General features: G+C 38.4%; 1 protein-coding gene across 4 annotated transcripts; it reads right to left on the reverse strand.

Annotated features, from left to right (window-relative positions):
* Positions 1–16,438: 16,438 nt before the first annotated feature.
* Positions 16,439–231,911, reverse strand: CDH2 (cadherin 2). 4 transcript variants are annotated; one of them, XM_042910651.1, is made up of 16 exons: positions 231,787–231,911; positions 203,641–203,752; positions 79,564–79,790; positions 77,701–77,847; positions 75,816–75,971; positions 71,248–71,392; positions 68,463–68,635; positions 60,575–60,712; positions 59,714–59,899; positions 57,071–57,324; positions 55,607–55,749; positions 52,188–52,421; positions 51,662–51,895; positions 48,817–48,956; positions 28,429–28,593; positions 16,439–17,601 (listed from the first exon to the last, which is right to left on the reverse strand). In XM_042910651.1, exons 1-16 carry the CDS (start codon positions 231,844–231,846, stop codon positions 17,395–17,397), a joined length of 2,721 nt encoding a protein of 906 aa, XP_042766585.1. In that variant the 5' UTR covers positions 231,847–231,911; the 3' UTR covers positions 16,439–17,394. The 4 variants fall into 4 exon arrangements, with proteins under 4 accessions (XP_042766585.1, XP_042766589.1, XP_042766588.1 ...); XM_042910655.1 differs by lacking the exon at positions 231,787–231,911 and adding an exon at positions 216,445–216,501; XM_042910654.1 differs by lacking the exon at positions 231,787–231,911 and adding an exon at positions 215,922–216,252.
* Between the last annotated feature and the right edge of the window lie 56,447 nt (positions 231,912–288,358).

Consider the following 288,358-nt stretch of genomic DNA (forward strand, 5'->3'; position numbering starts at 1 on the left):
TAAGGTCTTCTTTGAGACTGTATGGCAGCCCAACTTTTGCCTAATCCAGCTTCTTTCCCTTCTCGTCCATAAACGTTGATTCCCAACCCCTCCCATCCCCCAACCCAGTATAAACTTTCTGCATGCCAATTAGCTCAGAATCTCCCTCCTTGGGAACTCATCCTGGGCCATGTTCTTAACTAGCATTTCTCCATGTGGTTACGAAGTATCTCCCTCACAATGCCCACAGTGCTTTTAAGCAAAGCAGGACAGGTTCTTTTCTTGGGCTATCCTGCTAATCTGCATGATAGGTTCATTTGCTCAGGCTGTGGCCTTGGGTTTATTAGGTTAGGAAACAGGTATCAGTATTTTTTAAAGATCTTCAGATATAGTAATGTGTAGGTACATTTAGGAACCCCACGACTCTTCATCAAATCTATCTCCTTGGCTGCATTTCTCTCTTTCTTTCTTCATTCTTCTTTCTTTCTTTTTTTAAAGTTTATTTATTTATTTTGAGAAAAAGAGAGAGAGCAGGATTAAATCAAACCTGCAGAATCGTTTGTTTTAATGCTCATCTGCAGAGCCATGTTTTTGGCATCCTGAGACTCCTGGGGGACTCCAGTCTTCTTAGCTGAAATTACAGGCTCCTCCATTCTTCAGGAATTCCAGTTTATTGACACATTCCATCTTTCCTAGAGGACTGGTGTAGTCATGCTAAGATTATGGTTTGACAATAGAAGAATCAACCTAACATACAAAAATAGCAAAAGAAAGTATCCATCAAAGGACCAGGAATCATTTTTTCATACCTTCTAATCATTTCATCTCACCATGAGCGGGGTCATGGGTGAAGGGGGCCAAAAGGTACAAACTTCCAGTTATAAATAAGTTCTGGGGATATAATGTGCGACATGGTGACTAGAGTTAACCGTACTGTGTTGTATATTTGAAAGTTGTAGGGGCGCCTGGGTGGCTCAGTTGTTTAAGTGTCCACCTCTTGATTTTGGCTCAGGTCATGATCTCATGGTTCGTGAGGCTGAGCTCCGAGTCTGGGTCTGTGCTGACATCACAAAGCCTGCTTGGGATCCTCTCCCTCTCTCTCTCTCTCTCTGCCCCTCCCCTGCTCAAGCTCATTCTCTCTTTGTCTCAAAATAAATAGATAAACTTAAAAAAAAAGAGACTTAGGGACGCCTGGGTGGCTCCGTCGGTTGAGCGTCTGACTTCAGCTCAGGTCATCAAGGCTTGTGTGTTCGAGCCCCACGTCAGGCTCTGTGCTGACAACTCAGAGCCTGGAGCCTGCTTCGGATTCTGTGTCTCCCTCTCTGTCTATCCCACCCCCTGCTTCCACTCTGTCTCTCTCTGTCTCTCAAAAATAAATAAACGTTAAAAAAAAAAAAAAAAGGAAAAGAAATTTGTAAAGAGTAGATCTTAAAAGTTCTCATCACAAGAAAAAAATGTAACTATGTGTAGTGATAGATACTAAGTAAACTTATTCTGGTAATCATTTCACAATATCTATCTATATCAAATCACTAGGTTGTATACCTAAAACTAATATAATTTTATATGTCAGATCTTGATTACAAAAGAAGTCGTAGTTACAATAAATTAGTTGGGAAAAATAGAATCAACAAACAAACAAATCCTGGACCAAATGGAGAAACTAATCACTCTCTATCTTTCCTGTCTGTCTGCACCGTGACATCAAGACATTCTGGGATAGCTAAGTACTAGCTGTCAGTCCATAAGAGAGATACGTATTTGAGGCTTCAATCTTAGTATCTTTTTGATGATACATGTGCCATCCGCTTCCCTAAGTTACTAATTTAATATTTAAAACCTAACATTTATACAGCCCCTTACAGTTTATAAAGTATCTTCACGTCAATTATCTCATTTGTCATTCTTTAGTTGTGCTGAGTGATTTAATAAACTGGGCGATACCAGCATTAAGTTCTTATAAGGAATATAATCATGATGAACAAAAAGCCATTTGATATATTTGCTCCTATGCCCTGTACATCCACTTATTAAAGTTTAGTGTTTCACAATGACCTAATTTTTTAAAAGATCCCTATATATGCAGTCAAAGGCTTTAAGAGGAATGGTACTATTAAGAAGGGAAATATTAGAATGTGGATTTAGAATTAGGTGAGCCCAGCTAAAAGGGATGATTCTGCTCACATAGCTGAGTTATTAAGTCTGCATTTTTCATGCCCAGGTCCACAAGGAAACTCTCCAAAGTAATAAAGTTTGATCTCTTTAGAATCTATCACTTCCAGGCAATTTAATCAATTTTTAGAATTCCTGTATTTCCAAGTTTCCTGGATATACTTGGATATTCTTCCAGAGCTGGTGATCAAGGAGGTGTTAAATCATTCTGGTCATTGAGACCTGGAATCATGCACTATTTTACTTCAATAAGCTTCCCTATTAGGGCCAAATACATTCTATGAGACACATTTAATACTGCTTTTAATGATGGGAGGAGTTTAAAACACAAAACACAAAACTAACACAGAGATTTTCTTCAACTTTAAGAAGTAAAATAAAGTCTCCTATCAAGGTAAGTGTATATACTGAAAGTGTGAAAAGAATACGTATTACAGAATTGTAAAGTTCTTATAAAAGTTGTGACTGAACCCTTGGTGATCATCTTGGAAAAAGTAAGAAATTACACTAAACTTAAAGTGAAAGAGGTTTCTGAGAGTGAAAGCATTTCCTTCTGTTGTAAATTATAAAAAGACTTAGGAGTTATGGAGATAAATATGACTGTGTTTTAATAACAGTAGATACAGATAGCTAACTTTTACAGAATTGTCCTGTGATGTACCCCTAATTTACAGTCGAGGAAACTGGGAGATCAAACAAATCATCAGAGGCTACGCAGCCAGTTAAGGGCAGAAGGGGAATATGCACCCAGAGGGAACCAATCTGTGCCTTCTGGTAAACTTTAGTTTTCCCTCCAGGCACTTGGGGTTGCTGCAGTATTATGGCAGGCCAGAAGTTAGTATATTGGAAAAACAAACCGGCTGTGTTGGATAAAGAAACAGAATAAAAGATTCATCTTTCTTAGTGGAGAAGAAAATGAGTTTCTGCTAGCGGACTAAATATTCCCCTAGAGCCCGGAAATGTTATTTTGATTTCCGAAACGGTTCAGCTTACAAGTAGAAAATGAAACGTTTGGGCCAGAGATGGCAGGCAGGTCCCGCTGTATGTATGAATGAGAGAGATTGTTGATAGTGGCAGGTAGTGGCTAGATGCTTTGAGTAGTTTTCTAGGCCCCCGGTCAATAGAGCACAGCGCTGTCTGCCTGTGACTGGGGAGAGACTGATGAGTAAGAATGCTAAGAATGTGCCAGTCTTGGCGTCAGCAGTGAGAGAAGAGGATTCAGGGAGCCTAAGAAATTATTGCATTAAAAAAAAGAATTTCCTCTCCTCGTAGGGTCTCTGATTCTCCTGCATCCCGCATGCATCCTCACTAAGGTGCTTTGTGTGTCATAGGATATGTATGTTTTCCTGTAACGTACACTGTTGGTTTTTAAAATTTAGATTGAACCAATTCAAAACTTTCACTTAGGTATGTGAATTAAAATATCTGACTGTGTTGACACCGAAAGATTGGCGATGATATATGGCTCAGCCTAACATCAAAATGATAGCGGGCAGACTTTCTCCTTTCCTCACTCAGCCCTGTGATTTTTCAGTCCATGCCTATTGTAGCCTGGGAGGGACGTAAGTGTGTGGTTTCGGGAGCCAGAGAGGTAGGCTTAAGTTGGGGCTCTGCCAATTACCAGCTGAGTGTCTGTGGACAAGCCACGTAGCTTTGGCTGTGGCCTCTCCATCTGAAGAAACTAGGGAAAATGGAAGTCATCTTACATGACCTTAATACATATTCCAGACTCAAAGGTGCTGAGGCTAAGCTTTATTGTGGTTCCTGAAAGGCACTGATGTGAAATTTTCACACAGCTTCATACAACAGCGCTGCGTTACCTGGCTGAGACTCAGTAAGTGTATGATGCTCCTTGATCTTAGAATCGTTCAACTGTGGGGGGAAATGATAAGCCCGTGAGAGCAGATGAAATAAGGTAATTACTGTAAGGATTAAATAAGCTAATAGGCTGAGTGAAGAGAATAGAATCTTTGCGCGTAAAAAGAACCCAGTATTACTGAAATCCATCCATGTTTCTGAATATGTATGCACATACAGGTTTACTTGATGCTGGGAGCAGTTTAGTTCGTATAGTCCATGAGGCCATGTTCTCTTTGAATACAAAAGAAGTCAACTTCAATTTATAATGTTCATAATGGGGCTTGGAAAGTAGGGCACTGATTCAGTGGAATTTACTCTGAAGGTCCCAGAGATCTTAGTGCAGTGATACGAGCTAAGTGTAGGAGGTGAAAACTCTGGGGCGATGGGAAAGTTTCTTTTAGTTTGTGGTTGTTGATGCCTCTATTGATACTTAATAATCAAGGTGGAGTCAAAACAGGATGATAAGAGGGGCGCCTGGTGGCTCAGTCGGTTAAGTGTCTGACTTTGATTTCAGCTCAGGTCATGACCTCATGGTTCCTGAGTTCAAGCACTGGGCTCTGTGCTGACAGTGCAGAGCCTGTTTAGGGTTTTCTCTCTCTCTCTCTCTCTCTCTCTCTCTCTCTCCCTCTCCCTCTCTCTCTGCCCCTCCCCTGCTCTCTCTCTCTCTGCAAAACAAACAAAAAATACAGGAAGAAAAGAAAAATATCTAATGAAACAAGAAAAATATTTTAAAATACAGTTTATAAAATAAACTAAATTAGGAAATATTCTTATCCATACACTCATATTTGTCCACTGACCCTGGATGCTACTACAGTAAATTTCTTTACCACAATCAAATACCCTATTAGAAAGAGGCAACAAACTCTAAAATTGTGTCATGCAAACTAGCTTTCCCACAAAGTAGAAACTGAAAAAAATAAACTATCACTGACAAATGTATATGTACTGGCATACAAGATAAAGGTCAACATTCTTAACCTTGAGATTTCTTACTCAAAGTATGTTAGTTGCAGCGAAAGATCAAGAATCAAATTACTGTAGAAATTGACAGCCATTTAGTAATTCAGTTCATCGTGCAATCCTAAACATGTACATACTTTTAAGATTCATTCTTGAGGGGCGTCTGGTTGGCTTAGTCAGTTGAGCGTCTGACTTTAGCTCATGTTGTGATCTCCCATTTCATGAGCTCGAGCCCGGTATTGGGCTTGCTGCTAACAGCCTGTCAGCACAGAGCTCCAATGTGTACGTGTAGCTTTTTAGAATGATGTATTTACTGTGCACATAACAGGGTAATCTTAATTGTCATTGGAATGTTTGATAAATAAACACAAGTAGTAAGAAAAAAAAAAAAAAAAAAAAAAAAAAAAATGGGGCGCCTGGGTGGCTCAGTCGGTTAAGCCTCCCGCTTCCGCTCAGGTCATGATCTCGCAGTCCGTGAGTTCGAGTCCCGCGTCGGGCTCTGTGCCGACCGCTCAGAGCCCGGAGCCTGTTTCAGATTCTGTGTCTCCCTCTCTCTCTGCCCCTCCCCCGCTCATGTTCTCTCACTCTCTCTCTCTCAAAAAGTAAATATAACATTAAAAAATTGTAAAGAAAAGAGTCGGTCTTAAGACCAACATGTTCAAACTTTAAAAACTGAATAAATAAATCCAATATATTAAATATCCATTGGCTTAAGGTAATAGAATACCTCAGAGATGTCCACCATCACATTTCTGATTCACAAAAATATTTTGAGTTGAGAGATCTGCTCCACCCCATCCCACCCCCATCTAAGAGTAGGCACTTAAAATAATCTTTTTTAAAGAAATGTTTTATTTATATTTTAGAGAGAAAGAGAGAGAGAGAGAGAGAGAGAGAGACAGTGCATGAAGGCGGCAGGGAGGGACAGAGAGAGGAGACAGAATCCGAAGCAGTCTCCAGGCTCTGAGCTGTCAGCACAGAGCCTGATGTGGGGCTTGAACTCATGAGCTGTGAGGTTATGACCTGAGCCAAAGACGGATGCTTAACCAACTGGGCCACTCAGGTGCCCCAGTATCACATTTCTTATGTGCATCTGTTTTGCTAAAACAATCTATAGAGTGAATATGTTCTCCAACTTTAAGCTGTACTTATAGTCAGCGCAATCATTTGTTGTAAGAGAAATTAAGGGACTATAAATTACTTTAAATCTACAAATAATCTCCCCCCAAACTCATTTTAGCTGCTGCAGCATCCATCAACTCTTCTTCCACCCACTGAACTCTTTGTTGTTGTTGTTGTTGTTGTTGTTGTTTTTAAGTAGGCCTCATGCCCAGCACAGAGGCCAGTGTGGGGCTTGAACTCACGACCCCGAGATCAAGACCTGAGCTGAGATCAAAAGTCAGACACTTAACTGACTGAGCCACCAGGGGCCCCACCACTGAACTCTTAATCAGACTGGCTAATAAATAGAAAAAAATGGTGATGTAGGAGCTTTTATGACCAATCTTACAGTAGCACTAATGATCAATTAAAAAGGAGCATCTATAGTAAGACTGAATTTGCTGTATCAAGAAAAAGAAAAATGGTCTTCCTGCCCTCCCTTCAAATGCCTTATTAACCAGGGTCAACCAAATGATACTTTTCTGAGGAGAAGGGTTTTTGTTTGTTTCTTATTGTTGAGTACATAGTAAAATACCATCAGCTATTTTATATTTGTTTTGTGTCCCTCTTATTCTGAAGTTCAGGATAGTATAAGTGAATCTCTTAGCTTAGGTCTTCCAGTTTTTCCTTACATATGAAAATGGCACTATTTTTCTCCTAATGAGGAAAAATAATACAGTGAATTTTAAATAACTGTAAAACTACGAGGTAAAATGAGGGCAGGAGGGAAGAAACCTGGCATTTTAGTGTCTTTTCTGTTTTTTTACATCATGGAGAGCAGTTCACATGCTGGTTGCTGGGAGATTCCCCGAAGACAGTGCGAACGATCAGTGAGTGACTCCTCACCTGCCCTCTTCACTGAGGTCACCTCTAAAAACACATGAATGGAGATTAGTGGGTGCAAAGACAGTGAACTGCAAAAACCAAATCATCATGAAGATTGATGTTTTGGTCAGTCCTCTGTTACAGTGCCTATTTGAAAAATGGCAGTGAAATAAAAAATTTTAATTTATATGTTGTTTCCAAAGCTATAAAAAGCAAAATTATTCAGAAGTCCTTAATAAAGTGACGGACAAAGCTTCCTCAGGCAAAAGCTAAAAAAAGAAAAAAAAAAAGCAGGCATGGTTATGCAAATATTAATATCAGACAAAATGGATTTTAGAGTCAAAAGCACTAGAAGTTGTCAAGCAAGATATTTCCCATTTGATAAAAACTACAATCAAAACTTCAGATTAGAAAAGTTTTAAGCACGTATCAATATGACCTGGAAATACACAAATCCAAAACGCTAGTGGCAAATGTTAGTAAACCTCTCTCAGGCACTCATACATCAAAAATAAGTAAAATACGAATTATTTGAAAAACTACAGTTATAGGGTGAGACAAATGTGTGCCCTATAAGCAAGTGAATAAATATTGTAAATCAATACATTAAAAGGATGGTTTCTTTATTATTTATGAATTTATTTATTTATTTAATGTTTATATATTTATTTTGGAAGAGAGAGAGCATGAGCAGAGGAGAGGGGCAGGAGAGAGAAGGAGAGAGAGAATCCCAAGTAGGCTCCACACTGAGCGTGGAGCCTGAAGCAGGGCTTGATACTGTGACCCTGGGATCATAACCTGAGCTGAAATCAAGAGTTGGATGCTCAACTGACTGAGCCACCTAGGCGGCCTAGTTCTCTCTCATTCTTTTTTTTATAACTTTATTTATTTATCGTGAGGGAGAGAGTGAGCAAGCATGGGAGGGGCAGAGAGAGAGGGAGAGAGAATCTCAAGCAGGCTCTGCGCTGTCAGCTCAGAGCCTGATGCAGGGCTCAAACCCATCAATCAGGAGATCATGACCTGAGCCAAAATCAAGAGTCAGATACTTGGTCAACTGAGCCACACTGGTGCCCCAAAAGCTAGTTCTCTTAACAGAATAGTTGCTTTTAACTGCTCTGCTGAAGAAAAAAAGGAAACAAAAAAGTAAGAGAAAAAAGGAAACAAATTACACAACGGATTTTTTAAATCGTGTACATAATGTTCTATCAACTTTTTTAGAAGCTAGATAAAACAAACAATTCTTCAGGAAGATGTAAATTGTGAAAATTGGTTAATAAGAAGCATAATGCCTGAATACACCAATTCCTACTGGGGAAAACCTAACCCCACAGTGGTAAAATTGTAGGAGAATTCTAATAAATTTTTACAAATACATAATCAGTTTATATAAATGATTTGAGCACAGGAAAAATGGCAGTCTTCCTAATTTTTTATTTGAGGCCAGCATAAATCTCAGACTAAAACTGAACAAATATATGAAAAAAATAGAAAAGTACAAGAAAATCATATATATATTAAAATTTCTAAGTAAAATATCAGCAAATCAAAATCATCAGCCCATTAAAAGAATAACATTATGATCAAGTGGGATTTATTCCTGAGATGCAAGTGTGGTTCAATATTTGTAAATCAATCAATGTGATACATCACATCAATAGGAAAAAAAATAAAAACCATATGAGTATATCAATAGATGCAGAAAACGCATTTGAAAAGTACAACCATTCTTGAAAAAAAGCCCTCAACAAAGTACGTTGAGAGGGAACATACCTCAACATAATAAAGGCCACTTATGAGAAACCCGCAGGTAAGATCAGACTCAATGGTGAAAACCTGAGAGCTTTCCCCTTAAGAACAGGATTAAGACATGGATGCCCACTCTCACCATTTTTATTCAGCATAGTACTGGAATACTTGTGGCTATAGCCACAGCAGTCAGACAAGAAAAAAAGGGGGGTGGGTGGGAAAGACATCCAACTTGGTAAGGAAGAAGTAAAACTCCCACTATTTGCAGATGACATAATACTATATATTGATAACCCTAAAGGGGCACCTGGGTGGCTCAGTCAAGCGTCCAACTTTGGCTCAAGTCATGATCTCCCAGTTCGTGCGTTCCAGCCCTGCGTTGGGATCTGTGCTGACAGATGGAGCCCGGGGCCTACTTCAGTTTCTGTGTCTCCCTTTCTCTCTGCCCCTCCCCTGCTAGCTCTCTCTCTCTCTCAAAAATAAATAAACATTAAAAAAATTAAAGAAACCCCCCAAAACTACACCCAAATACTACTAAAACTGATAAATGAATTCAGTAAGTTCACAGGATACAAAACCAATGTACAAAAATTTGTTGTATTTCTATAGAGTAATAATGAAGTAGCAGAAAGAAATTAAGAAAACAATTCCATTTACAATTACATAAAAAAATGAAAAGAGCTAGGAATAAGCTTAATGAAGGATATAAAAGACCTGTACTCTAAAAACTATTAAACGTCTATGAAAGAAATTGAAGATGACACAAACAAATGGGAAGATATTCCACGTTCATCGATTAGAAGAATTAATATTGTTAAAATGTCCATACTACCCAAAGCAATCTACAGATTTAATGCAATCCCTGTCATAACACTAATAGCATTTTTCACAGAACTAGAACAAAAAATTCTAAAATTTGTATGGAACCACAAAAGAACCTGAATAGCCAAATCAATCTTGAATAAGACAGAAACTGAAAGTATCACAGTAAGATATCTTGTAGGTATCAAGATATACTACAAAGCTATAGTAATCAAAACAGTATGATACTGGCACAAAAACAGACACATAGATCAAGGGAATAGAATAGAGAGCCCAGAAATAAACCCATGATTATATGGTTAATCTACAACAAAGAAGGCAAGAATATGCAATGGGAAAAAGACAGTCTCTTCAAAAAATGATGTTGCGGGGGCGGGGGGCGTCTGGGTGGTTCAGTTGGCTAAGCATCTGACTTCGGCTCAGGTAATGATCTTGTGGTTTGTGGGTTCGAGCCCTGCGTCAGGCTCTGTGCTGACAGCTCAGAGCTGTCACAAAATAAAACACACAAAAATAAACTCAAAATGGATTAAGGAATTAAATGTGAGAACTGAAACCATAAAAATCCTAGAAGAAAGCACGGGCAGTAATTTCTCTGACATTGGCCATAGCAACATTTTCTAGATATGTTTCTTGATGCAAAGGAAACAAAAGCAAAAATAAACTATTGGGACTACTTCTGCACAGCAAAGGAACCAACCAACAAAACTAAAAGACAACCTACTGAATGAGAGAAGATTTTGGCAAATGACATATCTGAAAAAAGAGTTGGTGTCCAAAATATATAAAGAACTTACACAACTCCACACACACAAAATAATCCAATTAAAATGGGCAGAAAGCATGAATAGACATTTAACAAAAGGATACATACAGATGGCCAACAGACACATGAAAGATGTTCAAAGTCACTCATCATCAGGGAAATGCAAATCAAAGTCACAATGAGATATCACCTCACACCCATCAGAATGGCTAAAGTCAAAAACACCAGAAACAACTAGTGTTAGTCAGGATGTGGAGCAAAAGGAATCCCTGTGCATTGTAAGTGGGAATGCAAACTGGCACAGCCACTGTAGAAGCGTTGTAGAGAACTGTATGGAGACTCCTCAAAATATTAAAAACTGGGGCACCTTTGTGGCCCAGTCAGTTGGGCATCCAACTTCGGCTCAGGACATGATCTCACTGCTCCCAGGTTCAGGCCCCATGTCAGGCTCTGTGCTGACAGCTCAGAGCCTGGAGCCAGCTTCAGATTCTGTGTCTTCCCCTCTCTCTGTCCTTCCCCCGCTTGTGCTGTTTCTCTCTCTCTTTCTCGAAAATAAACATTAAAAAAATTAAAAATAGAACTACCTTATGATCCAGTAATTCCACTACTGGGTATTTATCCAAAGAATATGCAAACATTAATTCAAGAAGATACATGCACCCCTATGTTTATAGAAACATTACTTATAATGGCCAAGTTATGGAAACAACTGAAGTGTCCATTGATAGATTAATGAATAAAGAAGATGTGATGTCACACACACACACACCCACACACACACTGGAATATTACTCAGCCACAAAAAAGAATGAAACCTTGCCATTTGCAACAACATAGGTGGATCTAAAGAGAATATTGCTGGGGCGCCTAGGTGGCTCAGTCATTTAGGTGTCCGACTTCAGCTCAGGTCATGATGTCACTCTCCATGAGTTCAAGCCCCGTGGCGTTGGGCTCTGTGCTGACAGCTCAGAGCCTAGAGCCTGCTTCAGATTCTGTGTCTCCCCCTCTCTCTGCTCCTCCCCTGCTCATGCTCTGTCTCTCTCTGTCTCAAAGATAAAAATAAAAACATTAAAAAAAATTAAAAAAAGAGTATATTGCTAAGTGAAATAAGTCAGAAAAAGACAAATACCATATGTTTCCACTTATATGTAGAATTTAAGAAACAAAACAAATAAACAAAGAAAAAAAAGGCAAACCAAAAACAGATTTTTAACTATAGAAAACAAAACTGATGGTTACCAGAGGAGAGGTTGGGGGGCGGAGGGGGGGGGATGGGTGAAATAGGTAATGGGGGTTAAGAGTACACTTATCATGATTAGCACTGAGTAATGAATAGAATTGTTGGATCACTATATTGTACACCTGAAGCTAATATAACACTGTACATTAACTATATTGTAATTTAAATTTTTAAAAAATTAAAAAAAGAATAACATTATGACGACCAAGTAGGGTTTATTATAAAAAGTTTTGTTGAATATTAGATAATCAATGGCATAATTCACTATTATTGATGTGTAAATATATTTTCACCTCTGTAGATGCAGAAAATTTTTATAAAGTTCAACATGTGTACTCATAAAATCTCAAAGTAATCCAGTTACACCTTGAAATATATTTATATCTACAGTAGGTCTTATATATAATGATGGAATATACAAACCATCCCACGATTGTCAGAAACAAGAACATGCTTATGATCATTACTGTTAATTATACAGAAAATGAGCTAAGTTTTCATATTAGAGAAAACAAACTGTCATGAATTGCAGCATGATTGTCTGTCAGGAAAATCCAAGAGAATCACCAAAAAGCAATTAGAACTAATATGGGAGTAAAATAAAACAAAAGTGAGATAAGTAAATAAAAGTGGATAAATTTCCAATACAGCAGTAAAAGAATTATTCAATAAAATGCTGTGAAATGTAGATCCCACTCATTATAGCAATTAAAATGATAAAACAGTGTAATAAAATGTTTAATGAAACTCTATGAAAGTGTATATGTGATCTGCAAATGGAGAGATTTACATAGTATTGCATGGGAGAATAGATGAAACTACTAACTTTTCACAACTTAATAAAAATTTCCAGCAAAATTTGTTATTGAATTTGATGGTTCTAAAATTTATGCACAAATGAAAATGTGGGAAAAGAATACAGAAAATTTTGAACAGAAGAGTGGTTTGTTGAGTCAACGGTCTGGAGTAACGATTTAGTATGTGCAGGAATTAGATAAAAGATCAATGGAACAGAATAAATCATCTAGAAAGAAACACATACCTAGATGGTAGTTGTATATATGATGAAAGTGTTATCTCACATAACTGAGTTAAGGTTGAACATGTTGACAAGTGGGTTTAGAAAATAGATCATGTATCTAGAAGTTTTTTAAGTTAGATTTCTTTCTTTTTTTAAAATTTTTAATGTTTATTTGGGGGGAGGGGGCAGAGATAAAGGGAGACACAGAATCTGAAGCAGGCTCCAGGCTCTGCACTGTCAGCACAGAGTCTGATGTGGGGCTTGAACTCACAAACTGTGAGATCATCACCTGAGCTGAAGTGGGACGCTTAACTGACTGAGCCACTCAGGCACCCCAAAAAGCTAGATTTCTACCTCACACAAAGTAATTTCCAGGTGACTTCAAGAGCTAAATAAATGCAAAACAACAAAAACCCCAGAAAATATAGAATAGTTAACTTTATAATTCAGAGATGGGAAGACCTCAAACATCTACAGTTGAAAATACTGAGAGAGTAAACCAGGTAAAACAAAAATTTCAGTAGGCAAAACACCATGGACAAATTGCCAAGGTTAGTGAAAGACCGGGAGAAAAATGCATATAAGGAGTTCTTAGTAATTAATTGGAAAAGCCAAGTAATTCAATAGAAACAGGCAATTCAAAGAAACACAAATGGCTAAAAAACATAAGAAAAAAGTCACCGTTATTCTGTTTCCTTAGTAATCAGGAAAGTCATAATTAGCACGAGGTATCTTTGCTGCTCATCAGTCATATTGGTAAACGTGTAATGTCCAGGGTGCTGAGGATGGAAATCTGCAGAGTTTTGTATAAGGTGTTGGCAGGTCTTCAGTTAGCTTACTCTTCATTAGGGCAACTTGACTGTGTCTCATTAAAATGTAAAATGCACATGTTGTATCATGGAAAACAACCCATTTCACAGAGATTTTAGCACTTTGCATGCATTTTTGGGGGAGGAGTAATGTTGCAGAAGAGATCCACGTCACTAGGAACAACCTAGTGAAACATGTTTCTGGCTGGGGCCCATAAACCACGTTCACAAATATAGTTTTCAAGGTTTTATTACATCACATGGTTACAGGCATTTCAAAGTACTTTAAACTAGTACTGTGGCCCGACTCAAAGACTACCTTGCAAAGAAAAAGAATAAGGCCTTGGCTAGATTGTCTTACATTTTGTGGTTACTATTTTGGGCTGTATGAAGTCCTTTTGCCAAAGAAAGAACTGGTTGGTTTTTAGAGAGCTTCATCTACTTTCGGCTAAGTGTCCATTTGAAATAACATTAAAATATTTATAATTTTGGCTATATTTAATTCATTTCTCTCCACATTTTCTAATCCAGCAATTCTATCTCCAAGTATGTCATTCAGAGAAATACCCCATGCGAAGAGACATGTGGAAGAATGTTAACTGTAGCACTGTTTTCAGTAGTGAAAAATTGGAAACGACAAATTACTTAGGAAATGGCTAAATTAACCATATGTGCATCTTAATGAATTCTATATAGCATTTAGAAAGACTGATATATTCGGTATACACCTACAGATGTATGTAGGTATACTAATAAGGAAACTTCTCCAAGGCACATGGCTTAAAGAAAAAGGCAAGTTAAACATGTAACATACAATCCCACTTTCATGAAAACCAAACAAAATAAAATCTTAATGGAAATGTGTGTGGAAAAATACTTATTGGAAAAGACCAGAAATTACACATCAAATAGCTAACAAAAGTTACTCCTGTAGCAAGGCAGGGCCGGGGCTTCCACTTACTGGTTTCCTTTTTGTTTGTTTTGAGAAGTGTTTTCACAAAGTAAAGAGTCATGTATTTTAGCAAAAAAGGTAAGTTTTGAAAAATGCTGTTTACATTTACTGATTGTGTAGGTACAGAATGCTTATTAGTAATGCTTGAAGTTTGTATATATTAGATGTGGTCTGTGACCATATGTCAACAATAAATAAATAATTGAGAGTGTTTGGGGCGCCTGGGTGGCGCAGTCGGTTAAGCGTCCGACTTCAGCCAGGTCACGATCTCGCGGTCCGTGAGTTTGAGCCCCGCGTCAGGCTCTGGGCTGATGGCTCAGAGCCTGGAGCCTGTTTCCGATTCTGTGTCTCCCTCTCTCTGCCCCTCCCCCGTTCATGCTCTGTCTCTCTCTATCCCAAAAAATAAATAAAAAACGTTGAATAATTGAGAGTGTTTGTTTACCTAAATAATGCAAATTTAAGTTCTGTGTTTGAGTTAAAAAAGAATAGTTGTTTTCATTTGGATATACAGCAGCACAGTGGCACAGTCTAAGAATCCATTTTTAAAAAGACTACTCCAATTAGAAAATTTAGTAAGTTTCATTACGGAAATTCCCAGAGGCAATCTCTGGCATTTAGTGATTAGAAAAGTAACAAGAAAGTATTACTTACAGAGTCAATCAATAGAAAAGTGAATTTCCGTAATATAAAATAATCCTCATGTGAAGCAAAAAGACATGGAGTTAATTAGAGGAGGTGTGTTGTATAAATGTTTTCTGAACTGGACAGTATAAGAACATATGGCGGGCGGGGAGCCTGGGTGGCTCAGTTGGCGGAGCTGTTGGACTTCAGCTCAGGTCACGATCTCGAGGTTTATGAGTTCGAGCCCCGCATCGGCCTTGTGGCTGTAAGTGGGAGCCCGTTTCTGATCTTCTGTCCCCCTCTCTCTCTGCCCCTCCTCTGCTTATGCTCTCTCTCTCAAAAATAAATAAAACATTAAAAAGAAAGAAAATATGGTGTGATAATCATCACGAAGAAAATAGAAAATACAGTGAGACTTTCTTCAGGTCTCTTAAAACTCACGAGTCATAGTAAGATACATCAATGATTTCGCAAAGTTTAGTAGGATCATTTCTCCTTTTTGTTCTCCGTGACCATCTATACAGCGCTAATACTGTTCTGTATACTTAAAATTTGCTGAGAGAGTAGATCTTCTGTGTTCTCGTACACATAAAAAGGTAACTATGTGAGGTGATAAATATGTTAATTAACTTGACGGTGGAAATCATTTTGTAATCTATACGGATGGCATATCATCGTGTTATGTATCTTAAATACATACAATTTTATTTATCAATCATATCTCAATGAAGCCAGAAAAAAATGGTCAAGTCATGGAACGGAAGTACCAGAGAGTATATATACTGCACGGGGTACAGAAAATGGCTTCAATGAATTGCCTGAGATGCCAGGTGTCCAGTGCAGTTTTCAGGGCCAGTCCTGTAACTTTTTACCAAGGTTTTCCTTATGCTGGTGCTCTAATGAAAAAGGCCCTTTAGAGTCAGTGTAACCATAAGCTGGAGCGGAAAGGAATTAAAGTACAAGTGATACTAAGAATTACACAAAGTTCACTGAAGTGATCTGTATACCATCATCGCACAGTCTCCTCCCGCGTCTCTTGATGTTTTTCTCCTGTGACGGGAACATCCGTGGCGATTCTCTCTGTTGCTCGCTGGACAAGGCCGCCAGGCTAAGGGGGGTTCAACGGTGAACAGCGCGAGAACAGATACATACTTTTGTAGTGCTGTTCTATCAACGAAACTCCGATACTTGGGGTTTTTGCAACATTTAAAGCAGCTCAGGTAGAAAAGAAAAAGTTCAAACCAGTCACCAGATCCAAAATTAGCATTTTATTCAGAACGCTGGGGTCAGAGGTGTGTCATTTATATTCTGGTACACAATACAGAGGCAAAGCTGCTGTCAGAAGTCTCTCCAGTTTAAAAGCTTGGTTTTTTTTGTTTTCATTTTTTTTTAAAAACACACACTTAGTAGTGCCTCCAGTGTCAGGCCACCCCTCTCTTTTCTTTTCTTTTCTTTCCTTTTTTTTTTTTTTTTTTTGGTACAAATTATGTAAAACATTTGTGCTAAGAACTTTTCTCCCTCCCCAAACAAAAAAGAAAATAAAAAATAAAAAAAAAAAATTAAAAAATTAAAAATTGAGTATTCTAACTACAGCTCAACAATTGAATCAAATGTCACTTTGTCTTGTAAATACTTTATCCATAACGAAAGATATAAACATGCAAAAAACCTGAATCCATAGTCCAAATAATACATACACATGTTCTGAAGTTTCTGTACTTCTCCATAGACTATGCCAATAAAACATTATGTACACATACCATTTTTACAGTGAAGTGGAAAAAATACAGTAAATAAAAAAAGTGTACATGGATTAAGACCAAAATGTATCTAACATTCTAGTTTATGAAAAAATTCAATTTTGCTACAAATTGGTGATATGAAAACTCCCTTTATTTGCAACCAGCTGCGTAAGTTTTAAGATTTTAGTGAAAAAAAAATCTAAAGTCTAAAACTAGAAGTAATGTACATTTTCCAATCTCATGGTCTCATCCCCCAAGATAATAAAATCGCTCCATGAGTTTTTGTTTTGTGTTTGTTTAATTCTGTGTTTTAATAAAAGCAAATGCAATGTAACAAAAGCGTATTGAAGCATATCATGGTTTAACTTACTGCTCCCACCACAAAATATTTTGTCTTTTACTTATCGTTTCAGAAATCAGTACCATTAAAGCCTTAAACATAAAACTAATTCCAATCTGAAAAAGGTACAAAAAGGCACATAAAATCCCAGTGCTTCTGTACTGTAAAATTCAAGTGTAACTGAGCTCAGTGTTTTTCCAAACAGTATTGGATCACTGATATTCCCTCTGAGCCCAAATTGGTTTGCAGCCTATGCCAAAGCCTCCAGCAAGCACTGTGCTAGTAGACTACAAAGTTAAAGCCTAGCTTCTGAATGCTTTTTGGGAATATCAGTTGAAATTGTTTGTACTTGTCCAAAAACCAAGTTCACCCTGAAGTTCAGTCATCACCTCCACCGTACATGTCAGCAAGTTTCTTGAAGCGTGGCCCCCAGTCGTTCAGGTAGTCATAGTCCTGCTCGCCACCACTACTTGAGGAATTAAGAGAGCTCAAGGACCCAGCGGTGGAGCCGCTGCCTTCATAGTCAAAGACTAAGAGGGAGTCGTATGGCGGAGCGGTGGGATCATTGTCAGCAGCTTTAAGGCCCTACAATTTGGAAAGACAAAGAAAGAACGCAGAGAGGGTTACGATGTGCAAACCACAAGCAGATCCTAGGGGTCCCATGGAATCAAACACTTGTTTGTAAGTTTCCACCTGCAGACCACAACATTTTCTACCTACAGAAATTGGGGTTATCACCACGTTTGGAAGTTAGACAAAAATACATCTTTCCTCTGCAGGAAAGACCCCTAGGACGTCTAGCTCAGTGAGGCCAAGATGTACAATGGAAGGGGAGTTAATTGGAGAATGTGTTTGGCAGGTGGCAGAAATGAATGGCCAACTGCTAGAGGTTGAGAAGGATCTCAGATGAAGTCTGGTAATGCAATTGGATAAATGTGCATTGAGTAATTACTCCTGGAATAAGTTATATGAAATAACACACAGGGCTATGAAATCATGTCATACGTGAACCCTAAGAGTCAGAGTCAAAGGATTCTGACAGTGAACACGTTGAACAGGTTGTAAATGCAACGCAAAAAGAGAGATATACAAATGAATGTCATATGGTCCCTGCCCTCTACAAGCTTGTAATCTAGCATAACGGGCATTACTATTGTGTGAAATAAATGATAAATAAGTAATAAAGCTACAGAGTCGAGGCAAAAAAATCATTAGAATGCCAAAAAAAAAAAAAAAAAGGAAAAAAAAATCAGGACTAGCACTGAGAGCTAGGATTTCAAAGAGGAAGTGGCATATTTGACCTAGGTCTGGAAGGAAAAATGAAGGGAAATCAAAGGAAAATGAAAAAAAAAAAAAAAAAAAAAAAAAAAAAAGGAAAACTGGCCAGACATGATTATAAGGAAAGATACTCATTAAATCATTTATGTTCATAATGAAGCACAAAATGTGACATTAATTGACATTAATCATTAAACTATGATCAGGTATTATTTTTTAAGAATAGAGTGACTTCTAGCTCCTATAAGCTTCAGAAAAGTCATGTTCCAGTGTCTATATACAGTGTTAATATTGGCAGGGGGAAATTTTGCAAATCTAAATTAAAGATTATTTAAAAACCATAAGAGCCAATGAAATTATTATCTAAAAACTTAACTTTTGCTTTTTAATCTAGAATTCATGTACCTGTAGCCAATTCATAATTATGCCCTACAAAACCTTTAGGTTTAATACTTAAAATGGCATTTTCTCTAAATTTTCCCCAGTTCCATTCTAGTACACTGAGATACACCAGCATCAGTTCCAAACAATCTTTCTCTTTTCCTACAACTCTGCTTTTTAAACGCTAGTGGGCTGTGGCCTCACTTACTGTCCTGTCGATCAGTCCTTCCGATCCACATGTATTTTATGAGTACGTACATGTGGGACCTTTTAATAGGTATGTGATCATCTGTTTATTCTTCCAAGTTTACAGGGGAGGAAGAGAACAAAAGAACATGAAAATTAAGGTCAGAATCAGTATGTAGAGTGGTTAGTGGTTAACACATCAGACCTCTTAACCGCTATCCCCTGGGTTGCCAGCTCAGCGCTACACCGTATTAGCTGAGGGATTTCGGCTAAGTTCTCCAGGCTTCATTTCCTCATCTGCAGGTGTAATAACAACAGTAAGATTATTATGGAGACTAAATGGAATAAAGGCACCCAAGGGCTCATCACAGTGTCTGGTGCCTGTTGGCACTCAATGAATATTAGCCTAAAAAAATCCACTTTTAGGTTCAGTGAAAAATTTCTTGCTTTGTGACTTGAAAGAAGAAAAAGAAATGTGAAGACATGGTATTTTGAGAAACAAATGGCAGCTGCCGGACTTCCATCGAAAGCAAGAGAGAAACTGGGGCGCCTGGGTGGCTCAGTCGGTTAGGCATCCTACTTCGGCTCAAGTCATGATCTCGCAGTTCAAGAGTTTGAGCCCTGTGTTGGGCTCTGTGCTGACAGCTTGGAGCCTGGAGCCTGCTTTGGATTCTGTGTCTCCCTCTCTCTCTGCCCCTCCTCCACTCACACTCTGTATCTCTCTCTCTCTCTCTCAAAAAAAAAATAAATAAAATAAATAAATAAATATTAAAAAAAAATTAAAAGAAAAAAAAGAGAAAAGTACACACTACCAGTTTTCCTATCCCAAGTCTCTCTTACCAACCATTGTAACCATTTTAATGAAACACCATTTTCCCTCATATCTGGTTATACTACATATAACCCAGAAAAGCCAGTGTAAAATAAAATAAAGCACATCTTCAGCAAACTACTTCAATGTATAAAACATAAGTAATTTTAGAAAGGATTTTATTTACCATATTTATAGAATAAACTACAAGGCAATTTTGCTAAGACTGAAAATCACAAACTACAATTTCTCAAAAGTCAGAATTCCTTTCTGTGGTAGACCGTATTACTGTCCTCAATGATTTACTATCCTGTCTTTGTAGGTGGATCACATGCCCACACTACCACAAGTGCCTCTCTGGAGCCAGAGTTCACTTCCCAAACCCATTGTCAGGCTTGGCTATGAGCTGGGTTTGGCCAGTACAACGTAAGCAGTGGTGTAGAGAAGACACCTCAGGTCTTTTCCGTCTAATGTGTTTCTATCAGTTCCTTCTTGCCCCCTCTCCCAGGAGAATGGTCTGCCCCAGCTCGGAGTTTTCCTTCTGCCTGGATCCTGAAACACAGAAGACATGAAGACATTGCCTACCCACAATTAACCCAGAATTTGGGCAAGAAGTAAACCTTTGTTATTGTAAGCAGATGATACTTTGGAGTTGTTAATTACTGCAGCCTTAGTTGATAAAAGCCAAACAATGCACCTTTGTTCATTTTGTTTATATTTATGTATTCAATTCAAGATGTATTTATTGAGTATGTATATTAAACGTATTCTGCTTAGTGGTGGGGACACAGCTATTAATAAGCTAGATCCAACGCCTGTCCTCAGGGAGTTTATATTCAAATATTAGCATGCACCCCTTTTCCTTTTCCCTACAAAATCCAGCAACTGCAAATTTAAGCAAGAGATGATTCTTTTAGTCCGGAGTGGTCTAAGTTGGGTCCACACAAGAACTGGACCCAACAAAGATCTGGGAGGAAATCAAGAAGACAAAGAACATCCTGATAAGGAGAATAAGTTTCTGAAGACAAATACAGGTATCCCCCGCTATCCAAAAGAACATTCTGATGAAACCTTCCGAAAGGAAGGAGGAATGGAGGAAAGCAAGGAGGCAATTACTATTCATTCCTATAGGAAATTTCTTGAGTATTCCCAGACTCCAAAAATAATGCCTCTTAGGCTTTTCTGATATCTCAGGACACATGTTGCTAACGGATGCACAAAATAAATGGAGATGAAGCAGAGATGTTCACAGACACAGTTCAAAGCTTTGCAGTTGGATGCTGAGATGCTGAGTGTAGTTCTGGGGAAGGAGCTTGGCAGGCTGCTCTCTCTGCTGGGGTGCACATGTCTCTATAACGGCTTCCCATACAACAGAAGCTACACACTGCTTGTTGCTTTTCACCTTTTTTCATAAAAGCAAACCCCTCTTTGGATTTCTTTCGGCTAGTGAAAACAAGTACTGATGTAGGTCTTCCATAGAAGTGAAGTGGTAGAAAGTGAACTTTTGAAAAGCAGGGCATATCTGTATTAAGTTTTCATTATGACCTTGAGTAAAACTGCTTTGTAAGACAGAGAACAGAGACAATGACCAAGGTCACCATGTTCAGGTCATCTGTTTTATCACAATTCAAAATTTAAATAGAAATACATGCAGAGCCCTGCCCAATCTTTATGGTGTCAGCTCCAAACTGGAAATATGAAAAGGTTAAGACTAAAATTAGTTCTAAAGAGTCAATGGCAGGGTGTCAAGTGTGACTGGATTCAGTGGAGAGGAAAGCAATGGCCTGTATTTACCACGACTTAGGGACAAACGTGGGAAGCTGTCTGGTATTCACTGGTGTGGAAAAGGACCTGAGACCCTTCACTGTATTCCTAAACCATCTAATTCAACTCCTTAAAATAAGTATAATACTGCTGATAATCTAGACCCCTACTCACTACTGAGATTCTAAAGTATATTCATTTCTTGTAAATTGTTTTTATCTCTTGCTTTGGTTTTTAGATCATCCTGGTCATTTCTGAATCTGTTTCCTTCCTCCCTCCCTCCTTCCCTCCCTCCCTCCTTTCCTTCCTTCCTTCCTTCCTTCCTTCCTTCCTTCCTTCCTTCCTTCCAAAGTTAAGGCCATGCAATCCATTAGAAATCACTGTGCTATGCCAGAACATTGCACAGTCTCAGGTTTTAATAATTACAAAAGGGCAAAAAAAAAAATCACTCAACTTTTCAAGAATTCTTAGGCAAGCCATCTTTCTAGCCTGAAGATTGAGTACCTTAAGTCCCTTCCACTTGGATAGCACTGATTTTTATCTGAGAATAAAAACTCTTGTGGATGAGGTATTATATAAATTCTGGGTACTATTTTGGTAATTCTAAAAAGATCACAGCCAAGTTCTGAGAGACTGAAAATGACAGACATGCAACCAGAGAGAATGTACGGAAGAAATCCGGTGGGCCACGTACCCATCGGGTCTTCCCTTATGGGGTTCCTTTTTTCTTAGGTGTAGACACTGTTTCACACGATGTGTAACGGGCTGTTGTCAAATCTACAAGTGAACTGCATGTGTTTCTCTTTCTCCGCCTACGTCTGACTAAATCTAGAAGAGCATGTGCCTTTTTTGCCTTTCCTGGAGAGGCAGATCTTGAACTCTGGATAAATCTGAACTATTTTCTATAGTTTGAGGTGTCTCTGTAAAATGAAAAAGCCTGTGTCTCTGGCTGAATTCTTGCTGAGCTTGTATTTATAGACTTCTGATCCTATGCTTTATGGATGGAGATATGCTTTTACAGGAGCTATAAAAACCCACATTCTTCAGTGCAGGAACGCATGAAGGATCTGAGAGGAAAGAGGTCCTGTTGATTCCCTTACATTCCGTCTTCTGTTCTCTCAATGCCCCTGCCTTAGTTCAGGTCCTCTTTATATCCTGCCTGGACCATAGCAAAAGCCTCTCTAACTGGTCTCCCAGTCCCCCAGTACTATTCCTACTTCTTTTCTACAAACTACACCTGGTTCCTCTTTCAGACATTATTTGAAGTTGCTCCCCCAAGTAAAACTGATGGCTATCACCTATTGCAGTGTTTCCCAAATAAGGGAGAAGTTTCCCGGGTGGGGCGGGGGGTAGGCAAGATAATTTTTAATTGGTGCATGAGCACTTTAAAACAATTACCTTTATTAAACAGATAAATTAAAAATTGATTAGAAGTTTAAGTAAATAATAGAAGAGGTATGTGGACCTGGAAAAACCTAGAAGGCATTATTACTCAAATGCCTGTTGTTTGGGTAACCTACAGGATAGAGTTAAAACTCTTTAGCAGAGGAGTCAGTGAACTTGGACGGTTCATGTACCTTTTCTGTCTCAGCTATTCTTGGCTTCAGCAACCACAACTAAATTATTCACCAAAAGCCCCTCCGAACCTAAAAATGTGATGTTTTTGTGTACCTCTATGTTATATGCATATTCATTTCCTGCTGGCTGAAATGTGATTTCCTTTGGCTGAAACTTCTTGACTCAAAATTTTTCATTTGATTAATATCCATCCATCCATCCATCCATCCATCCATCCTTTAAAGCCCATTAAAAATGTTACCTCTGCTACATGGATTTTTCCCTCAATCATGACTGAGAGTCATTCCCATGATCCCTTTTAATTTTATTGCCATGTTTTGGTTACACTAGATTGTGACATCCTTTTCTGCCAACGATGTTTATATTCATTTCATATCCTGCTATTCAACACAGTCCCTGACATCCAGCAGGTATACTAGAAGGTAGCTTTGCACTACTGTCCTGGGCTTGGGTTTTCACCTTATCACCGTGTTCATATTTATATATACTCCTTTTAGAAGAAGCCAGGATTTAGGATGAGGGGTACCTGGGTGGCTCAGTCGGTTAAGCAACCTACTCTTTTTTTTGCTAATTTATTTTTTATTTTTTGAGAGAGAGAGCAAGAGCGAGCGCACACGAGTGGGGGCAGTGCAGAGAGGGAGACACAGAATCCGAAGCAAGCTCTAGGATCAGGGCTGGCAGCACAGAGCACAATGCAGGGCTTAAACCCACAAACTGTGAGATCACAACCTGAGCCAGAGTCTGATGCTTAACAAACTGGGCTACCCAGGCGCCCCAGGGGGACTGACTCTTGATTTCGCTCAGGTCATGATCTCATGGTTCCTGAGATCCAGCCCCGCATCAGGGTCCGAGCTTGGGATGATCTTTCCCTCTCTCTCTTTCCTCCCCTGCTCATGCACTGTTTCTCTCTTCCAAAATAAATAAATAAAACTGAATAAAAAAAGAAGAAACTAGGATTTAAGCTTAAAATATATGTGGACATAAAAGTATACCAGGTTTACATTACAGTGGAATTCTGTGACTTTAATACCAACATTACTACGTCCCTTTCTGAGAATTTCATTTTACTTAAAGAAAATTTTTTGGAAGGAGAGGATTTTTTAAAATTTATACCTAGAAAACAGTAGAAAAGTGTTCTTCTTGCAAAGTAACTTGTAATAATAACTAATATAATGTGGACTATCTCATTTAGTCCTTATAGAAATCTTAACAGAGGATTTTATTATTATCCTCATTTTATGTATACATATGAAAACTGGAAATCCAAGGGGTAAAATCCAAGAATTTCAAAGATATCAGAGCTGTTAGGTGTGGTAGCTGGATATGAACTCAAAGATAAGAGTGGACAGAGATATTTTGAGGATGACAAATAAATTTAAGAGGAGACAAAAAGTAAAAGTTCTAAACTTCAGTAGTTTCTTGCAAGTTATTTTTGAAGCACTTTTCATAAGTTTTTAAAAACCAATCAAAAGTTGGTCTTTTAACAGAAATATGCCCTTGGTTTTTATATTTCTGAGATAAAGAAATATATAGGATTAGTAAAGTTATTAGAGGTATGCTAACATCTACTGTCAGGCTGAGATTAAATGAATTTGTTTCATCTTTTCACCCTCTGAAGGTCATATTTAAAACCTCAAAATAGAATGAAATTCTGTAGCTGAAATTCAAAAATGTGTGATTTGTTTTATTCTACCTACCAGACGGTAAATACATTACATTTTTTTATATTCAAGGCAACATTCATTGGTTATTTAAATAAACAAACTAGAAAATGTTCTCATGAGCTTATTTATTCCTTTCATTATAAAAACACTCTAATTATAATTGCACTATACTATTCTTCCTTTGGAACATTCAGTACTGTGCTAAATCGAATAAGATCTGGGGATAAAGAAATCTGTTTGCATTTTATATGTGTTTATAAAATACGCTTGAATTTTTTCTAGGTGCCTTTAACTGTTTTAAATTTATTTTTATCTGTCCAGTTATAGAAAGATATTGAATAAGACTTAATGGGTGTCTTGGAAGAATCTATAAGGTGTATTTGTATGTTATGACTTAGGCCATTTGACAGTTTCATTCCCATGAATTTCCCCACAGACCTGATCATCTCATCCCCACACCCCTGTTTTAGTTGTTTTCTGTGACACCTTCACCTCCGTAGACTCCCTTCCTATGTCCAAATGTAGGGCCTTTCTAGGTGTAAATATTTGGTTCTCCATCTTGTCCACATTTCTCTATCTTACGATCGCATTCATTGCCACGCATCCTGTGGTCATTTGGAGAGACATTTCCAAATGTGATTCTTTTGCCCGTTCATGTACTTGCCAAAGCAGTGTGCCTTACACCACCCCTCAGGGATGAGCACCTCTTCCCCTGGAGGCAGAACAGAACCTTGAATGAGGGGTTATGAAGGAAGGTGAGTCCTGGATATGGTGGGATGCCACTGGACGGTGCCTGTCCCAACTATGTGCTTGACCCTTCTTGGCTTGGTAAAGACTTAGTGGAGGAACTAATATCTAGAAAAGGGAAGGGCATTCCAGGCAGAGAGCACAGCATGGGAACATGTACTGACATGGAATTAAAGCTGAGCCTGGAAGCTACAAGTAGAGTCCCTGGCCCTGGCCTGTAAGATGCAGGGGGAGGGGGCTGAGATGAAACTGTGAAGCCAAGTAAGGATTACACCCAGTGGGCCTCCCATGTCTAGCAAAGGAAGGCTTCGGATAGTGGAATGTTTGCCTGGTATAAAGATCATGCTTGCAGCAAAGTAGGGAGTAAACACAAAGAGAATCTAGGTTTAATTTATTGTCTTTCCACATATGACTAGTGCAGATATGTACACACAGTAGGCATTCAATAGTTATTTGCTGAATGAATGGTCCTAAACCAAGCTCAAGATCATTTCAGAATGAGGCATTTTTAGCAAATGCAGACAATCCTCAGATTATGAACTGACTGCATTCTAGAAGTTAATTTGCAAGTCAGTCGTTTGGCACCAAGTTTTCTGTATAAGTACTGAAACATGTTCATTATGGTCCTGAGCTGCTTTTTAGGCTGTGTACTTTTTAGGCTAGGCACTGTTCTGGGAAAAGGAATTCCAAATGAAATTCTGACTGTAGCTCTTTCTACCGTGGCATTTGAAGGGCTGGGTAACTGAATCTAGTGAATAAACTAGATATACTTCCTTACCTCCTGAAGAAAATGCAGTCCCTGTACAAATGATGAATGAACACACATGTAGACACAAACACATAGACACAAACACAAAGCATACACTAAAACACAACTTAGAATAACCAGTATCCTCATTTTCTGAATTTAGTCAGCTCCAGCAGAGTGAAAGGCCCCAGACCTGGGCCCCAACGAATCCCAATCAACTGCACGTCGGGCAGTGCTCAGAGCCTTACACCACTTGCCACAGCACTTGGATTCCTTAAAACAACGAAATCTAGGAGCTGGGCCACACACCAGATGCTTAGGTTATGCATAGATGAACAAGAAATAGTCTTCATCTTGGAGAGAAGGCACGTGTTCACATGGGAGACAGAAGCATTGACAGTTATACCTCAGTGGTCAGGGCGACAATGGAGGAAGGGTCTTGTTAACCCTTCCCGGAGGTATCAAAGAAGGCCTCCCAGAGAAGGGGATGTTTGAGGTGAATCTGAAGGCTAAGTGGGTGTTTCCCTGATGGTTGAGAAAGTAAGGGCTTTGCAGAAGTTACATTATACATAGTCAAAGCTGGGATGCTTTTGAGGAACTGCAAACAGTTCAGCGGGTCTGTAGCCCTGGAAGGAACTGTCATGGGGAAAGAGGGGAGGAGTCAGATTAGGAAAACAGTCTTATCACTGAGGAAAGAACAGTGTTATGGATGGCACGGAGTCCCACGGAATACTGACACTTCAGTGAAAGGCAGAAACAGTCAAGTACTTGTTGAATCACACTGAAGCTAAAAGTCTTGCTTTAAAAATGTCTTGCTTGAAAAAAAGTCTGGCTTCGACATCGCTGTTCAAAAGATTCACGGTATCTTGACCCAACAACCGCAGGGATAACTAAGAAATTTCTCATGACCACAAATGCTAACTCAGAAGTAAAATCATCAGGCACTCTTAAATATTCAAAAAGATCTAGTCATAAATATAAATTCCCGCAAACCCCCTGACCAGGTCTCTACATAAATAAACTGGAAAAGTCAGGGCATAGTTTTGTAGATAAAGGAGTTATTGGCACTCTGTTGTTTTGCCTTCCATCTGCTTTTAAACCATGATGAAAGCAAATTAACCTATTACCTGTTTAACAGAAGCGAAAGCATTTGTTCAGAAAGCAGCATGTATTTCAGGAATAGACAGCAATGAATAGCTGTAAAGGGAAGGTAAATACTCTAATCTTGTTTCAAAACTTTTTTTTACAAACTACAACTGCATCTAAAAAAACTGAAGTGGAGATATATATAATATATATATATATATATATATATATATATATATGACTACAAGGAAGCACAGGACATATGAGTCTTATCAGCACACGACTGAAGGCGACAGATGACAGATGTGTTCCACTTTGTAATGCACGGAGACCTATTCTGATCTTGGAAATACTGAGCTGCAGGACATGGCCAGAGACTGTCTGAGTCTGCCCTCTATTCACACTCGATATCAATATGTATTGCTCTCTTACACTAAAAATTCAAAAGGAGAATTGCAGTAAAACTACAGACATGATCAAAAGCAGCAGCACAGATCATTTTACTTCCAAACTTAAGTATTAACTGTAACAGAACTCTTGGTCAGTAATGAAATAAAAGAATGCCATAATAATTTTGACGGTGGAAATCATATCTGTTATATTCAACAGAGAATTAGCTGCCTCTTTCAGAAGCTCTTAAAACTCCTCAACTAGACAAGTATTTAAATCACTTACATAGTATTTAATTTAGCTCCTCTTCCTACTAATCTCATTTGATGGAACTCTCTAGTCATTGGGTAGGCACTGGATTCTCAACGTTTGTGGGATTCAAAGGGTACAATGTCAGGAAGATGAAAGTGAACTATTATTACATTCATCAGTGCTGATAAATGAAATGAGAATACACTAGAATATTGTTAGTCTATTTATTACTTGTAATCTAGGGGAAAAAAACCTTTTGGAGATAGTGTGACGGATACTGACAATATATACGAATGTCATTTACAAATACAGAATATCAATTGGTAGATCGGTTTTTGGCCCACCAAAGCAATTAAATCTGTTCTGTTGCTGAAGCTACATTCGCTTTAACTCAAAGATAAGCTTGAAAAAATCAAGTGTGTTTTAACGAACTACAAAGCTGTATTCTAAGCAATGTGTGGTCTATGTATGGCTGACAATTAGCATAAAATAAACATCCTTATAAAGAAAGTGAGCCGTCTGTGCACCTCATTAATGAAGTCCCCGATGTCCCCAGGGTGTGGGGCTGCAGATCGGACTGGGTACTGGGGCTCGGCATGGATGGGTCTCTCGTCCAGTCGTCGGATTCCTACAGGCTTAATGGCATCAGGTTCCACGGTATCAGGCTGCTGCAGCTGGCTCAAGTCGTAATCCTGCAAAAGACAAAATCAAAAACCCATGGTAGATGGGCATAAAGATGGAAAATTACAACCTTTGTTTTTAAACACATACCCAGAATGCATAGAAATGAGTGAAATTTAACATAATGGAAAAGTTGCCACCATGAGTTTTTCATGTTATGATTAAATATTTCTTTCACACAGCTCTTTCTTCTGTGCTTTTCATTTCTGCAGTCTGTGCTCCATCTGCTTTCCTATGCTTCTCATCAGTTTCCAATGGAAAACAGCAGTGAGACGAGGCTCCACTATAAAACGAGGAAAAACTGTCTAGAAGATAGAGTTGTACCATAGAAGCAAAGGTACGAACTTAAGGTGGGTGGGGCTCGGGGCTCAGGGCATCCTAACTTACAGCACCTTAGCATGTTAGGTATCTCAAGTTGAAGGAATTCAAAAGCCCAACAGCAAGAGTTGCAAGGTCACTCTAACTCCCCTCATCTTGCCCTTCTTCCTTGAAACAGGTCATAAAACTCCCATGTGAATGGTCCCCTTCCTGTACCAGGAGGAGGGAAGGCATTCTTATCATCAAAGACAGAGAATTTGGGGCTAAGGAATCTGTACAAACAAACCTTGTTAAACTAACCTTAATCTCCCTAGTTACTTCTTCACCATTTACTAGCCCTAGCCCAAACCCTCGGTCTCCTCAATCCTTAGAAATTTATTGTTTCTTTGTCTCAAAGTATAAAAGGTTCCCACTCTGGACACTTCTTTTGGTCTTCACGCTTTGGGAAGCTCCCATGTACATGTAACAGTTTAATAGGATGTGTATGCTTTTCTCCTGTTAATCTTTGTTAGTTTCATTTTCAAACCAAATCGGGGATGGGGATGAAGACTTTTTCCTCTCCTACAATATCTTTAATATTAATTGGGCAAATACCTGGTAGTTTTCAAACCCCTAAATTCTGATGATATAAAATTCTCCAATTTAATGTTGACATTTACAGAGACGGCAGACTTTCTGGGGCTCTTCATAGTTTAGGCTTCATCTTTTGGTCTAAAACCAGCTTAGAACCATTTGTATTATCTCTATAGTGGTTTTGATTTATTCAACACTTGGATACTTACCAGGTACCAGCATTGTTGTAGATACTTTACATGTGCTTGCTCATTTAATGCTCTGATCAGTACTATTTGATGTTAAGTTTTATTATCCCCATTTAAGAGTTGAGATATTGAGTCTCAAACAACCCAAGTAACTAGTCCATGGTCCCCGATCTACTAAGACTCAGAGACAGGTTCTGACTCCAAGCATGTTAGACTTACTTCAAAGTGTAGCTCTTTGACAGTCTTGTAGGACAGTGAGTCAAGTCCAAGCTACAAGGCCAGAGTTAAATAGTGACAAACTAGACAGATAAGTGTGGCAGGCAGGAACGTGAGGAATGATGAAAATAACAAAGCAGACCAAGGGAAGGAAGGTCACTGGCATTCATGTCTGCTATGTGAGTGCCCAGGCACTCACTATACCAGCCTCTTGAGAATGTGTTCTCACAGATACTTTCTAACAAACCTGTGGAGCATGTTTCATTATCATCTTTTTAGGTGGAGAAACAGATTCAGAGAGCTTGAGTAACTCACCCAGGGTCACACATCTAGTCTGGCGATTAGGATGGGAATCAAAACCAGGCGTGTTCGACTTCACACTGTCAATCCACAAAGTAACTGTCTGCTCCTTGAGGCAGTCCCATTCTGACCACCCTCTCCTAAAAATCTCCTTACCAAGAGATTCAGCTACCCTAACCGCTAAAAGCCCCTCCTCTCAGGAGTCTGCAGGGGGCTGCGGGGGGTGAAGCAGGTACACATGGCAAGACAAGCCACCGTGGGATGTCAACTTGGTAAACTGCAAAGTATAAAATGCTCGGAGGAGAAAACTCGCATTAGATTTGAACCCTGAGCAGTCCATGCACTAGGGAGAAAGGACCTTTCTGGGATTACTAACAGCATGAGCAAAGGCATGGGGATGCTGTTTTCTCTTGTCAGGATAGAATACCTCAGATTATCTATACAAAACTTCAGTGAAAACATCTCGATTATGCACAAATGTGCTCCACTTTAAATTTTATAGAATTATGAGTGATTTATAGACTATCTTGAAGACGTACAATGACAAAACAGATGCAAAGGCCTTTGAAATGCTAAAATGTCATACAAAATAAAACCAGGGATTTATTTAGAGACTTCTGAATGCTTACACACCAAGAAGCATGTTTTTCTGCATGACGTTTAACTGCAGAACTACCAAGCATAAGAGAGCGACAATTCTCAAAGCTTTATATACAAAGGGAAAAACAGGGGCACTTGGGTGGCTCAACTGGTTAAGCCACTGATTTTGGCTCAGGTCATGATCTCACGGTTCATGAGATTGAGGCCTGTGTCAAGCCCTGCCGTCAGCACAGAACTTACTTGGGATTCTCTCTCTCTCTCTCTCTCTCTCTCTGCCCTTCCCCCATTTGCACACGCTCTTTCTCAAGATAAATAAATAAACTTAAAAAAAAAAGATTGTAAGTATAATGATCACAGTTAAATATTTTTACACTGAGGGTGTAAAATACTTTATGAGAAGTATGAATTACATGAAATTAAGTAATTGAATCTTATGGGTAAGGACTGTCTTTTACCTGGTGACAAACTCCTTGGTACTCCTCAGTATTTTATAGGACAGTTTTGTACAAGAATATGGAGGAATTTCCTTGGCATAACTGGAGACAAAATGGACATGTTGGCTTTGCTCATGCTACTTCTTACCTGGAAAGAACCTGTGCTCCCTGATTTCTTTCTTTCTTTTTTTTTTTTTTTTAATTTTTTTTTAACGTTTATTTATTTTTGAGACAGAGAGAGACAGAGCATGAACGGGGGAGGGTCAGAGAGAGAGGGAGACACAGAATCTGAAACAGGCTCCAGGCTCTGAGCGGTCAGCACAGAGCCCGACGCGGGGCTTGAACTCACATACCTCGAGATCATGACCTGAGCCGAAGTCAGACGCTTAACCGACTGAGCCACCCAGGCGCCCCGTGTACTCCCTGATTTCTTATACAACTTCCACTATACCCAAATGTTACAAAGATGAATGCATTTTGACAGGCCAGCAGTGTTGTAAAATTTTTTCTAATAAATTGCCAACATTTAGACATAGGGATAGTTCACCTGAAAATGGAACGATCTGGCAAAACAGAGGTTAAATTCTGATGTCATTTGTTAAAGCTGATTGCAGCTGTCTCCTCTGGACAAGGACATCATCTCTGCCTGGACTGCTTCCTTTATTAGGGATACATATAACAGCATATTGATTGACAAGTTTTTATCTTTCTTTTGATAGCTTTTTTCTACCATCTTAAGAACCAGAGAGCAGGAACAGTCTTAAAAGGTCTGTGGTCCTGTTCGGTCCTTCTCACCATCAAAATGGCAAACCCATAGGAAATGCTCATTAAAAAATGTGTTGAGGGGGCGCCTGGGTGGCTCAGTCGGTTAAGCGTCCGACTTCGGCTCAGGTCATGATCTTGCGGTTTGTGAGTTCAAGCCCCAAGTCGGGCTCTGTGCTGACAGCTCAGAGCCTGGAGCCTGCTTCAGATTCTGTGTCTCCTTCTCTCTCTGCCCCTCCCCTGCTCATGCTCTGCCTCTCTCTGTCTCAAAAATAAATAAAACATTAAAAAATTAAAAAAAAAAATGTGTTGAGTGGGGCACCTGGGTGGTTCAGTCGGTTAAGCGGCCGACTTCGGCTCAGGTCATGATCTCACGGTTCATGGCTTCGAGCCCTGCATCGGGCTCTGTGCTGACAGCTCAGAGCCTGGAGCCTGTTTCAGATTCTGTGTCTCCCTCTCTCTGACCCTCCCCCGTTCATGCTCTGTCTCTCTCTGCCTCAAAAATAAATAAACGTTAAAAAAAATGTGTTGAATAAGGTCTCAGTGATGATATTCATGCCAGATGTTCAAAGGAGCAACTGATTCAAGAAACGTGCCTTGGATCACATCACACTCCATGGCAGTAATTCATAATGGGGAGGGAGGGAAAGACCCCCATCCCATCAATGAGATTCACTGCCCTGATGAGTCCTCTGTAATGATGGAAACGTGTCATGTTCCTCAGCTATGCTGCTTTCGAAAAAAGGCAGGAAACCACTGATTTATAGGAAGCTAGAAACTGGGTTAAAACGTGTGGCTTAACGTTTCTCTGAGATGGCTTCCCCTGTCTATTACAAATATGGGATATATAAAAAAATCTGATAATAGTAGGAAGTAGGCAGAAGTGTCTTCAGGTCACAGGGACGGGTTTTTCTGTCCACATCCATCTGTGTTATATGGCAGAGGTCCTGATCTGAGCGTCCAATTTTAAGCCTTTTGATAAGGGGTCACTCTATGCAAACCTCCTAAATTACACATCTTTACAATCCCATAATACTTTACTTAAACACACAAATTACAACATGTAGGATGAGAATTATAAAGAGAATTACAGAGACTGAAAACATGCTCAAGGTCATTGGGTTCATGGTCTTACTTCTGAAGATTATAAAGAAACAATCCAGGAAGAAATCTTTATTTGGTTCCTAAAGCTCTCTAGAGAAAAAGCAGATCTGAAAATTCTCTTACAATTGTCAACCTTTATTTGCAATGTTAACTTCCTAAAGAAATTTAATTTTCAAATGAAAGCCAAGGAAAATCTTGTTTTAACTAATATTTGGAACACGTGTTATTTGGGCAACAACCATTTGTGGTAGGCATGGAATTAACGGTTTTTAGAATATTAACATCGCAAGCAACAAAAATATTTTTTTCCTCATCTATGATTTAAAATGTTATAAGGGTGATACAATTATGGGAGAGTTAGTAAAAAGCTAGCTAGCAGCTAACACCCTGCTTTTGGCTTTTCTTGTTAAAATTCCACTGACTTGCAACGATTTATAATTGGTTCAGTAAAGACACCACGAATCCACCCAAAGGCATTTGGTTATGTTTAAATAAATTAAAATTCTGTCTCGGTATAGATAGAAATTCTGGTACCTAGGTAAAATTTCAAAAAGCTAAAAAAAAAAATCTAGAAAGCTACATTGCTGGAAAAAATCTGTAGACTCGTGTAATTAAATCTGTTTTAGAGAGTGATGAAAATATTCATTTACTGTTTTGCAAGTATTTAAGGAGAACCTACTGGGTGCCAGATGCCATTTTCAGCTCTGAGTATGTATGAAAGAAGGAAACCAGCCTTCCTCTGGTGCCCCTCACTGTCAGGAATGACATGAGGTGCTTTCTCAGTGGAACCTCATATACTCCAATCACAAATCCTTCCAAGTGGGTGTTGTTCCGTCCCACTGATCACCACAGGTCAGAGAGGTTAATCATTTGTCCAAGGTCACGGATGTTAAGCAGTGTGGAAGGATAAAAACAGAGACCACCAGAGCAAGCAAGATTAAAACAAAAAAGCTGCATCTTGTTGCCAAGGGGCCAGTGAAGAAATGTACAGAATAGTTTGCTGACGGGTAAAACATGAGGGGTTTTATGTGCTAGACGAGCTCAGGGTGGTTCTGCTAACTAGGCGCTGGGATCTAGCACTCTGGTCTGTGCACAGTTGGTTAAAACGTGCCTCACCAACTTTTAGTCAGAACTAGGATTCTTCATTTCCGTCCAACAGATGGGCCTGTGTAGGAGAAGGGGAGCCGGAAGGGAGGCACTGAAAGTTCCTGGTCCTGTATCAGCCTCTGCTGGGGACAACGTTGGAGGACCACAACAGCAGCTTCCCTATCTCCCAGGCAAGGGCTGGTACAAGTGGGAAGCTTCCCTTTTATAGCAGCAAAGGCAAGTAACTTAAAAAATTCCCATATAGATAAGGTAAACATTTTTAATGTTTCAAGACTGAGTGACTGCTAGAAATAAAACTACTAACATGAAAGTAAGTGGACAAAATTCTGAAGGAAAAAAAAAAAGTTATCTGGAAAAAAGCTGACTGTGGCACAGGCAAGGAACTTGAGACAGACCCAAAAAGGAATGGAAGGTGGAAGAGAAGAACTTTATTATCTCACCCCTATAGCTCCTGGCATTAAAATAATTGAATAAAATAGTGATAAGGTGTCAACACATTACCATACAACTGCTGACAAGTAAGTCAAATACCCTTGCAAGCTTTATGTAAATTAGATTAAGACCTGATTTTCTTCCCCTGGGAGATACAGTTATGATGGTGACTATCTACGCAGGTGAAACGAGGCGGAAAACTAAGTAGAGTCTGGGGATTATTAAAGCCCCCCTCCCTAAAACAAAAGACTTGCTAAAAGCTTTTCTGATTGGAATCATGAACCTAATAGAGATAAAATAACTTGGGGACAGATGAAGGACCTCTATTCTCTTTCATATGCATTGTAATCTCACCAGAAAGCCAGTTTCCACTTCCCACAAGGGATGTAGCCGAGTCCCCATTAAGAGGGAAACGAATGCATCCACGGTTTCTACCTCCGTCGTTTACTGTTCATGCTGCCCTGTCACAGCTTCTTTCAAAACTGTTGTCTTCAGAATTTTGAATGAGCCGGTTTCACTCTTTGGCGCAAAATTATGGTTCTGTTGCAGACACTGGCATTGTGGAAATTTTATCACAACTCACTTCCAATTGTAAAATGGGGAGTATCATTTTGGGAAAAGGTTGCAAATATAGTTCCACTGGATTTGATTCAACAAATACATTCTGGAGAGTCTGTTGGGTCACAGATGCAGATATTCATAGAGCTTTTTGTCTACTGTCTTTTAAAAGAATCCCTTCAAAAATGATGACACTTAATAGAATACCTATATAAACAATTATATAAATATGGAAGGTGAAAGTGTAAGCTTCTGGAGAAGTGAGCATGTGACCATGCAGGGCCTGTAGGATTGAGCAGAGTAATCAGGCTTCAGAAAGATGTTTCTCCTCACATCTGAAATTCGTTTTTTATACTAATGTTTGTCATTGCCCACCCTTTCCACACAATGCAGGTACAGCCCTATAAAGATGAAAGCACTTAAAAAAATTTTTTTTAATGTTTATTTATTTTTGAGAGGGGGGAGGGGCAGAGAAAGAGGGAGACAAAGAATCTGAAGCAGGCTACAGGCTCTGCGCTGTCTGTACAGAGCCCTATAAGGGGCCTGAACTCACGAACCACGAGATCATGACTTGAGCCAAAGTCGGACGCTTAACTGACTGAGCCACCCAGGCGCCCCAGATGAATGCACTTCTTAACCTGTTCAAGGACATCTGTCTGGGAGACATAGACAGTACTTTCTAAATGTATCTTCAGGCCATATTCCCACCCCAAGCTCCAACTTCTTCTTACGAAAAATACAAATGCCACCATTCAGATAAAATCAAAGTCATTCTGTGTTAGCCTGACCTAGTATTCTATCTTAGAGGAAACCTAAAAATAGGTAATAAAGAAATAACAATATTTGGTCGGGAATATGGCAACAGAGCATCAAAAATCCTTCACTGCTTTAAGTCACATTGTTTTGGAACTTCCTAGAGACATAATCATTAAGACAATGTACATACAAAGGGAACATAGTATGGTGACTGAAAAACATAGATTCTGAAATCAAAATGCCTTGATTCAAATCCTGAATTCACCGTATCTAACTGTGTGACCTTAGACAGGTTTCATAAATTTCCTATGCTGACCTTCAGAGTATTCAAACTTTGGACAAAACACTAATGAGGGCTCCCTATTTCCTAACCACTAAAGGGGTTGGCAACGCTTTTTTTGTAAGGGCCAGAGAGTAAAAATTTAGGATTTGGGGGCTGTATAATCTCCGTTATACTGTTTCCACCCTGCTGCTGCTACAGTGTAAAAGTAGCCACAGATAACGCATGAACAATGGACACAGTGCATGGTTTGGGTTCTAATACAACTTTATTTATAAAAACAAGAAGTCAGTGGATTTGGCCAGCTGGCACAACTTTGGCAAATACCATTTAGTATCTTAGCGTTGTTTCCCTGGCATAGCATGAACACATAGTTGGCATTCAATATCTTTATCACTGTTATTACTGGGATACTGATAATTTTCTATTCCAATAAAATTAAATGTATTATATTTATGATCAGTCAGGAAGAATGAATATTAAAGTGAATTACATAAATATTTTGTTCATTCCCACAAAGTGACAGGAATAGCAAATAAAAAGCTCATGTGCAAATCACGTGCACATTAAAAATACTTAATGCCCGGTCAGGAATGAATGGGCCTGACCAGTTCAGAATATGCTGCCTGTAGCCTACCAACACGTGTCACCTGTCGGTGTTTTGAAGATAGCTTGCACGAAGGGAATGACAATGTACTCATCCAAGCCCTGGTGAAAGTTTCCTCTTAGGAAATCAATATCAGTCTTTGAATAACTAACTTATACTAGTATTTGCAGGTGGGTCTAAATGGACGAATAACTTGGGAACATAACAGAGTGTGCTTTAGCCAACAATAAAAATGTTGAAAGCGGCCTCCACTGTTACGTCCAGATTCAGCCATCTGTCAGTTTGCTTATACAGCAGAAAGATTTTGTAAAACAGTTATTTCAAAGAATCAAATACACCAGCGTTAAATTATATAATGTCATTCTCTGCTTGGGTCGGAGGGTCTGGCTTGGCTGCTCTTACTGGGGCGCGTTCCTGAGATTGGCAGGAAGTCCATGGAGACCACTGGCTCAAGCAAAGATCCCTTGACTCAGAGAAGTGGCTCCTTTGGTCTCAAGGGGCTTTCTCACACCTGTACTCCAACCTGCTATTTAGGCAGCCAGCCTGGATTTAAAATTTTAGCTCCTGTCACACAGCTTATATACATGGATTTTTTTTTTTTTTTTGTAATAACTTGGCTGCTCAGAATTCTCTGGATTCTACCTTTCTTAATGCTAAAATGTGCTCAATACTGCAAGCCATGCTTAATCAATTAATTGAGTCTTACTCTCTGTCTTTTCTAAAGCCAGATTACCAGTGGTCTTCTGATAGGCTGTGGCTAAGCACCCAGCCTCACTGGTCCTACCAGTAACACCTGCCTGCTACAAATCAGCACCACTAAATACAACATCTATCACACCGCCACCAGCAAATGCATTAGGAGTTTGGTCTCTCAAGCCATGTGGACCTGGGTTTGAACAGGTCTGCTACGCAGAGCTGCTGGGAGGATTGTAAGAGAAATGCAAACAAACTAAGGGCACAGCACAGAGCCTGACACAAAAGTCTGCATATGTAATGAGTGCTAGCATTTATGAATGTTATTATCCTTTCCTGAAGACATCAGATTTCAAATAACGAAAGTGAAGTCGTCATCAGTGTACCGCTTCAATTAACTGTGTAGATAGACTTGTAAACTAAGAGGTTCAGGGGCCCCTGGGTGGCTCAGTCAGTCAAACGTCTGACTTCGGCTCAGGTCATGATCTCATGGTTCGTGGGTTCAAGCACCACATCGGGCTCTGTGCTGACAGGTCAGAGCCTGGAGTCTGCTTCGGATTCTGGGTCTTCTCTCTCTGCCCCTCCTTCGCTCAAACTATGTCTCTCTCTCTCTCTCTTTCCCCTCAAAATAAATAAGCATCACAAAAATATTTAAAAAAAAAGAAAAAAAAAACTAAGAGGTTCAGGAAGAAGGCCCAATGCACATACATTCTGTGAGCACACGTCCGGTGTGAAATGTCCTAGGTACAGGAAAAACAATGAATAGGACAAATCTCTGCCCTCACAGAGCTTAGGATCGGGGGCAGGACTAGACGCAAAAGTTCAAAACAAAGTAGACATGGGAGGCTGCAGGTCACAGAGCAGAGACACTTGATGCAGCTTGGGATTCCAAGGGAAGATGTTTTGAGATGAGTCTTGGTGGCTAAAGAGAGTCGGGCAGGTGAAGACCACAGACTAATGCCATGGAAGTGTGAAGTCACATGTCATAGGTATAGAGGTACAGGTAGTTCAATCCTACTGCAGTTTAACATGCAATATGAGGAGAAACTAAGTCAGCAACCCTCAGAGTCCCCATTCCTCAAAGCCAAGTCCTGGGTCACAGGAACTGTGGGATCTTACCTCACCTCAGGCACCTGAGCTCCACTGAAAGTGGTGTCAAAGAGATTCTGAGGATCTCAGTTACAGAAATACTGACATTAATTTCCAGAAATCACATAAGAAATCAATTTCATTAAAAAAAAAGCCGATGGTAACTCATACAGCAATTACATCTGGATCCTTTGGGTTTTGAAATCCTGGGCCACTAAAAAGAGCTCCTATCAGGACTAGGAGCATGAAACTGCATGCGATACCTTACCCTGAAGTTACACGTGATCCCTTACACACGCAAGTGCTGGTCCCTGATCAAGAAGACGTTAGTATCTCCCTGGGATATACGAGGAGCATTCACCAGGTAAGGTAAAGTTGCCCTCCCTGGTTTTTAAGAGCCTTACCTACAGTGTCTCACTTTCATGAGCTGCTGCACCTCTTGTGTGTCCCTTGTGTCCAGGGACCCACTTCCTTCCAACGTATCTGGATGGGTCACAAAACAATGCGCGTGAGCTAGCAATCTAGTGTGGGTGGGTCCTATGAGAAAACTGTTCTCAGTCTCAGAAAAGATTCTGTACGCTCAAATACCTAACAGGGTGGGGCAGAGACTCCCAGCTGGTCACAGAACCCATTACGTCTACCTACTAGGCACACAGCCAACAGATACTTCCTAGGGAATGGGGAGTGGAAGTGATGTGTGCCAGGCATAGCCCATAAAAGTCTCCACAAATCATCCTCCCTGCCCTTGGGTCATTCAGGGATTGCAGGTATGGCTGGGTGACCCTGAAAGCAACATGTGGACAGTCGGAGATTCTCTGATCCTCTGGGTCCCTTATGACTGTGTGGAGTGGGATGGACCTTCCCTCCCTACCCCCAACTCCTATGACCTAACCCCAATTACCACTAAGTAAGTGAGAAATACATTTCACCACGCTTAGATCACTGAAATTTTAGTTTGTTATAGCAGCTAGCCTATTTTAACTAATTCATCTGGTTCAATATATTTGTGGCCAATCCACTTTCTTTTCCTTAAAAAAAAAATAGTATAACAGAAAATTGTCGCATGGTTTCAGAACACTATGATACCTCCTCCTTGTAGAAATCTGCTTTTTGTTAATCCAAAGCCTAATAATTGTTATGTAATTTAATCAGAGTCAACAAAAATAGATTTCTATAAAGGATTGGCTTATAACATAAGTCAATAAAGCTGGTCTGGAATGAGAATGAGAAAAGAAAAACAATGATAGAACATGCTTGCCCTGCTTAAAGAGAGAATCTTCTACTTGGTTTCCAGTAACTGTTGTCAAGGCAGAATGCAAGTCATGTTTCTAGATCTTTCAATTTTTTCGAGAGGATTGTGAGATCCAAAATTTATGTGATTAAAAAAAAATTTTATACCCTGCAAGCTGAATAAAACACAGCTATGGACATCTTATGAACGCATGCCTGTCCCTCCCCACGCACGGTCTATTAAGTGTGACTTTTTTGTATGTTTATTTATTTATTTTGAGATAGAGAGAGAGCACGTGCATGCGAGTGGGAGAGGGGTAGAGAGAGACAGAGGAAGAGAGACAATCCCAAGCGGATTCAGCACTGTCAGTGCAGAGCTTGATGTGGGGCTCAAACTCACAAACCGTGAGATCATGACCTGAGCTGAAATCAAGAGTCGGACACTTAACTGACTGAGCCACTCTGACACTGCTGAAGTGTGATTCTTAAATGACACAGAATCCAGCTTTCAGAAACGTCCCTCAAATCATCAGGGCTCATCAGGTACTTTCTCTGAGAGCTCAGAACCATCTCTGATGCAAAAGAAAAACTCTAGTTTTAGAGCAATATGCTAAAATTTAAGAAACCAAATTTGGGAATTCAGAAGAAGTCCTCACAGGCCTGAGATGTGAAAAAGCTCCTGAGCTCAAGAGGTGCTGGGTCTTGTGTGAAGGAAGTGAGAGACAAAATTCTAGCCGACTGGAGTGTTAACACTCAGCAGCAGTGGTGTGGGAAGACAGACCAGGTAGGCAGGGGATAGTAAGGGCCAAGAGTCCAAGAGTGATCACGAGAAAACCAATGTGGAACCTTTAGGTGGCCACTCTCAGTTTCTGTAATGACCATCTCTGACCAGTGTCAGCTTTAATCTCAGCTGAGTTTGCAAGCCCTGCTCCCCTAATGCTGCCCTTGAGTCAGCAGCCATGGTCCAAAGGATCCCTGTGACCACTCACTGTCACCTGTGAAACCTCCCAACATGGACAGTGGCATCCTCTCTCACAGATCCAGAGTCCCCATAGGAGTCCCTCGGCCCCAAACTCGGAATGGGAAAATTTTCAAGTGAAATTTTAAGGGCAGAGGAAGCTGCTGGATGTCCCAGAGTCCACTTCTTCTGATAAATTCAAATGGCATTTAGGAAGGCATTGTTTTAATTGCCTGGCTGAGCCTGAGCTTTGCCAAGGATGGGACAGGATCCGGTAAACAAACCACTTTCTTTGGACTCAGATTGGACAGGCATTTAATCCCCACTTCACTACTTCCCAACAGTGTGTCCCAACTCTGCTGTGCTGTGGGAGGGTCAAACGAAATAATATACATAAAGCAGTAAGTATAGCGCCTAACTCATAGGGTACCCCGAACAATAGCTTTTGCTATTATTATGGAGAATGAAACTGTATAATGGTAAGTGATTTAGGTAGAGGTTGTTTAAAGCGAGCACGAGTGAGTGTTGTAACACACACTCCACAAATGTTTGTTTAATATAGAAGCAATTGTAATTAAGTCTAAGCTTTAAAGAGCAGAAAGCTAACAGTTTCCGTTTCCTATCCTGCGGCTAAAGGGATGGTTCCATGAAAAGCGAGCCACTGGCTATATTGTACATTCACCCAGATTTTATTAGTGATGCTAATATGGACGGAACTCATTGAAAAGAACATCAAAAGCTACACAGTAACTGCAACCAGCTCCATTGGCCAAAAAGTGCACCAATGAACATTTACTAATGGGGGTAATTAAACATGGCTTGATAACCACCAAAAGCCCTGCCGATTATGGCAGTGAGGCAGATAAAGAAGGAAACTCACCCTCTAAAAAGAGAGCAGACATTATACTAAAAGCGTCTGTCTGTCCAACAGCCAACAGATGCTCCTGTTCAGAGGGCATCTAACACTCGCTTCCAATATGGGACCACCCTAGGGTCCTGATAACCTGAACCAGAGCAGAGGATCTACAAGCACTGGTCAAAGTCTATCACACACAAGACAAAAGGCACAGATGAGTTGTTGTCGTTTTTCTTGGGCTTCTTAGCTATTTTGTTAAAGAAATTAGCAACCTGTATCTTGGCACAGAGCTTAGACAGCTAGAGATGCTAATCAGCGGCTAGGAAGGTCAGGACTACCCTTGTAAAGGACTGCTTTGCGTTGTTTTCTTTCCAATCAGTTAGCTCTTTAAGAAGGATCTTTTCTCTTGGCAGGAAAAATAGGAATCTTGGCCAAGCCAGCCTGAGGCTAGGTCTTCTGGATCCCCAGCACCTGTCACCACACTGGTTACCTGGCATTTACCAACTGCCTCAACTAACCTCTGAGACCTGCCCATCCTTTGAAAACGCTGGTAATTTTTTGGAATTGCCCAGCTGAGACATCGAGAAGACCACTGCCTGATTAGGACAAGCCATGTCTGCCTGGTGTGGCACGGTCCCCATCCACATCTTGAGGCAGCACCACATCCTCCATAAAATACTACCTCCGTGTAATAAAAATCGACTAAAACTCCTCGAGAATGCAACATGGCAGTAATCCCATTTCTGAGGCTTACTCTGGTAAAGAGATAATATCTGCCCCCCAAAACTAATAAAAATGTATGAATCATATTCTGTTGCTAAAAAGGCTTAATGCACACTACAAAGAAATAAGTCATGGGAATAAAAGGCACAGCATATGGAATGCAATCAATGGTATTGTAAAAGTGTCCTCTAGTGACAGGTGGTAGCTACACTGGCCGTGAGCATAACATAACGTACAGACTCGTTGAATCACGAGGTTATACACCTGAAACTAGTGGAACGTTGTGTCTCAACTAGACTAAGAAAAAGAAGAAATGCACTTTCTAACAGGGGGTCACATGTGAATTACAGAAAATAGAAACAGAATGTATTTCACAAAACTGAACTTCTCAGGAACTGAGCATACTTTTAAGATTTAAAGCAACAGCAGGGTGCCTGGGTGGCTCAGTTGGTTAAGCGTCCAACTTCGGCTCCGATCATGGTCTTGTGGTTCATGAGTTTGAACCCCACATTGGTCTCTCTGCTGTTAGCACATAGCTTGCTTCAGATCATCTGTCTCCCTCTCTCTCTGCCCCTCTCCTGCTCAAGCTCTTTCTCTCTCTCAAAAATAAAGAAAAACATTAAAGCAATAACATCTTATTTAGAAAATGGAAAAGTGTTTGGATTAAATTCACTCAGAAAGTAAGAGTACTGGGGGGTGCCTGGGTGGCTCAGTTGGTTGTCTGACCTTGGCTCAGGTCATGATCTCACAAGTTTGTGATTTCAAGCCCCACCTCGGGCTCTTTGCACACACTACGGAGCCTGCTTCAGATCCTCTGTCTCCCTCTCTCACTCTTTCTCTCTCAAAAATAAATAAACATTCAAAAAAAAAAAAAAAAAGGAAGGCAAAATAAGTAAGAGTACTAGGGCACCCGGGTGGCTCAGTCAGTTAAGCGCCCAACTCTTGGTTTTGGCTCAGGTCATGATCTCATGGTTTGTGAGTTTAAGCCCCACCTTGGGCTCTGTGCTGATGGTGTGGAACCTGCTTGGGGTTCTCTCTCTCTCTCTCTCTCTCTCTCTCTCTCTCCCTCTCCCTCTGCCTCTCCCTTGCTCACACACACACTCTCTCTCAAAATAAATAAATAAACTTAAATTTTTTTTTTATTTTTTTTTATTTTTTAAAAAAAATTTTTTTTTCAACGTTTTTTATTTTTTTATTTTTGGGACAGAGAGAGACAGAGCATGAACGGGGGAGGGGCAGAGAGAGAGGGAGACACAGAATCGGAAACAGACTCCAGGCTCCGAGCCATAGGCCCAGAGCCCGACGCGGGGAGATCGTGACCTGGCTGAAGTCGGACGCTTAACCGACTGCGCCACCCAGGCGCCCTAAATTTTTTTTTTTAAGTAAAGAAAATAAGAGTATTAAACAAAGGGTTTCTTTTCCTTATGGAAAAAGAAGGTAAATGATAAATTCCACCAAGAACGTTGATGCAAATCTTGATGAATCCAGTTAGAGAATCTGTACAAAAAGATATGAAGACACTACTAAGTGACAGCAATGAAAACAGGTGGTAGTGGCCCAAGAACAGGCAGATGGCACAAGTAGAATAGTACGGGGTCAGGCAGCCAACCCAGAGACCCACACGTGTAGAATGACTTGCTTTCTGACGAGTGGGCCCTACAGTGCAGTGGAGAGAGCTATCTCTGTAGTAAGCAGTACTGCATATCAAGAAAGAAAACAAAAAAGAGCTCTGATAAATATCTTATACCAAATGAATAATCCATTAGAGATAGATCACAGACAGTATGACTGGTAAAACAATAAAGCTTCAAGAGGACAATATGAAGTTGTTGTGTTTTGTTTTATGTTATTTATTTACTTTTCGTTTCAGAAGGAGAACTCATTACCTCGGTAGGAAAAGTTTTCTTAAACTAAAGGACATAAATGTACTAACCATAATGGAATAAAATTGATACACTGGACTTCATTAAAATTAAAAACTTTTGTTCATCATAAGACACCATTAGGAGACTAAAACAGCGAGTTACAGAATGGGAAAAGCTATTGACAAAACATCTATCTGATGAAGAAATGATATCCATAATATATAAGGACCTCCTACAGATCAATAAGACAGAGGCAGACAACATAATAGAAAAGGGGACACAGAAGCCAAACAGAGACCTCACAAAGAGATCAAAATGGTAAGTCAGTCAGTAGGAACATCCTGATTAGATCATACAGAGACACATGCCATCTTAGTGGCTGAAATTTAAAGACTGAAAAAAACCAAGTGCTGGTGAGGACATAGGGCAATGGAATCATCATGCACCAGCATGGCAAGGGGAGGGGCCAACCAGTACTGTCCCTTTGGAAAAGTGGCAAGATTGTGCTAAAGCTGCACACAGACACATTCTAGGATACAGAAATTCCAATCCCTGAGGACATACCAACAGAAATGCACACACACATACACACACACGTGCGCAAAAGAATATTCATAGCAGTTTTATTCATAACAATTCAATTGTATGAACTCAGTCCAAGTATAGTAAAATGGATGAATAAAATGTGGTTAATTCCTACAAAAGAATACTTTTCCGCAATGATAAAAATGAACTACTTCTGTATATAGCATGGATGAATCTCACAGATAGAAGTCTGAGTGAAGGAAGCCAGAAACAAAAAGTACCTACTATACGATATCCATTTACATAATGAAATATAAAGCCCAGTTATGCTGTTCCATGGTGATGGAAATAAAGAATACTGTTTATTTTTGCCAGACAGCATCCTTCCTGGCAGGGGATACAAGAAAGGCTCCCGGGTGCTGGAAATGCTTTTATTGATATGCATGGTTGGTTACATTCTTAACCCTTATAAGAAGCCTTCTGCTTCTCGTTGGGATATAGGAACTCATGGGACTATTATTCACATTCTAATACAAAGAATAAGCCAGGTAAGTTACCACATCACAGATTTTTGAAACCATAAGATAACTGAGAACATAATGAGGTCCACTGAATAAAAATAAAGAAACTAACAAGCTCTAAGAAAAATAAGACCTATTGTTGCTTTTATCTCTGGAGAAGGAGAGAGTGGATTCTGTGATTAAGGAGGTACAGGCTTCTAGTTATGGAATGAATAAGTTATAGGGATAAAAGTTACAGCACAGGGAATATATATAGTCAATAGTATTGTAACAGCGTTGGATGGTGACAGATGGCAGCTACACGTGTGATAAGCACAGTAGAACACAAAGACTTGTTAAATCGTTATGTTGTACACCTGAAACTATACAGCATTCTGTGTCAACTACACTTCAATAAAAAGGAAGCACTAAAGCCAATAAATAAAATATTTTTAGAAACTATGTCCTGAACAACAACAAGAAAGGTAGGGAGAGGAACATGAGGACAAATCATTCAGACTTGCAAGAAAACTTTAGTGGCCACGAGTGGACAAGCTTGACAGATTCACATCTTGAGGGAGTGTCTACAACTCTTTCCACAACCCTCTATCTGCTCGCTAAGGGTGTGCACCAAAGGGCCAAAGCCCTGTCAGGCTGAAGAGGAAGTCCGGATTTGATAACTGACAGAGAGCTGATGGGGGTGTGACACCAGAGACAGGAAACTCATTAGGATGCTTATTGCGGAACAGTGATGATTCTAAGTGAAGGCAGTGGCCTTGGTGATGGAGATAAGCAAATGGATTTCACGAACCACTTCAGAGGTAGAAGAGACAGAACCCTCGGTGTAGCATTCCTACAGGGCATATTTTATTCTGCTGTTATGAGGTAAATCATACAATAAATAAAAAGCCCGTTACGTAACTTTCTCACAGCTTTCTCTATAATGAGGACTGCAAGTGGAAATCATAACACAGACACCACGATGGACACAGGCTTTTGATCTAGATGAGCATGGCACCAAAGAACCAAGTGGCTACCAAGAGATACCATCGCAAGGCCAATACTAAATAAAGATACTAGACACAGAAGACAATATAGAGAAAGTTCCAGAAAAATCCTTGGATTATTGGGGAAGTGAGTAGGAAACAAAACATTCATGTCTAAAAGCTTAGCTAGGGGCAAAGAAAACTTCAGAGGTCAGTAAAAGAAGAGGCTGAAGATTTATGGTGATGATTTTAATAAATCTGGCAATAGATAACTTGGACTATTTGATCTCAAGAATCAATCTATGTGGATAAAGTCAATAAAGGAAATCAGTCCTTCCTAAAATAACTACAACAATAAAACCTCATGGAACAATTTCTCAAAGGGACTGGACGGGAGGAGGGAGAAAGAGAGGCAGATCAGGTGGCAGTGAGTGCCTTGATCCAAACTCTCAGATGTAGAGAACGATCTTGCCTCTTGCCTCTGGGCCTCCAATTCTACGCAAGATCCCATTATGACTGCTGGCCTTCCAGTTAGTACTATTTATACTGAAGCTTCACGGAGTTGGGTTTAGATTTATGCCTAGAAAGTTATGCACAATGACATAAAAAATTAAAATACAGAGAGTAGACTTAGGAGGTAACGTGATCGATACACGTTTGCTGATCTTGAACATAGCTCAGGAAAGTGAAAGGATAGATTAATTAAGGATTAAGCCAAACATGAATTTTAATATCCGAAGACATTTATAAGCAAGAAACCCTGGGGCATATTTATAGAGCCACTTTAATTAGTCAGTATTCAAAGCAGCTTTACACATGAGTCAAGTTTTCAACATATTTTAATAAGCATCTCTTCTAAATGCAAGAGTTGAGGTTCTATAAACCAAGCATGGAATCTGGAATCAGAAAACGTGGGTCTCAGTTCTGGCTTTGCCAGTTACAAACTCTGAGAGCAAATCACACAACTTGCTACAAGTGTAAAATAGAAAACTCTAACGGGTTGCCATAAAGACTGAACACAACAAGGATGTGAACTGCTTTGTAAAACAAAATGTGATACATCATTTCCTCAAATGAGTAGAGAAGAGAAAATATGTTCACGAAAATTTGCTTTTATTCAAGTTAACAGTCGTATCACAAATGTCTACATATATATTTAAGACAAAGTAGATTTGAATTTACTGATAATGATCCAAGACCCAAGAATTCTGGTTCTTATTTATTCATTTATTTATTTTTATTAAAAACATTTTTTTTAACGTTTATTCATTTTTGAGAGACAGAACAGACCGTGAGCGGGGGAGGGGCAGAGAGAGGGAGACACAGAATCCAAAGCAGGCTCCAGGCTCTGGGCTGTCAGCACAGAGCCTGACATGGAGCTCGAACTCATGGACCACAAGATGATGACCCAAGCTGAAGTCGGATGCTCAACCGATTGAGCCACCCAGGTGCCCCTCTGGGCTCCTTTTTTGACCACAGCCCCAGAGTTTGCATTTGTACAAGGAAATAACCTAATTAACAAAGTATCTTAAAAAAAATGCTTGTCATGGTGATGTCTTGTGGATTACATTAGTATCTTCCAGCTAATTGCAAGAGGAGCTATATCAGAGCAGTTAGTTTAGGCTGTGACATCAGACAGACCTGGATTCAAATCCTGTATCTATCACTTCTTACTTGTTTTTGAGAGTCCCATCACCTTTAGCTCTGTTTTCTATCACAAAAGTAGAGACTTTCATAGAACAGTATCACAAGTTTCAAAGATTTAAGAGATAATAGCATATAATGTACTTGGTAGAATGCCTGGTATGTGCAGGCATTCTAAGTGTTAGCTGGGATAATACCTAAAATCTGCACATAAAGATCTTTGTGTTTCCCCTTCTGGTCACTCTCAACTCTGAATGCATATACGGTGCCCCATGTACACAGTGATACAGAAGCTCATGCTATTTTATAGCCAGATGGGAACTTCAACATTTGTTGAGCAACTACTATGAGCCAGGCATCATGAAAGACACTACAGATACAAAGATGAACTAGAAATTATTGTCTCTAATTTCAAATACTTCTCAAGAATGTAAGACTCTTGAGGGCAAATATTTGCTGACTTTTCCCACTTCCATATCCCCAGTGACCAAAATAGTGTCCGGAATATTGAACTTGCTTGGTAAATATTTGTAGAATGAATTATCTAGTGCTTGTCTTGTGTATATAGTAGATGTAAATCCCATTGTAGAAGCCACTTTTACTTCTATTTTGGGTATCCAATGAAGGGGACATATAAAGAGACACATTTTTATTAGCATTATTTTAACTGAAGCTGGGTTTAAGTCCTAGCTCCTTGAAACAATGTTAGTGATTTTCTTACAAAATAAATACAGTGACATCTGGCACTTTGAAAAAAAAAATTCAAGAAATGTGAAGGACACCTAGGGAAGAATTCCCACCAAGTATTGGATAATGTGATAAGCAAAGGAACCTTGATACCATTTTCTTACTGCACATATTAACATCTGTTCTACCACTGAGATTATAGGATCACAAAATTCCATTTTAAAGGTTTAAAATATAGCTCACCTGATCTTCTTCTCCTCCACCTTCTTCATCATATTTTAAAATATTATCTCTTACATCATCTTCTGGATCAATTAAAAGTTGCTTGGCCTGGCGCTCTTTATCCCGGCGTTTCATCCATACCACAAACATCAGAACGAGGACTAGGTGGAAAAAGAGTAAAAAACAGCATAATGTCATAGCTTTTAAAACATGACCTTTCTCATCATAGCCTTTAATACCACTAACACACTTATATGGGTCAAAAGCTTGTAATGCAGCTTCCTCTCTCTTATCTCTTTCTGGCCTCCCGTGAAGAGACAGAAGACAAAGCAGGGTTCAAGCACTGGGTATTGAGTGTGAAACCCTGGGTTCCAGAACCTGGTGTCCTTTGAACTCACTGGCGAAATGTCCATCCTCAATATTATCATTTACAGATGGGGATGAGAACCATTTCCATCTCTCCCTTCTGCTTGCTGGAGGATAGGATACTCCTAATATAAGGGCTTGTAAATTCTAAACCAACAAACAATAGTAAGTTAAATTGTTACTTGTTATGTAACTGCTATTTCACTGAGGTTGCTCGGGCCATCATTATACCCTTGGAAATCAGAGGGAACAGTACTCCCCAAGGAAGGTAAGTGCTTGCCAGGATGACTTGGGGGGTAAATCGGAACTGGATCGCCAATTGGATCTTGAGGATTTTGGGCTCCCAAAGGCTGTGCTTTTCTACTACACCATTCTGCATTCCCGCTCCTATTACACTGCACGTTTCAGGTTAAGAAGCCGACGGGATTCGTTGGTGCACTGAAGTAACATCAGGCTTTCAGGCTTTACATTTTTGTGCCAGATCTGGCACCATGAATCTTCCAGAGGGTTGACGTTAAAATCAGCACCAATTCATTTTCCTTCAAAATGCTAGTCACCCCTGGGGCGCCTGGGTGGCGCAGTCGGTTAAGCGTCCGATTTCAGCCAGGTCACGATCTCGCGGTCCGTGAGTTCGAGCCCCGCGTCAGGCTCTGGGCTGATGGCTCGGAGCCTGGAGCCTGTTTCCGATTCTGTGTCTCCCTCTCTCTCTGCCCCTCCCCCGTTCATGCTCTGTCTCTCTCTGTCCCAAAAATAAAAATAAAAAATGTTAAAAAAACAAAACAAAACAAAACAAAAAAACAAAATGCTAGTCACCCCTTATGCCAAAGTCCGTCATGTCGAAGTCTTTCCTGATAAGGTTGGCATATATGCCACATTTTAGTTCAAATTGAAACATGTCCCTAAGTGCACATCGAAGAGCGCATTCTCTCTAAAATCTGAGGATATCAGTTTACATCCTGAAGCAAGAGATTTAATGACTCCTATTTGAGCACATTTTTATTATTGGCCATAAAAGTAAATATCCTCCTTTTAAAGCCAGATACATGATCTCATTTGCCATTGTTCCAGGGCTAAATCTAGCAAGTGGATTATTAGTACAGCAATGCAGGTTTCAAATTATAGTCAAAGTAGTCTCCACACAGGAAGTAAAAAATGCTCAGGCTTCTATGGTAATTGCTTAGAATAAAGGGACAGAATTCTAAATTACCAGAACACTTGTAAATGGAGAAAACATAAAAGAAATGGCCAACATTTTCAAGAAAGTGATTGGTGTGTAGCATGATCACACAATAAACTAAGTCCTACTGCTATTTAACAATAAAACACAGGGCCAGGCAATTTATCCTTTTAACCTGCATGCTTAGAAGGGGCTCCTAAAGGACTTTCCAGTGGTTAATTTCTTGCATTCCATTGAACCAAAGATTGCAAAGTATCTGAAAAAGGAGCAGTTCCTTAATCTAGACTTGCTCTAAAGACAGACAATTTATTGAGCTGTGTAATCATTTCTATTATCAAATGTGCTGTATGAAGTATAATCTCTCACTATTTTACATAGCCCTTCAGAAACAAATACCTTGATCCCTGCATGACTGGAGTTAGCTGCTGACTGCGCTTTATGCAAAGGAAAGCCAAGGAGAGCAATATACTTATTTTCCTAAATCATCAACTCCGTGTCATAAATTCATACTCAAATCATGAGTGCTCAAACTTAGCTAAGATGGTTTAACATTTTCCTATGAAAAGAGTTTGCTACAGCTCACCAAGCCATCAGTGCCAGAGAACGGCAACGGGGCATGAGAGGGGTGCACTGGCTGGGTTTGCTGCAAACATGTAAGTGCTTGAAACAGTGCTCAGGGTTTTTCTCCCTCGGAAGTGGACCTGACTGCCCCACATACAACTTGGCAAGAAAGTGCTCTTGGTTGAAGAGAGTGGTTAGATTGTTTTGAAAGGTAAACAGCAAAAAGTTACTTTGCAAAACATCTAGGGTGGGAAAAGAATTTAAAACCCAAGAGACACGGGCACCTGAGTGGCTCAGTCAGTTAGGCAGCCGACTCTTTGATTTCCGCTCAGCTCATGAGCTCAAGGTTCAGGGGTTCGAGCTCTGCATCGGGCTGTGAGCGCAGAGCCCGCTTGGGAGTCTCTCTCTCCGTCTTTTTGCTGCCCTTCTCCTGCTCTCTCCCTTTTTCTCTCTCTCAAAATAAATAAAAAATATTAAAAAAAATAAAATCCTGGGGTGTCTGGGTGGCTCAGTCAGTTGAGCATCTGACTTCGGCTCAGGTCATGATCTCACGGTTCGTGGGTTCGAGCCCCGCATCGGGCTCTGTGCTGAACCCTTGTTCAGAGCCTGGAGCTTGCTTCAGATTCTGTGTCTCCTCCTGTCTCTGCCCCTCCCCAGCTCGTGCTCTGTCTCACTCCGTCTCTCAAAAATAAACGTAAAAAAAAAAACCCCAAATTAAAAAAAATAATAAAATAAAATCCAAGAGACAATACAACTACTTACTGAGCAGGATGATGATGCAAAGGAGGATGGCGATAATGGCTCCTGTGCCAAGCCCTGCACCCACAATTCTGTCCACATCGGTGCAGTCCCCATTGGAGTCACACTGGCAGACCTTCACGCGAAGGATGGATATATTTGACTTGGGAGGATTACCCGAATCTGTGATTATGATTGGAACTTCATATATCCCAGCTTCCAGAAATTTTATCTTCAAATTAAGTTGAGCAAAATCACCTACACGAAAAAAGGAAAAAAAAAGTTGGTAGTTAATACATAATACGATAAAAATACGCAGAATATTCGAGAACTGCATTTACTACGTAACAGCATATAGTGAGCAATACAACTATGCTGCATTATGAAGGTTTTTTTAAAGCTGTGGAAGCTTTTAATATCTTATTTAACTTTAAGTAGCTTTTAAAATATATTTAATGAGAAGATTATAAGGCACCTAAAATTAACTTTTCATATCAGGCTTCAAAACCTCTCAACTGCACATACAGTCAAATAATTAACCTGTTCTTACCATTAAGCCGAGTGATGGTCCAATTTCTCTTAATAGTCACTGGAGACAAAGGAAGATCAAAAGCAAATGGTCCAGCATTTGGATCGATGTCATAATCAAGTGCTGTGATGTTAATTGAATTGGGGTCTGGAGTTTCGCAAGTCTCTGCCTCTTGAGGTAACACTTGAGGGGCATTGTCATTAATATCAAGTAAATAGATCTGCAGGGTTCCCGTTCCGCTCATAGGGGGGATTCCTTAAAAGGAGAAAAATCACAAACCAATACTGAGCAATTCTTTCCCACGAGTCTCCATTACGGTGGAATCCTCCAAGTTTCTAGCCTGCTTGCCCTTACTGTTGTATAACCTTGGAAAAATCTAGTAGCCACAGCCTCTGGCACAGTGTTTTTCCAACAAGGCCACTTCTTGCTTCCTTCCTAGCATGACCCGGAGCTGCCACTGTTGGGGTGCAGGACTGAGCCCTGTGACAATGCATGGCACCCCTGCAGAGTGTGCTTCTACACCTGCCCTGCTGTCGCTGTCCGTGAACTCTGGGCCTTTTGTCTACCACGCTCCTCTAGGCGCTGTGGGGAACACAAGAGAAGCAGAACATGGGGCTCATGATCTTTTGGACCCTACTCTTGATGGAGGACTAAGACATACGCATGAAAGAGCATGAGATTTCCATTAGAGCTTCAACACAGCCATGAAATATTTAATCTACAGGAAACACAGACCCACAGACCTCATCTCAGGAAGAAATGCCATGGAGAAGAGAAATGGTACTACCTGCCTGACCAAGTGTTAGGCTGTTTTATATACATTATTTCATTGTAATCCTATGAAGTACATTTGAACGGATTGGGAACCCAAGACTGTGTCAACTGCTCATGGTCACACACTCCTGTAAGGGCTGCGGTTGCTCCTAAAGATGGGTCTGCCTGACCCTAAACCCACCCTAAAGATTTCTCTACTACGTTTTGTGATAATTTAGCCTCTGTGAGATTATACGTATTTATGATGTTATATTATTATATATAGTGACATAATTATTGTATTTAGTGTAATTACATAATAGACATTAAATATAGTAAAATAGAAATATAAAAAAATGTTAAGATTATAATTCAGACACCCAGAGGTTTAAGTGACCCAGCCAAGAACATGCAGTTAGGAAGGTGCACACATACATGCTGAGGAAGAGGCAAGGAGAAATCTCTATGGACCTGTCTGAGGCTATAGATGGTGCTGAAAGCAGAAAGAACAGAGATGAACAGACACGGAACAGACACGGGGGCTGTGGACAATATTCTAATAATGACCATAGCACCAGGAGCTCTGGGATACTCCACAGTTTGAAGACCTTTCACACTCATTATCACGTGTACTATTATTTGACTCTCATAACAACTTTATAGAATAGGCAAGACGCAAAAACAACTTCTCAGTAATGAAACCAAGGCACAGAGAGTATAAAACCTTGCCCAGTCATTAAGGAGTGGACCTGGGGCTCCACATCCAGCCTTGATTTAGAGTCAAGTGCATTTGCAAAGCATCAGAACTACACAGAGATGCAACCAACTACTTCTCTCGCATCCCAAACACCCTTTCAATTAGAAAAAATCCACCTTGGTGAATGACAAATCTTGTTGTAACTCACAACTAACATTCATACATATAATTTTATAGCCCTTTAAATCTCAACATAATAGTGCAAGATATATCGCTTTAAGTTCCCTCATGGAGGGAAGCTACCCCTTACGTGCAGTGAGACCATAAAACAGACACTAAGGCCAAGCTCTGATGTGCAGTGGCAAAAGCTGTCCCTACTACGTTTCAACTCTAAATATGTGAACAGTGGGTCTGATATTAGAAACGATAAGAAATATTGCTTTGAGCTTGTCACCATGTGGATTTGTGATAGATACCAATCTCATTGAATCTTATTATGTAAGATCCAGAATGGTCCATCAAAACTGTTCTTATCAGAAGTGTTGATGGGTAACATTTTTCAAACTGTGCTTCTTGACCACCAAATTGAAGCCTTCTAGTTTTATGAGATGCTCGCATTCACAGTATAGCACACATATTTTAAATGATTTTAAAATATGGTTATGATTCAGTTTTAAAACTATTAACATGTAACGGAAATATTTACTTGAGTGTTTATGTCAGGCAGTTTTATTTTTTATTATTATTATCTTTTATGAATATAATTTATTGTCAGATTGGCTTACATACAACATCCAGTGCTCATCCCAACAAGGTCAGGCACTGTTTTAAAGACTTTACGGGTACAAGCCACTTTATATTCTTCCATACACTAGTAGGAGTTAGATGCTGCTACCATTATCCCTATTTAAGAGAAAAAGGAGGGATACCTGGGTGGCTCAATTGGTTAGGCATCTGACTCTTGATTTTGGCTCAGGTCATGATCTCATAGTTCGTGGGATCAAGCCCCACATTGGGCTCTGTGCTAACAGCTGGGATTCTCTTTGCCTCTCTCAATGCCCCTCCCCTGCATAGAGTGCATGTGCTCTCTCTCTCAATAAATAAATAAATAAATAAATAAACTTAAAAAATAAAAAAAAAAAGAGAAAAAGGAAATTGAATATATTTAAAATCTTATTGCTAATCCCAAAGTTAGAAAGTGGTAGACCTGGAGTCTGGATTCAGGTAGCCAGGCAGACTCTCAGAGCTTGCACTCTTAAACACATGTCATATTGAGAGCTAACAAAGCAAAACAAATCCATCACCAGATTTATGTAAGCCATTTTTGTCTTATATAACTAAAAAAATAAAGAAGAAGAAGAAGACGATGAAGAAGAAGAAGAAGAAGGCAGCTATCTATTAATTTCAATCATTTAGAATCCAGCAGAAACCCAGAAAGGGGAAAAAAAAAAGGTGCTAGACTATATGTTCCAAAATGAACACACAAAAACGTGTTGTACTCACTTATTTCAATTTGTGCATGAAATTAAGAGTTTCCTACGCCAAGGCAGACGAGAGGCAGAGAATTACAAAGAGAATTACAAAGAGGCTAGAGACAGGCCAACTGATGTCGGCAAACAGACTGACCATAAGAAGCGTAAAAAGATCACCTCAAAAAAAAACAATGCCATGGAGGCATTGAGGCTACCCTCAACTTGTAGCAACGAGGCATCATTGTATAGCAGGGCAGAAGAAATACAAACATTTGTCATCACAGTACTAGGCACTATGCAAGACATATCGATGTTGGGAACATTCATTACAGAAGACAAGGAATATGTGAGAAAACCCAGTGGAAACAAAAAATAGAAGTAGGGGCCTTAGCTTAAAAAAGGTCAGTTTTCTAGACAATCGGGTTTCATAGAAAAGCTCGTTTCCTGATGATGCATTCATGATGAGGCACTATTTAACAACATACAGGGTAATACAATGACCATGTTTAATTACGTACCATTGTCAGAAGCAAGGAAAGTGGCATTATATATATTATTTTTCACATTTGGTGATTCTCTGTCCAAAACAGCAATTGTTGTTATTTGTCCATTCACAGGATCTATTTTTAGCCAATTGGCAGGATCAGATAATTTTGTGTATCTACAAAAGGAAAGCTTTAGTAAGTAAATATTTTAATATACGTAAGAAATAATGCCTATTTTACAGGTTTAATTCCAAATGTCGACCAGCCCATTAATTTGCGTTTTTGTAGATATTGGTTGAAAATACAGCTTTAGCATGGAAAAGTATTTCTGTTGCAGTGGTTAAACTCTTGTCTCTTGTCTAGTTGAATGGATAACAATGATCCCAATAAAATAGTTCAACTATACCTTCTAATTAAACAGTAGCCCTAAAGTATAGGACTTAAGAGACATTATAAATAGAAGTTGAATTTTCTATCATGGAACACACCCAAAACACCAAATCATCACGGTGTTGATGAGGTCATAGTGGGGACACGCCTACATTCCTATCCCCATCATGACCTTCCCCACGGGGCCAAACTGTAGTCAGAACTACACTCTTCAGAAAAGTCCCACCATCTGAGTCTATATAAAGTAGATTTATATGTATCAGTAGGTTTATCAACTTAAACTCCTTTTTTATTCTGGGTGGAGAGTAAGATTTTCAAGCTCAGATAACCAATATCCAGATTGGAAAAAATATCCTGCGTGTTGAAAGGTAAAAAGTTGTAGGAGTTCAATACACCTATTATTAATTAGCTATTTCTCTATCTTGATGTCAACGTATAGAGAAATGTGGAAGATATGCAATTATCTGTTAGCAGCAGTTCTGAAAGAAGTTAAATAAAATATGAGCTAATTAAAAAAATTATCATCACCAGCAATGGATAATAGTCATGTGGGCTGTGCTCTGCCAACGACCTACTCCCTCATCAGGAAGGATAAATTAGATTGTGCTGAGGTTGGAAATCTTTACAGATATGTTTTATAAGTCCTATAACTACCGTACAGGTAAGAGGCAAAAATAATTAGCTCTTATATCTTGTTTTTGGCATGGGTTTTCTTTTTTTTCTGACGTATGCGGAAGGGATAAATGTTACAGCTTCTGAGAGTCCCCTGTTTACTCACAGTGAAAACTTTTTGCAGTATTTGGTACAATAGCACAGGCTAAATGATTATGAAATATACAAAGATAAAAGGGGGTGGACAAAAAAAAGAGGCAGAGAACATTTTTTTCTCCAAATAATTACATGAGTAGATCTATTCTTCTATTTCCTATCTAATATACTCATTGATCTATTTACTGAGAGGAAGCTTCATCAAGGAATTAAAAAAAAATTTTGTAATAAGTAGTTTGGGTTCCAGTTCAAATATTTTATTCAAATGGTAAGTAAATTTTGTGCACAGCATACAACATAAAGTAAATTTTTAAGAATGCCACAAATAGCATTTGATACCTAATATTTTGCTGCATATATCGATCAGGATCCTGAGCAGTAAATGTTGTTAACATGGTACCAGCATGAAGGCCTTCTTCTTGGCGAATGATCTTGGGATTTGGGGCAAAATAAGGGTTTTCATTCACATCAATAACTGTGACAGACACGGTTGCAGTTGACTGAGGTGGGTGCTGAATACCCTTGGCTAATGGCACTTGATTTTCAGCAGCAACAGTAAGGACAAACATCCTATTTGTTTCAAAGTCAATTGGCTGGGGGAAAAAAAAAAAGGAAACCATATTTTTGCAAGAAATAAGAATATTTGCATTCTGCAGTTTATTCTTCTTTAAGACTCCATTTCTAAAACATTAATTTTTCATTCACAACGCCATAGGTTCGTCTCAAATTTCTGGAAAACACGCATTAGCATGGTCAATGATTAAAATATTTATCACGATTGAGCATGTTTATATAAGATATTTATAAATCTTGGGTACTTCAAAGATTTATGTTCACAAAATAATGCATATTACTACTGCACTGATTGCATTTATTCAACTACATCTAAAAACTTGATTATTCTTAACAGCAGCACCGTGAATCAAAAATACTAAATAATCTGAGGTCAAGTGAGAACCCAATGGTCTAGATTATATTCTCAAACATTGGTATCAAGGTCATGTCTCATCCAAGAAAGCTTTTATATCTGTGATGAAGTACAAAGAACCAAAACCAAAATCAGAAACCATTAAAATCCTATTTTTTCATAAAGCAAAAACTTAATTCTATTTAAACATATCATTCATAATTTGAAACAGTTTAAAGTACAGACATGTATACACACACTTATGAAAAATAATAGTGTTTGTATGTGGAAGGGCTTTTCTCTTGTTTTTGTTTTTTCCTTACTTAGCAAACTAAAACTCTGGCTGTCTCCCAAAAGAATTTTAGGTGTTCTACTGGTCTGTAAAAATCTCAGCTCTAAGAACAACACTCTAGATGAAGGTAATGCACAAATAACCCATAATGTAAACATTAAGTTTCAAAGTTCCATTGAATCCTACTGTCAATAGAAGAGTTACCAGGAGTCAAGTGATCAGACTGGACTTTCATTTCACTCCTGACTTCCCTCGATCATCTTCTAGTGGAGGTGCAGATAAGTATTACCGTGTCATAAGAATTTGAAAAATGAGCTTAGAGAGCTCTCATGCCGTCATAGATGGTCTAAGAAGGATTAAGAGCTGAAGCTAATGAGAAAGCCACATTATTAGCACAAACGGCACCATTTCCTACCCTAGACCACTCCCTCAAGCCTTCAAACGCATAGTTTGTTTTCCTAGCACCCTAAAATCACCAATTCAACTTCCCATTGTCAATTATTTTAAACAAGACAGTGGAGAAGCCAGAAAGTAAGACAGAATTCTTTCGAGTGGTTTCATTTGCTGCATGAGAAGTCTATGACCTAACATTTTCATGCAGAGTTCTGTCCTTCAATGCATATAAAGTGTATTTATCCCTCAGAATGGTATGACTTAGGTACTATTATCTTCCCTGCTTTCTGTATGAAGAACCTGAGGCTTAGCAAGGTTCAACAACTTGCCATGCTCACACCACTACCAAAAGCAGACCTGGGATTCGAACACATGGCCCAGCTCTGGGGTGTTCAGAGAAATTTCCAATGCCCACCTCCTGGGGGGAAACTCCCCTTCTACTCACTCATAAATTCTAGGCAACTGACACCTTGGTGCACCTACACAAGGCCCACATCTGGGTTCACTTAACAGAGTTGGGATGAGAGACAAGGGAACAGATCTCTTCACTGGGGGCTTGAAGGAAGAGATGTTCACTTTAAAGGCCTTTTACATTACAGCTATGCATTACACTTGCAGTCAACAGCCCCTTCCTTCCAGCACTCAGGGTGTTTTGTTTTTGACAATTAAAGATCAGAAGAACTAATTTCTTTAAGTCTTGAATATAGCATTTAAAAACAGCAGTGCAAATTCACAACGTTTTTGCAATGTAGGCTCTCTTTCTGCCTACACAACCCATTTTAATTTTGTGATATTTTCTGGTTTGTTCTCTGAGCCAGTGCTCCAAGGGGAACTTGAGAATAATAGGCATGGGGCCTCTTTCCTAATAGCTATCAACTGGTGATCAATTAATACTTGAGGATGTGCTACATCACTAACATATCTAAGCGCACTCCGTTAACACTGTGGAGGGCAGTCCCGTCTTCAGAATGTTAAAACTGGCCCCAAATGATTTAAACGCAATCATATTCTAGAGACAATGTGAGAACAGTTATGTTCAGAAACTACAAAATAAATGTGGGGTGTTTGAGTGGCTCAGTCAGGTCATGATCTCACAGTTCATGAGTTCGAGCCCCACGTCGGACTCTGTGCTGACAGCTCAGAGCCTGGAGCCTGATTTGGATTCTGTGTCTTCCCCTCTTTCTGTCCTTCCTCTGCTCATTCTCTGTCTCTCCTTCTCTCTCAAAGATAAATAAATATTAAAAATTAAAAAAAAAATAACAAATGTGATTCCCCAAAATATGTTAATTCCAGGTTTGAAGATGTTTGAAAGAAGAAAAAAAAACAACCCTAAGAGTAAATAATAAACTATGGACCTGTCAGAGAGATCAGTGACCCAAGTAGCACTTACTTTGGCGACAGTGACTAAGCCGTCATTGCTGTTCGGGTCTGTCTGAATGGCAAATCGCCCTGTAGGATCCCCGCCGCTGATTCTGTACATGGCATTCCAGGCCGGCGTATGGGGCTGATCCTTATCAGTCACAGTTAGATTAGCTACTATGACATCTACCCTGTTTTCAGGGACCTCGCCATAGAACTACAAGAAAAACAAACCTCAGTTAGACGAGCGATGCGGACCGGTGAAGGACAGCGTGTCTTGATGACCCTGCTGCCCTGATTTTACTGCCCCATTAAAGCTTTATTACCCACAGTCAACGAGGAAATCAGTAATGCAGGTAATCACAGCATTTATGTTTGACTTTAAAAATACTATAACTTTTCTCAGCAGACAAAATTTCTTCCAAATCATGTTATAGTTTCATTAATATTAAAATTAGTGTCCATTTGTGAGTCCCTGGGTGATTCATGTAGGGTTGGAGAAAAGGATTTGTCTGAGGGAAATCATTTTACTCAAGAGATAGTGTCTGTATGCTGCCAAAGTTGTATAAATCAGTCAGGTAATATCCATTCAGTTTCATGTACCTCAAAGTATTTGTAAATATTTTGTTATTACAGCACAAAGTATTTTTAGGCCATTTCTTCCGGGTAGCATGTTTCAACAACTTCATCAGTGGATTTGGAGACTAGGAAGGAACAAATCACTCAGGTGCCTCATTTAAAAGCCCTGGTGACAGAAAATGTCTGAGCGAGTGGTCAATTTATAATTAGGCTGAGCAAGTCACACCTCTATTTAACGCATTTATAATTCATGACAAAACTTTTCAGTAATGGACCACAGACCTAAGTTCTGTGAATGACAGTCTGTACTTACTGTCATAGCAGTAAACTCTGGAGGATTGTCATTAACATCTGTCACCGTGATGACAGCCGTAGCTGTGTTTGAAAGGCCGTATGTGGGATTGCCTTCCATGTCTGTAGCTTGAATTATTAACGTATACTGTTGCACTTTCTAAAAAGACAAAAAGATAACACCTTAAATGAAACTAATTCCTCAAGAAGACATAGCAATTGTTTTGTAAATGGCTCTTTATTACACACACGGAAAGCACAGCATCATTCATTCTGATTAGCATTACTTGAAATTTCCCATAGCGTTGACTTTAACTTGAGAAGCACAGGTCTGGTTCTTGTCTAGAAAGATGTGACGTATATTTTCACCTCTATTTGTGGAAAAGATAAAAGATGCATTGCAGATGTGTGAATTCACAGAGAAGCTGAAACTTCCACTTGGTCTCAACCTTCCCCTCTTCGGAACTTTGCGACATTGCGATCAAGCGTTCCAGTCATTTGGTTTGTTTACCTTCTCATATGTTAGTTTCTACCCAGTTTAGGATAATGAAAAATCTTGAAAGTGTGTAAGTACATATATACATACACATACATACATATATACACCCACACACGCACACACGTATATACATATATTTTATTTTACAGGGTATACATATGCTTTCTTTTAATATATTCTCATATATGTTCTCTCTATTTTAAAAGGCTTGATAGAAAATTTTGTCCTACTCCCCATTAGCACATACTGTTCACAACTATATAGAAGAGATATATTCTTAAATGAAGTTAAAACCTAATTAAAGGGTTTATGTTTATGTCCTTAGTCGTAACTACAAAACACAGTGGTACTTAATAGTTGCATACTCAACAGATTGCCATTTCCGCCTAATACTCATTGTGCCCACATACCTATGATGGTATGCACATACATCTGCACGTACATGATTATTACCAAATAAATATCACTGCTTTCAAGTTCCTAATTGAACCTCTAAATGGGGAGCCAAATTAAGCTGCACTGTATCTAAGAGAATATCTTGAGACTGAGAAGTCTACAGCACTAGCTGACAAATATACTTTATATTAGGACAACCTAACCAAAATGATTCACTAAAGTCGTTTGAAATCTCTGTGGAAATTAACACAGATAAAAAATATAGGTCGTTTCATACATGTTAAAACACTCTGAACAACAAAACTCACTTCTTCATACAAAAATAAACTGTCACTGCAAAGTACAGTTTTCCCTGATTCTAAATATAGCTAACATTATGAATGGCCATTCTTAAAGGATTTCTGGAGCTTGGCTAGAACAGACACAAATTGTAGCTTGTGATTTAGTTGTTAGTGGGAAGCACAAGGAAGAAGTGAGTAGGAGAAAAAGCCAAAGCCCACATATTTGATTTTTAAGTCTCTGTCCACCCAAATGCCAAATTCTAGCAGTTAATTATTTATTTGTCTTCCTAAAAAAGAAAATACCATACTTATTAAAATAAAAAACAAAAAACAGAGGCATAGTGATATTTGAACCATTTAAATTTTTCTTAACCCATAACACCTCACCATAATGTTTATGTAGGCTAAAATATTTCTCAATGATTTCCTTTCCCAATCAAGTGTCATTTCAGCTTAATCCTCTCATGGTTAGTGAGAGAATTTTGTAGGGCACTCAGTTCAGCTTCCCAGCTGAAAATCATGAAAATAAAAATTTGTTATGACTTTGAAATGCCATTTCTGTTAACTGCTATTTGCAGAAGCAGATGAGCATTAAAATTTTTTTTTATTTTTTATTTTGGTTTTGGTTAAAGAAGATAAAAATCTCACACAGATACTGTATGGAAATACAACTCTTTGTAATGTCTACTCTTTAAATTATAATGTCTACTTTAAAATTATATAAGCATAATATATACAATTTTCCACTGAGCTGAAATATTGGGATCAGTAGCTAAAACGTGAAATTTCCTACTGCTTCAAGTTCGTTTTAGAATCCTTAAGTTACAAAAGACCATTGTTGTTTCTAAAATACAATGTTTCTCCAAATAAATTCCAACTTGGTAAATAATAGAATCTCCACTTTCATACGCTCGGTTGGTAAAATGTTCTTACATTTAGTTAGGAAGACATGACAGCCTGTTTTAGACAACCAAACTATTTAGGGCTTCTTGACTAATTTAGTCCCTGGGCATCTGGTTCGGAATGACTGACATTTAGGTTTCAGAAGAACTTGACTTCCCATCCTTAATCCCACATCTGATTGAGGGGATTTTGCTTAAAAATGTTTCCTTACTTCCTGTTTCTAGATGGGTAAAATCTCAACTCACCTGCTCGCTATCTATCCATCCTTCTCTCCCTGTGACTCACCTATCTTACCAAAGCTTTATATCACCTTTTTATCCACTTACCCTACACCTTGAGCTGTTGGTATTTACATTCAGGTGCCTATTGTGACACTACGCCACTGCATCTGGCATTCCCCTCAGGCTAGAATTGTAGTTCTCAACCGAAGTAATTTTGTCTCCCCCCCACTCCCCCGCAAGGGGACATCTGGCCATTCCTGGGACATTTTTAGTTGCCACAATTGGGAAGTGCTACTGACTTCTAATGGATAGAGGTCAGGGAGGCTGCTAAACACCCTATGATACACAGGATAGGCCCCGCAGAAAAGATTTATCTGATCCAAAATATCAAGGGTGCCAACACTGAGAAACTCTGGGCTTGAATACCTTTCCCTTTGCCCTGAACCTGGAAAACACGAAGTGGAAAAGCCACCTTCGATGACTTCTGAAAGTCCTGGAGGCAGAGCTGTTGGCCGGTCCAGGACACACCACTAGCACTGTTTCCAGAATTATATGGCTTGCTATTGGTCCGTATGTCTGTCTTCCTGGCTGTGGACACACATACACGCCCCTCCTCAGGGGCCCTGCTTTGTCAATGTTTGTGTCACTGGTATACAGTCTAATGCCTGACACAGAGCAAGCAAGCAATAAATGCTTTTGACTTGGTGGTCAGATGAGTGAATGAATGAGAAACCCTCGACCTTGTATCACATTATAAAAATCATTCCAGGTTTGGAGAAAAACATCTTGTTTACATGGTAGCTATTATTTTTTTTTCCATTGAATCATATACTGGGAGTATAAACTAGCTCAGTTTCCCAAACTACAGTGATTCATACACCATCTTTCCAAGGCTGCCATATCCTCATATTTCTATATCATGAGTCACTTAACATTTATCTTGACATTCACTCCCTTTTAAAAAACTTAATTTATTATAAAAGTACTGTAAATGGAAAGCCAGCATCACCTGCCATAAATATAACTGTAAAAATAAACACAACAGGATCCTTGCACTCTGGCAGTCTCTACTCGATGGAGGAACATCTAAAGACTGTGGTCTCTAGTCTTCTCTAGAGGCTTCCCTACATTATCAACTGAAATCATTGTACCTGTGCACTTTTGAAACACTGAGCTGGAGAGATAGAAGTGAATGAGGAAGTGAGAGCATTCAGTCATTCAATCTGGCAGACATTTCATGAAGGTCTACTGGATGCCTGGTGATGTATTTCCTTGGAAAAGATAATGAACAAACCCAGAGATGGCCTTGATATCGTTAGGTGATGGAGGCAGATACTAATGGTTCACAGGAGCAGATATACAAAGCAACTGTAGTAAGAGTACGAAGAAGTGAATCAAGGGCATCCAAACCAGTCCAGTCCTCAAAGTCGGGAGGGAGTAGTGAATACAAGAGACATTTTGGAGGTAAAATGAAAGGAACCTGAGAACTGAACCTATCAGTGGCTGGATGGAGGGCACGGGAAGGCAAGTAGACCATGATTTGGGGAGACTGGGGACGTGGCCCTGCTCCCATGAAATAGGACCTTGATCAAGAATCGCAGGTTGAAGGAAATGACAGCTTGCTTTGGATGCACTGGGTTAGGGGATGGACTGTTAAGTAATAATGTCATGAGAACTTAGAGGAGAAGTACAGGTTTGTGGCCCTGTTCAACTTCTTAAATGCTAAGCCCCGGTTCCTTCATCTGTGAAATGGGGCTGATGGCACCATCTGCCTGGTGTGTCTGGAGTATAAAAATTTTGTTTTGAATGTTTATTGTATGCCGACATTGTTCTGAGGGCTTTGATGAGAAAAAAATAACATTTATTGAGATTGAGTATTAATTATGTGTCAGGCACACTGCTAAGCACTATGCATTATCTTATTCAGTCCTCACAGTAATCCCATAAGGCAGGTGGATTTTTTTTAAGCCTCATTTTCCAGATAAGGAAACCGAGGCTTAGGGAGGTGAGGAAGTTTGCCCACTGACACCCAGCCATAAGTAGCAGAGACAAGATTTGAACCCAGGTCTCTCGGGAGTCCAGAGTCTGTACCATTAATTGCTCCACTGTATTAGGACCTTCCAAGAAAATGCGAATATGTGCATGACATGGGTGCATCCAGGTAGTGTAGGCAGACAGAAAGCCATACTTCAAGATGAGGAAGAAGTGGGAGCTGAGCATGAATGTGGACTGTCCTTTCGAGGAGTATGGTGCTGAAACGAAGAAGAAAATCTTGGAACGTGAAGGTTCCTTCGGGGTTCCTGTTCAGGGTAAAGAGGAACACATCAGCCTCACAAAATATTGGGAGCAAGAAGGCAGATATATTGTCTATGTAACATAGTCTTTGCATATCTCAGGGAAGGCAGAGACTACGATGGGTGACCAGGGAGGGGTTGTGGACTGACTCTCAAAGAGTGAGGATCACCCTGCTATTCAGAGATGGGAAAGGAAATCTGCAGGCAGAGGAAACAACGGGAACAGAAGAACACAGAGCTTCAGATTTGTACAAGGAATTGCACGTGGCTGTATGAATGCCGGGCATCTTTGCTCCTCAGCAGGAAGCAAGGAATCCCAGGAGGTTAGACCCAAAGAAGGCTTTGAGACCAATGTCACGGAGTGTTTGGATTGCCATGTTAAAGGGCTCTGATGTCATCCTATGGGTGATGGAGCGCCATTTTACCCCAGGGGACACACAGCATGTTTATAAAGACACTTGTGGGGTTTGTAGAAAGGAACCTGTAGAGAAGGGAAGACCAAGACAGAGGGACACAGGAGAAAATGTTGCTGACAGCACAAGTGAAAACAGGAAGGCTTGGAAAACAAGAAGTAGAATTCTTTCTTTGCCATGAGAAAAGGATGAGGAGGAGTAAAAGTGATAGCGCCCACCCAGTAGACACGGAGGCTGGATTTACGATGGCGACAGGGGAAAACAATAGCTAATATGAATTGGGCACAGTGCTGCATGCTTTATACCTCGTGTTACATAACCCGTACAGCCATCCCATAAGGGAGGTCATAGTATTGGGCCCGTTCACAGATCTGGGGACTGAGGTTTCAGCTTAATACACTGAAGGTCAAATAGCCCACAACGGGCAGTGCCAGGATTTACACCTCCTGAAGCAGACTGTGAGTCATCAGTAGTCCTACCCGAGAAGGGCACGAGATGGGCCATAAAGAGAAAGGAGTGGAGAAAAGAAAATGCCAGGAATAGGCACCACCGAGTGATGCAAAAAGAAGTCAGGTGGAGGGAAAACACTGAAGCCTGGCAGATGTGGTAGGTACCGCTTTAGGCCTGGAAAACCTGAACAATGGATATTTTTCTAAACCCACAGATTGAAGTAAAATAAAAAACTGAATCTCAGTAAGCATTTCAATGATTAGGAGTTCAATCGCTTGTAGGTGTCATATATCCTGGGAGAATGACAACTGAAATTACTTTTGACAGAAAGAAAACTGTGAATTCTAATAGAAATAAAAGAATCTCGGGCCTGCACGAGGCCTGAAGAAGTCACAGTAATTTATCCCTGGCCTCAGGCAGAATTACCATAAACCATCTGAGATAGATACATTTTTTTTTTCCTGTTAAATGACTTTCAGAAATGGAAGGTTTTCCATAATTTTCCCTAGTAACTCATTGTTGTGTTTAATAATTTCACTGTCAAGAAGCTATTGCTCACACATGATTCTATCGTTGCGAATCCATTTCCACATCCATCTCATCAGGGGGTGGTGCATAGCTGCTTCTGTCCACTGCAACATAAATTCAACCACGATGACATAGGACTTCAGGCTTCCATTCTCTAAACTAAACGCAGTCTCTCTGGCTTTTCAATTTGGTTGTTCTGCTTTAGTAAAACTATCTTTAATTCTCGATGCCTCTTTCTTATCATGAAACAGCCAGGCTGAATGAGGTAAGAATACTGCTGTGTGCACACAAGATGAAGACCCATTTCTGTATTTCACAATGAAGAGTGTGGAGGAAAGAGAAATACTTATGTTGGGGGGATGAGCTATACCTACATAGAATGTGTGCAACTTGGCACTCAAGACAGAATACTAAAAAATACCCCATGTTCTCATACCAAAATATGCATCCATGCTAAGTTTACTGGCATTTAAGAATGGCACGTCCTACAGTAATGGAAGAGGTGAAAAGACATACGTGTTTCAAATATCACTGAACCAGAAGTCCTACTGCAAAAACTAAATTTCAACCGTTTCCAACCCAGAAGATTCCTGGAAAAAGAATCGTTGATACCTGGAAGTTAACAGGTGCAACGTAATAGGCATACATCTAACGCCTAAGTAAGGCTCTCAGCTAAGTTCAGTTGTGAATAAAGTAATCTCGATTGTTCGTACTACTTTAGTAAGGTGTTTCTAGCACAATCTTGCATATATAATTAATTGCAATAGCAATGTTTTCTTCGATCCAATTCAAGTGAATGCTACTAAGGCAAATGAAGCATCATAAAACCAACTCCTAAAATCCTTGTCAATATTATTTATTGTGGTAAGTATAATGTTTCCTTTTGACATACATAATCTGAGGTCTCGTTACTATAAAAGCTGGCTCAGCCAGAAATCTACAAAGCACAAATGTCTATGTGTTAGCACTTTGATAATTCTTCAAACAATGCCTACTGATGGTCAATAATGACCTTGAGAATCTCTTAAGAAAATGGGCAGAACAGAATAAGGAGTGTAAAAGATTCATTAGGGGCAGAGTTTTCAGGAAAGGATAAAAGTGGGGCTTAAACTGAAGATGAAGAACTGGAAGTTTCCAAATCAAGAAAAAAGGTGCAAGGCATTCCTGGTAGAAGGAATCACATGAACAAAAAACGTCGAGGTGTGTAAGAGGACAGTGGGTTGAGGTCTGTCACAGTGAGATGAACATTTGGAATTAACCAAAATACCCATTCCCTCTCAGACTGTGACACTACATGGTATTTCACTGCTGTCAACATTTTATTCCTTTCCAACAAAAATTATGCCAGAAGTCTGTTTTTCTCCATTTACAACTTTAAAGCCTTGTCAGTGGAATTAATGTCATTGCTAGTCTTCAAACCTGCTCAGTAAGTTAATCATAAAGTTAAGGGGCAAGTTTTAATAAAGGGGATAATCTCCTTTAACAAAACCAGTCTATCCACAGAGACTACAAACACTCCACCACACACATGTTATGTGTGGCCTCTCAAAAATATTAATGTTAAAATTTATCCTAAATTCATGCACACATTATTTGGGCATGATTGTTAATTTAATTCTTCACAAAAACCTTTGAATGTGAGGGAAAACTGAGAAAATGCCAAGAATTAAAAAAAGTTAAATACAGATGCATCTAATTAACTTAGTTGATTACACACTATTTATTATATGGACTAACAATGACTTATCCCGTATGCATACATAATTCAACTAATGTGAAGTTCGGCAGAAAATAGCACAAGAGTTCTTTAAAAAAACTGACGTTGAATAATACTGTGGATTTGTTATTACCTGGAGATAAACTGCATGTGATACCGCATACCTTTATGATTAAAAACAAATTCAAATAGTTTTTGGTTGGCTTACTTCTCTATCAAGTCCAGCTGCCACGGTGATAATATCACCAGTCTCATTGTTGATTGTAAACATGTTGGGCGAAGGGGTGCTTGGAGCCTGGGACAGGATTCTGTACCTCAACATCCCGTTTAGGGCGTTTGGATCATCAGCATCAATAGCAGTGACTGTCATCACGTATGTCCCTAGACACAGTATACATGGAAAATGAATGGTCACCCTTCACTTCGGTCTCCTAAATAGATATACCTCAAAGGTATATTTGCCTTTTTGATCAATCTTCATTTTACTTCTTCAAAACAAACATTTAATCATTTAGACTTGATTAAAAATGCTACCCATAAGAACAGTACTCACTTTAAAAATATAAAACACAGTTTAAATTCTTGAAAGGAAAACTATTAAAAATGTATACATTTATAAAGGTTCATTTTTTCCATAACTTAGAAGACAAGTTCACTCTACGACTCAAAGAAAGGATCACTTCAGACCTTTATTCATATAAAGTGCAAACAATAATACAGAATGCAACGTATTTTATGACCACTGATACCTTTTCCTATGTCATATTTTCTTCTGCTATACAGTAACATCAGAAATGACACACTGAGCATGATTCTCCTCAATGCCTAAGTCACTTTCTGAAAGTAAGCTGTGTGCACAACGAGGCACACTCCATTTACTCAGGTCATAAGGAATCATTCCATGCGTTACTGTTTTGGTACATTGAATAGGGGTTTGGCATTGTGGTTCGTTATTTCCTAGGAGATTACAAGAGCACTGTAACAAACTCAGGGACTTCAACTATATTAGATATTTTGGAAAGGAAATCTACAAAGCATCAGAACCAAATAAGTTCAAACTAGCTACACAAATTGTGTAATTTAGAAGCAGAGAGCAAAGTAGTTACTATTTAGGAAGGTCTGTTCTATGGGAAATTTAGAAGAACGGGAGTAAAAAATTTTCCATCTCTAACTTACCTTCTTCACGAGTGCTCTAAGCCCAGTTCTGCTTTAGAACCTCTCCATGGCATAGTTTTGCCCCAGAATTCACAGTCTTGACCACATTATTCAAATCTCGTTTCAGAGTTTGCTCCTCTAAGCAAGACGCTCTTATTATGTGCCATCTCTACACCCTTATTATTTTTAAAAAAAAAAACTTCATTGCATATTTCCTTGCTTCCTTTTATTCTTCTCCCCTAGAATGTAAGCTCCAGTAGGGTCGGAGCTGTTACCCACAGGGCTGGAACAGTGCCCAGCACACAGCACAGACCCTACAAACATTTGTTGAATGAACAAATGAATGGTTAAAAAAAAAATATGTTCCCAGATGTTGAGCCAAAATACTGATTATAATGCAGTTTAACTCAAGATTCTTACAGAACAACCACAAGAAATATATGCATGAAGCGTCTCTACTTCTCATGAAGATTGAGTCTTTTATTTGGTGGGGGGGCTTTAATGGAAATTCATGATGAAATGCATAATAAATATATCTTTAATGGTTTACTTTTGACAATTTTTGTGAAGCAGTACTTTTTAATAGTTAGAAATAACAGAGGAAAAAAATAAATGATTAAACCAAAAAAATTTTCCCCATGTTAAAAAAACTTTATCTCTAAAATATGAGGACAAGACTTGTGTTTTAGTAAGGATACGTTTAATATTCTTTGATTTTATAGTATTTTAAAATACCAAAGAAAGCTACTCCAGAATGTGCCTCAGAAGGAGCCACAGATGGTTGAACTTCCCGCACAGTCCTGTCCTCCCCTGTGGCTCCCCTCACCCCCACCTCTTCTTCCTTTCTGAGGATATAGACAAGTGCATTTGGATTGAGAAAAAAATGCCAGTTAAAGCATATTCAGTTATAGGCATAAATTGGGCATATGCATGAGAGCTACTGGTATAAATTGATATAGATGACAAGGATAATACGTAGCACAATTTTAAATATTGAGGCTTTTTTTAATACAAAATCAAAATAATAATAATAATAATAATAATAATAATAATAATATAGCTAATGAAGTCCCTCTAAACACCAAATCATCTCAGGAAGGTTGGAGAAACCCTCTCTCCTTTTCCCATCTCTCTCTGAACGGATTTTCATGTCCACTAGTTTTCCAAACTAAACTGGCCCCCCCTAGGCTTGCTCTTCTGAAGTCTACAGTGTTTTCAGTACAAGAATCGAAAATCTTAGTCAAACACCACTTCACAATGGTGAGAAGCTTTGGCAATCGCTGCTTCTAGGCTAGGACACTTTCCATGACACTAAGCTGAAAAGCGCAGGCTGCAGAAGACATTCGGGTCATGCACAAGTAAATAACCAGTGTGTCAACAGGGCAGCGATCACAGCTGCCTCCAGCCCCCTTTCCGCTTTTGGCTTTACCTCACTGCCTGGTCCCAGGAATACCAACTACCTTTCAGACTCTCTGACTGCGTTTCACGTGCTGCTCCGACTAATATGATAAAATCTGTACTTTATGAATGGAAAGCCACTGGTATTCTGGTGCTCACTTTTTCCTGCCCTGACTTTATGAACCACAGCCAAATGAAAGGAACCCATAGATCCTATACTATAGAACCAAAAATACTGTAGTGTGTACTTTTTCAAAGGTGGGAAGTGTTTTCTCTCTTCAGTGGGTTTTTTCCTAAGTTACCTTCTTTTTTCCCTAAAATCATTTTGCATGAAAGAAAGTAACACTAAAAAGGCTCACATGATTTCTCCTTTTGCTTATACCCCAGTGCTGTATTACACTGCATTTCCTGAATCTCTGAGTTATGATTTTCAAACTTACCGGGCTTGGACCCCTCAGGAACTGTCCCATTCCAAACCTGGTGTAAGAACTCTGGTCTGTTATCGTTCATATCAATAACATTGATGACAATGTCAATGGGGTTCTCCACTTGGTTCCCGTTAATATCCACTGCGTGTGCCCTCAACTGCAAAAGTAATTAGAAGACAAAACTATTTAACAGGTTTATGTCTCCAGTGAGAAGACAAAACAGACAATGACTGCACTACCAAAATAGCAAGGATGAACCAAGAAAGTGAAAAAAAAGCTACTCTCCCCGTCAAAATTTAAGTTAGCCAAACTTCATATGATTAGGATAGATATAGTAGTAAAAAGCCAGCAAATGCTGTCTGCTAGGCATTGTGCTCAGAGTTGTATGGATTTTAACTCATTTATTCCATATATGAAAGAGTAAGGCAGAAATGATAACTACTTGAAGGTGAAGAAATTGAGCTTCAGAAAAAGCCAGTTCTGTCCAGTTCCCAAATCCTTTTGCTAAATCCGTACATATGAGTCCGGGTAATTACCAATGTACTGGCACAGAGTAGTTGTAAAGATTAAGAGAACAGAACAGAATTTAGAAAGAATTTGGTGCGCGTAGGGAATTTTGACACTGGGTGTTTTTGTTTGTTTGTTTGTTTTAATTGTAAAATCACTCATAAACATTAAAAGTGCCTGCGTATTATATAAGACTGTTGTTCCTCTCCCAAGCCCGAGTTCTCAGTTTTACAGGTATTCTAAATATTTCATTTCTTTTTCTCTTTAAATAAATAGAGTCACTTGGCTACTTTTGGCAGAATATCCTCAAAATCTTTTAATCTAGCACATAGAGATCCATTGCATTCTTTGCAATAGCTGTGTAGTGCTCCATTGAATTGTTTCTTTTTAACTGGAATGCTTCTGTGATTTTCCTGGTGATGTTGCCTGTTGGTTTCTGTTGGGCAGGCTTCAAGTTAAAGACACATCAACATATCCCCCTTTTCTTCATTTAGAAGTTATTTAATGCATGAAGCAATGCAAATTTTATTATTGCCTTTCAACACCAATAAAAATAATCCTTTTTTCCTTCACTTAATATATTACATTAATAGAGTCTTAATACTGAAACATTCTTGCAATTCTATAATTGAGTCTATTTTTTTTTTTATGAGTATCTCTTAATTATGTGGTGGCAGTAAGAATCTGCAGAGGAAGAATTTGCCCCAAAACTGACCTGAAAATATTTATTTCCTGGTCTTAACCACAGGAGTTCAAATAATGAGAATTCATTCAGGAATAATTATTTAGAAGTTTTGTATTGATACTATTTATATTCATAAATTTGAGACTAGTCTAATTAGAGACTGGTCTATTGTGTGCTATCTTTATCAAGTTTCTGTATTAATGAGATTTTGTTTTTATGGAAGGTTTGAAAGTTTGACTCCTTTCTTAAACCTTTAGAACAATATAAAAAGCGTCAGCATTATATGTTCCTTAAGGATTTTATTTATTTATTTTTTCTTTAAGGATTTTAAAAGAACTGGTTGATGAAACAATCAAGCCTTTGGAAGAAGGGAGTGTTGAGTAATATTCAAGGCAGAAAACACTGTTGTTTAATTTTTTTAAATGTTTGCACCCAATGTGGGGCTCAAACTTATGACCCCGAGATCAAGAGTTGGATGCTCTATCACCTGGACCAGCCAGGTGCCCACCCTCCGCTTTGTGAGTAACCTTCATTTGACTTATTTTTTTATGCTCTGCATCCAACATGGTACTTGAGCTCATGACCCTGAGATCAAGAGTTGCACGCTCCACTGACTGAGCCAGGCAGGTGCCCCTTGAAAACATTTTAAATTTCTCATACACTTATTCACATGTTTAGATCAGGGGGAGTCCTGCTCTACTACATACCAATATTTTAATAATTTTCAAAACTTCAATCATTTAAAAAGTTTTTACAAGTGCAGGGGCACCTGGGTGGCTCAGTCAGTTAAGCATCCAACTTCAGCTCAGGTCATGATCTCACTGTTTGTGGGTTCGAGCCTTGCGATGGGCTCTGTGCTGACAGCTCAGAGCCTGGAGCCTGCTTCGGATTCTGTGTCTCCCTCTCTCTCTGCCCCTCCCCTACTCTCGCTCTGTCTCTCTCTCTCAAAAATAAACATTAAAAAAATTTAAAAAGTTTTTAGTGCAAAAATTCAACACATATGTTACTATGCAAAGTAAGAATCTAGAAACAAACACATACATATGTGGAATAAAAAGTTTTGAAAGACTAAGTGTAGATGATAAATTCCTGGGAATACTAATTCAATACATGGGACGATTGACTATAAAGGAAAAACAAAGTGGTTCTATATATACCTCTCTCCTTTTAGTAAAATAAACCCGACAGAGGTTAAAAATATAGAGGCTAAATACATACATACATACATACATACAAAAGAGAAAATTGGGTAGATTAGCATCTTGGGGTAGAGAAGGTTTTTAACAACCATCTCTAAAACCAGATTGTATGATAAAATTGAAAAACACAATTTTGCAATGCAAGAACTATGAACTATAGTAGGGTAAAAATTATTAACAAAGCTTAAAAACAAACAACAAAAGGGGAAAATATGTGACAAATTAAATATTAATATCCCTTACTGTTAAGAGGTTCCTAACAGTAAAAAAAAAAAAAAAAAAAAAGAAAAAAAAAAAGGTAAACAATCCAAAAGAAATTTCAACACAGGAGTAGGGAATTCACTACGATTAGATATTCAACTTAGCCAACTTAAAGCATTAAGATCTTTTTTTTTCAAATAATATTGAATAAATAAATGCCTAGAATTGATAATGGTATGGAGAAAGTATATCTCCTATGTAATGGGTAGGTACTGCAACATAATACGACCATTCTAGAGAACAATTTCACAATATTTATCAGAATAATTCCAATTTCAGGAATTTATTCCAAGGATATAATGGGAAAATGTACAGAAAAGTGTTCATTGCCACATTATTTGTAGTTACAAAATAGAATAAAATAAACCAAATTACCTAAATATCTACCAATAGGCAATTAGTTAAAATTACATTACATTCATTCAACAAAGTAATATAAAGCAATCAAAAATGATGACATAAATAGATAATTATTTATTGACATGGAAAGATGCTAAATCTTAGGATTGCTGAGTGACAAAAGCGGGTTTCTGAGAATGATGCCAATTTCAACGAAATACATTTATGAATCTATGCAAAGAAAAAATCTTGCAGCATATCACCAAAGTGTTAAAAAAAAAAAGAAAAAGGTTGGTTCCATGTACTGAGATTACAAATCATTTTTACTTTCTTATTAATACTGCATTATTTTAAAAGTTTTTATAATGTGCATATATTGTCTAAAAATGATAATTTCATTAAAAGTTTTAGTTATTCATGCAGAAATTGGAGAAGTAATAAAGACCAACTTAGTTTTCTATATTAAAGTCATGAAAAAATATTTGAAATCTTGTTCTAGGAAATGTGCAAGCATGGCTAAAAAAAAAAAAGAAATGAAAAATGCCTTGTGGAATTTATATTAATATTAGGCAATTCTTGAGTTTCAAAATACTCACTACAATTAATATTTAAAATGATTAAAAATCAGTTTCAAATATATACATATACGCTATTTAAAAATATGACCATATAATTGTATACAAAAAGTTGTGATAACCCAGTAAGAAAATGAATAAAACAGAAAAATAAAGAACATAAAAACAAACATAAGACATATAATAAGATAGGGGCACCTGGGTGGCTCAGTTGGTTAAGCGTTCAACTCTTGGTAACAGCTCGGGTCATGATCTCATAGTTCATGAGATCAAGCCCCACATCAGACTCCTTGCTGACAGCGTGGAGCCTGCTTGGGATTCTCTCTCTCTCTGCCCCTCCTCCACTTGCACACACTCTCTCTTTCCCTCTCTCTCAAAAATAAATAAATAAATACTTAAAAAAAGTACAGTCTATACATTTATTTATTTATTTAAAAAAAATTTTTTTAACATTTATTTATTTTTGAGACAGAGAGAGACAGAGCATGAACGGGGGAGGGGCAGAGAGAGAGGGAGACACAGAATCGGAAGCAGGCTCCAGGCTCTGGGCCATCAGCCCAGAGCCTGACACGGGGCTCGAACTCACGGACCGCGAGATCGTGACCTGAGCCGAAGTTGGACGCTCAACCGACTGAGCCACCCAGGCGCCCCCAGTCTATACATTTAATGGAATATTATGCAGTAATTAAAAGTGATCTCCATATAATTTACACGCAACAATTTTGACTTCCTTCACATGAATTTGTTCTTGTAAGTCCTTAGCCACACTGACTTGTAAAGGGTAATGATATTTTACGCCATTTTACTTTCTTCTTTGCACTGTTCTTTACCATGGTACACATCAAGTCTATAAAACAATAATTATTACAACAAATTGAAAAGGCTACAAAGCACATTTCTGGTATGCGAACTCTCAGCACCAAAGCATGAAGACCAATAGAAGAGGCAAATGTTACAGTCTACACAGTCAGAAGAGTATTAGTACAACAGATCATCAGCTGGCTGATATCTTACATGAAACCGGGCTATCAGCTCACGGTCCAGAGGCTTGGTTACTGACAGCTGGCCTGAGATGGGGTTGATAATGAAGATACCAGTCGGAGGCTGGTCAGCTCCTGGCCCCGTCACGCTATACCGTAGTGAAAGGTTTTTATCTCTATCGGACCTGATCTGAGGATCAAGAAGACAATCATATTAAATGAGAGACTAAATGAGCTCATTATCAGAGACAGGGCCTGTCATACCTTATGCCCTTTTTCAGTTACAAATTTACAGCATCTCTTCCCAGAAAACCAGTCCTGTTTCTCTCATCCTTGCTTCTTGGTGACAGGCTTCAAAAAGAGATGTCACCTATCACCAGGAAGACTGAGGGCAACATTCACATCTAAAAGAACACTCGCTTAGGAACAGTGCAAGAAGTCCAAATTAAGGAGTGTCAGTGTTTGAACTGAATCATATTCTATCCAGGGAGCTTGTAGGTTAGAATAGTTAACACAGGAACAGGCGTCCAATTTAATTAAAGTAAAACTTGTTTACTTTTTTGTATCAGTTAGGAGAAGAAAGAACTGTGTTAGGCCACAGTATGAAACAGCCTTATGTGAGAACTCTGATATGGTTGAGTTTAGGAGTCAGATTTCTGCACTTGTATTATAGTGACATTATTCACTGCAACCAAAGCTTTCCAAGTCATTTTAAGGTGGTACCTATTACTCAAAATTCTTTGTTAAATACCAAAACATACAAGAAAGGATTTTAAAATGCGTTTTTGTACTCTCAAAAATTATACCCACTATAGGCCCACTGCTTTCTCCTCCAAATATAACAGTTCTCAGGAAAAACAAGTTTATATAGGTGAGCAGTCACAGGAACAGGCTATATAGAAAGGGAGTATGACGAATAGCACAGACAAGGGTCAACTGGCAATACCTTGGCAGGTGATAATAACAGATCTTTATGTATTAGGTAAATATACTTAACCCAATAGCAGAATACAGTTTATTAATGTTCTTGTGAAGACAAAATTCTCTCTCAACTCATTGTCCATTAAAGTAGAAAAATAAAAAAAAACACCTTTATTTGGGGGCTATGTTGTTCATTGTTAAATCAAATTATAATGTGCATTAAAATAAAATATGCAATACAAATAAATGACTTATTAAAAGTGCAACTTTCAGTAAGTAGGTATAGGAACGCTAAACTAATCACACACAAATGGACATTCTAATAAATCGATATACAGTAACTCTGTCCTTTTCCTTTTGCAATAAATAGTGGGTTGCTAATTTTACTAAACATGTATGAATATCTGTGATTTCTTTTTCTCTACATTTGATGGTATGCATTTAGAGTAATCGGAAAAAAAATTACTTCTCAGATTTATAAAAGCCTATGTTTTTGCACAGCCCCAGGGATTCTGTTAATGGTATCAGAGGTCATTTTCTTTTTTCTTTAAAGAACTCTCAAATGCACTCAGTGCTGGCATTTTTAGCAATGATTGTCCCTTTATTTCTTCTTTGGCTCAAAAGCTATCTATAGAGGGCAAAGATCATCATGGAGAGCATGGCTTTCAGACACAGAAGCGAAGATGTGTATGTGTGTTGTGAGAAAGGGTATGGTACGGGTGTGGATACATGTTGGAGTTAGGGCTTATGTATTCACACATTCAACAAACTCCATCGTCTGTGGTGTATGGGACCCACAGAGAGCTAGCTCTAACCGTAAGTAATCTGAGGCAATTAAAAAAAAGAGGCTTTCTGCAACACTATAGACATTTCATCTACACACAAACATACAGTTTTAATACATGTTGTTAACTCTATCTTGTGATAAAACAGACAAAAACATTTCTAACGTATACTTGACCCATGCCATGGAGACAATTAAAATTGTGCCAGCCTACCCTGACAAGCTCTTGAGGAAAAGGTCCTCTGGAATTTTCTGGCAAGTTGATTGGAGGGATAACCCAGTCTCTCTTCTGCCTTTGTAGGTGGCCATTGTGCTTAGTCGCTTGTCTTGGGAATACTATTTCTTCAATTTCTTGTGATTCCTTTCCATTAAAATACAACAAGACATTGCTGAGTACTAGGAAAAACATTTTCTGAAAGGACAGCAATATCAATGGATACCTGACAGTGAAGGGTTCACTGTCAGGAACAAGAAAATATGCCTGGAGGCCCTCTCCTCATCCCTCTATTAAAATAATAGAAAACACCATAAAATTTAGGGGCTACCATGACGATTGAAGAATTGAATTCCAAACAATTTATTATGTAGCACAGCTGTGTAAACTATTTGCAGTTTCTATAAACCATCTTAGATAGGAGTTAATATTGAGCACAATTTAATAGTACCCTTTTATATATCTCTCATTAGTTTAAACCACAGTTCAGGTAATGTGCTACTGTACATTAAATTTAGATCTTGATGTGCTAAAATATAATTTGAATTCCAGGAGAAGTTTAATACATACTGCTAAGGCATGTCTCAAATATTTATGACCCTATTAAATCCCACAGAATTAATGCTGTAATTATTCTAAACCTATGTCAGCCATGATGGATGCTGTAGATGACCCACTTTGCACATTGGGTATTAATCTCTGCTGGATGTCAACATTTTCTTCTGTTTTCCCTTATATCTGTAGACACTTTAGCCATTAGCCCTTGCTGCTTCAGTGCAAATATCCACGCTAGTTTGCTGGACCACAGCGAATCATCAACAACAAAAGCGTTTTTTTCACTCAATTAGTTACCAGCTTCTCACTCTGTATTCCCCAAGTGACATGATTCCCCTTAACAGTTAAGAGATTAATAAATTACATCTCCTATAATGAAAGTCGAGCATTGGTGCAAGAGAAAAATGCTATCTTTTCCACTGATATACTTATTCCTATTTGATTATGGGTGTGTATAAGACATTTACAATTAAACAGAAGTGAATGTGTGTATTCCTATCTCCCAAAGTACAATAAATATACAAAATGTAATAGTTATACTTCATGAAATTATGGACTTCAAAATAGATGACTGTGGTGCCCCCTCATTTGTTTCAAATTAACTCCACACGAACTAGAATATTCAGAAACTAATAATGTTATCATAGCTTTACTGAAGAAGTTATTGTGTCTTACTAAAACTCCTAATATAGTGACTTATACAAAACAAGTGCTCAATAAATGTCTGTTGCATTTAATCCAACTGTACTTTTGTTGGAAGTGTATCTATTTATTTTATCTTGGCTTATAGCAGCTTCCACCAGAGGGAGTATATCATTCCTAAAAGTTATGTCCGTAGTTTAAATAATTCATACTCCCCAATTTGATTATTCAGGGGCAAGACAAAAACCCAATATTCCTAGCTAGAAATGCTTCCTATTGCTACTGTACTGTGTATCTGTACTTCCCACTTAATACACTTGACTGGTGACATCTTGCCAAGAACTATTTATTTTCTAGTTATATTTAACAGCTTGTAAAGCTTCTGAGAAATTTAAAGCAAACAACTACTTCTAATTTTAAATTAAGTTCTAAATCTCAAAGTATAAACAACCCTTTCAAACACAGTTTGAGATAGCTTAAATATACATTTAGTCTAAGTATCTTGTAAGATTAAAAAAAACCCCACAAAATACTGTTGAAGTGACTGAAGTTGATGAAAATTCAAATACTGGCCAAGGTGACGTATAAAGCAAGGCACATATTTAGTTCCAACTGAATACATCAGATTTTTGAACATGGCTCCGAAGCCATATTTGGATACTCCACCTTCACTGCATCCTCAGGTAAGGTTGGCTTGAGGCTCAATTTTACTGCTACTTGCCACTTTTCCTGAGTCTCTTTGTCTTGGGCATATATCAGGAACTTCGCATGCTCGGAGGAGAGGGGAAAGCTTCTCACGGCATACACCATGCCGTCTTCATCCACCTTAAAATCTGCTGGCTCACTGCTTTCATACTGTACTTTCCTTTTCCCATTGCAGTTGCTGAACTTTACTGTAAAAGATAATAAATATGTAAGTCTAGCAATAATACAAAGGCAGAAACACCTAACGTCTAACTAAGTCCATGAACCGCTTAGTAGTTTTAGTAGGCATAAAACACAAAAGTTTTATTTTTACATTATTAAAGGAATTCTCATACTATAGAATATCAGATTGTGGGGCTGAGTTGTACCCCAGAATCTCCTTGTTCCAAAGCCTTCCCCCACCCTTCACATTCCCCAGGAGCTTGGGCCCTTGGCTATAGCTGCTTTCTCCCCCCATGCCTCTCAATGACATTATCTGCTACTCCCTAACAAACTCCTACTCATCCTTCAGCACCCAGCTCCAGAGTCACTGAAAGTGGCACAATCTCTTGTTCTCAGTCTTCATGTAGTAATCTGAACTCTATTATCACAGTTTTTTTAAAGTTTATCTATTTTTTTTTTGGGGGGGAGGGGTAGAGAGAAAGAGGGAAGACACAGAATCCGAAGCAGGCTCCAGGCTCTGAGCTGTCAGCACAGAGACTGTCACGGGGCTCGAACCCACGAACTGTGAGATCATGACCTGAGCCACAGTTGGACGCTTAACTGACTGAGCCACCCAGATGCCCCTCTACTGTCACAGTTTTATAGCTACGTCTGACATTCACTGTGAGAGGTACTTCAGGACAAATTTTCTTAGTTATCTTGTATACCTTGCACATTTCCTGGCACTTAGTCTTTATATAATTTTTGAAGAAATTCTTAAAGGAAGAAAGCAATTACTTTGATTAATGTTGAATGCTCACTTTGCTCTAAAATTACAAGACTTTAGTAGTAATTAAAAGGGGAATAATTTGCAATTTCTAGTCCTCATGGTGCTTAGAATAGTTCTATGAAACAGTAACAATTTATAAATTTTCAAACAAACAAAAATAAAGATATATCTCAAAATAAATTTTAACTAAAAATACTTATGGCTTAAGAATAAAAAATCAAAAAGATTTTAGTAACTTATCTTTATCTTTAATGCCTTAAAATTGAAAAAAAAATGAATGCTTTCTTAAAAGCAAGGTTAATCAACTTATGTCTCATTGGATACCAACACAGAAGTTATACTACATACTTAGAAATGTAGAAGTATACATAATCAAGCCAAAATAAAATCATAAAATAATAAAAAAATATTCTCTAAGGAAGATCATTTCTTTTGAACTTCTTAAATCATTCTTTATGAGGAAAAGTTCTATGGGAATAGCATGAAGGGATCAAAGAAAAAGCGTTTTTTAAATTTCTGTAAACATACAATGTTAGATCTTAAACACAATTACATAGGATACATTTTAGAAAGCAATTAATAGGTACACATTACAGGTGTCTAGGTGGCTCAGTTGGGTAAGCATCTGTCTTCAGCTCAGGTCATGATCTTAGGTCTGTGAATTTGAGCCCTTGCATCGGGCTGTCTGCTCTCAGCACAGAGCCTGCTTCGGATCCCCTGTGCCCCCTCTCTCTGCTCTTCTCCCACTTGCACTCTCTCTCTGTTTCTCTCAAAATAAATAAATAAACTTAAAAAAAATTCGTACACATTGCAAAATATAATCATATACTACTTCTTGCATTTTTAAGTATCTAAGTAAATTTTTCCAAACTCCCACTCCATATATATATATTGATGAGTTCTTTTGTTTCCATTAATATAAATTCACTGAGATGTGCACAAGATCACAGCCCCAAAACATGCATGCTTATTTCCCTTAGTAACCATAAAATCCTTGATAACAGAAATAAAATACTTTAACTAGTGAATATATTATTTCCCACATAGCCCCACATATATCATCCTTCATTTTACAAACATCTGAAAATGAAAATAAAAGTTGTATCTCCTGCTAAATTATGCTAAACCCAAATATTTGTCTTTGGAGTAGAAGTATCCCAAAAGATACTTATTATCCTATCTTACTTGCCATGTGATTTAAAAGTGAAAAACAGGATCTCTTCTACAGAGCAGTGCCATCGACTGCTAATCTTTTATTAAAGACAAAATGCAAAGTAAAATTGTTTGGAGGAATCCTGCTGAGATGCCGAAACAAAAGACTTTTATCATCTTTCTTTATAAAAGTAGCTTTTTAGGGGCGCCTGGGTGGCTCAGTCGGTTAAGCAGCCGACTTCAGCTCAGGTCATGATCTCGCGGTCCGTGAGTTCGAGCCCCGCGTCGGGCTCTGTGCTGACAGCTCAGAGCCTGGAGCCTGTTTCAGATTCTGTGTCTCCCTCTCTCTGACCCTCCCCTGTTCATGCTCTGTCTCTCCCTGTCTCAAAAATAACTAAAAAAAATAAAAAAAAAAAAAAAAAAAAAAAAAAAAGTAGCTTTTTATATCAAAAAAGGCATTTGTGAACTTAAAAACGCAGAGTCTTGATCAGATCTTCGGCACTTTTTTGGTTCATTTTTACCACTCTAGCGTGGATCCTCATCACTTCACACGTGGATTTTTGTATCTGCCTCCTAGAGGTTTTCTTCCTGTTCCAGGTCATTGAGCATCTACTCTTAGACTAAACCTCTGTTGCTCAGTCATGTGTCCTCCCCATTTAATATCCGTAGTATTATATGTACGCTTTCAACATATAATGCTCTTCTCACTCTTGGTGTCTTTAGTGTTTCATGCATTACCTTCTAAGACATATTCTGCCCAATCAGATTTCTCAGTCATTCCCCCCTCTCACTGCAGCCCACACCCCATGTTCACTATCTTTTCTAGAAAGCTCCTCCACCCCCATTCTCCATGCCATAGCTCCAGAGCCAGGCCATCACTTGGGGTTAATGGGTCTACTAGATGACCTTTCAAAGATGGCAGCCGATGCCCTCATTTGGGAAGGCTTCACATTTTGAATTTTAATTTAATTTTAACTTTATTTGTTTTTACATTTTGTGTCCATGGAAGCACATATGAGCACTTTATTTTTATTAGAATGGTGATTATAATAAATAATGTCTAGTTACTAAGGGTTTCATGTGACTACATCTTCTCTCTGTAAGTAGACTGTAAACTCATTTTGGCTTCCTGGCAATGAGTCTAGGTTCTTTTGTTTCCTGGGACACCTAGCAGTGACAGAGACTGTATAAATGATCATTTAATATTCACAGGCCAGTTGTATAGATGAATATCTTACAACTTTTCAAAACACTCGAAAATAGAAGTAGGTCCAGCCTGCTATAGCAACAGCATTCTGCAACAACAACAACAAAAAAACCTAGGGACTTTAAATAATTGGACTATGTACTTAGGTTGCTGGGAGTGAAAGAAAATGAATTAATATTTGTTGTATGCCAGGCACTGAACAAGATACTGACGATTAGGTTAGCTATTTTAGTCTTAGCAAGAACCTCCTGAAGTGGGAATTGTTATTTCTGTTCAACAAATGGAGACAGAAAATTCAGAGAGGCATCTGTGCCCATGGGTGTCTGACTCCTAGTGATTCCTCTACAAAAGCACAAAGGAATCTAACTAAATTCATGACGCGTAAGTTATTGAAACCTAAAGCTTTAGTAAACAATAAAAGTGGAGAAACGACAAAGAGGCTTAACAAATGCTCGTGAAGAGAATAATGTCACATCTGGATCTCCAAATGTACCAAAGTAACCAGTATTATTAAAAAGAAGTCCTTAAGTTGGAGTGGACCCTACGTATCCCATATAGGGGAGTAGCTGGAGCCCCTGAAGGTGGGGTGCAAGTGTGAGGCAGGCAGAAGAGGAAAATTCATGCTCACTGTTACAATGACGGAGTATTCTGTTAAATAGGTACTCAGCTATTACTCGGCAATCGAAAAGAATGACATCTTGCTATTCACAACTATGTGGATGGAACTAGAGGGTATTATGCTAAGCGAAATTAGTCAGAGAAAAACAAATATCATATGACGTCACTCATATGAGGACTTTAAGAGACAAAACAGATGAACATAAGGGAAGGGAAGCAAAAATAATATAAAAACAGAGAGAGAGAGAGAGACAAACCATAAGAGACTCTTAAATATGAAGAACAAACAGAAGGTTTCTGGAGGGGTTGTGGGGGGGGTGCTAAATGGGTAAGGGGCATTAAGGAATCTATTCCTGAAATCATTGTTGCACTATATGCTAACTACCTTGGATTGTAAATTAAAAAAATAAATTAAATTTAAAAAAATAGGTACTCAGCTACCTATTTGGATTCAGTGTCAGAATGATGCAGGGAAGGGAAAGAAGGCCTTTAAAGAAAAATGCACTGGCAAAGAAAGGGAAAATGTGTCTTTTCCTATAAAGGGTCACTGCATATCCTATGAATGAGAAGTGGCTGACCTCAGAGAATCTGACACTGGGGAACACACTTTGAAGGAAGCTGCGTAAAGGCGAGTTATTTAAAGTCAATTAGTTTTCTATCACCCCTGCTCCTCGCCTATAACGAATGTGAATTGGTTTAATAAATCTGTTATTAGATTCTTCTGGGTTTTAAAAACAAGTGTTAATTTGCATTTGCTCAAATACTAAACTAAGCAACATTTTTGGGGGAATTGTTCAGGTTTAAAGAGATGTTTTTCATTACATAATTTCCTTTGTGCATTCAACCATTAGAATCAACACCTTAACTGAAAATAAGTTCATTGCCAACTGGAAAAATTCTCGGTGAAATATCAGTCCTGACTTCATCCTGTGGTTTTGACTTAATGCATGAGGAGTGCCTAGTGCACGGTGACATGCTTAATCAATGATAACCACATTTCACTGTTTTCAAGTCACACGAATTAAAAGGCTTACCAATTTCAATGGATGTTATGAACTGAACTGTGTTCCCCAAAATTCATATGTTGAAGCACTATCTCCCAGTACCTTAGTATATGACTATAATTGGAGATACTGGTCTTTAAAGTGGTAATTAAGATTTAAGGGGCAACTGGGTGGCTTACTTGGTTAAGTGTCCAACTCTTGATTTTGGCTCAGGTCATGATCCCAGGGTCTTGGGATTGAGTCCTGCAACAGGCTCCATGCTGTGTGTGGAGCCTGCTTGAGATTCTCTCTCCCCCTTCCTCTCTCTCTCTCTCTCTCTCTCTCTGCCCCTTCCCTGCTTGCACTGCCAAAATTAATAAATAAAAATTTAAAAAAAGATTAAAAAAAAGCTCATCCAATATGACTAATGTCCTTATAAGAAAAGGAAATTTGGACATAGACACGAGGGAGGACAGACCACGTGAGGACACAACAAGAAGGTGGCCATGTGCAAGCAGAGAAAGGTCCTAAGAAAAATCAAACCTGCTGTCACCTTGGTTTTGGACTTAAATTTCAGAATTCTGAGAAAATAAATTTCTGTTGTTTAAACCATGCAGTGTGTGGTCTAATACAATGGGTAATGCACAGATTCCATTTAAAAAAAATTAATGTTTTTATTTCTTTTTGAGGGACAGAGTGTGAGCGGAGGAGGGGCAGAGAGAGAGAGAGAGAGACATACACAGACTCTGAAGCAGGCTCCAGGCTCTGAGCTGTCAGCACAGAGCCCAACACGGGGCTCGAACTCATGAACTGTGACATCATGACCTGAGCCGAAGTCAGATGCTCAACCAACTGAGCCACGCAGGTGCCCTGCATGGATTTCATCTCTTAACCACTGGTCAGTGTTTATTTTCTGTTATTTTGTTCCACTTACAACTTAGATGCACCTAAGCATATTTTCTCAAATTTGACAAAATTTTCTTGAACCAACCACTCACTGAAACTTACTCAAGAGGATTATGGAAAAAAACAGTAGACAGTAGCTATGTTATAGAATCTTAGTTACAGCATTAATATCATTTACAAATTAAATTATTAATTATTAAATTAAATTATTAAATTAAATTATTAAATTAAATTTACTTCTAATTTATAGCATTTCGGGGAGTTTTCAGGAGGACTATGACAAAACATGTACAGAAAAACTGGTTGAAAATAGAAAAGAGAGTGGTTAGAAGCCATTTGAAAGGAAGAAAGAAGAAAGAGATAGATATTCAAGGGGCATGGCTGAATTACTAAAATTAGATTTAAAATTTCAGTTTCAAGAAGAGGAAAATAAGGCAAATATCATAGACATGTTGCTGTTAGAAGAAATACATAGTTCACTGGAACCAAACTGTTCCTGTTATGAAAACATTCTCCTGAGGGGCCTGGGTGGCTCAGTCGGTTAAGCATCCAACACTTGATTTTGGCTCAGGTCATGATCTCACAGTTTGACAGTTTGTGAGTTCAGGCCTGAGGTAGAGCTCCACTCTGACAGCGCAGAGCCTGTGTGGGATTCCCTCTCCTTCTCTCCCTCTCTCTCTGCCCCTCCCCCATTCCCATGTACTCTCTCTCAAAATAAATACATAAACTTTAAAAACTAACCTGTTCTCCTAATAAATGGTAAGTAAAAGAATTCCAAATAGCGTAACGAGTACAACTTTCAACTTTTATCTTCCAATACATGCAACAGTGTAATCATTTTTTAACATACGGGTTTTAAAACAAAGGTGATGATACATTTATTTTAAATTAAAATATATCCTTAATGGTGAAACTCTTCTACAATCGTGTTAATGGTGGATACATGACATTATGCATTTGTAAGAACTCAAGGAATTGCACAACACAGAGTGAATCCTAACATAAACTATGGGCTTTAGTTACTCTTAATGTATCACTGGAAGAAGTGGTATTAGTTGGAGTTCTAGAACTGAATCGATACTTGACATAAACACCTTAGGTATGGAGATATTGAGGTGGTGTTTCACAAAAGTCATAGTCTCTTACTAGGCAATGTAATAAAGCAGAAATTCTATTATTTTAAGACCAATCAAGAACTTGGAAATTTCATTTTTCTGACAGGACAATTTTCCTTACGTTAAAACATTAATTTTCCTTAAATGCTCAAAAAACTCAAATTAGAAATAACAGAATTTCATAATGTAGGAGAAGGAAATAAATTTCCTTAGACAACTAAAAAAACAGGCTTGATCCACAGGATTATTCAAATTTAAAACAACTCTATACACAAATAAATGTGCCTAAAAACATTACAATATTAAACGAGAAATTTATTATTAGAGCTATTGCATAGTTTACATACATAATATGTAGTTACTGTGTTCTAGCCACCATAAAACTTTGTTAACATGGTTAATACAAAATTAAACATCAGGGAAATAATTATTTTAAAGTACTTTTTGACTCTTAAAGCAGTACCTCAAATTAATGCTAACCATAAAGCCATAATATCTTTATAAAATATTAACAGGAAACCACAGATCTTATATATTAAATGCATTACCATTTAATAGCACTGCATAAACCATATAAATGAAAGTGTGCAAAATGCTCACATATGGCTTATAATTTTTGTTCAAGTAAAACATCATGCCATATTTAGAATACAATTATAAAAGAACCCTGCAAAATATTTTTGAGGCTAAATATGCCTTTGCCTTTAAAATTGCTTTTTTTCCACATTAATTGCTATTTTTGAAAGCATACTAATAACACAGAAATAGTTTCAAAGTGCTAAGAAAAGTTCTCCCTCCACAGGCAAAGAGCAATCTTAATTAATGAACTTAACATCTAAATGAATAAATGAGAGCTGGGAAGGTAGGGAGGAGATGTCTCAACAGTAGGGATTTTCACGGTGATTTTACTTACAGATTGCAACAGAGAATGGTTACCAAGTGGCGATTTCACTTACAAATCTGAAAAACCTGCTTAGATATTCTTTTGTCACCCCAGGCCCTTACTGAGTTTCATTCTGAGGAACAATTCTTCCTTAAACACTTGAGTAGCCATTTCAGAGCGAACTGACGCTCTCCGCACTTGTACAATGGGGATCCAGTTAAAGTAGTGCGGGAATGTCCATATGCACCTTGGCGGAAAAAGTCATTACATTTTCTTTATAACACACAATTATAGTAAGAAAAAGGAAATATCGAGTCAATATTAGTACACATATTGACTCTTCAATATACATAACACTTCCAAAATACTTTAAAACTCTTTAATGACAAATTTGAGCTTGTTTTCATGGAAGACCTTTATTGTAACAAGTTTTATGATTTGGATATCAGACTCTTGATAATTACCAGCAGTGAAAGTTTTATTCACAAAAGTTGGTGGTAGCAAATGATAGCAACGAACTCCTCACTTTTTCTCCGCTTGACAGAAAGTTCTTTCTTGTCGTGAACCATGAGGAATATGTTTATTAAATTTCTTTTTTTTAATTTTTTTTATTTATATATTTTTTAACGTTTATTTATTTTTGAGACAGAGAGAGACACAGCATGAACGGGGGAGGGGCAGAGAGAGAGGGATACACAGAATCGGAAGCAAGCTCCAGGCTCTGAGCCATCAGCCCAGAGCCCGACGCGGGGCTCGAACTCACGGACTGCGAGATCGTGACCTGAGCTGAAATCGGACGCTTAACTGACTGAGCCACCCAGGCGCCCCACGTTTATTAAATTTCATGGTCCTTCCTTTTCTTGCACTGACAGATATGACACTGAAATTCCTTGTGGAAATTCAAAAGCTTTTCAAAAATTTTTTTCATATTAATATTTTAAAATAATGATAAAAGCTTTACTTCAAGAATACACAGGTATGGTGTAGTCTAATAGTCTCAATAATTTTTCTCCAGGTTTTAAAATAGAACACCAACTAAATATCACAAATGAGCCACTTTAATCCTTTTCTGGAGGTGAATTTTCGCTTCAAACCCATAAACTCTGTGACTGTGTGTAATATTTTTTACACGGCCTTTGCAGTTTTCAATTAAGTTCATTCGGGTGCTCCAAAATGTCAGTTAAGTAAGCTATTTTTTCAAGTGAATAACTCTCCTTCAACAAATCTGCAGTGAACAACATTCAAACACACAATCATTTTTCTATTAGCTGACAGACCTTTGGAAAAAAAAGGGGTCTTTTGGATAGCTTGTGAACTTGGTAGAGATCTGCAAATATGGTATTCCCTTATCTTTGCACAGAGCTATAGCCATTTATTTTCATAATTCCAATTTTTGTGGATAAAAGATTTATGAGCAATCTTTTATGTACAAGAGCTTCTATGTGAGTAAAACTAACAGAATCTTGAGATTAAACCCTTTGGTTTTTCTATCTCCATGCCATTTACAGCTTTTATAACCTTCAAGGCATCAGGGCCAAGACACTGGCCTCACGTAATATTTGCTTAACATCTTGCTGTAAAATACTTATTTGTCTCCTTGAATATATAATTTATGGAAGTTTGTTTTCCTTTTTCTTCCAGAATAAATAATGCTCTTCAAGGATTCTAACCACTGCTATTAACTAACATATTTATTAATTCCTTAAAGGCATCAACATGCAATGATAACCTTTTTGATTTAATAATCTTTTTGACTAGAGCTGTCACTACGATGTGTGACGTGTCCTCACTACCCCTCCTACGTGTATGATTCAAAAGTGACTCATTTTCTATTTCTCCTACCGTCGATGAGGGATATATAGGCTGGTAAAACAAGTAATTCTGCATCTGTGTAAGGTATTTGGCTTAAAGCATTTAATATGAAATGTTATAAATGACTTTAAGAGCTTGATCATATAGTGTTGCACTCAATCTCATCAAAAATGTTCTTACTTTCTGCTTAAGAGAGTAAAAAATTTCATCTGCCTAAAATGGCTGTGTGGGGATACAGTTCTCACAAAATGTGTCCTGCATGTGGCTTCACTTGATCTCTTTGCATTAAGTAAAATGTTTAGACCAAGTGTGAGAATAATTATAACACATGAATCCCAATCCGAGGGAATCATTATTTTTAAAAATCTTTATTTATTTATTTATTTTGAGAGAAAGAGAGAGAGAGAGAGCAGAGGAAGGGCAGAGAGAGAGGGAGAGAGAAAATCCCAAGCAGGCTCCACACCCAGCACAGAGCCCAACATGGGACTCGATCTCACAACCCAGAGTTCATGACCTGAGCTGAAATCAAGAGTTGGATGCTCAACCGACTGAGCCACCCAGTCACCTCTCTGAGGAAATCATTATAATATTATCTTATTAATATCTTACACATTTGAGGGGGTTCTTGTGACTCTGAAGTCTTTCCAGCTTTCATCCCAAATTATCCATTGGGCTGGGAAAGTAAGCATATGTACAAATCACATCTAAAAACAGACTGTGGCATGTTCAGCTTTAGAAATTCATTTGTAAAATAACATATAATATACGTGTAATATATATATAATTTAGTGAATTATTAATATTATCTAATTATATAAAATAAAAGATATACAAATAAATATATATAATATGCATTCTATGTAAGGTCTGCATTTTTAAGGTACTTTAAAATAAATATATGAAAAACTTGAATAATTAAACATACTATAATTTAAATTAACAATATGGAATATATTCACTTTCACTTCATTTAAAGGGTATACAAAGTGTACAAAAATTTGTTCATTATATTTCTAGATAATCAAAAAATATGTTGAAAACAATCAATGTCTGGAAACTACAGTCCTCTTTAATAATTCAGTAAATTTTATGTCCAGAAAAAACACCTAACTTAATTCTAAGGGATTTGTTTCTAAAAACTTATATAAATCTTAACACAGTATATACACATTAATTCTAAAAATGACCCCCAAATTACTGATTTCCATCAAAAATAAGATTTTGATTTTTAACCTTGAAATCCAATAGGAAGGAAGGAAAATTAGCAAAAGTAGAAAGAGGAAAAATAGAAAAAGATGGAGAGAGTAAGTAATAATTGAGAAAATTAATAAAATTAATGATTCTTTGGTACCTTAAAAATTTATTCATACCTTCTATTTTAGAATTAAACAGGGAAAACTATGAACAAAAAATAAAAGCACATGAAATGGAAAAGATAATTAAATTAATACTTGCAAAAAAATAAACAGTCATATAAAAATCTTCACTTGGGATAAACACATTGATACAAAAGTAATGACCCCTCTCTCTCAAAATAAATAAATAAACATTTACAAAGGGGGCGCCTGGGTGGCTCAGTCGGTTGAGCATCCGGCTCTTGACGTAGGCTCAGGTCATGATCCCAAAGTTTGTGAGATGAAGCCCTGTGTTAGGCTCTGTGCTGGGTATGGAGCTTGCTCGGGGTTCTCTGTCTCCCTCTCTCTGCTCCTCCCCCACTCGGATGTGTGTGTTCTTTCTCTCTCTCAAAATAAATAAACATTCAAAAGTATAGCCAGATAACTGGGAGGATTCCGTGGGAAAGGGGACACGTTGGTGCTAGCTCCATTGGCGAATTCTTGGTCAATAAGATCTGGGGAGGGGCGCCTGGGTGGCGCAGTCGGTTAAGCGTCCGACTTCAGCCAGGTCACGATCTCGCGGTCCGTGAGTTCGAGCCCTGCGTCAGGCTCTGGGCTGATGGCTCGGAGCCTGGAGCCTGTTTCTGATTCTGTGTCTCTCTCTCTCTCTCTGCCCCTCCCCCGTTCATGCTCTGTCTCTCTCTGTCCCAAAAATAAATAAAAAATGTTGAAAAAAAAAAAAACAGATCTGGGGAGATGCTATGTGTAGACTTGGGTCTACACGAGTCTTACTCAAGCAGAAAATGATAAAAGTAATAACAACTTGTCAGGAAGTTTTTAGAGAAAGCCATAAAAGAGCATTCAAATATAATGTTAACTGTTGTGAACTGTTTTATTATAAAAACGCCTTCACATTTGTTAACAATATAAACTAGTTCAACCATGTGTACCTGTAGCACAACTGTACCCCATTTTTGACAATGGATTGGGAAACACTGATTTATTTTGCCATACTTCTGAAATAGTAAGGTTAAGGTAGGCATTACTAACGGTCACCAATATTTTCGTTTTTTTTTCCCCTTCCCGGACATGCAGAAAGATGACATTTCTCATCTCCCTTGACCTTAGTTATGACTGTCTGGCTTGCTTTGGCCAATAAAATCTGAAGACTGAAGTGACAGATATCACTTCTCAGCAGAAACCTCTAAAAGTGGACATCCTCTTTCCCAGCAGTGGCAATTAAGAAAGAAGGTGTTAAACGTGGATAATACAAGACTGAAACCCCCAGGATGAGCGAGTCACCCCATAGAGAGCTTTCCTGGAGGGTCAACCTGTTCCAAAATGGACTTCAGGTGAAACAGAAATTGACGAATTGTTCCTGCAGCACGTTCCAGCCTATCAGGTATGATACAGCCTCAACTTCAGTGACCTAAAACACTCTCAATACAGTAGAACTAGGGTGAAGTGTCTATAAAATAAAATAAATTGGAATCAAACGTATTGTGGAATAAAACAAAAATATCTCTCGGGGCACCTGGGTAGCTCGGTTGCTTAAGTATCCGACTCTTGATTTTGGCTCAGGTCATGATCCCAGGGTCATGGGATCAAGCCCCAAAACTGGCTCCATGCTGAGTGTGGAGCCTGCTTAAGATTTTTTCTCTCTCTCCTTCTGACCCTCTCCACCACTCAGGCTCTCTCTCTCTCAAATTAAAAACAAAACAAAACAAAACAAACAAAATTTCTTATTCCTAAAACTCTTGGTATTTTCCCACTAAAAGAGAAAAGTTTTATTATGATGTTCTGTAAAACGTAATCAATCTCTTAGAGAAGGAGTTATTTCATTTCCTGTCTAGGTAAAGTCACGTAATATTTAACGAACATCTATATACAAGTTGCCGCAAATGAAAGAAAGGAGCAGAGCTACGATATTCTTCCTTGATATGAAATTGAAAAAAAATCAAAACAAGAGGTAGGAATGATACAGAAGAATGATTATGACATTAAAAATATGAAATTTAGATTTTCAGTAGTCTGATAATGATATGCATGTAATTTTATGTATTAAACTATTGGAAAAGCAGTAAGATTATTGCATTCTCCCTTGTATGCATTCTAATAACTTAACAAATTTAAAGCTGTTTTTCACTTCATTGATATTCTTCCTCCAGGCATCTCTCTGCATGAAATTCAATGAACCCCCCCCTTTTTTGGGCAGATTCCACCTAAAATATATAAAATTATCGGTGCTCAAGCAGAATTCTTCTTTTTTTTTCAGAATGTGCCCATTAACAAATTACACTGAAATATCACTACCTCTAATTAAATTACTCTGACAAAGCACAGGTTGTGTAGAAGTTCCTTTTCTCAACTGTATGATTATTAGTTTCTGAAACTTAATGCAGTTTAGTTCCCCTAAATTTAGTTACCAGGCTACTGTGTCAACAAAGAAGGAATCTTAATTCCTAATTTTTGTGACAGGTTTTTGTTAATTTTTAAAGAAAATAGAGTTTTCATAATAAGGTTTACCGGAAGCAAAGGCTCCTGCTAATTGGAATTTTCAAAAACACCACTGAAAAAGGAAAAAGCCGAACTAAACTAATCATGTGTCTATATTAGTTTCGACAATGCAGTCTCCAAATGTGCCACAGAAATCAGAAAGAGCCAATGTCTCCCCAGAATGCCCAGCTTGCTAAGCCAAGGAACAAAAGGATGTGATATGTTTTATGAAACTTGAATAAAAGAAAGAGGTACATAGAACTTATGTTCATTAACTAAATTAGCCCTACCAGTATTACATGATATCACATTAACTGAAATTAAAGTCCATTGAACTATTACACTATTAAATCCAAAACCATTTGCTGATAGTAAAGCTATAAAACAAACAGAGTATAAGATTTCACCCTAAACATGTAAAACAATTTAAGAAATATTTATTCCTTTACTGGCTATTAGGAGAAAAAGATCATGGTCACATATGGAGAAATAACAATGTATTTTAAAAAGCTCTTGAAAATATACCATAATAACACATAACCTAATAGTTTAAAAGCTGAATTCCCAATAATTACTGCCAACCCCCTCAAAAGATATGTCAGCTCACCAGCCACTGTAAAGAACTGTATCAACAGTAAAGGTGGGCTTTCTACAGAATGCAAACTATGCACATATAACAAAACCATACCAAAACTCACACACTATTAACACACGCTATTTCTGAAGGCTGCCTATACTTTCTGAACTAACATGATATGTATGAAGTATTTAATATATGAAACATTCCATAAAAATTCATTCGTGTTAACTACTTTTCTTCATAAATCCAATGAGTTATTAAAAAAATTATATAAAATCCATCCCTAAGTTGACAACAAAATTGAAGTAGTAAAACAACGAATTCTAATACGAATTCAATTAATGTGTTTCTACTTGGGAAACATCACCATATAATCTGGAAAAAAAAAAACCCATGATCTTTTAGTCCATCCTATTATTATTGTCTTAGTAACCCACTGTCCAACTTTCTTTCTTTCTTTCTTTCTTTCTTTCTTTCTTTCTTTACTTATTTTGGAGCCCTATGTGGGGCTCAGACTCACAACTGTGAGATCAAAACCTGAGCCGAGATCAAGAGTTGGACACTTAACTGACTGAACCACCCACACGCCCCTGCACTGTCCAACTTTTTAGAGAATTATTGTATAAACTCTAGAAAGCTATTCCAGTGGCACAAAAGTATTCTTCCAACAACCTACCTAGATAATATTTCTTAGGTCCAGCTCCACTCACTTTGGCCCGTCATGTATAGCCATCAGGAAAACAAGGGCAAGTAATCTATGACATACAATTAAAAAAATGCCCTATGACTTTTGATGCATTAAAAGGAAAGTAATAAAGCGTTATTTGAAGATTATGATTTTACACAAATATATAAATACTGAAGTGGGGTAACAGTCTTCTTAAATGCCGATTACTTATATTTAGGAATTATGTTATTCTTATTAAATTTTTTATTATTATGTCCAGAACTGGAATAATTTCAAAATGCTATTTGCTTTAAAACAAACAAACAATAAAATAATCCTCTTCATAAGTGTTCCCTCCCTCTACACAGCCTGGAACGAACATCTACTTCTGTGAACACACCAACTCAGCAGTCTGGGCAAAAATCTCCTGCTTCAAATGCCAATAATAAGCCTTATCCTCATTAATGGGTTGACGTTTTCTTTTGGAGAAATGATTACACTTCTATTTCACCATTCTCATTAATTATATCAAAATGAATGGGATTAATTGTCATACACTGTAACTTTATGGCCATCTCATGTATACTCCACTCTGTGTGACTTCTCTAGAAACATCGTAGGTGCGGGAGTGTTCAGTCTAGGAGCAATAATCTCATCCCTACCCCTCCCCAAACGCCACTACAGCACTCATGGTCCAGCTCTTAGGTACACTTATGAAGGGTCGGGATATTTTTAAAATTTTACAGAGATAAAGATTTTGCACATTTAATTTACCCTATGAAAATACATGAGCATGTATTAAAGGATTTTCATTACATTAACCACGATGATGTCAAGGCAAATATCCTGTGCACCTATCGTTTGCTTCCAACTTTACCATTTCCCAATCTGTATGTATTAGTTACAATAAATCAAGTTAGGTTAAAACAATATCCTTATCCTGTGCTGATAAGCAGATGCAATAAGCAGACTAGTCTGAATTATATTTTTTTGCCTAAAAGCCCCAGCAACACTAATGCTTTAGGATAATATATTAAAACCCTATTTAAAAAAATTAACTTAGATACCTGACTACCAGAGGCATGAAAATGAAGTAAAACAATAGATGTAAATAAATGGGGCAATGACAGAAATACACACACACACACACACACACACACACACACCTCTTACAGTAATAATGAAGGACATACTGAATGCATATTTTTCACTTAAAAAAACATTTTTTTAAAAGGAGGGATATAAAAACCAAGAACAGATAGAAATACCAAGGCATGAAAGAGACTCCAGATAGGTTGGTGTGGCAGGGGGTCCATGTTTTTGGTGTATTACCTCTGTTCCAAATACACAACCATAATAATAAAATATATTAAGTAAAGCAAAATGACATAAAACCTAGGCAGGCTCAAAAACAAGATGAATGTTCCAGCAGACCAGAAATAAACTTAATGTAAATTGTCACCTGGATAGGAAGCAAGCAGGGGCCACAGAAGCTCAGCGTATGTGGGGTAAAGGGGCTTGAATGTAAGGGAAAGACGGTACAGCACCTGGGACATCAGAATCTAACATCGAATTCACTTCATGGACCATTCTGATTTTCTAGATCCCACTGGCCATTCTTCTCCTTCTCTAAAGATGTCTCAAGGGGCAGCCCAGGACCTTTACTTCTCTACACTTTCACCCTGGAGGATTTCAGCTAGCCCCAAGGTTTTAAAAACCACCCGTACAAAGATGAATAGTGAATATGTATGTATAAACTTTGTTCTGAAATCTAAACTCCTACATTCAACTTGCCATCTCCACTTGGACATGTAAAAGGCAACTCAAACTAAGCAAGTGCCAAAACCAACTCTTGATTCACTCCTGCCCCCAATAAATGAACTTCATGGTTAACAATGTCACCCCTCACCCAAATGCTGACTCCAAGTCTAGTTGTTGAGTTTGACTCCTGTCTTATTCCAAATGAATCAACCTGAAGGTCCTGTCAGCTCTATATTTTTTAATGCTTATTTTTTTTTTTGAGAGAGAGAGGGAGAGAGAGAGAGAGAGGAGGAGAGAGGACATGAGCAGAGGAAGGGCAGTGAGGGAGGAAGAGAGAGAGAATCCCAAGCAGGCTCTGCTGTCAGCACAGAGCCCAATCGAGGGCTTGAACTCACAAACCATGAGATCATGACTTGAGCTGAAATCAAGAGTCAGATACTTGGAGACTGAGCCACTCAGGAGCTACTTTTAGAATATATCTCCAATATGGCCATTTCTCATCACCTCCATGACTACCATCTCATCACCAGCCATTATCTGGGCTGAATCGTGGCTAGAGCCTCTAACTGGTCTATCCGTTCCACTCTTCATGATACCTACCGTGGGCTTTTAAAAATATAAATTAGATCATATTCAAAGGCTTCCTATCACACAGAGAATAAAACCGTTCACAAAGGTCCCTGGCCCTGCAACCTCATCCTCCTTTCCTGTTGTCCGAGCTCACAGGGCCACCAGTCTCGTGGTAGCATATTAATTACGCATTTTAGCAACAAGCCTCAACAAGCCTCAAGTCCTTTCCTATATATTTGAAATATCACACAGTGCAAGAGAGAGGAGAAGAAAAATAAAAGTGGAGAGGAAGCAAGAAAACTTGGAAAGCCAACTGTCCAGATAACAGATCATTTGATTTATTTTGGTCTTTTTATAGGCTTTATTATTAAAGAAAGTTACCTTTCATTAATTTTTCCCAACTTTCTTCTCTTTGTTGTTTCTTTCCATGTCACTGGTACCAGTGGATAATTAGAGTGGACTTTTTTCATTCAAACCAATTAATGAATAAAAGGAATGTGAGACCCTTTTTCATTCATTAGCTGGTTTGACTAGAGATAAGTGATATGAATCATAGAATGCACGGGGCAGGCTGTAGCATATTACACACTTTAGGAAGAGCTAAGCAAATAGAGAGGGGGAAAACAAAAATGTTTTGATGTCTGTAATCTAATAACTGATCTAACCACCAGAACATGCAGCTGTGGATGAGATGCTATGGATCACCCAGAGTCTGTGTTCTACTGTATCACGTAGCCTCTCAAACAACACTATTTGAAAACTTGCAGGAGGAATGAACAAATTCCAACTAGTTCTTTAGTAGTAAAGGACAAGGTCAACAGTAACAACAGTCTAGTGTTGAGCCAGCGTTCACTCATGTGTATACTAGGTCTTCTCAAAATTGGGGACTCGTAACCCTTAACATAAACTTGTGGCCACAGCATCTCAACCACCAATTATAATCCTGCTTCAATGAGAATGTGTACAGCATCACTCTCAATATAAGGAAACAAAGCACAAAGGTGGATATTGCACCCACTTCCTCAGATCCAACAGCTCAAGTTAATAATATCACATTAACTGGTTTTGTATGTATGTGTGAATCCATCCATCTATCTACATATAAAAGTGAAGTGCTTTGCACTATACTCTGAATGGAGTACTCAGTCAACCATATAATTCATTACTGCTGTTTCTAAGTCAGGAGTCCAGGGTTCAGAATGTGAGATCTAATATCTCATTTGGAAATCACCTCCAATGATCCAAATACTTTCATGTACTTTTTTTCCCTTTTCCTTTTTGTACCACAGTTCCCCACCTTTACATGCAGGGAAACAAAAGGCCACAGAGTGTTAAGTTACCTGGTCACATTGAAAGTGGGGACACAGCTGTCTGAAGTTCTTGGTGACAGCCTAGGAGGCACCCGCTGTATTTCAGGACCAAGGGGTATTTCCATCTCTTGTTGAATTGCCACCACTGAATGAAAAATAACCAAATGATTCCCACTCTGTCATCTAAGGTGAATACAGAGGTGGATATGGCAAGGTCCCTGACCTCTAGGCATTTAAATTTAGGAGGAAAGGCCTTCAATAACTAACAGCAAAGTAAAACAATATATAACAAGGTGGGCTAAGCCAAAGCTCTTGACAAGTACATCTGGAGGGGAAGGAAGGGGATCACTGAAGACATAATGGAAATGGCAGCTGGCTTTTGATCTGAACATAGAAGGAAGTGCGGGATTCCAACAGGCTGCGTGGAGAGAGGGGCGTGGTGATGGCTTCAGCATCAATGGGGCCTGGAAACCCCAGTGATGGTGCCTTCACAGAGGCATCAACGTTTGTGTTACGAGCAGTGCCTGGATCACAATTGTTCCTCACTCAATGTCTTTGTTAAAAATGAGTATAAAGGGTTTTTTCCTAGGGCAAATTTGTTTGGCATGGTGTTTGTAGGATGTATTATCTTTGTGGGGGAGGAATATTTATGGACTAAAGTCCCTTACTGCAGTCTCCAGGTAGGCTGAAATACATGAGGCTTGAAGAAGAAAAGTCAACATAGGCACAAATTAAAGATCTAATTACCCACACACATGAATTGGTTCACAGAATTTAGGGACTGTATGTGTGTATGTGTGTGTGTGTAACACGCATATCTGATAGTAATATTAAGCATTAAAATTTAAATGTCATTGTAGTTTTTATATGAAGGCTTAGCATTTCCCCTTTTCCTGAGCCATGGGTTAGATCTATTTATATGAGGAAGACCATTAGTGGTATTTTTTAGATACAGGAATTATTAAAAAACACACAATATAATATGCAAGATGTGATTATAAAGAAATGGGATTGATTCCACAAGTCACATAGAAAAATCAGATTCATTACATAATAAGCACGCTTTGTATAAATTATAGTCCAACCAACAAGGGCACTAAATATGCACTTTAATTTAGAGTACAATACAGAAGTAACTTTACTATCTAATGAGATGAATTATTAATGAAGCTAAAAGATACTAAAAGAAATCTGCTTGTATAAAAGCCAATCTAATCTCATGTATAAGTAATCTTCAATAAAACATTACCATTTTATACTCAATTGAACTATATCCTCAACTAGTCTGACATAGTGTACTTTTCTTCAATAGGAACAAATGTCATTGATAATGAGAGTTTTATAATTTTGTGCTTGTTTGGTGCAAAAAATAAAAAGAGCAGTGGACTACAGCCAGTAAACTAAGTCCTGGTTGTGGTTCCACTAATACTGAATAATTCTCTAAACAGCTTTGAATTTTCATTTCAGCTGTAATGTGAAGGAGTTTCATTGGATGACTGCTAATATCTTTTACAGCATAAAAATATGCATACACATAATCTAAAATTTGGGATCACAACAAGTTCCAGAGTGAATATCACCACTGAAGGTGGTACTCCAGTTATTTTGGTTTGTTTTTGTTTTTCTTGTTGTTTGAGCAGGCTTTCACCAAAATACAATGGCTTCTCTGGACAAAAAGGACAAGAAAACTCACACAGGAGTAAGTTATTTTTTTCGTGTATTTTTCTCTAGTTTTTAAAAAGCCACAAATCCCAAAGCAAAGTTAAAGTCCATATATCACATTCCATGTAATTACAGCTGAAGGGGTAGTAACAGGTACAGTGATAAAACTCACTCTGATTATTCAATGGTCACTCTTCTTTTCATTAGGTTAACAATTTACATTGGTGTTAATGAACTGTAATTTATAATCTAGCTGTTTTTCTTTCGCTAAACTTTGTATGTCCTCACAAAAAAGAAAAGAAGCTCAAGTTATTCTGTTTGAAACACAACTCTTCCCGGAATAGACCAGGCGACTTCTCTGCACGAAACAGATTTCAGTCACTGCAGCACTAAGTGTCACAACACGTATAAATCTTGATGATCAAAAGATACTACCAGTATTTCAAGCTACAAATTCTGTGGCCCATTCCCTTTAAATAATGAATGTCAATGAGGAAAGGTAAAACTCAAACTTCTGTGGAACAGTTCTTTAGAACTATTTAGTAAGGAGCACAAAACTGTTGTAACTCTGGAAAATAAAATTATGCACATGAGAGAACTAAGGCTACAGTCTCCAAAGTTTCCAGGCTTGATGGCGTAAATGTTTTTCATGAAAGATGAACTGAAGACCTACAAAATTCCTTGGGAGATAGATGATGAGAAAACCAACATGACTATTCTAGGCTTAAGTTACAACAGAAGAGGTGCTCCTTTAACTTTTGTATGTCATGTTTACTTTTTAAAATTTCTAATAAAATAAACTCAGAGGGTGCCTAGGTCACTCAGTTGGTTAAGCATCCAACTCCAGATTTTGGTTCAGATTATGATCTCACGGTCATGGGATTGAGCCCCACGTCAGTCTCTGCACTGACTGCACAGAGCCTGCTTGGGAGTCTTTCTCCCTCTCTCTCCGCACCTCCCAAAATAAATAAATAGACTTAAAAGAATATAAAAGTTTCTAATAAAATAAACTCACTGGTTGTTATAAGAGAGGCATTGTCTATTCGGTTCATATCACAATGGCCACATGTAAACATTCCACAGCAAGTTTTGGTTTACAATGAGTAGCATTCTGTTTCTCAGGTTCAAAGTCATCTTCTTTAAGCAGCCTATTTTATATGCACACAGTACCTTCTGATAATTCTTTAATGGATTACAGTGCAGAATTTAAAACAAGTAACTTTGTTGAATACCTTATTGTTTTTCTAGGCGGTTTCAAATCCCTTGAAGTTTGGCAAATTTTAACAAAATTAATGAGGTTAACCTTCATTTTCCAGACTTGTAGAGCTACTTTATGTTACCATAGACCTCTTATTTAAAGATGACTCACAGTCAAGGACTTTTAAGTTTGACTTTATTTTTGGGAAAATCTGCTAAGCTCAAAGTAGATCCTAATAAAGACAACTATGGGCCACTTTCTTAAACACATTTAAGCAACTAAATACAGAGTAATCCCACTTAAAATAAATTAGATTTATGAAAAGAGAGACATCTGAACTGAAATTTAAAGACAAAGTAATGTTCTTCACTTTATAAGGTTCCTTTCTGTAGCTGCATGATATTGTGCCTGAAAATATGTCTTACTACAAGATAAGTACTGGGAGACGAGCTAGAAATATAAAAGTGAACAGAGCAAGTGATCTACCATCAAGAAGTGAAAGTCTCATCTAAAAATTTCTCTAGCGAATTATATGAATTAAAATGAAGAGCTACAGAGTGGGGATTAGGGAAATTAGGTCAAGAAATTTAAGAGCTGAAGTTGACATTTAATAACATGATTAAACAGAGTATCACAAGAGGTAGAAAGTAGCCACAAAAATATTTGGTTTGTAAAATTTTAATTTACCTGCAGTTTGCAGGAAAATGTCTGGAATATACAGAAAGGGACAAATGCAGTTTGTTGCAAAGTATTGCTACCTGAATTTGAAAACATGTATCTTATTTTGAAATGTAAATGTGCAATTCTCTAAACTTACCACTTTAAAGAAGGCAAAGTGGAAACACAGCTTTTAAATATTCCTTCCTTCAACCACCACTCCTGTCCCCATAAGATTATATGCGCAGTTTTCTTCTGATTATGTTTTAGTTTGATTTTAGAGTAACGGAAATTCATAGTATCACTGAACGTTTAAAATACAAAAATATGCTTTGTACATAAGCTTTCTCATTTTATGCTACTTTGTTTTCCAATTTCACTAAATCACTGTTGGAGGGAATAAATAAGGCGATTTTTGTTACCTGAAAGGAAAACATATGATTCTGCTTGGTTCTTTACTTTCTCAGTGAAGATACACACATTGGTCTTTAATAAAAACATGCCATTGAGTTTCCATTTCCCATAATTCCTTCTGCTTAGTGAACAAAGTCATAATAGGTATGTCAGAATGAAAACAGGGATAAAGTTCTTTTGAGCTGACGGAAATGCCTATGCAGCCTTTTATAACTGGAATACTGACCGTCAGCAAAACAGAGATTGGGTGGCTCAAACAGAGCCCATATTACATCTGATTCACTGATCCCTTTCAAATTCTTGCCCCCAACCTCGGAGCAACACAAAACCTTCCTGAGCTCTGCCGGTCCTTTTGTCTGTTTGCAAAACAAAATACAACATAAGAATAAACTCTTAGGGGGTAAAACAGCATTTCTATTTGGACAATTATGTCCCTTTTGGTTACCTTAAGATTCGTGTTCTTTCTAGTTTTTTCGGCTTGTAACTATCCATCACCTGTTACTTGGCAATCTGCTATTGTAAAAAAAATCTGTTGTTCTCCTAGCTTTCTCTAAAGAAGCAACTTAAATGAAAAGTCAATATAAATGTGCTTTGTGTACCCAGCAGCATCTCAAAGTGCTTATAAGATAATTAGGACTGGTAAGGAGTCACTGGTTTTATACCTTAAATTGGGTACGAATTTGAGATTAAACGTCAAAAGAATCTATCTGTGAATGCTTGCTAAAATACAAAATTTCATAATTAAAGTCATGCACCCCATGTAAAATGAAAGATGTTCTATGTGTAAAACATACCTTAAAATAATTTTACTAATGGGTAGATACAAGATTCTTAAAGGATGCTTTTCCTCCCAGATTTTTATAGACATTAAACACACCATGAAACTTTATGGGGTTTCAGATTGACTTCCTCCATGAGGGTACAACTGCTTTTTACAATGGCTTGTCACATGTTGTGTTGTCCTTAAACATCCCCTTTTCAACTATTAACTTTCCAGTTCACACCATGCACTAAATATTCTAGGACAGCTTAAGAATATTGTGAGAACCTGCAGTAAGTCTACAGAAATACTCTGGAGACAATGCTGAACCATGGAGGGTTTTGAGAGGCACAGAGAGGAAGAAAGGAGATTCCAGTAAGCAGAGGAACAACACCGAGCAGAATAAAGAGAGCGGATGACAAGTCCAAGGAAAGGCGAAAGCCAGTTGTTTCTTAAAATATAGTTCACATAAGGAGGAAGTGGAAGATACATTTCTAAATTTAGTATGGACATACCAGAGAGGACTTGCAAACATTTAGGACAAAGATGCTGAAGGCTTTTGGGCAGGGGAAGTGCACATGGTGTTTTGGGACACATGACCTAACTTAAACATAAAGGCTGGAAGTATGAATGAAACCCAAAGACTGGCAGAGCACTAAAGAGGTCAGCGTTGGAGCCTAAGGATCTGGGCCAGAGTGATGGCAACCAGGAACCTCAAAAGAAGAGACCTATACCCACAGGGATCGTGAAGACAGAATGAGGAGGAACTGATAACTAGTCTGACGTAAGGGTGAGGATTACCTATGAATGGCAAATAAGTCAAATAGTATTCCAGGGACGCCTGGGTGGGCTCAGTTGGTTAAGCGTCCGACTCTTGGTTTTTGCTCAGGTCATGATCTCTCGGGCTCTGTGCTGACAGCCTGGAGCCTGCTTGGGATTCTCTCTCTCCCTCTCTCTTTGCCCTTCCCCCGCTCATGCTGTCTGTCTCGGTCTCAAAACAAATAAATAAACTTAAAAAAAAAAAAGATTCCAGTGTTCTGAGTCTGACTGACTAGTGGAAAGATGAATGGAAATGAATTAAATCTGAAAGAGGAAACAGTTTTGTGGAAGATTTTTTGTCAGAACTGCTGACTTAATTTAGCAGTGAAACTTATATAGGGGCGCCTGGGTGGCTCAGTTGGTTAAACGCTTGACTTCGGCTCAGGTCATGATCTCGTGGTTCGTGGGTTCGAGCCCCGCGTCGGGCTCTGTGCTGACAGCTAGGAGCCTGAAGCCTGCTTTGGAATCTGTGTCTTCCTCTCTCTCCCCTCCTCATACTCTCTGTCTCTCTCTCACACACACGAAAATAAACATTAAAAAAAATTAAAAAAAAAAACCCAACTTATATATGAATTATGCATCTTCCGAGTGTCTAACACAGTGTGAGATGTAGAAGATTCATACATGACCGCCACAGACCATCCCTGGAGAAGTACCCAGTCCCATGATGGAGACACACGTGTCATTTATCTTGTTGAAGTCACTGGAACGAGGTCATTGAAAGTTGTCTCTGGTAAATCCATAACCTACACTAACTGTCCTCCTGCATGAATCCACATTTCTGACATCTGAGCATTCTGAGGCCTGGTTGAGGGTGGGGATATTATGATGCATGGGATGTCTGAGTTCTAGGCTTGCTGGCACATAGGCACTCTTTGCTAGCTGCATTTGTCCAGTGCTCCTTCCAATGTGTTCTTAGATTTAGGAGACTGGTGTTGATATTTCCATGATTTCATGGACATGATCATTTCTGATCCTCGCTTCAGCCCGAGTAGGCAGCAACTCAGCAACTTGTATTTCCATTTTATAAATGGATTAATTATGGCTCAGGGAGATTAAGCAACCTGCCCAGGTCCCACAACTGTCAAAGAGAACAAACTACCATTATTAGGGACCAAATGAACTACAAATAATGATAGGTTTCTAGCTCCCATTTACGTTCTGGCTTGTTATAATTACCTATTTTCTGCTCTACCACTGCCATGTCTGGATTTCACAGTCTGTATCACATGTTTTTTTTCTTTTTTTTGTCAAGTTCTTCTCACCACTAATTTGTAAAGATAATTTTCTCCCAATTCTACTAGTTGTGGGAATAAGAAAATCCACGAAATTTAGAGCCTTGTGTGACTATGAAATGGATCTTCACATTTTATAGTGATTCTGTAGACACAAAGAAGGCAAAGTTAAGGTCTGTCAACATTTATGGTTCAGAGAGTATGGAGACAAGCAACGAGACAATGTCTTGCAAACTATATTCTGATGATAACACACGTTGTAAGATTGGCAACAACTGATTGCCAATGCCAAAAACACAAGTAAACCTCTTTTTGACCAATTAAACACAAATAAAAGTTGTGAGTGGTTTTTATTTTGATAATACCTTTAAATGGTATTACTGAAGAATAAATAACTGTTTCCTTAGATGGAGCCAGAGTGCTTACTGACAGTTGACTGAGCATTTGTGCACAGAGCCTTGGAGTTACATGTCTCAGCAAGAATGCGACACACTCTAGTCATTTCCACTTGCTTTGTTATACAGTTAAGACACTGCTCTTTAGCACAGGGAACTACATAACTATGTTAACTGTCCAGGATAACAATAAGACCACTACCTTATAGCTTTATAGCACCGTAACAGTTACAAAACTGCCTTCACAGAAGCAGAAGGCCACGTATGATTTCTGGTATGGCAGTATTCCAAAAACTGAGTACCAATGGATGGTACCACAGGGCCACCACATCAGCAAAATAATTAACTCTCTTCCAAGCAGCTAAAATTCTGTGATGGACAGATTATGCTAATTTTCTTAGGTCAGTGCCCTGATAAAACCTGTATTCCTACAACAGCATTCAACACAAAAACTCTTAGTTTTACCTCCTATTAACAAAAGTATCTGGAACAAAATTATCCATAGGTAGCAAACCTGGTGACTGCTTGAAAAATATCAGATGCAGGAAGTAGAGAAAAAAGTAGAAGCAGAAGCTGAATCAACAGAATCCAGCTGACCTCTGATGCAGAACACTGCAAACCCTCACTATAGTAAATGCTGCCCTACTAAGTGCAACAACAATATCAAGATAGATGACTCCAGTCCTGGCCCTGTGGCCAGGATCAACAGAATCCAGCTGACCTCTGATGCAGAACACTGCAAACCCTCACTATAGTAAATGCTGCCCTACTAAGTGCAACAAGAATACCGAGATAGATGACTCCAGTCCTGGCCCTGTGGCCAGGATCAACAGAATCCAGCTGACCTCTGATGCAGAACACTGCAAACCCTCACTATAGTAAATGCTGCCCTACTAAGTGCAACAAGATTTAAACACAGAATACCGAGATAGATGACTCCAGTCCTGGCCCTGCAGAGACTCACAGTATAGTGAAGGACAAACAAATGCCAATGATTTTAATTCATTATTCTCATAGTGAAAGAGCTTTGGTCCATTGACTCGGCAGTTATTCCAAATATGCCTCTACACACTATCTCATTTAATCCTAAGAACAACTATAAGAGGGAGGTGTTATTTTAGAGATGAAAAAAAAGTCACAGGGTGATAAAGTACCAGGTCCAAGGTCACGCATCAGGGGTAGATCTAGTATTTAAACACAGCTGTGTGATTCCAAAGCCTAGTATGCATTTTCAAAATGCTTCACTGCCTTTCAGTTATGGAGGAGCCCATAGTGAGCATGAGCCATGAATTACTATCTTTATGAATAAAAATGTCTTTCTCTTCGAAATTGCACTAGATTATACATTAATAAAATAATGAAATCTTTATCACTTGGTGCATTCTTGAAACAGCATCTTTTTAATTCGCATGTTTCTAAGAGTGGTTTCCTGAAGTGCAAATCTGCCCCTTCTACTTAAAATAAGGTATCCGTTGGCCCCATGGGCTCCATAAATGTTTCTGACATTTCTAACAGACAAAATCAGGATTTATTTAATTTCTCACTGGAATCACACATCAAGTTTTACATGAAATAAGAAGAATGAATTTCTATTGAGTATTTTCCGCTTTCATCAAAGCCTGAATCAGACCCAAGACTCACCAGGCAATGTGAAAAAATGGACAGTCAGCAGGCGTCTGTGTGTTTTCAATGGGTAAGTGTCCATGACAACAGGAAAAAATGCCACAGCAGTGCAACCAACACTGTTAGCAGGCTCAGAGAGATTAGGAATAGAATTAGCCTAGAGATCAATCTACCTCTTTCCCTTCCTTCTTCTACATGAATCATTCTTAACAGAATTAGGAAGCACTGAAGAAGCACGGACCTGCCTCCATGTCCTCCATTCTGAACTGATGCAAGGCTTGCATGCGAAGTCCAGCCCATCCGGCAGTTTTCAACAATCCTACACTTGACATATTTTCTTGTAGTTCATAAACAACTTATAAAGTTCCCACTAACGGTAAGTATGAATGAAATGATTAAAAAGAGAAATATATTTTCTGAAAATGATATGTGGAAGTATACATTCCATTGAGATGTTCCCAACTACCTTAAGCATTTTACCCTGATTTTATTTAAATATAATTTTTTCAGCTAATTAAGGTGTAACTGACAAAACTGTTAAGATATTTAAAGTGTTCATCGTGATTATTTGATATATGTATACATTGTAAAAATATTCCTGCCATCCAGTTAATAAACACAGCTACGACCTCACATATATGTATATTATACACACACATTTATATGCATTTTTCTTTGGTGAAAATAAGTTCTACTCTTCTAGTAATTTTCAATTACACAATACAACATTATCAACTACGGTCACCGTGTTATACATTAAACCCTCAGACCTTATTTATCTCATACTTGAAAGTTTTAAATATAATTTATTGATGAAAACAATGAATTAAAGCAAGAGATGACTGTTTATTTATTTATTTATTTATTTATTTATTTGAGAGAGAGAGAGAGAGAGAGAGAGGGAGCGCGAGTGCTAGAATCGGGGAGAGGGAAGAGAAACTTCAGCAAGCTCCATGTTCAGCACAGAGCCCAATGCAGGGCTCAGTCCCACAACTCTGGTATCATGACCTGAGCTAAAACCCAGAGTCGGATGCTCAACCGACTGAGCCATCCAGGCACCTGTTTCCCTTTGTATTTATTTATTTATTTATTTATTTATTTATTTTAATTTTTTTTTTTTAACGTTCATTTATTTTTGAGACAGAGAGACACAGAGCATGAACAGGGGAGAGGCAGAGAGAGAGAGGGAGACACAGAATCAGAAGCAGGCTCCAGGCTCTGAGCCATTGGCCCAGAGCCCGACGCAGAGCTCGAACTCCCGGGCCATGAGATCGTGACCTGAGCTGAAGTCGGACGCTTAACCGACTGAGCCACCCAGGCGCCCCCTGTTTTTATTTTTTTAATGTTTTTATTTATTTTTGAGAGAGAGTGCAAGAAGGGGAGGGGCAGAGACAGTAGGGTACAGAGGATGTACCCTACAGGATGAAGGGTACAGGGTATAGGATGAAGCGGGCTTCATGTTGACAGCAAAGAGCCAGAGGCAGGGCTTGAACTCACAAACTGAGATCATGACCTGAGCTGAAGTTGGAAGCTTAACTTTACTGAGCCACACATGCGCCCCCCAGGCACCTCCCTGACTTTCCCTTTAAATACTTGTCTTTAACTTTTGTTATGTCTTTTGGAGTTAGAACTGAGACATAGTTCTGTACTAGGAAGGCAATCATCACCATAAAAACAAGAAATACGAAACCCAACACTGATAAATCTGATATACTAAACTGTTAAGGAGTGCTTTTTATTAACAACGTAGGTGTGTTTAAATTCTGCTAATACATTTTACTGTTAAGTTTTTTGACTGTATGTATATAGGAATCTTAAAATTGTGGGTATTATATCTTTAGCAATTGATTTTTTCTGTTTTTTCAAAAATAAGATTTTCTGCCTTTATAATACCTAATAACCTAACATTGGAATTACTAGAATAATGCTTTATTATTTTACTTTAAGAGTATCTTAAGTTAGAAGTTCTTCAGCAATTCCATGGTTACCCTGCCTCAGATGACATCTAAGATGATCTTTTGATACTTAAACCCACTCTTTACAGACAGTATTATAGTTGGTGCACTGCAGTGACAGTCTGGCATAACACTCCCAAAGCATTTGCTGATCTTAAACTTTGATAAATTCTTTTCTATTTTTTGTCATTTCACTTGTCTTATAAAATCATTCATTCATTCAGCAATTAGCAATTGAGCACCTACTATGTGTAGGCATTGCTATAAGCCCTAGGGATACAGAAGTGAACAAAACAAAAATATATACACATACAACACTGAAGAAAAATTAAGGCAACATTTACATTGTAAGACAAGTTATAGGGGCGCCTGAATGGCTCAGATGGCTAAGCACCGGACTTCAGCTCAGGTAATAATCTCATGGTTCACGTGTTAGAGCCTTGCATCAGGCTCTGTGCTGACAGCTCAGAGCCCGGAGCCTGCTTCAGGTTCTGTGTCTCCCTCTCTCTGCCCCTCTCCCACTCATGCTCTGTCTTTCTCTCTCTCTCTCTCTCAAAAATAAATAAACATTTAAAAAAAGACAAATTATTACAGGAAATTAAGGGCTTAATGTATAATCTTGCCTTCTTTCTGTTTGGTTTATGAAATGAAAGGATTTCACCATTTTCCATTAAAGGAGAAGAAAAAAATAGTAATGAGAACTCATAACTTCTAGCAGGAAACTAGACCTGACATAGGAATGGAAGGATGGTCAGAGCTCCTTCCCGCTCAAGAGAAAAAATGTGCAGACGTGGAAAACAGGTTTGATCTGGAGAAGCTGAGGGAGACATGTGATTTTTAAGGGCCTTTAAAATAAGTTCCTTAGTGGTTGATGGCACTGAGTTTTCATTACATCTCAGTTTACTTCAAATTTCATGGCTTTTCCTCATGAAATAAATATCCCAACAGCACTATGTTATGGTCATCACCTTTGCAAAATATCATTGTTAACAAATCAAGTAAAGAGAGAAGAAATGATTTCCCTAAGGTCAAAAGTTGGACCTAGAGAGGCCATGTTTACATGTGAATGATCACAACTGACAGGATCCGCAGTGAAGGCCCCACACCCGGCTGGACTGCTCATCTGTTTCTCAGCCTCTTGGTATTTTGAGCAGAGATACAGAAACACAGGGACCCGCTGATAGCGTGTTAATTTTTGGCTGCACCCTGAAGGGGAAATTCCAGAAACTGCTCCATTCTTGGCTGTTAACCTCTTTTTTTCTCCGAGATTTCCCTGGTATTCTTCCAATAAACAATCTCATTTGCTTAAGTTGGTTTCTGCTACTTGCAACCAAAAGAACATTAATATTATATTCCCTCCCACTGGTCTATTTTAATTCACTTCCTTTTTTCTCATCATCCTGCTGAAAACTTCCAATATTTCCTATTGCCAATAAGATAAAATGAAATCTACCAACATTCCAATATTCTCTGTATGATATTGTTATTGGCCTTCAAAGCCCAGTCTACGTGCACATATAGCTTGCCACCATGTTCATACCTTGCTTCCCATCCATACTAAAAATGATACTGGAAAAGGTCAGTGAACATTATTTTAATGATATGTTTGCGATCCAATGCAAATCAAAGAAAATCATCAAATTATTAGATGTGGAAGCCTACACAAGTTTACTGCTCTAAGCCTTACTTACTCTTTAATAAAATAAAGATAATAATATTTTGTTCTTAGAGTTACATCAAAGATTTGAAAATACTACAAATAAATATGTAAATTTTATATTATACTTTTATATTTATATATATAATCACCTAGAACAGGGCCTAGCACATAGAATGTTTTCAATAAATGAAAGCCATTTTTCTTTCATTATGAAAGCCATTTTTATTTCATTACAACGTAAATCTGTCTCTCTAACCTAAAGCTCTTTCTTGAGATTCAGAGACACATATTTATTAATTTTTTTTAACAGGAAAGTTATTTTCTATCCTTTCTATGATTTTTATTTGTTTATTTTGAAAGAGAATATGAGTGGGGAAAGGACAGAGAGAGAGGAAGAGAGAGAATCCCAAGCAGGCTCTGCACTGTCATGCACAGAGCCCAACGTGGGGCTCGAACTCACGAAGCCATGAGATCATAACCCAAACAGAAACCAAGAGTCAGACGCTTAACCGACTGAGCCACCCAGAGACACAGACTTAAGTGTCTGTATGACCCTCCCACATGGACATACCTCAAATCCTAAATTCAATCTGTACAAGAGAAAAATTAACAGCCATATTCCTCCCAACCTGGGTCCTCCTATATCCCTTACCTTGAAATATGATCCCATCTGCTGGTCACAGAGCTGCAAGTATGATAATTTTAGAATCCTGCCTTACCCAACTGGTCTCCACGTCCTGTGGACTTTTAGCTTCAACATCTTCTAGATAACATCCTCTCTGCTTCTCCCTGGCACACAGACCCTCTCTACCGCTCATCAGGCCTCCAGGGAGAGCTTCCTAACAGATAAACTTTGCCTTTGCTACACTCACCAAATTTACCCTCTTAACAGCTAATGAGTAAGTCTTTCTAAAACTCAAAGCTGATCAAATTTAAATCTATTAATAGTTCAACATTGATTGGAGAATGAAGATGTACTCTTTGGACTGTTACACATGTCCTTGACAACGTGGCCGTGGCCATGCTTTGTTAGTGAACTCCAATCAAATCCACCTGCACCCATCAGACTGTAGGTGTTCCTTTGCCTCTTCATGCTGATCCATCTGAGTGGGAACGCCCGTGCTACCACACCCGGCAAGTGGCTATGCATCTTTCCAGGATCACCTCCTTTCCGAGGCCCCAGCTGATATAGCACGCCTCATGTTTGTGTTCCAGCTATAACCCTTAAATACTTCCGTCATAGCACTCACGCTTGTATTTCACATGCTTGAGTATGTATTTTCCCAAGCTGAAGGGCAAAGCTGTGCCTTATTCCTTTAGGGGCTCAGGAGCTCAGCTCAGGCCTGGTACATAGCAGGCCCTTCATATGTGCTTGGTGAATGAATTAAAGTAACAAACAGAAAGTGACAGTTGGGGGTATTTGCAATTTGAATTCTAAGAATGAGACTCAAAGTTCAGAGTATGTTTTGGAATTTGTAGACATTCAGTGTCTCCTAGGATACACAAGAATATAGCAAATGCTAAGTGTTCGCAATTATGATTTCTACTAATTAAGATAACGTTCTGTCACAGCTATTCAGAATACCCTATTTAAGGTAATCAAGTATGTGATGAAGTTGACACATTGTTTCAGAAGGGGCTGAGTCAAATGTTCATTTTTGTAAGATAGCTATTGCCCATGAGTGACACTTTGAGTTATAAATGCCCTAGGCCTAAATAATTTAAGAATGATGCATTACTGAGTAACACCAGAAAATAACTTACTATTTATTGTCTAGTAATTTGTGACAAATAATATGTCTTCTATATTATCAGGAAATTTGGGCAACTTTAATAAATTTGCACATAACTTCCTTTGTGGGTAATGAAATGTTTAGAAGAAACCTGGGAGACAAAAATGCACTGGGAGAATCTGTTTAATAGTGGATTAAAATAGAGAGTGATTTCTTCAAAAATGTTGATAGCTAGGGGCGCCTGGGTAGCTTGGTAGGTTAAGTTTCTGACTTTTGGTTTCGGCTCAGGTCATGATCTCACAGTTCATGGGTTCAGGCCCTGTGTTGGGCTCTGTACTGATGGTACAGAGCCTGCTTGGGATTGTCTCTCTCCCTCTTTCTCTTTGCCCCTTCCCAGCTATCTCTCTCTCTCTCTCTCTCTCTCTCTCTCAAAATAAATAAATAAATAAATAAATAAACTTAAAAAAAATGTTGATAGCTAGGCCATACTAAAACATTAAGAGTATATACAAAGATGTTGTCAGAAACCAAAATATAAGGACTTTTTTTTTTTGATATACAGTGATTCAGGTGGGAAGGGATATAAATATAAATCACAATTTCGAGGAAAATCTTACTCTACTCAATCAAATTAAGTTTAACGTAAGGCCTAGAGCTAAGAAAAATGCTCTGCAAGCATGCAGAATGCATCCCAAGTAACAGATCTTCTATGAAATATTGTCATGGACCAGAATAAAATTGATGTAATGTATCCATTAATTTTCAACCTAATCAAAAAAAAAAAAAAACTGAAGGAAAAGAAGAGAGACGGTTTAATAGATTTTTAGATGTTACACATTCTAACTTCAATAGTGTTTTAAAAACTTGTTTGGATTTTCCAACGAACTTCCCTCAGATTACAATGGTAATTTTGCATGTAAAATTTCACTTCTGTTGAACTGGAGAAATGGATAAAAGCATCAGGAGCCATGAGTGATTACGTAGAAGTAAATTTCTCCTTTCAAAGTAGCCTTAAGGCAGGTACACAGTATTTTCTTTGTGAAATCAAGGGGAAGGGCTGTGAAAGGAAGCCTATGTATTTCAACCATCATGCTTTACTGGGATGTGTTAGAAACCAAATGATTGTATCTGATGTGATTCCTACAGGGATCCTTTTATACTTCAGATCTTCTGTGGCCTTGCGATTGGCCGGGCTCCAGGCATTTCGCAAATTATCATCCCTTCCCTAGGAAGTGGATTCATAGTTGTAGGAAAAGCAACTGAGTCACAAAAAAGCACAGAGATTGAAATACCTAGAAGCTTGCTAGGAGCTAAGAAGGAATGAGATGTTGATAAACGTTAGATTATCTATCATAGAAAGCCTTGGGCCTTTATATACATAGCTGAGCAAGAGAACATCAAAATGCTCTTCATTTTACACCTCAAGATGTTTTAAGACCAGAGGTTAAGATTAGCCTGCTAAGCATGCGACCAAAAGATTGAAATACTTATGATTACCTCTTTAAAATAAAGTAAAAACAAGACAAAAAAACGTGCCTTCTGAAGCCATGTTAGACTTGAATTCAGTGGGTATCAGGAAAGCGAAAAAAACAAAGTTTTCACCCAATTATTCAAGTTCTTATCTTAAAAGATTTTATACTGACATAAACAGATTGTTTCCATATGAAGAATAAGGCCTTGGTAAATTTGGACTGTGATATATTTTAACCTTTATTTAGGGTATAGTGCTAAAAGCTAAAGAGGGAGGGGAGTGGAAGTAAAATTTCCCATTACATCTGTGCTTCACTTACCTGCTTTTCACTTGAAATTATGGGCAGAGATTTCATTACATGAAATGTATACATAGGCACAACCCTGCACAAATTTCCTCACACAGTGATAAATAACGATTCTGGTTGTTATAAAGAATAACTGTATTTGATATGTAATGTGGGTCAAATGCCCCCAAAGCATTCCAAGTGGGTACCGAGAGACCGACATTAAAGTTTTTTGGCATTTCTTCAGGACTACGATGTTATTCATGATGCTATTTCCCAGTGCGCATGAAGGTGTTTGTGTTTAATAAATCTGGAGCACCATAACCATGACATGAATGTGAATGTAAGCAAAGAATGCCGAGCCCCTAACTAAATGCAGCAGTCTTTGCACTTTAGAAGAGGCACACACTGCCAGCAAAAACGACAACCTAAATTTTCTGCTGGAACAAAAACGGCAGAGCGTGAAATAGCAGCCTGCCATCAGACTTCGGGAGGCTTGGTTTTCATCAATGGTAGCTGAAGCAGCACTGGTCTCCCACTTCTGTATGGGAAAAAAAAAAAAAGCAAACAGACAACACCATCTGCATACAAGTAGAGGGACAAAGCTTGTCCGTCCACTTGCCACACGCCGGCGGTCATACATGTCTGTTTAGGCTCCGTTTCACTGCCTGACCCCCTGGTTATCGCATGTTCAGAGGAATACGCAGCAATTCTTCAAAAGATTCTGCTGGTGTCACATCACACATTTGGAAAAGTTTTCAACCGGAGGGCTTTGGATTGATTTGTTTGGGGTCGTGGGGAGGTAAAAGGAAAAGTTTGAAAAAAGAAGCACTTAAAAGTGGTGAGTACCAAATCCAACCAGCAAGGTGGATGCATTTCCAAAGCCTCCTCTGTGATGAACGCAGGAAAACGTGCTGTGGGCATGTAGTACTCACACCAAAGCAACAGTCGCCTGTTGCCACACGGCTGCTTACAATTCACCTGTTATGATGCTAAACACGCTCCTGAAACTCTACCTTCTGTGCGAAAGGAAACTCTTCACACAGAGATGAAATGAACAGTACAAATACACACTGTGGTAGGAACGGAAGGGAAAGTTAGATGGAATAAAGCGTATTGGTAAAACCGGTAGAAAAGCACCAATGTGCTTTAAAATTTTAATATGCATTGTGGTGTGCTAACCACAAGGAAGCTAAGTGACTAGATTAAGTCATTACTGAGTGATATCCATGGCAAGGCCACATGCACATTAAATGTCAAAAAGTAAACGACTAGCAGCAACAACAAAAACAACAAAAAAACCTTCCCAGCCTCATCCTACAGACCTGCTCACTGCTTCTGGAAACCCAGTATAACTTAACCTGGATGCAATGTTATTATTATGATGATGGAAGTCATTTAAATCATTTGAACTATTGTACAGCAAATATTCACTCCTCCCCCAATGGGCAGAAAATACTTTCCCATTCCATTGATGTTGAGTTTGCAAATGTGTCTTGCTTTGGCCACGGGGTGTGGCACAAACCAATGCTTGAAATGTGCTTGTACTGTAAGGCTTGCCTTCTTGGGGATGTCATCACCCAGCAAAGGGATGTATACTGGCTACTCACTAGTTAAGGAGGATGAAGGGAGTGGGGAAGCACATCGAAACTCAGGCTGCAGCTTGTATCCAAGCCCAGCCTGGATCAGCTGAGCCCTACCCAGTCCACAAATGCACGAGCAAGAATCACGACTGCTGTTTTTAGCCACCGAGTTTTGGACTGGCTTGTGATGCGGCATCCCTCTTGCAACAGGTAACTGAGATGGGCAATATCAATAATGATATCGCTCATATATCATCATACACTGTGCCTGTATAGTAAGTAAATGACATAGGATGAAATGAAAGCACAGGGATTTCGTTACTGCAGATAGAATATTCAGTATAGTTATAAGCCTTCGTAAGAGTGGACCTTCTTAGTTTTGCCCCCTCCAACCTTTCCAACAGCCACATAAATTAGCTGCTGCCATTTATTAAATACTATGGCTCAGCGTCACAGGCACTAAAACAGTCATTTTCTACTCATTGGACTCTTAAAACAATTCCCTTAATGTAACTTTACCCCCCTTACTGATAAGGAAATCAAGACTTACAGAGGTTAAGTAATTCAGACCACAGAGTTAATAGGTGGCAGCTTCAGGTTTCAAGTAGGTGCTTCCCTAATACTTACCATATTTCAGCAAAGTTTTTTTTTTCTATTTAAAAATGTTTAACGGAGGAACAAGCCAACTGCACAGAGGAGATATAATGTCTTTTTCACTTTTGTTGCTCTGTAGGGACTCATCTGGCACTGAAATAGCTCTCCCATTCCCGCTCCCAGATGGTCCACTTGACAAAGAGAGGCCTCTAGGGATGCCTGAAAGCTCTCTTCTTGCAAAGGAGGAGTGGAGCCTAGAAAATTCCTAAGACAGCCATAAGTTTTAGCTCAAGAGGATACTTTAAAAAAAAGTTTTTCTTTTCATCTCGGACCATTAGGGTAGTTCAGTCTTGATAGGGACTACGCAAAAGAAAAATCAAGAGTTGTTTTTGGGCGTTTGTTTTTATTTAAACATACATCTCCCTCACCAGTATATTCCTAATTGAGCCATGCTAAGAACTGAAAACACCTAATTCTCTCAAACAATTTTCCTTTCCCAATTCTAAACCCTATGCATATTTCAAAAATCAATAACTCTGAATACTTTTCTACTAATGTTTTTCTTGAGGTTGCTTTTAAAAATTTTTTTTAATGTTTTTACTTTTGAGAGAAAGCGAGAGCATGAGCAGGGGAGGGGCAGAAGGTGGGAAGATAGAGGATCTGAAGTGGGCTTTGCGCTGACAGCAGCTAGGCCTGCTGTGGGGCTTGAACTCACGAACCATGAGATCATGACCAGAGCAGAAGTGGGACACTTAACCGACTGAGCCAACCAGGCATCCCGAGATGCTGAAGCAGAGTCCTTCCAAGCGTTATACTAAATTATTATTAATATTTCTGTTGCTCATATAAGCTTTTATCAGAGATTTCCTAAAATGTCAGGGTAGTTAGACTACCTCTATTTCTTGGTAGTGGACACTAGAGTATCGCTAACATGGCAATGGGCAAAGATCTTTCAGAACTTTAAGACACGGTAAAACTAGATATTATGGTGAGGAGTAACAATGACCTTGGGAACATGCCAAATGCACATACACAAAAATAACCCCTGCATAATTAATAGAGTGATGTTATCTCTACAGACAGTAATATCAGACTTGCAATTAAAAATGTCTGCTCATCCTAAGATGAGTCTATAAAGTAAAAGGAGGGATTTGCATGTAAGATGATACACTCAACGTCAGAATCATCCCACTACCTATCAAGAGTGCGTGACTTTTAAAAATTAAGATATCCAGCGCCAAACATTTTCAATAAATACAGAATAATTGGATCTTTGTCTATAGGTGGATCATACACAAAAGTGCTTCCTACCAGCGGCAGAACTGCCCTGCCCTTGACATTAAGACTCTTTATGAGTAAGTTTCCCAGCACACAATTAGCTGAGTCCTGTTAGGAAGGCCTCTATGTCTATAGGAAAACAAATACATGGCTCATGCAAAGAGGTAAATACTGTTATGTGCTTTTTTATGAAATCAATGTGTAACAATGATAACTCTGCCATAGCATTTTTTTCTGCGAATAATCACAAAATACACACAAAAAAATAGTATTTATGGACTCATACGAATCATCCAGATTGGACAATTACCAGAATGTTACCACATACGCTTCATCTGTCCCTTTTTTGTTACTGTGTAAAGTATTTTAAAGCAGATCCCGATCACATTGGTATGTGTCTCAAAAAATGTGAACACTTTCCTAGAGAATCTCAATGACATTACGGACCTGACACAATTCGTGATCACTGCCAGGTGTCACAGAATAACCAGTGCACGAAGTGTAAAGCAAGTTTGTTTTTCCACTGTGATGTATTTTACAGAGAAAATTATTTCTATTTCCCAACACCATAATTGTTTTCCAAAAGGAAAAATGAAGAAATGAAAAAGTGATTAGTAAAATCGTAACTTCCATTTTCAATTTATTACACATGGAGAGCAATTTATGTAAGGGAGTTATAACTAAGAGAAGACATAGTATCAATATGTATATCAGACTTGTAATTAAACAGATAGAGGAAGAGAAATCATTACTTGAATTAGGGGTTTATATTTGGGCTCTAACAACAGCAAAATATTTAAACTTCTCAGTGTTCATTGCCATTAAAAAGGCATACACAAGTGAACTCTTCAGTTTAGTTAAAGAAAAACTAACATCTTATTTAATGGTTTGCTTCTCTCTAAGGTCTTTCTCATATTTATTTGGAAAGGTAGGGAAATTCCAAAGATCATAGAGAAGTGTTTCAAAGTGACTGAATAGTATTCAAACTTCAGGGATACCAATGCAGCAAAAGAAAACAGAAAGGAAGCACACGAGAAGAAAGCAGAAGCTGGCAAAGCACTGGAAGTGAAAATATATGCCATGGCGAAGTGGCCAGATGTTTTCTGGGTGTTTCTACTTGTTCAACACCAAGAAATAGTTCACTGAAACCAGCTGACTTATTTTTTGTAGTTTAAAAAATTAATCTCTCTCCTTTGGATCAGTATTTTATGTGTGATAGGCTGCATTTTGTCACCCTCAGATTCATATGTTCAAACTCTAACCCTCAGTACCTCAGAATATGACTATATTTGGAGATAAGACCTTTAAAGAGGTAGTGAAGGTAAAATTAGGTCATATGGGTGGGCTCTAATCCGGTATGACTGGTGTCCCTGTAAGTAGAGAAAATGTGGAGAGAGATGTACAGGCCCACAGAGGAAAGTCCACGTGAGGACACAACAAGAAGGTGGTCACCTGCAAGCCAAGGAGAGAGGGCTCAACAGAAACTAAACCCGCCAACACCTTGACCTTGGAGGTCTAGCCTCCAAAGCCATGAGAAAGTACATTTCTGTTGTTTAAGCCACCCCGTCTGTGGTATTTTATTATGACAGCCCTAGAAAATTAATACACTATGCAATGTTGAAAACTCTAAAAATTAGTCCTTGCCTTCATTTATAATCAGGCAAGTTAGTAAGACCTTAATTTTATTTTTTAATGTTTATTTATTTTGGAGAGAGAGACACACACACAGCGCAAGCAGGCAAGGGGCAGAGAGAGGGAGACACAGAATCTGAAGCAGGCTCCAGGCTCTGAGCTGTCAGCACAGAGCTCGATGTGGGGCTCAAACCCATGAACTGTGAGATCATGACCTGAGCCAAAGCCAGACACTTAACCGACTGAGCCACCCAGGGACCCCAGGACCTTAATTTTTTTAATGTTAAGTATTAGACATTTTTAAGATAGTAATACCTATCACACCTAAAGGTAAACTATAATTCATTAAAATTACTTAATATTCAGTCAGTAATCAAATTTCCATTTGATCAGATCCAGGGTTACTATTTTTTTTGGCGGAAGTAGGGAAAGGTGCAAAGTAGTTTACAGATGATGCTGTGTATTCCTATTAGGAGGACATACTAGATTTTCTTTCTTTTAGTCATTGGTGATTACTCCCTAGACTCACTATTTCAACAGGAGATACAAGATAGTGATGATCTATTTTTAGAATTCCTTCTTCATTTGTTAGTTGCAACAATTCTATAAAAAAGAGCCCATGTTCATCATCTATCCATATACAGGGCTACCATGAAATATTCATCAAGGAAAGGATAATATAAGTACATTATTTCCCTTTTACTTAACACTTTCCAAAACAGTGATCAAAACGGGTTAGTTTTTCTTTTCCATTGAAGTTATTAACCTTGTTAATGCCCAAGTTGACCCAACGTGGAGAGACCTTTTGATAAAGCAGGTCACTGCTGATATCTATGTTGCTGTGTGTAGAACAACATGATATTCCAGGTCACCTAGTATACTTCTTGCCGCAGACATGGAATCAGCCATTTCTTCAGAACCCTGGTTCCTTCCGCTGAACCTCAATATGGACCTCCGGGCTACTCATTGCTACTAGATGGTCATTGCTTTCAGGCATCTTCAAAGGATAGATATTAAGAAATCTGTAATTTTTAAAAAATTCATTTTAAGGGGCACCTGGGCAGCTCAGTTGGTTAAGCGTCTGACTCTTGATTTCAGCTCAGGTCATGATCTCATGGTTGGTGAGTTGGAGCCCCAAGTCAGGCTCCCCGCTAACAGTGTGGAGCCTGCTTAGGATTCTCTCGTTCCCCTGTCTCTCTGCCTCTACCCCACTTGCGCGCGCTCTCTCTCAAAATAAATAAATAAACTTAAAGAAAATCATTTGGATACTGGTCATTCAAATTCAGGATGTCAGGATGTCCATAGCATTGATCTCACTCTTCCACCTGCTTTCCCTTCCTCCCAATCAAAAACATGGTTACTCACTTGCTTTACCCCCACAGTACAGGCAGACAACAGTTTCCAAGTATAACATGACTACCAAATATGATGGTGAGACAGTTTAAAATTTTGTCTCTTTCTTTTAGATCTCAGAGTATATCCCAGTAAGGATATACAGTTAAATTGTTGTGCCTTAGTGCCATTGGAAATGATTCTTGGGGCACCTGGGTGGCTCAGTCGGTTGAGCATCCGACTTCGGCTCAGGTCAGATCTAGCAGTTCATGGGTTCGAGCCCCACGTTGGGCTCTGTGCTGACAGCTCAGAGCCTGGAGTCTTTTTCAGATTCTGTGTCTCCCTCTCTCTCTGCCTCTTCCCTGCTCATGCTCTGTCTCTGTCTCTCAAAAATGAATAAACGTTAAAAAAAAAAATCTGAAAAAAAAAAAAAAAAAAAAGAAATGATCCTTCTCTGTGTAACTGGTTATGCCAACAACTGCTTTATACAATGAAGTTTATTTATTTCATCATTAATGGTTGTCTTCATTTTGTTGGTTTTGTTTTATACTTACATAAAATAAACAGTAAGATAAACAATAACCATGCTGATTTAAGTACAGTTTCCTTGGCTGTGTTGTTGTCACTTACCATGTTATTGGGGGATCTCTCCGCAGCAGTTTATAGATAGTTCTCGTTCTTTTTTAATCTGTAGATGGTTGTACTATAATCTATTCAACCAGTTCCCAACTCATGGTCATTTGGTTTGCTCCTGTCTTTAAATTTTACAAACAGCTGCAATGAACAGCCTTGTTCTTTGCAATAAACAAGTGATATTTAATATTTTTTTCTAGCCATGTTTCTATTTCTTCTTAATACTTAAAATGTGGGGGCACCTGGGTGGGTCAGTAGGGTGTGTCCAACTTTGGCTCAGGTCATAATCTCATGGCTGGTGAGTTTGAGCCCAGCGTCAAGCTCTGCGCTCACAGCACTGGGCTGTGCCCTTCAGATCCTCTGTTTTCTTCTCTCTTTGCCCCTCCCCAATCATGCTTGCACTCTCTCTCTCAAAAATAAATAAAACATTTTAAAAAATTAAGTGAGATAAAATGTTACATGTGGCTACAAATATTTCCAAAGGAAGGAAATATAATGCAAGAGGATAGACTACTATTCACGCTCTTGTTCACTAAAATGAAAGCATCTATGCAGCACCTGGGTGGCTCTGTCAGTTAAGCATCCAACTTCGGCTCAGGTCACGATCTTATGGTTCACAAGTTCAAGCCTCGCATCTAGCTTTCTACTGTCAGCTCAGAGCCTAGAGCCTGCTTTTGATTCTGTATCTCCCTCTCCCTCTCTCTCTGCCCCTCCCCTGCTCGGTCTCTCCCCCCCACCCCTCTCTCTCTCTCTCTCTTTCTCTCTCTCTCTCTCACACACACACACACAAAATAAAAATAAAAACATTAAAAAAATTAAAAAAAATTTTTTTAACATTTATTAATTTACGAGAGAGCACAAGCAGGGTAGGGGCAGAGAGAGAGGGAGACACAGAATTGAAGCGGGGCCCCAGACTCCAGCTGTCAGCACAGAGCCTGACGTGGGGCTCAAACTCACAAGCCATGAGATCATGACCTGAGCCGAAGTTGGAGGCTTAATCGACTGAGCCACCCAGGTGCACCCCCCAAAAATTTTTTTAATGAAAGAGTCTATCAACTTTACCAACAGAGAATACATAACTTATTCAACTAACTGACCACAAATTTTAATCTAATGTATTCAACTTGGGTCAACAAAGTCTCCGTTTTGTGTGCTTTCACTATTTTCAGAGCATGTAGATGAAAACTGTTAAAATTCCTAGGCTTTTTAAAAATTATAAAACCATTTCTAAAACAGCTCCTGATACTGTACATCAAGTAGTTTCTGTCATGCAACTGAGCTAATAATGCAAATATTCATGACATTAACATGAAATCAGGCAGATGTGAATATAAAAACTTTTCAAATTTTAATGGTACAACATTAAGAAAAATGGAATGAAACAACACAAATTATGAAATGCATCTTTCATAGAAGTCTAACAGCCTCCCAGACTGTTAAAACTATATTATAATATTATATTTAAAAAAAAAAGCAGTACGTTAGAAAGTAGCTACTTAACTATTAGATTTGAGTAGCACTGCACGGCCCTCCTAAGTCATTTTTATGGTGATTTTGGGAAAAATAAAAGCATACAGCTTCGTAAAATTCTTTTTTCTTTAAAAAGTACTTGAAAAAAATCACCCCCCCAAATTATTATGGGGCAACAGCAGCGTTTTCATTACTTGTCTTGTATTTTGAATCTGAATCATTTTACTGGAGATCTTACTACTATAGCACAGTCACTATTTGGGGTGTGTGTGTGTGTGTGTGTGTGTGTGTGTGTGTGTGTGTTTAAGGAAAGTGGGCAAGGGAGTCAACAGCTAACAACCACGAAGGAAGTCCATTGACTGAGGGTAGAAGAATGCCCTTTTGTGTGGGAGGGAGGGGTGGAGAAGTAGTCTTTCTCTACTGGAGCAAAGAAAAATGGGGCAAGCTAGCAAGTTATTTACGGTGGCACATACCCACAACTACAGCAGATCTCTTTCACCCATTGTATTGAGAGCGAAAGCATCATTAACACGTCCTAATAAAAACTTTTCACAGGGGCTCCTTTCTCATCTACATGCAAAACTAAATGTCAGCAGGAGGCCTAGAGCTTTAGGAAGCCATAAAGTGAAGCTTGAACTCAGTAATGATCTGCAGCAGGATGTCTATGGAGACAAATTTACTTGGCTAGGACAGATCTGACAGCATAACTGTGTATATGTAAAACTTCACAGCGTTTAAGCTACACATCCCTGGGATTTGTAGACAAAAGTATCCTCTTTCATGCTTCAAAAAGCATTAACTGGCTTTTCTACATTTTCTTCCTAAAGGAGCTTCAGATTATTATTGGTAACCATCCATATTCTACAATCTTCAAAAATCACTGGCGGCACAGTATATTGCATATAACCAGCCCCAATTTATTCTATCATTAAGATCGACTTAGGCAAAGGAAAAAGTAATATAATATTTATTGCCTGCCTGAGAGGCGTTAACAGCCAAAACAACTTAAAATATATGCTGTCCTTCATTTATTTCTCCAGACATGTCTGGATGAGAAACATCTGGAGATTTCTTAAAACTATGAATTCCTCAAAGGCAGCGAAGGGGGGTGGGGGAACAGAGGGGCGGAGGGAGATTTTCTCTCTCCTGTGTCAAAAGGAACCCCATCTCTGAAGATGATATTTGTATGGAAGCAATTCCTGGGAATTAGGACAGTTTCTCTCATCCTTAAACCAGTAATTTTTCCAAGAAGCACTAACCATAGCATATGAGGATATATCAGAGTGTGTAAGAGGGACGCAGAAGGGTGCCAATACAAGAAAAGGGAGGAAGAAAGGACATAAGGAAGGAAGGGAGGGAGGCAGGGAGGGAGGGAGAAAGGAAAGAAGGAAGGAAGGGAGGAAGGAACTAAAATAAAAAAACAGGGATGAATGTAACCGTCCACCTCCCCCAAATAAATGAATGTGCTGAGCAAATAAACCAGAACCAGAGTATTCAGAAAACGGGAGCCCTATTTCACAAAGGTGCAAAATATAAATTAAGGTGAATATTTACTTAAAATGAGAAAACAAATTGCCCAAATTACTAGAGCCTTGAGAGATTCAGGTCTCTTTCTCCTGACATCTCTTTAGGCAATTTACCAGAAGTGTTTCCAGATTACAACCTGGCCTCTCTCTCCCTCCTAGGAGGCTCGGAAGTAACTCCCAGCAAAGCCATCACCTGAGGTCTAAAAGTGAAAGGCCTTAAACTTTTGGTTTCCTTGGCTTCCTGATGAACCTGCTTTTGCTTGTCTCTTATTCCATCAACTTGTCTTCTCCAAGAACCATGAATGTTCAGGTCCCTTCCTTCCCAGCAGCTGCTCACCATAAGATTCCTCATACCCAAGAATGTCACAAATGAAGGTACACTACAATTCAGGTACTGTGCTCAGTGGCTACTAAAAAAACTATAAATTGCAGTGACTGCCCAGTTTGTAGCTCACTTCAACAGTCCTCAGTCTTTTTATAAAGAGAACTCTTGGGAGCTGAGCCAGAAACTCAATCACCAAGGGGTTTATCACCTGTTGACACTTCATTGTTCAGAAAGGTGACAAGATCCAAGCCAAGATCTTAAGCAAGGATCTCAACTCATTAGGCTTCACAACTGACTACCTATACAACATAACATCCATGTACCAGGATGCAGGTAGTAGGCTGCTTAAAGGGTACCCAAAATAATATTTTGATTACAGAAGATGTCTTCTCAAAAAAGGCACTTGAGTTATATGGTAAGAAGAATCCATTCTAGAGCAAATGTAATAGAGGAATCTTTTGAAAGGAATGCTATTTTCAACTACAAATGCTTCTGTCTCCTAATATGGAAAAGGGATTACTGTTCTACATTCTCAGACACTGGCTCAAGCGCTAAGAATGCTGCTACATGGATAATCCAGTCATTGTCAACCTCTAAGGAAACCCGTGGTCACTTGCTATCAAATTGGTTCCTTGTTTGCCCAGGGTGCTGACATTATAAGAAATCTTACATCAGCCACTTACTCCTCCATCATTGTGGTCATCATCAATATCATCATCCTGCCTAATTCACCATCATTACCATCATCATCACTGTCATCATTATCATCGTCATCTTAATTCTCCAATACTAAATTCTGTAGAACACTATAAGCAAGGCGATCTCAGAGGTATAGGAAGATCCCTATAATAGTCCCCTGGGTGATGAAATGATTAATGACTCAGAAAAGCAGGACAACCACCACTATTTATTTCTTATAGGCTATACTGGACTTAAATGTTAGGGGTTTGAAGACGATCACGAGATTAAATTTCACTCTCCCTAGGTTCTGATGATTATCCACTCATATAGGTACCCAATCTGACAAAAAAGAAATAAAAAAAAAGGCTTCCAGAGGCTTTCTAGTTAAAAGTGGGGGTGGAGTGTGATAGGCCTCAGGCTATAATCCCCCCCATTCTTCCTATTTGTCCATCAAGTATTTGAGAGCCTCCTGTTTCAGGATTTGGATGTCAATTTATGTCACAACTCTCTTTTTTTAACAATCATGTGAAAAGTACTTAATCATAGCTTTTATAATAATTATTCTTAAATTTAAAATGTTTATCTGAAAAACTCAACTGGCTTGAACTGGACAGCATATTTGAATTGCACACAGGAAAAAGAAAGGACTTAACATTGGCATAGGCTTACTAAATATAAAGTAATTTTATCTTCAAAACTAATTACAGATGAACTTCATAAATGCAGATATTTTATAAAGAGATACACTGGTTTTACATTATTAAAGTAAAACTAAGGTTTCTCATCAGACTATTTTTAGATTTTAAGGTTATCACCTTTAGAGCAAGAGTTCGAACAAAGGCTCTTATGTTTAATGCATCAACAATTTTTGGAATAATTCTTGATAGCAAGGCATGGAATTGTATTGACAACCCCCTTCTCCAAATAGACCCCTTCACTTTTCAAAGGCAAAACTCTCCTTTTCTAACTGCCTATCAAACAGACAAGCATGTAATTAAAACCATTTTACTAATTCTCTTTTTAGGTTAGGTGTCACTGAAAAGCTGGTACTACTCTATTGTTTGAATAATGATTTCTATTATAGCTGAGTTGAATCTGAATTGTACAAAGGATAAGTTTTACTATGGGATCAGATGGTAAAAAAAAATTAATCTGTAAGTTACACAAATGTTTATTGTCAGAATCTGAAATCCACAATATGAGCACATCTAGCATTCAGAAGAAGACTCAATTCTTGGAGTATTTATGTATATGCTCCTCCAATATGAAAGAACTGGCAAACCCCACAAAATATAAAAACCTGAAGTAAATTTCAAGTAGCACTTGAAATAAAAGCCCTAAAATAAGAACGCTGTAGAAATTTAGTTTTCTACTTGGATCTTTCTCCTCATAAACAAGCAAACCTATGAAAACAAAACTTCATAAGCTAGAGAGGAAAACAAACTCTATGAATGAACTAACAAATAGATTGCATAGATTTATATACTTCCTGGAAGTAGTAATAATCAGAAACTTATTTTAAAAATTCACAGAATCTGAAAGCAAATCTTTGCACGCTCATACTGATTATGCAATATATGTTTTTGGTTTTGTTTTGTTTTTTGTTTATTTTTAGTGATACTGTTTCAACGCCTTTATTGAAATATAATTCTCATATTATACAATTCACCCATTTAAAGTGTACAAGTTAATGGCTTTAGTATATCCATAGAGTTGTACATCCATTACTACAATAAGTTTTAGAACATTTTTATTACCCAGAAAGAAACCCCACACTTCTAAGTCACCACCTCTTTTACCAACCCCATCCTAACTCCCTACCACCCAACCCTAGGCATCTAGTAGAAAGCATCTACTTTCTATGTCTATAGATAGACCTATTCTGCACATTACATACAAATGGAGTCTTACAATATGTGGTCCTTTGTGACTGGCTTATTTCACTTTAGCATGATATTTTCAAGGTTCATCCATGCTGTAGCAATGTATCAGCACTTCATTTCTTTTTATGGCTGAATAATATTAGATTAGATGGATATACCCCAATTTATGTATCCATTCGCCCAGCTGATGGACATTTGGGTTACTTCAAATTGACTAATTTTTTACCTAGTTAAAAGACTAGTATTTCTTACCTAGTTTTACTTTTTTGACTAAAGACATTCATCCTATCAAGCTCTTTCAAGAAAGCATCCTCTCCTCACAATAAAGTAATTTACTTTCTGTTCAAGATTATAGATGTACTAAATGTTCCTGGGAGTCAAGTGGTGATATTCATGAGCAAGACCCACCATATCATTTTCCTCACTTATGAAATGATGGAATCTCTAGTTAAAGTGAAATAAAGGTTATTTTTGAATTTCAAATTTTAGGAACCTAGAAATTGATGCTCAAAATGCACTGTGAAGAATTATCAAAATAAAGTGGTATAAAACCCTAAATGTAGTATAATGACACTGTGGTCTAAAGCTATTCCACAGGAAGAGAAAGTATTAATGTCATGATTCACCTGCTCTCTCCCTCCAATCTCAGCCAAGGATTTCATTGACTAAATCCACCTAGATACAGAGGGCAAAAGAGCCTACTGACGTAGTCATACAGGTAAGCCTCCTGGAGCTGAGCGTAGATCTGGAGGGGCAAAGTGAAGACATCTGATCTCCAAGCACTACAAACAGCATTTCAAATTTTAAAAGCTAAGAGTAAAAGAGGGAATAAAAATACAAGACTTGCTAGCTATAAGGTCTCAACATTATTAACATACATAAAGGAGTGTTCCAGAGATTCTAACCTGTTAGTAATCAGTATGTATTTCTGAAGCTCTAAGGGAGCGAAATTAACCAATGCACACATACCAACACTCATAGCGTCACTACAAAGACCGTTTTGAACAGTCTGAGAAGACACACAGATAAATGTTTCTGACCAGTATAAAGCTTATCAACAAATTAAAGATAAGCTGAATTTACTCCTACGGCAGATGATGCAGGTACTCCGTATTAAAAGTGGAAGAAGTGTTAACGGCATGACCAAAATAGCTTCATTAAGTCTTGAGGCAAGGTTATGACACCTAATGTCCATACATAAAGATAATAACGTTAGCTACTATCAATCAGTATGAGCAGCTTTAAGACTAAACTTGGTCTCAAAAAGGCTGACAAGAAATGCCCTCTAGCTAAAGAAGAGCTGCAGAACCAAGAACTAACCCATCAAGGTGAACTAGATCCCATGCTATTCCATTAACTGAAGACTAATTCCAAATTAGAGACTAATTTGACACAACCTGATAGCTGCTATGCTGGTAAAAAGCTATTCAGTCTGAAATCTATTTAATAACATAAAAAATTTTTTGATTAAATAAGAAAAGGACAAGTCATTCCCTACCATATAATAAACCATCTTTATTCTTTCTCTCTTTCACTATTTTTGGAGAACAGAAAGGCACAGTATTGTTACACATGTTACACAAGGGCACATTCCTGGATTCTCCCTTAATTCCAAGATTCCCTTACATATGATGGAGGATATTTTTATTTACCATTATGAAGTAGAACCATTATGAAAACTCATTCAGTTCAACCACTTTGAAAGTATAGCAATCTTGACACATTTTATTTTTAATTTGGGAAGATGCACATTACTTCAGATGCACAACGTTTTACACATATCTTTGGAGTACAGTAGAGTATTTACAATTTTGGAAGTATGATGACACTGTGGTGTTAACCTTTGCTTGTCCTGTTAATCTAGAATCTTCAAAATTTTTCGAGGCAGCAATCTGAAAAGGTCTATATGATTACTCTTTAAGTGGAAAAAAGAATCAATTTTATTCTGAACCTCCAATATTACTCCCATGCAATGGATATTGAATTTCATTCTTCCCAAAGGAACTACTCTCCTTATTGTGTACTTTCTGTAATAGTAACACCATTTTTTTCATTCTGAGTTTCATGTGTCCAGAACCAAGAGACTCAGTGACAACTAAGTCACCTCAATGCTACTTTCCAGGGTACTATGGCCTCTTTCACGTGTATTACCTTAGGCACCCCTCCCTGAGATCATAAGAATAAAAGACAACCTTTGTGTCTCACCTGTAGATTATCAGCACCCAGTCTCTGGACTCTCACAGGCTTACTTGGTGCACACACAGCACACACAGAAGGAATTAGCTGTCCCACCAGAGTAGGAGACACAGGAAGGCATTAACCAGGATTATGTTGGGGTGGAGTTACCACCAAAATGAGCCTGAGCTGTATTCCGTGCTGACCCTTCAACTCATCTGCATGCGTCTCGGGGACTGGTTGCTTAGACCTTGACCCCACTTGAACAATCCCTAGCCCTCAAGGTTCCATTTCCTTGAGAACTCTATAAAAACTGTAATGTAAGCAGCTTCCCAACAGAGAATAATGTGAAAAAGGAAAGGTCTACCTACAGGCCTCCAGTGCATCAATAACCACAAGAAGCGTGGTAGGCAGGGGTGGGTCAGGAGAATAAGAGACATGAGGATCAGCCAGACAGCAAACCTAGTCTGCACAGGATCAGATATGGGGGGAAATCAGGGTGTGGTTTGGGGACATGGCTTTGAAGCAGGCAGGAGTTCTGGAGGCCAAGAAAATTGATTCTAAACGTACATGCAAATACATAAAACCTTGTCTATATAAGGCATCTTGCCAGTAGTAAAAGTTGCATAGGAAGTATGATATTTGCAGCTCTTGTTCTGCTCTTACAAGTCCAACTACAACCACCGCCTTTATAATTTATAAAGTGCTTTCATGGTTATTATCTTATTTGAGTCAGCTTACAAGTGAAAGAGGTAGGTATAATTACCCGATTTAATTTCCAAGCCTGGGAAAAGTGGGCAAAACCTGCTAAGGTCCTTCTTCGGGGGGAGAAGAGGTGGGATTGGCACCGGGGTTTCCCTGACTACACGCCAGGTGCTCGTTCCCTCCGGCGGCAGGACACCACAATCAACCAGTCAAGAAAGCAGCGAGGGACAGGATGCAGAGACAAAGGGTTGAGTCAGTACATCTGAGAAGAGAGTACTGCTAGTCTAGCCTCCATTCCTTGCTGGATCAGACGATCTCGGCAAAATAAGAACTGCGTGACTTTCTATGGTGCACCGGAGAACCTTCTGTACCACCTACTGTGAGCAGAGCACTGGGGATGCAATAAACCTGGTCCCAGCTCTCACAGGGCTCAAGGCCTAACTGGAGACAACAAAGTGTAAACAAGTAATTAAATGTCATAAGATAAATGTTTTAGGAGAGACAGCAGAGGTAGAGAGGCGAAATATCAGGAAATGGTAAAAAGCATACCACACCGCTAATCACGAGCAATCCATTAGTGGTAGGATTTGGATTAAATTACAACTAGATTTTACTTATTTATTATTCATGAGACATTCTGTTTTTCAATTATTTTTTTTTCTCCTCCACATTAGCCCACCCATTTTAAAGCCTCAAGCATTAATTTGATTTCCCGCCAATAATTTGAAGATAATGATTTCTGTCTTGGTTCTGTCTGCATGGATCTTCCTCTGATAATTTGGAGAGAAAATGATGTGTATCTCCCCTCTTTTCAGACAGTGGCCTTAGGGATTTTATTCATCGTGGGGGCAGGGCCTTAGCTTTTCTGACAGATTTAGGAAACAGGAAGAGAGAAATCCAAAACTGAACAAATCTGTCAAACTCATTTTCTTGCAGGGTTTTCTGCCAATTTTCGCTCTCTCTCCCTCCCTCCTTCCTCGCCCTGCCCCCCCCTTTTCTTCTTTTAAGTAAGAGGAAGAAATTGGGAAAGTATGTTTCTCCTGGTTCCTAAAGGGACAGAGTAAAAATGCTAGTGAGCAAAAACGCAGGTGTGCACCAGCTGGAAGGTCATTCTTGGCTCCTTGGAGGACAAAGCAGGAAGGTAACAAGGGCAAGTGTGAGTGAGCACAAGGAGCAGGCAGGCAGGCAGGAGGGACCTCTGTCCACTGTCACTCCATCATTATGCCTCCACAACAGAAACCCAGGACAGGAGGCTGACCTCAGTCTTCCTGGGACGGCAGGGCTCTGACCCACCCTCCCCTCCCCCACCTCTTATATTTCCCCATTAGCCCGGAAGCAGGGGAAGAATTAAACCTTTTTCATGGCTAAATAATTAACAAAGCGCTGGCATTCTGACAAGCTGGCATGCATTTTCTTAATCAGCAACCTACCCAAGTAGCTTAGTTTATAAGCTACTTAAGATAAATCCTGTCACTTAAATATTCTAGATGAGCCCATGTACATTGTCCAATTCCTTGAGGAAGCTTGAGTAAATGCTTTCTCCCAGTATCGCTCTTCATTCCAGTCCACAATCTGGCCACTCTTCACACTCAGTGATGACGCTAGTAACCGTAAGAGTGGCAATAATTGTGCATATAGTATTCCACCATCATTAGAAGAAATGACTACAGTTATGAGCCTTCCTCATCATACAGTTCCTCTTCTGAGATCCTAGAAATTCAACAGACAATAGGGATAATGCAATCGCTCTGGGTAAGACCACCAAAGACTCTTAATTGCTAAAGTCAGTGACACTGTAGAGTGCCTGTCTTGAAAGAAACAGCAACATTTGACACCCTGGATCCCCTATTCCTTCTGCTTGGAACCCGCCCCACCTCTCACCAACCCAGCTCTGGTTATTACTCTGTCGGGTTCCTCTCCCACTTTTGTGTCTTTCTTATCAGTCTCTTTCTCCTATCTCTCTATGGACAGTGGGTGTGTCCCAGGGCTTCCTGGTTTGAATGTCTTTTAACTGTTATAAAGAGCCCTTTTCCTGCCTGAGCTAATGGCCCACGTGCCCCCCATAGTGGCCTTACATGACTGCCACACTGCATGCCTTCCGGCTTCTGAACAGCATCTCCATATATGTGGCTCTCTTTTCTTTTTGGTATCTCCACCCCACCTGACAAAGGCCTCCTCAACCCGGGAGACCCCACCCGGCACGGGTCTCCATCCTCACCACAATTTGGAGCCAGGTACTTCTTAAATGTCCATCTCACCCACTACTTCTACCAGGCCACCAGGTCCGGGACTCTGTCCGTCTGGTTAAGCATCAGATTTCTCTGGGAGTTAGCAAGTCACTAAGCCAGAGTTCTGAGTAATACAACAGACTAGAAGGTCATATCCAAATGACAGAGACTGAAAACAAAACAGACCAACAGATTTCCATGAAACCTTTACATGTAACACAGGGAGACTTTCTGAGCGTTATGATGTATTTACTATTACAATGCATTATTCTCCAAACAAAAGTAATCAAAAGACCTTAAATAATTGTGCCCAAGGCAGCAATTTCTGCTCTATGCAAAGTAGTATTTGAACACATTAGTGGTTATCATAAACTCAAAATAAAAATCCATCAGTGGGGCGCCTGGGTGGCTCAGTCGGTTGAGCGGCCGGCTTCGGCTCAGGTCATGATCTCACAGTCCGTGAGTTCGAGCCCCGCGTCAGGCTCTGTGCTGACAGCTTAGAGCCTGGAGCCTGTTTCAGATTCTGTGTCTCCCTCTCTCTGACCCTCTCCCATTCATGTTCTGTCTCTCTCTGTCTCAAAAATAAATAAACGTTAAAAAAAATTTAAAAAAAAAAAAAAAAAAAAAAAAAAAAAAAAAATCCATCAGTGTTCAAAAGCACATGAACCCTGTTTGGATCTGTGGGTTACACGCACACTTACGTGTTTATGTGTCTACCTATAAACACATGCACTCCCATAGACACACACCTGGACTTCCTATGTCTGAGCTATCAGGATACTAATTGTCAATAATCTTACATGAATTATATAGATGGTGACACAGTTTTTTTTTTTCAAAAAAATAATGATTTTATAGATGCATATAAGCTAGAGGGTACAGCAAGAATATCAATGAGAATCATTATGCCTGTAATTTGGATTGCATTTCCTCCAGTTCTCCAGTGTAAACAAATCTTCTCCCAAATAGCCCTATTAGTAAATGAAATATTTACTGCATCAATAAATTTGCCACAAAATTTGCTGACCAAAAATGTTTTTAATGTAGAGAACTTCATTTCACAAGGCTATTTCATAGCCTTTGTCAAGGTTCACATACAATGGAGGCCTTTAAAAAGCTTAACAGGCCCTGTTTTCGAACGACATTTTTTTTAAGTTTTTATTTTTAAAAAATCGATATAAATATAGGAGCTCTTATTTGATTGTTTTTCTCTGAAAAATATAAATCAAGCTCCTGAAACTCTAGAAAATGAAAACACTATTTTAAGTTCTGCTTTTAAAATTGCCCCTTACAAGTTCTGAAATGCTTATATCTTTTAAGGTGGGGAGGGATGACTGTTACTAAAAGGGTGACCTTGAGCCTTCCTACCTTTCTAAAGGCAGATGACAGTATCACTCTGCTGAGACTGTATTAAGGCTATAATACATGGGAAGCATTTGGCTTGGTATCTGGTGCACTAGAAATTACACTATGCACATTTATAGAATTGGTGAAGAAATAAAGCTTCTGGTGAGGGTATTAAAGGCTCTGGAACGAGAGCACCTGGGTGCAAAATCAGTTTGAATTTCTATCATGTGACCTTGGGAAGAATTTATTTATTATGCTCAAGGTTCAATGTCCTTACCTACAAAATTGGTGTAATAAGACTACCTAGCTCCCGGAGTTGCTGCAAGATTCAACAAGATAGTGCATATAAAGAGCTTAGCACAGCACCTAGACATTCATTATCTTATTATTTCCATTGCATTAATTTCATTAGCACGTTGCGGGGAGGAGAGGCAGGGCGAAGTGGCCAACAAATTCTGGGAAACTACAAATTCTCACTCTACAGGAATTTTTAAATTAAACTTTTGCTTTTATTCATACGATAATCTTTGTTTTTTAATTTTTTAAAGTATTTTATTTATTCTTGGGAGAGAGAGAGAGAGAGACAGAGCATGAGCGAGGGAGGGGCAGAGTGAGAGAGGAACACAGAATCAGAAGTAGGCTCTAGGCTCTGAGTGGTCAGCACAGAGCCCGACGCAGGGCTTGAACTCACAAGCCATGAGATCATGACCTGAGCAGGAGTTGGACGCTCAGTCAACTGAGCCTCCCAGGTGCCCCTCACACGACAATCTTTGAAGTTAACAAGAGTACATGATGCCCACTCGTGTCCACATGTACAAAAAGATACAAGGCAGTGATGGAAAAATGAACTTAATATGCACATGATACTCTCGTCAAGCAAAGGTGAAATGATGCCATACCATGTTGTATGACGTTCTGAAATAGTCTGAATAAGGAAAGCAGTAAGAAAAGTTGGCTGTCACAGGACACACGAATACATGAGAATATTGAACCCCCTGGCATAACACAGACATACTTTGTACAATGATAGTTTCAACAAAGCATCTTTATCCAAGACAGTGAATCAATACTCTACTTCCAATTTTAATGGTTTTGGGGGGTTTTTTGGTATATGTTTAAAGTTACTTTGCTTTTACAATTATATGAGACATATTATAAGATAGGTTTAACTGATTTCATATTTTGCATGGGTGTAACTGCTGAGATACAATTTAAATTTTCAATGAAAGAGGCCCTTTTATTTCTCAAGAGAAACACTGTTTTTAGGGAAAGCACTGATTCGTTCATCAGATCACTTACAAAATTATACCCAACCATCTTTGCCAATCACTGATAGATGAGAAAGCAGAGAGCTGTGAACATTAACTGAGTTAACGCACAAGAAGAACTCCACGTAGTATCTCTCTCTCGCCCTCCATAAAGGTTTACCATTGTCACTACCATCATCATCATCATCATCACCATCACATTCTACGGAAGCATCTATCCATCTTCTATTTTGTGAATGAAACCTGGGTGCTATTTGTATCAAATAGACAAACTGGCAACCTGTGTTAATTTTATCTTTCCTATTTTAGGTAATTATTGTTTTCTGGTACACTGACAACATGGTTTGCTGTTTTACGTAAGTTAAATCTGGTAAAACCCAACCAGTGAGTAATGGCATACAATTCTACTTCTTTATAATGGCAAAAGCCATAGTCTGTGGAGTAAATATTGAATGAATTACATCAGAGATTTACAGAATCTTCAAATTGAACAAAATGAAAACTTCTAAAGAAAGATATTATCAAGTCAGAAATTAAAACGAGATTGAATGTCATCCCTGCTGATACTAAAATGGAACTTTTCCTCTGGACATGAATAACATCATTCCCCTATACTCCAATTAGAGGGTAGAACCCACCTTAAACTGTAATTATTTGCTTACCTGGTTTTACTAATGGACTTTTAATTCCTTAAGCTTAAAGGAATGTTTCTTAGTTATCATTGCATCTGGGAACTTAGTAAGCTTTTACAAACATTTACTAAATAAATAAAACAGTCTAACATTTAGTTACCTACGGTTCCCTCCAATGCTTATCTTAATTTCTCAAAATAACGCTGCAATCAAAAAGTCATTCTCTTCTTCATAAACCATAGATGGGACGAGCAACATTTTTCATCCTTGCTCTACATTGTAAATATCCATTCTCCCTAATCATTCATTCTATTCTATTATTTAATTTCTCCATTAGTTCTTAAAATATGGTGATATATCCAGAAAATGATATTTTACAGCAGAGGCACAGCAGAGGGTTTACTTTATTTTGCATTCTTGTGCAGATCGGAGTCCTGTCTGTATACAATCAAAATACATATTCAGCTTTATGTGGGTCTTTCCAGTTATCTGTGATTCTATAGCTGTGTATTTTCCTTTGATGCAAACTATTCTACTTCTTCAGAGATCATAGATTTAAGTTTCATAATCCCAATGAATGACTTTTTTCTTTGTAGGATCAATTTATGAAGAAAAAAAAAGGAAGAAGAAAAAGAAAGGATGTCCTGGTCAGTGTTTTAAAGTGGTAAAGATTTCCCAATTCCAGTCTGGCTATTAAGTCAAAGGCAAAATGACACGTCCTTGAGAAGGAGAGAGCTCTGTCAAGCAGGACACTGTCCTGAAACCGCAGGCCTGCACTGCTAGGGCAATGCCCTACAAAAGAGACTTTAATTCTAGCAGATATAATGGGTAGTCTTTTTGAAAAGTGAGCTTTTTTTTTCCCAGAGAAAATGTGCCCTGTGATCATAGGGACCTAACTCATTTTTTAAAACTGGCCCATTATATATAAGTAATAAAACAAATTAGCAAAGGAAAACTCGAGGTCAGAAAAATACCTTCCTACATCTAACATGCAAACTGAAATTCTCCAGAATGACATTACTCAGTGTCTGATTCAGGGAGCTTTCAGTGACGAATGACAGATTCCTCAGAAAGGGGACGAAGGGCTGATACTCAAAAGAGACAGAAGAATATTCTGGTAATTAATTTACCAGAAGGTGAAGGAAACACAAGACCCTGACAGCAAAGCAAAAACCAAAACAACACTTGCTCTAAGAGAAAAGAGAAATTGCAATGAATATCGAAGGTCACTACCTGAAATCTAACACAGACACTTGGGCCTCTCAGGGATATTCTGAAAACCACAAATAACACCAGCACACTGAAATCTTGGTTTTTACTTCCTATTTAATAATGCAACTTGAAATCTCTCCTATTCCTATTCAAAAAGAGATTAAAATTTCACAGAAGTTATGTTAAAACACACGTTTATAATTCTAACTAATTGGTTTGTGCTGTAAAACGCCTCACTTTCTAAATTTTGAAGTTGTTAGATGATAGCCCATAAATTTAATAATTAGGTCTTTCAGAAATGAACTTAGTGCAGGACAACAAAGGAAATACTTAAAAACAAACCAACCAACCAACCCTGAAACCTTGATCAAAGAATGCTGAAACAAATTTTCATGAGTTCAAAGTTATTTTGTTCATCTAATACAGCATATTTGTGAAATCACGTTCATGCTAAAATTTAACCCAATGACCAACCTAAGTATTGTACAGTAAATTGGGAAATTTCTCAATTCTCCTTCACTCAATTGGCTGAACACATGGATGTTCCATGCGTGTAATACAAGTAAAAATATTTAACAGTAATCAAAAAGGTCACGCTTCATACCTAAATCAGATTTCTAGTAATGCACAGACTCCTTATAAGCTTAGCACCTACTAACTCCAGGAAAACATAGCTGTGCCTACTCTTGCTGTCTTTTATTCAACCACTGCTTCCTCCTTGAATGTCTTCTTATCCCAGAAGTAAGCAGCTTTGTGATAAAGGATAAAAGACTAGGCTCTGAGCCTTGGCCTCCTCATTGAGCAAAGGCCCCTGTGAGGACCAGCCTGATTGCCTATATGCCACAGGACTCACTCACACATACGCTCATCATTCTAGATCCAGCCCAAGATGCTGTTTGTCCATCTAGGCCAGGATAATCTCTCTTTTTCTGATATCCTTCATCTCTCACAGTTTCTTAGCTATTTACTTAAGTTAGTAATTCTCCCCAGATACATTTTATTCCTCTATGACAGGTCCCATCTTATACCTGGAAGTACTTCATACAGAACTAGTTAAAAGAAATATTCATGGATGCATTTACTGTTGAAGCCTGGAGAAGAGCCTTTTAACATGATTATTTCAAAAAGCAGAGTTCAGATGTTAAATTAACTTTTAGGAAATGTTTTAAACTTACAAGGGATTCTTCACGAACAGGCATTTTTACGTTTTTTAACAAACAAGTTATAGTATTTTATCTGCTAATGTTTTGCAAGTTCCAATAGTATGAATCTTAATTCTTAGATCATCCTGCAAAAGTAAATTTTCTCCGTTATACAAGTCAAGTCCAACATTAATTGTATTATTTCACTATCATGTAAAATAGTGCTTCGTGAGGAAATTACCATCTGGCTTCAGGACTGTTCATAAGACTTTCCTGAAGAATGATTACGTTGCATTTGTAAGATTAATTATTTTCTATGCTACAAGCATCAGCACCTGTCGGCATGGTTAAATGGTTGGCTTAGTGGCTATTGAACATCACATACAATTCAGCATTAAGGTAATGAAATATATGTGAATAAGGTTTGCCAAAGGTGAAACATTTTAGAATTGGGGTATTTCATTTGATCAAAATACATAGCATAAGCAGAGTTTATAGATTTCTTCACTGTCATCTCTTTAAATAGCACTTTTTCCATATCAGCATCTCGAACAACATAATCAAGTCCAAGAGTAGGATGATAGCCTAGTAAAATCTTGCTATGAACTACTGATAATTTTACTGTAACCAAATGACTGATGTAAATATCTTGTGCTTATTTATAATAAAGATCCCAGCCACCTCAGAGTTTTAAAAGAGCTCTTAAAATGGCAACCAATACTTATAGCCATGGTTACAGTTCTTCTCTGGAGACTTCGTCGTGTAAATTGATGTAGACTGGCCAAAGTGGATCACATTCCTATTAAGTATTTTTATCACACTAAAGATTTTATTAGGCACCCCCATCTAGAAATTAATTTACATTTTTCCCTACAAATTGTTCAAAGATTCACAAAGCAATTCTTATCATCTCATTAATTCTACTTTATATTAGATTATAAAATGGTGTGTTACACATGTTGTTTTATGACCACACAGCTGTTCCTTAAATGGTTGTTTTCTTAATTATACTTAGTTTCTTGAATCTAATGCAAATACACTTTAAATTTTTTTCATTATTTAGGACACAAGGGAAAAAGAACAGGAAAAAATACTGTCAATACCCCTAGGCAGGAGTGAACATCCTATCTTAACGGGAGTTATCTTAGCACTGGTAGAGGGCTGGTCTGCACCAACTAGAAGGTTCTTTCTCACCTTGTTCTATGACCACAGGGTTAGGTTTGTTCTTCTTCTTCACAGTGAACTAAACTAAAGGAGTCTAAAAATACTTTGTGAGCAGCCTAAAAGCAAGTTAACAATTTATGCCAACCGAGCAGAAAAGAATGCTGATACTAAATTTCCTGCCTATGGACTTCCTACAGGGGAAGGCCTACTAGTAAAACATGTTTGTTGCTGTTGATCGGTTTGCAAAGCCATTGCCTCAATTAGCTCCTGGAGACACAGATGATATAATTAACTAAAGATAACATCCCCCAAGAAACTCATTTTCATCATCAGAACTAAGACTACAGCAGTATCTTGCCTAAATTTCATATTTTATCGTCCCTGCCCACCTTCTGCTAGAGGTGCTAATGAAGAGACAAATAGCCAAAAGTCACACAGTACAGAGAAGACTAAGAATTCGAAAAGGAAGCAGTTTCATCCAATACAAACCTGGATTATTCACAGTTTGATCATATGCACTGTGGTAACACGAAAAGAAAAAAAGACCACTTTGGCCTAAGTAGAAAAGAGTAAGGAAAAAAAAAATTAAAGCCTTTTAAACACAACTTAAAGCATCATAATGTATTAAAAACTAGGGAAAAAAACTAAAGATCACTTTATGGGTGAAGAAACAAAGACCGCAGATATGAGTGACTCACCCAAGGTCACAAAGCTGGTTAGTTGCTAAACAAGAACAAGAACCCAGATATCCCTATGTTCAGGCCAAAGTTTACCCACTGAGTCTATGCACCTTAGTGAACCTTTATTTCAGTGTGGTCTCTCATTCCTAACAGGTATGATACATTTTAAAGCTGACTGAAAATATACGTACACACACCATAGTCAAATGAATCAAACCATGTTTTTCTCTGAGGCGATGGAAGCAAGCACACGTATCACAAAGTCACGGGTTGGCAATCACTGTGCTAAATTCAGTACACGACATTGGCGTATGTGATCAACTTCTCACAATCCCATTTTTACACGGGAGTGGGATGGTACCTATTTCAATTTAGTTAGCTCTAGGTCTATCTGCCATGCAGAGTTCAGCAGACAGCAATCTTGCAGAGCTTAGAGAATTGTCCCCAGCCTGGTTCACACATAATCTGAAGCTTGTCCTGGGTAGCCAGTAAGCAAATCAGCCATGAAGACTTTTGTCTGACAAATTTGAATTACCAACTACCAACAATACACGAGTCAGTGCTAGCAGCTGGCATAAATGAATCTTATTTATTTACTTCTCTGTATACATATTAGCCTCTGAGCCTTACAAATACCACTCCAAGGCAGTGCCTACCATTTTTATGTCACCTGAAAACAGGCCAGCAGCACTAAAGACAAAAGTTAACCCCTGACTCAGAATTCTAAGGACAGCAATCCGGCTAGTTCAAGCACAAGGCAGGAGAGATTCTTCTCACATCATTTATTGTAGTTTCTTTGTTGTTTTGTTTTTACAGGAAGACCCGTGTAACGGGATGCAGCTCCGCCTTCCGAGTCTGGACCTTTCCTGGAGACTGCACAACACCTGCTTCTCGCTCGCCTTCATCCCGAACTGCAATTCCCAGCCTGGGCTTCCTGTCCTATATCCCTGGTTGGGGGCAGGGAGAGTGCCCTCCAGGAACCAGGGGGTGGCTCTCACTCCGGTCATCAGCACAAACGGGGACTCTTTCAAGAGTTAGCAGCGAGGTCACCTGTGAGTCCTGCCAACAGTGTTGATCCAACTGGAGCTTTCGCCCTTCTGTGGCCCCCACCACTCAGCACTTCCCCAGGACTTTTCACTACTTTTCCCAGACTCCTTCTCCCCTAGCAGGGCCTCTGAAGGTCTGTCAGGAGTACCAAAGAATTACAGTAAGAGACACCAACATTCCAGAAGTTGCTTTTGTGTCTTCATCTAAAAAATGCCAGGGAATCTCCCTGCTATTTTGGTTTCTCCAAGCTACACAGAAAGGAAGCCAGCTGCAGTACCATTTCACAGAGAAGGAAGGGTACTGGGAAGCAAGGGGACAGTGCAGCACATAGACCACACACACACACACACACACACACACACACACACACACCACGCCACCCTTACTAGCTAACTGGCCAGCTAAACAATTGTTCTATTTTGGCTAGTTCCTTCAAACCTCATCCACCCAGCAAAACCTCAAAAATTGGGATCAATAGAGCAAACAATCTCTCATCCAGATGCAGGAACCTGAGAGTTTCTGGAGAAAAATCTTCTAACCTTGCATATCTGCTCCAATGCATGCTTTGAGTCTTAACTGAGTAACCAGTATCTATGATTTTTTTTTTTTTTTTTGTCCTTGTTATCCTTCTTTCTTCCATTCCCTCAGGGACCATTCCGAACCTTCGCTAGGCTTGGCTCAACCTACAGGTAACTTCAGCTGTCAAGACCATATCTCTCCTGGGAAGATGGAGGTTATCAGCCATGGTCAAAGTTCAATTCCCCACTCTTCATCTTACAAACCTATCAACATCCATACCCATTCCTAATTCTAGGACTCCACTTGGAAGTCTTCTTCCTGCTCCTGGCTAGTCTTCCAATTGTGTCTTTGACCTTGACTTCGGCTAGAGGCAGCCTTTCTTTTTTCAACTTCTGTTTTTATACTTTCCTTTTACCTAGGACATAAACCTATTCAAAAATGGTCATTTTTCTCCCCAGGCCTTTATCTTAATGCAGTTCTGAAGGTCGGTCTCTGCACCACCCCCACACATACAACTCACACATATTGGCAGATACACACACCCTACACTCAAACATGTTGAGAAAAGACACTCCCCTACCTAGTGATCCCAATAATCTAGTCTACTTCTTCCCATCTTGCTTCTCTGAATAGGCTTCATTTCCCACCTCAGGCTCCTAATTTCCCACCTGCCCTTATGTGTTAGTTCCCTGGGGCATCATTTCCATGTCATGGCTCTTCTCACTTACCTTCTATGATTTCATCTGCCACCACATGGCATCGACAAACAAGTCCCTACTAGCAGCTCCTAGATCTCAACATCCATATTCAGAAAACTATGGTGATCTGCTTGGCACGGCCTGATGTTGCTACGTTCATGGGCATCTCAAAGTCAAACTTCTGAGGGAACTTTCTTCTCAATCTGGTCCTGTACTCTCTATCCTTTTTCCCAGCACGGGAGTCATCATAATCCTTGAATCCATACTGGGTAACACTGCGTTTGGGACTTAATACATACTTAATGCACTGAATGAATGAACGGATTAATTCCATCTGATACCATAATTATAATGCTACGAAATTAGCATTTGGATCATGTGAATAACATGACAGTCAATGCCATAGGACACAGGTTATAAACTCCCACTGTGCCCATCTTCTCAAAGGGTAATATAAGTATCATCTACAGGGGAACATGTTCACCACCGTATTATAATCTTGTGTTAGAAACTAATGATATTTAGTGACCAGACTACGAGGCCTTTGAGACCATGTTAATTTCTGCCTAACACAAGGGAGAAGTTCAACTTTCTAGCAGGCAGAAAACAGTGAGGCTAAATTTACTCTGGGACAACCTGGTTTGCAATTGAGAAGTTGATGCAATTAAGAAAATGTGTTTATACATTTCCAAAGAAGGGATTAATAGGGTTACTATTTTCTCAGCCTAATGAAGTAGCTTTTCAGTTCCAGAATTACCCCACGGTCCTTTCCACCATCAGAATTCTGGAAGTCTTCAGCTATTGTTATGCTTAAACAATTCCTCTACTTCTGCTTAATTCCTTAAGTCTCCTGGTCAAACCTTGCTAATTTCCTATATTTATTAAGCTGTTATTGTCTCTAAGTAAAAGGTCCACTTACTTATCTTTCAATCACGTTTGAGGCCTTTCATCTCTCACTGAGAACAGACTGTGTACGCAACAAAAATCTTCAGAGTGTAATCAGGAATAGAACAAATTCCCTGGGTCAGCTTCACATCCTGTCAAAATCACGATTCTATACTCTATGGGGACAAAGCCCATGGTTCTAAATAGTATATGAATCTGGACAATTATAAATGTATGTTTTTGCTTTTTGCTCATACATAAGCCACACTAGGGGCTTGCCTCAAGTTCAATGGCTCCTTGTATTCAGTCAGTTTCCCAGCCCATGCTCTCATCTCATTAGAATTTCTGTATCCTCTGGTCTTGCAAAGTTCCCTTTACCTTCTTTTGTATCAGACAAAAGATGGTAATTTACGTCTAATTAACGGAACTGAGTCATAATGAGTTCTTTTCTCTTAGACAGCATTTGAATGTCCAAAATAACCAGAAAGATTGGGCTTTTTAGTCTCCCTCCAGCTTAAGGTTTTATAACACAATGCTCTTATTCAGGCCTCCTACTTTGCATACAGTCAGAGGGCTGGAGGTTATCCACATTGTGAAATTCTTTGGCTAGTTATGCCCAGAGTGATTTAATGGCATGCGAGGCAGATTTAATACTTTCTGCTAAGCAGATCTGTTGAAAGTCAGGCTTACGATTGCATCCTTTTTTTTTTTTTTTTTTTTTTTGTCTCTTCCTTATACTTTGAAATGATATTTTTTGCCAGTTGATGAATTTGATAGCATTCTTTATGAGATCAATTTCCTTGCAGAAGATACAAAAGACAGGATGAAAGACAAGTTTGATGCCAAGCACACAAGGGGCTGTGCATCTGCGTGAAGAGAAGCGTGGTAAAGCATAAAGCGGTTCTCCCCACGCCATGAGGGACAAAGATGGAATGATGTAAACACAACAAGCCTGCCTGAAGAAAGCAAAAGCACGTGTTCTAACAGAAACAGTAACCAGGATAAAGTACTAAAAGCACCTTCTCCCTCTCTCACATGCCAACGTATTTTAAAATGCCCCTCTATACATGCAGGCATGCCAACACAAATAAACCACGGAGCCTGAACACCACTGGCATCATGTCCTCCTGCAATGACACCAATTTGAGGCATTGGGTTTTTCTCCTGGGACCATCTTCATTCAATCTTTCTATGACATGGAGTAGAAAAGAAAAGAAAAAAAATCATCCTCTCTCTACACATCAAATACCTCCACACCCAAATACAAATTCCTTCAATATAATATTGCTTTGTTGTTTTTAATGTGGCAAAACCACCTAAGTGTCATTATCGTCTGCTCTGTTCCAATCTAAAAATCAAAAAGAAAAGAAAACAAAAATAATGTTGACCAAACCTTCATTATGGGAGCCCTGGATGGGGAAATTAAACAGCCGCCTTACACAGAAGGCCAGGCAAATGCAGGTTACCAATACTCAGATTTTTATTGTTTGTCTCCTCATCTTTTTTCCTCCCCCTTAGAGAGGGTAGAATATAAAATTTACAAACACAAGCTGCTCAGTAGATACACCTGATTTGTCAAAATGGAAAGATGACTCCTTGGTAACTAGGCTGCTTGGCAAAAATATTAAACCAGACAGGAAGTCAGAGAAAATTAAATGCTACCTTGATTAATTAGGCTTAATGGGTAAGAAGCAACTAATTTATAATGCTAAGCTGACAAAAATAGGTTAAAGAAAAAGGAGACTTTCACATCAGATTAAGTAGAATTTCTTTCTATTTTGGGGGGAGGGGTTGAATACACTGGTGAATACACTGGTACTCAAAAAACAATCTACATTTTTGGTATATAAATAAGAATCGCTATAGGCAGTTTTAAGCAACTGTCCTTGAATAATGACAGTGAAAATCTAGTATCAGAAATAAGCTATACATAAGAAGCCCTGAACGTGCAAACGGTTAATTTATAAATCTGATACTTGAATCACAAGTTTTTCAGACTAAACTGAAAATCATGGGATGTCTCCAATCAAGCTCAGAGATTCTTTTCTAATCTAGAGCAGCACGGTGAATTTATAGCACGAGGGACCTCACGACATTGCCTTCTATCTCATGCACTTGATGGCACGCAGAGTCATGGGGAAGGAATGTCCTGGGTGTAGGTCTGTTCTAGAGGCTCTGGTGAGCTGGGTACTGCCCAAAGTGGAAAGACAGGGGATTAAAGATTTTCAGCACCCACAGCGCCCCCAGTGGTAGGGAAGGATTCCTACTGGGTTGGGTGAATGGGGGTGGGGTGTTCCATGGTGGTCACCTTTGGAGCACAAGTGAAGTGTTTCTAAACTGGGGGGTGTCTGTACTTATCAAAAGATAACCACAACTCAAAGTAGTGTAAGTGAAAAAAGAATGAAAGCAGATAGTGTGTACCATGAGAGAAAGCACACATTTTATGCTAGGTGTTGGGCAAAGAATAAAGTACACATTCAAAGAGAAAAAAACTACTATATATCTCCATATATATATATATATATATATGGAGAGAGATTATTATACTTAAGTATTATAACTTACAAAATAGCTATTCCAAAAGAACTTTGTCAACAAATAACAATCTACATGCCTATGACTTAGTTTTATTCAGTTGTTCTTTCTCACAACTGAATATACACAGAAAAGAGAACAGAGTTTGACAACAGATCAGAAGTAGTTCCCCTTTACTTGCCATTCAAAACCATCTATATACTTCAGAATATATAATAAAGAACTTTTATAATAAAGAACTGCAAGAAACAAACTGTACAAAAGCCTAAATGCCAAATAAACTTATTTTGACTCCAAGCAGATCAGGGTACCATGAACTGATAACTTTCTGGAAAAAAAATTTAGGACTTCAAATAAAGGAGTCAAAATACAATAAACATCCTTCCAGATAATAACTAGCACAGAAAAATCAGACAGTAATATTCAGTCTCAACTTGGAAAGGATAACCAACTGCATACATTTCTTCACATTATAATTATAGTTACAGCACATCCAAGATATAAGGAAATTTTTAAATGGTTGTTCACATTCATATCTAGTTGTTCACAATCTCTTTTCCCCAAAAAGTTGCATATAAATTGTTAGTCTGTGGGGCGCCTGGGTGGCTCAGTCAGTTGGGTGTCCAACTTCGGCTCAGGTCACAATCTCACAGTCTGTGAGTTCGAGCCCTGTGTCGGGCTCTGGGCTGATGGCTCAGAGCCTGGAGCTTGTTTCCGATTCTGTGTCTCCCTCTCTCTCTGCCCTTCCTCCATTCATGCTCTGTCTCTCTCTGTCTCAAAAATAAATAAAAATGTTAAAAAAAATTAAAAAAAATTGTTAGTCTGTAAATAAAGTCATACTTTAAATGCCCTCAAATTACTGAAATAATTTAAAACATTTTCAACTACAATTCTGTTCAAGGCCAATATTCTTTTCTAAAGCAAATGCTTAAAATTAATAGAATGATTTTCTATTTGGTTATTTCTATCCTGTTTTTTTTTCTTTTTGTTTGTTTTTTTTTAAAGAAAGATTAGAGGAAGTAAAGTTAGCTGAAATGATGCTTAGTACTCTTACCAGTCTTATTCCAGGGGATACATTCAGTAGCACGTATTTATTTATTGGGCACACAGTACCTCAAAGGTATAAAAAAGGTGCCAGGAATACAGCAGGACACAAGACAGCCAATTCCTAACCTAATGGAGCTCTTCCCACTTCAGATCCATGTCTGGTAAATAGACAATCTTCAATACCATAAATTGTGCTTTTGCAAACTCTTTGATTATATCCTTGTAGTGTATCTTTGAGGTTTCAGTGATAACAAACTAAATTGTAGTTAGCATGCTTCAAAAAAATTATTAAATGCCATAGCTGTAAGCATCTTGGGGATTAATTAGTCTGGCTCTTCCTTTCCTGTTTGAATATAAGGACAAATTTTTAATTTACAAACAAAGGTACACAAAAACACAGAACTCTGTGGACTCCCTCGGACATCTTAATTGTCCTTTATAGCATCCATGAACTAAGGTCATATATAATGAAAAAATTACTTTAAATTAGGTATGTGTTTCCTTACATGCTTATTACACTGATCTCAATAACATCTAAATTAATTTGAAGAACAATGGCAAATGTGTGGTATTAACTGACATATGTATTTGTATAATTGGATACTAATTCTACACCCCTTAAAGTAAAGAACCGAAAATCTCATCCACTTCCTTCATGTCACCACTGAAGGCCAAAGATGACTAAACCATCTTCCTAAGGTCACACCACCAGCTAGCAATATAGTGGACTTGGCAACACTAGGTCTACAAGCTTCCACCCAGGTAGCAACTGTAAACATCTGCTTAGGTGCTCCCACAACCTTCCTGCCAAAGACTGCATTTCTCCTTCACCAACAAAACTCAAAAGTAAACCCCGTGCACATTTACTAGAGTATCTTCTGCATTCCAGCAAACTCTTGGAAATACTATAAATGCTTTTTTTCCTCCTTCTAATCTTTGGTAGATGAGACTTTAACGAAAGCAAAAATATAACTTCAGGGCAAAAGACAAATTTTCTTTTATTGTACTGTAGAATGTTGTATCTATCAAGGCCTAAAAACACCCAGAAGCTAGTATAATATTTCTAATGCAGCATGTATCTTTCTGGTTTGGGGAAGGAAAGAAAAAGTTCTTTTATTCCTTTTCACTCTGCCTACAACTAGAACACTGATAATAGAGATTAAGCCTTAAATTTCTATATCCAATACCGGTAGAATCACAAGAGGACTGAAAAAGCATTTGTCTCTACAAGCTAATACCCAATATGTTAGTCCTCTGGGCAGTTTACATTGATTTTGCATTTAACTGCATAGGCTGACTTTCCCATATTTTCCAGGACAACGTTGTAAAAATGATAGGATCTAAATATACTCTGATATGAAGCCAAAAGAAGAAAGTAAACTTAAGAGTACTGGTTTCCGTAATACCTATATTACGAAGGTGAAAAGAGGTGGGGTTTTTTTTGTTGTTGTTGTTTATTTGTTTTTTGTTTTGTTTTGTCTTGGTCCTACCAGAAATTGACATAGAGACCAAATTGAGAGCAGAGATGATAAAATTGCACTTTTTCCTCATTTCCCCCCACTATTTTTAAGTTACTTTGAGAAATAGGAAGAAAATGAAAACACCCCCCCCGACACCTGTCACCTACTTTGTAACTAATTGGGTTTAATTCCCTCTAGTTTAGTTAGCCAGTAGACTTTGTCCTTCAGTCTGTCTGGCAAACAATTCACAACCCCTTCATATGTTTTTGTAAAGTGTTGGGGAAAAAAACCATTAATTTTTGTTAACATCAAAGAAGATAAAATAATATTTTGATGGGAATGAAGCAATTAATCCTAATGATTAACTCAAATTATCTTTCAAAGTATAGGTTTCCTGAAGCTTCACAGAAAAAAGATACTTTAAAGACAACCTACTGATCTGCTGTTTGAAGGAGCTGCCATTGGAAAATTAATTAACAAAATACCGATGGTTTTAGGACACCCTCAAAGGGATTATGAGGAAGCGACATTAATAAAAACTTGTTTCCAAAGAAAATGATAGATCTATTTTTTCGTTTGATTAACTGAGCTGTTTTAATCACTCTAAAAAAGGCCCCCTGCATTAGTTGGCTAGGGCCACCATAACAAAGTACCACAGGCTGGACTGCTTGAACAACAGAAATTAATTTTTTCGCAATTTTGGAGGCTGGAAATCTGAGGTCAAGGTGCCAGTGGGGTTGGTTTCTTATGAGGCTTCTCTCCTTGGCTAATAGATGACGATCTTCTGCGTATATTTTCAGATGGTCTTCCCTGTGTTTGGCTGGGTCCTAATCTCCTTGTTTTATAGGGACTGAGGTCATACTGGATTAAGGCCGACCCTGATGACCTCGGTTTGACTTAATTACCTCTGTAAAGGCCCTATCTCCCAATACAGTCAGTTTTTCAGGAACTTGGGATTACGACGTCAACATATGACTTTTGGGGGTGAAGGGGGGCAAATTCAGCCCACAACATCCTCACTAACCAGAAATTAACCCTTTACTTCCAACTGGCTCCATAATGTTTAAGGTTTTCAGCCCAACATTGTTTCCTCTCCTCCAAGGCCAAGGAAGGAAAGAAGAATGTGGGAAAGTCGGAGAAATTACTGACTGTGACACCAAACTAACAATGGGTGGTGCCAGTATGTTATAACCTTAGCCTTTTTCATTTATTTTTTAAAAATTTTTATTAGCCTTTTTTTAAATTGGAGGAATGATTATGTTTGTGTTTGAATTTGAAATGATTATCATAAAATGAAATATAAATAAGTCAGAGGAACTGCTGGACACATGTATTCTGGTCATCACCACTCAGAAGCTCAATGTCATTAAATAGCCCTCAGTCCAATTATCAAAACTCCTTCAATGGCCCTATTTTCAAGAAATAGGAATAAAATATTGATCAGAAGAGAAAAATACAGGCATGTAAAAATGTTAAAATCCTCACAGAAACTGAGCAATTGAAAATTCTAATGTATAATATTCTTTTGTTGGAGACCCTGTCTTTGAAGAAACCAGAGCCAGACAAAATCCATAATTCAGGAGTGGTATCAAAATCAGACTTCTAGTATTTAGTTCTAATTTTACTTATATACCATAGAAAGAATGAAATTATAGAAGAGAGACACAAACACAGAGCTCTTCACCTCTATCCCCTCATTTTAACAGTGAGGGATGAGGCCCATTAAACAGAAGTTTTCTTGGCAATCAAGTGGAATCAGTCAATGGTCAAACCGAGGCCACGCCCCACCATCTAAGTTATATGCTCTTTCCAAAGACATTTAATGAATTTGACTATTTTTCATATTATTGGGCAAATTACAGGTGGAGGTAACACTGAACTGTAATTTCTGTCATTCTGAGGGACCTGTTTAAAAAGACAGTGACAACAAAGCTATCATTTCCTAAGTTACCACATTCCAGCAAGGTATACTGCATCAGAGTTTGGGGCAATGGTTCTCCTCATCATGTTTTTGCTCAAGGACCATTTTGAGTATATAGTTGATGATGCTATGAACTCTGTTCTCCAGAAAAAAAAAATATACATATATACAAAATTTGGTATTTCAGGGAAATCAAATATTCCCCTGAGAAGTACTCAAGAATAAACGTCTCTGACACTGATCAAAACAAAGCCCAAGTAATAAGATGCTACATGGAGTTTCTTGCCCCAGAGTCCTCATCTTAATGGAAAGACTTTCCATGTAATAAAGTAATAAGTTTCCATGCAATACAGCGATAAGATGGGAGTTCTAAATTTTTATAATGCAGTGAAGAGATAATACGAAGTTTTGAAGGTTTCTTTCTGTCCTTTACACCATTGTAATCCCATACGGGGGCCGCTATGTTAGCTTTGTCTGGTATGATTAAGATAAATTTGTTTTTATCTTTTAAAGTCTAAGCAAAGTAGAAAAGAAAAGAAAGCACTGGATTGTTCTCAAAAACAATAAAACACTTGACCACAGAGTTCAGATAAAACATTGGGAACAACACCAGCATAGCCAGCCAGTTGCATGATTAATACAATTTCCTTGACATATTCTATTGCATTCCTTTGTGTATTATATATTATACTGAAAAATGAAAACTCAAAATCCTGTAGTAATTGATAGATGTCTTTGTCACAAAGAGGATCAAGAATAAACCCCAAAAGCAAATTTAAGTCTCACTTTCCAAAAAGCAAAGAGCATACAAATGTAAGAAACACCACAGTTCCCAGATCCCTGAGGCATTTTTAGAGCCACATATAGGATGAAGAGAGATAGGACAGGCCAGCCAGACACGTGCTCATAGCCCACATAGGAGTGCATCTAGACTATTCTTGGATCTGATTAAAAACTCGCAGGCTCAAATGTGCAAAGAGGTGCATGAAGTTCTCATCATATTTATGAGGAAATATATCCTTCTACATTTTTGAAATATTTTCTTTTTGGAAAAAAAAAAAAACCTCAGCTAGGCTGGGGAAAGTCACAACTGCTTTAAAGTTTCCTTTCCTCGACTGTAAAAAGGAGTTTTAAATAGATGATTTCTGAGATCTCTGCCAGTTCTAAATACTACATTCCTCTATGACAAAGTTTTTAACGAAAGAGGGTGGGGATTTACAATTGGCCAGGCCAATTTAACTAAAAATCTCTCAAGTTTGAGAAAATAACCTTTAAAAAATTTATAACATGTTATTACAACATGTTTTTTCCCAATAATTCCCAAGCACTGAAGCCTTAAGGTGTCTCAACCCATATATTTTAGTGCTTAACAGTCACTCGATGCTCTTAACTCCGACTTCACACTCTGTTAATTACATAGGGACCTAAGCTTTCCCCCTGCTGTAAATGATCTGCCCAGATTACAGGGCCCAGAATTTTTTTTCACCTGTATATACTCCATGCCCAGTAAAGCTTAGGACAGCATTCAGACATCCAATAAGTGCTCGCTGAATGAATAAACACACTTAGGAGGGACTACATTGCTATGTGTTAGGAATGAGGAATTAAAAAAAAGAAGCTGACTGGGTTTCCACTCCTTAGGAAAAATCCAGAAGGGAAAAACACGGGCACATAAAAATTACAATGTACTGGGATTAAGTGCCACAATGGAGAGGTACACTAACAACACAGAAGAGGGGCAAATGGATTTGTGTAAGGAATAGGATGTTATTACTGTGAGTGACTGGGGGCATTACAATGTCAGAAAATGAACTATTTGGGAATTCTGCGTTTTGTATCAGCCCCGCTTCTTTCACAGGTCATTATGAGGGTGGTTCAGACATGTTTTTATTCCTCGAAGTGTCTACATCCAAAGGAGAACCCAGTAACAGGAGGTGCTATTCCTTCTCCACTACTGGGTCTATGAAAGTTGGACATTATAGGCCTTAAATTTTACATACACAGAACATATTTAGCTTGGAATAACTCCATGAAGAATGGAATGACCTTCATTGTGACCAAAAAAAAGGTTCTCTTAGGCAAATATTTGGGTAAAAATTATGAACAACGATTTTACACAAGACAAAGTTCCAAAGTAAATACTATTAGAAAAAGATTGATCCTTGCTAGTTATCAAAGATATATAATTAAAGCAACCTTGAGATGCCATTTTCTGGCCACTAAGAAAGCAGGATTTTTTTTTTTTAATATGCCACACATAACACACAATCACGAGGTAACTCTTGTAGGGATTACTATTAATTAGCAACACATTTTTGGAAGGCAATATAAAAACAAATGACAAAAGCAATAAAGTAGTTCCAAGTAATTCCGCTCTTAGGAATACATGCACTGAAAATACCCCACAAGAAATAAAAAAAGACATAAGCAATAAGTTGCTCACTTGGCATTATACATCACAATTAAAAAGTAGAACGAAATCCAAAATTATCAAATTAGGGAAGAATGGTAATAAATGAAATATATCGACACAATCTAATGTTACATGTTTGATAATTTATGATCACAAAGGCTCTGCAGAAACCAAAGAATTTGTTAAGAGGAAATGTGCCAACTATGAAATGCCATATGCACTCTGTAAATAAGAATTAAATAGCACAAATCAACATTTGCTTTCTCGTAGCAGCAATGCTAAAAATAAACGATCGGCTAGACGCGCTCCCTACTCGAGAAAGATCATAAGGAAAATTAAAAATGTGCCAATGTAGTAGAAGTATGCAAATTTGTAGCATTAGATGATTTCCCCCATGAACATAAGTCATCTTTCAACGTCTAGCACACATGCCACCTCTTTGGATTGGCAACAGGGCAGGAAGTAATATGTGCTCCAACCTCTGTATTTCCAATGCATTCTGCTTCGATTCCTCCTGAGGCGTGAAAGAGGATCTCCCTCACAGCAGACGGTCTTCAAGTACCTGCTTGGTTTTGTAGTGAGGAGGGCGGGGTGCACCTCCTTCACTTATGCATCGGTAGCTACAATGAATTAAGATATCTGAAACAGAGCTAAGACTAAGAAACTGAAGAGGGACTGGAAATGGAGGTGAACGCTCTGAGTTCTCCTCTACACCTATGGCTTAAGATACTCAGAAGAAAACAAAGGTCTGTAGTTCGGCGCTTTTTAAAAACTTGAATTCACAAGAAAAGATTCAAGTCAGCCTCCAACTTCATCAATAAAAAAGAGGAGGTTGGACTGAAAAAAACCTAACCGTTCCTGCAAGTGCATTCTTATCTATCTAATCTAGAATTCTCTCCATATCTGAAAAGCACTGCACTGCAGCTTAAATACATAAAAACACATTTGCTGTAAATGGCCACTGAAATAAAAGATTAAAATAACTTTAATCATTTTTTTCAATTTCCTATTGTTTTAATTTGATAAAAATGGATAGTTTGTTGTTAATTTCATTTTATTTAGAAAGGAATGTATTAGAGGGGTGCCTAGGTAGCTCAGTTGGTTAAGCGTCCAACTTCCGTTCAGGTCATGATCTCTCCATTAGTGAGTTTGAGCCCTGAATCCTGCTTCGTGCTGGCAGTGCAGAGCCTGCTTGGATTCTCGCTCTCTCCTCTCTCTTTGTCTCTTCCCTGCTAGCGCTTTCTCCCTCTCTCAAAAGGAAAGAAAGAAAGAAAGAAAGAAAGAAAGAAAGAAAGAAAGAAAGAAAAGAAGGGGCGCCTGGGTGGCTCAGTTGGTTGGGCATCCGACTTCGGCTCAGGTCATGACCTCACTGTTCGTGGGTTCAGGCCCTGCATCAGGCTCTATGCTGAACGCTTGTTCGAGGCCTGGAGTCTGCTTTGGATTCTGTGCTCTGTCTTACTCTGTCTCTCAAAAATAAATAAATGTAAAAAAAAAAAAAAAATTTTTTTTTAAAAAAAAGAAAAGAAAAAAGAAAACCAGAAAGGAATATATTAAAAAGGTCACAAAGGAATCCTGCAAACAGCAAATGTCCCAATTTGCATATTCTGTGTTTCAAAAACTTCACTTGCAGAAAATTTATCCTGAGGAAATAATCATGGATCTGATCAAGATTACGCTACAGGAATGTTCATTCCAGAATTGCATAATAGTAAAAAGTTGGGGTAAAAAAGAAGTAAAAAAAGTAAAATAAAGTAAAAATAGTAAAAAAGAAGAGAGCCTTGTAAGTATTCTCTGAAAAGATGTTTATTAAATAAACTGACATCCCATCTGTATGCTGTACTACTGCATAAATATTAAAAAGATATTGAAGAGTAATGACACAGGAAAATATTAAAAATATATTATTAAAGAAAAATGGAAAAGTGGAACTCAAATTTTTGAAAAAAGAAAAAAAATTAAAGTTGATTTTCATTGTCCAAGGAAGTTATGTTCTGAAAAGTTATGGCAAATGCTGATTTAGCAAATACTTAACTCTTGCTCCCAGGAGAAATACAGAGTTAGGGTCCTGTGAGCCTCTGGTCACAACATTTTCATCACCAGTCAATACATAACCTTATTTTATATGTGTTTATGTTTCAAAACACCTTGAGATATATTGTTAATTTATTAACATTGAACACACGGCCAACCGCATTATAGCTCATGCCTGAATGAAGCTTACCTAACACTTGCATTTTCTCCAAAAGGCACATCACAGCCTTTCTCACTTAGGAACACTACACAGCATTTCAGTACACCTGTGAGCCATTTTTAACAACAGAATCACCAACAAAGCACGCAAAAATGCGAAAACGTGGTACTAAATGGACGGCAAAAAGGGCACTTATTTACAAATGAGAACCACAACAAGAAAGCAGAGTGTTGCTTTGTTCAACACCTGTTGGGACAGTATGTGACTCAAAATTCTGCCCCTCTGCGCATGTCCGCCAATGACCTTGAAAGGGCTGCAGGTACTGATCTGGAGGTTACAAATCATTTTTATGGAATAAGTGAATTCACAGATATGGAACGCACGAACAATGAGGATTGACTGTACAAACGCAGGGAAGAAATGGATGGATATAACTCATCTAGGAACAGAAGTCTCTCCAGGTGGCAGCTAAGTAGGTATGCCACATGAGATATTTTCTTCTTTTTGCTCATCTGCTCTTTCAAAGTAAACTTAACATTCTTCAATTGTTTAAAAAAATACATGATTATCTATTCAAATTTGCTACAGCAAACCTAACTTCTTGATTACAGGAAGAAGATTACTGCTAACAAAATCCTTTAAATTATGATGCTTCCATCATATTTGAACAACTACCTTACAGTAGTAAGCATTTTGTAATATTGAGAGTTTTTTTGACATTAATCACCTCCCCTAAATACTGGTGGTATCTAAAAGGAGCGCAAGTCAAGAAAAGTTCCTAATTCTATGGTGCACATATCAGATTAAAAGAAAATAAACTCGTTACTAGTAGAATACACAATTCATTTTCAAAATGCTGATGATGTATCTCAATTTTTTTGTTTGTAGTCACACCACTGAGGTTGTCAGTCATGGGATTTCAGCAAACACCTTTACATCAATTAAAATCTGAAAGGTTGGAGTGCCTGGGTGGTTCAGTCAGTTAAGCGTCCAACTTTGACTCAGGTCATGATCTCACAATTCGTAAGTTTGAGCCCCGTATCAGGGCTCTGCACGGACAGTGCAGATCCTCTGTCTCCCTCTCTATCTGTCCCTCCCCTGTGTGCATGGTGCTCTCTCTCTTTCAAAAATAAACACTTAAAAAATAAATAAAATAAAATCTGAAACGTTATTATCTACACAGTAAAAATAAAGGCAATTAGCAAAAAGCCGCTAGAAGGAAGTTTATAAAGGCAGAACCAACCATGCATTAGGGTGAAGAGAAGATAAATATTAAATATAAACAAATACAAATAAAGATATGAAATGAAATATAAATATTAAGTATCTCCTTGATAAGGAAAAAGAGGCCATGGAAATGTAAGAAAAATTTAGAGGCAGTATGATATTAAAGGAAGCAAATAGTAAGAAAAAACGTACAATTTCAGAGAAGAAAAAGGTTTAGATCCTTTTCAGTATTCTGGAGTATTCAAAGGTAGGAATGACCTTCAGCTTAGCTCACATGTTAAACAACATGGCCAAAGAATACTAAAATTCAAACAAACATCTGAAGTTATAGCTTTTTAACCAGCAAAAACTGAAGTATTCCCAGATTTATACATGGAAACTTACAATTCTTTAACTTCTGTGATGAACATTCATTCATCAACTGTTAATTCCAGTTACATTGTATCTAGAATACCTTAGTACTTGGTTTCCCACTTAATATTTTATATATCCAAACTTTTGTTCCAGGTCATCCCAGGGCTTTCCACGTACACAGATAACCTCCACCTCCCTAGCCACGTCATATGACCCCTGTAGCTATTTGTGTGACCCTCCTAACTATACACAACTAAATTTTCATCTACCATAATGAAGTTAGTGGTAAATTATCCTGCCTAAGTCATTTGCACCTGTATGCATTTATTCACTAGCACCCTATTAACTTGCATTTCTCCAAATGCCACCTGGAGACTTAACTGGAACCACACCTGTGATTTATAAACAAATATGCCATAACACGTTTGGGAATTCAATCTCACCCAGCTTATTTAATACCTATGTGCAATTTAATTTCAGTAAAATGTTATGTTTGCCCGAAATAGCAGTTCTTGGGCATTCAGAGTTTTAAAAAGAGAAAGAACTGATTAAAGTACAAGAATAAACTTTTCTGGAAACCAGGAAACTAAATGGCGTATGTGGACGCACACAATAGATCCCAAAAATCTGCCCTATGTGTGAAAGGGTTTCTATTCTAATTGCCTTGATTGCTTAAGGATTCCAAATACACGGAAGTAAAACAATTACTTCACCCTAAAAAGACTTCTAGCTTTGGCCATTATGAATATCTTGTCAAAGCCAAAAATAGCCACTTGTGCACCTGTTTCAGTTTTTCTCTGTCCTCTCCATTTTTACCTACATATCTTCCTATTTCTCAAACTGCTTAGGAGGAAACTGGTGATGGCTGTTCAGGGTGAGAAGCTAAATAAAGCATGTTCCCATTTTCTCTGGCCATCTGTATAGAAATGCCCACGAGTCAACTCACCTTTAACATGGAGCTGAAACCATCTTTTACTATGAAACTGGCCTAGTTTCCCAGTGAAAAGAGAGAGTAAAAGTAAGTGGTTCCTCCCTCACTTTGAGGGAAACAGTTATGTTTTCCATAAACCAAAAAATCATGAGTTAGTTGTATTAGAAAAGATGTTATCATTGTCATTTTTTTTTTACTTTATTAAATGAAGAAATGAAATCCCAGGTGCTTCGAAGTGACTGACTGCAAAGTGCCTAAAAAAAATCAAGAAATGAACATTTCAAGCAGTCTTCTGACCCATCTCTGCAGAATCACTTCTTGAAATGTTTTGTTTTGCTTGTTTTAAGCAGAAACACAGAGTACAGTACCACAGATCAATATTCCTGCTTTCCGGTTCTATATGTCCAGTCCCTATGCGGGACAGGTGGCCCATTTTCGCACTGAGTATCCAACAGTGAATGACAGTAGTTGGTACCTTGGGAAAGGGCAATTGTAGAGTATTAATTTTTTTAAAATGAATATGCAAATTTATATTTGCCTTTTCAAGTCGAGAGTTTAGGCACTTAATGTAAATTAAATACAGAACATCCTAAAACTTATCCGATGGTTTGGAGTGAATTAATGTCATTATAGGTCTTATTTATTTGGGTTATCTGTGGGCTAGGTGACGAGGGGTGGGGATGGTAGCCCCAAACTACTTATCTGAGAAACTGAAATGCAAATTAGAAAGAAGTGTAAGGTACAAAAATAGACTATTAGTATACTAATAGTGAGTATGCTAAATACCCAAGAATCCCTCACAGTGCAGTTGAAACTGGTTCTACAGATTATCAAAAAATCCAGAGTGGAAATCTGAATCAAGTAAAATACATGCATGCACACACACAGCAGAATTGACTATAGTCATCAAAACATTACTTGCCTAGAAAGGACACCCTGTTTTCACTAGTTATTTAACAGTAGATACTTGTGGTAAGTAGGTACTCAGGAAATAGCAATTAAAAAAATAAATACGTGATGTACGTAAGGATCTTAAGCCCAGCTGATAAATTCTTATGATCACATAGTTATATAGACCCTTCCCCCCCAAAATCAGGATTTTCAAATGCAATTAAAAAAATTGTTTCTATAATAAGAAAACAGGCTGAACACTCTGAATACCAATGGCCCAGAAGAAGCTGGAACAGCACTTTTTCTGGCAAACTCTACCAGCTGTGGCCAGTGGCACTGAGCTCTTGCACTACCTTCCGAATGCCAACTGGCTGTTACTTCTTCCTGTCTGCCTCTCCAAGAAAACAATCAGTGTTAATTCCAGTTGGTTATATTATTGATCTTGGTTACTTAAACAGATTTATAATGAAGGAAGACTATAAATACTGTTATCAAGAGTTTCTGTTGGCTCTGTTGGTTCTATATTAGGACTATGAAAATATTTACCATATATTTTCATCAAAAGGTTCCTAAAGCACTTGCTTGTGAAGAAATTAGCTAAAATAAAGTTAATTAAAAGTGCACAGGTATTGTTCTCTACCATAAATTTTGGTTACATGAAAATTGATTGTAACTGTTGCTATCTTGAAATCAACGGTCATAAACAGATCATATTTAATTTGCATCCTTCTTCAAATATTTTTTTTAAATACCATGAAGTAATCCAAGAATTTAAACTAACTGTTTTACACAGGGTCCCATTATGAAGGTGTTATTAAGGAGCACAGTCCTAAAAGTAGGTCATAAGAATAAGTAAAATTATTCTCATTTTTGTAACTAGTTCACAACGAATTAAGCATATTCTAAAAGGAAAAACTTAACCACCTAAACATATACAAAGATGCAAAAATAAGTCTACCATAATAAAGTATACTTAAAATAATAATGACTCCCTTCCAGCTTTACACCATGATCTTCTGAAAAGTTATATTACTTCACTGGAGCAAATTTTTGATGATAAAGATACTTGACCTGGACCCAGGTGTCCAGGATTATAGTTGTTCTTATACTACGCTTCAGCTGTGTGTCCTTGGGCAAGTCATTTAATCTCTCTGGACCTCATTTCCTTCTACTGTAAACTGAGAAGGTTGTGGTTGCAAAGCTCTAAAGTTCCATCCTGTTCTAATAACCTATGAATCTGTGAGAGAGAAAGTTCATAAATATTCCATAATCTTCCTTTTACCAAAATGTTACTTCCAAATATAGATAACCTTTCATGACACAAAGCAAATGTTATGACAAGGTACTTTTCAATTAATGCAAATGTTAAAGTTACTATTTAAAACAATTCAAAAATAGAGTAGACTCTATCAAGATGTTGTGATTTCAGATATTTCAGAACACAACATGGGGATCGCACGCCAATCAAAAAAAAATCTGAATGAAGCAAATTATTAAGTATGAACTTGAGAGAGTTCTGGAATAATTCCAAATTCATTGTATCCTTTTCAAAATAAGCTTTTCATCAGAAGAAATACAGTAAACTCTTAAACAGAGCCCATCAATTACATACATTTAAAGTATAAAAATTATTTTTTTTACTCCAGTCTTAGAAGAAAAGTTCAATCTGACAACAGAGCAAATTTATATCAGTCATTCAACAAACCTTTTTCCCTCTCTTCTAATTTCTGGGGCATGGCCTATGGGGCATGGCCATAACTCTAAAATAAAAATTCAAATTCAGAAAAATATGCACCCAGGTCAATGAAGAGTCCTTAATTAAAAATACATCACATTCATTAACGGTGTTATTATAGCCAAAGTATCCTATCATATTTTTAAAGATGTTTAAAAACGAAGCTTGAATATAAATGGATTACTGGTAAACACCTTCATGACCTCACCAGAAAAAACAACAACAACAACAACAACAACAACAACAACAATAACATTCCACTATGTGGATTAGTGCTAATTAAGAATTTATTGTAAAAGCAATAACTTCAGGTTGTAATAGATAGGAAATGAGTAGAATACATGCTCTTTAATAATATTCATAATGTTACTTCACTCACGGGGCTATTCACAAGTTCTCTGCTCTGAGATTTGGAACATGATCATTGAAAATTTTTATTTCCTGCCATCAGTCACCATCAGCAAATGTCGGGTAGGAAAGTGTTAGTTATATGTATCTTATGGGCATCAGTTTATCATGGTCCTTTTTCCTCCAAGATAGATGGTTTAAACTTATTTTTTCACCAGAGGAAAAAAATTATCTATAGGAATTACTCACCTCAGTTATAAATTTATAGATTAAAAAAAAAAATAATGTCACATGTAACTATTAAACAAGGAGGAAGTCCACAAGATGAGCTTCCGAGTTTCCGAGTTTCCCAGCCTCTGTCTCATTTAATAGACTCTTTTTTTTTTCTGGCTAAAGTAAACTGTTATTTTTAAAACTATTTTCCTATATAACGGTATCATTTATCAGCATTAAAAAAATCAAATTCAAGTACTTAAAATAATTTATAATTTGGACTTAGCATCTCTAATTGTGTTATTTATATTACAGGTAGCATGAAATAATTATATTTTTACTTTATCTAGTGACACAAATGTTTAGTTAAAATTATTTTGGATATAAGCACAAAAATCAAAATTATGTACAAAGAAGCAACCCAGCTGATTAGAAAATACACACACACACACACACACACACAAACACACAAACTAAACATTCATTACCAGTTCTATGATGAATATTGTCTTTGATGATGAAAATGTGGAACCAATAAAACTGAAAAATGTGAAAAAAAGTTTGACAATTGAAAGTAGGCAACACTAGAATGTACCACTATAGTACATTTGCTGTTGTAATATCTTATAAAAACCTAGCATCATTTTAGACTATAAAATTGAAGTTTATCAAGAATAACATATCTGAAGCCAGGTGCCTAAAACTAAAAAATTAACCTAGATCTATAACAAACCATACCCAAAACATACTGATATTGAGTTTGAAATGTTGAAAGATTTGTTGATTCTTGTGTGATATCACGAATATAGAAAGAGAGATGGATGGATATAGAAACCACTGAATCCGTGGTATACTGTAATACAAAAGATTGTAGGAATACTGTTCCCTAGGACACTTAAAATGACACAAGACTAAATAAGAAAAAGCCCAATGTAAAAAAAAAAATGAATGACTTAATAGGAGTATCATACATGTGCTATGCTATATTACTGAATAATATTGGTACACTCTTGGCATTTACAAGTAGGACTAATTCCCCTAATTTGAGGACTTACAAATAGCACGTTAAGAGTTCTTCTCATTTATATAAAGAAGCAGTCAATAAAACAAAGAGTGTGGGAAGAAGACTACAAACATTGGGAAAGGCGGCTGTCAAAAGAAGTTATGGTTCCCTTTGGGAAAAACAAAAAGAAAAAGTAAAAGTTTTTATGGATTTTAATTAGCTAGCTTGCAAAAGAAAGATCAGGTGAGGACTACTAATTATCACCTTCCGGCCCCACTAACACATTGGAGTCTAGCAAAAAGGAAGAAAAGGGGAAAAAAAACCTTAAAAATAAGTAAAAAATAAAAAACAAGAAAGAAAGAAAAACACCCACTCCAGGCCATTAAAAAAAAAAAAAAAATCAAGGCTTCCTCCAGCATCCTTCCAACAGCTATTGACAAGATTTATCTTCAAAGAACTTTCTTGTTTACAATACAAATCTTCCCCTCTGTTACAAATTAAACCCAATTATCTGGTGAACAGTTTCCATAATAAAACCCGATAGACAGAGGAAGCAGTAACCTTTCCATTTTTTCCCCTCTCCATTTGATAGCCTGCTAGGTTCCAAGAAGCGAAAAGCACTCTTACTTATCCCATTAACACATAGGTGTTGAGAGGGCATGGAAACCTCTGGAAAGATAAATGGCCTCATTTTCCTTGGATCAGGCTTTGGAGACAACTTCCAAAGATCTGAAAAAGTGCTGAAAACTCTCAGTTGTTTATTTGATCCATAAATTTAAAAACTACTATGGGAAACATAACATCTATGGAAAAGCATCATTAACTCTGGTCAATAGAATCTACAGTCATTGGTATAGCTAGTCATTGCTGAAGGACAAACTGCAAATATTCTAAGAAACAGATCCATCTGTTGAGATAGCAAATAGATGAAATGCAATCACATACACTTGAGTCCTGGCCAATTCTAACTCACTCTGACAGACTGGGGCTCAGCTTTTAATCAAGCAGCTGCTCAAAGACACATTTGTGTCCCTTTAACAGTCAAACACTACTCTTGCCCCATAAGGAATTCCAGAAAATCAAGTTTATTCTAAGTCCTCAAAATGCATTTATGCGTGCCCGATATACACACACCTCAATTACAAAATGACAAACTCTAGTTTATTCTCTGATAACACTGTACATTAGGCACTGACTTATCAGAAGGTTTTAACTAGCCACTTTCTATAGATGTAGGCTCTGCTTTGTGAAAACACCAGAGGTACTTCTATAAAAAGACAAGGTCACAGTTAGATTAGAACAGATTTTCCCAAATTTTCTTCACCTTAACTGGAAGGCGGAGTAATGTCTAAACAAACAAACAAACAAACAAACAAAAAAGAGCTTCCCTCTCTTCTCTCTTGGTCTGTAGAATTCCATTTACCTGACTGGTCAAGAAAGGCAGAATAAAAAAAATAAAACAAAAAAAAAACCCAAATCCATTCATACCTCAACAGGCTTTGTTCAGAACATTAAACATTGAATAATACTTTGACAACGTGACAGCACCTTCTCCAGTACTAAAAGCATTATGATTAATCTTATTAAACCAGCTTCTGAACCATGGCCACCGTGTGATGGCCAAATAATTAGATAACTAATGACATAAATACTGTATCTACAAACTCCTATTAACGGAGCTAGTAAGGAGCAAAAGAGAAGATTTCATTCTTGAAATGCTCGATACAAATTAAGAAACTTTGCAACAGAAACAAAATTACTATGCTCCCAAATACATACAGTTTTGGTAGACTGACTAGCCTGTGACCCTAAGTCACCTTTCTTTTTCTTTTAGTTTTTAACACTGTTATGACAGAAAAGAAGTCGTAAAACTTCTTTTACAAAGAACTGACAAAAAAAAAAATGGAATGCCATCTAGTTTTAAGTTGGAAAATTCCTATATTCCCACATATTTAGAAGTAAAGGGTCATGCTTTCTTCTTCCTTACACAGTTCATGAAACATTTAAGGAAAAAGGCTCACCGAGCATAAGGAAAACTTAAAGTGGAATATATTGGCACATCCCCTTTCAAGGATTATAGTAATGAACAAAACAACATATAAGTTAGACATGGAACAACCATACAAATGAGACACTTTGGACTGTTATTCTTAAGAACTGGGAAGTGATTTATTATTGCAGATTTCAGTATCATTCTAGACAGAACTAAGTCTTAGCTTCAAGGTGTATTTCACAAATACAAATATTTGTGAAACACAAATACACAAATTTGTGTATTTCACAAATAACTGGTGTCAAAATCTCCTGGACACTTTTCCCTACTACTTTGGAATATGAAACTCTGGGAGGAAAAACAAAAAACAAAAAACTTCCATGTCTAGATAATCAGAAGATCAGGAGGAAAGCTTCCTCTACTGCTTATAAAATTATGTTTTATGTCTTATTATCATTAAAACCACAGAAATGGTGCCAACACTTAGAGGGAGTCATTAATTCTTTTCATATGTCAAAACAGTATTTTGAAAAATGCTGGTTAACAAATGCAATTCCCTTCCTTTTTTGAATGATCAGCCAAGAATTTACATACCATACTTCTGGAGAAAATCATTTTTGACAGAAGGAATTGTCATGGCAAGAGTATACAAATACAGGGCCATATGGTGTCCTTTCTTGAGATAAGAGGCAAAAGGCAATAAACCTGACACACTTAGGAGTTTATTCCCTTCCTGAATTATGGACTTGCTGCCACCCATGTTAACATATAAAATAAGACGACGTTCACACTGTACTAATTACACTGGGGACTTCTGCCATTATCTCCACTGTGTAGCACTGTCCTCTGGTTAATTCTACTCTGTTTTAGTTCCAGCCAAAGACTAACATAAAAACATGTTTCCCTACGTGGGACTCCCAACCAGCCACACTCTTTCACAGCGTCAATTATTTCTTGAGAATAAATAAACCTTCGCCTTTGTTCCCCAATCCTAAAATAATGACTCTGCTCTACAAGCTGGTGGGCCGATCTCCCGAAGCAACAGGAGGTTATCAGGACAGGGATAATGAATGTAATGCTCTCGAGGTACCTAAAGGTAGTCTGACGATGCCCTTCTGCTGTCAAAAGGACAGTGACAAACATGAAGTAAATGTGCAAAGTCTAAGTGCTAAGCTGAATGTGTTCTTTACTGTACCAAGAGTTCTATGGGAGCCATGTCTATGCTTATGCAGGCTGCAGTGGAAACTGAGGCCAGAGGGAGGTGGCTAGACTTGGTCAAAGGTATCCAGCTGCATAGGACAAAGCTGGCTATGGAACCCCAATCGCTATTCTCCAAACTGTGACTTCTCTTCACCTGGCCACACTGTCTCCAAGTAGATTTCGTAGAAGCAGAAGAACTTCAGGTAAGTCAGGCTGAACTGGGTTAGTGTGGCAGAGAAATTAAAGAGGATGATAAAGAAAGAGCATGCCCATCTGACAGTCTGGGCAGAGTCCCAGAAGGTGGGCCTTCTTGCTTCATTTTGTAAGGGGAAGAGAGTTCTTATCAATTCTCCTATCAGTTCCCAAGGCTGACCTTCAGTGGCTCCCCTGCCTGGCCTACTTACAGGCCTTGGAAAACAGGCAAGGCAAACACCGCCTGGGAAGAAAACAGCGGAGCAGGACTTCTATTATCAAATCTCAAAGCCTCGGCAGGTTGGCCTCAGCCTCACCCTCCCTCCTGGAGCCCGCCTGCTGACCTAGATGGAGACGCGTCAGAGCGTGTTAGTCGCACGCGCATGTGTACGTGTGCCACTCCCCCCCACCCCAGCGGCCCAATCTCACATTCCTTCTTTTCTCTTTGGTTTCATCTGGATTTTGGATGTTACTTAACATAACCTTGAAATAGAAGTTGCTTTTTTGAAGATTAAAAGCATATGTGTTTGAGGTAATAACACTGTCCACCTTAAAAAAAGAAGCAACTCTGTGCTATAATTTGTGTGAGCAAAAAGAATCTCCGGAATCATCCAACCAAGATCTATCTTTCCATAAATGAAGTAACTGAGGATCAGAGAGGCAGGTGTTGTTTCTTTGAAATTAAAACCACTGAGTTCTTAGATGTCTTGGTCCGCCTGCAACTTTTTGAATGAGAACAGTCAAATGCAGGCAGAGCACTATACTTCAATGTTAGAGATTCAAATTTTGGCTTAACCTGTGCTGTTCCTTAGCATAGAGAAGTGAAAAAGGCGTTTACTTTCTTTATTTTTATTTCATTCTTTATTTTTAGAGAAGAGAGAATGCACGTGAGTGGAGAGGGGCAGGGGGGGAAGGGTGGTAAGAGGGAGAGGGAGAGAGAATTTTCAGGCAGGACTTGATCCCAAGACCATGAGGTCATGACCGGAGCCAAAATCAAGAGTCTGACGCTTAACCGACTGAGCCACCCAGGCTCCCTGTACGCATTAACTTTCTTTAAACCCAGCTTACTAATAAGCAACATGGAAAGAGGAAGAGCTTGAAAGAGATGAGCTCTCGAGTTTTTGCCCCCAGACCTAAAGTTCTGTGATTCTGTTCCACACTGAACAAGTGTCAATAGCTTAAGTGCATTCATAGTGAGTACTTTTAAAATTCTAAGCTAACCGGGTTTTACAAGTGTATGCTTATGTTTTACGTATTTGCCTTCCCAGCCTCTGTCACACATACATATTTTCATACCTACAAAACTAGAAGGACAGTTTGACCTTAGCATTTAAGGGTAACAGACAATGAGCCTGACAATTGGCTGTTAAGAGTTAGATATTTTTAGCATCTAAGAAATGTACTATCAGTACACTGAAAGTATTTGGAAAGTTTCGTCATCAGTAGATAGAGCATGAATCATGTCTGTGTCACTACCCGACCACTTGTCTAATCTCTTCCACTATGCATGCAAGACGCCGTGTCTCCAGAGCTGGTTTGTTTCATATTTCAGCCCCGTGGTCACAGACAAATGCGCTGATCCAAAGTAAAACCTGACTTTCTGCACTCGCTGTCCTCAAATGGGTCAGGGATGTCTCGGCCTGCAGAATTCCACACTGTGATCTTAATGAGAAGAAAAGTCTTCCACACAGCCCTCAGCAGAAAGGACACCAAATGGCCAGTGAGAGGCCAGACCCAAATTCCTTTGAAGGAGGCACCAAGGTGATGGATTCCACAAAAGGCTGCAAAGTTTATGGAAAACTCCACTAAAGCTGCAAACACTCTTAAAAGAAATTACCAGTCTGGTTAAAAAAAAAAGAAAAGAAAGTTTCTTAAGACTAAATTGTAGTGTTCATTTGGTCATCTTTTAGTATTCAACAACCTTTACTTCCATGAAGTAAATGTTCTCCAATTTGTAACTCAGGATTTATTTTAAAAGGAGGAGAAGGAAAAAAAAAAAAACAACTTCCTGAGAATCCTTGCCCACATTCAAAGTAGTAGGTTTACAAATTCAAACAAGTAGATCAAAAAAAAAGAAACCTCAAACATGCAGATCAAAGCCCACACTTTAGGACCCCTTATCTCTGCAGTCTGGCAAGCAAACAAGACACAGCCATTCAAAGTGTGTCCACTAATTCCCTTAAGGAAGAAAAGTCAACGGCACAGAGACAACCCAGGAAAGAAAATCAGGGAGGCCAAATCTGCAGAATGAACAACAAAAAACTGCACAAATATATGCATCTTTTTTTGTGTTAAAATTTAAGACTGCTAGAGGTGTGGGTAAAAGTACAGAGAAGTAGTCATAGAACATGAAGAAAGTATTCTTTCAACACCACCTGTATTTATCAGGTCTTGAGTAATGCACCGAATCTGGGTGCTAAGGTACAAAGAAACCACACACAGTCTAGAGCTGTGCTACCCAATGGGAATATTGTGTGAGTTGCACGTGTAATTTTAAAGTTTCCAGCAGCCAGTTTAAAATGGTAAAAAGAAATAGGTGAACTTAATTTAAATAGTATATTATATTTAGGGTGCCTAGGTGGCTCAGTCGGTTAATTGTCCGACTTTGGCTCAGGTCATGATCTCACGGTTTGTGGGTTCGGGCCCCACGTCGGGCTCTGTGCTGACAGCTCAGAGCCTGGAGCCTGCTTCGGATTCTGTGTCTCCCTCTCTCTCTGCCCCTCCCCTGCTTGTGCTCTCTCTCTCTCTAAAGTAAATAAACATTAAAAAAAATTTAAATAGCATATGATATTTAACCCAATATATCCAAAATATCATTCCAATTAGTAATCAATGTAAAGAGGAGACATTTTATATTCATTTTTTGTACTCAGTCTTCAAAATCTGGAGCAGCCACATTATAAATGCTCCATAGTCACATGTGGCTACAGACTATATCACTGAACAGCACAGTTAAATACATACATAATTGCCTGGAATGCAGAAGTGTCAATATCCTGTGATAGAAAGAAAGAAAGAAAGAAAGAAAGAAAGAAAGAAAGAAAGAAAAGGAAAGAAAGAAAGAAAGAAAGAAAGAAAGAAAGAAAGAAAGGGAGATAGAGAGAGAAAGAAAGAGAGAAAGAAAAAGAAAGAAAGAGAAAGAAAGGAAGAAAGAAAGAAAGAAAGAAAGGAAGGAAGGAAGGAAGAAAGAAAAAGTATGTGTTTACCAAAGATGGGCCACAAATATTCTCTGCTGCCTGAGGCTGCCTAAGAAGGAAGGGAAGGTAACAGAGAGAGATATTAGGCATAAACAAAATGTGAATGACTTAAATTTAGACATTAGAAAGAACTTCATAGCTACTGGGAATGAAACATTTTTACTGTAGGCATTTATATGGAATCTTCTTCCTTGGAACACTGTATAAATTGAGCATGGTTTTTCAAAGTAACTTTCAATCAGCTCTGAAAAAAAGATGGGGAACACGGAAAACTACTGCTATATATTCCCCTCATGCTTCTAATGATGACTTCTAATGTATACAAAGTTACCTTCCATAGGAGACTGAGTCCTTTGTACAAATCCCAAAGGAGCATAATGAAGATATGCATTTTCCTCCTCTTAAAAAAAAACACCTAAGGAAAAATGACAGTATATTGAAAAGGAAAAAGGAAAAAGACTATGTAAAACAAGAGCAGTCATTTGGAAACAGATCAGGTTTCATAGTATTTAGTACTGTCATAATCTGCTCCAACAATTAAGACGTTTGGTGGGTAAGAGAGCCAGATCCAAAAATATTTCCAATTTATTCCAGGTCTGTTTATTTACCCACTAATTATTTTTTCCACTGATTCTCCAACATACAATTTGTACAGAAACACTGTGTTCAATAAAAAAATATATGTAAGTGATTAAGTATTTTATATCTGGATTATTTAAGTTTTTATATGAACTTGTTTTTAAGTTTAATTGACAACCGAGGAGCAATAAAATGGGCTTTTGTTTCACTTAAACTGTGTTCTTCTGCTTTAGCTTCTATGCCATGGCGCTGTCACAGATGTTTTTACTAATGGCTCCCCTATCAAGCTATAGTTCAGCACTGACATTATCTGGATTTGGTGTCAGTAAAATACTTGGGTTACTATGTCATGAGAGGTTTTAGTTATGCGGCTTCTAAATTTTGAGGTCTTGAGTCTGTTATTAATATGCCATGACCTTAGGCACATTGTAACCTTTGGCTCAGTCTGTCCGTCTTCTAGTCTTCTAAAAATATCAATGGAATACTTTCCCTCTAAATTGTAGGCTGCCTTCATAAAGGAAAGCAAATATTTGGAAAATATCTTACAATGAACAGTGTTAAGGTTAGCTCCTGTCTGTCAAAAATGTCTCAGCCCTTAGTGGTTCTCAACCATTTTCTTGCCCAGTCCAGCTGAGGGATACAACAAATCCCTAAGAATAACAGGTCGTCCTAAACGATGACTCAAAGTGATGATGTCTAAGGGGACAGTGCCATTCCCCGCCCCGCCCCCCCCGCCCCCCCCACTGTCGCTCCTGGAGAATGTATCTTATTTGTTAAAACTCACTGAGTCAAGAACCTACGTGTGCCAGGAATTTTCAGCCTCTACTTGAAGCCTGGGATTAAAATTGATATCCTGGAAAAAACTGGGGTTACATAGAGTGCTTGGCTCCTATATGGGAATTACGGCTGGAAGATCTTAGAGGAAGTTCCTGGCAAAGATCTCCCTACAAACAATGTGCCACAGGTCATTTCCATTAAAAATGCCATGGGAGAAGGGGGCATGATTCATATCATTCTAATTCCTGCCCTATTCTTCACACCCTCTAAAGTGGAAGACACAGGAAGGTCCTTAATGTGAATCATCATGCTCATCTGGGGGTGACCACTTCAGCTCCCATCAGTGACTTGGGAGAGGAAATCAAATTAGTCAACACCTAAGGATTTTCAAACACAGGCCAGGATTTCTCACCAGTTGGTGACAAAGCTTCCCAACAGTCACTCGTATCTTTCTCAGAGAATTTCCTGGTATCAGGGCCTCTGGCTGCATCATGTTGATGGTCACCAGGGAGTCAGTCTACAGCTCTCATTAGAACCACACCAGAATCACAATAACCAATTTACTGGCCAGCTTTCCAGTTTGCCCAGGATATTTCAGAGTCAAGTAACTGCTGTTAAAAATGTTTACTTCCATTTACACAAGCACGCCTAAGTGAATTTGAATGTTTACAATGACTTTTTTTTTAAGTTTATGTATTTTGAGAAACAGAGACAGCATGAGTGGAGGAGGGGCAGAGAGAGGGAGAGAGAGAGAATCCCAAGCAATCTCAGTGCTGCCAGTGCAGATCCCGACATGGGGCTCAAACCCACAAAACCACGAGATCACGACCTGATGGAAACCAAGAGTCAGATGCTCAAGCAACTGAGCCACCCAGGTGCTCCTACAATGACCCTTCTTAAGTGACAAAACAAGAGGGACATCTGAACTCCATCTCGCCTTGTACAATGTGGTCTGGATCTGTCAAACATGTATCACGAAAACAACTGAATTCGATAAATCTCATAAAAGTCAATATTGCATTTTTATTAGTTTCCATCCCTATTCCTCTTTCAGAGGGCTTAGCCTTTACTATAATATTTCTGGTATTAAATGGTGATAACGATTGTTTACTTGAAGCTATGGTTCCCAAATGTGGGTGACTCTGCCCTCCAGCTAACTTTTGGTAATCTTTGGAGATATTTTTGATTATCACAATTGGGGCATCTCAAGGGTAGAGGTTGGGGATGTTGCTAAACACCAATGCCCAGGACAGTCCTACCCATCAAAGAATTATCTTGTTCAAAATGTCAATAATGCCCAAGTTGAGAAATCCAAGCAAAAGTCTTCACTAGGTAAACTTTTTTGAAATCTTACTTATTTTTTAATCCAAATGACCCAAGATTGCTAGCCTACAAAGGAAGAGTTATTCGGGAGAGATCACTACTGAGAGAGTTTAATAATCAAAGAATTTTTGGACTAGATGACTCTGAAACCTGGGCATCTAGAAGAATGATAATAGATGATATATTTGCATTATTTTTTAAATTATAGAAATGGCTTGAACTTATTTTCTGATCTCAGTAGGGAGTGAGTTCCTTATCACTGCATGATTTTAAGTGGGGAGTGAATGACCAGCCATGGGCCTATTTTAGAAAGAACTCCCAAAAGGTCAGAGTGGTAACCAAGATGATACCAAACGCCATTGACATTCAAAGTTTTTCTATAAAACCCAATAATAACAAAGACTGCATGTTACACACTTTCTTCAAACAACTCTCTCTCTTATTAAAAGAGTTTTCACGCTCTTTCCCTCTTTGTCTTTGATCCTGAGCACAGAACCCCTGTGACAGTCGACACTCAATGTTTGAGTGACTCCAAGTCTGAACTCCTGACTCATGAACCAAACCAGACCTTACTAAAGGTAACTGAGTTACAAGAAAGAGTCAACACTCTTTTGTAGGTGGAGTAGGGTTCATTAAGCGGCTTCATCTCTCACAATCTGGTTTTGGTACTCTCCCTGCTGTACCAATTATAGTGTATTTGAAATTAATCTTCTAACTTTTGAAGTTTGAAAAGTGGCGTGTTTATCTTACTCAGGTTTTTCATGCTGATATTTAATACTCCCCTGAAATTAAAATTGATTGTTACTGACAAAAGGGGAAGCGATGACACACAGAGAGAAATCCATTTACCTATTTGTAAAAACTAAATTGGTCTAAACAAGATTAATTGAAACTGGAAATACCAATCTCAAATTAAGTAAACTATGTCCATATGCCTAGACATGTGATCTGAGGGGAATATGGACCAAAAAAAAAAAAAAAAAAAAAAAACAAACCCACAACTGGGACAAATGTTCACAACCAGCAGGTCAGAGAGTCAGAGATATCCCTTCCAGGCTGGCCAGCTGGCCCTTCTTTGCAACCGCAGGGCTGCGTGCACTGAGCTCATCCAGCAGGCTTCACTTGTGAGCTGTTTCGAGGAGACTCTATGGAAGTGCTCCTAGAATACACTATCAACAAAGGGCTCCGTGCTGAAACCCCAGGACTGAGGCTTAACATCAGTAGGTCACCAAATTTATCCATGGAGAGTTTAATCAAGAAAGTTATGCAGCCTTAAGATGAATCACACAGACTTGTGCACAAATCCTGCTTTTGTACGACATGGCTTTAAAAAATGCTGATTTTTTTTTGTTTTAGTTTGTGTTATTTTTAAGATTGAAATGACCAGTAAAATGATAATCACAGACCTGAGAGGAATCTTAGTAACCACACAGTGCAAACCCTGCATTTTACAAATGAGGAAACAGGCTCCCACAGAGAGTACACGCCATGGTAAGATTATACTGAAGTTAGTACCTGAGCTGACCCAGAAACCCAAGTTTCCAGACTCTGAGATTACTGCTTTCTAGCAGGTTAGGCCACCTGTCATCTAACTAATATATGCAATCCTGGGGGGAGGGGATAGAGTTTAAGGGCTTTCATATATATCAACCTAAGCACTTTGTTTGACTTATTAAAAAAAAAACAAAAAACAAAGAATAGTGATGTGACATCTCCATCCTTATTTAAACCTTATCTGTCCTCCTGCCAAGTCTGGGGCAACACAGACATTTTCCTTTTTTGTTTTTTTGTCTGTTGAGTTTTGTTTTTTTCCCAATGATATGATTCTACCCACGTCATGAAACAAAGTCTTTCAAGAGCTGTCTGTGTGATTATTAATATTCACACACCTCTCTGTTAAAAGGACACAGGAGTAGACTGAGGTTGGAAGAAGAGTAAGAAAAAGGACAGAAGTGCAAGAGGGAAAAAGGGATTAGGAAGAGGTGCTGATTGTGCCACATGTCCTGACATGTATTTACAGACAATTAAAGTTTTCCATCTGCTATTATACATTATTTTTTTAAAGATTATTTATTCTTTTAGTAATCTCTACACTCAACATGGGGCTTGAACTCATGACCCCAATACCAAGAATCCCATGCTCTTCAGACTGAGTTAGCCAGGCACCATTATTATACATGATTTTTAATAATACTAACATTAGTCCCAATTCTTCTAATCAAAGAAAATGATCAACCTATTTCAAAGGAACTGTTAAAAAATAAAACAAGTTCCAGAGCACTTGGGTGGCTCAGTCAGTTAAGCGTCTGACTCTTGGTTTCGACTTAGGTCATGATGTCACGGTTCATGGGATTGAGCCCCTTGTCAGGCTCTAAGCTGAGAGAGTGGAGCCTGCTTGGGATTCTCTCTCTCCCTCTTTCTCTGCCTCTCCCCACCCCCATTTGTGCCCTCTCTGTTTCTGTCTCTCACTCTCTCTCTCAAATAAAAAACTTTATAAATAAATAAATAGGGGCACCCGGGCAGCTCAGTTGGTTAAGCATCCGACTTTGGCTCAGGTCATGATCTCATGGTTCATGGGTTTGAGTCCCACGACAGGCTCTGTGCTGACAGTTCAGAGCCTGGAGTCTGCTTTGGATTCTGTGTCTCCCCCTCTCTCTCCCCCTCCCCCACTTGTGCTCTAGCCCTGTCAAAAATAAATGAACATTAAAGAAAAAAAATCATAAATAAATAAATAAATAAATAAATAAATAAATAAATAAATAAAACAAGTTCCAAAGTTCTCACTAAAGAATTACAGGGAAAACAAACAAACAAACAAACAAACAAACAAACAAACAAACGTGGGTGAACCAGTGTTCTCTTGTTGCTTTATGCATTTAAGGTTGGATGAGTAGTTTGTGTGTGTGTGTGTGTGTGTGTGTGTACGTGTGTGTGTGTGTATGTGCGCTCCGACTTTAGGTCGTGAGTAGTATGAAGGTCACTCTAGGTTTTGCTGTGTTTGGTATTTTAAGAATAAAACACAAAGAGTGTACCTAAGGAAGGTTTAGCCAGTATACATTAATGGTTATTGATGTATCCATTAATGTGTATTACAATGAGCTTTTTACTATTAAAAACATTTTTTTAATAGAGAGAGTGTGCAATCGAGGGAGAAGGGCAGAGGCAGAGAGAGAAACTTAAGTAGGCTCCATGCTCAACACAGAGCCCCATGTGGGGTTTAATCCCAAGGCCCTGGGATTATGACCTGAGCTGAAATCAAGAGTTGTGAAATGCTCAACTGACTAAGCTACCCAAGCACCACAGCTTTTTACTTCTTAATATATTTTTAAATATTTATTTATTTATTTTGGGAGAGAGAGAGTGAAAGCAGGGGAGGGGCAGAGAGAAAGGGAGAGAGAGAATCCCAAGCAGGCTCCACACTGTCAGCACAGAGCCCGATGTGAGGCTCAAATTCACAAACTACAAGATCATGACCTGAGCCGAGATCAATAGTCAGATGCTTAATCAACTGAGCCACCCAGGAGCCTCCCCGCTCCCTGGCTTTTTATTTCTTAAAGACCATTCCAAAAGGACAAAAGTTACAGTCTAATTAAATGGGAAAATTTTTAAATCTGAGTTGCTTAAGAAAAGAGAATATGCATAATTACTAGCTAAAAGAATATTTTATATTAAAAAAAGAAATTTTCCAAATCCTAAAAATCACTTTTTATTTTTATTTTTTTTAAATATTTTTTAATGTTTATTTATCTTTGAGACAGAGAGAGACAGAACACGAGCAGGGTAGGGACAGAGAGAGAGAAGGAGACACAGAATCCAAAGCAGGCTCCAGGCTCTGAGCTGTCAGCACAGGGCCCAACGTGGGGCTCAAACTCATGAACCGTGAGATCATGACCTGAGCCGAAGTCAGATGCTTAACTGACTGAGCCACCCAGGTGCCCCAGAAAATCATTTTTTAAACAGACATGAATAAAGTTATATTCCTTATTCCCTGACATGACCGACAACACTGGGGGTAACTTCATAATCAACAGAAAATTCAAAACCAAAAACACTCCAAGGAACATACGTAAAGAATTTGAACCCTCAAGAAAGTTTCCCACCATTGCAATGAGGTCTACAGTGGATTATGTTCAGGGATTATGGCACGGAGAAGATTCTGAGTGAGTAAGTTAGAGACTTTGGGTCAATTTTCCCTCGATTTCTACCAGGTACAGCCATTGTTGTCAAGGTCAGCTTTTCACAGGGGATGTACACACATGTGTAAAAGCTTTAATGCTTAGAATTTGTGTCCAACTCATTGTGTAGGTCATGTGTGCCTGACACAGGACCCCCACTTAAGAGAGCTCAATAAAGAAGTGAAATCAATGAATAAATAAAGCAATATTCAAGGCATAATCAGACACAGACCACCCTTAGCCTGCTAGGAAACAACTGAATCTCCTTCAGTAATTAAGTACCATCTACCACACAACCAAATTCCTCAGAGATTAAAATTCTGGAATTTGAGATCATCAAGTTTTCCAATTAAAAGAGATATCTTATGCATAATTTATAAGCCATTCAATAATGCCTTAGTATTGAGTAATATTGAGTGGACATTCAATAAATGATCTATAATAATGTAAATATAGAAAATGGCATGTACTATTTATATACACTAACTCTTTTGTGCCTCAGGGCAAAAACTGTAACCCAATATCCATTCCAACCTTCTTCTAAAGCAAAAGAATTTTTAGCGGGGCACACTGAAGCTTAGAATAAAGAATTCATTTCCCTGCCTTCCTCTAGGTTGTTGTGCCTCCTAAGAAACCTTTGGCTAATGGGACGCCAGGATGAGTGATATGTGCAACTTCCAGATCATGCCTTTAAAAAGAAGGGGCATTCTCTGCCTTTCAGCTGCTTGGACTGTGAACTTGACCGTTAGCCATCTTGGAATGCAAATGAGAGCATCACTCTAGGAAGGCAAAACAGTAGCAAAGAAGAAGCCTGGATCTCTGGACAACTTCATGGAAGAAAGCAACCCTACCTTCCCCGAGTGCTGACTTCCAAATGATCACATGTGAGAGGAAGCTTATTTCTATTTCTATTCCTACGTTATTGTTATTTCAAGTTCTTGTTCCACACAGCCAAATTTGTGTATTACCTGATTCATAAACCAAGTAAGGAAAAACCACTCTTTTTAATTATCCCTAAGTACTCTGGCTAAATAATCTCTCTCTCTCTCTCTCTCTCTCTCTCTCTCACACACACACACACACACACACACACACGCACACGCACACACATATGCACACACACACAATTGGAACAACAGACACAGACACATGTCTGTTGTATGTGTGTGTGTATAGGGCCCAAGCATTTTCAGAGGCCATATCTGGCCCATAGCAAAGTCCCAACATATTTCTTAAACTTGCTCTCCCTCATGCACTCATCTGCACAGGATGCTTTAAAATATGACTAGTTGAGAATCTGAGCAAAGAAATGACAGAATATTCAATAATATAAAAGATACAGATTTTGAAACATAAGTTGTACGCATCAGTCTTCTCCCAAAGTTTTGCTGTTATGTAGTCATAGGCATTAAACAAACATACACCTGTTTATGACCAAAATTGATATTTCATCCAATAGTACATGGCTAGACAGCCTGTATGTATTTACAAGATGAGACACGACCATAATAAAGAAGACAGATGAGCAGTAATATAAAAGAGATAGATATAAAAGCAAGGCATGATTTATGCCCAAGACAGATGGAAAACCTATGGTACTTCATCGACCCCATCTATCCTGTTCTAAATTGTAACCTAAAAGTGAAAGAACAGTATTTAAGAAATACTCAGACACAACATACACAGGTCATCCCTGGACACAGATATCACCCAGACTATCATGAACTTGTCTTATTGTTGTTATTTCCTTTGAGAACAATTTCCTGATTAGAAAATTAAAATTATTTATCAAGGGTTTGAGCCCTTCTCAAGAGAAAGCCCCTTCAGCCACGAGTGTAAACTTTCACTCATGGAATCTACCTGTACCCACAGGCACCATGTCAGCTGATAGCTAACAGGCTCATTACAAGTCAAGGACAAATAGAGAAATCCATGGAAACCGCAGTGAAACACTAATGTTATTCTGTGCAGTTTTACCTAACAGCCAGTACTTAGAATATATTTTACTCAATAACCAGCTTTCAATCAACTAAAAACGACCACAAGAAATCCTCAGCCTTCTGGTTACTCAGGGGTGAAGGGTCAATAGAAAACACCTAAATAAACGGAATTGTCCAGCACATCATTTCAAATGACATGTGAAAACATGTGAATGTTTTCTTAAAGAAACACATATTTTCATCGTAACCACTCTATTTACACTATTCTCAGGGGCCTCAAAGACTGCGCCTTCACCGAATGCAACCTTTCATTATGTCTCGTTTTTCTTGGCTTCCCTGCAGTGTTTCAACTCTTTGGCCATTCCTTAATTCTTGAGATCTTCTTTGTCCTTAACTTATGTTGTACTGATTTCCCTCTAATCTCCTTCAGCTCCACATTTGGGTCCCATGATTCAGTCCTGGGCATTCTTTTTTTTTCTCTAGATTCTGGCCTCAAAGTGCCAACTCTAACTATAGTTTAGATTCTCGAACCTCTCTCTTCTCCAACTCTAGGTATGTGCAAGTCACAGCTGTTAGGTGTCCTCCCCTTAGTTACTTTTCTAACAATCAGAATTTCTTCTTTTTTTTTTTTCATCAATCCAACAGAAATCTGAGTATTGATTGTGTGCCTCAGATTAGGGTTACCAAGAAAAACAAGGCCACTATGGTGCCATAAAATAAAACCACACTCACATTAGTGTGGTAAACCATAAAGGGTTGGACTGGGGGCATGAAAGCACCTATTCCCGTGGCGATACACAAAGCTACAACATTTGACCTGGGTTTTATAACAGTCACAAGCAGAGAAGTTAGCAGGACACAGTGCGACAGAGGGCAAGAAAGGCACAAGTGATATACACAGAGGTGTGTAGATGAGGATGGGCAGAAATTATACACACTTTGCTCAGCAGATCTATTAGTAAAAGTGCCAGAAGAGCAGGATGGTCTTTCTTTATCACTCTTGACCTTTGGTCTGCATGCTTCCTTAGTTTAGGTAACAAGATCAGTAATCTTCTAGTTACTTGTATCTTGAAAAGCTTAGGCCTCCTGATACCTCATGCCCAACAAATGCCAAGCAGAAAATCCCAGTTAGTTTCATCTAATTCATGTCTAAGGTTTTAAATTTTTTTTTTTTTACATTTCTTTATTTTTGAGAGACAGAGTGTGAGCAGGGGAGGGGCAGAGAGAGAGGGAGACACAGAATCAGAAGCAGGTTCCAGGCTCCGAGCTGTCCGCACAGAGCCTGACGCGGAGCTCGAACCCACGAACCGTGAGATCATGACCTGAGCCGAAGTCGGGATGCTTAACCGACTGAGCCACCGAGGCGCCCCTCATGCCTAAGTTTTAAGGCCAACCTCAACTGCCATGCCTCCAGGGAGCTTTTCCAGTCTCCACACAGGCACAAGCAATCATTCCTTCAGGGGTCCCTAATACTTCGATGTTTGTGTTTGCACTCAGCACCACAATTTGGCAGACAGCTCACAGATAGCCCAACTATTTGCATTTGTATTTGCACCACAGTGTTTTTACACACCAGGTACTCAAAGGTGCTGCCTGTTTTCCAAGTATGTTTTTGTTTCCTACTCATCTTTGCACTGTCTCTTCTTAAGGAGAGTATTTTAACAATCTCATATCACTCTATTAGTGAAGTCATCATAAATTAAGTTAGCTAAGTTCTCTTTTATTTTTTTAATTAACAAACTTCATGGAAGAAAGGGGCCTAGGCCATGTGCCAAATTCCTTCCAAGTCTGGAATTCTAGCCTTCCATCTTACAAATATGGTTAACTAAAAATGATTACTGTTAAGATTTCTAATTATAAGATACTGAAAAGTAAATTTTAAAATCAACACTTTATAAGGAGATTTCTCTAAACTTTCTTTTTTTTTTCCTGCAAACTTCCTTAAACAGAACTGTTTTTAGCACACCAGAAGTCATGTACTTTATTCTTGCCTAAGAATATAAACATTGTCCTACAATGCTTAAATAGAAACTAAAAAACAGAAATTCTTCAATGGGTCTCATGTTAATGATTTAACTATCTTCTACTAAAAACAAGTAATTCTTATAAATAGGACAACCTCTACTGAGATAAGATTTTTTCAGCAAAAAGAATCTTAAGACATTTCTGCGTGATGATGAGAGTTCATAAAAAACATGTATGAAGATACAATAGCTAACAAGGTGACAAACTGTGTTTTAGCACCTTATATAAGGAATCGATTTTCACGTCTCAGTTCTGCCTATCTCAACGCAAGTGTTAGAAAACTGATACCCCAAATACTCTAAAACACTACTCCAAATACATAGAGACTTTTAAAACTAAGATGGAAAGTGGTATAAAGTTTCATTAAGAGCAAATCCTGAACAAAGCATAAAATACAAAAAGAAAGTACAATAGATTCCAATTTGTTTTATTCACACTGCATACAAATGAATCTATGTTAAAATGACAGTTGACAGATTACTTCTCCAATGTTAAGATAATCCATATACTTTCCATAACCACGCTGCTAACCTGTGGGCATACTTTCATAAAACGGAAGATTTTAGTGCAAAACCATTTAGCAGCAATCATCTTATGTGATTAAGTCATAGATATTAAATGAAACAGTATTTTGCTGATACCCGATATTTCTTTCCTGAATCACATGGTTTCTCTTCACTCCTTCTGCATTACTTTGGAGGACATGTCTTTGGACAGATTGGGGAGTGAGCTTCGTGGAGCTTTGTCTGGAGGGGGCTCCAAAGTGTTGCTCTGTCCTGGGTAATAAGAAAAAAAGCCTCAAACATAATTCTGACTGTGCTTTAGAGCAGGAAAACAGACACCTTCCTAGCCCGGCAGTGATGCTTGGAAGGGAACTGGAACACAGACTTCATTACACTGTATTGATCTCACTAAATAAAGGGTTCTAAATGTATTGATCAGCTTGGATTAAACCCCTAACTGTTTGCAGGACCGCGCACGATGTGAAGGCCGGTTCACTGAAGAAGGAAGAACAGAAAGCACTTTTGTTCTTGGGCAGCCACAGAGCAGCATTTTACACTAAGTAGTAGATTAACATGATTAAAATAATAGACAGCATTCAGTTAGAGAACAGGCAGGGAGATAAAACTTGTGTTAAATTCAAAGATTTCTCAGTTTTAAAAATGATGTAATAGTAACTTAAAGGTAAAATGACTTTTAGAACAGGAATATTTTCTTTGCATATTTCTAAACAAAAAGGCAATTTCGTCTCCTTAATATGGTTGTTCCCTTGAAACCCCCCAAATATATCTGTCCTGACTTTTTTCACTCTAAATGTGCAGCAGCTCCCCCACCTTGTCACTTTCAATATTACCGTAAAATGGTGCATGCAAGGAGGGGCAAATCCAAGATTAATTCTAAGGTTCATTTTGTACATCTGCTCATTTTCATTTGGAGGAACATGAGTTTCTTTAGTCTAACTCAATTTTCATTCAAAATAAGCCTGAATGTGCTGCGAACTGATCTTATTACAATAAAATAATGCTGCCAAAATTTACAGGAGGCTCTAATCTCAGAAAAATAGAAACCATCCCCCTTTATCCTGGTTTTCAGAACACAGGCCAAGCATGTGCTTCCAAATTTCGTTACTGTGCGTCTTTACACTTTCAAAAAGTTCTTGATTTTAAAACAAACAAAAGGAGAAACTGGTTGTTTTTCTAAACATTGGCCAAGGGAAAATTTCCAGAAAGCTTTTCCACCTTCTTTCCAAATTCAAAGGGTTAAGTACTCTGACCTACTACCATATTTACTCACTATTACTCCACCATTACTACTCCAAAATTTTGGTATTTAAAAGAGAGGATGGCAAGAATTTGGAGTTAAGTGACTACATTAATCTCTCCGATACTTCTTGTCTTTTCAACCTCACTGACTAATAATGATTAAAATATGACTCATTTAACGAAATAAAGTAATTGGTTGTAGTTCAGTGGGGAAGGAGTGGGGGGGTGGGGAACCAGCCCAGGGACTGAATCCAAACTTGAATGCAATCCAAATCTTGGTTTAGCCTCCAAAGGGCTGTGCAATACAGTATTTTAGCCAAGTTGCTATGCCTTTGAGCTTCAGTTTTATGAAGCAGACACTGCCTACTCACTGGGTTGGTTCTGAAATTTTAAGATAATTATTTTAGGGCACTGTTAGATACAAATATTAGTTATTTAAAAAACCACCTAGGGTTTATATTCTAATACCTTTATGTCCATTTTATCAGGAGAATGCCACAGCTGTTACACAAATATTAGGGACTTTTTAGTTGGAGAAGAGGAGGGGAGAGACTTCTACTTTAACATTTCTGTTTCAGTACACCACAGAGGAGAAAACTCTTCAAGTTCCTTTCTCTGAAGGTCAAGAAGCCAGAAACCCAGTACATTACTATTCAGCCATTGATTCATTTAACCAATATTTACAAAGTACCTAGAATTAATAAAGTAGCTGCTGCTGCTGCTCAATTAATACATCGAATACAAAGACTATTATCTGCCAGCAAGGATTCCAGGGAAGACAGGAGGTGGAAGGCAGTAAAACTCAAAGATGATATTTAAATTAATTTTCTTCTTCAAAAGGGGTCCAGGATTAAGTACAAATACATTGAGAAGGGTCAGTAATGAGGAAGTGAACCCAAATGCTTCCTTTATTAAAGTGGACTTGTTTACCCTAATATATTAATGTATTAACATAACTACTAAATTGACTTGATTTCTGAAAATGTTTCATGTTGAAAAAGAAGGTGTGGAAGAAAAAAATCCTAAGTTATCACCACGAATATTTATTTAGCATTTACTATGTGGAGGGCATTGGTTTAAGGACTTTATAGATATTAACTTATTTACTCATCCTAACAGGCATGTAAAATAGGGACTGTTACCATCCTCAGGAAACTGAAGGGGCTAAATCTTGGGTATCATTTACAACCTAGAGCTCACAACTCTTGCTTTATCAATTACACACATTTACATTTAAGAAATATTTGGGGGATATTGAAAATATGAGAGATAATTTAATCTTTTCCCTTAAGTTTGTACTGAAAATAGTAGGGAAAAATGACAACTTACTTTAAGTTCGTTCCTACTTTATAGGAAAAGAGATGGAATCTATGGTCAAATGCCTTGTCTAACACTTGGAGCTGCTCAGACTGACAGAAAAACGGTGCATGTTAAATAAAAAGAGATTGTTAAAAGGTCATATTCTGTTACCCTAGAGGAAATACCTAGATGCCTATGTTTTTAAAACTGATCAAATATTTTTATTTTGAAGATTGTCATCATTCTGAGAAAAATGGACCTTAGAAATCTATAACTAGGGATGCCTGGGTAGCTCAGTCGGTTGAGCATCTGACTCTTGTTTTTGGCTCAGGTCAGGATCCCAGGGTCATTAGATCGAGCCCTGTGTCAGGCTCTATGCTCAGCATGGAGCCTGGTTAAGATTCTCATTCTCTTTCTCTCTCTCTCTCTTTCTCTCTCTGCCCCCTACTATTCCCCCACTCATGTGCGTGTGCACGTGCATACACTCTCTCAAGTAAAAAAAATAATTAAAGAAATCTTAACTATTTGTTCAATTATATATTGTTCTCAAATGGGAATATGAAATAAAATTTAAATAAAATAATTGGGGGAGGTAATATGACTACATAATACATTTTAAAAAATCAAAATGAATCGTTTCCTTAAAATTCAGTATTGTATACATGCTAGCCTGAAGACGATGGCATGTAGCCTTTGGAAAAAAACATGGAATCTTCCACATATTAATAACCGGGCGCTCGTGCAAATTCTCTAGCTTTTTCTAAATCTGTTTACTAAATCCCTTTCAAATATGTATAAAATGTACCCCAACTGGTTGTTAGGATAATTAAGCTAAATAGCACATCTAAAGCCCCCTAACAGTAACTGGAACTCAAGCAAATGTGGTGTGCTCACATAAATATAAAACACAGTCAGAGGTTTTCTAATCTCTTTGTCTACAAATAATTACCTTTCAAAAAAAATCTTATTATTGGGTAAATCTCTCCAGTTTTCAAATCTCTGAAATAAAGAGAATGAGTGATATCCACCATTGATTTCAGAGATTATTGGGTGTGCTGTACTTGGCACAGGAGATAGAAGAAATGTGAATAGGCAGAGGCCATCCTGACAGAACTGCAAAGTGAGTCTAGAAAAGCAACTTTCTGGGTGATGGGCAGTGAGGAGGGCACCTGTTGGGATGAGCACTGGGTATTGTATGGAAACCAATTTGACAATAAATCTCACATGAAAAAAAAAAAGGAAAAGCAACTTTCTAGAATTGAAAGGTGGGCAGAAGGAGCTAGTAGGTTCTGGAGAGGCAGATCAGCACAAGCATAGATATAGCAATGTGACCAAAAGGTATAGCCGGGAGCCACCAATAACAGTTCCACAAATGAGCCCAAAATGTCCGGGCTAAGGAGCGAGGAAACTACAGAGGTGTGCTCCAGGGCCATATCGTGCAAGAAAGGGCCTTCCACGTTAGGTGGCTAGACTTTCTCCTCAAGGTACTGTGGGCCCATGTAGGCCCATCCTGAGTCCTTGGGCAGGAGACAGACACAAGACCTCCTTGTGTAAAGAATTCCAGCAGCAGTAGGGGAGATAGCTTAACGAGGAACTGCATTATTAAAAAAAGAAAAAAAGACAAGTACTATGTTACTTATTAAATCATCTTCTTTTGTGTAGAAAAAAAATACCTGTCAAGTCACCCAAATCCACCAAATTGATATGGAGAAAATAATACTAAAATCTACAGGGCTCTCCTCCAGTTCCCAGAGGAGCAGTTATGGATTTAGTTGATGGATTCCTTTTGAGTGGCTTGGGAATTTATAAGCTTCCCCTTAATAACAGCAAATTCAAATTCTGGTGGCCATAGTGACAGGTTATTATAGCCCTATCTAAAATTTGGGAAGCAACCAACAATGCAGGACCCTAAGGTAAAGGAAAAATACCTTTTCCTGAACAACAATAAAAGTATTCAGTATGTATTCAAAAATACACTTAGGACTTTATATAACCTTATCAAAATAACGCTCATTCCACTTTTTATTAAGGCAAATAATAAATTAACAGAGCACCAAGCCTGATTTCAACACAGTCATTTCAGCAATGCCAAGTAAAGAAAATATTCTACAAACACACAGATAGAACTAGATCTGAAAAAAAAAAAAAAGTGGTTGGAGGTAGCTCTGCCCTGCTGCTTTGTCCGTCAAGGCTATTTCAGTTCACGTGCAATTAGAAATTATTTCACAAAAGAACAAAAATGTGTGACATTTCCTCTTTCTCTTCATGTATACACATGAACTCAGCTGATCGTACGGTTAATATAGCGCAAAGCTCTATGTGCTTAGGCATCAAAGTGTATGATGATGCTGGCCCAAAAGGATGGCGCTCAAATATTTTGCAAAGCCAAACTGTGACCTAGTAACTTACAATCTTAAAAGAACACTCAGTGACAAACTTTTCAGATTGTGAATGAAAAGATAAAGAGGTGACTGATGCCGAGTTAGCTGCCATCCTGGGACACTGCCATTGTTCCCAGGACACATGATTAAAGGACACAGTGAAACAATATGGTGAGTACGCCACCAACAACTAAATGGAAATCTATGCAACTCATTATTACACTTTGGATATACTTTACAGATGTTATCATGAAATTTCTCAGCAAGTCTTTTTTGTTTTGTTTCCATAGTCAAATGTACAATTAAAGTGAATTTTAAAATAAAGGTAATTAATAGGTCACACCAGAATATATAATTAGGTTCTAGAAAACTTTTTAAATTGTAACTGAGTCTCATAATCTTATCACTTGTATTATTTCATAGATTATGCATCAAGAACTCTATGTGTACAGTGTAATAAGTGTGCCTAAAATATCAGATGTACATATATTTCTCATATATTTGGCCTCCCTCCAAAGAACCTTGACACCAAACTATAATATCCAGTGTTATTTTAATATGTTTCAATGGCATTCCTGAATTAAAGGAGCTAACTCAAGGCTGGGTGTAGCATTACCACCATTGTTAACGAGGCTGCCTCCCACAGAAAGACACAAACGCACAATAAATACATCGAGCTTTGCCACACGTTCAACACACACTATTTCCTCAGTTCTCGCAGATACGCCAGTGGTCCAAATCAAAGCCTATCTGAACTTCCATTTTGCTTATATTTGAAAGTAAATACATAATCTGTAAACTAATTTCACATGCAGCCCGCACTGGATAGGTCAACCCATAATGTCTAATGACATCAGCCTCTTACATACCGGTTTCATATGTATCTTTCACTCGAAACAACTAGGCATTATACATTATGTGATTATTGTCCCTTTTACCTGCAGACAGACCTTGGGATTGCCATTGTGTGATCTAGGTGACAGCTACTCCACTGAAAATTATAATTTGCCTTTCAAAACATCCTTGAGTCCAAACTGGCATATTCCTAACATGCAGATATTTTTCTTTTAAAAAGAATTTACTTCCATCACTTTAATACTTTTAAGTCACAGCTGTCAAGATTTTAAATTCACAAACAAAACATAACTACATGCATTTTAAAAAACTATGTAAAACTTAAGCAAATACACTTTAAGTGTGGTAATTATCACAAAAACGTGAAAGAAAAAAGAATATGTGAAAGAAGTTGGCCTTGATGTCTTTGATAAGCATAAACTGAAAATAATATATCAAAACTTGATTTTTCTTAATCCAAGTCCGGCCAGTGATTTGTAAAACAGATGGACATCAATTAAGACTCCAGTTCTGGCCACAAAAGTATTAACTATGAAAACCGAATGATGACTCTGTATGTCAGTCATCATAATTTACGTAACTTTCTTATTACCCATTTTTAGGACACTTAGAGTTTCATAAGAAAACTATTATTAGGTCAGAAAGCGGAATTTTTGGAATAATGTGGTATCAAGCACAGTGTCCCTGCTCTGCTACTTCTGTGGCAGAATAATAAACCTCTCCTTCCATTGGTAAAATACATATACAATCACAGTGCTCACGCCTAACAGATGACTATGAGGCACACACGTGCTAATTCACACATACACACACAAAACCGCTGGCATATCTGTACACAGTGCCCAATAAATAAAGTTAGTTATTCCAATACATAAAATCAGTTAGAAGCCTTATGAACATTTTGCATTGTATTAACACTAACAGAGGGACCATGGACACTGGTAGGTACATCATAGCCAGTCATCAGAGACCCATTTCTGCTGGAAAAGAGACAGAAACATTTCTGGAGACTCTGAGGCCGAGGACCTCCTCTATCCTAGGATGCAGGGTAAATGCAATGCTTTTCAAAGTGCAGGTATAACAAAAGATTATTAGTATCATCTGAAATGAAATGGAAAATGGAATACGTCACAGTCAAGGGTAAGTGTATGGTCTTGTGACATATACATATGTGTGTGTGTGTGTGTGTGTATACGTCCCCACATACATTCATACATACATACATACACACATACATATGTAAATACAGAATCATAATGTGAAACATATTTGTGGCAATGTTTCCCAGTCCTAACAATCTGAAAGCCAGTGCTCTAACAGGTTAGGTATATACCTGCCCCCCGCCGCCCCCCCCGCCAAGTAGGACACCTGTGAAGTAATCACACCAAGCCTAGCTAAGGTGTATAAGGCAGAATTAATTGGCAAAAGTCCTGAGACAGCAGAGAGCTTCAAGATGTGAGCGTAACAGCTGAGCAGGCCTCTTCTAGGGAGCCCCTTCGGAGAGGATTTGGGCTCCGTCCCCAGTGACTAAAGTCTAAAATTGTGTTACCTCCTTTGGGGCGCAGAGAGCTGTACTGCTGCCAATACCTTCCAAAGTGGAATTTGACTGTGAGAGCAACGACTTCTCCAGAATAGTGAAATAATTAAATTTCCATGGGAAGCTGAGACTTCAATAATCCCCACATTTCGATGAGCTCCCTTTAAGAATTAATTAAAAATTTACGATCAGACACATATATGGGCATACACACTCATCCATTCAATGGAATCTTTACTTTTTTTAATGTTGTTTATTTTGAGAGAGAGAGAGAGCGCACGAGTGAGCGAGTACGAGTGGGGAAGGGGCAGAGAGAGAGGGAGACACAGAATCCAAAGCAGGCTCCAGGCTCTGAGCTGCCAATACAGAGCCTGACACGTGGCTCGAACCCACAAACTGTGAGATCATGACCTGAGCCGAAGTCGGATGCTCCTGGAATCTTTACCTTTAAAAACAGCCCTTTACACCATTTTCTAAGCTAACCAGACATATAACCAAAAAAAAAAAAAAAAAAAAAAAAAAAGTCCAAAATTCTGAGAAAGCAAATGTCATTTTGTGTTGGTTTGGTTTTGTTTTGTTTTGGTTTTTTTTGTTTGTTTGTTTGCTTTAAAGATTTTATTTTTTTAAGCAATCTCTACACCCAACATGGGGCTTGAACTCACAACCCCTAGACCAAGAGTGTCATGCTCCACCGATCGAGCCAGCCAGGTGCCCCTGAGAAAGCAAATGTCTCTTTGGACCAATAAATACCATCTAATTTGTTGACAGAATGACCTACACAAAATAGCTCAAATAAGATATTCTAAATTCTCCGGTATTTGACAGTGATAATTTCCTTTTAAGTTTCTTCTCCCTTTTTCATGTTATCTAGTGTTATATAATCATCATTTCTTTCAAAAGTACTAAAATGTATGTTTTCTGCTAGGAATTTGCCATAGACTGAATACTTGTGGCCACCCAAAATTCTTATGTTGAAACCTATTCCCTGATACATGACATTTGGAAGGGGCGTTTTTAGGAGATGGTTAGGTCATGAGGGTGGAGCCCCCATGAGGGGATTAGTGTCCTTAAATTAAAAAAAAAAAAATAATGGTGAGTTCCTTTGTCTCTTACACCATGTAAGGACAGAGTGGATAAGACAGCTGTCTATGAACCAGGAAGGAGGCCCTCACCTCTGACTTGACCTCTGACTTCCCAGCCTCCAGAACAGTGAGAAATACATTTCTGTTGTTTATAAGTCAGTCTATGGTATTCTGTTACAGCATTCCAAATGGACTACAGAAAAAAATTTCTCAGAGAATGAATTTTCTCTCAATTTTTAAAAATCTAACACTCCGAAAGACTTTTGAATCCCTATTTTGTAAGAAAAGAGGCCACAGGAGTGAGATGATCATAGCAAGGTCCCTATGAAAGCACACTGTGCGTTTTTAATGACAGCACCTCACTTCCCACCTAGGCAAGTTACAGGAACACTTTGATAGAATCTGCACATAGCAACATCAATCACTGCCATGGTGATTTTCTATTAAGATCTGACCTAGAAAAAGCCCTTAATTTTTCTTTCTGTTCTATCTTATAATATATTCTTATAAGAAAATCAAAATATTTTGGAACACATTTGGAAAAAAAAAATGGTCCATTTAGAGAGAGAAAAAAATTAAGGATACAGAAATTGTTCCCAAGGCAGTTTTTTATAGCCTAAAACAGTGTGAATCTACAGCCTCGTTAAAATTTCCTTTTATCCAAATACTTTCCACCAATTCACACACTATCATCTCATTTTTACCTTTCTAAATTACTAAGCACTTCATTTTTCTTTTAATTTCCATATTATTCCCTGCAATAGATTATACTCTCCTTGACCTCATTTCCTCTTTGTTAGTAAATCTCCAAACTATTGTTCGCATTCATTCATTCCTTTCATCTGTCAACTAGTGTTATGGCCAGGATCTGTCAGGCATTGTGCTAGGCACTGGGGGTACTGGATAAATAAGTGACACGGTCTCCACCTCACAGAGATGACCACTATCTCGGGTCCCATGGCAGAAAACCACAAACCTCTGAGCAAAGCAATACCTTTCATTTCTCTACCTTGATAGTTCCCCTTTCTGGCCATAATGACATTCTCCCAAGTTATGAAGTCTGTGCTCCCATCCTGACTGAGACCTTCAGTATAACCCACTATCAGCTGGGATGCAACTCACTGCCCATAACAGAAAACTCATCTCATGCTGCCTTACACAATCGATGGGGCTTATCAGCTAACATGACCAGAAGCCCGGGAATAGGAAAAGGTCTGGATTATATTAATTCAGCTGTTCAGTAACTGCATCCAGGTTTCCTTTCTTCTCTCCAGTCTGCCTGGAAATGGATGGCTAACAAGAACCTTGACATTATTTCCTCCCCATCCGGGGAGCGTGAGAACTGTGGAGGAAAAAGGGATGCAGCTAGGGGAGCAGGGGGAATAAGGGGGCAGACACAGACAGATTGAGAGGAACAGTATTTCTTTAAACTGGAGCTCACTGTTCCAAAGAGTTCCACTGCGGTCAGAGGATGAGGACTATAATGGATTAAGCTTTTCCTACAGCTATGAATTGTGTGGGGTTTCCAGGAGTAGATATCCAAGGAGTAATTGAGGAAGGAATCTCAGAGAAGGACACCATGATGTCTATTACATAACTGACTTCACATAAAATATTATTCACCTACTTTTTAAGGCCTTTAAAGTCAGCTTTATCCATAATGTCCTCTCTAGAATCCCTAATTGCCTAATTCTCCTTCCCAGTTGTGTATGACTCTCACCTCATCAGCCAACTCAATCCCTCAATCTGGCACTCCAGGACCTTCAAGACTTGGCCCCATCAGTGTACGTTTTAGGGAACTAATTTCCAATAAAAATCTTCCTATCATGTCAATCCACACACATACTTCTTATCCATCTTTCTTCCTTATCTATCTAAATTTCTCCAAAGTGTTGCTCAATAAGTCATCCCTGTCAGAGCTGGTCCTTCACTGACCCGAATTTTCAGGCACACTCCATGAAGACAGCATGGTATATCAGGAAGAGCAGAGGAATGGAAATCACACAGACCTGGGTTCAACTCTTGGTACCACCACTTGCTAAGTATGCCTTGGGTAAATCACGTTAAAACTGCTTACCTCTGAATTTCCTTACCTATAACACTATATTACTACTTTTGCCCCGCCATTTTATTAAGGACCTGGTATATACAGTCAACTGATAAATTAAAAAAAAAAAAAAGTATCGTTATTCAGCCATGAAATCTCCCTTTTTCAAATGTTTATTTATTTTTGAAAGAGTGAAAGTGGGGGAGAGGCAGAGAGAGGGGGACAGAGGATTTGAAGCAGGCTCTGTGGTGAAAGCAGAGAGCCCCATGCGGGGCTTTAACTCACAAACTGTAAGATCACAACCAGAGCCAAAGTTGGACACTCAACCAACTGAGCCACTCAGGAACCCCAGAACCATGAAATCACTTATTTGTATGCAGCCTTCTGGTTCTGGTTCTTCCTAGTGTTCTCACAGACTAGGTCTTCACTTCACAAGTATTGGGGCAAACAAGAGGCATCATCTCCATATCTATGTTGAATTAACTGTTGGCCACTGTGTCTGGCAAAACCAAGATGCTATTTCACAAGGGCAACATTCGTCTTCTATCACCCTCCATAGAAATGAACTGCTACTTCTTGAGTAGAAAATATTCATGGCATAGGAGTATTTAGGGTAGAATGTCCAGAGTCCAAAAGGGTAGAAAAAAAAGATTTCTAGGTGCACTTACTAATACCTCAAGGAAACTGAGCAAGGTTTTGTAATCATTCTTGAGGGGGAAAAAAAAAGACTGATCAAATAAATGTACATGTACTGGCAGCACGAATTTTAATACTCCAGAAAAGTAAGAGAGTACTAGCAAGTGGGGGATGAGAAGTTGAAGGTACATGAAATGCTTCATCTGAACCAGTCTTTATAAGAAGCACTGACCTCAAGGGCTGGAAGAAAAGGACCGTACAATGGACAGAAATCAGAAGACAATATCCAGACCACATGCAGCCACTTTTTAATCTTACGAGTCTGAGTGAATCACTTCACCTCTGTGAACTCAGTTTCATTATGTGAAAACAGAAATGCCCCCACACCCCCACTGCACGCCCTTGTCCTACTTGACTCAGAGTTTGCAGCAGCTAGATAAAATTTCCTAAACTTCTGAAGAAGTATGTATGAAAGGCTATGCAAAATAACGTACTTATAAAAAAACAACGTGAATGCCAAAGGTAAGGTGATTCTTACAAATCTCAGTGTAGCGCTGCTGAAATGTCCATGTTGAAATCACTAGACATCATTATGAATAACCCGCCAAACAAAGGATGCATCTGTTCTTAATTGCCTAGTTTATTTAGGCTGCCTGAAAAATGATTAATTATAATTATTATTTGAGATGCATTAAACAATTAGGACACTGAAATGGAAGACTATCAGGGCACCTGGATGGCTCAGTCGGTTAAGCGTCCGACTTTGGCTCAGGTCATGATCTCACCAGTTGTGAGTTCGAGCCCCACGTTGGGCTCTGTGCTGACAGCTCAGAGCCTGCAGCCTGCTTCAGATTCTGTGTCCCCCTCTCTATGCCCCTCCTCCACTCACACTCTGCCTCTCTCTCTCTCTCAAAAATAAGTAAACATTAAAAAAACAGAAGAAAAACAAAGAAATGGAAGACAATCAAACCTCTGACACTGGGGCACTAATATGGACTGAAGACTCATGCTATTGGCTAATTTGCTAACCATTAGCAATAACACTATACTAGAGCTTTATCAGTTTGAGTAGTTAGTGTGAAATTACCTCATAAGGGACCATTTTCCTATGCATAAATGCAACAAGATGCTTTACTGAATGTCTTCAGCATCAACAGAGTAGATGACAAGTCAACAAAAGATGCCATAGCAGATCTAAGTGACGGAACTGAAGGAATAATTACATAGACACATAATGTGAAAATCCACAAGATTTAATTTCACCAAGGAATTAGGAGAATAAGTATTCAGCTCCGTTGAGATTTTTCCCTGATCATTTCACAAAGGTGGCCCATTCCTTTTGGCCTTTAAAACCGCACAGAGATTCTACACAGAAACAGTTATAATTTAAATGATTCCCACAGATTGTGGCTATTTTCCCCACTAGTAAGTTACTTACTAACACTAGTAAGTGTTAGCTGCACACTGACATTTTTCAAGGCAATGCACAGTGACTTCCTTACACACGCCAGAAACCAAATATTTGCTGAATAAACGTATAGAACACAAAGACTTCCCAAGCTCTAAAAACTTCCATATCAATACTTTCTTAAATGCTAATACCTGCTAATCTGGGATAGTTAATTTAAAGTGAGTTTCTGGGGGCGTCTGTGTGGCTCATTCTGTTAAGCATCCGACATCGGCTCAGGTCATGGTCTCACCGTTCGGTTCGTGAATTCAAGCCCCATGTCGGGTTCTGTGCCGACAGCTCGGAGCCTGGACCCTGTTTCAGATTCTGTGTCTCCCTCTCTCTGTCCCTTCCCGACTTGCGCTTTGTCTCTCTCTCTCTTTCAAATATAAATAAACATTAAAAAATTTTAAATAAAAAAAAGTGGGTTTCTGAAATAAAAGACCAAGTAATAATGCACTGGCCCTTGTTTGTAGCATTTTAAAATGGAATTCAACAAACTGCAAAACAAAGTCAAATGCCAATGTAAAAGGAGAACAGTAGGAAGGCTAGTTGATGTCAGAGGAAAATCAAATGCAGTATATTGGTGCTTCCCCTCAGAAAAGAATGACCTTCGTTAAATCATGATATCAGTAATTGAAGGAGAGAGAAAGAAGGAGATTTTAGCGCTAGGAATTACCCGAAAGTAGAACTTATGAGCCATTTTCTTTTCCATAATTTTTTTAACCAGATAAGTACAGAATCTTACTCCATTTATTCACACTTATATTAGAATTTACTAGTCTCCTTACTTGAGCATCTGGTGAAATAAATGTTAAGATGTTTAAAAACAAAGAAAAATGTAATAATAGTGTATAAAGATATATTCTGATCAATCATTAACATAAACAAAGGTTTCATCAATGTCCATTTTATTTTTTTAAGTTTATTTATTTTGAGGGGGTGGGGGGGAGGAGCAGACAGAGAGGGAGAGAAAGACAAGAATCCCAAGCAGGTTCTGCCCTGTCAGTGGGCTCGTACTCGGAAACTGCAAGATCATGACCTGAGCCAAAATCAAGAGCTGGATGCTTAACTGACCAAGCCAGCCAGGCACCCCAGTCAATGTTTATTCTAAATGCAGGTAATATTTGTCCAAAGACAGAAAGTCTTTGCTTCTATATAAACAAAACAAAACAAACAAACAAGAAAGAAGAGGTAATGGACCACTTCCAAAGTATACGATCTCTAAAAATCCATCTGATCTGTGTTTCTGTCATGGAAATACATACTAAACCCAATTGTGTAAGTTTGGTGAAAACCACCTTTATAGAATCACCTGGAGTTCACTTGTAGCAATGCATGTTCTTAGGACTGAGACCTTAAAGTCTGGGGTAGGTCTCAGGAATCTGTACTTCAACAAGCTCCCCTCAGGGCAACTCTCAAGCACCCCAAAATGTGAAAACCAAGGATACTGGCTTTAAAAAAAAAAGTTAAAACAAGGGCACTCTGGAAGAGTTATTTCCTGTACATTTGAATATAGACACTAGGAACAAAAGTTAAATTGGAAACAATAAAAGCATATAAATAGGAGAGAAGCATGTCACAGTCAATTTAATAGGCAACGTGATTAAAATCTGATGAGTTCAATTGTTAAAAGGATACTCCCTCATACTACCGGAAATCTCAAAATGAGTTGAAATGATGCACTGTCCTAAAGTACGATCTGCTCCTACAGGGAGGCACCGGGCATGTATGTCCAGGTGTAAGGACACACATCTTCAAGTGGCTGGCATTCTCAATTTCATTCTTTTTCTTTTTTTAATATTTATTTAGTTTTGAGAGACAGAGCATGAGTGGGGGAGGGGCTGAGAGAGAGGGAGAGAGAGAGAAGGGGACAGAGTATCCAAAGTGGGCTCTGCCCTGACAGCAGAGAGCCCGATGTGGGGCTTGAACTCACAAACCGTGAAATCATGACCTGAGCTGAAGTCAGACGCTCAACCAACTGAACCACCCAGGCTCCCCTCAATTTCATTCTTGGTACAGCTCAGATATTGAATATTAGCATCAAAGATGATTCCACTTGGGAAAAAAAACACTAAAAGAAATTTTTTTTCAGAACGACAGTAAAGTACCCATGAAACGAACCTCATCCACATTGAAGAAGAAAAAATAATAGGTCAAGGTGACAGTGACTTTCCCTTACAAGTGGGCAAATCCCAACCAGAGTGATCTATGAAAGATTCAACAAGGAACAGTTAAAGAAGCAAACTTTAAATTCCTGCAGAGACAGGATTCAAAATATAAAGTTATTGAAGGCCTCCCCTACCAAAAGCAAAAAAACAAAAACAAACAAAATCCTCAATTTGAAAATGTAATGGATTCATCATAATGGATTCACCTTTGTTCTATGTTCTAGAAGTTTAGGGGACAATCATTGACTGACATAAAAATTCTCAAGGTGAAGTAGAGACTTTGTAACAACTTAGATATGCTTTAAAAGATATATGCATTCTTGAAAACAGATGATTTTTTACTTTTTTGTTAAAGTTAATGAAATTCATTTTTCTGCAGGAATCTGAAGCAGTAACTGGGATGATCTAAATCCCTTGTTATTTATACCTTCATACATCTGCAATAGGTCTTTTCTCCATTGCCTGATGTTAAGAAATCTTATTTAAGAAAATTATAGGCCATGAACTGAACTATAGTCTTAACATGTCTCTTGAAGTTGCTGTAGGCTGAAACTCATCAACCACTTTTTGGTCATTTAACAATTTAAAGTGTGTGGGGGGGCGGGGGGTACGGTTTACTCCATCGATCTGGCAGCATATGTCACCTAAAAACTTGTAGATGTTACTGTACACCCTTTGTTCAGATGAGGATTTAAAGTAAGTACTGGCATTGATTTCTGAGGCTACTATGTGTTTGGGTTGCCAGTGGGGTCTCCAGATGATGTTGAAACGAGGGCTTTTTTGAAAAAAGAATCAACTTATAGGTCTAACATTTGAGTGCAAAAATCAATTTTTACAAGTGCAAGATGGTAAGCAGTTCATCTGAAAAACACCCCAGAGTTTTAGTTAACCACAGGCTTAACAGGGGCCAACAGAACGATGCAGCAGGAAACAATGCCAAGGCCACCTTGGGCTGCACTGGAAGGGCCGCATCCACATCAAAGGCAGGAAGACAGGGCAGGGCACGGAAGATCTGAGTTCAGTTTCCTCTATTGAAAAGAACAAGTAGACCAGGATGCTTGAGCACCACTGAGGAAACCATCTGATGTTCAGCCTGTGGCAGAGAAGATCTAAGGAACCAAGGTGATTGTGTTTAGATACGTGAAGCATCTCTACGTGTTAAGTTCGGATTATAGGGATTTCTCCTGTCTTGTTGACCACTGCTGCTTGATCCTTGAAAAGGGCCTGACAGATGACAAATGTGCAAAAATACTCATTGAATGAAAAAAAAAGATGAAATAAATGACCTGGGAGCATAAGAGAATACACTTGCTGGTCTGTATGATGCCAAAAGATGAGACAGGCACCAGTGGGTAAAAATTTTAGGAACATATGCTCCAGTTAAACTTTTTAAGAAACCACTTTTTAACAGTTAGAGCTCTCCAAAGACAGAGCAGACTTTGTAAGGGAGTGATCTCCTCCTCATGTGGGGGGGAGGGAGCAGCAGTGGTATTCTTGCAGAAACTGGATAACCATCTGTCAAGGATGCTACAGCAATGAAAACACTGTTTACATCATCGAACACCACAAGGGTTTCATTTTTATCCTATCTGCCATTTCTGTAGAGCAAGCCTTCTGCTGACATGAAATCATCAAGCTGAAATGAAGGATTTTAAACCATTTTAGGAGTGACTCAACAGAATGTGTTAGAGTGGTTCCCAAATGCAGGTACATAAAAACATCTGTGGAGCTCGTCATCAACACAGGTTTCTAAGTCCCACTTGATCTCATTTCTCTCGTCTGCTCCGTGACATTGTCCTAGCAATTAGCTCCTCTCTTCTGCACCATCGCCATTCCCCTCACTACTGGAGTCTGTGCTGTCCCTTTGCAAACCTGTCACTCCCTTCTGTAAAAAGAATATCCTCGGTTGACCCTGCTTTTTTCTCCAACCACCACCCAACTTCTCTTCTTCCTTTTAAAGGAAAACTCAATCTGTATCCAGCATCCTGCCTCCACCTGACTGTTGACCACGCCCAAATTGAAGACCCCAGTTACTCCATGTTGCAGAACCAATGGTGAATTCTCAGTCCTCATCCAAGTTGATCCTTCACAGTAGCATCAGACGCAGATGATCAAGCCCTCCCTTTAAAACATTTCCTCACGTGCCTCACATGACACCACACCTCCCTGATTTTTATCCTACCTCCCTGGTCACTCTCAGTCTCCACTCTGCCTCTTCATCCTGACTTCCTAACACTGGAGTGCTCAAATTCTTGATATGAAACCATTTCTTTACTTTCCTTGGTTTTCTCCTCCTCACACGGGGATCCTTAGTGAGTTCAGCCTGGGTCTTGGCTCTACTTACCATTTACACACTTAGGACTCCCCATGCTGCAGCCTAGCTAACTCCACTGAACCCCAAACCTACATCTAAATATCCCCCTGACATCTCTGACATTCATCTCCACAGATTCAAACCAAATTCCTGATCTTCCCCATCACAGTGGCTAACATCCTTCCCAGGGTTCAGACAAAATATCACAGAGTCATCCTTGACTCTGTTTCCCCACCACTCACCCAAGCCATCAACTCTTGCCAGCTCTACTGGCAAGAGTTCCAAAAGAGATCCAAATAAACTAGGACTTCTAATCTCACACCACATACAAAAATTAACGCAAAATGGGTCAATGACATGAACGTAAGAGCTAAGACCATAAAAATCTTAGAAAAAAACACGGGAGCAAATCTTTATGACCTTGGATTTTGCAGTGGATTCTTAAGAAATGACACAAAAAGCAAGAGCAACAAGAGAAAAAAAAATGGACTTCATTAAAGTTAAACACTTCTGTGCATAAAAGGACATTATCAAGAAAGTGAAAAAACCTAGAGAATGGGAGAAAATACTTGCAAATCATGTATCTATTGAGGGTCTAGTATCCAGAATATATAAAGAACTCTGACAACTCAAAGACAGAAAACAATCCAATTTGAAAATGGGCAAAGGACTTGAATAGACATTCCTCCAAAGAACACACCCAAATGATACCCACGAAAAGGAGCTCAACATCAGCAGTCCTTAGGGAAATGCAAATCAAAATCAGAAAGAGGTACCGCTTCACGCCCACTAGGATGGCTACAGTCGAAACAAATGGAAAATAAGAAGTTTTGGTAAGGATGTACAAAACCCAGAATCCTGGTGTATTTGCTAGTGGCCATGCAAAATGGTGCAGGTGCTATGCAAAATAGTTTGGCAGTTCCCCAAAAAGTTAAACACAGAATTACCATATAACCCTTCAATTCCACTCCCAGGTATATACCCCAAAGAACTGAAAACAGGTACTCAAAACAAAACAAAACAAACAAAAAAACCCCATATGTATACACATACTCACACTAGCTCTAATCACAATAGCCAAGAGGTGAAAACATCCCAAAAGCCCAACTAATGAATGAGTAAATAGTTACGTAGTTTAGAGACAGACTGTAAATCATACACGTACATACATACATATAAGAGAGTACTATTTGGCCATAATAAGGAAGTCCTACTGACACATGCTGTGTTGTGGATGAACCTCCAAAACATTACACTACGTGAAAAAAGCCAGATAACAAAAGGTTTAAGGAACTGGGTCAGGGAGGAAGTTGTTGGGAGAAAATGCTTCATGGATAAGGGGTTTTACTTTGGAGTGATGAAAATGATTTGGAACTAGACACAGGTGGTGGCTGCAAAACATTGTAATGTATTAAGTTCCATTAAATGATTCGCTTTAAAATGGCTAATTTTAGGGGCGCCTGGGTGGCTCAGTCGGTTGAGCATCTGACGTCGGCTCAGGTCATGATCTCGCGGTTCGTGGGTTCTGGCCCCGTGTCGGGCTCTGTGCTGACAGCTCGGAGCCTGGAACCTGCTTCTGATTCTGTGTCTCCCTCTCTCTCTGCCCCTCCCCTGCTCACGCTCTGTCTCTCTCTGTCTCTCAAAAATAAATAAATGTATGTATGTATGTATAAATAAATAAATAAATAAATAAATAAATAAATGAAAATAAAAATAAATAAAATGGCTAATTTTAGTTTATATTAATTTCACACCAATAAATTATTTTTAAAAATATTCAGAATCTGAGGGACACTGGGTGGCTCAGTCGGTTAAGTGTCTGACTCTTGATTTCAGCTCAGGCCATGGAATGGAGCCCTGCATTGAGCTCCATGGAGCCTGTTCAGGATTCTGTCTCTCCTCTCTCTGTGTCCGTTCCCTCGCTCGCATGTGCTCTTTCACTCTCACTCTCAAAATAATAAATAAAAACACATTTTAAAAAAGGTATTCAGGGGGCGCCTGGGTGGCTCAGTTGTTTAAACATCTGACTTCGGCTCAGGTCATGATCTCAACAGTCTGTGAGTCTGAGCCCCGCATTGGGCTCTGTGCTGACAGCTCAGAGCCTGGAGCCTGCTTCAGATTCTATGTCTCCCTCTCTCTCTCTGTCCCTCCTCTGCTCACGCTCTTTCTATCCCTCTCTCTCTCTCTCTCTCTCTCAAAAATAGACATTTTTGAAAAATTAAACATAAAAAAAAATAAAAAAAAATATTCAGAATCCAACCCCTTCTCCTAACTCCAGTGCTACCCCATTGGTCCAAGACACCATCTTCTCTCACTGACATTACTAGTCTCCTAAGTGGTCTTCTTGTTCCCACCTATCCCCTTTGTTTTTTCTCAGCACAATAGCCAGAATGATGCTATTTTGTCAGTCAGATCATGTCTTTCCTGGGCTAAAAGCCAATAGTTTTTTATATCCTTATAGTCAAAGCCAAAGTCCTTACAGTGGTCAACAAGGCCCTACCCAATGTGACCCATACCTGGTCTAACCTCCTCTGACCTCACCTTCTACTGCTCAGTCCTTTCCTCTCTCCACAAACAGATCACAACAGGCTCCTCGCTGCTCCGCCAACATTCTAAAAACACTCCTGCCTCAGGGCCTTTGCACTTGATGTTTGCTCTAGTTTGAATGCTCTTTCCCAGATAGCTATAGTTCTAGGAGCATCTCCAACAACAGTTCTTACTCAACTATCTTCTATGCAGTGATGCCTCCCCTTAAGCACCCTATTTAAACTGCAGAACCACACATTCTCCCTATTTCCCTTCTCTGCATTATTTTTCTCCATAGCATTTACACCATCTAACATACAGTAAATTTTACTTATTTCTCATGTATATTTTCTACTCCTCTCTAGATGCTTACTCAAGAGCCTAAAAGGACAGTGAGAAAGGGGCTCTCTGCTCCTAGGACGACAGATTTTAAACCATTTGGGTGCCTGCTTGCCAGCGTGTTTGCATATGTGAACTGTGACTTACTTTCTTTAACACAGTCCTAGTTGCAAGTTTGAGACAGTAGGCCTCAGCTACTCTAAATTACTGAAGATTATAAATAACTGTAAAGGATTTAAAAAAAAAAAAACAAAAAGTGACCACCCAAACTGGCTTATCTTGGTTTGCAGCATAACATTAAGATGGATCTAAAATACATCAAAAGGGATATTAAAAATTCCAAGTATTAAATAAAGTCCAAATGATATGATGAAGACAAGGATGAAATTTCTTAGTTCTTACGTTGATCTTATTACCGCCACATGGTATTAAAACAAGGTCCCCACCCCTAACAATCTACGTGGCTGCATTTCATCTGTAGCTCCTTGGAGTTTATCATAATATCCCAGAGAACAATCTCAGTACTTAGTGCCTTTTCCCACAACCATTGGAAATCTAAGTTCAAGGGACTGGTCCACTTTATAAATAAGATATTTATAAGCCTACCTTTCAAATATTTAAAAACATCTTCACATTCAATAACAAAAAAATATGTACCAAAATTAAAAAAAAAATTAAAACAGCGCCTAGGTTTTCATAACAATTCAACACAAGCCTCAAACACGGCAAACTACTTGAAATAAAGATGGCTTACCCATTCAGTAACACATATCATACAAAAATACTCACGTTATTAAAAGAGTAGTGCAGTTGCAAAGCCCTGCTAAACTAATAAAAAGTATTTTAGTACCGTTATCTAAAGATACCATACATTACAGCTTCCTCAGAGCATGTTAATGCAGATAAGCCTCAATCAGTAAGTAAACTAATCTAAATCAAATTCCCTCCACTTGAAAATAATCATCATGTCCTGCCCAGAGTTGGTGAGTATAAATGGATTACTGAAAATATTCTCGGTAATTGCAGGTTGCTATTTATGTTGACCAGAGTTGGAGGAGTTTACTTAGTGAAATGTCGAAACATGCAGACCACCAATGCACAACACACAGGAAAATCACTCTTGACATCCATACTAAAAACAGCCTGCTTCCTCTCTGTAATGTCATGGGGTGGTTATTTCATAGTGTCAGATACTCTGCTGGGGACAAAATGAAAATTTATGATTGCAGTTATTTTATTTCCGGGTAATGTGATACCACAAGAGATTTTTCTAGTTCAGCGGAGGAGAAGTTAAATATTAAAGACTAAATATTATTTTCCAAAACCCTAAATTTTTCTGCTCGTAAACAGGTGTGTGCAAAATACCAATATGTATTGGTGGTGACAATGGTGACAATGGTGACAATATGGTGGTGACAATGGTGACAATAACTGAAGTGAATTTTTTAATTATGGGGGCTTTGTTTGCCTTATAGTCACCAATTCCCAAATATGTCTAGTAACACGTAAGTCACGGAGGCGAGTGGAAATAAAGAAGACCAGGTCTAAGATAAACTTGTCACAAGACACCTGGCCAGTTAGGCGAGCTGTTGTTAGCTCTCATTGTTTCCTGGGTTATACCATAATGTTTTGCTTTGTTTGTTAATCATCGCCATCATCAGAATTAAATTAGGAATCAGGAAACCTGGGTTCTAATTCCAGATCTCCAGCTAACCATCTAAAGAGCTGTATAATCATAGGAAAAGCCTATAATCTCTCTGAGCTCCAATTTGCTTATCTGTAAAATGAGGGAGGTTGATAATAAATGCTTTTAAAATGGAACAGGAAAATGCAAGGTAAAAATGAGTCCCTCAACATTTTAAAATTGATCCTAATTTACAAAGGCAAACACAGAGAATACCACAGGATAAAAAAGGAATGTTCTTCACTTGAGGGGAAACAGAAATATGAAAAATATTATAAAATTAAATGGTCATGAGGCTGTAGCAAAGAACTAACATACTTTTAGCCTTGGAAGGAAGAGTCCTACAAAAATGTAAAAAGAAAAAAAAAGTCAATAGTCTACATTCCCTTTGGCCTAGTAATCCTACTTTTGAGCATAAATCCCACTAAAAAATATCCCTAAAGAAAAATCAAAGTTCTCTAAAAAAGAATCTCCATAGCAGCACTATATGTAAGAGAGAAAAATTGGAAACAACCTGTAAGTGCAAAAATAGAGGCACAGTTAAGGAAAATCTGGTTTTGCTAGCAAAATAGAACAAAGGCCTATATGGTCATTTTTTAAATACTGAACCATCTTCAAAAGAGTGGAAATAGTCAACAGGGTATAACATGAAATGTAAAGGTTCATCACAAAATACATCTGTCTTCTTCATGATTTTATAGAAAACATGTCAATGACAACCGGGAGAGAAACTGGAGGGAAACAACTAGTTCATTGGGTGCAATCTTTCTATAAAGTTCATCACAACAGCAAAAACAACAACAACAACAACAACAAAAACCCAAAAGGCAGATGGGGAGAAGAGAATGCTCTCCACACAACAGCCCAGCTTTTACATTGTCATGTTTCTTCTACATAGCTTCACTAACGTGACTAATACCACCTTATATCTCCGTCTAATGCTTCATGTTTTCCAAGCACTTTCACAAAGATTATGCTGTTTCATTGTTTGAAAAATAATCAGCATTTGACACCTCTACACCAAAATGTCAAACTTTTGTACAAGGTCTGGTGTGTCAGGGATGTATCCTATGAAACCATACTCTACATATTGCTCCCCTCTCCCCAAATGTCATCAATAAGAAATCAAAGGAGGCATCAAGAGTCAGGAGTTAAGATTTCTGTAAGCTTTCAGACTCTAAAGTAAACTTTAATATGGTAGAACTGGCCAGGAGGCAAATGCCTTAGAAAACTGTTTACATGCATCTTATGGACTATTGCTTTTTTCCTTAAACATCATAAATCACAAAACCTGGCAAAAAGGATCACTCTGGTTGGCCGAGCAATAGATCCCTTTCAGATTTAGTAAATGTAAGGTAAGTGAACTTCAGCGCACAGAATTCATGAACATGGCCATGGCATGGTATTCAGGTTCAGTGTATAGATGCACCTTGCCATCATTATCCCACTAAAACATCCAAAAAGATAGAAAAGGTAAAAATGTAGAATTCTTCTAAATAACAATTCTCCAAAGGAAACTTCACTGGTGACAGCACTTTTGTTAAAAAAAAAAAAAAAAAAAGTGGATATTTCACAAAAGCCTGTGTCAATTTTCTTCCTCACCCAAAAACATTCTTTCTACTAATCAATATCTTGAACTTTGTTTTAAGCTTTCAGACACTGGTGTCCTTTAGCATTAATTATGAGTGACAAGGAAAAAGGTAATGGTATGGCATGAGAGAAACAGTTTTTTAAAAAAGGCTAAGAGATAACAACGGTAACAGTTGGGCATACCAACGCACAGAAGTTCTATCAGAGACCATGATACACGCTTGTCTCAGTGATGGCTAGAGCACAAAGTCAAAAGCAGTTTCAATGTTTCACATAACTCTAGCCAGTTTCTAGGCTATACTAACAAGACCCTGGCAGGCAACTGTGCCCAATTTCTACCCTCAACAGCATTATCTAATAATTAGAAAACAGGCTTTCATTTTCAAAACCATTCAACGTGCCAATGTACTTCATCTTAAATCAGTGGTTTCTAACGACAGACCGTGTGTTGATTTGTAACTAGCAAATTTCAGCAAGCTTTAAGGAAAAGAGACAAATAGAAAGAATTATCCATTTAAAAATGAATCTCAGAAATAAATTGCAAAAATTCAGCAAATTCCACTGGTATTTATTCTCTGGCTGAATTATTCCAGAGAAGCGTGATCAACACATTTTGTTTTCAGTATTCAAATAATATTTACAGGTCCCGTAGGTCCTAGGATACCACATAACAATTCAAAGATTTAAAGAAAATGACAAATGTGTGGAAGAACTCCAAGACTCATAGTGAGTAAAATTATGATTTGACTTAAGCCTCTAACATGTCAACCATTACCCATTAGATGAGCAATTCGGTGTTGAGACAGACTAATTTAACATTTACTCATTAAAATACCAGGTAATAAGGCAAGAACAGAAAGACATCTTTAAAAAAAAAATCAACTTCAGAAAGATCACATAGGTATGAGCAAATCACATTAGAATAGAAATGAAAATAAAACGATAATCTGCACTAAAGAACCTTAGTAGCCAAGAGGCCATTTACATTTCAAAGTCCTCTGTCTATGGTATTCTTAAGTATTACACCACTAAGGTTTGTCAGTGCTGCAGAGACACTTCAATTAAGGCTGTGTGGTACAGCCTTATGTAAATTAATTAGCTGAGGTTGCACGGATTTTCTAAAAAGAGCTCTCTAAAACAGCCTTAGAGATATGCACGATTTGTGGGGGAATTACAATTCAAATACAACTTACTAATCAATTCTTTTTGCTTTCACATTTCAATGACATTTTATGTAATGATAAATAAGTCCATGAAAATACTACTAACCAAAATTGTATTTGCTTTCAATTAGAGATTAAAAAAAAGAGGGGGGCTTTCAAGTTTGTTTATGATACTCAAAGTTTTATTTCGGATTTTATCTAGACTTACTGTCATGATAAGTACAATGAACTTGATCCACATTTAAATAGGAGATGTGTCTATATTTGAAATTCACATGTTAACAACTAAATTAGCTATCCAGTAATTTCTACAAACAATGTATTTCTTTAACTCAAAATATTAAGTGGATTTTTTGCTGTAAAGAATCTCTATTAGAATCACATGTTTGGCAAATAGTATTCTTCAACATAAGTAAAATGTGTGCAGAAAAACCTAAAAATTAATTGCATAATGGTTTCTACCATAAATTAAAAATGGAAGAATTCTGAAGTTTTCAAGAGATTAGGAGCCTTCCAATTATGTACATAAGAGATTCATAAGCTCTTCTGTAATCCTAAAATAAAGTCCCTACAGTCTCATTATAGTGATTGTGAAAAATTCATACTTGTTATACAGTAGAGATGATTTAGAGACTTTTTAATGGCTAATTTGTTTCAAGAGCATAGACACTGTATGTACAAATATATCTTTTAAGATAGTACCATTGAGAAGAGGCTGTCCTTCATGCACATCCTGCGATAAGACTGCACTGTAAACATCTTCAGGAAATCCAGTCTTGCATAATGCGATTTCACCAGAAGCCTCTACAGACGCCTGCAACACAAGAAAAAAATGTGTGCAATGATTGCTACCTCCTTCAACCGAGAAACATTCCACTTGGCATAAAGCCTCGATTTTTCAGCTATCTTGTACAAACAACCCCTTTGTTTCCGAACAGTTACAATTAGAATGTAGAGGGCAAAGGGTTAATCTTTTTGATAACTGGAGTAGAAGAAACAAATCCCACTTGTCCTGTCCAGTAAAATCGAAATAATACACATTCTAGGTTCTTCTAAAGACCACACATTTCCATTAAAATGGTCATTGTGACTGAAGAATTATCAAGTGGACCAGGGGTAGGGGACAGCCAAATAGTTTTTAGGCTCCACAAATCACCACCGCCAACTTAACTTTTCAAGAAACATGTATATTCAAGTATATAGATTTTTATATCCTCATCAAATTCCCAGGCTATGAAGTTTGTTTCAATATACTCTGATAATTAAAAAACAAAACTACCACATACTGCAGGATATAGAGTATTCTGCACCAAGGAAAAAAAAACAACTAATCAAAAGTATATATTTCTCTACTTTGGCAAGGATACATTAAAAATGTAAAAAAAGATTAATACAATTATGTTTCCTTTTTATACTTAAAAATTAGAAAGTCTCAGGGCACCTGAGTGGCTCAGTTGGTTAAGCATCTGACTCTTGGTTTCGTCTCAGGTCATGATCTCACAGTTCATGAGTTCGAGCCCCACATTGGGCTCTGTGTTGACAGTGCGGGATTCTCTCTCTTTCTGCTCCTCCCCCACTTGTGCTCTCTCTTTCTCTCAAAATAAATAAACTCTAAAAAAATTTTAAAAAAATTAGAAAGTCTCTCTTGCCATCTTCCTCTCTGTTATCACATAACCTTTAACCACCCACACGACTAAAACTCAACCATACCAAGTTCTATCCACTTACCCCTTCAAGTTAGCTTCACTATGTCTTCCAGCCCTACTGACATCATCACGGTGCTCAATAGCACTTGTGCAGTGTCGACATTAATTATAGGAAACTTCACCCTGCAGTGATGGGGATCCAAATGCAGGAGGAGGAAGAGCCTACAGAAGCCGACAGAGGGAGGGACTGCAGTATCGGCAAGGCTAGCATTAGGAGCAATCTGCACTGGTGAGGAGAATCAGAAATTGGGAGGAAGGAGGAAGGGAAGCCCCAGAAAGAGAGAGACCTGAAAGCAGCTGTCAAAGCAATACAGCGCAGCCTCACCATGAAAGGACTACCGGGATTATGCATGAGAAGTTTTGCAAATACGAAAGCCATAAAAACCCACACTAATCTAATATTTAAACTGCTCTTTTCAGATCTGGGAAAATAAAGCAAAAAGTAAATTTGAACCTTGTTCAATATTGCACAGTATTTAATCGCAAAAAAGTATTAGGAGCCACAGTGAGATATTAGTTCAGACCCTTCAAATTAGCAGTTTCAGTTTGTCATGTGCAAGAAAGGACTGTATCAAGTCAAGGACCCAGAGCAGCCAACTCCCTCACACACGTATTAGTGGAAGCTGGCACAGACACCACGGAGCACAACTTGGAAAACTCTAGTAGAGATGACTGTGGATACATCCTTGCCTACACGGTGAGTATATTCCTATGGAAACTTTCCTATGGGTGCTCCAGTCAATGTGTGCAGGAATGCTCACACGTTCACTGCAGCACGGTTGTAACAGCAGGACCTAAAGACTAACTAAACGTCCATCAAAATTCTCCCACTACCAAACAAACAAACAAACAAACACACAAACAAACAAAAAACATGCAACAGCATTAGAATGAAGAATTAGAGCTACATTTATCCCCAGGGTTACATCTCCAAACAAACAGTTTCTTTAACATCCATGGAAGACTGCAAGAGAAACTTAATTATAAATCAACCTAGGGATGACTATTATTTTTAGGTAAGTTCAGAAATCTATTTAAGCAACATTCCAAACTCAGACTGGAGACAAAGCACTCTGCAGCATGAATCTTGCAAAAAAAAAAAAAATGTTTAAAGCATGATTGATGACTCCATTTTTGTACATAAAGTTTAATATAAAGATAATGTGAAGTTATTGACATACATCAAGCAGGAATATAAAACACACAATGTAGTGGTAACACCAAACTGAGGACAGCAGCTACCCCACCCAGGGGAGGGCGAGATAGGAAAGATGTCAGGAAGCGTCATACAAGTGGCTTTGATTTTATTTGTAATAATTCATTTCTTTCAAAAAGAATTTAAATCAAATAGAGCAAGATGTGGAGATATGCATAGGAACATGGGTGCAAATTATATTATCTCCTACTTATCCCGTATGTTCTATATATTTCATACTAAGAAAGAGAAAACATTAAAGACTAAGTGGAAGTCAGGAGTCAAGCTTCCAACACCCATCAGGTTAGGGACACTGGATGGTATTTTCATTCTTGCCTTCTGGAAATATCCAAGCGCTTGTACTGGACCTGGCAAAGGGCAGCACTCATTAAGTGAAAGCTTTTGCTTTGGGTTAACCAAAACAACTAAAGGGAACACTCCAGTTCACCATATAAAATGCACCAAGGTGTTGTAAATCTGTGCCTCACTGATGGGTTACAGGTAGGCCTGTTCACCTCCAGTCCAGGCTTCTGCAGAGGGAGGCCGTGGCAGGGCTCCAACGTAGGGTAGGTAGGAACAGAGCTCTGTAGGGGCAGCAGGACGGAGGCAGACAATGGGCGATGTGCAGTAAATAGGGGTCACATTCCAACATGGGCATTGGGGTGAGGGCAGTGGGCAGGTATATACACAAACACCCAGAGATCAATAAAGTCTAAAGACTAGAGGGAAACTGCAACCTTTTCTTTAGCTCCATTGCTAGTGTCTTGTTTTCTGGTGGATCTGCTCTAAGGTGGGAGAATAAGCGGCAACATGTTCCTCATCCAAACCCACAGGAATGGAATCTCAAGGTCGAATCAAGTCCGTCAGTAATTCTGGGAATGTTCACTTCTGAGTTTCCATCTCCACCTTATTTCAGAGAAGGGAATTTCATTTCTGTCCTCAACATGTTATCCTTTGTCCAACCTCTTTGTTTAGTCTCATCTAGGAAAGGGGGCCTACCTGCAGAAGGAGGCTGTGAGAATCTCTGAAACCATGTTTGTAAGGCACATTTCTAACAGCTGACTACCAATATTCATACCCATGGGGGTCATATGTTACTTTATGAGACTTTCATATTCATCTTAAACAGCCACACTTTTCTAAATTCTTCTTCCCTAAGACAAAATGGATTCATAACATAACATTCTGTTATTCTAGAATGTGTTTTCTTAAAGACGGGCTCCAAGAATTATTAAACATAAGGACACATTTTCAGTTGCTGCAACTGGGGAGGAGGGTGCGACTGGCTTTTAGGGGCTAAAGGCCAGGGATGCTGCTACTCATCATACAACACACAGGCCAGCCCCCACCGCAGAGAATGATCCAGCCCAAGACATCAATAGGGCCAAGAGTGAGACACGCTCTTCTTTAGCAACCCATGAAAAATGGGGGTCAATTTACCCTATAACACCCCCAGCGGTGGGAAGTTCACTGTCCTTTCAAACAGTCCACCAAACTCTCACTGGAACATCCAGTAAGAAAACTTTTCAGAAAACTGAAACAGTTCCTCTGTGGCTTTGCCTCACCATTAACAGATCACTCTGCCGGACCCATGAGGAGCCTCTAAAAGTTCAAAGACAGAAACTTTTCCCTGAAAACATTCTCTGTGGTGCACAGAGGAGCTTGCGAATCACATGCATTTTCCTACTATTTGAATAAGGTAGGGGTCAGCAAACATTCTTCTCTAAGGGGTCAGATGTAAACATTTGAGGCTTGACAAGCCTTGGTATCTCTGTCGAAACTCCTCAACTCTGCTGCTGCAATGCAAAAGCAGTAATAGACAATGGGAAATGAATGAACACAGCTCTATAAATTCAAATAAAACTTTATATATAGACACTGAAATTTAATTTTCATTTCAGTTTCAAGTGTCAAAAATATTTTTCTTCTTTTGATTTTTTAAAAGCATTTGAAAATGTAAAAAACATTCTTCGCCATACAAAAATGGGCATCAGAGCTGTAGTCCGCAATCCCTGTAATAGTGTTATAGAACATTGCTATCTCACCTAATTCTCACAATAGCCCCTTGTGGGGGGTGAAGTTAACTTCATTTTAGAAGTGTGCAAATAGGTTCTCACTCAGAGGAGTGTTAAGATACTGAAGACCTCATATCCAGGAAGAGGAAGAAGTAAGATGCTAAGTAAGAAGTCTTTCCAAGTAGAACAAATGCAATACAATTCTTTCCAGAAACTTGTACTGAGTGTCCATTTGCCAATGGAAACAAGACACCCTCACTGCCTTTAAGAAGTTCAAGGCTTAACATGGGAGCAAAATAAAAAGTGACTGCAACAGAAAGTGGCGGCTGGGAGGTAGAGACATACGGAGAGCCCAGGGCAGGGGTCTGGGGGCCTCCCAAGCAGAACCCAGGAGTAGCCAGGCGGTGTGGGGGGCTGGGAAGCCATCCCAGACAGTCACTGTTGAGCTGGAACAAGGTGGCAAGAAACAGCATACTGCCTGGGGAATTACAATGAGTTCAGTGTCATTGGAGTCCAAGAAGCAAGGCAGGAAGTCAAAAGTTGAGGCTGGAGAGTTAGACAGGGTTAGGTCATAAATGGTTGGGGGCTTGGGGTTATCCTCTTGGCTATGAAGAGCCAGGAACAGATTTTAAGCACCGGCAGACTGCATTTGACAGAGAAGTCTCTGATGCTTTGTGGGAAAATGGGTGGGGGGATTGACAAGTGACAGCTGGGGTACAAGTCAGGACACAGACGAATGGGACAGGGCTGCAGGAATGAGGAAGAGGGAGATCGTATCAGTATGATATGAGTTAAAACTGATAGGCTTAGTGAGGCCTGGGATTCATGGTGGAAGAGAGGGAGAAAGGAAATGATGTCTTCCCCCACGTTTCCAACTGAGTGACTGTGAACTTGGGTGGCACAAACTAAGAAAGATAATCACCAAATTATAACACCAAGAACAAAGTGCTAAAGAAGCAGAAAGAATGGGATGATAAATCTGCCTGTAGAAATCAAAGAAGACTCCATAGCTGTAGTGACATTTAGGCTCTGTCTTTAAAGATGATTAAAAATTTGCCAGGAGAAAGAGGAGGAAGTGGAAAAGGGCATTCCAGGCAAAAGGTGCCACAGAGACAAAGGCTTGTTGATTTATATTGAGCTTGTAGTCAACCCAAACAACCCTGATCTTTTTTACCGGAAAACGATTAAGTCATGGCTTCCAGTATCTTTGCAGCTGATTTTGGGCCCTAAGGGGCAGCAATTTACATTTAATCTTCCTAGATTTGATGGTGATAAATTAATAATTCCACCTAGATTTAGTCATCTCCCCCTCCAGCTCTCTGCATTTAGAAAGTCTGAGGCACCCCAAAGTCTTCATAAAGACACTACTCAGACACTAAAGACAAGGTGTGACACATGCCCAGACATCACCCTTCCCACCACCCCGGAGCCCTAAGCCAGGCCTCTTAAGAGGGGCTGTTAGCAGAGTGGAGTGGAGCACGGCCTCTCAAAGTGCTAGACTGCCCGAGACTGTCAGAGATGACACGGTTCCCCATCTAGACAATATGGACGATAAAGACAGCGCCCACTCATTGGGCAGGTGTGAGGTTTAAAACAGATCGTATGTGTAAAGCGCTTGTGAGAGTGTCTGGCACATGGTTATTTGATGCATTAGCTGGCAGTCACAGTATTAACACTTATGACAACACAAATCCAACTCACGGCATGTTTCTTACAGCTCCTGAGTTCCCAACCTTGCTCCAGCATAGCAAGTAATCTGGGACATTCTTCTAAAACGCAGATTCCTGGGTCCAAACCGTGACTCACTCACACAGAATTTCAAGACAAGTGATGGGTAAGCTGGTACACTTAAGAAGTACCAGTGCAGCAGGCAGTGGTCACACATCCGCCCCCATCTACCTCCTGAAACCTTTCTGGACTCCAGGCACAGCATACCTGTTTGCCCTAGCCTTCGAGCCTAATAACCTAGCAACAAGAAGCAATAAACAATTGTTTTTCCCGCTTTTAACAATTCTAGGCTGTTTCCTAGCTACCGTGTACATGTGAACATTGAAACTGGTTCCAGAGTTCTGCTCTAGGTCAGCCATGGGGCTCTCTATTCTTTTCTCTGAAAATGACACTTTCTTCATTTTGTGTTTTCCTTTGCATTTAATTGGGGCATTATTCCATCCCTGATCCTTTACTGATTTTCCTCCCCTCCACAATTCTTCAAAGATTCCAAGCAGGCAGCAAAAGTCCGCTTGGCCCGCGAGGATGAAATTCATGCTGGCCAGAGGAGCTGAACTCATTCAGAGCTGCCCTGCGTTCTCACACAATCAGTTCACCTATCTTGAGTTTCAATTTCCTCTTACAAGTATGCGCTCTACTCTTCCCAGGCTGAAGATCGACCTCCTTGTCTAGAAAGGACAGAAGTGTAATAGGAGTTGAGGAGTACTGCTTGCCTCTTAGTATTAGTCTATCTGTTCCGGTCCTGAACTCACAATGACGTCACTTTTGGTCTCGTTGAAATTTTCCTGTAGTCTCAATACTGTGAGCTTTATAGCTCTAAGTCCACTACTCTTTCAGGTCGCTGTTATCGTGATTCTTTTTTATAGTCTTCCTCGGTCACTGGCTGCGCTTTCCAATTTCCTCCAAGTCACTCCTAAATCTGAGCTTTTAAATATTCCACTGAAGCCACAGTGGATGTTCAATCTCCTTGCCTCTCCATCTTCTTCTTGATCAAGATTATCTATGATTATTGGCTACAAATTTTACATCCAAGAGCAGCCCAAACCTAATAGAAACTTTATCTTTCCTTCCTGGCTCTGGAGACCGCCTAACTAAAGCCGAGGCTCTCTTGGTTATCAAATTTAATCAGCTGGATGTTTTCCCCCAAAGCATCAATCTCTTCATTTTTTTTCCCTTCCAGATACGCTATAGACAGAATCTGGTAACAATTTAAGTTCTGCGAAGTAGATTATTACATGCAGTCAACAAAGCTGAAACCTCCTTTTACTTGGTTTTTCTCCCTTACTTTTTATGAGAATAAAGGCAGTAATCTGTGTAGTGGTTAAGACTCAGGGCTCTGGAGCAAACCTGCTTGGGTTTAAACCCCGTCTCCACTGCCTGTGTGAGTTTAACAAGCTATAGAAGTTCACCTGTACCCTGCCTTCCTCTATACTACCAGGATTACTACTACCATTACTAACACTGCTACTGCTACTACTGAAGTAGGGGATCAGCCTCGTGATTCAGCACAAAACAAGGGTTAGCTATTATTATGATATTGTTGTTTTCTTTGGTGGAGACTTTTATTTCTTTGCTACGTGAGTGCCTGAGAAATATTTTTCAAGCATTTTGTGAGGGATGAATTCTGAAAAAAAAACAAAACGAGGTGACAAATCAAAATTCATTCACAAATGTGTACAAGAGAAAACAAGTGGAACCCTCTTCCTGATGTGTGATTTGTGGGGTGAGGGTGGGCAGTGTTGGGAACGGAAAGTGGGAGGGGGGGAACCACGGTAATACTTTTATTATGGGGCTAGGTCTTCCAAATGCTATAAGCAAAAATAAACAACTAGTGAAGACGTTTTTTAAGTGGTTGATGGGGTACATGGTAATAGAATAATGGACTGTTCAAGACCAATTCTGCATGACTAATTTTTTATTTTTAATCCAATTTACCACCAGACAATTACATTTGCCAGATTCTCTACATTTCACAGGATTCCACCCATGATGTTGAGGCTACATTAAGAAGATTATTCAAGAGTTGCTGCCACTCTTTCAAGATTTTTCTGTGTCAGCCATGCCATTGATGACACTTTGAATTTCATATCCCTGGAAACATGCTTGAAATGTGCAGAAGTTTAACCCTGCACTTTGATGTTTTTGATTTGCCAGGTACTACGCTGGAGGGAGAGCCCAGCATTTTGAACTGGCCCTTTAACTCTTTAACTTCATGATACAATGCAGACCAGCTTGGATGCAAGGAATCCCCAACCAAGGCCACACAATGCCCCCCCGTGACCCACCTAGTGATTTCCATCGTTGCCTCAGTTATATTATGAGGATGGGTCCTTGAATATCTCTAGCATCAGCACTTTTATTTTTCCTGACGTTCATTTCTTTTAATGGCAAATAGTCAAATTATAGTGTCAATGCTGGCCATGGAAGCTGACAACTCTACTGAAACTGAACTCACAGCCAGAGGACAGCACCACAGTATAACAGCTTGGTGGACAAAAATCTGAGTTTCACATTCAAAGTGTGGTGTAGAGTGTCAACTTCTCAGGAGTTGAACCTCCCAAAGCTTAGGACCACATACAAACACATATCAAGTCAAGTTCCCCAGAGATCTGTGCCATCTCCTATCTCAGCAGCCATGCTAGAAGAGGCTTCCTGGGCATCAAGGCTTCGTGCAGCAGAATCCCAGAACACAGACGAGTTTACCAGTAAGTGTCGTGGACTTAATGTAATGGGTAGCAACACTACATGTACTGATGGGCTTGGCTTGTGAAAGTGTAACACTATCGAGAGACAGTGGCTCAGGCAGTCCTACAATTAGACTGTCATTAAAAGTTCCACAAGTGCCTAAGGCAATTCAGTAGAGATGACCAATCCTGGCTTACATCGATTTTGCCCATCAGCTCATTACACTCACCAGAGACTGCAATATGCTCACGTGCCATGTTCAAAACGTCATCAAACAGTGCATTACTTAGCATCAGACTGTGTTTATAATCAACTTAGGTATGTTAAATATACTGAGTATTGATGATTACTAATATTTATTGACTGCTTACCATGTCCCAGGATCTGCACTTCAGTGCTTTCCGTGCATTATATCTCAACAGTCTTCACAACAACCCTATGAGGAAGGTACTAGAATACTAGAATAGTGCCATTTTGCAAGCAAGGAAGCAAATTGAAAGGAAATTGCCCTAGGTCACTTAACTAGTCAATTTAGGGATGGTATTCAAACCAGCACCGAATGGCTTTGGGGACCACCCTTACCCACTGCTGGATCAGGGACAGAAACATCAGAAAGTATCCACACACACTGACACAGAATACCTGACTGCCTAGGCACTGGAACTTGTCCTATATGAATTAAGACTGAGTGGATCTGCTACCATTATAATTGTTTTTTCCTAAAATGATTCTTAAATGATTGTGATAGGACAATCACAATAAAATAATACAAGACAATATTTGTCAATAAAATAATTCCAATGTTTCTGTACACTAGGGAAAAAAATTGGGAGAGGAAAAGACATCAGCTCAAACTTACGTAAACATGTGTTCTTTTAAGCTACCAAATCAAAGCCCCTCCACCTCCCTCCAACTCTTCTAAAAGTACACATGGAAAACTATCAGCAAATACATATCATGATTAGTATATTAATTTTCAGTACGCGATGCTGATGAGGAAATAATTACAGTCTATAGTAATAGACTCTTTGTGCACTTCCTATATTCCAGAGTCTCTTATATTCAACCACAGTTAGGCCTGTTTCATAAAACCTGGAGCATGGTTTCATTTTTTTTTTTTAATAGTTTCACTTTTTAAAAATGGTTTCTAGTCTCCATAACTCTGAATTAATTTGAATAGCTGGCCATCGTGATGATTTATCTAACTCTGAGTCCTTGATAAGATAAACCCAACCCAATTATACCATCATTCTTGTGAGAAAATAACATTCACGGCACAGCTTCCAGAAATGTGCTGCACTGAGAAGAGGGCACTGTCAATAACATCAGAGTTCAAAGTCATTCCTGAACTCATTCCCCCAGTAGCACCCTGTCCAGTGGTGTTCTAATAGGTGAAGCAATAAGGAACTAAGCCCACGAGCCCTGCATGCTAACTCAGAGGTTACAGAGCTAATATCATCAGTTCCGGACTCAACTCTGGGGCTGAAGACCAGCATTTTCTTCCACCCATGGTTATGGTGAGTGATTCAAGGCTGGCATTTGGACGGTTTCACCATGTAACCTGTAGAGGGGGAATGCTTCCTCTCCTCCAGAACTTCTTTCCATGTGGAAGGAACTCTGCTAACTCTTAACACTCCCACCTCTTTCCAATACACCAGTTAGTCCCGCCCTGGGTGGCAGTTCTCCAAGTGTGATCTGGGGAGCACTACAGGTCCCCAAGATCCTTCTAAGAGAGTGATCTGAAAAGGCAAAAACTCTTTTCATAATAAAATAACATTATTTGTCTTTTCATTCTCAATCTCTCACAAGTGTAAAATGGAAATACTCCAGAGGCTAGGTGATGTGTGATACCTTAACAGAGTAAATGCAGAAGCAGATACAGGAATCCAACCGTCTTCTATTAAGCCAGACACTAAGGAGATTTACAAAAATAAAAAAGCACAATGCTACTCTTCCCACGAATTTCACTTTTCTGCTTTGGAAAATACAGCTATTTTTCATAATAATTGGTATTTATGTTACATATATAATGGGTTTAATATTTTTAAATGAATTAAATATCCAATTTTCTCAGTTTAATTTCTAATTTGTTAAACACCAACAGATATTACCCACATCGCCAAAGCTCATGGGGGCACTCAATAATTTTTAAGAGTGTGAAAGGATCCTAAGACCAAGAAGTTTGTGAACTACTACCCTAGAGAGAAGGAGAAACTGAATTTATCTGAAGGCTGAATTCAAAGGAACAATCTGGGCAGCTGGTGCCCAGCCCTGCTCCCTACTCCTCCCACTGGGGAGTCACAGGCCACAAAAAATAAGGGTGGTGATCTCATTTTCCATGCTGGGAGTTTGCAGATCCCCGGCAGCATGTGGGGGTAGGGAAGGGTATCCAGAACTGCCTACAACTCAGTGTGCATGTCTGTGGAATTTTGGGGTTCCCCATTAGCAACCCACCAAAGCCACACCCTCCAGTGCAGCCCTTATCAGAACCCTGTGATATTTTCCTTTCCCAACAGTTGACTATGCTGGTTTATATTTCACTTGGTTTAGAACTGGGTTTAGGAGGAGAGGTCTTATTTATTGGGCCCCTTCAGAAACTTGCACTTGGTATACTATCTGGGGATCTTGGCAAATAATAAAAAAGGAATCCAACTTTGGGGAAGAAAATACTCATGGAGGTACTGGGTCTCCAGGCAGGGGAGAAAGGATGTTTTACTATGGCCCTGCATGTTTTTCAGCTTGATGGTTTGCAGCCTTGATTGTGCAGTGTGGCTGGTTTTTATAGTTGGGCAGGTAGCTTTTAACATCAAGAGGCTTTAATTCCTAAACCACAGGGTATTTTGATCTTGCTGTGTGACCACAACTTATGGTGGTTATTCTCCAGGAAAGTGGCTGTTTACAGAGGTAGGGCCTAGAGCCGGTGACAGTGGACCTCAGGAAAAGCTGTAGGCCAAGGATCTCAGAAAAGAGGCGGGACATGTGGTGGCCTTAGCCAGATGATGAACACTTTTGGGTGAGGGCCCCTGCAGCTTGGCCCTGGCAAAGGCCTGAGGCAGCTCAGAACTGCTGGAGGTGTCCAGGGGCCCCTGGCTAAAGACGCAGAGACAGCTGAGGCACAAAAAAGGGAGATTATTTCAACATCTACTGCCTAAAGACTACTGAGCAGAAAAATATTTGCTATTTTTAAGAGACACTGAATTACAGAAGCCTATCAAAAGGCTCTCACTTGAAATTATTACTCTCAGGTCTAGAAGGCAGTGCTGGATTGGCCGACTCCACTTCTGGTCTGCAGTCAGACGCAAACGAAGGCGCAACTTGGATTCTCATAACTGGTCCACAGGCTCAAGGATCAGTTTCCACCAAGAGGTCCGGACTGGTCTTTACAAATGAAGGAGAATTCCTGCCTTGCAGATGGCCTTTCTGGCCAAAGCAACTCCACAGCAAGTGGCAAGAGAGTGAAAACGTCTGCTCCCAAGACACTATGTCCCACAGCCACCTACCCGACAGAGCCCACACTGGTGACACCACCAGGCTGTCAGTCTCAAGAGGCTCACAGGGAAAGGTAAAGTAGGAGGTTGAATGTGTTGGTTGTAAACCAAAACTCATCAGGGAGAGGTTCCCATTTGGAGGTTATATTAAGGACTTTGTACTTACCTGGGGAGAGGGGATCCACCCATGCATTCTGGATTATCTTTGAGAAAGCTGGCATTTGAGATACTGCTATGTGCAAGGTTCAGAAACATCCGATGGTGGCAATCCCTGTCTTCTTTGAGGTGCCTTTCTTTCTCATCCAGAATATTAAATAGCTTTAAGCATTCATTTCCCCTTTGAACTCTGTGTTTCCTTCAAAGGTCAAGGATTATAGACAAGAGGCTTAGCCTGATTTGCATTTGGGTAAGCCTGTGAACCAAAGAAGGTTTTCTCCACCCACTGTGAGTCTTTCCCTCAGATACCCTGGGTTCTCTATTGTGGTCTTTGGGACACTTAGAGACAGGCCATGGGGTCATAACTGTGCCTGGGATGAATCTTCTAGGATCAAGATGGGTTTGCCTTCTAACTTTGTAGGCTATGCAATTACTGCTATGATCATCCCACATGCCTCATTAGGTTTAAGGACTCTTAAAAAAGTAAAGCTATTGATCTTCCAAGGCCTCATGAGGTTGGAAGTAAGACTGACCTGACAGAGGCCCATCTCCCTCTCCGTGGGCGATTGCCACACTTCCAGATGAGCACATGCTTGGTAGTTAAGAACATAAGTTCAACAGTTAGTCCAACTGTTAATGGAACCCTTACTCCCTACTTTCAAGTAGAGGGAGCTACACTAGCAATAGCACTCCTGACCTACATCGACCTCTCTGGCAGGTTCGTGTGAAACAACTGGGCATACAGAGTCCAGTACCTTCATTATGTCTTTTCTGTTGGGAGCCAGCCTGCCTACTCGGTGCAGATATAGTTATGCTGCAGGGGAACTTACAAGAGCAGGGTCCCCAGGTAGGAGGCTGGCCCTCACCCAGGACTGCTGAAGAGGGGAGGCAAGGGGGAAATTAACTCGAAGATCATACATATTTAATCCACATTCTCCACCCTTGTCTTTGTCAGCGATAAAGGTTGTATTTTGGCTTTCGATCTGCTGACTGTTTTACCTTAATAGTCCAGAACTTAGATGGATAAGAAGCACCAATTACTAGGTTTCTTCAAAGACACTCAAATTGCATACAAAGTCTCAATATTACTGAATACTCTCAAAGGCCAAGGCTGAAAGATCAAAACCAGGCCAGGCTTCATAACATCTTTATACCACCAGCAGGGTCACAAGCCCACCAGAATGTCTGAATGCTGAAGGTCTGAGAGCAGACAGCCAAGTCTCTTCAAGTGCTCCGGGTAACCCAGGTGCTGGGAACAGAAAGTCACATGTACCTCTGAATTACTCAGTGCCTACAATGCTGGGTCAGGAAAAACAGGGCAATTCACAGAACTGTCAACCATCCTTCAGCTACTTGCATGTCTTAAAATCACCACCAAGGGGCCATGTGACCAGTGACAGAAACTGCCTACTTCCATGGTAGACGACCCTAATTCTGACTCAGTCTACTAAATTTTCCCATTCCTAAGGCCAAAGTTGCTCCCTGAAACTAAAATCCTTCAAGTCTTGATTCTAAAGTCCAAATTCTCTTCCAGGCTGCAACCTTCAAAATCTAGAATAGACAGGCTTATCTTGTTCCCGCTGCTCTATTCTTGCAGACTTCCAAGGAACACTGTTCAAGTCCTCAATGGCCACATCCTAGAGGTGTGCCTTTGAGTGAATGGGTTAAGCCAGGCTTCATTCAGACATTTGTAAAATGGATAGTGATGATAATGCCTTCCTATCTCAGGGAGCTGATGTGAGGATTACAGGAGACAATGCAGGTGAAGACCTTGGCTTGGCACATAGTAAGCACTTAGCAAATACTACATTTAATTACATTAGTCAGCTTTCAAGAAGGCTCACAATCCTCGACAACACAACACGTGAGCCATGACGGAAAATGTTAGGCAAAAAGAACAGGCACTAATAATAGACCAGGCTATAGACAAATTACAAAATTCATCTGAATCTATAGGATTCATTCAGACACCTCAAGGAAGAGAAAAAGGCCAAAACACATAAAAAGAAAAATCTTCAACTCATTAGTAACCAGGTGAATGAAAATGGAAACCAACCAGATATGATTGTAAAGTCCACTAGACTGTTAAAATTTTTTAAGTTTGACTATAACACAAACAGAATTATGGAAAAACAAAAATGTACATGGCGCTGGCAGACCAATTTGGAAAAAATTCTGGTTTGCAACCCAGCAATTCTACTCCTTGGTACATATCCCAGAACAGTCCAGCATTCCATCACCTGGGAGCTTGCTAGACATACAAATTCTCAGGCTCCACCATCAGTTTATTGAATCAGAAGTTCAAAGGGTGGGGCCAGGAATCTATGTTTAATAGACTTTCTGGTGATTCTATACAAGCTCAAGTTTGAGAAACGAAGTCCTGGAGTATCCCTGACAGTTCACGCCCAATGGGAAGTACAAGAATGTTCACAGTAGCAAAATTCTGCAACCACACACACAAACCCATCAACAATAAGTTGAATAAGTAAATTCTACCATATTCTTAGCATGCAATGCCCTAGAGCAGTGAAAATGAACAAATTATAACTACATTAACTCAAATGAATGAATCTTACAGAATGCTGCACGTAAGTCATAAGAAATACATTTTAGATATATGTACACACACACACACATATATATACACACAACACGCATACATACACACATATGCATGGTACACTAATGCATAAATGCATAATACATATACATTTACATAAACACATTTCTTCTCCCTTATATATATGGAATATACACATAAATGGTAACACTATAAACAAAAGTATTGAATAATTATTAGAAAAATGAAGATGGTGGTTACCTCTGGGGGGAAGAGGGGAATGGAAACAGTATTCTGGAGACTTCCAAGGTACTGGCAATATTCCACTTCTTAACCAGTCTGATAGTTACACTGCATATTTGTGTACTTTAATTATTTTTTACACTGTGCATATGTGCTTTATATACTCCTCTACACATACCACATTTTAAAATAAAAAAGAGGTTTTTCTAAAAGGTTGAACTTCAGGAGAGCCTCAGGACTCAGTCGGTTAAATGTCCAATTCTTGATTTCGGCTCAGGTCATGATCTCACGGTTCGTGAGATCGAGACCCGAGTCAGGCTCCTCACTGATAGCATGGGGCCTGCTTGGTGTTCTCTCTCTCCGCCCCTCCCCCACTTGCGTGCGCGCGCACACTCTCTCTCATACAAAATAAATAAACTTTAAAATCCTGCCTTGGGGTGCCTGGGTGGCTTAGTCAGTTAATATCCGACTCTTGGTTTTGGCTCAGGTCATGATCTCATGGTTCATGACTTCAGGCCCCTCATCGGGCTCTGGGCTGACAGCCTGCAATTCTTTACTTGGGATTTTGTCTCTCCCTCTCTCTCTGCCCCTCCCCACCTCCTGTCTCTTCTGCAAAATAAATTTTAAAAAAACTTAAGAAAATTAAAAATAAAATAAAATAAAATCCTGCCTTAATTTTTTTACCTGCATTCAAATAAATACCAAACCTAGGAACACAGGTTCTGACATCAGATTTCTGGCATTTGAACTCCCCTTAACAAAATCACTTTGGGCACCTTATTTTAAACTATCTGTGCTTTGGTATCCTCATATATGAAATAAGTATAATTTTTTTGTGAGTTAAATGAGTGAATACACTTCAAGTACTTAGAGCAGTGCCTGGCACATAGTAATTACTCAAAAATGATGTGCTATTATTAGGATAGGATGAAACTGAGTTAAAAGTAACATTTCCTGCATGTAATCACCAATAAATCATTAGCATCCATAAGAACAATGATTCTTCCCTCTGTTTTTGCAGATTCTGTGCCACAGTATCAACCAACAGTACCTTCAACCCCCTCCTCTCTATTAGGTCCGCATCATCATGTTAAAAGCATTCAGAGATCAGTAACTTACTCTGGTTCCTTCCAGGCTAGTTCAAAACACACACACACACACACACACACACACACACACACACACACTCACACACACACACACACACCCCAATATCAGAACATTAAAGAATTAAATCACAGAAGCCAAGAGACAGACCTGAAAGACACCAGAATAGCTTCTGTTCGATTACCTGCAATTCCCAAATCAAATTGCTGGCAGAATAACATTCCATATATATTAACCCCTTTCCCTAATCTTAGCAGCCTAGACAACATCTGTTAGAATTTAAGGAGGAATGTTAAAATGTGTGCCCTTCAGTGTGGCTTCCCAGTGGGGTCTAAGGGACACGGGTGGAGAGTTACAAGTTATCTCGCTATAATGCTGAACACAGAACAAATCTTTGAACATCTCAAGAGCTCACATTTATTCAAATAATTAAATGATCCCTTAACTGTGTTTGTACAAAACAGTGGTAATGACTATGCCTCAAAGTCTTCAGTTAAAGATCTTAAATCTTGCTTACTGTATGGAAGCACTTTTTAAAGTGATGTGTATATATTATATATTAACCCACTTGCTTTTCGTTAACACCTTACTATAGATACAATCATAAAAATGTCATGTTGTCTAAGTTCACATAACAACCAAGTGTCAGAATTGGGGCACAATCACAGGTCAACTAGCTCCAGAGACCCCATTCTTAACCATTGTGCTTTACTGCCTCTCTAGGCAACTAAATCAGTACAATTAAAAAGGAAAAAGAACAAGAACCAAACGTCTATGGAAATGTTAAACTTAATAAAGGCATTTCAGTTCAGAAGAAGAAATTTTACTTGACAAATTGACGGCCACTCATGTGTTAGGGTGTATGTGTTTTATGTGTGGGGGAAAAGAAAGCAAGACTCACTATGCTCATACCACGTACAAAAAGAAATTTCAGATAAGTAAATATCTAAATGTGGAAAATATAAACCAATAAATACAATTTGATATAGCGTGAGGTTTGAGAAGACTGGGTTTGGAGGTGGATGGTCTCAACTTATATATTGGCACATACCAGAATAGTATTCCAGAAACACATGGGGTGTGTGTGTGTGTGTGTGTGTGTGTGTGTGTGTATGTGTATAGAAGAACCAGCACTTTGCAAAATAAGAAATAAGAATCATGACAATATCCATTACAAATGCAAATACTAAAAAGGTAACCTCACCGTTTTCCATGATGCTTTTATTTTAGGTCGTAAAATGTTATAAGCCATCTGCAGACAGTCCCTTGTCGTCTACATTTAAATATACCAGTATACCCCCTTTAAACATTGCTTCATAGAGACAGCCTCAAATAAAGAGAAGACCCTAACCCAAATCATGGATATCTCAGTTTCATTTACAAAAAAAGTTAACTATAAATCAATTTGTAAATTAAATCAGTGATAATGATAGTCTCCCCAAATGTTCTTAGTATTTGTCAAACAGAAAAGACAGAACTGTAAATAAAATCTAATGTCAAAAACACAAATACCATACGTAAACAATTACTTTCACAGGAGAAAAACTATGTGTAGGAGCAAAACACAAGTGAAATACAAATTATATATCAATAAGCTAAGGACACGCAAAAAGTACCATCTCTTTAAATATTGTAAAATAAAGTCCATGTGTGTAAGAATGTAAATAAATTAGAGCTGCCTTGAAGCAAACAAACCTTTGGTGGGTCATTACCTCCAGAATTTGATTCTTTAGTCCTCATCAATATGCATGGAATCCTACACCTAGAATCTGGATCTACTAACCAACCATTTAACCAACCATTAAAATAAATTTTAAGTAGAGAGAAAAGGTCCCTAGAAAGAAGGATCTTGGCATAAACATGGCTCTCTGCATCCTTTGTGACAACCTCTCAGACCTTAAAAAAGCTATACAAACAGAAAAGAGGGTCAACTGTACCCAAAGATGCACTAAACAGCTGGAAAACTAGCAGTTTGTGGCATTATAACCCCCCGATTTAACCTTTTTTAAATTAAAAATAAATCTGGGTAATACCTCATTGAGAAGTGGGTCACTAGTAAGCTCAGAGAAGGTATTAAGAAGCATCAATGAAAAGATTAGACTCTGTTAACACCCAAACCTTCTGCTTGAAGACTTCAAATCAAAAAGACATTTAGTTCTTTGCCTCCACCCTCCTCCTGATAGAGGCTATAACTTACTGAGTTCCCAATGTTTTTGGCTTTTGGCTAGACAATACTGCCAAAATTGCAAGAACTATAGAAGAAATCTGAGCAGGAAACCCCACAAAAGGTGTTTCATGGCTTGACAAACCGGAAGTATGCAAGCAAATTTCAGCTGCAGTGAAACAATCACTCTGTTTTTTGTTTTTTAAATCAATGTTCAACTTCCTTAACTTCCTGGATATTTCTATAACATCCATGAATCTTTCCTAATTCCTGGCTATTAAAACATTATGACACAAATATATGGACAATTCTACAAACTGGGTGGAAGATACCAGACACAAAAGGGAATACAGTATATGATTTCATAAAATCCAAAGATTCCATAAAGAATAAGCAAAAGTAATAGATATTATGAGGCAGAAGTCAAGTAAATACTTAGCACTGGAAAATGGTTAAAATTGGAGGAGGGTACCCATGCAGTGTTGGTGATGCTGTGTCTTGATTGGGTGCTGATTCAATAGTGTTCAATTTATGAACATTCAGCAGGCTATCTACTTATGAGCACTTTTCTATATGCATTTGATAGTTGTATAAAGTACAAGCGTGTATATTTATATGTGTGTCAAATCTGAATTTTGAATTCTCTTCAGTACAATGGAAGCAGGACGTTAGAAGTTAACTTTGAACACGTTAGCACCAAATGGGACTCTACTGGGGGTGGATGCTAAAGGATCCACAAAATGCTAATATTTTGGCTGCAGGAAACACATTTTTTCTTTATTTACTGGACCAGAAAGCCACAAAGAATGAACTCCAGACTTTGAACTTTTGTGTTAACCAATTAAGACAAGAAAAAAAAATTAAAGTGGTCACAGTCTCTAGTTTATATTAAAGATTTATGTTAAGCAGAGGGAGTGGATTATATCCCCTTTAAACTTAATATAAATTAATGGCTTTTTAGTCATTTATTTCAGAGTTCACTTAATAGCTTCCCAACCAACCAACCAACATTTTGTTGGAGATTATAGTCAAGCCAACTGTATCCGCCCAGTTACAATAGGTCAAGTTACAAACCAAATAGTTCTAGGCTTTCTCTTCAGCAAACAAATCCATGTCTGTACTTGGTCCCTTCACAAAACATTCACATGAATCTTTTACAGCCGGTCCTTTCAAGATGTGGACATGTATATTTTAAAAGACCCAAATAATTTCATTTGTGGGATAAAAGGTAATTCAGATGATCCAAACATGGAAAATGTACCGCTAAACATATTTCAAAACTTGGAGTCTCTTGAATTTATTTTTCCCAGAAAAGAACGCTTAAAAAAAAATAGTATCAAAAAAAGAAGAAAAAACATGCATAGTCTGAGGGCTTCTAGGCCCTTAGGAAGTATTTTTAAGTTCCAGGATTCACCCATTAATTTTTTTTGAGCAGTTATCAGCATATTATTTTTTTATGAAGACAATTTGAAGAATAGTATAAAACTGATTTTGAATCATTTCACTATGATATTTTCTTCTTTCTCTAAGACAACATATTTTTAAAATGAGTGAAAACCCTCATTACATTGTAATGCTTGGTGAAAACCAAGCATTACATTTTGGCTTCAGATGCCAACATAAATAAAAATATATAAGGCCAAAATTAATAGAGAATATAAGTCAAAAGTTGATGACTGAAAAAAAAATCTTATCAACTCGGTAAAGAAAAATTGAAATTCCTCTCTAATGTGATGTTCATTCTTTGAGTACCATATGAAAAGTGTCCCGGCCCCTGACAGAGGGAGGAAACCATGTGTTTTGCAGTCAAACTCCATCTACTCTGACAGATACAGTTTTACTCTGGATTCTCAGAATAACTACTCAAACTGTCTGAGTTCCACTTTCATCAACTCTAAAATGGGAATAAAACCACCTCTCTCACAGGGTTACAGAAATAATTAACAGAGACAATATATTAGTTTCCTTCACTGAAATTAAAAATATTGTATTTTAAAGATTTAGTACCACCAGACATTAGTTAAAAAAAAAAAAAAAAAGAAGAAGAAAAGAAAGATTTGAAGATGTGGCAGCAAGTATCTAAAGTTTCAAGATTTTCTCTGGTATATGTGCTTTTCAGAGATACATGAATGACCTACTGACAATTAATAAAAATAAAATAAATTGTGAGAGGTCTTAAACTGCATATGTGGAAAAAAATCTGAAGGGCCATCCTTACTGAAAGCAGTACAAAAGTTCAGCATTTGATACAACAGAAGAAAGGTGAATAAGCTAAAAATTTATTTTCATGAGGGAGAAAAATGGTCACTCCACATTTCTATTTCCAGCAATTTCTGGAATAATACAGATTCTAAATTATGCCCCTTTAGTTAACCTTTTTGTTTTACTAATTTCTTTTACTAATCCACTGAAACATTAAACATTACATCAGAATGTGAGGAAGGGAATCTGGGTATAAATATTTTCAAACATCATGGTCAAGTAATTAAATTCTTTTAATTTTTTTTTAATGTTTATTTTTGAGAGAGAGAGAGAAAGTGTGCACGCAAATGGGGGGGGGGGGCAGAGAGAGAGGGAGACACAGAATCTGAAGAAGGCTCCAGGCTCTGAGCTGTCAGCACAGAGCCTGATGAGGGGCTCGAACTCATAAACCATGAGATCATGACCTGAGCTGAAGTCTAATGCTCAACCAACTGAGCCACTTAGGTGCCCCCTTAATTAACACAAAAACCCATATTAAAACTACAATGTGTATTAAGTATGCAATAGTCAAGTAAATTTTTTAAATTAACATAAAAACCAATATTAAAATTACAATACAGAGAAGTATATATCTTTACTCAAGTACTTATTTGTTTATTTTTGTTATACGTAGGTATATTTTGTAAAAGAAAACTTAAGAACCAATCATGGATCAACCACTTCTCCAAGCACCTCTATATATGATTGCCATATTGTATTTATAATAGCACTTCCTTTTAAATCGCTCTAGCTGCTTTAAAGGCTGTTGACACAGTTAATTTTCCCAATGCTACCTGAGAAAAACCCAAGTTAAATAGTTTTATTTACTCAAGGCAGGAGACCAAAACATCTGATTCCCTTACTAAATTTCTTCTGTGTTTCAAGTTGTAGATGGTAGTAAGGTCTTTAGACTACACTTTAGACCCCACTTTCACCATTAGAACAGATGAAAAATTAAATATTCGGTCAAAGGAATGTAAGAAATATTACAATAGTTTAACCAACAAATCTCTTAGGCACAAATAACAGCACAATGTAGTCATTTTATGATACAACATAGAGACTAATCTATTATTTAACTACCCATTAATTTGGCCAAACTCCAATTGGACCTACTTGAAGCTCAGCCTGCTACCTGCTATAGGTTCTTCTCAGCCAAACTTTAGGACATTCTACTGTTAGTTTAGGTCATATTCATCTTATTCATACACTGCTTGCTTTCCTATTCTTTTGTTATAACTTCTATCATGGTCTTTGTCCGATATCTCATGTAGATCCCACTGATTACTTTGGCTGCCCTTCTTTGAAGGTTTTCTAGGTGTGTGCCTATGCCAAAAACATTGGGTGGTTTAACAATCATTTTTTTTTTTTTTTTTGCCTTGGAACTAGAACTAAAAATGCTTTATTCCACATAGTAAGGGTTCTCAAATCTGACTGCATATTACACATAATACATTAAGTCATTTCCTACTAATGACATTCAGAGTTCAACAAATCCAATCCTTGGTAAGTATAAACAACGCTTTGTGTGTATACCATGATTACAGACATACCTGCAGAAAAATAACTAGAGAAGGACTTGTTAGGTCAATGGGCTATATTTTTAGTGCTGACCCATATCACTCAATTCAATGGTTCTCATGGAAGCTATCTTCTCTCAAAGAAACATAAAAGTACAAAAGGAATAAAAGGAATAATTTTTATTCTTAGTAGTATCACACTCTCCCTTCCTTTAAGTCTAACCCAAAAATATAATTTACTTTCAGTGGTAAATGCAACACAGTCAATGAAAAAAAAATATTTTTAAAGGTCAAGCATATGAAAAATACAGATGATTTCTAACCTACCATATATAATAAACTATTGTTAATGACCCTCAAAAATGACATTCTACCACTCAGATAATATGAAAATATTTCCATTTATGTTAAAAATTAAAGTCATTCCGAAATCTTTATAAAGGAATCATTTTGGGGGATATTTTTAAGCAGCCTCAAGAGTCGTAGAATTGGAAAGTCCCTGAGAGATCAACTTATCCAACCAGGCCCAATATTTTACTATTGAAGAAAATGAGGTCATGAGAGTTTAAGGGAGTAAACTACATCTGGACTGGATTAGAACCCCAGGCTTTCTGCCTTTGACACTAGCTCTTGCCCTTGACATTATGTAACAGCAGCTTATTTGCACCGAGCAAAATTATACTTTTGATGCCCAAATCAGCTTGGATGACACACACACACAAAGGTATTAATTAGCTATTGACTGACACTTTATGCTAAACTGTGATAAATATTGCAGGAGACACATATGTAGATAGCAATCCTCTACATACATATAGTGTGTGTGTGTCTATATATACACACATATATATGTGTATATGTGTATATATATATATATATAGATACATAGATATATATATAGATATATATATATAGATATATATATGTGTATATGTATATATATACACACATATATATATGTATATGTATAGACACACATATACATGCAATCCAAGGGCTTAGGGGCTGTAAGTACAGTGGAAATTCAGACAAGGAAGTGCACTGAGTATGAAAGAGAGTAACAAGAAATAAGAACTGAGAAGCATGTATTTATAACCTAAATTTTCCTTTCAAAAACTCTGTGATAACATAAATTGTAATCTTTAAATCCAAATCTTTTAAAAGGTCCCATTTAGCTCTGGAATTCACCTTCTTCTGAGTACTTTAAGGACATCGCTTTCTCTATGGAGAAGATATGGCTCTAACTAAAACATTTATCTGTATATACCTCTTCCCTGGCATGAATAGGGTTAATCAAAACTTATCTACATTTAGTTAAATACAGGAAGACTAGCATCTGCTCAAATAAATTGATATAATTTGCTAAAAAATTAAAAGAAAAATAAGTTTTTGGTAAGGAAAGACAGAAATGTGAGGCATAATGATGTGTTGATACAAATTACATTTCAACTTATAGTTCTTAACCCAACTTGAAAATGCTTACTTAGGTTTCTAGAAGGTATACTAATGGCAGATAGGAAATACTCAAACGACAAAATCCAAACTCCAAATCTATGTAATTTTTAAATGATTGACAAAATTCACCACAAGTCTGTGCAGTGCTTAAACCTGATTACTTTTTGTATTTGGGCCAAAGGAACAAATTTGAATAATGTTAACTTGGGCAAAACGGTAGAGTATATACATAAACATTACATTTCTTAAATAACAGCTAGGATTTTTCTTTAAAAATCACTCTTCTAACTTACGAATATCCCTTTGAAAACAGGATGGGGATTTGAGTTCACTCAGGATTTTTTTAAGGCATTTTAAAGCAAGATTTACTGTTACTTTAAGTCTTGACATTTCCCGATTAATAACGCTAAAGCTTAATGAGGCACAACAAATTTAAGAAGTGAGAATTTTTAATGAAAAAGGAAATTAAGGACAGTTTGGTGCAATACACTGTCACCAAAATAATCTGTTCAAAGAAGACTTTAGTCTCTATATGCAAAAAATACAATCTAAAAAGAATTTCCTCTTAAAATCTCAGTCTGAACTTTTAATGAAGGTCAGAGCAGACTCCATGAAGGTATGAAAGTCACCAAGTACAATCTGTATGTAAATCCTGAACTTGCAATTGGGGCCTAACAAATTATATATACATATACATGTATATATATATATACTTTTAAAATATGTCCATAAAATATTTTAGGATAAAATATCTTAGGATGCACAAATTATTATTTTCCAGATCACACCTAGTATGTTTGCAATGCGCCATCTATGAGTAATGACCACACGCTACAAGATAAGAAAAAGGCAAAGATATCTGTAACTGTAGCCACTAAGCAGAATAAACTGTGAACACCAACTATGTTAATTTTCCTTACTTTCAAAAGAAGTTGTTAAAAGACACATGAAAATCAAATAAACACTGGGAATAAACATTTTTTGTGCTTAAAATGATTACTGCATCTTTGATTTTCTACATCCTAAAATAAAGTTTCTTTTTATATGTTTCAGGTGTTGAAAATTAATCTCTTCAAAGTCTATACACCTAACAGGTAAAAATCACATATGGTTTATGCATCTTTTTTCATATACCCTCATCCACGATTGAGAGCAGGACCCATGTGATAAAACTAAGAATCCAGAGGATCTATAAACATTAAGGTGATGTCCTTGATGCTTCATAACCCATACAAGTGTATTTAAATTAGAACAATGTGAATGAAAAAAACAAAACAGGTTTCTAGTCTAGTAATTACTGGGTAGGTAGAAGTAAAATTGATTTTTTTTTTTTGTCTGATGATAAATCTATTTAAGGCCTTGAAAGTCACTTGTATAATTTAAAAGGGAAGCTTGTCATAACTTTGTGATATCCCTTGATCAGTAAAATTTAATGCTCAATTTCTGCTTTTTCATTTTGAGTGTAAAGGACAATGCTAATGCCATAAGTTAAAATGAAGAAGAATAGAGAAAAATCTTAAAGCTGAATACCACACTGTGCAAAATTGAGTAGAATCATGTAAATATAATAGGATAACTAAACTAATAAACAATCTCTGAAAGTAAAAAAAAAATGTTCAAAGTAAAACAAGAAATACTTCAGTTAACACGTAAAGGCATGAAGTTCTTTTGATTATTTAATGATTCTTTTTTGACTGGTCTGAAAAAAAATAAGATCGCTCTATATCTACCCTAGTAATCTACTCATTCTCCTTCCTAAAATTCTTGTCTTCTTAGTCTGACCGAAAAGAAAAGAAAAGAAAAGAAAAGAAAAGAAAAGAATAGACTTTTAATAGCAGATGACTGCAGAGGGGCCATTTTCACCTTGCAGATAGATCTTTGTTATTCTGGTGTGTAAAGCAGGCCATTAGCACAAAGACATTTCTAATCTCAGTTGTACAATCCACATGGTGCACTTAACCCTAAAACTCATGTTGCATAAACTGCTCTGCTTCCACTCCTAATGACCTTGCAAATCATTCAATGTTACTGCTTGACTTGCACCTATGAATTAGGAGACTGACAAATAACTTGATGACAAAGTTATACTTTCCCCTTTCCTGGGGGTTTACAAAAGTCAAGGTAACATCCTAGAAGAAACTGAGAAAGGACATACAATAGTAAAGATAAGCACTTTATTTGCCGTTTATAAATGCTATTTTTTAAATGCTTAAAAAAGAAAATGACTTACAAAATTCATACCTGACTTCAAGGTGGATGACTAAGAGGAAATGGGATTGCTCCAGCGGTACCAAATTTAGCACCATGGTATTAATGACCAACAACTTCCCTGCACAGTATTCAACTAAAACTTACTTTCGGATCAAAAAGTTAGTAAACATGCCATCTACTGCTGGACTCACACTCTGAAAATTTATTAAAAGTTCTTTGTAAATTTGTGAGACCACTCAATGATGTTCAAAATTAATACTTTTAAAAATAAGATTTTTTTTTGATCTATGACATTTCCTGTTCAAAAAAAAAAAAAGAAGAAGAAGAAGAAGAAGAAGAAGAAGAAGAAGAAGAAGAAGAAAAATGTCTTTTGTCCGTAGGATTCCTAAGTTTATCTCGCCTTCTCCCTAACTTCAAACAATTGAAGTATCATTTTTTTCCTTCTTCCCCTTCAGTCTAACCTCTTTAGCAAACCCCATTTGAAAAGAAGAAACAATAAATGAAGTGACAAGAGGGTTCAAGAATGAGGAGTGTGCACTCCAAGAATAAAGGGCGGTTTTATAACAGGAGATACTTTTGTTAGCAAGTGACTGACGGGTCTCCTCCCCCAGTTAAAAGAAATTCCATCCACTTCCCAAAACTGCAGAGGCCAAAAACAACTAGTCTAATAGTTCTAAAACCCCAGAGTCCGGAGAGAGCCGAGGAGGGCGGACTGGCGAGTGGGGGAAGGGGAGAAAGACCAGCAGGAGACGAAAGAACAAAAGGAGAAACCCAAGAAAGGAGAAAGGAAAGACGGGACCCGGGCGTCCAAGAAGCCAGAGAAAAGAGAGCGAGCCAGAAAGCTGGAAAGCACAACCTGGGGGAGGAAAGCGCAGAGCAGGGCAGGGCGCGCCGCTCCACGGCGCACCATGGACAGGGCTCCAGCGGCCTCTGCCCACACCCCTCTAGGGGGCGGCGGGAGAAAGCGGGAGAAAGCGTGAGAGACCGCGGGCGCCGACCTCGTCCCGCCCCCGGCGCCCTCAGTCCCCCCCGCGGCCGGAGCGCGTCAGGCCCTGACCCGTGAAGACCACGGAGGGGGGCGATCTGCACCATCTGTCCCTGCCCGGGCCGCCCCCGGCGCCACGGCACTTCCGAGCCGCACCCGGACTTTTCAGAGCGGCCACCCGCTGGCCACCCCCAGCCACAAGGGTGCGCTGCCCGCCCCCCCCCCCCCCCCCCCCCCCGGTGTATTTCCCGGGGGACCCTGACCTGCATTCAGTGTGGACACGCCCCTCTCCTGCAGCAGCTTTGGAACCCATAGCGTGCGGGGGCATGTTCGGTACCCCCGCCCAGCCCCCGCTCCCGGCGAGGGTCGCAGCTGAGGCGCGCGGCGTAGCTTCCCGGGACCCGGTCGGCGGACGGGAGGGGCCTCGGGGTATCCCCCAGCCGGACGCCGCGGGAAAGTTGGGCGGTCGGCCGGGCTGGAGACCGATGGCGCGGAGTGGCAAAAAAGCCTGCGACCTGCCTGAAGCAGGTGCTTTCTGCCGCGGAGGAGCCTCCTAGTACTGATTCCATGAAGAGGCTGTCTGGCGCTCTCCCGAAAGCGTGAAAAGTGCAGAGGCTCCTCGCTAAGGCGTCCCCGTGGACGCACGCAGGGCAGAGACAGCGTACACAGGGAGAGGAATAATAGCCGAGTAACGGAACTTCTCCCCGCCCGCCGGGATAAGGGGCGTGCGGGGCCAGGGGCTGAGTGCGGAGGCCCCGGCCCGTATAGACTCTTCGGGGCAACGGGATGAGGTTTTCTTTCCAGGTGGGACCGACAAAGAACACAGTGAGGGCAAGAAAACAAGAACAGAAGGCAACTCTGGGCTGGGGTAAAGACAATAGGACAGTGGAGCCCTCGGGCACCGGGAGGCGCGCGGGTGCCAGGGTGGGGTGGGATGGAGGCACGTCCCGTAACTAAGACACGAGAGTGAGAATTCCTACTGCAAACTCGCGACCCATCCCTGCAAAAATAAACAAAAAAATTGGAGCAAAGTGCAAAGCGAGGGGCGAGAAGCGTAGAAAACTGGAAAACCTGGGAGCTATCCTGCCTCACCCTTCTGCTGCCTGGAGACACCCCCTGCAAGCTCGCCCGGCCAGGAGTGAAGAGCAGTGGGGGCCCGCGATCTGTTCCTTCGGGACCCGCCGGGAATGGCGCGGGAGACCAGCCGGCCCGGCCAGCCCTGCCCCTGAGCCCGGCCGAGCCTCGTGCCTGCGCAGCTCCCGACCGCGCGGTGCGGCACCTCCCTTCCCGGGTGCGCAGCCTGGCCCCGCAGCGGCGCGGGGAACAAAGGGACCCGGCGCCGCCCGCCCCACCCCGCCCGCGGCCCGGCCCGCGGAGACCGCCGCGTACCTGAAGCAGGGCCGCCAGCAGCGGCAGCAGGGTCCGCGGCGCTCCCACTATCCGGCACATGGAGGCGGAGAGGGGCCGAGCGAGGAGCCGGAGGCGGCGGCGGCGGCGGCAGCAGCGGCAGCACCAACAGCGGCGCGGAGAGACGGCTCCAGGCAGTTTCCACCCCCTTCCCTTCCCCTCCCCACCCCACCCCACCCCCTTCACCGCTGCTCTCCTCTCCCCGCCAATGGAGAGCGAGCTGATGACAAATAGCGGGCCGCGGAGTCCGCGGGACTCGCACCAGGAGTAATAAAACAGACCGAGAGATCAAGAAGCTGGGGAGGGGGCGGGGGAGGAGGCGGGTGTGCGTGTGAGGGTGTGAGAAAGGGAGAAAGAGAGAGAAAGAGTGTGTGCGTGTGTGTGTAGGCGGCCGCGGTGGCAGCGCAGGCGGCTAGGCTCCGGCCCTAAGCGCAGCGGAAGCCGGGAGGGATGCAGGCGGCGGGGACCTTGGCCGGTGTAGGATGCGGCGGTGGAAGTGGAGCGGCTGGCGCTCCCCAGGAGCTCCGCAACGCGAGGTTTCGGGCTCGTGGCTTTGCTTCCTCTGGGTCCCCTCTCCAGGGCCGCTCTGCAAGACGAAGATGCCGAGGAGAGCGCCGCGGGGAGGGCGCTTCGGGCCGTGCGCGCAGCGCCCACAAAGGGCAGCAGTCCCGCCGCCCGGAGCCTCTGCTGCGTGGGGGCTGAGGGCCGCTTCCCGGCCCCCTTTCCGGCCCCCCGGAGAGTTGGAGACTGTTCTCTGGCCTCGGCCGCGCGGGGGTGAGGTCGGGGGTCGGCGCGGCCGCTACTGCCCCGGCTCCGTCCGGCGCAGCTGCCGCCGCGGCCGCCCCTGGTGCCTGCGCGCCAGCACCCGCCTGCCGGTCCTTGCCCGGCGCCGCTCACTCGCGCGCGCCGCCCCACCCCCCGCCGCCGCCGCCGCCGCCGCCCGCGCACCCTGCTCGGCCTCAGCGAGCGCGACCGACGCGAGTCGCAGCCGCCACCGCCGCTCTCCCCGCGCTCGCCGCACGCGCTGCCAGGCTGCGCGGCCCTCTCTCTTCTCCTCTCCTCTCCCCGCCCGCTGCCGCCGCCACCGCCGCCGCCGCCCTCGCCCCCGCCTCCCTCCTCCGCCGAGCTTCCCCGCCCGCGTCGTGGCCAATCGGAGGCCACCGAGCTGCGGCTGTAGCCGGCCAGATCCACGGCAGCCGTCCGCCCCCGCCCCGCCGAAGCACCCCGTTTCTGCTGCAGCCCGCGGGGGGTCGCCGGAGGGAAGTCTGGGGTGCGTGGAACACCACCCTGGCAGGTGGAGGGGCTGCGGGAAATAAAATAACTTGCACAGGAACTTGATGGTTGGCAGGTTCATCGTTGGACCGCGGTGAGGAATTAGAGATTAGGAAGGGAGGGGGAATGCCTCCGAGGTAGCCGAACGCACGCTTCTCTTTCTGTTTTGTCATTCTTTCGAGATAGATGATTTTTCTGGGTAGGGACAGACACAGCAAACTAGCAACGCAGGCAGAGCCCACCCTGGCCATTGTTGTCTGAGGTGCTTGCCACGAGCCACCTGCGGGCCGGGGAGGGCGGAGGCCGTAGTTTCTCTACGGCGCTAGTACTTCTCCCACCTTTGCAGATGCGCTGGATGGAATAGCCCAAGTTTGTGTGTTGTTTCGTTTTCTTTTGTTCCCTCTGGGAATTTGAGAGTGCGCGTTATTTTATTTGAAGTCTCCCGTTTTATATTTCTACTCGTTAGTGGTACTGTTCACAATTTTTAGCAAACAGTTTTCACGGAGTTTGACTTCCTTGCTTACACCACCTTCCAACATCATCAACAAAGAAAACCAGAAGAAATAGAAAGAAAGGGGTAAACAATCTAAAAGCCAGAACTCTCTGTGAAAATAGGATTATCTAAAAGACAAAATGACATTACAGAGTTCGCACCCAGGAAAGGAGTTTTGCTTCCTCTCTGTAAGGCATGAACTTGGAGTGGGACACAAAAAGTGAGAGACTTTGCAAGTTTGGGTCACAAACATTTGTGAAATGGAGGGAGGGGTGAGGAGTAACTGATTTGGGCAAGATAATACATTTTTTCCAGAACTTTTTTTTTTTTTTTTTTTAAGTATTACGGGTAAATAAAAATACCGGTTTTATCTAAGCGTTTCCATACTCTGGAGGTCGTCGAACTTTGTTGCAGTTAATGAACATTATTCCTCTGCTTTGGGTAACTGAAGTACTAACATTATTTGAATTTGAGTTTCAGGATACTGATCATTTAAGAACTTGATGATGATCTCTAAAAATCAAGTACTAATTTCTTTGACATGAGTGATGCAGCTTTTAATAATGTACAATTGCTGGCTAGGCTTTTAAATTTTTAATATTCATAGGGAAGCTTATTCAATTTTAATTAAAACATAATATTGTAGGCCATTTTTAAAATGGATCTCAAAAAAATTTCGTGGATTTTCCTCTCAAAAGAATAAGGAAGGTCATGTTAATTCAATTTAAAGATGAAAGGTGAGGCTTGTTCTTTCTCTTTCTCTTCTTTGCTAAATATTATTGTCACACCATTGCTAATCGGCCTAAAAGTTCTCCTTGCAATAGGATATTTATAAGTTCCAATTTCAAGGAACTGTACATAATAGTAAAACATTCAGTAGCAATATGGATATACTGTTTGTTGTATTACCAAGTGGCATTTATAGAACCTGTCTTCATGCTTAAGAATTAAGCTTTGATCCTGGACATGAGACCTTAGTTTACGTCCTCCCCACTCCCAGCAGTAGCCATTGATGTTTATTGCTGTTCTGATTACTTTAAAGTTAGAACAGATTTCAGCCTGAATAACTCTATTGCTTGTTAGTATTATTTGCTAGAAGCTTTAAACATCATGCCCTTATAAATTAAACTCTTACTATGACTTCAAAATCTGCTTTGGAATGCCTGTCAGCTAACTAATTCTCTGATTCCAATAGTTTTTTGATCATACAGATAAGAACTTGCAGCATTTTTTAAAAATTTGGTCCAACTTGCATGGCTCTCCTTTTTCAATGGTTGTGAATTGCTTTGGAATCTTGTCTGAGATTAACTTGATCACATGGTCAGCCACATCTTGCTAATCAGCCTTTTATCACAAGAAGGAATAGCCTAGTCTAAAATCATGTTATTGGATACTTTGTGCGTCCATTTGATGTTCATAAAATTAGATCTAGTGTTGACTTTGGCACGCAACACATCCTTGCCTCCATTGTACCATAGTTAAGATAATCTAATGGGGCCATTCATTTCACTAGGCAAATGGTGACCGAACTCTTAAGATTTTCAGCCTCTGATCACAGCACTGTCAGTCAGAAGACTAACTTTCCATCAGCCTAAAGAACTCCAGGGCTGCAGGGGGCTTGGCAGTGACCCAGGGAAACAGCCAAGTGGTGGGGAAAAAGGGAGAAGACAAGAAAATAACAAAAATTAAGTCTGAGTTCATATATTAAAAATCAGTCTAATCCCTTGATTTCTGGTCCATGGGCTGCTGCTGATTTACTACAAGAAGTCTGCAAATAAATATGTGCACCAAGCATCATGGACAGGCTGAATAAACCATGTGTCCTGCATCTGTAGCCAGTCTTCATAGATAGATAGATAGATAGATAGATAGATAGATAGATATCATGATGATGATTCAGTTTTAAAATTTTATTTCAAAGTAAATCGTAACAATTTTTTGTTCTGGTGTATTTTCTCAAACTGGAGATGCTAAACCTACAAATACATCATGCCAATGTTTTCGTATAAAAGGGTCCTCACTTTGGAAACAAACCACAAATAGTAGTAGTCTGCCTGCAGCCCCCCACATACAGCCTCTCTTCCCAAATGCCCAAACACTTGTCTTTACCCTGCAAAGGTCCTTCCCAGATACTGAATGAAGGCACTCCTTCACTTTTCCTCCTTCTCTCAACCTCCTTTGCAAGCTAGGATTGACCCTTATCCCTTAGGAAATGTCCTGCACGTTGCAAGTTTCTCCCCAATTAGCTTTAGTATATTAAAGCTGACCTTGCCTGGGTAATGCCCGTTTTATAGAGTTATGGAATGTTTTAATTAAAGTTAAAGACGATCTATGCAACCCCCTTATTTTCTAGGAACACTGAAGCTTAAAGAGGTTCACAAGGCTACCCACTGGCAAGTAGGGAACCCCAATGAGACACAGGTTCTCTTACTCCCTGTCCTACGTAAGCTCTTTACATTAATCTCAACAGTCCCTTTTAACTTTAGAAAAATCAATGATATGAAATGAGAGGAAGGTTTAACAAAAACAAGAAAAAGAAAATTTAATGAGGCTGGGGATTTGTCCTTTATTTCTCTTAGATATTTTGTTCTTTTCAGTGTATGTAACATGGGGCACATAACTGCTTTTCTCTCTGCGGGTCTCAGTTCTCCGGTGCCTTTTTCAGTGTGATCATCTCACCATATTTAGTGTGATTCTGGCGTTTCAAGATTCATATCTTTCATACAACCTGGCTGCTGAGTACAAGCTGGCTGTTCATTTGGCACTCTACCAGGGAAGTTGCGATCTGTCCCAATACTAGAAGAAAAACCCGGCTTTATTTTTTTTAACCTACTCTTATTTGGGGGATATTATTTCCCTTTCTTTCCTTTATTTAAAATTTTAATTTTTTATTTTTTTCTTTTCTTTTTTAGGTTTTTGGGGTTTTTGTGCTTTTAGTATTTGAAAATCAAACTCAATGTTTCCATGGAAAATATAACCAAGTAAGTAACTTGAAGCACTTATGGTCAAGTAAGTGAATAAGGGAGTGATAAATTTCCATGACCAGGGAAGCAATTCACAAGCAGCCTTTATATTACAAGGAGCACCCCTTCGTCCCCCAGAAGAATCCCTTCTGGAAGGTAAAAGGGCATAATAAACAGATTATGATTTTGAATTCAGGGGGATCTAGCTCTATGAACTTGGTTGAGTTTCTCAACATTTCTAAGGGTCTTTTTCATGATCTCTAAAATGTGGATAATATATCAGTATTTCTTAAGAAAGCCTGATATGAACACAGTGGAACATAGTAAGGCATTGGCATTTTATGTATGTGTGTATTACATAGCCTTATTTCCATTGAGGATTTGGCATGGAGTTACTCAGTGAATGTTCCTCTCACCTCCTGCAGTACTGTTTGCAATGAAAACAAACAAATAAGGCTTTTGGGGAGGCTCAGATTTTACAAAGCAACACAAAATCTCTAATGTAGATAATAATGGCTGAATAAATATTCTACAGACTGACAAAAGTAATAAATCTTTGGTGGCTTTAAAAGGTGCATAAAAACATTAAGAATATTAAAGTATTAGTAGGAAACTATCTTAAATATTAATGTATTGATTTTATATAGGAAAACAAACTCATTTTTTAATTGTCTCATCAATTGATAATAGCAAGACCGGGACTAAAACTTACTTTGCTTAGAACCTTTCTCCAGAGAACCTGATTTGTCATTTCTCGAACCACTTTCTGTGTGTTCCCAGAGTCAAGATTTCACAGTTGATTTCAGAGCCCTGCTTGAACATCAGCTGTATTTGAGAAAATATAATTTGCATGACATTCAAGAAATCCACCTTCTGCTTGGGAAGCAGAGGTAGTTATGGGATAACAGCAGCACTTGGGATTACTTCAGAATCAGAAGGCCTATTTCTCAAGATAAACGTTTCTGCAGAAAATAAAACAAATCCTGCTGAAGACTTTGGTAACATTGGTTGTGCCAAACCTTTGCCCTTGTGTCCTTTTAAAAGCAAAGATCTGCCTTCTGGAAGGTTCCAAAATATAACTGTCAGGGTTTAGAGGATACTAAAACATATTTAGTATCTGAACTTATACTGACTCTGTGCCCTTTCCTCCAGTGAAATTCAAGGCAGTTGATAAAGTATTTTTTGGACTCAGGAGATCATTGTTCTCTTCCCAGATCTATGGCTGGCTGGATAATCTTAAACATGCCACTTAATGTCTTTACATATTTTCTTACCTATACAACCTAAATAGTTCCACTTTCCTCACAAAATGCTGAGTGGTCTAAGAAAATAATGTCAGTAAAGCCTATTTAGTTCTTTAGAGAGAAGTTTTAGATAAATATGTGGTACTCTTTAAGGCTGTGGATTCAGCTATCACAAGAGGAATGATTATTTGGTACCTAAAGTTAAGTCACATTTTTTTTAATGTTTATTTATTTTTGAGAGAGAGACAGAGCATGAGCGGGGGAGGGGCAGAGAAGGAGACACAGAATCACAAAGCTGTGAGATCATGACCTGAGCTGAAGTCAAGCCACTTAACCGACTGAGCCACCCAGGCGCCCCAAGTTAAGTCACATTTTAATGATGTGGCACAACCAACAAGCTGCCTTGTGCTTATTAAATCATCCTCCTTTTTTCCCCTGGACTCACCCACAAGTTTAAAAAATAATATATTTATCTGCCTATTACAAAGCCCAACACATGCTCATCCATAGATATTTGAGAAAATTATATTCAGTTAAACACACCATAATCATTCATAGAGGATTTCTTATATTACAATACAATCTGGGAAGATACAGTCCAAGTTATCCATTTAAACAGTGAATGTAAAAAATCAACAATAGTCCCATTTATTACAGAATTTACACTGTATGTCACTGTGATTCATCCTTTCCATAGCTCAAAAGATCTGAGTGATTATCATAAATAAGCATTTTCTTTCTGGGAGGCCTATTATTTTGAATCATCCTTGAGAAGCTTTTTAGAAAATCTATTTGTGGGAGATGGGAATATTCTCACTTCTAAAGTAGCTGGCCAGCCAATAATAAACATGTATTTGTGTTATCCAAACCATATGAAATTTCAAACCCTTTGAGGCCTACTAGAACCTGAAATGACTTCAGGCGAAGGAAGAGTTCTTCAAGGATTCTGGTCCTCAGGACTATGAGGAAAGGGGTGAGCAGCTGGCAGGAACAAATGAGCACAGCTGGACATCAGAAGAAGGAAAGAACCAAAGCATCTGAAGTTTGTGCTCTGTCATGAGAGAAGGGGCTTATGATGTAGACAGAATGTTAACTATGGCTAAACTACAGGCTAGGGGCAAGATCTTAATCCTAGTAATTGATCAATAAATGTTTGTTCAGTTTTCGAAGTGAGTCATACTAAAAAAAAAGAGAGCGAGAGAGAGAAAGAGTGAGAGAGAGAGAACATGGAATTTGGACAAGAGTGTGGGAGAGCCTTGTAGCATCCAAAACTGACAGGAAGGTCCACATAACAGGACAACTGATAAGTAACAGTCATCCAGGGCGGTTCAGAATTCTCTCCCAGAATTTGCACATCTCTAGATAAGGCCACGTCATCATCAGCAGTAAGAAAGTGTCACTCTGAGATGCTTGCTGGTGGGGATGTGTGCTGCTATTCCCAGTTCTCAAATTGTTACATCAAGAAATATTAAAAACCTATTATACTTCAAAAATTCTCCCTCTTGAGTTGTTTTTATAAAGTTGGAAATTATGTAAAATGGCTTTTGGTAGTTATAATTACCAAAAAGGCTATAGCCTTTTTTTTTTTTTAATTCAAAATAAACCCTACCCATATGTTAGTGAGATAGTATAAGAAGATATAAGTTAGCTTCTTTAATTTTTTTTATTTTCTGGATGTAGAACCTCACAGATGGATCCTTAATTTTCTTATCTCTCATTTTTCTCTGTTCCCTGCCCCCTTCATTCTCTCTCTTTTATATACATTTTCTGGCAGATTTCTTTAGCTTTCCTTCCAGACTTTCTGTTGAGTATTTGGTCATATTTTTGATTTCCAAGAGTTTTTGTTTGTTCTCTGATAGTTTCTTTTATAGAAACTTGCTCTTGTTTCATAAATGTAAGAGCTTCTCTTATCTTTCCATACTACTTTAAAAGTTTTCTTCCATTTCCTGAATTATCTCAGTTTACTCTCTGTTGCTTTTCTTGCAGTGTTTATTTTTGTCTCTGTCTTTCATGTCAGAGGCTTTCTTGGGGAAGTGGATTATGTTCAGTGTGCAGAATTTCACTCGATCCTCCCAGTTTTCCTTAAGCCATTCTACCCGGCCTGCACTTTGTTTCGGTGATGGGTTCACAGACTGTTTCTAAGATGTCAAGAACCTTCTTAGAACCAAGTCTCCTAACCACTGTCTTCTCACACTCTGATGAAATAGGAGTCATTACCACCCCCCCCCCCCCCCCTTACAGTACATGCCTATGCCAGTATGGGTCCTGGAACTAGTTTCTGCCCTGGAGAAGTATTTAAAGGGACTTCCCAGCTGAGACAGGCTCAAGCCACACTGCACTCTGCTGGTGGCTTGACCTTATTTTTCTCTTTCTAGATTTATCTGTGACTTATTCCTTGACAGAGGTAGGAAGGAGCCCTAGGTGATTATCTGGAGGCTGGATGCCTGCTGATACTTTTTCCCTGACTGATATATACACATCAGTCCCCAAGTTATCCATGGAAGCAGCTTAGGATACCATTGTGATCTAGCCTTTACTGAAGTTCATGAAGAACCCCCCCCCCACCACCACCACTCCCCACTGCCCTGTTATTCTCCATGTTCTGGGAGAAATAGTGTTTCCTTCACATATTACCTAGTCCCACTTCACTGTTTTAACACCTATAGTTTGCAGCTTAAAACAAACAAACAACAAACAAAACCCTTCTAAATCCTCTATCCTCAACATAATATAAATAATAGTTATGAAAACCATTCTTAAGTTTGTCCCACGTTCTGTTGAAGCAATCCACAGGTGTGTATTCACCCTCATGTGTTCACTTGTGTTTGCACTAGCTAAAACAATCCAGAATGCAGTACTTATCCATATAATATGGATGGAATAGTATTTCCAATAGACTAATGAAATATAAATTTACAATATTGGTAATCCAAACCTCAAATCTGGAGTAGTCGAGAAAAACAGACTTCAGTAACTAAGGGATCTGCCACAATGATTTCAACCTTTTTTTTTGGATGCTGTTGTCACACAGTATGTGTGTACTAAAATGTCCTAGAAAAAGCATCATTTTTTGGAATGAAAAGAGCATCCTATAAATGTATGTGAATCAATATGTGCCCTTGCCCCAAATATTGTGACAAGTTCCTAGTGGGGAAGCCCATCACTACTATCCTCCCTAATGTTCCTGCTGTTGAGAATCATTGACTGAATATTTAATTCCTCTTGCCTTTCCCTTAGTGTGAACCTTCTATTATTCATCTGAAGTCTAATGAGGTTGAATTTCATAACCTTATTGTTCAACAATGTGCCACCACTTCACCTTATAGTGACTTATAAAGATTTTATACACATGATGATTTCAAGCTTGGAGTTAAAAGGGATATATTTACATCCATTAAACAGCTGTGTAGAAATTGTTTACCATTTCATCAGAAGTTATATTTCCAGAGAATCGGTTCTAAAAAATGTATTTCTTCTGCTTAGAATAGCCAGTGTATCTTCTAGTAAAATTGGGTAGCTTACCACTCCCTAGTAGCAACATAGAAGAGGAAAAAGCCTATTTTTAATTATTAAGAAAATACTTTCTCTTTAAAAAAAAATAAGGGACTTTTAAAAAGCTTGTGTCCAAATTGGATCACTTATCTGAGAGTGAAACAAAATATAACACAGATCCTGCAAATCTTTTTCTTTTACTCTTAGCTCTACAGAGGACAGGAAGACGTCAGAGCTGCTCTGCACAGACTCCAGAATTTGTAGGAAAAGAAATGAAGGGGTGGTGACAGGCTGGCAGCGGGGGAGAACCATGGTGAGCAGGAACACGGACACTTGAAGCCTCCAGTGAGAGTTTCAAACTCAACATGCCTGGCAAAAGTTAGCAATGAATAGATGATGAATTGAGATAGCTCCTGCCTGAAGGAAAGCAACCTGCTTGGATCTGAATAAGCAGGAAATTCTTCAGTTTGTTCAGCAGAACCTAGAAAAGATAACCCTAGAATCTGGCTAAAATCCTAAAGGCATTCCATGTAGTACACGTTTTTTGGTTTGTTTGTTTTGTTTTTAAGAAGCACAAAATCAGGGTCTCCTGGGTGGCTCAGCTGGTTAAACATCTGACTTCAGCACAGGTCATGATCTCATGGTTTGCGAGTTCGAGCCCCACATCGGGCTCTGCGCTGAGAGCATGGAGCCTGCTTGGGATTCTCTGTCTCCCTCTCTCTCTCTGCCCCTCCCCATCTGTGCGTGCTCTCTCCCTCAAAATAAATAAACTGAAACAACAACAACAACAAAAACCCAAAAAGAATCACAAAATCAACCTAGTTGCTTGCATGTTGTACACCATTAAGAAATCACTTTGCATTCCTCTTTAAGTCCTAAAGTTTAAATTGCTGATGGCATCTCCTATAATCAATATGGCAAAATCGGATTATTACCAAAATTAAAGTAAAAAAACAATTGCTATTTATAGTTTTCCAAAGTTAACATTAAAAAGAAAAAAACCCCTGCATTAAAAAAAGTCTTCACTAACAGCAAAAAACTCATGTGTGGTCCTCCAAAATGTTGCATTTATTTTAAACAACCAATATCATAATTACTAGTTTTTCCAGAAATCAAATTCTTAAAATCTTTATGGTATTTTTCAAATATGAAAATAAATGTTTTGTATCCTTAGTTACCAGTTTCCCAATTCCTGTTTTCATTTAAAAATATTTGCTATTGACCACAGTTTTCTTCCCTAAACATTTTTCTTTGTCCTCCTTTGAGTCAAATTCATAGCAAATATACTTTCTTAGCTCTGTGTGACTGATGCTATTTTTAAAAATCTGTATATATCTGAGTCAGCTTATAATATCTTAAAAACAAAACAGTGAATAAAAAAGGCAGTAAGGAGGGAGTAGGTGGAGAGGAAAGAACAAAAAGATACTTAGTTATTCACACTGCTGACTTTTTCTATGCTTTCTTTAAAAGTCTAATCCTCAAACGGGTGTAGTGTGGCCAGGCTCTATGAGCCAGCCATTAGGAGGTGCTCATAGTTTAGAACAAATTCTTCAGACCTTTAAGGCTACTTGTCATCTCATTTTTGTGCTTTTTTGCCAAATTTATCTTTAATTTTAGAAATTTTATTTCACTCGAACTTACCACTTGTAAAAATTGTCAAGCTGACAGGTCTGGAAACCAAGGTCATCCAATTAGGCCAAAACACAAAATGTTTCTATGGCATCTATCACCACAAAACACCAATAGGCCCTTAGACAAACACATCAGATTAAAGGAAAAACATGTATTTGAGAAGGAACAACTTTCCAGCTACTTTACCTTCAGACAGATAAAGCTGATGATAATTGGTGTAGAGCAGTGGTCTTCAGGAAGTTTTCCCAAGGGCAGCATCTAATTTTGTAAAGTAGAAGGGTACGTTTGTATCCTGAATATGCCTCCAGGGTAGAGTCTACTCTCATAAAGCAGGTTCACAGCTGTTTATTATGGACACTATTCAGACTGTGAACTACCCATTCTGTTTCCACCATTATTGCTTTTTATTTACTATATCAGACCCACACTGACTGGCTCCTTGACAAGTGTTCAGCAAAGATATGAACATGCATGGCACAATACAGAGTCAGAGACAAGCAAGGCCCCCGGAATCCTTGGTAGGCTTCCTTTGCCAATGAGTCACTGTTTGGAGGAGAGAGAAAAGGATTTTAGGCTGGTTGTTTGTAATAGAAGTTATTGTTAATGGGTTATAGCTATCTGTACAAATACAAAAGCTTTTAGAACACTGTGCATGCATTACTCAAATGATTTTAGGATGGCTTCAATAATCTCTTATCAGTTATCAAGTTCAGTGTGACAATAAAACATTGACACTGAAACATTATGTTTTCAAATTTTTGTATTAAAATCAGCCAACACAGAAAATTTAAAAAAATCGTACAACTAATAAAATAGAGAACCAATTAAAAAAAATATTATTACTTGGAGTTAACTCCTGATGAACAGACATATTTATTTTACTTTCCTATTTTTGGTACCCAACTCACAGTAAATCTTATGCGCCTGTGTTTTTTTTTGTTTGTTTGTTTGTTTGTTTTCTTTTTTGTTTATTGGTTTTTGTTTTTTTGCTTTTTTTGTTTTTTAGTCTGCACTGCGTAGTGTGGATCATGACACCTACTGGCAGCATAGAATTTTGCACCCTAGTTCCATAAGACACTGAAGCCCCTGTTACTTAAGACAGGTAAGGATATTTCAAATCTATGCTTGTGTTATGAGTCAATAATAAACTCTACAGGAAAAACTGTATCTTGGAGTATGACTTTTGGTTTGGATAGGCTACATTATGCTGTGCTAACAAACATGGCCTAAAACTCAGGGGCTTAAATTAACAAAGATTTAATTCTTGCACATACTGCATGTCTGTTACAAGTTATTAGTGATGAAAAGTGTGAAATGAAGGTTGAAAGTCAATTCCATCTCCAGCTGCACTGTTACCTACCAGCCTAGCGTTCCCAGGAGAGTCACTCATTGATTCGAGATATCTTTTTTTGTCTGTTGAGCAGGGTCTTTCCATGTCTGTGTCAGTTCTGTGCTACTTTAATTGTTACAGCTTTATAAATATATTTTTTAAGTTTATTTATTTAGTTTGAGAGAAAGAGAGAGCAAGAGCAAGTAAGCAGGGGAGAGGCAGAGAGAGAGGGAGAGAGAGAATCCCAAACAGGCTCCGCACCCTCAGCACAGAGCCCCATGTGGGCTCACAGACTGTGAGATCATAACCCGAGCTGAAACCGAGGGTTAGGCGCTTAACCAACTGAGCCACCCAGGTGCCCCAACTGTTACAGTTTTATAATAAGCTTCCTATATGGGAAGACTTATCTCTTCCTCTAATTGTTGTTTTAAAAAATTCTGTGTTTTTCTTACTTGATTATTCTTCTGGGAGAAGTTTACAATATTTTTTGTTAAATTAACTTGAATTACAGTTGTTTTTTGTTTGGATGGCATTAAATTATGCATTAATTTGGTAATAACTGTAAAATATTTAGTCTTCCATATATGTCCTTTATATATCTCAAAAATATTTGTAATGTTATTCATATGTTAAATGCATTTTATTAAAATACGTCCTTGCCATCCTATTTTTGTTACAATAAATAAAATTTATTTACACAATTTTATTTCCACATTTTCTATTACCTGCATATAAGCATGCTATTGATTTTGTATTTTTCTCTTATAATAAATAATTGTATAAAATTTTCATATGATGTCATTTTGCATTTATTTAAATGTCTTGCATTTATAGCTCTTACCTTTGTGTCATGTCTTCCAGCACAGAACAAAGGAAGCATTCTAAAAAGGACATCATTATTATTTTTTTCCACATTTAATAGCAGTCTTCTTTGGGTTTAACCATTTGAAGTGTATTATGGTGACTATTTTTTAATAATACCATTGGTGTTTTCAAGAATTGTGAGACTGTTGAATATGTTTAGTGCCTTGTTCAAAAATTATGATTGTTTTTATTTTTAAAAATATTTTTAGTTTATTTATTTATTTTGAGAGAGACAGAGAGAGTGGGGGAGGGGCAAAGAGAGAGAGAGAGAGAGAAATCCCAAGCAGGCTCTGAGTTGCCAGTACAGAGCCTGATGGGGGAACTCGAACTCACAAAATCATGAGGTCATGACCCGAGCCAAAACCAAGAGTCAGATGCTCACCCAGGTGCTCATGATTTTGTTTTTCTTGACTTAATGCTTTAATGTATTATAACAATAAATTATGTAGTATTGATCCTTTTTCCACTCCTGAAGTAAATCCTACTTGATGATCTTTTTCTTATGAAGTGTCAAGTTCTACATTTTATTTGTGATTTTTAAAAGTCATATTTATTTGGAGATATGTTGACTTTTTTCTTCTATTGGTATCATTGGCAGAATCTGGTATTTTATTTATTTCTAAAAGTACTGTCATATTGTGTTTATTGCATAATTTTATTTAATATTTGCTAATAATGTTAGTGGACATTTGCTGTTATTCTATTTTTCTCTATTTATTTTCTTTTCAATTAATTTTATGACCTAATTCTTTCCTTATTTTAAAATGATCTTATTTTCTTCTTCTAAAATTTAGTTTATTTGCATTCTTCACAATGTACAGAGAATACTGATACATATGAATTCACTTTTGAATACCACTTTTAACATTTTTATTACTTTTTACCTCTTCCTTGTTTCAATAGTTTTTAAAGAAAGTATGTTTTCATTTCTAAGGGGTTGAGCCTTGTTTTCAGTACAGAAAAATTTATATTTTTTATTCCACTGTTGTCACTTAATATGGTGCATCATTTTGGTTTCTTTGAATTACTGACTTTGCTTTTGGTTTGGTATCAATTTTAATACATGCTCCTTACATATTTTACGTGAAAAAAAGTTACTGGTAATGTCAAGAACTGTGGAAAGTTGAGAATTTACCCCACTTGATGGCTAACAAGTTAGCTTCCGTGGTTGTACAAATGTGGGGAGAAGATATGCAACTCTGGGGTCAGAGAGAAAGGATTTTATCACTCACAGCAGTAACAGTGGCTAGAGTATCATCATTTTTATGTAACTTTTTCAGGCTGTGATTTCCAAAAGACAAGGTAAAGAGGACTAGATGACAACTACACACACAGTGATATCTTACAGGAGAGGAACCCTGAGTTTAGCGAACCTGATCCTTTTGTAAATGGCAGTAAGCATGTCTCTCCCTTGTTCCAGAGAAACATTGAATAGAGCTGTTTAAACTATATTCATTAATTTGTTTGGTCTTAGATAATTTTGTTGCCTAGTTTTTGTTTGTTTACCATTTGGCTTCTGTTCTATAGGCTATTTTGTTTATGTTTATCTTTCCAATGCTTTAGAAAGCAGACTTCCTGTGTTTAATTCTGTTAGTGGATATTTCATCATTATTAAGATATATTCATAACTATTTTTCATTAATCAAAATAGTAACACAGAGGACCTTGTTTATTAATTGGGCTTCTTTTATCTATTTCTTTCTCCATCCTATAATTCATATCACTATGTAAACTTTGCCAGTGTTATATTTATACATAGTCCTCTTACCAGGAGATTAGAGTTTTTAAGCTGCTGCATTTTTATTATCCTAATAATGCCAATTATTTTGAGTTTTCAGTATTAGCTTCATTCTCTGCCATCACATTTTGCAACAGCTGTTGGAACACTATGGTCACGGGTTGAAGGCCAAGAGAAGTATTCCTAAATTCTCCAGTTTCTTTGTGTTATGGAGCCAAGGTGGAAGTGAATCAGAATTCTAGTGGGTCTGGGAAACCAGCTCAATGGATTGAAGTTGACCCTTCTGCATGCACCATGCAGAATGATAAGGAAGTGGGGGATGCTAAGGGTTCCCTTCTATGGATGCCAAAATTCATAATGTGCTGCCAGGAGCCCTAGAAATGATCCCTTTCCTCCTGATCCAAAGATTCTATGGGGAGTGATGTCTGTTTCTATTCCCTCTCTCCTTCTTTTCTCCTCTTTCTAATGTCCTTACATCTCCAGTATCATCTCACCCATTACTGGCCTCAAGCTTCACAGTCTAATAAATGTCCTTTTTAAAGTAGCCCAAATGCATGGGAGCACCGGTCTTCATCTGTTTTCACTACCATAACACCATAGACTGGGTGGAGATACAATAGAGATTTATTTTCTCACAGTTCGAGAGGTTGGAAGAGATCAGAGCGCCAGCATGATTGGGATCTTGTGAGAGCCCTCTTCCTGGCTTGCAAATGGTCTTCTTGCTGTGTGCTCATATGTCCTTTCTTCAGTGTGTGTGCTTCGGGAGAGAAAGACAGAGGAGAGAGGGAGAGACAGAGAGAGAGAGAGAGAGAGAGAGAGGTCAATCTTCATTTTATAAGGCCAACAATCCTGTTGGATTAGGACCCTACCCTTATAACTTCATTTAACCTTAATTATTTCTGTAAGTCTTATCTCCAAATACGGTCATGTTGAGAATTAATGATTCAACATATGAATTTGGGGGGACACATAACAGTACTGTAACCTTTGAGATCTTTATTTATACTATAATCTGGGCCTGAAAGCCCTTTCCACTTTTCATCAAGGGACCAATTTGTCCTCATCTTTCAAGACTAGCTCAAGGACACCCCCTCCAGGAATTTATGATTGAAACCTTGGTGGCTAGTGCTATGCGGTCCTTCCCTGTGGATAGTTCTCCCTTGTCTGTTAGTGTTGGATGAGCTCCAGTTTACCATAAACTCTTCAGGGCAAGGGCTAGTTTCTTACTTACTTTGAGACTTTCCTGTCTTGGGCAGTGTCTAGTTCGGAATAAGCCTGTAATGAAGGTTGGATAAACTTAAAGCACAGATACTACACCACTCATGTTCAATGAAGCACCTGAAAATCCTAGGAGAGACAGGAGTAGGAGGAGGAGGTGGAGGAGGTAAGGAGGGAGTGGTACCCAGTAGGAGCAGGGACCTGAGCCCTGAGTGGCTGAACTCTGGATCTTATTGCTTGACCACCAGGATTTCTTGGGCCATGAGCAGAGAGCCACAAGTTTGCATCAGGTGATGAAAATTGAATCCCTTCCCAGAAATAAACATTCTGTGAATTAATAAAAATTTGCTGCAAAGGGTGCTAGCCTGCAGTCTGGCATCTGGGAAATTCAGCTGCATAGCTAAGTTGCCCGGAGGACATACACTTCATAAAGTGGTAGAAATCAGTATAGCAAAACTGTTAGGGGTCTATAGGGAATAAAATTCATCTCCCCATGCAGTCTTTTTTCACAACATCTCTTTGCAGTAAAGAAGGCCTCGTGATAATAAGAGTGTCCTTTATAGATTAAATGGGGATAGATGACCCTTAAATTTAGCTAGAAAATAATAATTTTTTTAACTCCAGCATGATCAAAAAATTTGATGTGCCTTTTAAGAGTATAAAGATGGAAAAATTATCACCAGCTTAATTATTTCCACCATTGTTTCGCATGCTGTACATACGCATTATAAGAAAGGAAAAAGTTTGGGGTCAAATCTTTTAGCCAGGCTCTTTTCTCTCTTTCAGACACACTGTACCCAAACTACATTCTCTTTTCTGTTCTAAAAATAAAACTAGACCTTTGATCAACAGCTTTTTTCACATGATGCCAAACATTTGGAGCGAAAGGAAATGTTCTTACATTCACTTAACAAAACTGCTCTTTTAGTTGGTTCACATAGATTTATTTTTGAAGACTGAATTGCTTGCTAATTTCCCAGTTAGAAGCTCATGTAATTGCCACATTAGCATCCTCTTCTATTCCTTCTTTGGATGCTCTCCTATAACCTGGCTTCAGCTGCTCCTGGGTGCGACCCAGGCCACCTTCACCAGGTATGTGCGGTATGGCCGGGCCGGTGATGTTGGTATGTCAGAAAGTGCAAGCTCCAGGAGCATGAACCCTTACTATCCCCTCTGCACACTCTCCCTCTTTAGTCTCTCCTTCCCAAGCAATTACATCCCAAGCAGCATGGGGTGAAGAAAAGTGGAGCTCTTTCTCAACAGCAGGGTATGAAGAAGACTTTATCTCAGCAAGGCTTAGTGTCTTTTCCGTTTCATTGAAGACTTAAAGACTAGAAACATTTTCATACAAAATACCATAATCTCTTTAAAGTATACTCTAGTGCTTTCATATTTCAGTTTTACTGCTATGAATATTTCATCTTGACTTTTTTTTAAAGCTAATTATGTAAAAAAATAAGTAAGGGAAGATATATTTGTCTACGTTATAGAGAAACTTTAAAAAATCAACTTCTTAATCTATGATTTGGTAAATAGACCTGTGTGTAAGAGTGTAATTTATAATTTTCATCATTAAAATCTTTTTCCTATACCTGGTGAATCTACTGAATGTGTTGATGGCGACTTTTAAATTTAAGTAAATTCTTTAGCTTTAGTAAATTTTTTGTCAGAGCCGAAATACTAAATTAATGTAAAGACCTTTTTGGTCAGAAAGCTGCTCTCAGTTCAGATAACAGTTTAAGACAGACAATGAAATAGATTTTGTTGACATAAGAACAGTTGTAACTGTGGTTTTCATTTTGCAAATAAAAAGCACCAACGTCTCCAAAAGTTCTTGTCACAATATTAGTTACATGATGCTATTTTCTTATAATACATCTGATAAATAATTTTAATAGTTTCCTTAATGAAGGATTAAAGAAAGATTCAGGTGCAAATAGGTATTATTTTCTAAAGAGCCATAGTAATGACAAAAGTCTAGAGTATTTATAAATATTTCAAAGTATGAATAGATGCCCTGGAAAAATTGCTTTCATTGACAACCGAGTTAATTATAGTAGTTCTTTTATTCAAAGCCCTATTATTTGGCTGTAAAATCATTGTAGGTTAAAAATGGTCTCACATTAGCTTCTCTATAAGTATACTATTTTACATACTTTTAAAAAATGGCCTTGATTCTTTTCAAAATGTGCTGAATACAAATATTCTAAAATACATGTGTTTTCAAAATGGTACTCTGTGACATAAAATCTGAGTTATTTATAATTATTTTAGATACCATAATATATTTCAGATTTTTAAAACAACTTTGTAAGAATTAGCATGATCATAGTAGAAGTATATTAGGTACACACATTTGAATGTGCATTTCATACGTTATATTTATAAGAGAATGTTAGCTAATCTATGTCTTTAGTTTTTCATGCAGCTCTCCGGGAGACCAGAATGTGGCTATCATGGAGTCATTCGATTTTAACAGAGATCCTTTCTCTATAACTAATTCAACGCATGGCTATATGGGTAATTTTGAACAAGTGGATCTTTCTCCAACCTGAAAGGCTGCCAGGAGGGAGAGTGAGTGAGAAAAAGAGGGTTTCAAAGGAGTCACAGAGAACCACAAAGTAATCACGAAGCACTACTGTATTGCCACAATCCCCCTACAGAAGTGCATTGAGAAGTGGTGATATAGAACAGAAGAGGACACATCATTACAATGAAACACTCTATAATACTTGGGACAACAGTTGGGAATGATTTTGTCATCAAACAGAACAGCCGGAATTGTAGAAAGTTTGACTCTGTCTGTTATGAGGAATTTTTAAAGAGCTATGATAGCTCCCCTTGAATCTCATATAGCAGTGAAACATGAAATACAGAAGACTAGAAATGTAATGTAGAAACTGCATTGTAACCTTTATGTATTACATTTAATGAAAAAAAAAACCCTTTAAGCCAAATATTACACTATACAAGTATATAAATTATGATTATTCTGAATTTAGATATAACCATTTTATTGAATCCATAGTGTTGGAATAAATTACTAAAGAGGGCTCAGTCTTCTAGCCCTGTGAAATCCTAGCAAATGAAATACATTTTGGGTCACATCAGAGCACCAGTGCTATAGTGAAGGGAGGAAAACCTGATTTTGCAAATGTCATTGGAAATACTTTAATAGCACCAATAAAATGAACAATCCCAGGGGCACCTGTGTGGTTCAGTCGGTTGAATGTCTGACTTCAGCTTGGGTGATGATCTTGCGGTTTGGTTCATGAGTTCGAGCCCCGCATTGGGGCTCGCTGCTGTCAGGGCAGAGCCTGTTTCACATCCTCTGTCCCCCTCTCTCTCTGTCCATCCCTTGCTTATGCTCTGTCTCTCAAAAATGAATAAACATTTTTTTTAAAAAAGGAAAAACCCCAATGAATTATAACAGTATCATTGAATACTTAATGTTACTGCCATTGCTGAATTTCAATAGAAAGAAAGCCAAACATATAATGACTGGGAATTATGATAAAGACTGATTCTTGAGAATAAAGCAGAAACCTTATTGTAACAGGGCGTGATGGGCCATTGGAGTGACTTGATTCTGAGTCTGGAGTTTTGGTCTGATGTTGCTTAAATTTTCCTTACCAAAGTTGAAGATTGATGCTAGGTCCTGGAGTCAGGAGTTAGGCTGAGCCCACCAAGGGGGACTACATTTTTAATATGAAATCTCTTTATGATGTAAATTAGGCTTAGTATTGTGGGAGTAAGTGATATGTTAGAAATACTGTTTAGTACAAGAGTAAAGACCAGGTCAGTCATGGTTTGGAATTCATTCATTCATTTTCAAATATTGTACATGTGCATGGAAAATGAATTCTAGCATCAATATTTGTCTATAACTTCTGCTAAAAGGTACCTATTGAAAGAACCCAAGGAGGAAAATGATATGTTAAAAGGAGTGTTTTAGGAGAATTAGTTAATAGAAGGATTTCAGTATGAAGTGACTAGAATCAGGTAGTATACTTAAGAAACTTTCAGTGTTTCTAATTCACGTGTGGTGCGATAATATCTTAAAATTTTAATTAATGGATTTGCTTTTCTACACATCCTTATATTTTATCTCCCTCTATTCAGTTAGGGGTATCATTGTCTAAAAGAAAATGAGGATTATTGCAACAAAGATGCAAAAAACCAGTCAATGCTAAGGTTTTGAAACTTTTTATGGGCCAGTAGAATTGCAGGTTAAGTTTTTCAATAATAAAAGTGGACATTATTAGAGAGAGAAAAAAAAAGATTTGTATAAACAGCATGGATCTTATCAAAAAGGGTAGGTTTAGAAGTCTATGTGTCTAGCCAGGATTTTTTTTTTCCTTTCCACCAGAAGCACACGCAAAAAAACAAAACAAACTAAAAGACAACTTCCTGACCTTGGAGAAGAAGGAGAGGAAAGGTAAAGAAACGAATAGCAGAATAAATTAAGGCTCAGGAGGTTGAGAATCAGGGCTTCCATCCTGCCCTCTCCTCAGGTCAATCCCTGATGAGTACAGATGATCAAAACTCCACTGATGTTTGGGGGAATCCAGGAAAGAGATGCATCTCACAGATTCCAGATACAGTAGGGAGACCTCAACTCTTGAGATAAACTCTATATGGAGCATGGAACACAAGTTGGAAAGTAGAAATGGCTACAGAACAGCATGTAAGAGTGTTGCAAGCTCTGAGACGGGTAAGTCTGGCACCCGGTCAAGCTAAGGAGGAAGCAGAATGAGCACATATTTGGCCCATGAGCAGAGAAGGGCATTTTCAGTCATGCATGCAATGAGCGGGGTGCCACAAAACCAAAGGCCAGCCATGATCATACCTCTCATCAGAAATGAAGGTGGGTGGATGCTGATCACTATGGACCAAAGCTTTCAACGGTGAGGGAACATCGGAAGCAGCTGGACTCCCTGTTGGAACCCAGATTCCTGGACTGCTCATCCAGAGTTTCTGATTCAGTAGGTCTACGTGGAATGGGGTCCAAGTATTGACATTTCTAACAAGTTCCTGGGTGGCACAGATATTGCGGGTTGAGGACCTCACTTTGAAAAGCACTATTCTAGATTAAATGTCTTTCTTCCAAACTTAAGATGGTATACCCTCCTCCCCCGCCACACAGACACTCAGAATATAGATGGCCCTTGGAGAGAGATGTGAAAGAGAAGGGGACACATTGTGATAGTCTGAGAAGTTACCAAAAAGAGCATGAATTTATAACTGAAAGTACTAAGTAATCACTGATTTGAGAGAGTGAGCCTCGATTTCCACATAAAATTCACCACTATCAGCAGAAATTTGGCTCGGGGGCCAAATTCAGTTCAGTTATGGAGAAATAAAGTAATTTACTATTTGTACACCTCAGTTTTGTTACCGTGAAAATTTGAGCCCAGTCTGCTAGTGCTTAGCACAAGCTGTGTACTGAGATATAAAAACAAACTTAGAACTCTTGGAGAGGAAACATCCAGAAAGGATGTTTTGGTCCTTTGTTACAGTGAAGCTTTGTCATACAACATTTTGCTTTTTAACTGACATGGGAGTAGGATGTTTCCATAGCCCTGGTACCACCATTCTGCTACTCATCCCCTGGGCCTCCTCGGAGAACAGAGAAAATAGGGGCTATGTCTGAGTGGACAGCCCTTCTGAGAGCTACGAGAAGGCAGAACATCTGTGTGCCTGGGAACACTGCTCCCACAGACATAGTTCTCCATCTGGGCCCCTGCACGAACAGACTTAGTGCCCCATTCATGACTTGCTCCGGGTTCTTGTGCACCCATGGCAAATAACAATGTTCAGTCTCCAGTGGAGTGGGATCCTCTTCTTTCAAGGGTCCAACATAAAATGTAAAAGCCTGTCAGATGGCATTTATACATAGGCAGCTGGTAGGGCTTCTCTGTTCAGTTGCACACTGGTTTGACCTCAAATCGGACTGTGCACCTTCCGTTTTGCATTTTCCCTTTGCAGACAAGAGCTAGGTCAGTAATTTATAACTCTTGCGAAGCTGAGTGCACATTTATGAGGCTTAGCTGAAATGAATCTATTACATGTTGCCTAACATCCCCAAGTCTTTCAGCCTCTGGAAGCCAACCTTTCCTTTTATACTCTCATACAGTTACACGAGCTTCCATCCCAACCCACTGATGGAAATTCAGTGTCGTTCCTTCCCCAGTATTTCTAAGGATTCCTCAAATGGCACAGGGTACGTATGCCTAAATACATGGTTCTGGATACACTGCCTACTCTGAACTCTGAATCTTTTTTGCTCTCTGTTTTTTTTAACCTATAGTTGTTTTATCTACATATCTAACAGCCTTCCCTCCTCATACTTCATCCAAGGCACAGTCCAAATGTCATGTAGACATTCCCCAAAGCTCCACTAATCCAGTCATTTATCCCTTTTCTTTTTTCTTAACTACTACGTGCCAGGTGATGGGTGCAGCACTAGAAATACCCATATGTTGTACATTTTTACAAAGTATGGAGATCTTCTCAAATGTAGGAAGTTAATGGATGACGGTGCTAGCAGGGAGCAGTAACACCTAACTCCTGCATACCAGTTTCAGATATCACCCTTTCGAAGCCACAGGGATTCCCTTCATGGACTCCATCGTTCTTTTGAGGACAGCCTCTGTGCCTTGTGCTTTGTGGTTGACTGATGCTCTCATTCTCTATGGAGGCCTTTCTCTGTCATCTCTTTTCCTCAAGTCCCAGAACTTTTCTAAAACTCTTCTCTCTGGAGATACCAAAAGAAGAAAAGAAAAATTGATTTTTTAAAAGTTACAACAAATCATGTAGCTTACTTTCTCTTATTTTAGTGCCTTTTCATAACCAAAAGTCCCAGGACACTGTTTGCTCAAACACAAGAGACAAGTCTTTTGGACAGGATTCATGACAAGTTAAGAGAAGTTTACACAGACCATTTTTCCATCACGGACAATGCAAGCCACCACTATCAATGTAGTGGATCAACAAAACATCCTATGTGATAGGTAAATGATCAGGTCCTGGGGATTTGATTATGACAGAAAGGCGACAGTTGGCCTATTCCTGAGGTGAAGTGAAGATATACTGCTGCCCTACTAAGAGAAACCAAATCTCTTTGCTGTGTTTTTTTCTTTAATAACATATTGAAAAAGCATTTGCCTGATCAATAGCTAAACAGCAGATCTCAGGAGGTGTTCATTTATGCCAAAAAAGAGATCACGTTTGGAGAAACAGCTGCAATTGGAGTAACTTCCTGAATACGTTTATAATAATCTACTATCCTTCTCTGTGGCCATCAATTCAGTTAAATGTAGATATGATAGGAATCCTATGTCTGCCAAACTCTGGTACTGTTTTGGTGGCATGAGTCTGTGCCCTCCTTCAATTTACTTTACAATTTGGAAGACAGAAGATAGTGTCAGGGACTAATAATCATCCCTTCCCAATATCCCACAAGTGAAAGAACCAGTGTGGGTATTCTGGCATTGGCAGACTTTATTTTTGCCTACTATGCATTCAAAAAGTAAGGAGGTACACCTGGGTGGCTCAGTTGGTCAAGCATCCGACCTCTGCTCATGTCATGATCTCACAGTTCATGGGTTTGAGCCCCTTATCGGGCTCTTTGCTGACAGCTTGGAGCCTGGAGCTTGCTTCAGATTTTGTGTCTCCCCCTCGCTTTCTGCCCTTCCCCCACTCGTGCTCTTTCTCTTTCTCTCTCCCTGTCACAAAAATAAACATTAAAAAAAAGTGAGGCTATTACCTCATTTTATATAATGTAAAATCACTCTGGTTGGTAACTATAGGTCCCTTTGAGGAATCTCTAGGAAGGCTCAAGTTTATTATTTTATACATACACAGGGTACTTCTTCAAAAGAACCTGGTATATTCTTCATCCCAAGGCCTCTGAGTATGAAAACTGGGCGAGAGGCCATAGCTCTATTCCTCCCCAAATCTGAAAATGATACCTAAAATGTTTAAATTATAAAAATCAAGTAGGTAGTAAGAAGCAGTTCTGTTTCAGTCCAGTGGACACTATGGTCTACTCACCTCCACCAATGCTTCTTGTGGCTGAACTCATTCTGATTTTAACCTGCTGCCCATTTGGGGAATCATGCCCACTTGTCTCTGGTCTTCAAGCTTAAGAACCGCCACTTGGCCTCTGTAAGGAGACAGTTATCTCATTATCCCCCACTGAACTTAGGAAGCCTGTTTCAATTAAGTTACTTGTTATAATCATGCGTGGCATTATGGGGTGTTTCTTAGTGCTTTGATAAAGGAATGTCCTTGGAGCCCATCCAGGTAACACAATGAGGAGATGAATGGCAGGTCACACTTGATAAGTCAGTACTAGCATTCTGTCTTTCTTTGTATACCTTCATCTACATTATATCTTAGAAATTCTTGCATTTGAATCTTATCTAGCTTCGACCACTATGGAGTTCAAATTTTAGTCTATTGACCAAGTAATCTGGTGAACCACAATTGCATACTCAAATAGCAAACATCTTTGATCCACAAATTCCAGGAAAGTGCAATCATGGTGATAAATATGACTTATTCCAACAATTTGTTTCTGTCTCCCTGTTCTAGGACCCTCAGGATCCATTCATACCATTTCGCCCCAGGTTTTCATCAATATAAATTAGCAACATCTTCCAATGTTTTTGATGGATAAGCTATCTTCTCTGAAGTAAGACTTCATACCCATTCTTCTGTGATCTGAGTGTAGTTATGAGTCTGGAAGCAGTGCAAGTTGATGAGACATATCTTGTGCAGAGTCAGCAATCCCGAGCAAGGTCATTTTCTCAAGTATAGTCCTCACGCTTTCTTCAGACAGGGGAGAAAGGGTTTCTTCCACTTTCAAGAAGGCACAGTAGAATGTGAAGTCTCAAATCTGTCAGAATCTACCTCAAATCCCCACTTTTTTTCAATAAGTACCCTAACTTTCATATAAGATACCAAGCAAAGCTGTGAATTCAATGTGCTTTGTAATTCTGAAATATGCATCATCAGACTTTGAGTTCAGTTTTCAAATATATCAGCCATATATTTGGCTATAAGAATAGGAGAAATTTTAGGAACCTCTTTTGTTTTCTGATTATGCTATGAACTGAAAATTAAAAATCCTGAGCTTTTTGAGGCACCTGGGAGGCTCAGTTGGTTGACCATCTGACTCTTGATTTTGACTCAGGTCATGATCCCAGGGTTGTGGGATCAAGCCCTGTGTTGGGCTCCACGCTGAGTGTGGAGCCTGCTTAAGATTTTCTCTCTCTTTCCCCCTGCCCTTCTCCCCTGCTCACGTTCTCTCTATATAAAAAAATAAAAAAATAAAAGATAAAAATAAAAAAAGTAAAATCCTGAGCTTTTCAATTTCTCTTTGTAGAAAGAAGTGATACATCAGAAGCAGATAGGCTACCCTATAAGCTCTATAGTCATCACTTACAACCCATTGTTTTATTATACAGCCTCTTTGTATCCCAAATCCTTGCCTTTAATAGCCACTTGGTTTCAGACAACAATAGTGATAAGTTAATGATTATTTAAAAGTCTTTGAATGCCATGGACCATGACATCGAGGTTACGTTAAGTTCAAATTTAATTAGGCACAAACTATCCCAGATCCTTCTCATTTTCAAAGTCTATTTTTTAGGACCACTTCAGTACCAAATATTTTCTCAGAGGCTCCTACTGGACAAGAGCAGCTACTTGAAATATTTCAGACAGGAGAGGATTTAGTAGAGGGCATTAGAAGCTTTCCCAATTGCTAGAATGCCTGGAAAAGCAAAGGTCATGGGAGAGCTCTGTTAACTCTCAGATTCACCAGTACCTTACAGAGTGGCAGGGAGTTTCAAGAGACAAAAAATTACTAGTAATTATACAAATGTAATACTAAAGTAGGTGATTCACTAGGAAACACCTGGAGGTCACTGCAGAAGCTCAAATCTGCTGAAGACCATGTTTCTACCCATCTTGATGTAGGAACAATTATATGAATTGTGCTTTCTCTCTTGCACCTTTCAAATCCTTCATGAATGCCTCTCATTGGCAAAATATAATCTGGAATCCACCTGGCAAGGGATTCAGAGAAAAGCAATGGTCAGGCTTTCAGCCACTGAAAATAGGGGAGGTTAAGTGTGGAGAAACCATGTTGGTTTGTACAAACAACACAGAAAGCATAATAAGCCTTTCTGACATAGTCTATGAGTTTGGTTTTTTAATGATTTTGTAAAAAAGGGACAACTAAAGGTATCTTTACATCTTTACCCATACACTACACAGTGGATGTTGATTAAAAAGTTCATGGTTCAGGGGCACCTGGGTGGCTCAGTCGGTGCGGTCTGTGGGCTCGAGCCCCGCGTCGGGCTCTGGGCTGATGGCTCGGAGCCTGGAGCCTGCTTCCGATTCTGTGTCTCCCTCTCTCTGACCCTCCCCCGTTCATGCTCTGTCTCTCTCTGTCTCAAAAATAAATTAAAAAAATTAAAAAAAAAGTTCATGGTTCAACTAACACAAAGAAAGAGGCATCAGTGACTACATGAATCCATTCTAGGTTGATTTCTGCTAGTGCTATTTTGTGATTAGAAAAGAAAACACAGAAAGAACCACTTCTTGGTCAATTGTAGTGATATAAAAACAAATTAATGTATAAAAAATAACAAAAAGCAAGAGCAATGCAAAGCAACTAAAATTTTTGCAAAGTTCAGTTCTATCTTAAAAAAATATAGTCAAATAAATAAAGAATTAAATATTTGGATGAAAGCAGAATAAACATTTAGCATCCAAAATAAAACATTTTTGTTGTTGTTCATAATCACTAAGATAGAGTGTATGTTGGCTGAGTAGAACCTGAAAGTGAATCAACAAAATCTTTTATAGGTCCATATTCCCTTCTTCCATCCTTAGAAAACATAATATTGAAATAATGTACTAGTAAAAAATTAAATCACTTAATGAGATTTCTCACAATTACCAGCATCCTTAATATTTATAGGTGTTTGATAGTTTATAACCTTGAAATCCCCATGACATCTTCTAACACAGCGCTTGGATAGAATAAGTACCAAATAAATACTTGTTGAATTACTGAAAATGAATACAGACTGTACATTTTAAAGATTGTACCAAAAAATGGTAAACAGGCTTACTAATGTTCTTAAGCACTGAGCTAGAAATCAAGAAAGAGGCAGTTAATTTTAGCTGCCATGAGTCAATTCATTGTGTGAAGTTGGGAAAATCATTTCAAATCTGTTGAAATCCTTATTTATTTTCATAATAATGAGCTCTCTTACCTACTTCACAGAAATACCTTGAAATAATTACTTTTCTTTGAGCCCTTTGGAAGTAACAAGGCTATAGTCTTACAATGTGTATTGATAACAATACCAGACTTTTATAGTAGTAAACAAGCATGTGCTACTTTATATATTTGTGAGGTTTCATTGTTATCTAAATCCAATTATATGAATATGAGGAAACAGTTTGATTACAACAAATTTCAAAAGCTTAGGTATTATATATGGGATATTGTTCACGTATTCAACAAATCTTCTCTTTCCACAAGGTCTGTTTAAAGTCTCACTGTCTTTCGTGTCTTGCCCAAACCTGAATTCTACCGTCAGCTATTAGAATATTGCCGCTGCTCCAAAATAGGCAGCTTTTACCCCACCAGATAAAGGACAACCTTTTGCTCCAAGGGGCTTTCCTTCCATTATTTCTTGATCTCTTGGTAGTGCTGAGATGTTCTTAACAGAAAGCTTTTCCTCCTTCTCAAGGATCTTATATGAATATATTTTAAAATCCTCAATAATGTTTAAAAATTATTAAATACCTTTATACTGGATGTCCATCTTCCCTTTCAACTATGTTCAATGAGAAAAGTTTTTAAGGCCCTAGTCCTCCGAATGAAAACTTGGTTATTTCTATAAATTTTGTAATCATTCTTAGGAAAAAGAAAAAAAAAAGTCCAGAGGTCTACCCTGTCTAGGGATGCCCCAAGAGCGGCACAGGGTAACATAAGCAGGGGCATCTATCAGAGCACCCAGGACACAATACGTGTACCAGAAACATTAGTTCTACTTCTGCTGCTCCAGCCTCAACATGTTTGGGGAGGTAAGCAAGATTCATACTATTTATAGAACTTCTGGTGGAAGATTAAGACCAGTAGAGAATTCTGCAAAATTTCTCTTATGAACTATAAAATATCCAAGAGTCCTTCTTAATTACTAAAGTCTGAAATTAGAAAGTCATATCTCACATAAAATTCAAAACTCCCAAACTCGAAATTTCCCCTTTCCCTCAGCTAAGCCCTGTTACAACTGGAAAGCTATTGATGGAGGAGGACGCGGCCAGGATTTTCTTTCTTTCCAAGATCCTCCTCTTCTAGAGTGTTAACTTTGATTTCTGATCGGTCTGGGTTTTGATCAAGGGGTTGCTGGAAATTCACACACAATCCTCCCTCCTCTGGCTCACCACTTCCCTTTGTGCTATTGGTAGGGATCTGGTTCAGCTCCTCTCTGTCAAGGACTGCTCATCTCTTAGATGGACTGAGTATAAGCTACCCTCAGCTCTCATCTGTGCATATGAACTACTTTTTGCTCAAGGCAAATATGTACCCTTTGCTCAATGCAGCAGCAAACTGTCCTTTAACATTGTGAAAGAAGCTTTTGTGTGAAGTCAAAAGTCAGGGGGGCAATGGTGTCTCTCAATGAAAGTGAACATATACCAAGATTTCCCAGTCATTTTGTTTTTAATTTGTATTTTGGTTTTTTTCCTTACCAGTAATCTTTTTGAAGCCTCTTTTACTAACAGCCGATGAATAGCTGATGCTCCCTCAACCTCTTTCTGGGGAGAAATGGGACTCAGGGCACCTGAACAACTCTCTCCTTTTATGCCCTGTGATTGAGTTTGATTTATATTAAAAGTTTTAAATATTTATTTAAATGTTTACTGGAAATGTGTATCTTCATCTGACACCTCAATTGAGATTTTCATATTTGCTAATTCTGGCACCACAGGAAAATTTCAATTTAACATTCTATTTCTGTGCACTAGCACAGAGGGATACTTTTCTCTTGATGGTTTTCAAATACATGGAGAACTAAGGGATGGAGAGGCTATTTATGTATCCATGTATACTTTGTTCAAGAAAATAAAGGCACACACTTCTCCTTGTTGGCTGTGTTTATGGGATAAGTGGCTCTATTGGGGACTATTAGAAGATTCTTACAGTTTCCCAGTCTGTCCTGGAGACTGTGGTTGGAGGGATAGACGGAATTCCAATGTTGGTGACTGCATCAGCCATCTTGGTGATGCTGAAGGGAGGGAGACGTCTATGTGCTTCTTCTCTTTTCTCTTCCTGGCTACTTTTTAAAAAAAATTTTTAAATATTTATTTATTTTAGAGACAGACAGACAGACAGAGCATGAACCAGGGAGGGACAGAGAGGGAGACACAGAATCTGAAGTAGGCCCCAGGCTCCGAGCTGTCAGCACAGAGCTGGATGCAGGGCTGGAACTCAAACCATGAGATCATAACCTGAGCTGAAGTCAAGACACTTAACTGACTGAGCCATCCAGGTGCCCCTGGCTACATTCTTTCTTACTTGGAAAACGATTAAGCTTAGATCTCCTTAAAATGCAGAGAGTAACTGGAAGTACAAGTCTCAGGTGTTCTATTTATTCTCAGGAGTTTGGCTGCAAAAGAATTAACCTATCCATTCTCAGTTATTTTCTGGAATGCTCACATTTTGGCACAAAGGTTTTCATTGGTGCGGGAGAGCAGTGTGAGAAGGTGGTGGGGAACCTGACTTTCAAATCGACATTCTGGCTGTTTTAAGAGAATATATCGAGATCTGCTTGGATAGGAAGGAAATTTCTTTCATTGTAACAACTTCATGTGATAACTTAAAGCAGATTGCTTAGGCAGCAGAAGCTGGAAGGACACAAATTGGTAGCTCAATATGTCCAAATTTTCAGTGGGATGATAAATCAGAGGGTGTCCTGCTCTCAGGGTACAGCATGTTCTGGGTCTGTAATTCTTACCTTTGATCTTGGAAAATAGAAAGCATGCTTACTGACTTTAGCCAGGTACTGGATGAACAGAAAAGCCCATCCCTCTGCTTCAGTTAGGATGCTTGAAGTTATAACAAATTGGCTTAAATACTAAATGGACTTTATTGTACCATGCAACTAAAATGTTCAAAGATAGAGGAGAATTTAGAAAAGGTCTTGCATCTCTCTAACACTTTGGATCTGCCCCCTGCAATGAATTGGCATGAATGAAAAGGCTACTTAGCACCAATTTAGGGCTACATGTTTCCTCATTCATGTCCACCAAAGAAAATACCCAATTGGATAATCTTAGGCCACATGTCTGCCATCCTTTGAGACTATGATGGTTGCATAAGATATGCATTATTCTATTAGAATAATCTAAACTAGTCTGTTGGAAGACTAGTTTGAGGGCCATTCCAAGCAGTACCCCCAGTCATAGCTACTAACTGGGGGAGGAGAGAAGCAATCGCATTGCTGGATAATTCCCAATCATAAGGACATTTTTAAAAAATAAAGAACGGAGTGCCTCGGTGGCTCAGTTGGTTGAGCAGCCGAGTTTGGCTCAGATCATGATCTCACAGCTCTTGAGTTCGAGCCCCATGTCGGGCTTTGTACTGACAGCTCAGAGCCTGGAGCCTGCTTTGGATTCTGTCTCCCTGTCTTTCTGCCCCTCCCCCATTCACACTTAGTCTCTCAAAAATAAATAAAACATCAAAAAATAAAAATAAAAAACATAAAGTACAGAACTTTACCCTAGATCTCTGCAAAGTCCTGGAGAATCATCTTTCAGAAACTCAGGTTACCTCCATTTATTTATTTATTTATTTATTTATTTATTTATTTATTTTTAGGTTATCTCCTGATTAAGAGGTCCTGATAGTTGGGATGTTTAGGTGGCTCAGTCAGTTGAGCATCTGACTCTTGATCATGGGATGAAGCCCCATGTTGGGCTCTGCACTGAGTGTGGAGTCTGTTTAAGATTTCTCTCTCACTCTCTCTCTCAAATTAAAAAAAAAAAATGCACTAAAAAAATAAATAAGAGGTCCTGATAGTTGATCTTCATTTCTTTATGTACCTGGGGGCATGGGGCTCATAAACACTCTAGTTTGGCCCAGCAAGGCTTGAATTGAAATAATTTCTCTGTGGTTTTATATTGTTTCTTCGATCCTTTCAAAAGCACCAATTTCATTAACATGTCATGTTGGATCCAAGAATCAGAGTTCAATCTATATTTTATACCGGTTTTATTTATATATGTTGAATGTTTAATAATTATGACAAAAATTCTAAGCAATAGAGCATTAGGTGATTTTTATCTGATGGTAGTTCTTTATTATAATTTTTAAAAATGTTTACTTATTTATTTTGAAGTGGGGGCAGGGGTATACAGACAGAGGGGGAGAGGGAGAGAGAGAGAGAGAGAGAGATTGAGAGAGATTGAGAGAGAGAGAGAGAGGATCCCAAGCAGGTTCCCCACTGACAGTGCAGAGCCTGATGCAGGGCTCCATCTCAGGAACCATGAGATCAACCCCTGAGCTGAAATCAAGAGTCAGATTCTTAACCTACTGAGCCACCCAGGTGCCCCTGATGGTAGTTGCTTTAATTTTGATTCACCACACTTCCTACAAAGGCTGTGGATGTGGCTACATGGAATATTTACTTAACTGTACTTCATATCAATACACATAATCTACTTCATTTGGCTTGGATTAAGTTGGTTTTAATTAATTATCTATTTTAAACAGCTACCAGAAATAGCCATTAGGTCTAGCATTGACTTGGCTTGCTATAAACAAAATTACTTTTATGATTTCTAACCATGGCAATGTGAATTTATCCAAAGAGTGCTAAAAACTTAAACATACATTGAAGTTTCCAGGTAGATGATATGAAATATAATAAGTGAACCTTGCTTCAATGATATAATTGAAAATAAGACATTTCTTTAAAAATTTCAAGTGTCTTGTTTTTCAAAGCTGGTTTCTCCAAGAAATTACCCTCCTTGTTTTCATAAAAGCATTTTCTTTGAGAGGGAAATTTGCCTGTTAAATGTTTTTTGACATCCCAGAATTTTGTTGGTCTGATTTTCCAAAACTTTTCTTATTCATATTGGCTACAAGTCATTATGACAGCACCTATTACTGACAAAAAAAGAAAAAAAAATCAAGTCTACTAGAGCATTTCTAAGTTACAGTCCAGTACAACAGAGATCGGAATGAATTTAATGTAGGGAAATGTAATCAGCCACATTATAAGAAAGTTTAATCTGTTATACCCTTAGGGAGAAACAAAATCTGAGTCTAAAGATCATTATAACTGTAAGAGACGTGAACAAATCAAAACAAGCAAACAAAACTCATCTTACAGCAGATTATTCTTCAGAAAAACTAATATACTAAAATTTGTGGCCACCAATAGTGACACCAAATATTACCCATAAATCTTGGACTCATTAAATCAATTGTAATATTTTATACTTCACTTTTGCATTTGTGATATAATCAATGCATTTTTTATTTCACCAGTTTATCTAGAAATTAGTCAGCTTGGAAGTTACTCATTGTTTTGTTCAATGTTTATTTCCATTGGTGCCATACCTTGGCACGCAATCACTAGAGAAATATATGGTGATATCAGTGAGGAAGGAAGGGACGATGAATTTACTCATAGGATTAGAGAGAACCTTGTGCCTTTAATATTAATATTGACAACTCATCTGATGGCGTGATTTAATAGCCTGTAAATCCTCACTTATTTTACTGAGGGTCTGTTGAGTGAATCATTCGCTGTGCCAGAAATTGTGGTAAGTACTATACGTAAATGAATTTATTCAATCCTCACAAGAACCTTGATGACCCAGCAACTATTACTCTCATCTTATAGATTAGACATTTGAAGATTAAACGATTCTTTTTTTCATCTTATATATACAGCATGGGGCCAGAGTTAAAAGCCAAGCATGTTTAATTACAAAATCCATGCTCTTTACAACAGTTTGCTATTTCTTTCTAGTTATATTATTCTTTTCAAGTAGATTATTGATTACACTTTTCTAGCCTTAATTATGCCTGGTCATAGGTATAGTGAGGTTTTCATTAATCCAGAATAGATTTGCAGACTGACTGAGGTTAAGATCTGGTTGAAAATTGGCTTGTATACTATTTCATTGATTAGAATATGCTCATTTGCTTACATTCTAACATTTTTGAAATCAGGATGGCCTTATAATTGATGATAAGGAAGTATCTGGCATACTTTGATTATGATAGTTTAGTTTTTCTTTCTTAGTGGCATTTAGGCTAATGTTATGTATTCAATAGACAGTTTCTTAGATTAGATAATACGTGCTACTTAGCTCTCCAATGAAACTCAGTAAAATTAGGCAAAGCAGAGTAATTCTGATTCATGCTCAGCTCCACCCTGTGCCATCTTCTGCACAGGGTTGGGAAAAAAAGATACTCTGCTTAGAGCTGGGGTGAGTTTAAGAGTTTTACCTATTATTGTCTCTGTTATCCAGAGACCCTCAGTAAAATAAGAAGGTTCTAACAATGAAACTTCTGCTTCTTATCCAAATTTTCCCCTGGATATTTTATTATGATTTCAAGTCATCTATATTCTTTTCCTCCCATCTCTTTTTTCTCCTATTAACCAAGAGTTCAGTCTTTTTACTAAGGGTTCTTTCCATAATTCCTTTAAAATTTAAATAAAAATGGATTTTTTTGAGGGAGCCAAAACATAAGAGCCTCTTAAAAACTGAGAACAAACTGAGGGTTGATGGGTACAAACTGATGGTGGGAGGGAAGGGTGGGTGGGTGATGGCTATTGAGGAGGGTACCTGTTGGGATGAGCACTCAGTGTTGTATAGAAACCAATTTGACAATAAATTTCATATTAAAAAAATGGATTTTTTTGCCTATGCTTTTTACATATAGATATGTAGGATTTTAAATGATAAACTAGAAGTTTAAATTTAAACTTCTTTTTTTCTTGTTACTGTCCACTAGTATACAAGGATACCTGAATTTTTCCATTATGGAAATTCCCACTATTACTGAAGGGCTTAACAAGCTATTGAAATTGATAAAATTTCTATTGTTGTGTTTTTTATCTGTTCTGAAGCTAGAGAAGTGCTAGTAAGTGCTAGAGAAGTGTCTCAGTTTTCTCTTATCTAAAATGGGGGAGGAGAGGTGTGGGATAATGATACAACCTACCTATCTTGCTTATAGAATAAATTAGCTAATACAGGTAAATCTAAGAACAAATGTCTGGCACCAAATAAGTGTTCAATAAATGTTTGCTATTATTAGAAGCCATTTGGTATAGTTCATAAACCTGCTAGGCTAGTCTTTTTTCTGGGTATTTTACAGATCATAAATTCTTACAAGGCAAAGACTGTGCTGTATGCATCTTGATATCCCTCTTTAGACTTTTTTTAATGTTTATTCTTTTGAGAGAGGGAGAGAGAGCGAGCGAGAGCGCAAGAGGGGGAGGGTCAGAAAGCGAGGGAGACACAGAATCCAAAGCAGGCTCCAGGCTCTGCGGGGTCAGCACAGAGTCCAATGCAGGGCTTGAACTCATGGACGGTGAGATCATGACCTGAACAGAAGTCAGACGCTTAACTGACTGAGCCACCCAGGCACCCTTTGATATCCCTTTTAATGCCTAAAGTTGTGCATTACATATTCTGAAAATCCCATTTTTTATTGATGGGCAAAACTTCCCATTTAGCACCAACCTGAATTGGATCTGTAAGACTTAATACTTACAGGAACCAGGGTATGTAGATCTCTCCCACTTAAGTTTGGTATAGTGGAAATGAAAAAGGCTTTAGGCTCAGTCAAATCTGAATTTTAATTGCAGTTGTCTTTTACTTTGATATTGGGAGTTACTTAGAACTCTCTGAACCTCAGTCTGCTTCTGTAAAAAGTGAGGGATATTTACCCCATTTGGTTCTGGTGGAAATGAAATTATATAATGTATGTAAAGCACAAAGACATATAGGAGGCTTTCCATAAATAGTAACTATTGATAATTATTATTGTTTCTATTTAAAAAATTATTACCTTGAACAGATTACTTAATACCATTAAATCTCAATTTCTTTGTATATAAATTTCTACATATATAAAGGGCTAACATTACATTATTCACATGATTAAAAAGAGGATTCAGTTACATACAGGAAGTTCATATCAAAATGTCCTTCACAGAGTAGGTGATCCACACATGATTTTTATCCTTTATTCCCTTACTTCCTTTCCCACATCTTATTCCTTGATATAACAAAGTAGGAATTTCCTTGTTCTTTTTTTTTTAAGTTATTTATTTATTTTGAGAGAGAGAGAGAGAGAGAGAGAGAGAGAGAGAGAGAGAGAGAGAATACACAGGGGAAGGGCAGAGAGAGAGGGAGAGAAAGAGAATCCCAAACAGGCACTGCGATGTTAGGGCAGAGCCCAAAGCGGGGCTTGATATCATGAATTGTGAGATCATGACCTGAGCCAAGGTCAAGAGTTGGATTCTTAACCCACTGAGCCAGTCGCCCAGGTACCCCTCTTTGTTCTTTCAAAAGAGATATTTTCAAAAGTTCCCTAACTCTTGAGTGTGTTGTGCTGTTGTGAAATTTTAGCAAAAATGAAAGCCTAAGGACTTTGGGTTTTGAGGTTAGAAAAGTTATGGAAGCATTTGGAACAACCTTCACATATCTCTCATCACCAATACCACGCAGCATTCTGTTATTTCCCATGGGTGTTTCCATTCTTCGATTTTCAATGGTGCAAAGAGAATTAACCCTTTAAAACTTATAAATAGTATTCTTGAGGAGTCCTATTCCATTATGTAGTTTCTATATTTGTTCCCCAAGAATTTTTTAGAGTTGTGGTTCCTTTGTCTGAACAAAATGAAAAGATCCTAAAACAAAAACAGAAACAGCTGCTTCCTACTCCATTGAAGAAGAAGCTTTAGGAGCAGTCTTACGTGCTGTGTTTCTACAGTCTTTCCCAAAGAAGGTGAGAAAGCTTGTATAGATATGCGTATTTGGATTGGGACACCACTGTTCTACAGGATGGTATTTTATATTGATAGCATAATTTGACAGTAAATCATTATTATTATCTCCTTATTAAAAGATTAAAAGATCAGAATTCAGAGCACAAACGGTCATGCTTGCCAATTTGACCATGGAACCATTAGCAATACTGACAGTTCAATTACAATTGTGCTTATTTCGTCACTGATTGGAATCATGGCAATTTGGGAGGATATAAAAGCACGGAGGTACCTATAAACTGAGTGGGGCAGGGAGTAGCGTCCCACATTCAGTAACAGCTTCGTGGGTGCATCCATTTCAGGATGTACGGCAGGAACATTGAAAACTTTCAATATTTTACATGCCACACCTGTCCTAAGAAACACAGTATGTGACACACATTTATAATAAAAAGCTCTAACTGGAATCATAACACCGGTGAATTTCTTTTCTGTACTCTGTGTAAGGAAGAAAGAAGCAAAGCACAATGAAATAAACCAATATCTGGTCAGTTCAGATTTAGAGTTCAATATACTACAGCTTATTACCTCAACAACAATTCATACTGACCCCAAGGCACTGTAAAGTCATCAATCATAAAAGAAATATTAAATTATCTTAACAATACCTATTTAGCAAGGCTGTAAAGTAGACTAATACATTTTGCAAAGATTTTTTTTAGCCACTTAGGTTGAAACAAAACAGGTTTTTCTATTTAACCCCTCAGTTATCCAGAAAAATTATCTTTATGAGAAGTTAATGAAGGTTCTTGTATCCTACTAATGAGTGCCAAAACGGGTACTGTTGGGATTTTAATTACCAGTGGGAATAATACACAGTAAGGAATGTAAGGAACATGTCCAAGATGGGCTCACCTTGAAACATTCATTATGATCCCTCTAAGTCACATTTGGATACTGAAGAGAATGTCAAATACCCAATTCCTATATCAGTGCTGCTAGTGTCAGGGAAAGAGACACCATCAGAAGAAGAGGTAACCCCAGTCCCCCATGAACCCTTGCAGAGAGAATATAATTAATCACTCCCAACTGTCCCAACCTTGCATTTGTAGTTTCTGACTTAAGTGGAATATGCCTACCATTTATCTTCATTACTGGCCAGCAACATTAATAAAAATCAGCTTAAGATCTGAGCACAGAATCACTTCCTATAGATTCCAATTTAATTTAGGAATGCCTAAATTGAGGGAAACATCTCTTCTCTGCCTTTGAAAAATGAGTTGGTTTTTCTGTGATACCCAGCAACGGCAATAAACAGAGATGATGCAGATGTGAAGACCCGTGGCCAGTTCCTCCATTGATTACCTCCAGACATTAATTTGCAGTCTAATTGCTGTGGTTGGAACTTTCACCTCAGTGGTACTTACATATGCCTACAGATCTGTTTGATCACAACTCTTGAGTTGTGAATTATTTAATACTCAATCAGTTTTAGAAATGCTGTCCTTCATATTCTATCCAGAAGTCCTGTAAAGGAATAAATCTGATGTGATATTTAATAAAATGGATTTTCTAACCACAGATCTCCTTAATAGTTTACCATCCTTGTAATCCTGAGTTATTTTCTTTGTTCATGAAACAATTGCTTTAGTAAAATCAGAATCACCAAACACTTCCATATTCCATCTGGATTTATAGAGCATTAGAACACATTATACGTAAAAGATGATAAAAATGTATTTGCCTTGTGAAAATTATGTCTTTGTAAAAGTGTTGTTCTTTCTATTTAGCTGCAACCTTATGATTTTTAAAATTCTTAACTGTTATGTCAGACATTTTAAAAACAGTCCATATAAGTTCTTTTTTTTTTTTTTTTTTTAAGTAAACGGTCTATCTCCTCTCATACTGAATACATAACACTGGTTAGCTCTTTCAGCATTGCAGAGGCATGAGCCTCAGACCACCCAGTCTTTGTACTTGAGATGTATTGAACAATACTACCATCTGAACTGTGCAGTCGGGGTCTCCTCAGCTTCTTTGTTCTTCCTCCAAAGTACTTAATGTTGTTTTAGTGGCAACAATAAATGTTACTTTCATGATTTTCTGTACTTAATTGTGACATGACATTATGTTTATTCATTGTTTTCCAAAAAGGAAAATTATGAGCAAAGCATATGATATTAATTGTTGGGCCAGTTCTCATGAATCTATTTCAAACAGCCTTTCATTCTTTTCTAATAACTGCTTATCTTAATTGAGGTATCAACTATTTTATATATATGAACTTATCTTTTCAAGCTAAAATTTTGCTGCCTTTCAAAAAAACATTTACAACCCTAATATGTGTGTGTGTGTGTGTGTGTGTGTACACACATATATAATCCTAAAATAAATAAACACATATATGCACACATGCACAGTAAGCCAAGTCTAATAAAAGTTTAGATATGCTGAGAAAGTCACATATTTTTAGATCTCTAAGTGACTATTGTTTACACAGAAAGACCAGTTCTTACATTTATCAAGGCCAATGCAATATTACTAAAGTGACTGCTTCACAGAGAAATTAAATGAAGGCTTATCTAAAGAACTTGTTGAATATTTTCAGATAAATAATGGTCTTTTTTTGCCTGTTGACACTATTTCAGCCTGAGTTATCCAACTAATTTTTAAACTCTTCATTCCACCATTCCTTATAGACAGCCTCATATATTAATCAGTCTACTTTGATGGCCCTTTGAGAATGGTATCTTAATGTATATTTAAGTGCAATAAATAAACTTTAAATTTATAGGAATAAAGGAAATGGATGTAAATTAAGCTGGAAAATGTAGTCTGTAGCCAAGCAACCCCATGCCTAGCTAAAACACAAGGGAAGTTTCTACTGTTAAAAAGAAATAGGAGAATAGTACTTACCCAAATCTACTGCTATGACCACCCAATCTGCCTTGTGCACCCTTCTTCCCACAGAGACCACATCATCTTGCCCCGAGTAACAAAGAAAGACTGAAGTCTCATCCACTAAACTGCATCCAACTCAAAAGTCCAGGATCTCTGAGTGATATGTTGATGTTCCGACAGGCTTAGAAGTGGCTCCTGGATCCCCTATGACCTAGAAAAATGTCACTTTTCTACTTCCTATGCCACATCCAATAAAGAATGGTAGAGTAGGATCAAAATAGCCTAATACAATTTTTTCTGTTTGGAAAATGGAAGATCGGGAAAAACATAGACATCACTGATCCATAGCAATGGTGAAATTCTGTAGCTCATTGTTTCTATTGTTCCCATATTTGCCTTTTTATTTCTGACTAAGATTTTAAGGGAATTGCATTGATAAAGAAGGACGCCACAAGGGGCAAAGGCTTTAGGGGTTAACGTACTGACCCATAAAACAGTCCCCAGGTTTCCTAGCTGGATCTCTAAGACAGCAAGCTGTGAAAGTTTTGTCTCCCCAGGAAGGCATACTTGTAATGCCAACTTGTCTCTTATAGGCAGACTTTTAGTTAAGTGCTTCCAGTAAGTTTCATTTGAGAACCACCATGCTCAAAGCTCTCTTCCTGTCTTGTTGATGTATAGACTCTCATTTGTTTGTTCGTTGCTGCTCTTGACCATCCGTGTTCCCCTCAATTTACTGTTTGTGACCTTGAGGCCATTTGAAACAATAAGCATTGGTGAGGAGGCAATCCTTAATCTGCTTTTGTCACTGATTGAGTCACATTTGAGAATACCTAAACCAAGCTTCTGGAGAAAGGCTGTGTAGAGTCATCTTATTTGTTTGGGGAATAGAGCAGTTGGTTTTTCCAATTCTGTCCTACCCCCAAATTCTGCACTGTCAGCAAATGGACTGAGAGTTTCCTTTAGCAGAATTTTCTTTTCTCTTTTCTTTTCTTGTTTATTTATTTATTTATTTATTTAGAGAGAGAGAGTGTAAGGGGCAAGGAGAGAGAGAGAGAGAGAGAGAGAGAGAGAGAGAGAATTCCAAGCAGGCTCTACATTGGCAGTGTGGAGCCCTTCTTAGGACTTGGAACTCAACCCTGAGACATTGACCTGAGCAGAAATCAAGAGTTGGAAGCTTAACTGACTGACCCACCCAGGCGCCCCTTAGCAGAACTTTCTTTCCTTCTCTGCTTGTGAAACGTAACACGGTGAATTCTTGCTTGAATTCTCTCCTTTCAGTACCTTGTTACACGGCATACATAGCGCACCGCACCAACACTGACATTTTCCAAACATGTCTCCTAGAGCCATAGTCTTAGTATGGAAAGGGTCTGTCCCCCAAGAATCATGGGTAACGGTTTTGCCAAATTTTTATTGCGGCACGACAGAAGTCACCATCTTTCTGATCTTATCAAAACAACATTGCCACATAGTTTCAGGTAGGGCAGCACCAAATGTCCAGTGGCTGGAAGAGGTCAATGGGGGAACGTGACCTCTGGTTGACCTGCGAGCTGGCCCCGCGGGGGAATGGGCAACTGAGAGGCTTTTCCCTCCCTCTCCTGGCCTCCTAACGAACGTGTGTTCCGCTCACTATCCCTGTAGCCGGAAGCACTTCAAGGGCGCAACCTTGAGAGAGTCCAGCGTTAAGGAAATGGTCCGCGCTGTGTACGTGACTGGCACCCCGTGAGCGACCCTGTATAAACTCAACAGTCTTGCAGGCGGGGATGGAAACGCACTCCCCTTGCGGCGGCCCCGGACAAGCCTCGGTAGGTTCCCCTGCTTATTCAACCTGCCACCTTACCAGTCTGGCGTGACTGCCTCTCCCTTGCTTCTCTCCTTGCCCTCCGGGCAGGGAGGTTCCGACCTTCCGCCTGCAACTCACCGGGTGGTGGAACAGTTGCTGAGTCTGGAGACGGAACAAATGGGCCTCGGGCAGGAGGCACCTTAGGGGAACCCCCAAGTTGCCCGTCAGGCCTCTATGCGCGGGGCGGGGAGGGGGGGCTTGTAGCGCGGACGCCTGTGGGCCCCGCGTGAGCTGGGACGCCCCGGAGGCGCGGGCTGCGTGGCGCTGGTTGGAGGAAGTGCGCAGAGCGCGCTGGGGCCGGGAGGGGAAGCACAGGGGGCGCAGAGGGCTGGCCTCTCCTGTGGGCACTTCGCTGGCCACCAGCCCCGCCTGACGTCGAAAGTTGGGAGAAGAGGCTTTGCGGGTGTCTGCCACTCTGCAAGCTTCCTGGCTGGCAGACAAGGCGCAAGAGCAGGATAATCATTTGGGGGGGTGACCTTAGCCTGCTGCTTATGCCACGGGTTAAGGTCCAACTGCATATGACAAGGCCTTGACTGTGGCACAATCTGATTGGGATGCTAAGAGGTGGAATCCCTGGAAATGTGAGGAGAGTGATGGGAAGGATGTGGTGGCGATTGACAGGGAAGCGGAGGGAGCATCCCATGTTGTCTGACTCCTAATACAAAGGAAAGCAACTGTAACCCCAGCCAGTGGAGCAGCCCCCAATTCAGGGATCATTCATGCTGAGAGAATATACACGCCCACTGAACTTGCTGATATAGCTGACAAGTTCCAGCAAAAAATCCCAAGGTTGTGCACCAACGCCAGTATTAGAGCATAGACTATGATGCTCTGACAGAGACCAAGTCTCTCAAATGTAACGGAAAGTTATCTTTCGCGTAAACAGTTCAAGGGCAGGAGGGTGAGAAGGAAGGTAGGCAGCCCTGCTCCTCAATATCACCCCAGAATCCATCGCTGCGTGTGGGTTGCATTTCTCCATCAGCCAGCAGAAGGGGGAAAGGAAAGAAGAGCTTTGTGATAGAAGTGTGATCTGAGAGTTGCTCATGTCAATTTGCCCTCGGTTGTTGTCCAGATCCCATCACTGCTGCAAAGGAATTGTAATCCTTAGCTGAATAGCTAAGACTGTGTGCTTCTGTGAGGAAGGAGGTCCATTTCTGCAAGGAAGAAGGGGGAAAGAATTAACAGATGGCTAATCATTTTATAAAGATTATAAAAATTGACTTGATTCTTGATTTTTCTAATTTTTCTGTTCTGAATTTAATATACCTCTGTTAACAATTGAAAAATAGACACTAAGATAGTGAGCTCTATAGTTACTTGAGTGTTTTAGGATGTACTTACATAGGCGATATTAATTTAACCTCATTACTGTGTATTTTCAAATCAATTTCCATGGAATGATACATGGAATGATAAGGAAAGAAATATAAGGTAAACTTTTATTCGCTAGCCTTATATATAAATACCTACTAAAAGTTTTCATTATTATGTGTGTGTATATATATATATATATATATAATGTATATATATATATATATATATGATATATACTATTCCTCTCATAATGATTTGAAATATAAAAAAATTAAGAATATCAGCAAATTATACTGAAACACTTGTATATATGTATATACATATATGTATATATGAAAAAAACATGAACTTTTTTGCATTATGTATACAAATGTTCTATAAGTGGATTCTGAACCTAAATGTAAAAATGAAAACTAAGTCTTTAAAATTAAACGTAGGAGAAAATCTTTGTGACCTTGAGTTAGGCATAAATTTCTTAAGCACCAAAAGCAGAAATTATAAAAGAAAGAAAATGCTAAATTGGACTCCATTAAGACTAAGCGTATGTGCTCATTGAAAGACACTGTTAAAATAAAAAGACAAGCCACAGATTGAGGGAAAATACTTGCAAAGCATGTATCTGATAAAGAATTTCTATCCAAAATATATAAATCATTGTCTAAACTCAATAATAAGAAAACAACAACCCAATAAAAAGATAGGTAAAAGATTCTACAGACACTTGGTACCGCCAGAGAAGATACACAGATGGCAGATGAGCCCATAAAAAGATGGTCAACATCATTAACCATTAGGGAAATACAAGTGAAAACTACAATGAGATATCATTACGTACCTATTAGATAGAATTGCTAAAGTTAAGAAGGCTGATCATACCAAACTTTAGTGTGGGTGTTAGAACAGTTGGAACTCTCATACGTTGTTAGTGGGAATGTAAAATGTCACAATCATTTTGGAAAACAGGTTGGCATTTTCTTATGAAGTTAACTGTATACCTATCATAAAACTCAGCCATTCCACTCTTAGGTATTTACCTGAGATCAGTGAAAATATATGTCCCTGTGGACACTTGTACATGAATGGTCATAGGTGGTTTTATTTTTTAATAGCCCCAAATAGGAAACAATGCAAATGTCCATCAATGGATGAATGGATAAGCAAATTGTGGTATATCCATACAATGGAACACTATTCAGCACTTAGAAAAGTCAACTACTTATAAAATAAATAAGTCACAGAGATGAAAAGGACAACACAGCAAATATAGTCAATAAGATCGTAATAATGTTGTTTGGTGACAGATGGTAACCACATTTATCGTGGTGAGCACCAAATAATGTATATAGAATTGCTGAATCGTTATGTTGTACACCTGAATCTAATATAACACTGTATGTTAATTATATCTCAATTAAAAGATTAGTGAAGAAGAAAATGAACTGTCGATAAATGTGGATAAATGTAGATAAACCTCAAACTGATTATGGCAAGTGAAAGAAGCTATAACAAAAAGGAGTGAATACTGTATTATTTCATTAATATAAAATTCCAGAAGACACAAACAAATCTATGGTGAAAGAAGGAAAATCAGTGATGGTAAGGGAATGAGGACAAGAGGTGGGCTGGGCAGGAGAGAGAGATTCCAAGGGGTATGAGAAAACTTTTGAGTATGATAGATGTTATTTTGATTATTATCAAAGTTATTTTCACTAATTAGTTTGATTGTGCTAATGGTTTTCATGGATTCATACAGAGAGTAAGTTTCAGTAAAACTTAAAAATTAGAAATAAAAATTTTTAATTTGAGTTCTTTTGGTTTATAACATAAGCAGAAGACCGATGCATGCCAATTTAAACATTAAATTTTAATGAAATTATAATTAATAATTTTCCGTTTGTAATTCCTTGTTATAACAATTGATTATTTCATTTCTCATGACATATTTTGCCTAAAAGTAGGTATACAAGGATTTAGTTTTAAAAAGTCATTTACAACTATAAAAAAGTTCATGTTATCATTATAAGATAATTGCTAACTCAAGTGAAAGTATACTTGAAGCTGCCAAGATCAGTTTAAAATAACAAAACTTAATTTTGTTCTGTTTTCACAAATATTATTGGATATGCAAATATAAAAAATATTATTCTTCCATTAGATTTGATGCCATTCTATACTGTCTTTACATTTTTTTATATTTTAGATTAAATCTTTATAATACTTAACAAGGAATAGAATTAACTACGTTGATATTATCTATTAACTATAAATCTGAGTTACTTTTACTGATTCTTGCTCCTTAGAAATATTTGTTGAAAAATTGTCTTTTAAAGAACTGGTTTAACAATTCAAGATGAATTCTTAATAATGTAAACTATAGCCCTTTCTTCCCTCCTTCATTCCTCCCTTCTTTCCATCCTTCCTTTCCCCCTTACTGTATCCCCTCACCTCACTCCTCACTTCTTGCTCTTTGCTATACCCCTCCCTCCCTCTTCTTTTCCTTCTTTCCGTCCTTCCGTCCCTCTCTCTTTCTCTCTTTTTCTTTCTTTCCTCTTTAGAAACATATTTATTAAGCACTTATGATTCTGTGTTCTGAAGGAGAACTCTAAGGAGTTTTTAGTTCCAGCCTTACTTTTAGATATTTATTTTCTTGTTTGTGAGAAAAGGTGATGACACATCCCTAAAGGTGGAGGTTAGTGTAGGAGAGTGGAGGAAAATGGAGCATGGATGGCATGGGCTGTGAACACTGCAGATGCTGGACAGAGAGTGGTCCCTGATCCTACAGCAGTCGTGGAAGGTTTTGTGGTCCTTTAATGAAGAATGTAGTCCATCATTCCAGGCCAAACAGTGTTACATCTCAGTAATCATGTACAATGATTTTATTGAATTATAAAAGTAACCATTTTAGTAGTTTCCTGTCTTCCTAAAGTCTTGTTGGCTGTAAAAAGTCATAATTTAATTTCTCATAATATCCATTAGAATGAAAATTAGGTTTACAGAGGCCTTTTTCTAGAGTAACCACATGTCCTGATTTCTGTTGGACTGTCTGAGTTTGGCCTACATTCATTTCTTTTAGTAATCATTGAATAGTCGTGTCATCTTGGAAAAATTATTTAAGCTCTCTGAGCCTTAGTTTCCTCATATTTGCAGGGTTGTTCTAAGAAATACATCAAATAATGGAGGTACCATAATGCCTGGCCCATACCAAAGGCCAAATGAAAATGTTACTCCTACCATCATTAATTACTCTGAGTCAGGTGGTTACCATTTAGTACAATTGAATCCCATTTTATACAGTAAGTAAGTAACTTATGCATATTTAATTTAAGTTGTTAAAGTCTTGTGTTCCTTTTAGATCAACTGTTTAGTGTCTTTACCACTTGATAGTCTTCATTATTACAAATTAAATTATCCTCAGCGTCTGATTGACAAGGCTAATCTTTTAGATATAGATAATGAGTGATAAGGGTTGAGTAATCTTTCTAGATTTCTCGCTTTCTAGGAGGCCTCATTTGGAAGCTGAGACTGCTGTTGTCAGCTCCCCTGAGGCCAACTGCAGACTTTTAACTTAGTTTCTGTTGTCTTAACATGTTGATTTTATATTCAGGATAGCCATATATTTAGAGCTTCCAGAACAATTTTAGTTTCCAGTGTTTGCTCCCATTGTGCTTCCTGAGGTACACTTGGATTGTGTTACCCTTTTTGGTTTCGAACATGAAATCAGTATATTCATACTACTTAGCTTTTTTGGCTTCTTCATTGGTTCGTGTTAAGGCCCGTTCCTGGATTTAAGGGCTTGACTCTGATACTCTTTGCCTTGAATTTTGACTTGATTTCCTGTTTCTCCATTCAGTTTGCTTTTGTGAAAAAGTTTTTGGAGTTTATCATTTCAGTATTAGCAAGTTCTTACCTGTTTTGTGAATAGTTTTTGTCTTTTCTGTGAAGATTTGAAAAATATACCAAAATATCCTGGAGAAACCTTATGAACCGTTATAAAAACATAAAAACAGCATAAAACAGCATAAAAAAGCATAAAAACATACTAGAAGGTATATAACATTGCTCAAAATAGCTATGTAAATGTTCATGACAGAGTTGATTTTTTGCGTGAAACTGGAAATTTAATTTCTTGCAAAAACCTCAGCAGATTTTTAAGCAAGCAGTCTCATTAAAAGTGCGTCAGCCCCTATTCTTCTTGAGCTTCATTCATCATTTAATAAAATCACTATACTTAAATATTCCATCATGGGGGTTAGAAATGAGATCTGGCAATTCTTGGGAAAAGTGAATTAATGTTTTTAATGATCTAAAATTACCTACCATTTAGTTCTTAACGTCTGTGGCTGCCTGAGAAACAACTAAATCAGCCCCTGAGTTTTCTTTTTCATTGACACCAGTGTTTGATTATTATACATATTACAATTGATTGGATGTACCATCAACGACCTGCATCTAATATGACATTTCATTTATTCATTGCTATTTAATGACTATCTAATATATGCTCTGCATTGAACTTGGAACTGGGAATAAAAAAACACTAAGAATAAGACATTGTTCCTAAATTCAGGGAACTTTACATTCCAGATGATAACTAGTTCACTTGACCCATTTGGAGAAGCAATCATGCTATTCAGTGGGAAAAGCCATTATCTGGATTTGTAGAACTCCAAAAGAATAATTATTTGAGTTACTATTTCATTATTCATTTTTAACTGGTTGCCTTGGCAATGTGAACAAATAATCTAAGACAGTTGAAAACAATGAAAGAATTTTATTTTGGTCCATTCTTTTTCCACTGTTCAGGTAGGGTCTGAGTGCTAACAAAGAAAAGTTATTGAAGCAGTTCAGGTAAGAAATGATAATTTAAAGAAGTAGAGTGGCAGCAATGAATACAGAGAAGAGCAGAGAAGTTTGGAATAAATATTAGAAGAAAAGATGTTGAAATTTACTGATGGATAAGATATGGGGCTGGGGAAATGTTAATTTGAGATGTTCATGAGACATCCAAGTGAAATATTAAGGATGTAGTAGAATAAGTTTCTTGAACTGCTTCAAGAAAGTTTTGGCCTCAAGAAAGAGGTGAGGTCAGGAAACGGATAGGTAATTAGGCTCTTGTTGAGACACTTTTACTTGATAAGGCCAATGTCCATGCTAAACTTAAGGTGAGTTTGTTTTACTATTTGTAGGACATAGGTAAGCACTATGTTCAGGTTTGGAGCGTGAACCTTAGAGTTTGAGACCTAGTTTTGCTTCTCATTTCCTGTGCGACCTTCACAACTTAATTGCACTGAGTCTGCCTATCCTCGTCTGATGATAACATTATATTTGTGAGGTCTAAATGGAATAATGCATGCAAGCATCTAGTATTGTTTTAGGTATACAATAATCACTCCATAAAAGAGATATCAGTAGACTAAAGTGAAAGCACAAAGTATGTAGGTCTTGAAAAGAGTGATGGACACAGACACTTAAAAATAGTGGTTAAAGTAAATGAGATTGTTTTGTGTTAAACAGTGGCAGGAAATATTGTACGAGACTTTGAGGTGGGCAGCACACACACACACACACAAACACACACACTCCTGGGCACCCTCCACTCTTCTAAGTTGTCTTTGAGTTATTTTTATAGCTGTTCAAATAATAGAAAAATTAGTAATACAAGATGATTTTTGTTCATAAAAATGCCAATAACTTGTGCCCAGAGAAGACACAATCTACTGGTAAATTCATCTCAGCATTCATAATTGCCTTTACACATGTATCCTTTGAATTCTTTGGAATCTTGCTGGTTCCCTCATTAATTAATGAGTCGAATAAGATCTTGAACATGCATTGATTTTATATTTGCATGAAAGTTTTATTTTGTCTTTAAAAACATTATCTTTTAATAAAATAAAAAGTGGGGTGCCTGGGTGGCTCAGTCAGGGGGCGTTCGACTTTGGCTCACAGTCTATGGGATCGAGCCCCGCTCTGTGCCGCTGTGCCGACAGCTCAGAGCCTGGCTCCTGTTCAGATTCTGTGTCTCCCTGTTTCTCTGCCCCTACCCTGCTCACACTCTGTCTCTCAATAATAAATAAACATAAAAAGTTAAAATAAATAAAATAAAAAGCAATTCTTATCTGTCACCTTTCAACTTGAAGAGCAATTATAAGTAATATGGTTATAAAAAGAGAAGTTACTAAAATATTTAATTATAAAGAGGAAAGTAGGTGCATGCTTTGATAAATATTATTGGACACAGACCATATTTCCAATCAGATAAAACATTATTTAAAACTTCAAATGCTCCTGGGTCTCCTGGGTGGCTCAGTTGGTTAAATATATGAACATATTTCATAGGTGTTTAATAAGATATTTTGTTGGGGCACCTGGGTGGCTCAGTCAATTAACTGTCCAACTTTAGCTCAGGTCATGATCTCACGGTTCATGAGTTCAAGCCCTGCATTGGGCTCTGTGCTGATAGTGTCGGGCCTGCTTAATATTCTCCCTCTCTCTCTCTCTCTCTCTCTCTCTCTCTCTGCCCCTTGCTCTCTCTATCTCAAAATAAGTAAACTTAAAAAAAAAAGATATTTTACTAAGAATCAATTTATCCAATTACTTGCTTATTAAGAAAGTTAAATGCCCTGCTATGTACCAGGCATTGCTATGTGATAAGAATAGAAAGAATTCAAGATTTCTCAGTATTTCTGTTAATACTGTATTATTAATGATACACATTAATGTAAATATACTAATCATATTAATATTAATAATATGGATATGCTAATAATATTTATATTAACATTAATAACATGAGTTTGACATATTAAGAATATGTCATATTATTATCTTGTTAAGAATATGTTATGTTGTTAATGTCAATATGAGTATGGTTAGTATATTTATATTATTAATGTTAATATTAATGTGATTAATATATTAATATTGTATTGTTCTAAGACAGGTATCAATTAATACTTTGGATGTTTTCATTAACAAAAGGCACATATAGAACATCTACAATGTGCAACTATTGGGCTTATAGTTCTTAAAAACTTCATTTCAAATTTTTTTCATATCTGAAAGTGTACTGAACTTATGGTTCATAGTTTTAAATCATTTTATGATTATTATACTTCATAAAATGTGGGATTAACAATCTATTTGGTTGTATAGTGTTACTTGCATGATTTATATAGTCTAGAATAGGATACAAAAGGAGACAAAGATAAAAATAATTAACGAAAAAAATCTATGGTATAGATTGCTCAGGGGATTAGCTTTCCCTTGTTCAAACATTTGAGAGATGTTTGGATCCTTTTGTGTGGTTAGATTTAACCTGTCCAGGCATTAAAATAGCATGTTAATTATAGCTTCAGTGAGTTAAATTGCAGAAATTATTTGGATGTATATTAAACTCCTTGCACACTTGATCATCATCACATTTATTCTAATTTAAAGTGACAAATATAAAGACTTTTATTTATTAATTTTTTTTTAATTTTTCTTTTTTAACGTTTATTTATTATTGAGAGACAGGGAGACACAGAGTGTGAGCAGGGGACCGGGCAGAGAGAGGGGCAGACATAGAATCCGAAGCAGACTCCAGGCTCTGAGCTGTCAGCACAGAGCCCCACGCGGGGCTCGAACTCACAAACTTGAGATCATGACCTGAGCCCAAGTCGGTCACTTAACCAACTGAGCCACCCAGGCGCCCCTTAATTTCTTATTGCAGAAATATGCAAACTAGAATCCAACTTCCTCAAACATTTACTCCAATGCCACTTTTTCTGTCTCTTTGAAAATTTTCGATGAAAAAGAAGTAAAAATGAAGATTAAACCAGATGCCTATTTTTAAAAACTTCCAATAGATCTCTAACATCAGTTCAGTCTTTTATAGAAACAATATGGATCATTGGCTTCAATGAACATCAATTACATTGACTGTATCAGTTGTCTGACTGTCATCTATACTGACCAGAAGAAAAATAGTTTCATGATTAGTTTCAAGTTAGGCATTAAGTTAATTTACCCTAGATTTTTAGTGTCCTGATTATTTTGTTCCCAGGATTTACCTCTACTTTGGGATAGTACAAAAATACAACAGAGTGAAGTCATAGGTTTTGCAAATATTTATTATTGGCATGGTGAGATTTTTATTTCTTTCATGTAACCTTAGAATTAGAAAATACATGGGGTGCCTGGGTGGCTCATTTGGGTTGCGCGGCTGACTTCGGCTCAGGTCATGATCTCACAGCTCGTGAGTTCGAGCCCCGAGTCGGCTCTGTGCTGACAGCTTGGAGCCTGGAGCTTGCTTTGGATTCTGTGTCTCCCTCTCTCTCTACCCCTCCCGTGCTCACGCTCTGTCTCTCTCTCTGTCTCTCTCTCCTCATAAATAAACATTAAAAAAATAAAAAAAAAAAAGAATTACGATGTATTATAGATCATCACATGACTGCTCTACTTTGGGGCAGCTTAGAAAGGGAAGAGGACAGGACATATGGATTCTCAGATCAAATTGTCAATCAGTATTTCCTCAGATTGATAAAAAATGGGTTGGCAAGTGATAGTTGGGCCATCAGCACTGCCCAGCATTCACATGTCTTTTCACCATTGAACTAAATACGGGTCCCTGTTCTCCAGGAGCTCTAAACATGAAAGAGGACTCATTCTCCACACACAAAGATTTAGTACAACAAACATCATGACAATAAGGGCAGCAGCAGGAAACAAATGCAATTAGCAAAGGAAACATGGGTAAAAACATTTAAACCCATAGCTTTTATGCATTAGTTCAATGATTCATTTCAAATTTAGCTTTTCAATTCATCTGTCTCCAGGTGTCCTCTCTTTCATATCTAGATCTATTTTTTTTTTTTCATAGAATTATGTGTTACTGGAACATCTGAGAAAATAAAATTTCACCCTCTCAAATTGTTTGCAGCTTCAAAGAGCATAATGCAGTGTTATTTTTATACAGAAAGTCCTGTCTTTTACCTTCAAGAGCAGTCTTCAGGTTTTTAACATGTTATTACTATTTTGGGTCTTACATAAAACCTATCATTTTTAGAGGCTTGCAATGTGTTGCCACATTAATTCTTATAATAGTGTTTGAGTGAGATCACTATCACTATTATTACTTAATGGAAAAAAAACATAATGCTTATGATTTTCTTGAATATTAATGCTCAGGAAATAACCAAATCCTACAGGGTCTGATGATCGGTTATTTATTGCAAAACCCACATTCTCCCATTCTGTTATTCTACCAACTAGAACATGGTAGCTTTTCTTAGACAGGTAGGCTAGATAGAAGTAAAGTTAAAAATATCCAAGATATTGTTTTGTATACGTACTCTGGAACACAATAAAATACATAAAATTATTTGCCTATAATTATTATTTCATATAAACTACTAATAATATCAAGTTACTGTCTTCTTGAAATTTGTGAAGTGATATCTTCTGTCTCGTGCTTTATTAAGGCTTCATGATATCAAGGGAGTCCTCACATCTCCAGAGATCACTATATTATATAATGAATATTGTCAAAATTTGTATTACAATAATTGGGAAAAATATCTCTATAAAATCTTTCTCATGTTCTAGAAGTGATGAAGGGCAGTGCAGTATACCAGATGACCAAGTGCCTCAATTTAGCTCCAAGTGTTTTTGTTTTTTGTTTTTACCATTTCTTAGGCTATTTATAGATTTTTGGCATCACTTAACATCTGTTGATAACCCCAGATCAGTCAGTGGCAGCAGGAATAAGGAGATTATTAAAACCTCTTATAGAAGTATAAAAGTATTTCCATTAAAAAAAATTGAGTAATGCTTGGGTGGCTCAGTTGGTTGATTGTTGGGCTCTTGATTTTGGCTCCGGTCATGATCCCAGGTTCATGGGATCGTGTCCCATATCGGGCTCCACACTGAGTGTGGGAGTCTGCTTAAGAGCCTCTCTCTTTCCCTCTGCCCCTCTCCCCAACACACGCTCTCTTTCTCTCTCTAAAATAAAAAATAATAAAAATTACGTGAAAAAAAATTGAAAGATGGATCTACTCGATACCAATCATGATCTTCCTATTTCATTATTAATTTTTGAGAAAAAGAGAGAAAAAAGATATACTGTGGGAATTTATCAAGAGGTGTGAAAATTGAATAACATTTTAAACGTTGTTATTTTTTAATGAACATCTTTGGAGAATAAATGGCACAGTTCCTTTTATAAGTGTTCTTCCCATATACTATCTATTGGGCTATAAAAGTATTACAACACATATTACTTATAATAGTGTGTTGTAAATAACTTCAGTGTAATTTTTATATTAGTTTATCTGTTAACTATTAAGCAGCAAGAAAGGAGGAGAAAAAAATCTGTACTAACCCAGCAAACATGTTAAATCATATATGTTGATACCACCACTACTATAAAATTTTTTTATATTTAAAATTTAGTACTGTCCTTTCCCATTCCAACCAAGCAAATACTTTAATGAGTATGTAAAGAAAAAATAATAAGAGGTGTCCAAATCCATATTTTCAGCTTGTAATTTTATTTTGGATCGTGAAGGAAACAATAATCAGAGCTAGCAAATCAGAGCTAATATCTCTAGGCATTGTGCTTTTTAAACAATACTCATAATTTCATTTGATGGCAGCCTACTTCTATAGGATTCGTATTATTCCTTCTTTGCAAATGAGACACTTGTCCAAAGTCATGGGGTGGTTAAACAAGTTACCTGAGATAATAGAGTAAGTATTGGAGAGTGATTCACATCTGACCTGTGTGATTCCAAAGACTGTGTTCTTTGGAACACAGTATTGAATGAAACAAGCACAGTACTTTGATACATATTTATCTCAGCATTATTTCAGAACTGTGTCTCTGTAAGACAATGCTTCTTTCTCCAGTGTTACAAGAAAAGTAATACAGTATGTAATGAAGGAGGAATAATTTAAAAAGCTAAATTGGGAAACTAGCTATTCTGATTTGTTGCTTGAAATAAACTTTAGTCCATCAACCATTAATATGACAAAACTGTACAAAAGATGTTAAAGACAACAATGGATTTCAACTGGAAAACCCTGTTAAAATATTAAATATTTAGATGTTTGATTCATGAATTTCGTTTCCTGTATGTCTAGAGCCCTTCTTGATCTATGATATGAAGCATATGTTTTGTATTTTGTAATTGTGAGAGCATTTCCCAAAAAGTATGTGTAATGAGATGGGTCTTGGGAGGTGGCAGGAAAGGGGAGGTATGAGAGAATATTCCTTTTCAGGTATTTTTTGCCCTATCATTTTTCATTTTTGCAGCATTGTTTTAGTATATAACATCTTCTACGTATTTCATTTCTTCTCAGATATGTTTAAAAATCGGAATGCATTCTACATCTCAAGACATTATTTTACTGGGGCACTTGGGTGGCTCAGTCGGTTAAGCATCTGACTCGGTGTCGGCTCGGGTCACGATCTCACAGTTTGTGAGATCATGCCCCGGATTTGGCTCCGTGCTGACAGTGTGGAGCCTGCTTGAGATTCTCTCTCTCCCCCTTCCTCTGCCCCTCCTGTGCTGTCTCTCAGAATAAATAAATAAACTTGAAAAATAAAAAAAAAGATGTTGTTTTAGTAAAATGGAAAGTGAACAGGGATATTTAACAATAAAGCTTGACTTTGGATTTAATAGAGGCCATGTGCATAAATTCATAGGAGCCATTTCAACCACAGCATATATTTTAAAATGGATAGATTTTAAAAAGAAATTGCATGAGATTCGAATGGAAAATATGTTTTCTAAAAATATTATTATCCCATCTGGATCTGTAGACAGTAAGGTGATTTAATTTTGGAATGTATTTTTAAAGAATGGATAATAAGACATCAATTTCTTTTTTTAGAAAGCTTACTTTTTCTGTATACCACATTTGTTTCCACTTCTAACATTTACTCTATGGCATCTCTTCCTGCTTTTCTTCGCCAAACATTTATTGATCATTAATTTTTTGCAAGAGAGTAAAATGAAGAGTATGATCCAGTCTTTAATTTGCTGTGATTTCAAATCTGGTTATGAGGACAGGACATTTACAATAAAAATAAATAAGAATTCAAGGTAGCGAAAATCAAGAACCATAACATGGATGGTAACTATGTGACTTGAGGCTGTCCTTTTTCCCTTGGGCTTATAGTATCCATTGATAATTAATCATGATACTTTCATGCTGTGTATGGAAATGGAGAAGAGGGAATCTTCCTTGTTACCGAGCTCTAGGTTGGTGTGACCAGTGAATTAGCATTTTCATTCAATATGGAACCTATTTGCTATTCCTATATTCCATGTATTCCATGATACAGTGATATGATAGGAATTCAGAGGATGGAATGGTTCTCTACTGAGAAGTCAGTTCTGAGCTTATACCTAAGAGGGGTGAGACATAAATTAATAGAATAAGGGAGCAGGGCATTCTGGATTAGAGAATAGGTGAGAACAAAGGACCTCACTTGTGGTGTGTCATGGAAATAGTCAGTGAACAAGATGGACTGGCAGCATTACAAACTGTTGACAGACAAGAGGATGTCTAGCTAGGGAGTTTGCAACAGAATTTCACCCTGTAGCCATATATGCTCCTCAGAGAAAGTTCCGTCCAGGAGATAAATATTTGGAAATCATTGATGTGAAATAATAATAAAGAGGAACAGATGACAATCACATGGGGATATGTGTAGCAAGAATAGAGTACCAACCCTTGAGGGACAGGAGAGGACCATCATAAGGAGATGTAAGAGAAGTAACCAGGAGAATAACCAGTCACAGAGTCTAGAAAGGGCTCCCAGAAGGAGGGAGTGGTCGGCAGTGTCAAGTGACGCTGAGAGTCCCCAAAGATAAGGACTGAGAATAGTTACTGAACTTCACTGTAAAGCAAGCAGTATAATTTTGGTGGAAAAATGGACAGAGTGATTTTAGTGTACTAATGGTGATGGAGATGGGGGTGAAGGACAGAGCCAGACTTTAGGAGGAAATGAAAAAAGGACATATAAGCAGTTCTGTTAGGAAGGAGAGATACAGGATGTTGGCTGGGAGACAAGGATTTGCTTATTTGCTTACTTGTTGATAAACATAAGAGAAGCTTTAGCATATATAAGTGATGATGGAAAGGAGCCAGTAGGGAAGAGGATGTAGACATGGGGTAATGGATAATTGATAGGTCCCTGAGAAGCTGGGAAGCATTGGTATCTAGTATAAAGGTGGATATATAAATAGGAATGGAAAGAACAAAGACATAAAGTTGTATAAACTCTTACAAATGTGCAGATTGTATAAAGATTTGTAACCTCCCAAATCTAGATCTCTTCCACATATCTCTCCCCCGAAATCTAGACCTGTATATCCAATTGTCTATCGAACATTTATACCTGACTATCACAAAAATGCAGAAAATTCCAGATAGAAAACATTTAATTCATTACCTTCTTCCCTTTTCACAAACCAGCTCCTCATAACTAAGCAAATGGCAGTACCATGCACTCAGTTGTTCAAGCTATAAATCTGTTTGAATTAAATTTGACTTCTCAGTCTTCTTCACTAAAACCTGATATAATCAGTCATTAGGTTCTATTGTTTCTACTTCCTAACTATCTCTGTACTTTGTCCATTTTTTTCCCCGCTTCACTGCCAGTAACTTAGTTCGGTCCAACATCATCTCTTTCCTTGATTATTGCAATAACAATGATGGCCTTGCTGCTTCCAGTTTTACAAAAATCTTCCCTTCTCCAGTCCATCCTCTAGTTCAAGAGTCCCTTCTCAGGGTAGGGGATCCCAGCATTAGCAGGGAAAATGAACATCAAGTGGCTCATTGAAAATATGTTTAACTTTGAACATTTGATTGTATTGTTGAGTAGAGTAATGGCTTCCCTCTGCTCCTAAAATGGTTTGCAACGTCTTTTACAACCTTTCGCATCTTTATTTCTCTTATCTCATCTCTCAAATCTTTAGTGACCCTCTAGGAAACGTTTTACCACATTCACTTGGCCAACCACTGGTTTGCTCTTTACTGCTGTGCATCTTGAAAATCACCTCTGGTAAGCCTTCTGTATATCCCTCCCCCAACCTATAGTCGGGTTAAGTGTCTCTCTTGTGGGCTTCCCATGGTGTCTTAGCCGAGAATATGTATATGTAGCCGAATATATGTATTCCATAAATATATGTTTAAATAAGTTGAATCTGCCAATGG

This window comes from Panthera leo, chromosome D3 (assembly GCF_018350215.1).
Source record: "Panthera leo isolate Ple1 chromosome D3, P.leo_Ple1_pat1.1, whole genome shotgun sequence".
NCBI lineage: Eukaryota > Metazoa > Chordata > Mammalia > Carnivora > Felidae > Panthera > Panthera leo.

Excerpts from the sequence above, each read along its gene's own strand:
- CDH2 (XM_042910651.1), bottom strand. The coding sequence starts at position 231,846 with ATGTGCCGGATAGTGGGAGCGCCGCGGACCCTGCTGCCGCTGCTGGCG. Across the intron at positions 75,972-77,700 it reads TTCCTCAAGAGCTTGTCAGG|ATCAGGTCCGATAGAGATAA; the intron begins GTAGGCTGGCAC and ends CTTGATCCTCAG. Across the intron at positions 59,900-60,574 it reads CAGAGTTTACTGCTATGACA|TTCTATGGCGAGGTCCCTGA; the intron begins GTAAGTACAGAC and ends TTTTTCTTGTAG.